The following is a 224,127-nucleotide window of genomic DNA, read 5'->3' as shown; positions in this document are numbered from 1 at the left end:
ATATTTTTCATCACAGCCCTCTTGAACTAAACCTGGCGCTTGGATAACTTCTTTTAAATGACTTTGCCATCCTTTAGTAATGGGTGACAAAAACTGAAAATGCTGGCGAACAGGTCAGGCTGCATTTGTGGGAAGGGAAACAGCATCGAAGTTTCCACTGGTTTTTGTAAATGCTGTTTTATGTGCTTTTAGAACCCTTTGTTCCTCCATCCAAGATGGCCTTGCACCTTCCAAGTAATGCGTCATCTCTATTCAGCATCTGCAAAGGTGAACTACTTAACATGTATGTGCGTTTAACTTTATTTGCCAAATACTTGCCCATACTGCAGATATCCTCCTGTCCTGTACGGGTGTTGTATGCAGATGCTATCATATCATCATATCATATATATACAGCCGGAAACAGGCCTTTTTTTCGGCCCACCAAGTCCGTGCCGCCCAGCGATCCCCGTACATTAACACTATCCTACACCCACTAGGGACAATTTTTACATTTACCCAGCCAATTAACCTACATACCTGTACGTCTTTGGAGTGTGGGAGGAAACCGAAGATCTCGGAGAAAACCCACGCAGGTCACGGGGAGAACGTACAAACTCCTTACAGTGCAGCACCCGTAGTCAGGATGGAACCTGAGTCTCCGGCGCTGCATTCGCTGTAAAGCAGCAACTCTACCGCTGCGCTACCGTGCCGCTACCGCTGCTGCTTGACCTGCTGAGCTTTGAGGACTTTCTGTTTCATTTCAGATTTGCAACATCTGTGGGTTTTTTAAAATTTTTCAGTTTCCATCTTGTAATTTATTGTGGGATACTGCGATCCACGTTCTACTACTGTGAAGAACCGTCCTTCATTCCAACCTAAGATAGACACAAGATGCTGGAGTATCTCAGCGGGACAGGCAGCATCTCTGGAGAGATGGATAGAATGATCTCTGGATCATTCCAACCTACTGCGTTCTGTCCTGAAGTCGGATGACAATGGATTGTTCCTACATTGTATCTTGGCATCAGTGGCAAAAAGTTGGCACCTTCCCAACAACAGGTCATCACAATCATTTCCATGTATGTTTGCCAGGGTTCATAGAAATAGTTGGAGCAACCAAGTGAGCAGAACTGGCACTTTATCACCTCCCTTTCCAACTTTCACCGGGTACAATGAGGCTTACTGTGTTTCAGGTTCAAGCTGATGGGTGGGTTAAACTCTGGGAAGTTGATTTTCCATCTGTTAGAGGCAGCAGGAGGCCAGGCTCACTTTACATTTAGCAAAATTCCAGGTGTGAAGCAATCTCAAAGATGGTGTTTAATCATAGGGAGGACCTCTTCTACACTGTGTCATTGGTGCAGACCTGTTACGGGGGCATGAGCAGTGGGATGTGGGTCAAGCTGCCATTTGCAGTGTTCCTGGTCCATTTTCTTTTCATGATTATTTTTGGAACCAGAAGTAACATTAATATAGACAAGTTCCAGCAAACCTCAAGCACATCCTGGTCGGTTGTAAGACCAGCCTAACACAAGGCAGATACACCTGGCGACACAACCAGGTGCTGAGGTGTTTGGCAGCTGCACTCGAGTGCAAGAGAGTTACCACCAACGCCATGCCTATCAATGCCCAGCTACCATTCCCGCAAATCCAATCGTTCATCCGGGAAGGAGAGAAACAGAAGACTACCACCTCGCCTCTCAACTCATGCCTACTGAGCGCAGCCAGAGACTGGGAAATGCGGGTTGACCTAGGCCAGAGGCTTTCCTTCCCAGTTGAAATCGCAGCTACCAACCTGCAACCAGACCTCGTCCTCTGGTCCAACTCCTGCTGGCGTGTTTACATCATTGAGCTGACGGTGCCCTGGGAGGAGGCTGTGGACGAAGCATTTGAAAGGAAAAGGCTGAGATATTCCAACCTTGCAGTAGAGGCAGAGGAGCGAGGTTGGAGTGTAAGAGTGCGTCCAGTGGAGGTAGGGTGCAGGGGCTTTGTAGCCAGTTCCACTGCAAGGCTCCTGAGGGAAGTTGGAGTCAGAGGGCAGGCCCAAAGGAGGGCAATCAAAGAACTTGCAAATGCCGCCGAACGGAGCAGTCACTGGCTGTGGCTGAAAAGAAAAGATACTGTCTGGGCTGCCACGTGACCATCTTGAGGCTAACCATAAGACACACACCCAGGTCTGATCACCCTGCGGTGGGCCTGCCTCGACTGAGGGTGTCTTGTGATAAAAGGTCAAAACACCCAGTGACGTTGAGGTACACAACTGAAGATGTGTCGGAATGGTAGCAACATCACCTAGTGGTCACCCCCAAGAACAACACCAGTCAATTGTAGTGCAAACCTTAGGGATTGTAACATCTAGTCCTACTAATCAATCTAGACAAGAAACTGTAGGTAAAATATTGGGCATTTTTTATTTTGTGCTGAAATGGAGACCAACCCCCACTGAAGATTTGCACTGAATAGCAAGGAATATTTTTGAAGACGCATAAAGAAACTAATTGAGATAACGACCAGTGACCATGTAAATGGTTTTACTGGCCACTTTGTAGTTGACGTTTTGTTCTTAAAATTGAAGATTGAATTGCAATAGTGCAGATTTATCTGCCTTGCAAAAAGAATCTTCCCTTTTCTGTCTATTTCTGCCTGGCTTAATAAAATGTTCTTTCAAGGTTTAATCTAACTGATAACTGTTGCATAGAAATGTGTAGGGAGGAATTGCAGATGCTGATTTAAACAGAAGATAGACACAAAATGCTGGAGTAACTCAGCGGGACAGGCAGCATCTCTGAAGACGGGTTGCTGCCTGTCCCGCTGAGTTACTCCAGCATATTGCATCTAACTGTTGCATAGAAGTTCACCGATACAACTCTAATATTACATTGGATGTGAAAATATGAATTGTAATCAGTTTCTGAATTGCTGGCGCATGCACTTTTCTACCATGTTGCTAGTGTTTTCAGTGTTGATATGGACCAAAGTGAAGTTCTGAAATTTGTCCAAATAAAACAATGAAAGTTGACATAATGCTTTTGGAAATATCCTGCATGAATGATCAATTTTAATTTTCGATCCTATGGAACTGTAGTCCCTTGTGTAGAAGATTATCAACTATTTTTTCTGACGCATGACCCAAACAAAGTAAGTGCAATGATCTGATGTAATTTGATGGTATTAAATCATAATACTAGCTGATAGTAAGTGGCGCATTGGGGAGTCTAATTAAAATACTCTTTGTTTCCATTTTGGCAACCAAAACTTCTTGAAATACATAATCCATAAATATTTGTAATTATATAAAATTGTCACTATTTTATGTGCTGTCAAATCATTACTATGTAAAAGATTGAAGCATCATTCACTGTGATACTGGTTGCCCTGGATACTTGGCAGTTCCAGAGGTACAGTGGTTCGTACATGAATGACCTAAATTCAAAAGCATTGTAATTGATATCTAAACTTGTTTTGCCAACTTTTGACTAATCCATTGGAGCTGGGTGCTGAACTATTTATTCTTCTTTACCCAATGGGATTGGAGAAGGTCCGGAAAATTATATCCAGTTGCATTCAGCAAATATCATGTTTTTCTTTCCATCAGAGAATTCTAAGCAATCTACCTGTGTGTTGCTTTTGAATTTTCATGCAAAGAAATATTCAGAAATGTAATGAAGAGTATTGAGATTTTACAATGTTTAAAACATTTTGAAATTGCACAAAATAGAGATGGTAAATTACTTTCCTTTTGTGCTTGTGATATGCAAATAATTTCTCAATAATTTCCCCCCAAAAAGTGACAATGGTCACTGAATGATTAAAAAAAACACATGGGGAATTTGTTCCTTGGTGCTCACACAGGGTATATTTGTCGAAGCATGCTGTGCTCTGCTTCTGAAATTTGGTCCCATTGAAGTCAAACAAACCAAATAACGAGTCAAAGTACAATGCATTGCCATCGTTATGTGGCATGTTTAGCTATATTGACCACATCCATATCAAAGCCACCACCCTTGGCACAATGGTTGGGCTCTTGTCTCTGCGCTGGAGAACTGTGGGCTCAAGCACCATCAGATTTTTTGTGTTTGTTTGGAGGATGTGCGGGGTATTTATAGCATTAATTCTATGGAACCGTGGCATTTCGCAGGGCAGTTAAGAGTCAACCATGGATTTATTACTGAGCAATGAAGTGAGAATTTTACAATTAAACCAAGGTGGACATCGTATACACAGAACAGTCAGTCACATCCCATTCCACCTGTGGCCAATGTGGCTAGACCCACTACAGGCCTCCTCAACCGCTTCTGAACACACACAGCTGGATTGGAAGCAAGTGATCCTAGATCACAAGGGACAGCTAAAAAAAAAGCAAAGAACCTCTTCTCAACTGAGAAACCATAGAAACATAGAAAAATAGGTGCAGGAGTAGGCCATTTGGCCCTTTGAGCCAGCACCGCCATTCAATATGATCATGGCTGATCATCTAAAATCAGTACTCCGTTCCTGCTTTTCCCCATATCCCTTGATTCATTCAGCCCTAAGAACTAAATCTAATTCCCTCTTGAAAACATCCAGTGAATTGGCCTCCACTGCCTTCTGTGGCAGAGAATTCCACAGATTCACAACTCTCTGGGTGAAAAAGTTTTTCTTCATCTCAGTCCTAAATAGCCTACCCCTTATTCTAAACTGTGACCCCTGGTTCTGGACTCCCCCAACATTAGGAATATTTTTCCTGCATGTAGCCTGTCCAATCATTTAAGAATTTTATATGTTTCTATAGGATCTCCTCTCATCCTTCTAAATTCCAGTGAATACACGACCCATTCTTTCATCAACCAGGGAACTCTCGACTGTCCAGTTCTCCCATGAGTGGATAACGAGAAGTGCTTAAGTGTGCATAACTGGAAACATAAAACTGGAATACTTGCTTTCATGTCTTCACTACGCCCTAAAGCTTTTACCCGTCATCAAAACAAAATCTTATTAAATTGTGGTCTCCGTGGTTTGGTTGGCGCAAGTATCACTGCGTTCTTGGAAGAACAATGAGATAGATAATGATCAGATAATTTATTTTGTTTGAGAGATGTTGGCATGGGATTTTCTTTTGCATTCACTCAGACTAGCAATATCTTACGGTCTGATTTTTACTGTCATTTCACTCTCATATGTACTGAAATGGAGCAATAATATTCTTAGTTGCAGCAGCTTTACAGGTCCGTAAACACGGTACTCAATAGATAACAAAATAACAAAACAAATAAAAGAAAGTTCAATAAAATAGTCCAATAAGAGTGCAAAAACAAAACAAAAAACCCCAAAGTCCCTAGTGCAACCAAGACTGTTCATAGTTCGAAGTTTAGTTGGCATTTATAGTGTTCAAGAGCCTGATGGTTGTCGGGAAGAACAGTTTAGTTCATTGTCACATGTACCAGGTACAGTGAAAAGCAAAGTGGGGATAAATGGGTCCCTTTCAGAATGGCAGGCAGTAACTAGTGGGGTACCACAAGGCTTGGTGCTGGGACCGCAGCTATTTACAATATCCATTAATGACTTGGATGAAGGGATTAAAAGTGCCATTAGCAAATTTGCAGATGATACAAAGCTGGGTGGTAGTGTGAACTGTGAGGAAGATGCTATGAGGTTGCAGGGTGACTTGGACAGGTTGTGTGAGTGGGCGGATGCATGGCAGATGCAGTTTAATGTGGATAAGTGTGAGGTTATCCACTTTGGTGGTAAGAATAGGAAGGCAGAGTATTACCTGAATGGTGTCAAGTTAGGAACAGGGGACGTACAACGAGATCTGGGTGTCCTAGTGCATCAGTCACTGAAAGGAAGCATGCAGGTACAGCAGGCAGTGAAGAAAGCCAATGGAATGTTGGCTTTTGTAACAAGAGGAGTTGAGTATAGGAGCAAAGAGGTCCTTCTGCAGTTGTACAGGGCCCTAGTGAGACCGCACCTGGAGTACTGTGTGCAGTTTTGGTCTCCAAATTTGAGGAAGGATATTCTTGCTATTGAGGGCGTGCAGCGTAGGTTTACTAGGTTAATTCCCGGAATGGTGGGACTGTCATATGTTGAAAGACTGGAGCGACTAGGCATGTATACACTGGAATTTAGAAGGATGAGAGGAGATCTTATCGAAACGTATAAGATTATTAAGGGGTTGGACACGTTAGAGGCAGGAAACATGTTCCCAATGTTGGGGGAGTCCAGAACAAGGGGCCACAGTTTAAGAATAAGGGGTAGGCCATTTAGAACTGAGATGAGGAAAAACTTTTTCAGTCAGAGAGTTGTGAATCTGTGGAATTCTCTGCCTCAGAAGGCAGTGGAGGCTAATTCTCTGAATATATTCGAGAGAGCTAGATAGAGCTCTTAAGGATAACGGAGTCGGGGGGTATGGGGAGAAGGCAGGAACGGGGTACTGATTGAGAATGATCAGCCATGATCACATTGAATGGCGGTGCTGGCTCGAAAGGCCGAATGGCCTCCTCCTGCACCTATTGTCTATTGTCTATAATACATGATTATCATCGAGCCATTAACAGTGTATAGAGACATGATAAGGAAATAACGTTTAGTGCAAGGTAACTCCAGGAAAGTCCGATCAAGGATGGTCTGAGGCTCACCAATGAGGTAGATAGTAGTTCAGCACTGCTCTCTGGTCAGATGGTGGGATGATTCAGTTGCCTGATAAAACTGCTCCGAAACCTGGAGTTCATGGTTTACAGATTCCGATATCTTTTTCCCGATGGCAGGGGTGAAATGAGAGCATGGCCAGAGTGGATGCTTGATGACACTGGCTGCCTTTTTTGTCACCTGCCCATTTTCCTCCACAGATACTGCCTGACTTGTTGAGTTCTGCCAGCACTTTGTGTTTTATTCAAGAATACAGTTCCTTGAGTTTTCAACCTTTTCAGTAGACACAGAATGCTGTAGTAACTCAGCGTGTCAGGCAGCATCTCCCTAGAAAAGGAATAGGTGATGTTTCGGGTTGGGACCCTTCTTCACACTGAGAGTTAGGGGAAGGGAAACTAATGAGCAACCTTTCACCTGGTTTGGTCGGGACTAACTCTGGCTTTAGACTCACCAACTATATTGAAAGTCAATTAAAAAGTCCAAAACAAAACAAAACCCGAAACCCAAAGTCCCTCGTGCAACCGAGACAACCTAGAGGGACTCTTAACTGCCCTCTGAAATGCTTCAGTTCCAGGGAGTTAATGGTCAAAATGGCTCTGACATCCTACAACAACAACAAATCTGTTGAACCCACACACAAGTGGATGCAGCCCAGACCATCACACAAACCTTCCTTCTCTTGACTCCATTTATACCTCACGCTGCTTCGGCAAGGTCAGCAGCATGATCAAGAATGAGTCACCCCCTGGCCACCCCTTCTCCCCTCAGGCAAAAGTGTGAAAACGCACACCTCCAGATTCAGGGAGTTTCTGCCCAGCAGTTATCAGGCCACTGAATCATCCTACCACAACCAGAGAGCAGTGCTGAACTACTATCTACCTCATTGGTGATCCCGGGGACTATCCTTGAACAGACTTTGCTGGCTGAACCTTGCACTAAGCGCTATTCCTTTAACATGTATCTATTAATTGCAAATGGCTCATTGTAATCATGTTTTGTCTTTCTACTGACTGGTTAGCATGCGACAAAGTCTTTACGCTGTACCTCAGTACACGTGTCAATAAACTAAACTGAACTGAAGTCCCCACTTCAGAGGCAAGAACCCTACCATTGAACCAAGAGAAGGTAGACACTAAATGCTGGAGTAACTCAGCGGGTCAGGCAGCATCTCTGGAGAGAAGGAATGGGTGACGTTTCGGGTCGAGACCCTTCTTCAGACTGTGCTGCCAGTTACTCGCTGAGTTACTCCAGCATTTTGTGTGGACCTTCTATTTGTACCAGCATCTGCAGTTATTTTCCTACACATTGAACCAAGAGAGTCAAGTCAAGTCAAGTCAAATTTATTTGTCACATACACATACACGATTTGGAGTGAAATGAAAGTGGCACAGCCTGCGGATTGTGCACACAAAAAAGAATTACAGTTACAGCATATAAATCAATATGTTGGTATCAGTCCTCAGTTATATGTTGGTATCAGTCCTCACTGGATATTGAAGTCTGATAATGATATTCACCTGTTATACTTCCCTCTGGATGATGTAACGTGAACTCGTCCCGCCCCAGAGGGGTGGAGGTGTTTCCATTGGTAATGCGACCTGCTCACAGCCCATTCCCACTGCTCTCTCCACAACCACCGTTTGGATGGATAACTTCAGATAAACTTGGTATCTGACCCTCCCGCCTCCTTGCCGGCAGGTAAAAGCAAACCACGTTATTGCCTGAAAATCAAGATGTGCAGCTCGAGATAAATGTCTGTGCGCGTTTTGTTTGACGGCCGATCGTCCCTTTCTTTGCACAAAGACGAGTTGCAGCTTTTGTTCTCCGCACGCAATTCACTGTCGGCCGGTCGGGGGAAGCCAAGGTTGCAGAGTGCAACGGGTGGGCGGCGAGGGGAGGCTTGGTGGGCTGCGGTTAAAGCATTAGTTTGTTGCAGGGTCTGGAACCGAACTGTAGACCGGGCCGGCTACTGAAGGGCGACAGCGACCTGGGAGCTGGGACAAGCAGCCGGGTTGACAGCTCGACCTGCGAGTTCTGTCCAAATCTGACTTTTAGTTTTTCTCTCTTTTTTTTTTTTTTTTCTTTTTCTTTTTCTTTTTTTCTCTCTCTCTCTCTCTCTCTCTCTCTCTCTCTCTCTCTCTCTCTCTCTCTCTCTCTCTCTCTCTCTCTCTCTCTCTCCTCTCTCTCTTCTCTCTCTCTCTCTCCCTCTCTCTCTCTCTCCTCTCTCTCCCTCCCCCTCTCTCTCCCTCCCCCTCTCTCTCCCTCCCCCTCTCTCTCCCTCCCCCTCTCTCTTCCCCCCCCTCTCTCTTCCCCCCCCTCTCTCTTCCCCCCCCTCTCTCTTCCCCCCCCTCTCTCTTCCCCCCCCTCTCTCTTCCCCCCTCTCTCTTCCCCCCCTCTCTCTTCCCCCCCCCTCCCTCTCTCTTCCCCCCCCCCTCCCTCTCTCTTTCCCCCCCCCTCCCTCTTCCCCCCCCCTCCCTCTCTCTTCCCCCCCCCTCCCTCTCTCTCTCTCTCTCTCTCCCTCTCTCTCTCTCTCAAATGGGCCACTTGAATGGGAGCCTCTCTCTCCTAGCAACCTTCATCGATTTATTGATATAAATGGGCCACTTGAATGGGAGCCAGGGTGTGGACTGAGTACGTGATGGATTCTGTTCCTGCACCTTGTTAATCCGTTAGGTAAAACTAGGAAAGGCAGCCGCAATCCCAATAATTCACAATTCAATGGTATCTATTAAGTTGTGAAGACGACTCATGTAATAGAGAAAAACAACTTGTCCCAAATCACATTTTCCTGACTCTGCAAGTGTTGAAAGAATCAGTCAAAATGCATTGTTGAATGTAATGCGTGTATTGATATGGAAGAAATATTAGAATTGGTAACGACTATGTTTCGTTGTAATTGTCGGTGGAAAGACGTTAGCTGGTGGAAAGAACTGACTGTCTTTCAAAACTGTCGTGCCGAATGTTAAACCTACTTTGAAGTAGTACTTGTTGAAGAGATACAGCGCGGGCGCATTTCCAATGAGAAGCCTTCAGTTGGTGGGAATATTTAGTTGTACGCAGGTATCCATTAACATTGTGAAAGGCAGATTTTCCATCGATTTATTCCACACTCCATCTCTCTCTCACACTCCATCTCTCTCTCACACTCCATCTCTCTCTCACACTCCATCTCTCTCTCACACTCCATCTCTCTCTCACACTCCATCTCTCTCTCACACTCCATCTCTCTCCTCACACTCTCTCTCTCACACTCTCTCTCTCACCCCCTCTCTCACCCCCATCTCTCACCCCCTCTCTCACCCCCTCTCTCACCCCCTCTCTCACCCCCTCTCTCACCCCCTCTCTCACACCCTCACTCTCTCTTACACCCTCTCTCTCGCCCTCTCTCTCTCTCTCGCCCTCTCTCTCTCTCGCCCTCTCTCTCTCTCGCCCTCTCTCTCTCTCGCCCTCTCTCTCTCGCCCCCTCTCTCTCGCCCCCTCTCTCTCGCCCCCTCTCTCTCGCGCCCTCTCTCTCGCCCTCTCTCTCGCCCTCTCTCTCTCTCGCCCTCTCTCTCTCTCGCCCTCTCTCTCTCTCGCCCTCTCTCTCTCTCGCCCTCTCTCTCTCTCGCCCTCTCTCTCTCTCGCCCTCTCTCTCTCTCGCCCTCTCTCTCTCTCGCCCTCTCTCTCTCTCGCCCTCTCTCTCTCTCGCCCTCTCTCTCTCTCGCCCTCTCTCTCTCTCGCCCTCTCTCTCTCTCGCCCTCTCTCTCTCTCGCCCTCTCTCTCTCTCGCCCTCTCTCTCTCTCGCCCTCTCTCTCTCTCGCCCTCTCTCTCTCTCGCCCTCTCTCTCTCTCGCCCTCTCTCTCTCTCGCCCTCTCTCTCTCTCGCCCTCTCTCTCTCTCGCCCTCTCTCTCTCTCGCCCTCTCTCTCTCTCGCCCTCTCTCTCTCTCGCCCTCTCTCTCTCTCGCCCTCTCTCTCTCTCGCCCTCTCTCTCTCTCGCCCTCTCTCTCTCTCGCCCTCTCTCTCTCTCTCTCTCTCGCCCTCTCTCTCTCTCGCCCTCTCTCTCTCTCGCCCTCTCTCTCTCACCCACTCCCTCCCCCACCCCCCACTGCTAGAACATCTCTGTCCCCCAGTGTCCGGGTGTTTGTATCTCAGTTAGTGTCAGAGAGCCTCTGGTACAAACCTAACGTTCTTCATGTACCCGGCTTGATTATTGAAGGGACAATCTTGATGCCAAACTCCCCCAGGGCCTTTAGTACACACATTGGATGCCCAAGCAATCTGGTTTCCTGACTGTTGAAGGCAGGGAAATGTTGGGCAAGGCACGAATCAACCTACTATCCATCTGAGTAGGCCTCACAGATCAATTTGTTACCAAACCCAGGCTGAATCTGCTCGGCATGGCTCCATTTCACGGAGAATCCAGTTTAGTTTGGAGATACAGCGCGGCAACAGGCCCTTCGGCCCACTGAGTCCGAGCCACTAATACTGTCCCTGCACACACTGAGGTTAAATGTACAATTTTACCAAGCCAATTGGCCTGTGCAAAGCTGCAGGTCTCTGGAGTGTGGGAGGAAAGCGGAGCACCTACACAGTCACAGGGAAAACGTACAAACTCCGTACAGACAGCACCCGTGGTCAGGATCGAACCCGGGTCTCTGGCGCTGAAAAGCAGCAGCTCCACCACTGTGCCACCGTGCACTTTTAAATCCAAAGAGGGCAAAAAGTAGGTTCAGGGGAAAGCCTCGGAGTCCATTTTGCTTCTTCATTCATGGAGATCATCACAACTTTCATGGCTGGCTTCAACTCTGCTTCTCCGCTCAATTCCCACGACCCTGGAGTCCCTGCCGTTCAACCAACTCAGTCTCAGTCTTAACGTGCACTAAGGTACCCTAATAAATTACTGTTGGTTCCTGGTAGTTAAAGATATGTCATTAAAGTAACATGCCAGAATACAAATGGCCAGGCAGCATCTGCGGAGGGAATGGACTCAATGAGTCCGAAGAAGGGCCCTGATCCGGAACATCGCCTGTCCATTCCCTCTACGGATGTTCCAGACACTTTGATTTCCTCCAGCATTTTGTTTGACTCAGGATTGCAGCATCTGTAGTTTGTTGTGTCTGCAAGAACACACCTGCGAGCATGCATGATTATAGGTTGGTTGCTGGCATGGGTCTAACTGAGAGAGATATGCAGGATGGAACTGCAAATGCTGGTTTCAACCGAAGATAGACACAAAAAGCTGGAGTAACTCAGCGGGACAGGCAGCATCTCTGGAGAGAAGGAATGGGTGATGTTTCGGGTTGAGACCCTTCTTCAGACTGGTTAGGGATAAGGGAAACGAGAGATATCGACAATAGACAATAGGTGCAGGAGGAGGCCATTCGGCCCTTCGAGCCAGCACCGCCATTCAATGTGATCATGGCTGATCATTCTCAATCAGTACCCCGTTCCTGCCTTCTCCCCATACCCCCTGACTCCGCTATCCTGAAGAGCTCTATCCAGCTCTCTCTTGAATGCATTCAGAGAATTGGCCTCCACTGCCTTCTGAGGCAGAGAATTCCACAGATTTACAACTCTCTGACTGAAATTTTTTTCCTCATCTCAGTTCTAAATGGCCTACCCCTTATTCTTAAACTGTGGCCCCTGGTCCTGGACTCCCCCAACATTGGGAACATGATGGTGATGTGGAGAGATAAAGCACAATGTATAAAAGATAGGCAAAAAAGTAACGATGATAAAGGAAACAGGCCATTGTTACCTGTTTGGTGGGGTGAAAACGAGAAGCTAGTGCGACTTGGGTGGGGGAGGTATAGAGAGAGAGAGAGGGGGGGGATGCTGGGGCTACCTCAAGTGAGAGAAATCAACATGCATGGAGAGATGATGGTGTAGCTTTGACGTTGTCCAGTTTGGGGAGGGGAATGTGGTTGCATTTCCTGCTGTGGCTCACTAGGCCCATCCTTGACAAGCAGACCCTCCCACAGCTTCCACAGGTAAAGTTATTTTAGTTAAAGTTAAAGATTATTAAGGGGTTGGACACGTTAGAGGCAGGAAACATGTTCCCAATGTTGGGGGAGTCCAGAACAAGGGGCCACAGTTTAAGAATAAGGGGTCGGCCATTTAGAACTGAGACGAGGAAAAACCTTTTCACTCAGAGTTGTGAATCTGTGGAATTCTCTGCCTCAGAAGGCAGTGGAGGCCAATTCTCTGAATGCATTCAAGAGAGAGCTGGATAGAGCTCTTAAGGATAGCGGAGTCAGGGGGTATGGGGAGAAGGCAGGAATGGGGTACTGATTGAGAATGATCAGCCATGATCACATTGAATGGCGGTGCTGGCTCGAAGGGCCGAATGGCCTCCTCCTGCACCTATTGTCTATTGTCTATTGTTATCCCTGGCCGTTGGATTGTGGAGTGTGTCGCTGTTGATCATTTAGTGGCGTGGTGCCTGGCCTCCAGTGTCTTGAACTATATGCTGTGATGGTGCTTCATACCCGCCTGCGGTATTGGCAGATAAATTGCATCGATTGACAAAGAATCTCTACATTGTAGGAACAAAGAACTGCGGATGCTGGTTTAATTCAAAGCGCTGCAGTAACTCAGTGGGTCAGGCAGCGTCTCTGCAGAAAAGGACAGGTGATGTTTTGGATTGGGACTCTTCTTCAGTTCAGACTCTAAATCTGTAGAAGGATCCCAACCTTAAACATTACCCATCAGATGCTGCCTGACCCGCTGAGCTACTCCAGCACGTTGTGCCTATCCCGACATTGTCATTAGGTTACCTTTGAGGAGATGTAATACAACAACAAAAAAACTAAACGAAGAAGAGTCTCGACCCAAAATGTCACCTATTCCTTTTACCCAGAGGTGCTGTCTGACCCGCGGAGTTACTTCATCTTTTTGTGTCCATCTTTGGTTTAATCCAGCATCTGCAGTTCCTTCCTACAAAAAACTCAATTGTATTACATGCAGATGATTGCTGCTAATGCATTATCCCCAGATGCATTGGTGCTATTTACATGGAAAGCCATTGGCGTGTTGCAGGAAAACTCCCCAATCGGTAATGAAATGGAGAAACTTAACACTGGGAAATGAAAATTTATGGAAAACAGTCTACCAGCTGGTGCCAGTGACATAAAACCGATGAGCGAAGCAGCCTAGCTGATTTATTGGATGTGATTCTCACTGGTCTGGTACACTTATTCAACACACAGAGCAGATTTTTATTTCGCCAGTTGCTATTATTTATTCATGAGCTCACATTGCTGCCTCGGCATGTTGAGCTGGAGGCTTTGCTCTCGTCACGTTTTTGGCCTTAATCCAAATATATGTGAGTGTATAGGAAGGAACTGCAGGTGCTGCAGTCACACCAAAGATAGACACAAAAACCTGGAGTAACTCAGTAGGCCAGGCAGTATCTCCTGAGAAAATGAGTAGGTGTCTGAAGAAGGGTTGTGACCCAAAACATCACCTATTCCTTTTCTCAAGAGATGCTGCCTGACCCACTGAGTTACATGACCATGACTGTTGTTTTGAATGAGCACACTACAAAGTCACATTTAACCCTTTTAACTACTCTAGGTATAATAAATAGTTTGGGCATCAAGAGAGTCAGGGGTGTTTTATTGCCATATGTCCCAGATAGAACAATGAAATCCTTACTTGCAGCAGCACAACAGAATATGTAAACCTGGTAGTTATTCACAAAATGCTGGAGTAACTCAGCAGGTCAGGCAGCATTCTCGGGAGAGAAGGAATGGGTGACGTTTCGGGTCGAGCCCCTTCTTCAGACTGATGTCAGGGGGCGGGCTGGTAAACCTGGTATACGGTAAACAATATAATAAACGAGAAAAAACAATTCAGTGCTTGTGTATATATACACTAGCTGGGACATTGTTGGCGGTGTGGGCGAGTTGTGCCGAAGGGCCTGTTTCCACACTATATCACTCTATGACATACTCACATATACGTATACGATACGAAAGAACTTTATTTATCCCAGGAGGGAAATTGATCTTCCAACAGTCATACCAACACAAATTACATGAAATTAAAGTGATGCTTGGAAAGGCTTGGGGATGTGCAAAGATTGGGGATTGGGGGAGGTGGGGGGAAAAGGGAAGTCAGTCTCAGTCTACCCTACAACAGAGGGGGAGGTGTTGAAAAGTTTGATAGCCACAGGGAAGAAGGATCTCCTGTGGCGTTCTGTCCTGCATCTTGGTGGAACCAGTCTGTTGCTGAAGGTACTCCTCAGGTTGTCCAGTGTGTCATGGAGGGGGTGAGCTGTATTGTCCAGGATGCTCCGCAGTTTAAAGAGCATCCGCCCCTCCAAGACCACCTTTACGTGAATCCAACTCCGCCCCAGGACGGAGCCAGCCTTCCTGATGAGATGTATATATATGTACACATAAAAAACAAACAATAATAATGCAATAATAAAAATTATAATCTATGTAGTTGAGAGCTTATTTATAGTGTTTAGTAGCCTAATGGCTATAGGGAAGAAGCTGTTTCCTGAACCTAGATGTTACAGTTTTCAGGCCCCTGTACCACCTTCCCGATGGCAGGGGTGAAATGAATGTGCGGCCAGGGTGGTGTAGGTCTCTGATGATGCTGGCTGCCTTTTTGAGGCAGCGACTCGGTAAATGGACCCGTGATGGACTGGGCAGTGTCCACAACTTTTTGCAGTCTTCTTCGTTGCAGGGCATTCAAGTTGCCGGGCATTCAAGTTGCCGAACCAGGCCGTGGTGCAACCAGTCAATATGTTCTCTAATGTATACCTGTAGATACTCAAGAGAATCCTCTCTGACATAAATTGCATTGGAGTAATGCTGCCCGTCTTGCTAGGATTTGCTAACTTTCAGCAAAGTGCAGATATAGAAACTAGGAAGTGCGCGCCACCGTACTCAGGAACAGCTTTGTCCCTTTTGTTATCAGTCTTGTGAAGAGTTCTTCCATCAGCTGGCATACAGCCTGATTCTCCAACCCACTTCATTGTGGACATTGTACTTTGTCTCTGGAACTGTCACCCCACAATGCTGAGAACGACAGTATATTCTGTGTTCTGTATCTTCCCCTTTGCTCTACCAATTGTAGATTTGACTTGCTTTGTATTTATGTACAGTATTCAATTCAATTCAATACTTTATTACAGTCTCAGGGTCCAGATAAAAGACAAGACATTACATAGAATAAATTACAGACAAAAGCACAATAAATTACATACAAAAGTACAATACATGGTTTAAAACCAAGAATTAAAAAAAATCAGTGTCCCACAACGAGACAACTATACCAATGTCTCCACAGCTGGGCTTGGTAGCGAGTAGTGCTAAACTTTATGTTTCATAAGGCCAAGATGATTTCATTTTCAGAGATTAATCCGGCAAATAAATGTATGCATAAGATTGTTTGTAAAGTATTGACTCCTGCAGCCACAAACATTTCACTTGCAATACACCATCTAGGTATCTTAAGTAATATTCTCATAGCATCATTATAAGCTACTTGAAGTCTCTGTAAGCGTGCTTTTCTGTAGTTTGACCGCAAGTGTGCAGTATAGAGTGGTGTACAATATGCTCTGAACAGAGACATCTTCACTCCATCTGTACACACACTAAACTTGCGCAAGAGAATGTTTGCTTGTGCATACATCATGCGGCGTTGCCTATAAATATCCTCCTCATCATCTGTCCTTCGTTCTGTAATAAAATGTCCAAGATATTTTACCTTATTGCAGACACTAAGATTATTATCAGACAAATTAAAATCACGAAATTTTAGACATTTATCCTCTGGTTCTACAGATCATAACAACACTCTTACTGGCATTATATTTGATATCATGTTCCACACCAAATACAGAACATGTAGCAAGGAGCTGCTGGAGACCAGTGCTAGATGGACTAAGGACCACAAGATCATCTGCATACATAATATAGTTCACTAAAGTGTTACCAATCATGCACCCAGTATTACAGGCTTTCAATTGCTTGAACAGATCACCAATATAGAGATTAAAAAGAACTGGGGACAAAATTCCCCCTTGTCTGACACCATTGCTAACCCCAAATGGGGCTGGTAGGGCAACTAGGGTGGGGGAAGAGGGGAGAGAGAGAATGCAGGGGTTACTTGAAATTAGACAAAATCAACATTCATACCGCTAGGTTGTAAGCGGCCCAAGCGAAAAATGAGGTGCTGTTCCTCCAATTTGTCTTTAACTTCAGTAAAAGGAAGGGTTCTGACCCGAAACATCACCCATCCTGTTTCTCCAGTGATGCTCCCTGGCCCGCTGAGTTGCTCCAACACTTTGTGTCTACCTTCAGTGTAAACTAGCATCAGTTCCTACCTACACATAATAAATAATCAGTATCCAGCATCATTACTGTGGCCTAAACATTCCCTTGGATCATTATTTATAAATCGGAATGTCTGTCTGCATCTCTGCTTCTGTTTCGAAGATAGACACAAAAATTTGGAGTAACTCAGCAGGACAGGCAGCATCTCTGGAGAGAAGGAATGGGTGACGTTTTGGGACGAGACCCTTCTTTAGAGTTACTTCAGCTTTTTGTGTCACCCACTCCTTCTCTCCAGAGACGCTGCCCGTCCCAATGAGTTACTCCAGCTTTTTGTGTCTATCTTCGGTTTAAACCAGCATCTGCAGTTCCTTCCTACACATTTTGTCTGTTTTTATTTCCTTATCCGCCACTTGAAACGTGGTTGGAGAGCAGACAACTCCACCTAAATGCCTGAGACCGAGGTGCTCCCGGCACAATGGGTGTGAAATGCTTACCAATTACAGAGAACTGCCTTTCAATCATTGTTCATAGTCTTTGAGGAAATAACTTCAAAGTCTGGCTTATTTGCATTTTAGTATCTGGCATGTCTATGTCAGTTTTCTTCATAAACAGACAAATAAACACTGTACCTAAGCCTACGTGGTCTCCCGGTTGCTAAACACTTTAATTCCCCTTCCCATTCCCCCTCCCATTCCCATACTGACCTTGTGTGTGGGAAGGAACTGCAGGTGGTGGTTTAAATCGAAGATAGACAAATCGAAGATAGACACAAAATGCTGCACTGACTCAGCGGGACAGGCAGCAACTCTGGAGAGAAGGAATGGGCGACGTTTCGGGTCGAGACTCTTCTCAAGTCTGAAGAACGGTCTCGACCCGAAATGTCTCCTACTCATCTCCAAAGACCAGGATAAAATCAAGACTGACCACAAATGACCTCGGGCAGGGCGGTGCCTGGTAAGTGCATTGTTGGTTAGGGATGGTGTGAACTCAAAACGGAAACAATGTGGAGAACTGTGGAACTGTAAAATGACGGGTGGAGAAAGGGGGCAGGGGAGGGGAGTGTAAGTAAATGTTACTTAAAGTTAGAGAATACAACGTTCATACCGCCAGGTTGTAAGCTACACAAGTGCAATGTGACGTGCTGTTCCTCCAATGTGCATGTGGCCTCACTCTGGCAATGGAGGAGGCTCATCCCAGAAAGGGACGGGAGTTGAAATGGTTAGCCAACCAGGAGATCCCATGGGTCTCTGGATTGAAATCGGTGGTGAATTCAGGGTTTCTGAATGTTCCAACAATGATGGTTCTTATTCTCTCAATACTAAACCAGGTGAAGCTGCCAGCGTTATTCAGGATGTCAAACAAGCTGTGTGATTCTGCAAGGTAGCAAGGGTGTGGAGAGGTAAAGCAGGGTGTTGTCAGAATACCTGCAGAAACTGATCCTATCTCCCCGCCTGATGCTAATAAAGGTTGTCTGGTACATGAGGAAGGGGAGGAGTGTGAGGATAGATTACTGCGGAACACTGGAGGGAAAATGTACGAAGGGACTGCCAATGCTGGTTTAGACCGACGATAGACACAAAATACTGGAGTAACTCAGCGGGACAGGCAGCATCTCTCGATAGAAGGAATGGGTGATGTTTTGGGTCGGGACCTTTCTTCAGACTCCAATCTAGACTTCAGACCTAGTCTGAAGAAGGGTCTCGACCCAAAAGTCACCTTATCCAGAAATGCTGCCTCCTCCCTCGACTCTGTCCAGGAAACCCCACAGTCCTTATAGGTTGGGCAGAGGTTCACTTGCAACTCCTCCAACCTCATCTACTGTTCAAGATGCAGACTCTTGTACTTCGGTGAGACGAAACGTAGACTGGGCGATCATTTCGTTGAACACCTTTGCTCAGTCCGCCTGGATCTCCCGGTTGCCAAACACTTTAATTCCCCTTCCCATTCCCACACTGACGTTTATGTCCTAGGCCTCCTCCATTGTCAGAGTGGGGCTCATCGCAAATTGGAGGAACAGCATCTCATAATTTGCTTGGGCTGTTTATAAACCAGTGGTACGAATATTGATTTCTCTAACTTCAAGTAACCCTTGCATTCCCTCTCTCTCCACCACGCCCCCCCCCCCCCCCCCCCAGCCACCCAAGTTGCACCAGGTTCTCGTTCTCACCTAGCAAACAGCTAACAATGGAGTAACAGCTAACAGCCTGTTTCCTTTATCATTGTTACTTTTATTGCATATCTTTCTTTTGTTCTATATCACCGTCTGTATCTCTCGTTTCCCTTTCCCCTGACTCGTCTGAAGAAGGGTCTCGAGCCGAAATGTCACCCATTCCTTCCCCCCAGAGATGCTGCCTGTCCCGCTGAATTACGCCAGCATTTCGTGTCTATCTGTGGAGGGTATGGATAGGTGACCTTTCAGTTTGGGACCTTTCCTCAGACACCAAGTCCTGAAACGTTTCCTATCCATTCCCTCCACAGTTGCTGCCTGACTTGCTGAGTTACTCAAGCACTTTGTGTTTCGCTCAGATTTCCAGCACCTGCAGTTCCTTGTGTCTCTCGACCCTAATCAATGTTTTAATAAACAAAACTGTTCACGTTGCCTTCCTTTCGAGTGTTATCTGACTTATTTTATATTTTTCCAAACAGTACCAGGGAACATTTAATATCACTTAGTTCAGATGGCATTACCTTCTGGTGTTTTATCTCTCATCATTCTTGAAAGACTATAGTGATGTATGAGTCTTTTGCATGCAAAGTTCCTTCAATTACAGTGAGTCTCTCTGCTTTAAGAAAGCAGGCTGGTTTGAGTTGATAGCAGAAATGAATCTGCTTCCAATATGCTCTGTGCCGTTGGGAACCAGACTATAACCTCTTCTTCTGAACAGACAATGATATGACACTTGCACAAGGCCAGCACAATGATTCTGATTAACAGGCTAAAGAAAAGGCCATAGTGGAGGTGATGGCAGGTAAGGACGTGGAATGGGGGCATGCTTCTCTGGGCTTAGTGTTCCTCTCGGACTGCAGACTCCCCCCCCCGTACTCTCCCCCTTTCCTTTACCAATCTCAAAATCATAAGAAAGACCTGGCAGAAGATCCCAGCATTTAGTACTGGTGAGTAGCTATCTGTGTTAGTTCCCTTTTCTCTGAAGATAGACACAAAGTGTGGGTGTAACTCAGCTGGTCAGGCAGCGTCTCTGGAGAAAAAGGATGTGTGACGTTTTGGGTCGGGACCCTTCGTCAGACCTGAAACGTCACCCATCCTTTTTCTCCAGAGATGCTGCCTGACCTGTTGAATTGCCCCAGCATCCATCTTTGGTATAAACCAGCATCTGCAGTTCTTCGTTTCTACATTTCTTTTCACTGCCCTGACTCTCGAGCGTAAGCTGAAAGGAGGCAAGGCTGAATTTTAGGGGTGGGGGGAGCAGAGGGAGTCATAACTTTCATAAAGGAAATGACCAAGTGTTTGGAGAGGAAAGATTATTGCACCATTACAGAGAGAGGTTCGAGCTGCATTGCTCTGACAGAAACTCTAGCTCCAAAAAAGTTGGCCACATTGGATTGTGGAGTGGCTTCTGTGCTGTGATGGTTTTGACCTGGGAGTTGGAATAATTCCTAGTGTAGTGCGTGAGTCACAAACTGATTAACGTTCAAAGATTGCTCCGAGTTAAAATCAAGAGAGAGCTCTTCAGGCTAAAGGAATCAAGGGATATGGGGAAAAAGCAGGAACGGGGTACTTTACGGAGAAGGTGCATACTCCGTAAAGACAGCACCCTTAGTCAGGATTGAACCTGGGTCTCTGGCGCTGTAAGGCAGCCACTCTACCGCTGCACCACCATGCTGCCCCTGATGTTGGTTCATTACCAGCATTTAGCAAACAGGTGAAAGGGATATTTGATTGAAAGGAATGATCTTTGGTGGACTGGGAAATGTAAAAAATCGATACACTGACTGGAATCATCAACATGTTTGAGTATTGCCATCCAAAATACAGTGTTAGCATTGTTGGAAAATCTTGAGTCACTAAAATCTTGAAACTAAAAACTCTTGTTTGGTTCATTTTTGATGGAGTCAAATCACTCTCACCGGCTGCAAGAAAAATAGACAATAGGTGCAGGTGTAGGTCATTCGGCCCTTCGAGCAAGCACCACCATTCAATGTAATCATGGCAGATCTTTCCCAATCAGTACCCCGTTCCTGCCTTCTCCCCATACCCCCTGACTCTGCTATCCTTAAGAGCTCTATCCAGCTCTCTCTTGAAAGCACTCGGAGAATTGGCCTCCACCGCCTTCTGAGGCAGAGAATTCCACAGATTTACAACTCTCTGACTGAAAAAGTTTTTCCTCATCTCCGTTCTAAATGGCCTACCCCTTATTCTTAAACTGTGGCCCCTGGATTTATTTTAGAATTACAGTTAGAGAGCTGACAAACTTTCCCAAGCTGTAACTCCGATTCCACAATGCATGAGTCAGAGGTCAGAGGGTGAGGATTGACTATTGAAAATACCTGAAGGTATAAAGCTAGGTTGAAAAATAAGCTGTGAAGCTGAAACAAAAAGTCTCTAAACGGGCATACAGTAGTTAAATGAATGAATGAATGAATGAATGAATGAATGAATGAAAGCTCTACAGCGGGTAGTCCATAGAGCTCAGAGGGCCACCGGAACACAGCTACCAGACTTAGAGGGCATCTACAACACACGATGCCTCAGAAAAGCCACCAGCATCCACAAAGACTCTTCACACCCCTGCAACAGTCTGTTCGAACTCCTTCCATCGGGCAGACGATACAAGGCCTTCTACGCCCGCACCTCCAGACTCAGGAACGGCTTCATCCCCAGGGCCATAGCTGCTATGAACCGGTCCTGCTGAGCCGGATGGCCACAACGCATAGATCAACTTGCACTTTACCCTGTCTAAAACTGTTACAATTGTTTCGTTGGGTTGCTGTTGTCTAAATTACTTAAATTATTGCATCGTATGGGAGGCGCATTCCCAATCTCGTTGTACCCCTGGGTACAATGACAATAAAGATATATTGTATTGTATGAAGAGGTGTGAGATGGAATTTAACTTGGATGAATGCAAGACCATTCAGTTTAGCAGGAAGAATAGACAGTTTTTTTATAAATGATGGGAAACTAATAAATGTTAGTGCTCAGTGTGGTGTCTTTGAATACAAAATGCTGGAAGTTACAGCAAGCAATTGAATAGGCATATACTAGTTTGGCCAATATTGTGCGGAGCTCAGATAATAATGAAGTTATTATTGTCTAATGAAGATGAACTGCATGTGTACAAAGCTTTGACATGAACATGCCTGAAGTTCATCTGCAGTTTCAGTCTCTGAATCTAACGAATGGGATATTCCTCTTCTGAGATAATGGAGAATGGTCATTCTATTAATTCCTGGTTGAGCTGTTGTACTTTAGGCAGAGATTCAACAGATTTAGAGGTGGGTACCATGGGATTTTATCTCAATGAAATAAGATTAACTGAGAAGACCTCCAATGATAAATGCCATGCATTTATCTCTCCCTAGTTAGAGGGTCCAGAATGGCGGGGAAAGAGTGGTGGCGTAGGTGGTGGAATAAAATATACATGGACAAAGGCCATTTAGTCAAACCTAAGGGAAGTTCCAAGATGGCACCCAACCCATGCAACTCTTTGTGTGCTAGTCCCAGAAGTGGATCTGCAATCAAGCATTACAATCGCTCCACTTTTTTAAATCTCTACTTCTACAGCCACATTTCGTACTTTAACTCTGATATTTACATTATTCCCTTGATCATGTGTCTGTACACTGAATGGCTTGATTGTAATCATGTATTGTCTTTCTGCTGACTGGCTAGCACACAACAAAAGCTTTTCACTGTCCCTCGGTACGAAGGTTCAAAGGTCTGTTTATTGTCACATGGGACGGAACCATTGCAGAAGTACTGCTGGGCAATATTCTAGGCCAAATGCGGCAGCTTCATGAATGTCCAAAAATAGGTATGCTCGCTGACAATTCATTCATAACTCCTTGGCAAATGAAATGGCCCAAGCCTTCTTGTAGCAAGTCCAAACTGCATTTAGGCTTGGAATATTATGGCAAGTGACATTTGTGCCACAAATGTACCAGACAGTGATCATCTCCAACCTGACGATGTCTAACTACCCTCCCTAGATATTGATGCCACTGTCATTGCCAGAGTGAGGACATGTACAAAATGGAAGTTCTCCTCATCACCTCCTCTATCCACTCGTCACTCACTCCTTTCTAATCTGTGCCCCATTTTTACTTCTCCACCTCACCCTTCCACCCCCAGTTCCCTTCTACTCACCATTCCTCCTCCTAGTTCTACACTTCACTCCTGCTTCTAATGAAATGTCACCATTTGCACTCTTTTGTCTTCTCCACATATCACCTTTAGACTGGGTTTCGGTCTCCCATCTATATCTCCCCCACCTGACTCATCAGCTATTCACCACCTTACCTGGATCCACCTATTGCCTGTCAACTTTTGCCCCACCCCTTCCTCGCAATGTCTTTCTACCAGCTATCTCTCATCTACTCCATCAGTCTGAAGAAAGGTCCTGACCCAAATCATCTGTCCACTTCCCTCCATCGATGCTTCTTGAACCACTGATTTCCTCCAGCAATTCGTATTAATTTTATTTTGTTTTCAAGATTCCAGCATGTAAGAAGGGTTTTGACCTGAAACGTCACCCATTCCTTCTCTCCAGAGATACTGCCTGTCCCGCTGAGTTACTCCAGCAATTTGGGTCTACCCTCTCATAGCTGTTTCTTAACTCATCTTTGGTATTACCAAAATCTTGTTAAAGTTGGCGCAATGTGGGATTCGTGCTTGGTTTCTTAGTTGTTTTTCACTAGCCGAACTAGAGTCATTAAAAGAATGAACAGGCCAATGAAAGCTTTACTATTTGTACTGATTATGTCCAAATCAGTTATTTAAAAGGTCACTCTGACAGAATAAATAATGGAGTTTGTCAGGAACTCATTGTATGTTTAATTCATCACAACAGTGTTTTTTTTAAAGCTGTAGCATGCTGTTCATCATGTAGAAACCAGAAAATGAGCTGATTATAAAGCACAGTTAGCTGATGTAATTTGTATTGTTGCATTAATCCTTTCCTAGCTACTGCTTGTAAAAACAAATTATTTTTAAAGGGATCTTGCGGGGTTTTATGATTTTAATGGGTTTAATTTTTTTCTGAGATAGCTTCCTTATTCTGTAGTGTACTAGAATTATGTCTTGGAATTGTTTTATTGCTCTTGAAGTTTACAATAGTTTAGATAGTTCATGTTCATTTTGTTTCAATCAGCATGTCGGGTCACCCAAGTTTCTCAAAGAACATTGAGAAAGTAAATTGAACTTTCATTGCCTTTTGTTACTGTGTTTAGTTTAGTGATACAGCATGGAAACAGGCCCTTTGGCCCACCGTGTCCGTGCCAACGAGTGATTAACACTATTCACTGTTTACACATTACACTATTTCACTGTTAACACATTAACACTATTCTAGGGGGACAAGGGGGACAATTTACCAAAGCAATTAGCCAACAAACCTGTACGTCTTTGGAGTGTGGGAGGAAACCAGAACCTGGAGAAATCCCACACATGTCACGAGGAGAATGTACAAGGAGTTGGAACCACCAGCATTATTCAGCAAGATCTAGAACAATATTCATCCAATTAATAATCACTTGATTTTTAGTGCTGTTTTTAAAATAACTTTTCCGGTCCTGTCTCACCAGTAACAAGTCCTGCATATGGTTTTACTTTTGCGACTGACAGCAAAATTGTCCTTTTTTCATGTATATTGAGTACAAGAATTTGGACATCATATTACAACTGTGCGAGACATCGGTGAGACTGAAACGTCTCAAAAAGACTAAGCAGGAAAGGGTGTAGAAAAGATATGCAATGGAATGCATTTAAAGATTGCATGGATGAACTACAACAATTGTTCATCCCAGTTTGGCAAAAGAACAAACCAGGAAAGGTAGTGCATCCGTGGCTAACAAGGGAAATCAAGGATAGTATTAAAACAAAAGATGAAGCATATAAATTAGCCAGAAAAAGTATCATACCAGAGGACTGGGAGAAATTCAGAGTCCAGCAGAGGAGGACAAATGGCTTAATTAGGAAAGGGAACATAGATTATGAGAGAAAACTGGCAGGGAACATAAAAACTGACTGCAAAAGCTTTTATAGATATGTGAAGAGAAAAAGACTAGTTAAGATAAATGTAGGTCCCTTGTAGTCGGAAACAGGTGAATTGATCATAGGGAACAAGGAGATGGCAGACCAATTGAACAACTACTTTGGTTCTGTCTTCACTAGGGAAGACATAAACAATCTGCAGGGGACCGGGGGTCAAATGAGATGGAGGAACTGAGGGTAATCCAGGTTAGTCGGGAAGTGGTGTTAGGTAAATTAAATGGATTAAAGGCCGATAAATCCCCAGGGCCAGATAGGCTGCATCCCAGAGTGCTCAAGGAAGTAGCCCCAGAAATAGTGGATGCATTAGTGATAATTTTTCCAAACTCTTTAGATTCTGGAGTAGTTCCTGAGGATTGGAGGGTAGCTAATGTAACCCCACTTTTTAAAAAGGGAGGGAGAGAGAAAACGGGGAATTATAGACCAGTTAGCCTAACATCGGTAGTGGGGAAAATGCTAGAGTCAGTTATTAAAGATGTGATAGCATCACATTTGGAAAGTGGTGAAATCATCGGACAAAGTCAGCATGGATTTATGAAAGGCAAATCATGCCTGACGAATCTTATAGAATTTTTCGAGGATGTAACTAGTAGAGTGGATAAGGGAGAACCAGTCGATGTGTTATATCTGGACTTTCAGAAGGCCTTCGACAAGGTCCCACATAGGAGATTGGGGTACAAACTTAAAGCACATGGTATTGGGGGTTCAGTGTTGAGGTGGATAGAGAATTGGTTGGTGGACAGGAAGCAAAGAGTAGGAATAAACGGGACCTTTTCGGTATGGCAGACAGTGACTAGTGGGGCACCGCAAGGCTCAGTGCTGGGACCCCAGTTATTTACAATATATATTAATGATTTGGACGAGGGAATTGAATGAAACATCTCTAAGTTTGCGGATGACACGAAGCTGGGTGGCAGCGTTAACTGCGAGGAGGATGCTAGGAGGCTGCAGAGTGACTTGGATAGATTAGGTGAGTGGGCAAATGCATGGCAGATGCAATATAATGTGGATAAATGTGAGGTTATCCACTTTGGCGGCAAGAACAGGAAAGTAGAGTATTACCTGAATGGTGGCCAATTAGGAAAAGGCGAGATGCAACGTGACCTGGGTGTCATGGTGCACCAGTCATTGAAAGCAAGCGTGCAGGTGCAGCAGGCAGTGAAGAAAGCGAATGGTATGTTAGCATTCATAGCAAGAGGATTTGAGTATAGGAGCAGGGAGGTTCTGCTGCAGTTGTACAGGGCCTTGGTGAGACCGCACCTGGAGTATTGTGTACTGTTTTGGTCTCCTAATCTGAGGAAAGACATTCTAGCCTTAGAGAGAGTACAGAGAAGGTTCACCAGATTGATCCCTGGGATGGCAGGACTTTCATATGAAGAAAGACTGGATAGACTAGGCTTGTACTCGCTGGAATTTAGAAGACTGAGGGGGGATCTTATTGAAACATATAAAATTCTTAAGGGGTTGGGGAGGCTAAATGCGGGAAGATTGTTCCCAATGTTGGGGAAGTCCAGAACCAGGGGTCACAGCTTAAGGATAAGGGGGAAGTCTTTTAGGACCGAGATGAGAAAACATTTCTTCACACAGAGAGTGGTGAGTCTGTGGAATTCTCTGCCACAGAAGGTAGTTGAGGCCAGTTCATTGGCTATATTTAAGAGGGAGTTAGATGTGGCCCTTGTGGCTAAAGGGATCAGGGGGTATGGAGAGAAGGCAGGTACAGGCTACTGAGCTGGATGATCAGCCATGATCATATTGAATGGCGGTGCAGGTTCGAAGGGCCGAATGGCCTACTCCTGCACCTATTTTCTATGTCTATGTTTTCTATATGCAGGGATATTACTGGGATTGTGGCGTTTGGGTTATAAAAGAGACTGGATAGGCTGGGTTTTTTTCTCCTCTGGAGCAGAGGAAGCTGAGGGCTAAGCTTTTAGCGGCATGGATAATGTGAATGGTCACTGTGTTTTCCCTTTGCTCGGCAAGGCAGAGAAACAAGGTGAAAGGGGAAACATTTGCAAGAAACCTGAGGGGGAACCTTTATGCATTGGGTATGGTGGATATGTGGAATGAGCTGCCAGAGGAAGCTGCCAGAGGTGGGTACAATAACAACATTTAAAAGATATTCAGACTGGTACATGGATAGGAAAGGTTTAGGGGGAATACAGAACACACTTAGACAAATGGGAGATTAACGAGTTGGGCCGAAGAGCCTGTTTCCATGCCTTACAAATCAATTACTCTATCGGTATTGTTGTAATATATAAGACAAGGGGGATGTTGTGATATTGCTGGGACTACTTTGTGTATCCAAGGACTACTTTGTATGCCTGCGTATATAAGTGATGGGTGTGATTAGGCGGTCACTCTGGATCCAGGCGGCCTTGGAATAAACAGCCTGGAGTTAAGCTCCAGCAATGTAACCTTTTCTGCTCGGGCATGCTTCATTCTCCCCCTAGGCGAAACACCAAACCGCTGCCACCATGTTGTACTTCGTGGTCCGGTACTTGTTGTACCTTTGTTGTGACTCTGGAAAGACCACAAGTACACGTGTATAAAAGGTTACATTGCTGGAGCTTAACTCCAGGCTGTTTATTCCAAGGCCGCCTGGATCCAGAGTGACCGCCTAATCACACCCATCACTTATATACACAGGCATACAAAGTAGTCCTTGGATACACAAAGTAGTCCCAGCAATATCACAACAGGTATCACTTTATTAATACAGACAGCAGATGATTTTTGGAAAATATATATTTTCGTGGGACGGAGAACTATTGTCGAGGTAGGTAAAACCTCGACCCATCCATTGAAATGTTATGTACCATTCACCCCAATATACATTTTATCTGGAAAGGACCTAGTTAGACTTGCTGCACTTCTCAGCTTTCAATCACAACTCTGTAATGAATGCTCATCTCCGGCTGGTTGGCACAAACTAATCTATCCATCCATTTTGCACAATGCCAAACTTACTGCCAAACGCAGGCAGGTGGGACTAGTGCAGATGAGGCAAGTTGGTCGTCGCGGGCAAATAGGTTCGTAGGGCCGTTTGACTCTATGACTCTACTTCCAAAATGCTAAAAACTCTCAGAATGAGAGATTGGGTGATACATTCTTATTTCTGAGTCTTTTTTTGAGGTAGATGTACACTCTTTATCACAATGACAAATTACCAAAGAAAGCCCAAACCTGTGTAAGAAGGAAGTGCAGATGTTCAATTGAACCAAGGATAGACACAAAAAGCTGGAGTAACCCAGTGGGTCAGAATTCCCACCAAAACTACACCAGATGATTAACAAAACTCTGGTGCTTTTTAATCCAATATACCTTGTGTTCATTCAACAATCCTACATTGTTCAGATTCAGATTAGTTTATTAGAGTCTCCTCGATATCCTGCAGCTGTGCTCTTGCTCCCCCTCCCCCCATTCACAACAAGGACAGAGTCCCACATGGCCTCACCTTCCACCCCATCAGCCGTCACATACAGCATATGCCAGCACTTTCGCCACCTCCAATGGGATCCCACTACTGGCCACATCCTCCCATCTCCACCACTTTCTGCTTTCCGCAGAGACCGTTCCCTCCGCATCTCCCTGGTCAACTCGTCCCTCCCACCAAACCACCCCCTCCCTAGCTACTATCCCCTGCAACCGCAGGAGATGCAACACCTGTCCCTTTACCCCCCTCGACTCCATCGAAGGACCCCGACAGTCTTTCCAGGTGAGGCAGAGGTTCACTTGCACCTCCTCCAACCTCATCTGGGTGTCAACTCCTGTACATCGGCGAGACAAAGCGCAGGCTCGGCGATCGTTTCGCTGAACATCTCTGCCCAGTCCACCTCAACCTACCTGATCTCCCGGTGGCTCAGCACTTCAACTCCCCCTCCCATTTCCAATCTGACCTTTCTGTCCTGGGCCTCCTCCATTGCCAGAGTGAGGCCCAGCACAAATTGGAGGAACAGACCTCATATTTCGCTTGGGTAGCTTACACCCCAGTGGTATGAACATTGACATCTCTAACTTCAAATGGCCTTGCTTTCCCTTTCTCTCCATCCCCTCCCTCTTCCCAGTTCTCCCACCAGTCTTAATCCGACTACATTCTATTTCTGTCCCACCCACTCCCCTGACATCAGTCTGAAGAAGGGTCTCGACCCAAAAAGTCACCCACTCCTTCTCTCCTGAGATGCTGCCAGTTCCAGCATTTCAGTTACTCCAGCATTTTGTGTCTACCTTCGATTTAAACCAGCATCTGCAGTTCTTTCCTATACATAGTTGATTGTCATGTACACCTTGGGTGCAAGGAAATTCTTTGTTCACATAAAGCTCGCAGAACAACAATTATATGTACAGTAATGTTAAAATTGCCTTTAGACTTGTTTGCTTTTACTTCAGGTAATAACTTTGAATAACCTCCTACAATCTGTAGCAGCACTGCGTCAGTACATTAAAATTAGTATTCCTGGATTTCTTTACAACCTAATCCGTGTGCTAGTACATTTCTAGACTCAATTTGGATCAGTATTTACAGTTACAGTGAACATGCCCCGAAATCAAATGACTGATATGCACAGAATAATTTCTAATGTTTTTTTGAACACCAAAGGAATCAAAAAACAAATGGAGATCTGATGGGCCCACTAAATGTCAGAGGAAACCTGAGGAGTCTAAAGCCTCATTTTCTGTTATTCCAGTTTCAATTTCTTATGGATGAACCAATTCTTTTGTAATGGATGGTTTGATTATTTCCCACGGCATGCATTCACTGTGCAATTTAAAAACAAGCAAATCCCACAGTGAAAATTGTTTCTAGTGGAATTGGCTTTGAATCACATTGACGCAATGATGTTAGTGTTATAATTGTGTTCCCTGCATATCTAATGTATAATAGAAATGTACGTCATCACCCATCATGCAGCACTTACATATGAACTTTGCCCAAAGGAAACAATGAGGCGTGCAGAACTGTAGAAGGTTTCTAAGCCATTCTAAATGGTTATTTTAATAAAAGCTGGAACAAAATTATTGTGGATGCCAAAAACAAACAATGTGGAAAGGGTCATGATATATTTTGAAGATAGACACAAAAAGCTGGAATAACTCAGCGGGAAAGGCAGCATCTCTGGAGAGAAGGAAATGGTGACGTTTCGGGTCGAGACCTTTCTTCGGACTGAAAGTCACGGGAAAGGGAAACGAGGTATATAGAAGATGATGTAGAGAGATAAAGAATGAATGAAAGATTTGCAAAAAAGTAATGATGATAGGCCACAGGCCACTGTTAGCAGTTTGTTGGGTGAAAATGAGAAGCTGGTGCAACTTGGGTGGGAGAGGGATACAGAGAGAAGGAAGTCCGAAGAAGGGTCTCGACCTGAAATGTCACCCATCCCTTCTCTCCAGAGATGCTGCCTGTCCTGCTGAGTTACTCCAGCATTTTGTGTCTACCAGAGAGAAGGAATGCCAGGGTTACTTGAAGTGAGAGAAATCAATATTCACACCACTGGGCTGTAAACTGCCCAAACAAAATATGAGATGCTGTTCATCCATTTTGCATTTAGCCTCACTCTGACAATGGAGGAGACTTAGGACAGAAAGGTCAGTGTGGGAATGAGAAGGAGAATTAAAGTGTTTAGCAACCGGGAGATCCTGTAGGTTCAGGCGGACTGAGCGAAGGTGTAAATGAAACGATCACCCAGTCTACCTATGGTCTCGACGATGTGTAAGAGTCCACATCATGAACAATGGATACAATAGCTGAGGTGAGAGGAGGTGCAAGTGAACCTCTTCCTAACCTGAAAGGACCGTTGGGGTCCCTGGACAGAGTCGAGGGAGGCAGTATAGGGACAGGTGTTGCATTTTCTGCCGTTGCTGGGGAAGGTACCTAGGGAAGGGGTGGTTTGGGTGGGATGAGTTAACCAGGGAGTTGCGGAGGGAACGGTCTCTGCGAAAGGCGGAAAGGGGTGGAGATGGGAAGATGTGACTAGTGTTGGGGGTGATGAAAATGTCGGAGGAATATGTGTTGTACCCAACGGCTGATGGGGTGGAAGGTAAGGACTAGGGGGACTCTGTCTCTGTTGCGACTAGGGTGAGGGTGAGCAAGGGCGGAGCTGAGGGGTACTGACAAGACATGAGTGAGGGCCTCATCAATGATGGGAGAGGAGAAGCCACGTTCCCTAAAAAATGAGGACATCTCAGATGTCCTGGTATGGAATACCTCATCTTGGCCGCAGATGCGGCGTAGACGGAGGAATTTGGAGTAGGGGATAGAGTCTTTGCAGGAATCAGGGTGGGAAGAAGTGTAGTTGAGATAGTTGTGGGAGTCAGTGGGCTAACAATGGCCTGTTTCCATTATCATCGTTATTTTTTTGCATATCTTTCATTCATTTGTTCTATATCTCCCTACATCACCGCCTATATCTTTCGTTTCCCTTTCCCCTGACTCAGTCTGAAGAAGGGTCTTGGCCTGAAACATCGCCTATTTCTTTTCTCCAGAGATGTTCTCTGACCAGCTGAGTTACTCCAGCCTTTTGTGCCTATCTTCAATTCTATTAGAATACTGTTTCTGCATTGATTGGCATCACCCAGCACTAAAGACATATTCAAATCTTTCCTTTCATGTGATTCAGACCTTCTTATCGTAGATAATAATCAATTTCATGCATTAGGTGCCCGTTCTACAGCTGGATTATGTAATTTTTACAATGATGCTTCACACATAATGTTGTCATTAAGTTTCATTCAAAGGAATGGTATCTCTGCAGATATAATCATTCATAAACTTTATGAATAATTAGACTGAGGTGGACACGTTGGGTTCAAATCCCTCCTGCGGTCCGCTCCTGGGGCAACCCACCCCCAACTGACGATCCTGCGGGCCAGGCAACCCTCTCCAAATGACGAAGCCCGTTGCCGGGCAGGGAGTGTCCCCCGGGGTCATGGGCGGGCGAGGGGGGACAGGGGAGAGGAGAGGGTGCCACTGACCTCGGCCCCGTGCAGCGAGCGCTGCAACCAGAGCGAGCCCGTAGACCTAAAGCCTCACCTGCATTGGTCTGGCACCCTCCCCTCCCCCACTCCCTCTCCCCTCCTCTCCCCTCACTCACCCCTCCCCTCCCCCCCCCCCCCCCCCACTTCCACTCCCCCCCTCCCCCTGGTATTTTGGAAGCTCTTGTGGTCATTTCTGTTACCCTTGTTGCAATCGGGAAAGATTCATGGAGAAATTTAATATCCAGGTCATCAAAGCGCTTGAACAGCAGCAGCTGGAAATTCACTACACCATGTTGGTAATAAAAAATAGAGCATCTAGTTAAACATTTAATGATATTTCACTGGATACAAATGCAGCGGGATAGATTTGGATTTGATAGTTAAGATAAGAGTTTTGAGTTATTGAAATTTGGCAGCGTTTGGCAAAGCAAATAGAAAGGCGACGTAATATAAACTGATCTATAGAGTATGCAGTGACACAAGCCTTTTGTGCATGCCTCCTGATTTTACTCCTAGGTGATCTAGCTGTAATTTTAAGATTATACCCCCTTGTCCTGCACAAAAGGTATTTTTCATTATTCACTCTTCAGGATGTGAGTGTCTCTGCTAGGTAAACATTCATCGCCCGTCCTTAACTGCACTTGAGAAGATGAATCGTCTTCATGAACTGCTACAATCTTTCTGTTGAAGGCACTCTCACAATGCTGTTGGGATGGGACTTCTAGGATTTAGACCCCGTGACTGTGATTGTGGGAAGCCTGCAGGTGATGATGCTCCTATGTTTCGTCTTGCCTTGTCCTTCTTGGTGGTAGAGGTCAAGAACCCGAGAGGCGCTTCACTCGTCTGCGGAGATGTTCTCCCCATTTAGACCATGGATGTTTTGAGAAGATGACCGAGCTGGGAGAGCCATTGCCATATATGAATTCGATGCCAAACTCTATAGTGGAGTGTCTGGTTGAAACATCTTTTCTGTTTTACTGTACATGAAGGCCAAGTGTGATCTCTGTAAGGCTTTCCAGAATGCTAAAGGAGAATTCCAGAAGGAGCTACTCATTTCAATCAAGTAGATGCCAAGTGATTGTGGCAGAGCCCGAAGACCATCATTCCCAAAATCGGGGCAACCTCCGACAATGATGCATTTCTTCTGGCTCTTTTATTCCTGATTTGGGAAGGCAAACAAAGTTACACTAAGGCATCCCGTTCCCCCATTTCCAATTAGCTCTCCCCCAAACATCTCTTTTGGCAGAAGACATATCTGCTTTCATGAGGGTAAACGCCTAGGAGGTGGGTGGCCTGGATGGAGTTACTCGACTTAGCCCACAGTCTTCACCGACTGGCCACAGTCTTGGGCCACACTGGCCACAGTTTTCATCGACATCTTCAACTTCTCACTTCAATGGTCTACTGTCCCAATCTGCTTTCAGGAAACCTCCATCATTTCAGTCCCCAAGAAAAGTGAAGTGACGTACGCAGTACTTCTAACATCGACCACTACTAATCTAATATTGGCACTACTAGGGCGGCACGGTAGCGCAGCGGTAGAGTTGCTGCTTTACAGCGAATGCAGCGCCGGAGACTCAGGTTCGATCCTGACTACGGGTGTTGCACTGTAAGGAGTTTGTACGTTCTCCCCGTGACCTGCGTGGGTTTTCTCCGAGATCTTCGGTTTCCTCCCACACTCCAAAGACGTACAGGTATGTAGGTTAATTGGCTGGGTAAATGTAAAAATTGTCCCTAGTGGGTGTAGGATAGTGTTAATGTACGGGGATCACTGGGCGGCACGGACTTGGTGGGCCGAAAAGCCTGTTTCCGGCTGTATATATATGATATGATATGATACTTCAGTGCATTATAGTCTTTGTACCATTCTGCTGTTTTGCACTCATTGTCCTATTGTATTTATCATTACCGTGCTATCGCTTACCCTGACTTATATCTAAACAAGGAATTTCATTGCACTTTGCTGTAGTTTAGTTTAGTTTATTGTCACGTGTACCGAGGTACAGTGAAAAGCTTTACATGACAATAAACTGATCTGAATCTAATGTAGTGGCTTTCTGAAATTCTGAAGCTGAAAGGCATGAGTTAATCACATTGGTGTGAATTTGGATTTACATATAGATGGACCAGGTACATTTCCTTAAGGAAACAGATTTTTGTTACCGACGATAGACACAAAATGCTGGAGTAACTCAGCGGGACAGGCAGCATCTCTGAATAGAAGGATTGGGTGACGTTTCATGTCAAGACCCTTCTTTGTGTGAAGAAGGGTCTTGGTCCGAAACCATTCCTTCTATCCACAGATTGTGCTGCCAAGTTTCACATTTTCAACCAGGTCCATTTGACCAAGTCTAGAAATTTAAATTTGGCCAAGATTAAGAATAATGGATTCAATATTGACCTAACTGCAAGCCATAGAGTCGTAGATTAATTGTGTAGGATAAGTGTGAAATAGATTCTTGCTGATTAACAATTTCCATTTTATTCTATTAAATTGTGTGAGAAGTTTCCATCTGAGGAGTATTTTTATTTTGTCAATGGAAACAAAGTAAAGCAAATTGTTGGACAGTTTCCCCCTTACCTGAGCTCTCTTTGCATTAAAACAACATCTTAGTAACTGAAACAACATCACATTTGTTTGCCCATTCTATTTTTGCATTTCTGTCACTGTGTCTGTTCCTCATTGTGTGGAGATTGATTTAGGTTCACAGAAGAGTAAAATTGTGAATGCTTCTGTGGCTGTCGCAATAAATCTATTACAAGCTCCAGCACAGAATTTGGTACATTACGTCAAACGGTAGGAACCTTCACCTGCTGTGATCCTTGGATAAAACCTGATTCATCATCATCTGAGGTCCATTTTGATAATGTGGACTTCACAGAGTGAAATAAGGAGGTGTCAGTCTAGAACCCTGAGCCTGAGAAGATAGTGGAGGTAAATCCTCAAATTTCAAAGTACCTGTTTGATGTCGCATTGAACTATAATCTGTGGGTCTACAGGTAGAGATAGAGGAAATGGGTTTAAGCTAAATCAATTTAAGCTTTTTGACCAACATGGCTTATCATATATCATATATCATATCATATATATACAGCCGAAAACAGGCCTTTTCGGCCCTCCAAGTCCGTGCCGCCCAGTGATCCCCGTACATTAACACTATCCTACACCCACTAGGGACAATTTTTACATTTACCCAGCCAATTAACCTACATACCTGTACGTCTTTGGAGTGTGGGAGGAAACCGAAGATCTCGGAGAAAACCCACGCAGGTCACGGGGAGAACGTACAAACTCCTTACAGTGCAGCACCCGTAGTCAGGATCGAACCTGAGTCTCCGGGGCGCTGCATTCGCTGTAAAGCAGCAACTCTACCGCTGCGCTACCGTGCCGCCCTATTCCTTCTGTCGCATAAATTTCTTTTGATTCCACAATTCTTGATAGGAGGTAACTAAAGTAGTTGTCCAATTGTCCAGCATTGGAAATCTTTCTGAACTGGAGTGATTCACAATCTCCACAATAAATGGCATCTCGCAGCAGGTCATGTCATTGGAGTGCAATAGGGTTAAATTGGCATTGAAATTCCACAGAACGTGTTCTCAGGCATCTTACTTGCCCAATGCTATCTGTCAGTGCTCAAATGGAGACATGGGAAGGGACCTGAAAATTGGGCCTCAAAACCTATTATCCTCGAGCCAGGCTTGGGTGCGCAGCCCACAGAGGTTAGTAATAGGGCGGCACAGTGGCGCAATGGTAGAGTTGCGGCTTTGCAACGCTTACAGCAACGGAGACTCAGGTTCGATCCCGACTACAGGTGCTGTCTGTATGGAGTTTGTACGTTCTCCCCGTGACCGCGTGGGTTTTCTCCGAGATCTTCGGTTTCCTCCCACACTCCAAGACGTACAGGTATGTAGGTTAATTGGATTGGTATAATTGTAAATTGTCCCTAGTGTGTGTAGGATAGTGTTAACGTACGGGGATCGCTGGTCGGTGCGGACTCAGTGGTCCGAAGGGCCTGTTTCCGCACTGTACCTCTAAACTAAAATAAACTAAACTAAACCACTCCAGTTCCAAATATTTAACTAGATTAAATGGCGTGGGCATGGAGTAATCTTGGGATGTCAATATTCAGTGGGGAACAGGGGAAGCAGATTGGAGATGTTAGGACTACAGTGTGGAGGAGGTGCAGACAGATAAAAAGATCATGGGCTTGACGATCATTATATTGCCATTGGGGATTGGGGGGGGGGGGAGACCACATGTTTGGGCAACACAGCTGAGAGGAAAGAGTACGGTCAGAATTGGGAAAGGTTTTCTACAGGTGTTCTAAGATGGGGTGCGATGAAGATTAGAATCCTGACGTTAGCAGAAAATCTACTTGAAACAGTAGGAATTATGGTATTAGCTTATTCACTTGTAAAGTTTTGAGATATTTTCCAAGAGGCAAGCAGTTGTGGGGACCACAAGCAGGGTGAATTTTCAGCAGAGATCAGAAGCAGGTGGTGGGCTGTCACCATGCAAGCGAACCAACATCACCATCGGGTGTGTGTAAAGAATGCCTTTCACCTGTTCTTAACTATGTTTGGAAATACTGTATGTGGCAGTGGTGCACAGGATGCATCAGATTATTTATATTTTGTTTGATCGTAGCTAATGTTAAATGGTATGGGACTTAATTTATCAATCAGTGTTCTGAAACATGCACACTTGTTGAAGTTACTATTTTGCTTACAAAGTACTGCTCAGAAGACAATAATTTACATCATAAACTCAGGGAACACAGTTAATCGTTTTACTATCTATTAGAGAGGCTGAAGTTAAGTTGAGTGAGTAGGAGAAGTGTGTGTGAGAATAATGGTCCTATTACCATGGCAGACAACAATCAGTACCTGGCGCTCACAAAGCTGCTTTGTGAGTGTGGCTTGTTTACCCCTCCACTTCTGATAAAATTCTTCAATAGTGCGTTATTGTCACACATGCAGAACACAGTGAAATTATTTTCCGAGCAGCAACATTTGGCACCGTTTCCAAAGTCCGGTCCGTGCGTTATGTCTTATTGAGCCGCTCCCGATGCAGGTGAGGCCCCCGGACCGTTCAGCGTACTGACGTTCCTATCCTCGCCCGGCCTCCTTTGTCATTTCCAAAACCCCCTAATTCATATCTTACGTACGTCCCACCCTTTGATGCCATTCATGTGTGCAAGGCGAACAAAGTGGGTTTGTCAACGAACAAAGTACGTTGAACAAAGTGGGTTTCTGGAACCTGCGGAACACTTCTCCTGTGTTGACTAACCGGTTTCGGGAGCAGAAATGAGGATTAGGATATTAAAGTATTGTGGATTAGGATATTAAAGTATAAGTATAAGACACCACGCATAAATTTCCAAACTATTTTCTGTTTTAATTTCTACTTATAGGTTTATTTTTTTAGTTTCCCAGTTCATTGTTTCCTTCAATGAGGTGGACACTAGGCAAAAAGATTACTGGAAAAATAGTGAAAAAGTGATAACTCGGGAATCTCTAGCCACATAGTTAATCAATAAAACTGTGTCACAAGTAACTTTGAAGCAAATATGATGTATTTTCTCCCTGAGGTTTCTAATGACAGATTTATTGATCTGCGTTTCAGATTCACATTGTCTTTTCAACAAGTGAGAACATTCCAATTAATTTTAGACTCAGTTGCAGGTTGACAGCTGAATTGCTTGCTTGTAGGTGTCGAAGATTATTCACAGAGAAGGAATTTACTTGATAGAACATTTGAGTGAATGGAAACAGCACAATCCATAAGCCTGGAATTAAATATTTATGGAGAGGCGTGTATCTCAGTGACCCATTCTTGATAAAAAGCCAATATTGAGCCTTGGCTTCAGGTGTAACCATGTTGATGCCAAGTTTATCCGTTTGCTGGAGATACCTTTCAATAAAAATTGTTTTGGTTTACTACAACTTCTCAATCTGCAATCTTCTCCCACACCAAAATACTTTAAAGGAGTGGAGGTGGGTGAATTAGTTAAATGTGGCCCAATGGGTGAGGGTTGCTTTTGCAATCGGAAGCCTGTGATGTAAATAGCGATCATAGTTGGGACCCTTGCAGTTGTTGTGTATTTCATTGATCTGCCTATGAACGTCGGTGGCATGATTACTTAATTCATGGATGACTTGATGATTGGTAATGGTGTTGATGGTGAGGAGTGTAGGCTAAGGAGAATCTTTAGGGGTACTTAAGGGGTTGGACAGGCTAGATGCAGGAAGATTGTTCCCGATGTTGGGGAAGTCCAGAACAAGGGGTCACAGTTTAAGGATAAGGGGGAAGTCTTTTAGGACCGAGATGAGAAAGTTTTTTTTCACAAGAGAGTGGTGAATCTGTGGAATTCTCTGCCACAGAAGGTAGTTGAGGCCAATTCATTGGCTATATTTAAGAGGTAGTTAGATGTGGCCCTTGTGTCTAAAGGGATCAGGGGGGTATGGAGAGAAGGCAGGTACGGGATACTGAGTTAGATGATCAACCATGATCATATTGAATGGCGGTGCAGGCTCGAAGGGCCGAATGGCCTACTCCTGCACCTATTTTCTATGTTTCTATGTTTCTAATCCAAAGAAATTCTACAAGTATATTAAAAGAGCAAAAGAGTTTCTAGGAAGAGAATAAAGCCCCTTAAAGATCAAAATAAGTGGAGCCACAGCAGATGGACAAGGTGTTAAAATGAATATTCATTGATTTAATGAATGGTCATGGACCTTCATGGTCAGATCAAGAACCCTGCACTTACAACAACAGGGACTTGAAAATGGCACCAAACTGGCAACCCTGTAGACTGTCTCAGTGTACTACTGCTATACACTTGTACTGTACCTGGGATGTTGATCTAATATGTATCTAAGTGCTTATGTATTGTGATAATTGTACTGAACTGTATTCAAAAGTGAATTTCACTGTACCTCAGTACATATGATGAAAAAAGTACCATAATATTTCTCCCAGAAGTATTCATAATTCTCAGAAAATCATGTCACAAGATGGCGAAGAAGACTTTTAAACACTTTTACAAGTACGTGGGCAGGACAAGTTTGGAGAGATATGGGCCAGGCACAGGCAGGTGGGTTGGGCAAATTTGGCGGCATAAATAAGCTGGGCCAAAGGATTTGTTTCCACTCTGTACAGCTATATCATTTGTTTCTGACCACTAGATTCACCGCAACGTAACAATTGCAAATATTTCACATGTGCAGATCTGCAACACTGAGTGCAATGAATCACCAACAGCTACACATAACTGACCTGTCCCTGAAGTGTTAAATAGTTAGCATACTGAGGGGATGCAGCTGCCACTGGGAAGTCTTGTAAGAGTATAGATGTCACGAAAAGATAAATCATATCGTTATGATAAGACACACACCCAGGTCTGATCACCCTGTGGTGGGCCTGCCTCGACTGAGGGTGTCTTGTGATAAAAGGCCGAAACACCCAGTGACGTTGAGGTACACAACTGACGAAGTGTCCGAATGGTAGCAGCATCACCTAGTGGTCACCCCCAAGAACAACACCAGTCAATTGGTGTGCAAACCTTAGGGATTGTAACATCCAGTCCTACTAATCAATCTGAGCCAGCCGTGCTCTCGCTCCCACTGCAGAGTGCATGTGTGCGTCAGAAGATCGAGCAATATGCCTTATTTGCTCTTGTTGGTTATGCAGCTTTAATGCATTGAAGTGGCCAGGTTGGGGGACTGCATGAGTCTTGTCCGCCTCTCAATGCCAAAAATGGCAGTATTGTCAGATGTTGGATATTTGCTGGTGCAATGAATTATAATGTTCTTAGGTGATAGGAGCAGAATTAGGCCATTCAGCCTAATTTGTATACTGAACTGTATACAAAAAATAATTTCACTGTACCTCAGTACATATGACAAATAAAGTACCATAATATTTCTCCCAGAAGTCTTCATAGTTCCTAGGAGGTCATGTCACAAGGTGGTGAAGAAGACATTTAAACACTTGGGCAAGTACATGGGCAGGAAAAGTTTGGAAAGCTATGGGCCAGGTACAGGCAGGTGACTTAGGCAAATTTGTAGGCATAAATAAGTTCAGTATACAAAGTCTACTCCGCCATTCAATCATCACTGATTTATCTTTCTCTCCTCACCCCATTCTCCTGCCTTCTCCCCTGGCACCCGAAACAATCAAGAATCTATCTATCTCTGCCTTAAAAATATCCATTGATGGCCTCCACGGCCTTCTGTGGCAATGAATTCCACAGATTCACCACCCTCTGACTAAATTGTGTGCTTTAACTTCAGGGACCAAAACTCAAATCAGGATTGATGATCCCAGAGGGATGGAAGTCACCATTATTTCTTGGCTATCAGGCCTGTGCATATTAAATAAATGTTGGCGGCCTCGCTCCATGTCACTGATTGCATCTAAAATTTACTTTAAGTTGACAGAGTTACTTAGCCGAGCATAGAGGATCGGCATAATTCAAAAATGCCATTGCGGTGTAATAGCTATACTCATCCAGAGATGTGTTCTCACACAAGGTGCTGTATCTGACAGAATTTTTCTTAATAACTTGGAGTGGGTCCATTTTAATATTGGTTGCTCTAGATATTAGGGCATTAAATCTCTTCCCCTGCACATTAGCGCAAAATGATTCCAAGTGCTCTAGTGCTAATTCAGTCCTTTATTCACAATATTTTCAGCTATATACTCTCATCTTTACAAATATGTACATAGAGTATAGAAGGGGACAACACTGGAATGGACCCTTTGGCCCACGATGTTAGTGCTGAACATGATGCCAAGTTAAAGTGATCTCACCTGCCTGTACATGATCCACATCCCTCTATTCCTTGCACTTCCATGTGTCCATCTAGACGCCTCTTAAACACCTCTAAATACCCCAAATTTCAGTTTTGTGGAAATTGAGCATTGTCCACAACTTTCTTCTGCCTACTGCATTGTGGGCTGTTCATTACTGAACAAAGCCATGATATATTCACATAATGCTGGAGAAGGGTCTCGACCCGAAACGTCACCCATTCCTTCTCTCCCGAGATGCTGCCTGACCTGCTGAGTTACTCCAGCATTTTGTGAATAAATCGATTTGTACCAGCATCTGCAGTTATTTTCTTATACTACATAAAGCCATGATATAATCAGTCAGTATGCGCTTCGCTCTGCAGCACATAATGGTGGAGGGAACCAACATCATCGCCAGGTCAGGCCAACCCATGCGAATCTGACCCAGTGCCGACACCAGAACACCGGGCTTTTAGGGCCAAGTGTAGACTCTACATTTTCAAGAACTTTGAACTTGAAGATAGTACAATAGCACTGAAAATGTGGTGAGTCATGTGTGCTGCCTCAGTATAATCTTCTATTCTTACACTCTTGTACTTGACTAAGATTGTGCATGTGTATAGTAAGATTATACTGAATTGTTTGCAAAATAAAAATGTCACCATGTGTTAGTACATGCGACAATAAAGTATTATTGAACCATTAAATCACTTGCAGCTTGCATTGGACCTTATACTTGCCTGATGCAAGACATCGCCATTGATTGCCAACTACTGGGGCCATTCAAATGATCTCGCCATTCATTCTTCCTTGCAGCTTGGTGAATCACTGAATAATGTGCCTGCTAATTAATTTGTGAGAATTTCTCACAATTCTAAAAATTCTAAAAATATCTCGACAAAATTAAAATTAAAATCTCATAGAAAGACAGATCATTTTCTTTCCCAGTAGCTTTGGGCCTTTTATAAATGGATTTTTAAACATACCTAAAAAGTTATTATGAATGTTTGTCAAGTCTCGCTTTCAGAAAATAGCGTTTCTGAGTTTTCAGTCAGAAACAGATTCATCACTTTTTGACCCTTTGACCTGAACTTTATCTATCTAAGATTTCGTAGTATTTCTTAACTTGTCTTGTTACTGCATGGCCTCTGAGAGAAGCCAGTCCTTTTTAGAGCCAAGTTGGAAAAAAAAGGTCTTCACGAGATTAGGTTCTTAGATAGGTAATGAATTATGATAATGGATTTTGTCATGTAAACACATGAACTAGTATGGTTGATTTATATCCATAGGGGTTTTATTTTACCAGCTGCAGCCTTCTGCTCTGCACTGTCTGCATTGCACAACCCACTCCAGTCTCCATTCACACGGCAGGCTTAGCTTGGGACGCACAATAATGTGTACCAAGGTACAGTGAAAAGCTTTGTGTTGAATACTATCCATCAGATTAAATCTACTGTACATCAATACATTCAAGTCAAACACGAGTACAATAGGTAGAGCAAAGGGGAAGATGCAGCGTGCAGAAAACAGTTCTCCGCATAGTAGCGGACCAGTTCCATGGACAGTCCAATGTCCGCAATGGGTTAGAGGTGAATTGGATAGTACCTTAGCTAATGAAAGGACTGTTCAGAAGCCTGATAACAGAGGGGAAGAAGTTGTTCCTGAGTCTGGTGGTGCGTGCTTTCAAGCTTCTGGCAAAACTTTGATATCCCATTATGTGAATAAATTGATCTCCTCATCTTGGGCAATCTCTCTGGGATAAGTATGACTTCCTTCTCTGTAGTTCTGTAAGTTCTAAGATAGCTGATGCACTTGATGGATGTGTGGAGGGTTGGTTTGGATTGTCGTGTGCTCCTTTCACTATTTGCACTTGACCTCGCTCCGAACCAATTGGAGAGGCTCGAAGTAATCGATTTCTACTCAAATGCTTTTCAGTTAGTTTGCATGTGTCTGGCCAGGGATTCCCATGAGTTTAGTTTAGTTTAGAGATACAGTGCACTGCACCGACCAGTGATCCACGCACAACACTATCTACACACATTAGGGACAATTTACATTTATACCAAGCCAATTAACCTACAAATCTGTACATCTTTGGAGTGTGGGAGAAAACCGAAGATCTCGGAGAAAACCCACGTAGGTCATTGAGACTCTGTACAGACAGCACCCGTAGTCAGGATCGAACCCGGGACATGAGTCTCTGGCGCTGTAAGGCAGCAACTCTACTGCTGCACCATCCATGAGTTGGTGAGAATTTTACTTTTCTCAGACAATCTTTTGAGAATGTTGTCCTCTTGGAGATTGTTTTGTCCTGTCAGATCTTTGAGTATGGTGGGGGTTTTTTCAGGAGTCTGATTTAATCTTGTGGACAATGTGGCCCGGCCCATACATTGGAGCTATTTGAGCGTGATCACACAGCCTTGATGCCTTGGAAGTTTGGCGAATTGACTAATATTATTGACACTGGTTTGCCAATCCTGCCAATGGATTTGGATGATATTGCAGAAGCAGTATTGGTGGCACTTCTCAGCTTTAAGGTGCCTACTATTAATTGTCCAGGTCTTTGTGGGAGTGATCCACCTTAACCAGGATCTTCTCACGGGGGTGTTGATTGTCCAACAATAGTGTTGTGTAGATAAGACGGTTGTTTTCCAAATATTGAGTTCCAGGCACATTTCGTCTTGGTTTGATGATGAAATCAATGAGAGCTTGGAGTTTGGTCTGCATGTTTCCAGCACATTTTGTAGGTAAATTCAGTCCTGAGGGGAAATATTGGAAGAGTGATGAAATACTGAGAAATTTGAAGTGATAACTCATCCTTGCCCATTCGTGTTCTGCACTGTTATCAGGTCAATGCTGGTTGTTTAATCTTGGATTGATTGACTGACAGAGTGGAGCAGATGAATGGATTTTTGCGAGTGGTCAAATTTGAGGCAGAAATTCCTTTATCGTATTTAGTTCTTTATTAGGGTGATTTGATACTGAACAAATTGCTGTCAGAGGAATGAGGATGATACAAATATTTCTAAAGAGCAAATATTTTTAAACTGCTTTAATTAAATGTGTAACCAAGGCAAATATTTTAATGTTTTGCTGCCCCATTAAGCCACCTGGTAAACTCAACTGTCATGTCACATAAAATGATTAAATATTTGAGAACATTTTGTAAAATCCTAATAAAACTAATGATAAATGTATGACATTTGTCTATTTGTTCAAGAAAAGCATTTGTTTCCCTTTTCGTACTTAAAGCAGCTGTTTAGAGTGGCACAATAGTGTAATATGTTGGCTCATTTTATGTGGTCTTATTGTGTTTCAATGCTTGAAATGCCACAAACTGGGTTGATGTCGCCAGAAGGGTCTTGACCTGAAACGTCACCCATTCCTTCTCTCCAGAGATGCTGCCTGTCCCGCTGAGTTACTCCAGCTTTTTGTGTTTATCTTGAGGTTTTGATTGCTGGATGACTTCGGGCGGCACAGTGGCGCAGCGGTAAAGTTGCTACCTTACAGTGCCAGAGACCTGGGTTCAATCCTGACTGTGGGTGCTGTCTGTACGGAGTTTGTACGTTCTCCTTGTGACCATCCTGGGTCTTCCCCGAGTGCCCCGGTTTCCTCCCACACTCCAAAGTCGTACAGGTTTGTAGGTTAATTTGGTTCCTGTACAATTGTAAATTGTTCCTCGTGTGTAGAATAGTGCTAGTATGCGGGATGATCGCTGGTCAGCACAGACTTGGTGGGCTGAAGGGCCTTTTTCCATGCTGTATCTCTGAAGTCTGAAGACTAACTTTTCAAAACTAACTCGCCAGTTGCTCATTTTGTTTGCGGATATACAACAAATAACTTTGCATCTAGAACGTTTTCACACAGTTACAATTCCTGGTCATGAAGAGAGATGAAGGGATATTTTCAGAGGGTGGAAGGAGATTAATCACAACCCATTCTGTGCATTGCCTCGATGCACATAATTAAGTTCCTCCCTAACTCACAGAACCAAACCCTTCCCTGATGAAATTGGATGGGGGTGACATAGGACCATGGCAGGTATATGCTATCTCCACTTCGTGAATGAATGAACATTTTATGTCCACTTGAACAACAGCTGGCTCCTTGGTTGTGAATCCAAGTTAGTGTACAGTGTGAAGCAAGTGTAGATAATATGTTCTGAGAGCACTTGTCAGATCCAACAACATACGTTCAATTCCCGTCATGGCACTGGGAAATTCAAATTCAAGTAAATCTGGAATTGAAAGAAAAATTTAGCACCAGGAGTGGTGTAACGAAACTACTGTGATTGTAATAAAAAATGTTCCCATTTTCCCAATTGTTCCCATTCAGTGAAGATGATTTTCCATCCTTACATGGTCTGGCATATGTGTGACTCAACTTACCAATGTGGTTGACATTTAATTTAAGGCTAATTTGGAATGGACAATTGGGGATGAACTATAAATGCTGGCATCCACATGCCATGAATGAATAAAGAAAGGATCTTAAATGTTAGCGTAGCTGACAACCCAAACTCCGCTTGTCTCTCCATTGATGTATTAGTCTTGATAATGTAGATATTCCACAATAAATTCAGATCCAAGATAGCTATTACAATTGTGAATGCTGATATTTTAAATGGATGATCGAAAAACAGATTGATCTTTTAATAGAACCTCTCATGCTATTGTGTGTAGGAAGGAACTGCAGATGCTGGTTTATACCGAAGATAGACACAAAATGCTGGAGTAACTCAGCGGGGCAGGCAGCATCTCTGGAGAGAAGGAATGGGTCTCCACCTGAAACATCACCCATTCCTTCTATCCTATATGCTGTTGACTCGCTGAGTTACATTTTGTGTCTATCTCTCATGCTATAAAATGTGAACTGTTCCTTGATATATTGCAGAGCAGTGAGCTTTAGATATTAGACTGGCTTATTGATCCAGTGGAACATGAACACTAAATTGCATTTTGCTGGATTGTTCAAATTAAGTGGATAAGTGTAGTGATTATGTTTAAAGGGGTTTATTGAATAGGATGTAACGCTGAACAATTGAATTCGATTAGCATTGATATGAAGCAATTATAATTATATGAAGTTTGTACACTAATATGTTGCTTAGTGCTGGGAATGAGAGAGCAGTTTGAATCGGCACTACACAGAATTAAAGTAACCTTATACAGAGAGAAACACATCACTGAGGGTGCTTCAGTGTCAGGAGCCAGGTTGTCAGCTTACCACTGAAATGGTTAAAGTAATCCCTTTGCTGCAGAGCAAAGTATTTTGTTTTCAGTCTGAAGAAGGATCTCGACCCAAAACCTCACCCATTTCTTTTCTCCAGAGATGCTGCCTGACCCGCTGAGTTACTCCAGCATTTTCTGTCTATTTTCCTACATAAACCTGCATCTGCAGTTCCTTTCTACTCTCTTTTTGCACGTATGATGTTTGATCTGCTATTTTTTTCTGGCACTTTCAGTTTTTATATCAATTAGATAAACCTTTGATGGCCTCCATCAGTCACAGGTAGATCTTTCCTTGAGTAGAGTGAATAGACCTGTACACAATGTTTCATGGGTGATCTCATCTGAATAACATCTTTACTTTTGCATTGAAAAGTTCTTGGACAAATACTTATGATATCATTTATGTTCCCAATTGTTTGCATGTTAACTTTCAATGCTACATTGATTCTTGATTAGTAAAGGTGTCAGGAGTTATGGGGAGAAGACAGGAGAATGTGGTTGGGAGGGAAAGACTGATCAGTCATGATTGAATGGTAGACTGGACTTATCATATCATATCATATATATACAGCCGGAAACAGGCCCTTTCGGCCCACCAAGTCCGTGCCGCCCAGCGATCCCCGTACATTAACACTATCCTACACCCACTAGGGACAATTTTTACATTTACCCAGCCAATTAACCTACATACTTGATGGGTCAAATGGCCTAATTCTGCTCCTGGAACTTATGAACTTGCACGTACAAGACTGACATTTTTCAATTTCTTCCCATTAATACAAAATACATTGCTTCACATTTTTTTTCCTGGCAATTATTCACATTGCATAAAATGCTTAAGCATATGATCATGAGATGGAAAATTATTCAATGTTTTTGCTGAACTGGCGGCCTCAATGTTGATATTAACAAGGTTTTGAATCTATGTAATGTCCAATGTGATCTTTAGGCTTGCCAAAATATTTTACAGTTAGTAATGCATAATTGTGCTCAGCAAGATACTACAATATGCAGTGAGCAGATGCTTGCGCAGAAATTCCATTCCTGTTTAAAACACCATTGTCTGTCTTCCTGTCACTTTTAAAAGCTGGCATAAAGATTACAATCTTACAATGTAAGATTAATAAAAATCGCTTAAGTTTTCCCATTTAACATTGTGCTCTGTCATTTTTAGCAAATGCAATTATATTGATAGACTTCAAGATGTCACAGATGCTGTCATTTATCCTCATGGCTATGATCTTCAAAACTGTTCCAGATGTCAACTTCTCTACATCGGCGAGACCAAACGCAGGCTCGGCGATCGTTTCGCTCAACACCTTTGCTCAGTCTGCCTTAACCAGCCTGATCTCCTGGTGGCTCAGCACTTCAACTCCCCCTACAACTCCCAGTCTGACCTTCTGTCATGGGCCTCCTCCATTGTCATAGTGAGGTCCACTGCAAATTGGAGGAACAGCATCTCATATTTCGCTTGGGCAGCTTACACCCCAGCGGTATGAACATTGATTTCTCTAACTTCAGATAGTTCCTCTGTCCCTCTCTTTCCCCTCCCCTTCCCAGTTTCTCCCACTGTCTTCTTGTCTCCAACTACATCCTATCTTTGTCCCGCCCCCTCCCCTGACATCAGTCTGAAGAAGGGTCTCGACCCGAAACGTCACCCATTCCTTCTCTCCTGAGATGCTGCCTGACCCGCTGAGTTACTCCAGCATTTTGTGGGCCCTTAGTTACATATGCACAGCTTTTAATGGTCCAGAGGCAAGCTTGAAGAACTTGATGAAGGAAACTGATCTTGAACCTGGAGATAAGTTTTCCGCTTCATATATCTCCTTCCCAAGAGAAGAAAGGACATGGTGTGGGTCTTTGATGATACTGGCTACTTTCTGGAGGCAACACTTCCCCTGTAGTTCCCTTCGATGGTGGGAAGGCCAATACCCGTGTTGGACCGGACAATGCCATTACCTTCTGCAGTCTTTTTTGCTTACGAACGTTTGAATCTCCAGAGTAGGATTCAAAACTCACGGGTCTTGTATTGAGACCCATGGATGCTGCCATTGAGCTACGGTTGACACTGTGCAGTACTGCACAGCTGCTCTGCTTCAGAGTTTGTATTGAACATCTGAGCCAGCATCCTGAACATGTTTAGCTCATAAAATGAACCATCTGCTTCCAGTTTTCAAAAGTTTTGTTGAGCAATATTAAATGTTCAAATCGGTTGCTTATAGGCTTCCATTACACAGAAGATCACTTAAAAAGTAATTTATCTTTTGATTTTGTGTGCCACTTAAGTGCAAATTATATTGTACTACATGCCATTTTGTTAACTTGGTTGCATCTGTCACCTTTAATTCGGAGAACTCGAGATGATTGTTGATGTCATTTACAAGGGAATATGTGTGAAGACAAATGTTATTACTAAGTATCATATTTCCTTTTAACGATAAATGTCTTTTGTATTCTGATATATGACCTTGCATCGATGCCATCGTAGAGTATTACAAAATGATGATGACATTCGCATGCATTCCCAGAACACATTTGGTAATTAATTGGGAGGATGTATTATAAAAAGAAACTAACTTGAAATATTATTAATTAGGAGCTCAGTTAGTTGGTTCATAACTGTAGATATTGTAATGGTGAACTGCCAGGTTTGCAAGAGAAAAAGCATTTATTTTAATGAAAGCTTCTGTGTGTGTGTGTGTGTATATATACGTGTACAACCAAACAGTGAGTATTAAAAAAATGGTGTAATCAATCCATCCCTTTCAATCCACGTGAAAAATTAGTGTGAATCATGCTTCTATATAAGCACAGGTTGGCAGTAGCTACAGTTCTAAGAGTTAGTTAGGTTGGTTATGTCCCTCGCGTGACATATTAGAGCTATAAATACAGATATTTATGAAAATTAATTTTCAATTCAGCTGTTTTAAGACTCTTAGATCGAGGTAGAAATCAAATCTTTCAAGAAAGGTACAAGGAACTGCAGATGGTGGTTAATACAAAAAAAAGACATGAATTGCTGGAGTAACTTAGTGGATCAGACAGCATCCCTGGAGAAAATGGATAGGTGCGTTTTGGGTTGGAACCCTTCTTCGGGCTGATGTGTTCAGTTATGTCCTGGAAGATTTTAGATGTGGGAAGAGGTGTCAGTCAGATGGAGGAGGCTAAGTTTTGTGTTTTGTAGCTTGAGCAACAGCAGATGTCGCTACATTAATGAGGCTGTGTGATTCATGGACGGTACATTTTAGCCCACTGCTGAAGAGTGGATGCAATCATGGAGCAAGAAACGTAGAAAATAGGTGCAGGAGTAGGCCCTTCGAGCCAGCACCGCCATCCAATATGATCATGGCTGACCATCCAAAATCAGTATCCCGTTCCTGCTTTCTCCCCCTATCCCTTGATTCCGTTAGCCCTAAGAGCTATATCTAACTCTCTCTTTAAAACATCCAGTGAATTGGCCTCCATTGCCGCCTGTGGCAGAGAATTCCACAGATTCACAACTCTCTGGGTGAAAAAGTTTCTCCTCATCTCAGTCCTAAATGGCTTACCCCTTACTTTTACAGAGAAACATAGAAACTAGGTGCAGGAGTAGGCCATTCGGCCATTCGAGCCTGCACCGCCATTCAATATGATCATGGCTGATCATCCAACTCAGTATCCCGTACCTGCCTTCTCTCCATACCCCCTGATCCCTTTAGCCACAAGGGCCACATCTAACTCCCTCTTAAATATAGCCAATGAACTGGCCTCAACTACCTTCTGTGGCAGAGAATTCCACAGATTCACCACTCTCTGTGTGAAAAAAAACAGAGACCAGTTTTAAACTGTGACCTCTGGTTCTGGACTCCCCCTACATCGGGAACATTTTTCCTGTATCTAGCCTGTCCAATCCCTTAAGAATTTTATATGTTTCTATAAGATCCCCTCTCATCCTTCTAAATTCCAGTGAATGTAAGCTCAGTTGATCCATTCTCAGGTAGATCCCCGAGTCAATTTTACCCTCTACCAATATTAAATTGTGAGCAATGAGGGTGAGGAGATTGAAATAGATTAACATAAGCAGTATAGGGGTGTTGAGGAAGGAGTTTCTATGTTATGTTGAGGAAAACCTTTATCATCAGTCTGATTCTGGCCCAATGGGGAAGGCAGCATTGCCAGCCTTGGTTCTGAGAAATGACCAGGCTGTTTGCAAAAAAATATCAGAAGAGGAATAGCTGGCAAACAACAACAATAATAATATTTAGAATAACAACAGAATTTAATTTAGGTCATTGCAATGTAAATAGGTTGACTGGAAATCAGCTATGTGCAATGGGATGAGAATAGATTTAACCTGGGTAAATTGGGATCATAACTATAATTGAGGAATCAAGGATTCTGGGGAAATAGCGCAGAAGATATCTAGAGGCCAGCATACTGACATTTTTTTGTTTGTTTATTATATTGTTTACAAAATACCATGTTTACTTGTGTACGAGGGAACTGCAGATGTTAGTTTACACCGAAGGTAGACACAAAGTGCTGGAGTAACTCAGCGGGTTAGACAGCATCTGTGGAGAAAAGCAATAGGCGATGTTTCTTAAGACAGAGTCAGGGAGGGGAAAGGAAAACTAGAGGTATGATAAGGTACAGAGAACAAAAGAATGAAAGCTATGAAAAGAACAAATCAAGGTAGAAAGGATGATCAAAGAAAGTTGGAGTCCACAAGGGTCCATTGTTGGCTGTGGAAGAGGTGATAAGGAGAGGGTACGAACAGTGAAACTAAGCAAGGCGACAGTGACTCTAGTAGGATGACTAGGGTGGGGGATGGAGAGAGAAGGAATGCAAGGGTTACATAAAATTAGAGAAATCAATTTTCATACCGCTGGGTTGTAAGCTGTCCAAGCGAAATATGAGGTGCTGTTCCTCCAATTTGTGCTTGGCCTCACTCTGACAATGGAGGAGGCCTCCTACACTGTCAAGAGTGAGGCCAAATACTAATTGAGGGAACAGCACCTCATACCTTTCATTCTTTTGTTCTATATTTTATAACTGTTGGCAGCCTGATTTCCCTCCTGGGATAAATAAAGTTCTATTGTATTGTATCATATATGAATTATATTCAGTCAGATGAGGTTCGGCACAGATATTATGGGCTGTATAGTTCACTATGCGATACAATATGATATAACTTTATTTATCCCGGGAGGGAAATTAATCTGCTAACAGTCATAAAAACACAAAATACATGACACAAAATACATTCAATGTTCCTTTGGGGACATTAAGCACTATAAAAAAAATTTTTTTTTAACAATGTTGATAATGAAGTAATTTTTGGCACAAGACAATAAACGTACATTTATTGGTCAATTTCAAAATGTTGTACATTTCGAAACAGATGTTTAGTTTATTCAGCCATGGCACCTAATCTCAATTTTACCAGAGTTTACCTGAGTTTAAGTGTAATATTTAGTTTTAGAATTTTACATTCCATAAATAATTAAATCCAGTATTGGCACTTTTTCACACAGAGGGTAGTGGGTATATGGAACAAGCTGCCAGAGGGGGTAATTGAACCAGGTACTATAACAATATATAAAAGACATTTGGACAGGTACATAGATAGGAAAAGAGTTAGCAGGATAAGGGCCAAATGCAGGCAGGTGGGGCTAGTGAAGATGGGGCATCCTGGTCAACACGGGTAAGTTGGGCCAAAAGGCCTGTCTCCATGCTGTATGACTCTATGACTATCCTCATTGTTTCTACTTAACTCCTGCCCACTTCAATAAGATTGTGTTGCAGCTGTGATAATTCCTTTGAGACCTAAACCATATTATGTGACACTTTTGGATTGAACTTGAGTGCATTGTTTGTTTTCATGGTCAAATACTGATTCCTTAAACAACTTGTGTCATCTGAACTAAATACCAGACAGCTAGGCAGAGTCACTCAAGCATTCACTCCCACAGCACACCCACTAATATAACATCATGAAAACTAATATACAAACAAATCTCTCCTTTCAAAATGCAGTGCAGCCAAACAACAGGGGATATGAATAGGTACTCAGATAGGGTTTCATTTCCAGTTTAAACCAAGTATTTGGTTGGATAATAATTCAACTAAACTAAACAAAAGAATGAAAGTTATGAAAAGAACAAATCAAGCTAGAAAGGATGATCAAGGAAAGTTGGAGTCCACAAGGGTCCATTGTTGGCTGTGGAAGAGGTGATAACGAGAGGTTACGGACAGTGAAACTAAGCAAGGCGACAGTGACTATAGTAGGATGACTAGGGTGGGGGATGGAGAGAGAAGGAGTGCAAGGGTTACATAAAATTAGAAAACAATTCAACTAAACACATTAATTATAATACATTTCAGCCAGCCAATCTTCCACATTTCCAAAATCAACAATATCTAGTAAATCTGCAATTGAAGATTTAAAAAATAGGAATCGTCAATACTGTCGCAAATGAGAGCCTACTCTGGTAATGCATCGTTGCATTTACATGCTTAATTACCATTAAGAAACCATACAACAAACCTCACATACATGTTCTGCATTGCATTCATTATTGTCCACCATTCTTCAAATATGGGCTTTCCCAAATATTTACTTTTTCAATGGTCCAATTGTACTTTATTGTTACATGTACCTAGGTACCATAAAATTCCTTTTCTGCAAACGGTTCAGTAAAAATCTTATGTTGATGTATTGAGGAACCGCGAGTTGCTCAATTGGTACACTTCTGCACATACGATTGAACTAGGTTGAGCAGCTCGGATAGTCTTCAGACAATGAAATCATGTGCTGCCTTTTACTATCTCAGAACTTCCCAAAGTGCTTTACAAAGAATGATTTCAAAATTTAGTTGCTACTGTAATGCAGAAAAATGCCTGCACTAATTGGGTATTCCAAAATCTTAGAAAGATGAGTGAAATATTGATCCAATAATAAGTATTTTATTGATTGACTGATAAAGCCAGGATACCAGAGAGAACTCTGCTGTTCTTCATCAAAATGGTACAGGATCCTCTCATGTCCATTCAATTTAATACATTGGATCTTAGATCAACATCAACATCTCATCAAAAGAGCAGTCCAAATATAACTGGATATGTGAGTGAAATAAACCAGAGCAAAAAGAGACTACAGACTTTTGGTTATTGAGTAGAGCTACTACTCGCGGGAAAAAAACTGCTTTTATGTCTGGCTGTGGCTGCTTTGACAGTCCGGAGTCGCCTTCCAGAGGGAAGTGCTTCAAACAGTAATTTCAGGGTAAACCTCTGGGTCTCACTGAACCTAATTGGTTCTGAAAAAACCTGTGATGCAATAACTGTAGGGAAGTTTAATTTGCAATATTTCCAGGTACTTGCCTCCCCCAACTACTTCCCTCCCACAAACGTGCACATATAATCGGAAGATTGAATTGCCCGGCCTTGAGTGTCAAATGCGGTTAGTGACCTTTGAATTGCAGTGAAAAGTTTACCAAAAAGAAAAGCAAAAACTGCAGGTGCAGCAATATTTGAAATTAAAACAGAAAATATGAAAATCTCTCAGCTGGTCAGGCAGCAAGTGTGGTGAGAGGAACGAAGTTAACATTTCAGCTTTTATCAGAGCTAGGAAAAGTTAGAAAACAAGCATGCTTTTAAATTGCAGGGGAGGGGGTAGGAAGAAGAATGGAATCGTCTGTGACAGGGTTGGTGACTGAGAAACTGACTAACACAGATTGGGTTGGTGCAAGCTGGCAGAGAGTGGTGACGGGTTTTTAATTCAGCTGAGATAACTAATAAAGATGTAAAGACAGGGGCGAGGAGTATAAAAATGCTGGAACACTGAGATACAGATCTTCAAAGTTTCTGGAAACTGAAATATAAGGGAATCTCCCAAAGGATGTATTCCCAATCTCTCTTGTTGCAACCCATACATTTTTCTTACCTGCACTTTCTCTGTAGCTGTAACAATATATTCTCTGTTCGTTTTCGATTTACACTACCAGCTCTTGTATAGGGTGTGATTGTAATCATATATGGTATGATTTGTTTGGATAGAATGCAAAACAAAGGTTTCCACTATATCTCATTACACGTGACAATAAAGGACCATTACCTATAGCAATTACAATAATATCTAAGAGATTATGCTTCATCTTTGGAGAACAAAAAAACTGAATTAATATTACAGCGGTAATGAGCAGTTTTCTCTTTGGAGTCTGGAATAAAATGGAAATGTCAAATTAGCTACCGATCACACCTCGAGTATGAGGTTTTTCTTTAATATAAAGTTAATAGAAAATGCAACGGTGCAGGAGAGTAAATTCACGTCTAAATTCACATAAATGAACATTTGTACATTTAAAATCCTTCTGACTTTCACCCTTCCTTTAGAATTAATAAAGTCAATTGCAGCAAGCATCTCCTCTCCAAAGAAAGACACAAAATGGTGAAGTAACTCAGCAAGTCAGGCAGCATCTCTGGAAAACATTGATAGATGATGTTTTGGGTCGGTACTCTTCTTCAAACTCAAACCTGATGTAGTGAAGATGAATCCTTGCTGATTTACTTGGCTCTGCTGTGCACTACTAATTAAAGAGACGGGAAAATCTTATTTTTGTCTAATTTTTAACATGAAAAGAGCAATGTTTTCCTCAAATTCTACCTCCTAATACCCCTGACACATTATGTACTGCTGTTCACAATATGATCCTGACAAGTCCCTTACGGAATTTCAAGGAGGAGCTTATGAGCTGTGTCATCTATTCATTTCTTTGAACAGCTTTGTAGTTGGCTTTGAACCCAATGGTGTGATTTGAAACTGTGATCTATTAAAAGAGTTTAATTAATTTTGGGGCCTGGGAAGCCATCAGCAGATTGTGCTCTTCTGAGAGCCGGCGAACTGATTAATCATATACAAAGTATTCACAGACTCTCGTATTTCAATTTCATGCTGTGAAAGGCTCCAAAAGGAGCAGAATCATAAAAGTCCAGACTTTTTGCAGTTCGCCATGCCTTGTTTATCAACAGAGAACCATGGGGTTGAATTTTTCTGCCACTTTGTACAAAAACATTGAGAGGGTCTTTCATAAAATCGGTGAAAGGAGTGTTACTGTGGAACAAAGAAGGTCACTTGCATAAAGTTGGAATTTACTACAATGATCCATGCAGTAATTCAGAACTGGCCATTAATACCTCCATGAACTGGTAAGGGAGTAAGCGATGAATTGAGGTATATTAAGATAATATATCATAATACTAATATATCAGATGAACACAATACCTACTATTCACTTCAAACCCAATTCCTCAATTTATCCACAGCAAAGACAAATATAATCTCCAGACAATTTCATAAACTTCCAGACATTACAAATATCATTTTATTAAATCTTTGTTCCCCATGGCATTTATCCAGTCTTTGTCTAGCACTATTTATTAGTGTTACTATTGTCTAGCACTATTTGCGAACTCCGTCTTGAAGTTTGCCGACGACACCACCGTTGTTGGACGAATTACAGACAGTGATGAGTCAGAGTATAGAAGTGAGATCGATCGATTGACCAAATGGTGCCAGCGCAGCAACCTGGCTCTCAATGTCAGTAAGACCAATGAACCGATTGTGGACTTTGGAAGAGGAAGGATGAGGACCCACAATCCTGTTTATATCAACAGTTATATCAACTGGTGGAGAGAGTCAAAAACTTCAAATTCCTAGGCATGCCTATTTCTGAAGATCTTTCCTGGACCCAGCACATTGATGCAATTAAAAAGAAAGCACATCAATGCCTCCACTTGCTGAGAAAATTACAGAGATAAGGTATGTCAGAGAGAATTCTCTTGAACATCTACAGCAGTAGAGAGCATATTGACTGGTTGCATGGCCATACACTAATTTCACCCCTCGAGAAGAAGGTACAGGAACCTGAAAATTGTAACTTCCAAGTTCAGGAACAGCATCTTTCCTACAGCCACAGCTTCTTTCCTTCAGCCATTCGGCTATTAAACACTTCAACCTCAAATAAGCCCTGAACTGCATAGACTATTATTGTTATTATTGCTCCATTTTTTTTGTGTCTATGTATGTGTGTGAGTATATATATATACTTTTCTCTCTCATTTAATACAATGTTTATAGTGGACTACATATGCCAGACTGGAGAGAAGACTCAACACCTTCCACCTTAGAAGCATCCGCCGTATCCTGGGTATATCCTGGCAAGACAGAGTGTCCAACGCCGAGATTCTGTCTCACGCTGGCCTTCTGAGTATGTACACTCTACTCAGGCAGCTTAGGCTGCGGTGGCTGGGCCATGTCCACCGCATGGAGGATGGCCGTATTCCAAAAGACATCCTCTATGGAGAGCTAACATCTGGGAGGAGAACCATTGGCCGCCCCCAGTTACGTTACAAGGATGTCTGCAGGAGAGATTTGAAGGTGCTCGACATCGATGTGGAGTCCTGGGAGAGCCTTGCAGCTGACCGTATGAGGTGGAGAGGTACCCTGAACTAACATCTCAAAACGGGGGAAGAGAAACTGATAAACGCAGCGGCAGAAAAGCGGGCACGCAGAAAGGAGCGCAGCAACTTCAACAGACCAGAGTCCACACACAAATGTGACCTTTGCGACAGAGACTGTCACTCCCGCATTGGTCTCTTCAGCCACAAGCGACGCTGCTCTAGCCGAGGTGTGGAGCAAGCAGCCAACTAGGATGCATCACCCATGGTCAGCCATGACCGAGGAGGCCTAAGAAGAAGACTATGCTTACATATTCTGTTGTGCTGCTGCAACTAAGAATTTCATTGTTCCATCTGGGACATATGACAATAAAACTCTCTTGAATCTTTATGAAAGGGGATGACTTTTCTTCATGCAGATGTTGCGATCTTTGAAGAGGACCATGTATTATCAAGCAAAACACTATTTTGATGACTCCTGATTGACGCAAACACAAATAGAAGAATTTGTTTTCTGTTGCCAAACCTAAAGAAAATCACGGAGGTGCTTTTTGGTTCCTGAACAGTTTTGGATGAGACTTTAGCATAAGGTGTCATCTCTGGAGTAAGGTTTATTTGATCATTCTACTCTGAACCATTGGGGATTCACTGTATTAAGTTTAATCTTGTGAATGCCTTATCTTTTTTTTACTGTTACACTTACGATTGGTAGTCACGTACCTGGATTGCAATAGGTCAATAAAATTATCATAGAGTAAAAGAGTGTCATACAACACAGAAACAGACCTTTTGGCCTACCGGTTTTGTACTGACCATTAAGCGGCCATTTAGACCAATCCTTTAGTATAATGTACACATCTAAACAATTTGCCCAGATTTTACCATTCACCTGCCCATTAGGGTAGTTTACAGTGACCAATTAACCTATCAACCCATGTATCTTTAGGATATACAAGACGGAGCACTTGGGAGAAACCTACATGGTGACGGAGAGCATATTCAACCTCGCACAGAGTAGCAGAGATCTGGATTGTAACCTGGTTGCTGGAGTTGTGAGGCAGCCAATCTACCGACTTTGCCGACCTTAAAGGATTAAAAAAACAGCCTCGTTTTTGGTTCAAGATTTTACATATTGGTGAAGAAGTAATTTGTTTCCGAATTGGGATGAATGCATATGCCAGACAGTTGTCAAGAGCAACTTTGTGTCTCGAATATAAAGCGATGGAAGAATAAAGTAGTATAAGAAAATAACTGCAAATGCTGGTACAAATCGAAGGTATTTATTCACAAAATGCTGGAGTAACTCAGCAGGTCAGGCAGCATCTCGGGAGAGAAGGAATGGATGACGTTTCGGGTCAATAAAAGTCTTAACATTCATATGTACGAGAAAGTAGAAAAATAAGAAAAGAAACATGGCCGCAACCATAGGCCCATTATCAGCACTTGACACTCAAAACCGGGCAAGGGTGGATATTTGTGAAATACAGTCCCATTCCTTTGCTGCATCTGTCACTGGTAATGAAAATAAACAGAAATCTATTTTGAGTAGTGTTGTGGGAGCTCCTATGTATATTTAATGAGTACATTTTGAGTCAATTAATAGATTTTGTTAAATAATTCTTTTAAGTTGAAGCCAAGCACAAGTCTGCAAAGATATAATGTGCAGGAAGGATCTGCAGATGTTGGTTTACACCGAACTGCAACTTTACACAGTAACTACTCCCAACATTTTGTGTCTATCTTCTGCAAAGATATGTTTGGAATGCAAGAAAATCTAGTGAAACAATGGTTGATTGTGTATCCAAACTGGGAAGCCATTGCAATAATGCAATTATGGAAGATCACTCACAGTTGCCAAGGAACGAGTTATTGTTTAGAATCAACAATGACCATTTAGAGACTGCTGTGTTCAGAGGTAAATGTGACCTTTGAAAACATACTAAAAACTACCCATGTAGTGGAATTGATAAGTAAAGACAGTAAGAACATAAAAAGGCAGACTGGCTGTTCCAGGTAAGAGCATGCACAGAGGGCAAGCTACAAAACACATTTCGGACCAAACTGTTTTGAAGGAAACTAAAATCACTTTTGAAAGGTAAACAAAGGTGGTGTGTACTGCAGGAGGGGGAGGAGGAGCACGGTGTTATCTGAATGCTTGCTCGAGCAAGAAGTTTCTCCTGTGTGCTTTAGAAGGCCACCACACCAGCAAAAAGTATAGGAGCAAAAAAAATGTAGACCTGGAATCAAAGAAAAACATTCAATATTTCTAACGTCCTCTCTACGTAGAAGTAGCAAGTTCGTTCAACAAAAATAGAACCACTAACTAATGTCATGAGGTTGCCTGATGGGTGAGCTTTGCACTGATGAACCACACTGTTTATGTAATTGGGCGCCAGGAAATACACCTTTAATCATTTAAATCTAAACATCAACACAGGTGAAAGGTTTGAACTATTTGAAGTAACTGATGTAACTGGGAAATACCATGGACATCTTAAAACTTTACCACCAGTAGTAGTTTCAAACTTCAGACCAAACCTTTCAACTAGACTTTTAGACGTTAGAGATACAGCGTGGAAATGGGCCCTTCGGCCCATCGTGTCCATGCCAACCAGCGATCACCCAGTACACTATCTCTGTCCTACACAAAAGGGACAATTTACAATTTTACCAAAGCCAATTAATTAACTTACAAACCTGTAACTGGAGCTCCCGGATAAAACCCACGTGGTCACAGGAAGAACATACAAACTCCGTACAGACAGCACCAGCATTCAGGATCAAACCGGGTCTCTGGTGCTGTAAGGCAGCAACTCTACCGCTGTGCCATGTGCCGCCCCTTGGGAAGAAGCTGGTTTGAAACAATTCTCCCAGTTTGCAGGAAAATTGAATACGTTAATACAGGTGAGGCTGGAATATTACAGGAGATGCACTGGAGACATGAAGACAAAGGTGAGCTGGGCAGTTGAAAGACACCCAAGTCAAATAAACATGTTAAATCCGATGCACCTTTAAGCCAAGGTCAGTGCCTTTATGACACTGAAGCTGGAGGCAAAACTTAACAGGCTTGTCAGAGAGAAGATATTTGTATATATACGCTCTTTAAATGGGCAGCACCACTGTGTCGGCATTAAAGCCTGATTGATCCAGTCAAATTTGGGGGAGATTACAAGCCGAGTGTGAATCAAGTTATATCCCTGGAAGAGTATCCCATTTCCAAAATAGAAGACTTCTTTGCATTTTTTGACCAGAGGGCAGCAGTTCTTTAAGTTGGAGATGAGTAATGCACATCAACAGTGTTAGAGGAGCGCTCTATAGAAAGTGTTTGATTGGCAACGCACAAAAGGGCCTTTTCACATAGAGCCCACTACTCTTTGGAATTTCATCTGCACCTGTTATTTTCCAGAGCATGCGGAGGGGCTGCTGCAGGGTATTCACGGGGCTGCTTGTCTAATATCCTACGTATAGAAGCCTCAAGGAATGAACACCTGTGGAATCTGGGAGAATTGCTGAGAAAGCAGGCCGATGTTTGAATGATTTTTGATTCTGTGGGTATGGTCTTTGTTCCACGTTGGTGTGTAATTTCTGTTTTAATTGTGAGGCCAAAGTTGCCACATGCAATGTCCAAGCGTTCCTTCATATCAGCATCTGAGCTTTCATTGAGTGTTCAGTCAACAGCAGAGAGGAAGTCCCTTACCATGTTCTCTCTGTGCAGTATGGGAAAGGGATTGAGAACCTTGTAGCCTGGTGCCATGACAACAACCTCTCCCTCAATATCAGCAAGCCAAAGGAGATTGTGATTGACTTCAGGAAGTGAAGCAATACACGTACATTGATGGCGCCAAAGTAGAGATGGTCGAAAGCTTCAAGTTCGTAGGAATAAATATCCTACTTATAGATGGGGCAGCGTGAGGTGTGGATGGAATCAATGGAAGGGAGTTTGGTTTGCCTGATGGTCTGGGCTAACTCCACAACTCTCTGCAATTTCCTGGAGTCTTGGATGGAGCTGTTCCCAAACCAATAAAATGTTCTCTTTGACTGGATAACACGCAAACAAAAGCTTTCACTGAACCCCTTCTGTACCCCTGAACTGAGAAAAAGGGAAAGAATTAAGACTGTGGCAGTCTCTGCGACAGAAAGCAGTAGAGGCCAATTCACCGGATGTATTTAAAAGAGAGTTAGATAGAACGCTAGGCGCTAGTGGAATCAAGGGATATGGGGAGAAGGCAGGCACAGGTTACTGATTGTGGATAATCAGCCATGATCACAATGAAGAGCCAAATGGCCTCCTCCTGCACCTATTTTCTATGTAACATCTATGTTAATGTTTTATCTCCTTAAAATTCGCACCTCAAAGCTATGACCTCTCGCAGTTGATATTTTCATCCTGGGAAAAATGTCCTTGCTGTCTACCCTCTTTATGCTTCTCCTAATTTTATATACATTGATCAAGTCTCCACTCAAACTCTGATATTCCAGAGAAAACAATGCAAGTCTGTCCAACTTCTCCCTGTAGCAAATATCCTCTAATTTGGGCATCATTCTGGTAAAGGAAAGACATATAGTGTTGGAATAACTCAGTGGGTCAGGCAGCATCCCTGGAGAACATGGGTAGGTGATGTTTCAGGTCACGACCAAGGGTCCCGACCCGAAATGTCACCTATCCATGTTCTCCAGCGATGTTGCCTGTCCCGCTGGGTTACTCCAGCATTTTATGCCTTTCCTCGGTAAACTAGCATCTGCAGTTCCTTCTCACTTCTTTCTGATAAAGCTCCTGTGCACCCTTTCCAAAACCTCTATATCCTTCACACATTGGGGCGCCCAGGACTGTAAGAAGTTTTGCAGATGTTGATCGAACTAAACTATGTAATAAACTGGCATTAGAGATTTAAATGGAGAATAAGAACCTAACTATGAAGTTTAGTGCATAAATGATCATTGACTCTGTGTCGCCTACATGTTTGGTGAACCTAGAGAGAACACAGTAAAGATTCATAAGGATGTTGTTGGGACTAGAGGGCTTGAATTGTAAGGAGAGATTGAATAGGCTGGAACTCCATCTATACCGCTCACGATTTTATAAACCTCTATACGGTCATATCATATCATATCATATCATATCATATCATATCATATATATACAGCCGGAAACAGGCCTTTTCGGCCCTCCAAGTCCGTGCCGCCCAGTGATCCCCGTACATTAACACTATCCTACACCCACTAGGGACAATTTTTACATTTACCCAGCCAATTAACCTACATACCTGTACGTCTTTGGAGTGTGGGAGGAAACCGAAGATCTCGGAGAAAACCCACGCAGGTCACTGGGAGAACGTACAAACTCCTTACAGTGCAGCACCCGTAGTCAGGATCGAACCTGAGTCTCCGGCGCTGCATTCGCTGTAAAGCAGCAACTCTACCGCTGCGCTACCGTGCCGCCTCCCTCAGCCTGGAGGGCTGAGGAATGACCTCATAGAGGTTTATAAAATCATGAGGGAGTATAGATAAGTTAGATAATCACAGTCATTTTTCCAGGGTAGAGTAGTTTATAAAACTAGAAGACCTAGGTTTAAGGTGAAAATGGAAAAAATTAAACAAATCGAGTGGCAAGTTTTTCACACAGATGATGATATGATGGTGGGTAAACGGAATGAGGAAGTGTTAAAAGTGTGTACAATTACAGATTTCAAAAGCCATTTGGATAGGTAAATGGATAGGAAGGATTTAAAGGTATCTCGGTAAACACAGGCAAGCAGCTTGGATAGGATTCATAGTTGGCATGGACTGATGGGCTGAAGAGCCTTTTCTGATTTTGCATTACTTTATGATAATTTCTCCCTTATCTATGCACACGCACACACTTTTATTTAATGCAAAAAGAAACATTAAGCAATAAGGTTAATTTCTCTTTAACCATAAATTCATTGTCTCAACAGACTTTGACCTGGGCAGATTGTAGATTCATTGTGGAATAAAGGCTTCAGCATTAGCATCAAAGAAGGTGATAACTAAAATCTTATTTAAAATGTTATTTTAATGGTTCTCGGCTGAAACCACAAGAGATAAATCAAAATTCCTATCCTCTTTTTGATATTTTTATGATTGAATTTTATTATCTTTTAATATATTAATCCTTATGTTCTTGCCGCAGCGATTTAGCTTTACAAAATGAATGCTTTAAGTAATCTTGCAATAGGTATCTACTCTCCAATTAAAATAAATATAAGCATATACAGTGAGTTAGCTTAAATCCGTGGTCCATTGTTATTCAAAATATGAGTATTTTGAGTGTCAAAGATAAAAGAGATATCGACAGGTAGGAGGAAAAGGTACTCTCATGACATACTTCTTAGAAGATAATCCTGTAGGATTTCTACTTCTGCCTAATGTGTTTTATTATTTGTTTAATTTCCCAAATCTTGGAAGTATTTCACAGGATATGCTTGAGACCATCGTAAAGTATTCAACTAAAAGGCCATCTGTTTTGACATGTGACTAAACTTTTGACGAGATCAAAGAATAACTGTGAAACGCTTTGTGCAACAAAAAAAATTGTAACTGTTATTTGATGCGTTTTCCTTGTCATAGTTTATGGGTGTGACAGATAGTTCTCCATTTAATTCTCTTTTGGAAAGCAGCTGTGAATTTTACCCTGAACAGATGCATCCTTCTTTGCAACAATACTCTTAAAATGAGTTGGGGAGAGAATTCAAAAATATTGATAATTGAGGATAAAGCTTTTCAAAATAAGTAACAAGCTAAGTGGAGAAAAAAACTGCAGATGGTAGAAATCTAATATTTTTTAAAAAACAACAGAAAAGTGTGGAAACCTGAGGGACCTGTGTGGAAAGCCCGTAGGAAAAATAACTGCAGATGCTGGTTTAAATCAAAGGTAGACACAAAAGCTGGAGTAACTCAGTGGGTCAGGCAGCATCTCTGGAGAGAAAGAATGGGAGACTCTTCTTCGGACTTCAGACTGTGTGGAAAGCCTCTTCATCAGAGCCAATAAGACAAAGGAGCAGAATTAGGCATTCAGCCCATTGAGTCTACTCTGCCCTTTCAAGCATGGCTAATCTATTTTTTCCTCTCAATCCCATTCTCCTGCCTTCTTCTCATAGCATTTGACGCCTCCCTAATCAAAATCTTATCAATCGCTGTCTTAAAAGTACACCAATGTCTTGGCCTCCACAGCCACCATTGGCAATGAACTCCACAGATTCACCACCCTCTGGCTAAAGAAATTCCTCCGTCTCCTTTCTAAAGGTATGTCCTTTTATTCTGAGGCTGTGTCCTCTGGTTCCAGACTTGCGTTACTCGAAACATCCTCTCCACGTCCACTCTATCTCTAAATACAAAGGAATTGTGTGAATGGATTCTATTTACTGGAGGCAGGGCAAGATAGAGTATTCAAGATAGCTGTGCGTGTTCATAGGCTTGTGAGGGATCCGGAAAAGTAATGGAAGAGTCAGAGATGACCCATGTGAATGTGGGGGCTGTATTCTAATTGACAGCAAAGGTAATGAAATTGTTGAGTTCTCCATTAGTGCAAAAGGGCAGCATCAATGTACCAGAGGGAATGGACCCAGTTAGGATTGAAATAAGACACTTCCACATATCCCACAAAAAGACTGGCATAGCTTGGCACATGCATGTGCCACAATGATGTCCTTGACCTAGATAAAGTGATGGAAGTTAAAAGATTTTTTCAATATGAAGACATGTTCAGCCAGGTGAATGAGTGTGCTTGTGGATGGGAACTGACTTTATCCTTCCTCAAATGGGTAGGCCCTTTCCGGCTATCCTGATGTGGGATGGAGGTGTGAAGAGAAGCATGTCTATGGTATAGACATGGTATAGGGAATTGGAATAAAAGTAGTGCAATGCACCAGTGGTGTCAGTAGACCAGAGGTTGAAGAAGTAACCTCCTGAAATGTTAACTCTGCTTCTTTCCCACAGATGTGACCTGATCTGCTGGGTAATTTCAGCATTTTATGATTTTCTGATCGATCACCAGCAACTCGGTATTGAGAGCAGAAGAAGAGTTTTCACCCCAAGGTGATGAATCTAAGGAACCCACATATGCAAGAGGGCTGTGAGGTTTGCTTCATTAGGGATAGTCACGACGAAGACTGATAGATTTTTAATATTAAGGGAATGGAGTGAAGTGGGGCTAAAACAGTAAGATCAACTCTGATTTTTTTGAATGGCACAGCAGGGAGAGCAAGGCTGAATATGCTGCTCCCAGTCTGTTTCTCATATACAGTGTGCAGCTGGAAGAGACTGTGGTTCAATCCTGACCTTGGGTGCTATCTTTGCAGAGTTTGCACGTTCTTCTTCTGGCCACGTGAGTTTCCTCCAGGTGTTCCGGGTTCCTCCCACATCCCAAAGTCGTGCAAGTTTGTAGGCTGGCCTCTGTTAATTGGCCCCTAATGTGCAGGGAGTGGATAAGAAAGTTGGATAACATGGAACGAGTGTGAATGGGTGATCGATGCCACCTGAAACATTAAGATAGACAGAAAATGCTGGAGTAACTCAGCGGGACAGGCAGCATCTCTGGAGAGAAGGAATGGGTGACGTTTTGGGACGAGACCCTTCTTCAGACTGAAACTGTGACTCGACCCGAAATGTCACCCATTCCACCTCTCCAGAGATGCTGTCTGTCCCGCTGAGTTACTCCAGCTTTTTCAGTCAATCTTCGGTTTAAACCAGCGTCTGCAGTTTCTTCCTAACCTGAAACATTAACCCTGGTTCTCTTCCCACATATAATGCCTGACCTGCTGATGCAATACTTCCAGTATTTTCCAGGATCTGCAGTTAGTTTTTATTTTAACTTGAGTTGCCCTGAACACCAAGACCTTTCAATGTCGTACCATTTTTAAAAAAAACACCACCTTTGCATTTCTTTTTTCACTGAAGTGGATGATGTCACATTTTCACACATTACATTCCATTTGCCATCTTCCCACCCATTTGCCAAGCTGGCCTGTATGACCAGAAGCCTCTGTGCACTGCCATCTAACTTAGTACCATCCGCAAACGTAAATAGATTGGGGGAAAAAAGGGCACAAAGTGGTAGGGGTAACTCAGTGGGTCAGGCATCATCTCTGGAGAGCATGCATAGGTGACATTTTGTGTCAGGACAAAGAAGGACCCTAAACCAAAACATCTCTTCAGAGATGCTCAGATGCTCGCCAGATATGATGCCTGACACGCTGAGTTACTCCAGCATTTTGCGTCTTTTTTGTAAACTAGTATCCGCAGCTCCTTGTTTCTGAATATGTTGTGTCTCCTCATCCAAGTTATTCGTACAGGTTTTGAACAGCTGGCACCCCAGCACAGTTCTGGAACCCTACCAGCACAGCCTCCCATGCTGAAAGTTATCAGTTAATTCCACTCTCTGTTTTCTCCATTTTCCTTTATCCTCAATTCCACATCAAAATATAACCTCCAATCCCATATACTCCAAATAATAACCTCTCATGTTGATTTTTTTTTCTTTTCACTGTACCTTAATACACATCACAGTAATAATAAACCTAAATCTATTGGATTTAATTCATTTTTCCAAACTAATTTTTTGAACTAATTTAGGAACAAAGAACCGCACATGCAAAGATAGACACAAAGTGCTGGCATAACTCAGCTGGTCAGACACCATCTCTGGAGAAAAAGGATGGGTGACATTTCGGGTCTTGACGCTGCTTCAGATTTCAGGTCCTGACCTGAAACAACGTCACCCATCCTTTTTGTTTCAGGGGTGCTGCCTGACCCGCAGAGTTACTCCAGCACTTTGTGTCTATTTTTAACTAATGTTTCCTTTGAAGCCCTTATTCACTCTAAACATCTTGCTCTGCACTATTTCTGTGTATTCAACCATGAAGACAGAAACAAAATGTTTGTTTGCTATTTCCTTATTCCCTAACTTAGAGCCAACTTACCGACACCTATGCATACGGACGAGCTCCCACAATATTATTACATTTAAAAATCTGATGTATATACATCTGTCCATTGCTATGAAGCACAAAGATAGATTCCCCTCTCCAATTTATTATCAATCTTGTGTGCTTTTGATGCCATTTCTTGCAATGCTGTGGGTCTCGTTATCCTATCAAGTGATTTTTGTTTATTTTGCAAAAATGGACAGATTTTGGATATCTGTAAAGACGGAACCAGTTTGTTACCCAGAGATAGCCTGCATATCCTATTTATGTCCGTGGGACCCACATGAATAATTGCCATTTTTTTCTATTTATTTACATATTTATCAATGTTTGTGCAGTCTGTTTTTATGTTTTTTTGCAGGATTACGCTTTCTTTGAACTTACCCATTCCTTTTCAATTCTTGTCCCTCTGGTGAAATCTGGAATTTTCCCCAATCCCTCAGGCTTATTGACATTTTTGGTGCCTTTTACTTTGAACTATTTCTCTGTGCACTTATTAGCTATGTCCGTATTTAGTGCTGGGTTTTTGTGCTTTAAAGGGATGTGCATTTGCGACAGTTTGCATTAATTAATTAAATCTTAGCTATTAGCCAGTTCAGGCCGTAAACAAAGTGATTACACTTAAATCATGGAGTGATTTTATTTCATGAAATCATTATAATTTCATTAAGAACTATAAGATAAAGCAGAAACAAAGAACTGCAGGCAAAATGTGTAAGAAGGAACTGCAGATGCTGATTTACACCAAAGATGGACACAAAAGGCTGGAATAACACTGCGGGACAGGCAGCACCTCTGGAGAGAAGGAATGGGTGACGTTTTGGAGTACTGTGAGTACTGTGTGCAGTTTTGGTCTCCAAATTTGAGGAGGGATATTCTTGCTATTGAGGGCGTGCAGCGTAGGTTTACTAGGTTAATTCCCGGAATGGCAGGACTGTCGTATGTTGAAAGACTGGAGCGGCTAGGCTTGTATACACTGGAATTTAGAAGGATGAGAGGGGATCTTATCGAAACATGTAAAATTATTAAGGGGTTGGACGTTAGAGGCAGGAAACATGTTCCCAATGTTGAGGGAGTCCAGAACAAGGGGCCACAGTTTAAGAATAAGGGGTAGGCCATTTAGAACGGAGATGAGTCACAAAGTTGTAAATCTGTGGAATTCACTGCCTCAGAAGGCAGTGGAGGCCAAGTCTCTGAATGCATTCAAGAGAGAGCTAGATAGAGCTCTTAAGGATAGCAGAGTTAGGGGGTATGGGGAGAAGGCAGGAACGGGGTACTGATTGAGAATGATCAGCCCTGATCACATTGAATGGCGGTGCTGGCTCGAAGGGCCGAATGGCCTCCTCCTGCACCTATTGTCTATTGTTTTCGGCCAAGACCCTTCTTCAGATTGCAGACTTCTGAATAAATCGGAATTTGCAGTCTGAAGAAGGGTCTCTACCTGAAATGTTGCCTTTTCATGTTGAACCCACCTTGAACACCAGGGGAGCTATGTGAGGATGCTCTTCCTCGACTTCAGCTCTGCCTTTAACACAGTCATCCCGAGCAGACTGGTCACCAAACTTTCCGACCTTGGATTTTCCCAAACCATCTGCCAATGGATCAAGGACTTCCTGACCAACCGCCCCCAGACCGTCAAAATAGGCCCTCACCTCTCCTCCACCATTACACTGAGCACCGGCTCACCACAGGGCTGTGTGTTGAGCCCCATCCTTTACTCCCTCTACACTCACGACTGCGCCCCCACCCATCCCACCAACACCATCATCAAGTTCGCGGATGACACGACTGTGGTTGGACTCATCTCAGGAGGAGATGAGACAGCCTATAGGGATGAAATCCAAAGGCTGGCAGCATGGTGTTCAGTGAACAATCTGGTCCTGAACTCCTCCAAAACAAAGGAACTTATAATTGACTTTAGAAAAACCAGTGTAGAATACGACCCACTCTACATCGATGGGGTCTGTGTGGAAAGGGTACCCGCTTTCAGGTTCCTGGGTACGCACATCGCAGAGGATCTTACCTGGTCTACCAACACCATCACCACAGTAAAGAAGGCACAGCAGAGACTCCACTTCCTGAGGATCCTCAGGAAAACCAACCTGCAGGAGAAGCTCATGTTGTCCTTCTATCGCTGCTCCATCGAGAGTGTGCTGGCATACTGTATAACCACATGGTACGCCAGCTGCTCAGAAAAGGACAGGAAGGCCCTTCAGAGGGTCATCACGACGGCCCAGAAGATCATCGGCTGCTCACTGCCCTCCCTGGAGCACCTGTTCAGCCTACGCTGCCTCAGTAGAGCAGGCAAAATAATAAAAGATCCATCCCACCCCGGCCACCGTCTGTTTGTTCATCTGCCCTCTGGTCGACGTTTCAGGTCGATCAAATCCCGAACAAACAGACTTAAGAACAGTTTTTACCCCAGGGCCATACGAGAACTGAACACTACCTTTGCACTAGGCAACACCGTTAAAAAATCTTGTACTTAATATAATTGTATTTATGTATTTATTTGTTTTTGCATTTATTGCATATATGTTTGTACGCACCGTCAGGATTGGCTATTTTTTAATTTCGTTGTACTCGTTGCAATGACAATAAATGAATATTATTATTATTATTATTATTATTATTCTCCAGAGATGCTGCCTGACCAGCTGAGTTACTCCAGCACTTTGTGTCCTATAAGATGAGTAAGGGTTTATAAATATTAACAATGATTTAATTAAATCTGAAACCAATGTCTTAAGTGTTTACATTTGAATCAATAAGTGAGTTTGGTATTCCGACTGAGAATGAGCAGGTCATAGGTCGCTCGGGCTAAGCATTGTCGCCAGCTGATCTGTTCGTGTAAACAAACCTTCGTTTCATCCTTTTTTCCCAGTTTTGCTTCGTAGAGGTAAGAAAATACTGCTTTCAAAACTGTTAATTAGGTGTATATATGGTTAATTGGTACAAAACTACGATGATTTTGTAGATTTTATTGCTTTATGCTTCAGTGACTGAGCAAGATAGTGACTGAATAACAATCAATTTTTATTGTTCTTTGTTTTGGAGGGGGCGGGTGGAGAATGAAATGAAATGTATGATTTCTATCACTAACAAGAGACTTCTGAATGAGTCACGGTTCATCTCTGAGGCTAGAATATTTGTCGTGGTTAAAGTTTGATGCAAGTTAAGGACAGCGTTTTCTACTTCAACCTGTTTCAGTGCTGTACCGAATGTCTTACCCGATCACAGACACGCTCGCCGTTATGTCGCTCGCAGAAATGTTGCCATTAATTCGGACTTCAGAATTAAGTTGGAGAGCGGGGCGATCCCGTGACGCGGATATGTTTTCATTTTTCGCCAAAGGGGCAAAGAAATCCGGCGAAGTGTTCGGACCCACAAACTCAGTGACATCTGTCTGAGCCGATGCCCCTTTAACTCAGCGGCTCGGGCAGATAACATCTCTGAAGAAAAGGAATAGGTGATGTGTCCGGTCGAGATCCGTCTTCAGACTCTAGTTGTGGTATCAACAACTCACAGTATGTCTGAAATATAATTTATTTTAAGTAAACAAGTAAATAAATTATATTTCAGACATACTGTGAGTTGTTGATACCACAACTAAAGTCTGAAGACTGGTCTCGACCTTGACGTCACCTATTCCTTTTCTTCAGAGATGTTGTCTGACCGAACTGCTGAGTTAAAGGGGCAGGCGGCTCAGACTGATGTCACTGAGTTTGTGGGTCCGAACACTTCATACATTTCAATTCATTCTCCACCTGCCCCCTCCAAAACAAAGAACAATAAAAAATGCTTGTTATTCGGTCACTATCTTGCTCAGTCACTGAAGCATAAAGCAATAAAACCTACAAAATCAATAGTCAATAGTCAATTTATTTGTCACATACACATAAATGTGCAGTGAAATGAAAGATTACCTGCAGTCCAACAATAAGACCAATAAAAATAAGCAATAAAAATATGCAATAACACAAGCAATCATAAACCAACATCAAACAAAAGAAACATCCATCACAGTGAGTCTCCTCCAGTTACCTCCTCACTGTGATGGAAGGCCAGAATGTCTTTTCTCATCCCCTGCCGTCTTCTCCCGCGGTCAGGCTGTTGAAGTTGCCATGTCGGGGCGGTCGGTGCTCCACCGGGTGGAGAAAATCCCGCGGCCTATTCCAGGCCGCGCCGGACGGCGGGCCGACCCAAGCCCCGTGATTCGGGGCAGGCGATGACGCTGCCGCTGCTGGAGCTCCCGATGTCGGCCCCCACCCAGGGGCATACGAGCTTCCGACGTGCACGCGGCCCGCGACCCGCGACCCGCGGCGGGAGTAGCCTCCGGAGACGAGTCGCAGCCAGTCCCGCAGCCTCCGAAGGCAGCCAGCGCCGCAGATGGTGAGTCCGGTCCGCGGGCTCTGCGAACCAGAGCCCAGGTGGTCCCAGGTGGAGGCCGCCAGCTCCAGGTGCATGGCCGATGGTAGGCCACAGCGGGAACGGAGACACGACCCAGAAACAAAGGTCACGTCTCTGTCCGGAAGAGACAATTTTACAGTTTTACAGTCCCCCCCCCACATAACACACAACCACAAACACTACATCATATCTAAACACTACAATTAAGACAAAAAACAACAAAAAACACAAAAGACAAACAGACTGCAGTATTTTCTTACCTCTACGAAGCAAAACTGGAAAAAAGGATGAAAGAAAGGTTTGTTTACACACAGCAGATCACCTGGCCCGTGCGACCTATGACCTGCGCATGCTCAGTCGGATTACCGAACTCGCTTATTGAATGAAGTCATTGTTAATATTTAAAATCTTACTTCACCTTACAGTTATTCATGAAAGTTTAACGATTTAATTAATAAAATCACAATTAACTGAAGCTAAATTATTAAATGCTATGGTGTGATTTGAACTGATGACTTAAAATCATTACTTGTCCTTTTAATTGCTGCTCCATTATTCCCAAAGTACTGAGATATATTTTGTGCGAATGCAAAAGAGCTATTAAATGCAGAGCTGGAGACTATTACTTAAATTGATTGATCATTAAGTTAGCAAAATATATAATGCCTGTCTTCAAAAGACAAAGTGTGAATGTGAGTTCAAGCAAATTGCAGAATATCACAAATGATTTAGATTGCGGCCTGACTTTTCTCCACTCACTGGGTTTAGAGGCAGGATGTGGTTTTATAATCAGTGCGTACATTGTGTCTGCTGAGTGGAACCGTTACGGTCTTTAAGAAAACATTACTCTATTAGAATTTTGTAGCTCTTGTTTCATGTAACATTTTAAATCAATGATGTAGTTATGTCGTAAACCATATCTGAAGTTTGCAGGTGGGATGTTCACAAAGGGCATGTTTATAGTCTTCTTTGAACCGTTTTAGAGTGAAGCCATCTGTTTGAAGCAAGTGGTTTGTGGTTTGAAGTCAGATTGTGGTCTGAAACTGACTCAAGATTAGAAATTGATTAATGGTCATTTGGTGAAAAAACAATGATCACTTCCTAGTTTCCAACAAGATTTAGACTACATTTATCCATTGACATTTAGTGTCATTCCCATTACTGAGTCCCCACCACCAACCTCCTGTGGGTCACCATTGACCAGAAATGCAATTGGACCAGCCACATAAATACTGTGGCTACAAGTCCAGGTCAGGTGCGAGATATTCTGTAGTGAGTGGCTCACCTCCTTACTCCTCAAAACCTGTCCACTGTATGGCAAGGTAGCTTTTGAGTCAGGATGAGAATAAAATATATAATCCTAACAGTGCATTCATAAAGCAATCAATGATCTCACAATGCAGGAGAACACACGCTCTCTATGTGTAGGAAAGAACTGCATATGCTGGTTTAAATCGAAGATGGACACAAAATGCTGGAGTAACTCAGGCAACATCTCTGGAGAGAAGGAATGGGTGATGTTTCGGGTTGAGACCCTTCTTCAGACTGAAGAATTCTTGACAATTCTGAGGAAGGGTCTCAACCCGAAACGCCGCCCATTCCTTCTCTCTAGAGATGCTGCCTGTCCCGCTGAGTTTCTCCAGCATTTTGTGTCTGTCTTCGGTTTAAACCAGCATCTGCAGTTCCTTCATACTCATATAATTCATCCACTGGTTCCTTGTTTCATGTGGACATCTATTTTCCCACATTCCTACTTAGTCCAGTAGCACCTGACTAGGTCTGAAATAAAGGAAGATAGACCACAAAATGCTGGAGTAACTCAGAAGGATCTCAATCTTCCAGTCTCTATCTCTATCTCTATCTTCTCTATAGAGATCTCTAAGGATCTCTATCTCTATCTTCCGGTCTGAAATAAAGGAAGATAGACCACAAAATGCTGGAGTAACTCAGAAGGATCTCTATCTTCCAGTCTGAAGAAGGGTTCCGACCTGAAACGTCACCTATTCCTTTTCTCCAGAGATGCTGCCTGTCCCACTGAGTTACTTCAGCATTTCGTGTCTATCTTTGGTATCAACCAGCATCTGAAGTTCCTTCCTAAAATAAAGGAACTGCTTAATTAGAAAATTAAATATGTTCTGGTTGATGTCACAAAACACTCAGTATGGTGATGAAAATCTGCATTTGTAAAAAATCAATATCAGAATATATATTTTTTTAAATTGTTAAATGTCACGTGAACTTAGTTGCATGTTCTTGTTAATATTTGTGGGTCTGGAGTCACATGCAAGCCATACATGGAACAGTATAGTACAGGAACAGGCCCTTCATCACAATGTCGGTGCTGAACATGATGCTAAGTTATACAGATTTCATCTGCCTGTACCTGATCCATCTCACTCTATTCCCTGCACATCCATGTGCTTTTCTCAGCCTCTTAAACACCTCTATCATATTTGTTTCCACCACCGCAATGGGTTCCAGGTCCCCCACAATCCTCTGTAAAAAAAAAAAATTGCCCCGCTCATCTCCATTAAACTTTCCCCCTCTTCCCTTGTAGCTATGCCCTCTAGTGTTGGACATTTCCACCGTAGGAAAACAGCTCTGTCTGTCTACCCTACCCATGCCAAAACTTAATTCAATGAAATTAAGGAACAGGGTAGTATCTTATCATGATCAAGTTGTTTAATGCTCACAATTATTAATTCAAGCTTTTCCTTCTGGATTTACTTCTTTGCTTGAATCTAACTTCCCAGCTGCCTTGGGAATTAAACCTATCGCACCAATTGCCCTGACATCTGGGCGCAAGTCGTGTAACATGACCTCTCTACAACTTTAGTTTAGTTTCGAGTAAAACATAGAGAAACATAGAAACATAGAAAATAGGTGCAGGAGGAGGCCATTCGGCCCTTTGAGCCAGCACCACCATTCATTGTGATCATGGCTGATCGTCCCCAATCAATAACCCGTGCCTGCCTTCTCCCCATATCCCTTGATTCCACTAGCCCCTAGAGCTCTATCTAACTCTGTCTTAAATCCATCCAGTGATTTGGCTTCCACTGCCCTCTGTGGCAGAGAATTCCACAAATTCACAACTCTCTGGGTGAAAAGGTTTTTTTCTCACCTCAGTTTTAAATGGCCTCCCTTTTATTTTAAGACTGTGGCCCCTGGTTCTGGACTCGCCCAACATTGGGAACATTTTTCCTGCATCTAGCTTGTCCAGTCCTTTTATAATTTTATATGTTTCTATAAGATCCCCTCTCATCCTTCTAAATTCCAGTGAATACAAGCCTAGTCTTTTCAATCTTTCCTCATATGTCAGTCCCGCCATCCCAGGGATCAATCTCGTGAACCTACGCTGCACTACCTCGTAATTGGACCGACTCGTAATCCCCACAAATTAGCACTACCCTACACGTACTAGGGACAATTTTACATTTATCCCAAGCCAATTCAGCCACAAACCTGTACGCCTTTGGAGTGTGAGAGGAAACTGAAGATCTCGGAGAAAACCTAGGCAGGTCACTGGGAGAATGTACAAATTTTGTACAGACAAGTACCCGTAGTCAGGATCGAACCCGAGTCTCTGGTGCTATAAGGCAGTAGCTCTACCGATATACCACCATGCTGCCATCCAACTATATTCCATATGATAGTATTGTACTTAATTTACCAGATAATAATTGCTGCTCCAAAAAGCTGCTGAGCCTGAAGGTTGAAAATGTTATCAGTGAGGTTAATGGGTTATGTAATAAAGGCTACTTAGGGTTATGCAACAAAATGGTTAAGTTGCAGTTCAGCTGTGACCAGCAGTGAACAGCAGAATGGTCTCGAGAATCTGAATGGCAAATGCTTGTTCCTATGTAATATTTCCCCTGTGTGCTTCAATAGCTTTTGTGCTTCAGTAACTATTAATTTAAAGTGGTATATCTTGGCAGCCTCTTGAGTCCTTTGTTGATGTGTAAGGCAAGTTGCCCTTGAGTCCAGCAACATTATTAACTTAAGACCTGCAATGGAGGGTGAATTTCAGGTCAACTGTACCAATTTTAAGCAATATTTACTTCATAATTCAGAATTTTATCACAGTAATGATGTTAGATGATCCAAATCAGTGAGAAGAAATCATTATTTTTTTGATTTACCTGGTGTTTGGTTCAAGCATCACTGGAAAGGCCAGGATTTATCACCTGCCCCTACGGGAAGGTGGTGATGAACGGCAGCCTTGAATCTTGGCATCATGTTAGTGGAGAGGAACATCTGGCATTCTGGCTCAGTGATGATAAAGGAATGGTGGTACATTCCCATTTCATCATTCATGAAGGTGGGTGACTTGGAGAGGAAAATGCAGGCGGCAGAGGATCATAGGGTTGAGAGGAGCTTTGACAGCACCAGAGACCCGAGTTCGATCCTGACTACAGATGCTGTCTGCACAGAGTTTGTATGTTCTCCCTGTGACTGTGTGGGGTTTTTTCCGGGTGCTCCGGTTTCCTCCCACACTCCAAAGGCATACAGGTTAATTGTCCCTAGTGCGTAGGATAGTGCTAGTGTGCAGGGTGATCACTGGTCATCGCGGACTCTGTAGGCTAAAAGGCCTGTTTCCATGCTGTAGCTCTAAAGTAAAGGTGTATTAAGAGTAATCTGGGTGAGCAATTGTAGTGCATTTAATAGATGGTACACACAGCAGCCACTGTGTGCTAGTGGTGGAGAGAATGAATGTTTAGGTTGATATGGCATCAGTCCAGTGAGTTGCTTAGGACATCGATGCAGCTGCAGCAGGTAGGTGGAGAATATTCCATCACACATGGATAACACAATGGTAGAGCTGCTGCCTCACAGCGACAGAGACCTGGGTTCGATCCAGACTACGGGTGCTGTCTGTGTTGAGTTTGTACGTTCTCCCTGTGACCAGGAGCTCCTGAAGAAACACTCGTGGTCACAGGGAGAACATACAAACTCCACACAGACAACACCCGTAGTCTGGATCGAACCCAAGTTTCCTCCCACATTCCAAAGATATGCAGTTTTGTAGATTAATTGCCTTCTGTAAATTAATCCGAGTGTGTAGGATGTGTGATAACATAGAAAGTATGGGTGATCGATGGTCGACGTGGACTCGGTAGGCTGAAGAGCCCGTTTCCATGCTGTATCTCTAAACTAAAATTTCTGTTCTGAGTCTTGTAGGAAAAAACCCTGCCTAACTGGAGGTGAGTCCTCAGTCTCTGACTGTTCTCATAACAACAGAATTCATGTGGAGGCACGAACAACTGCAGATGCTGGAATCATGAGCAAAAGACTGGATGAACTCAGGCTGCATCTGTAGAGGGATGGATAAGTTACATTCTGGGTAGGGACAGTGTTTATAACCAGCATCTGCAGTTCCTTCCCACATGACAGTATTTATATAACTGGTCTGATGGAGTTTTTGTTAATTAGCGGAATGCTGGCAATAGGGGACTCAGCAGTGGTAATGTCTGTGAATGTTTAAGGTGGGTGTGTTAGTCTTGGTTTGATGATCATTGTTTGGTACCTTTTGTGGTGTGTTTGTCACTTGGCAAGTTATTTTCATTTCAATAATTTTAATAAGACCCAGGAAGGGGGAAACTGTAGATCCAAGTTTTATTTTATGATCAATCTCACTGTTGCCAAGTACTGCTGAACAATTGGAGAGAAAAAATATTAAAGCAGAGTACTGAATAACTGAATAACATCTTGACTGGAGAAAGTTTATCGTGTGTAATGCTTTCCATTGTGTATTTATGGTGAGTACCGCGTCTAAAGCATAATTCATTGCTCATTTAAGATGTGTAATACTGGACCTTTGTTATTTGTTGTAAAGAGAGATTTATCTGTAGAATTACTTGGCTAAAAAGTCTGCTTAGGCTGCTAGACTAGTACATGACCACAAAGTGTCAGAGTAAATTCCAGACATGGGGCTTGGCCTGATCAGTGTAAGGAGAGTGGACACCTCCTGAGTACTTGCTGCTTCAGATTGTCACCAAATGGATTGAAAATCCCATACTGTTTACATTTGCACTCGGGGCATGTTTGACCTCAGTGTAAACAGAGAACAAAGATTCTTCCTGTAATGCAAACATTTCTATCTGTGTTGAGTGTGTCTCATGCTCGGTATATCCAGGCACTTGGAAGGTGAGACTATCGGCTGGCAGGAACTAAGCAATAACGTGCCTCTCCAGGATCCGGACTATGTTCTTCTCACAGTGGTCGCAGTCTAAATGGTATTCCATATGTCAGGTTTTCCATTCAGTGCGGATATTGAGAAAACTGAGAAGACCATAGGTTTCAGTGCAATAAACACACGGTGAAATTCTAGCATGCTTTGTATGAAAGTATACGTGTTTTTATCATTTTCAGTCCGTTTATAATCGGTTTATGACCATAATTATTGTAAATTGGAAGAACTGTAATGAAATTGGATCTTATTTACTCTAGTGTATTGCATTGTGTCCAAATATCTTCACTTGAGAAAGCTTCCGTGTGGGGATCTAAAGCTAAATTACCTTTTGAATGAAAACATAGGGGTGATCAAATACAATACAATACAATATATCTTTATTGTCATTGTACCCAGAAATATTCTGAAGAAGGGACTCGACCCGAAACGTCACCCATTCCTTCTCTCCGGAGATGCTGCCTGTCTCACTAAGTTACTCCAACATTTTGTGTCTATTTTGTAGAAATATTGTTTGCTCCATCTGGAAAAGCTATTTAGGAGCAGGATCAAATCAAGCAGCCCCTCAAACCCATGTGGAACCCTACCTAGGCTCTCAGCAATGTTTAGTATGGAGCAGTGTTTCCTCACATCACTCCCTAATCTCCTAATCTCGCTAATCTGTCTTGTCCTATTCTTTCCTAACATAGGAATAGGTTTATGCGCTAAATCCATCTCTGTCTCAGCTTACCTACCGCTAAAACATTCATGCATGCGTTTTTCTATCCCTAGACGTGTCTATTCTAATGCACTACACAAAGTGCTGGAGGAACTCAGTGGGTCAGGAAGCATCTATGGGGAGAAGTGGACAGATAACATTTCAGAATGGGACCGTTCTTCGCACTGATGGGTTTCCATCAGTCTGAGAAGAGTTCTGACTTGAAACCTGACCTGCTGAGTTCCACCAGCACTTTGAGTTTTGCTCAAGATTCCAACATCTGCAGTTTCTTGTGTCTCTATTCGAATGCACTTCTTGCCAGCTTCCCTTGGCCATTCAACCTTCCTAGTCATCTCTGCTTCAACAAGTAGGAATTCTTGAGCATTCATGAATTTAATCATTCCATCATTGGTGTTGGTACCTTCAAGTTCTAAATTGTGGAATTCCTTTCCCAGTCCTCTCAACCTGCCTAATCCCTCTGCTTTAAAGTGCTCCTGAAACTTAACACTTCGATCAGGCGGCTGTGGAGGCCAAGTCAGTGGATAATTTTAAGGTGGAGATTGATAGATTCTTGATTAGTATGGGGTCAGGGGTTATTGGGAGAAGGCAGGAGAATGGGTTTGCGAGGGAAAGATAGACCAGCCATGATTGAATGGCAGAGTAGACGATGGGCCGAATGGCCTAATTCTGCTCCTACGACCTACAGTATGAACCAATGAATCAAACATCTGGTTATCTGCACAATGTCATGTTATTTGCTTCATTGTCAGATATTGCCTGATAATACTCCTGTGAGTGTGATGTTTAAGTTTAAGTTAGACTCTAATCTATGTGAGCCTAATATATTCAAGGCCTTCGTAATTTGAAAATTGATTTGAAGAAGTCAATGGACAGGAGTGGAGATTAGAGCACTTAGTAAGACATCAGTACTATGCCTTAAGGCATTGGATGAAAACACATTTCACTAGTCTAACCCAATATAGAGACACAGCATGGAAACAGGCTCTAGCTCACCATCCATTCTGACTATTGATCACCCATTCATACTAGTTCTATATAACGAGACCTTGGAGTCCTTGTCAAGTCAAGTCAAATTTATTTGTCACATACACATACACGATGTGCAGTGAAATGAAAGTGGCAATGCCTGCGGATTGTGCACAAAAAAGAATTACAGTTACAGCATATAAATAAAGTTAATAAGTTACTATAGTGTAGACAAAAAATTTAGTCTCTGGGGTTATAAAAGTTGACAGTCCTGATGGCCTGTGGGAAGAAACTCCGTCTCATCCTCTCCGTTTTCACAGCGTGACAGCGGAGGCGTTTGCCTGATCGTAGCATCTGGAACAGTCCGTTACTGGGGTGGCAGGGGTCCCTCATGATTTTGCTTGCTCTGGATCTGCACCTCCTGATGTATAGGTCCTGCAGGGGGACGAGTGTAGTTCCCATGGTGCGTTCTGCCGAACGCACTACTCTCTGCAGGGCCATCCTGTCCTGGGCAGAGCTGTTCCCAAACCAGACTGTAATGTTGCCAGACAGGATGCTCTCTACAGCCCCAGAGTAGAAGCAATGAAGGATCCTCAGAGACACTCTGAATTTCCTCAGTTGTCTACGGTGGTAAAGGCGCTGCTTTGCCTTACCCACCAGTGCGGCAGTCACTGAAAGTAAGCGTGCAGGTACAGCAGGCAGTGAAGAAAGCTAATGGCATGTTGACCTTCATAAAGAAAGGATTTCAGTATAGGAATAAAGAGGTTCTTCTGCAGATGTATAGGGCCCTGGTAAGACCACATCTGGAGCATTGTGTACAGTTTTGGTCTAATTTGAAGAAGGACGTCCTTGCTATTGAGGCAGTTCAGCGTAGGTTCACGAGGTTAATCCCTGGGATGGAGGGACTGTCATATGAGGAAAGATTAGAAAGGCTAGGCTTGTATTTACTGGAGTTTAGAAGGATGAGAGGGGATCTTATAGAGACGTATAATAATAATAATATATTCCTTTAGTTGTCCTACACCGGGGAAATTTGCAGTGTTACAGCAGCAAAGTGGATATCAAGAGACATTCATTATAAATAAAAATAAAGATAAAATAATAAAAGGACTAGACAAGCTAGATGCAAGAAAAATGTTCCCAATGTTGGGAGAGTCCAGAACCAGGGGACACAGTCTAAGAATAAAGGGGAGGCCATTTAAAACTTTTTCACCCAGAGAGTTGTGAATTTGTGGAATTCTCTGCCACAGAAGGCAGTGGAGGCCCATTCACTGGATGAATTTAAAAGAGAATTAGATAGAACTCTAGGGGCTAGTGGAAACAAGGGATATGGGGAGAAGGCAGGCACAGGTTACTGATTGTAGATGATCAGCCTTGATCACAATGAATGGCGGTGCTGGCTCGAAGGGCCAAATGGCCTCGTCCAGCACCTATTTTCTATGTTTCTATGTTTCCATATATTATTCCACTTTCTCTTCCACTCCCCACACATTTGGGCCCATTTTATGGAGGACAATTATTGTCTACTGCCGGACCCTGACGTGAGAGGACGCTGGCGCTATTTGTTCGCCGCTTCTCCGTCAGGATAGTTTGTCTGTTTGTTTTTATGTCTTGACTGTTTTTGTAAAGCGTCTTTGAGCATTTGGAAAAGCGCTATAAAAAATAAATGTTTATTATATTATTATTATTACATACCCCCTTATAGCATGAAAACTGGCCTCTCGACACATCAATATATTAGCAATCATTTGCATCAATCCTACACTGTTCCGTTTTAATCTGATGTGGGAGGAACCCTATGCGGTCACAGGGATGCTTTATTACTTTATGCTTTGGATACTTTATTATCACATCGGACATGTCACTGTCAAACGTACAAGTTCCGCACGAACAACACCAGAGGTTTAGGATTGAACCCGGGTCTCTTGTGCTGTGAAGCAGTAGTTCTACTGTGCCACGCTTTTATATTCCTTCTCCTTTCCAAGTAGCTTTCATTGTAAATTTTTATCTTGCAGTGCCACTCGGATGTGACTGAGTGGCACTCTGGTTTTAAAATAAGAATTGTTTTCAGTAACAATTGGACAGGTACATGGAAGGGAAGATTGAGAGGGATATGGTTCAATTGCGGGTAAATTGGACTAGACAATAGACAATAGGTGCAGGAGTAGGCCATTCAGCCCTTCGAGCCAGCACCGCCATTTAATGCGATCATGGCTGATCACTCTCAATCAGTACCCCGTTCCTGCCTTCTCCCCATACCCCCTCACTGCGCTATCCTTAAGAGCTCTTTCCAGCTCTGTCTTGAAAGCATCCAACGAACTGGCCTCCACTGCCTTCTGAGGCAGAGAATTCCACACCTTCACACTCTCCGACTGAAAAAGTTCTTCCTCATCTCCGTTCTAAATGGCCTACCCCTTATTCTTAAACTGTGGCCCCTTGTTCTGGACTAGCTTCAATGGGCACTTGGTTGGCATGGACAAGTTGAGCAGAAGGCCCTGTTTCCTTGCTGTATGAGTCTATGTTTAGTTTAGTTTAGAGATACAGCACAGAAACAGGCCCTTCGGCCCACCGGGCCCGTACCGACCAGCGATCCCCGCACATTTACACTACACTACACATACAAGGGACAATTTACACTTATACCAAGCCAATTTACCTACAAACCTGTGCATCTTTGGAGTGTGGGAGGAAACCGAAGATCTCGGAGAAAACCCATGCAGTCAAGGGGAGAATGTACATACTCCGTACAGACAGCATCCGCAGTGGGGATCGAACGCGGGCCTCCGGCGCTTCAAGCACTGCAAGACAGCAACTCTACCGCTGCGCCACCATGCCACCTGTTTTCTATGACTAAAGTGCTGAACAGCATGGAACTCTTTCATGAACGTTTCATCCTGGGCCTAATGAAATATAAATAGTTTATAAGAATCCTGATGATTATTTTTTTCAAAACTGCAGCATTTCTTCGATGGGCTTTTAATATGTTGTCCAATAGAAAATATAGTTAACAGGATCAAGTTTGTTCTTGTTGGACCTCAGTGTCCGTAAAGCTGACATGTCACATTGCATATTAAATCATTTTGTTTGCTTTAAGTATTCCATAATAACATATATTTGGTGGGCACAGTAGCACAGTGGTGGATTTGCTGCCTTACAGTACCAGAGAGCCGGGTTCAATCCTGACTATAGATGCTGTTTGTATGTTCTCCCTGTGACCTCGTGGGTTTTCTCCGCATGCTCCAGTTTCCTCCCACACTCCAAAGATGTGCAGGTTTGTAGGTTAATTGGCTTCTGTAAATTGTAAATTGCCCCTGGTGTGTCGGATTGTGTTAGTGTACGAGGGTCGCTGGTCGACCTGGACATAGTGGGCCAACGTGCCTGTTTCCGTTCTGTTTCTCTAATGTCTAAAGTAAAGTCCAAACAGCTACTGGGAAAAATCAAAAACAGAAACTAATCACTCATTTTGTCCCTTTAGTTTGGGAGAATTTTCATCAATGTGTAGGATATTAGAGTCAAAGAGTCGCACAGCATTAAAACAGGCCTCTCAGCCCATCAACACTGGGGCCATCAAGCCACCCACTTACATCAATCCTACACTAATCCCATTTTATTCTCACCACATTCCCATCAACATTCCCAGAACCTACCGTTATTAGTGCATTCACCTGTGCCCTCAGGGCAATTTATATTGGGCCATCAACTTACCAACCTGTTAAAAAAATAGAAATTGCAAAGATTTCATGGAAGGAGGTCTCCCCAAATCATAGTTCTCTAACAGGGGTGAAGAATCTGGTGCATTTCCACCATTTCAGATTTCTTTTGTTTTTCCCCCATCTACTTTTACCAGCTAATTTTGCCACATAGTGCTTATGCTTGTTGAAAATTTTTACTTTTTCTTATCCTGTTTTAAAAATAATTAAAATGCAAGTGAGCAAACTGTTCCAAGGAACAGTTTTTATGGAGTCAGAGAGTTGCACAGTATGGGAACAAACCCTTACGATCGGCCCACCACACCTATGCATCTGCTGGCAATTCAGGTCCCCTAAACAACACACCTGTTGGTGACAGCTTATATGCTAGAGTGAGGAAAAACTTAAGTATGCATAAGATAGGTGGATGAATGCAGGTTTTCCAAATACAGACTCTTTTTGCATCAAATATAGCAGTCAAACTGGTTCACATCTATTTAGTTTAGCATGTAGAACAAAATAATTGTAAATTTAAATCCATTGAAACTGTTTGAAAAAGGTTCTCTTGGCTCAGAGAGGCCTCAAAAAGAAGGTGATGAGGGACTTTTAATCCTCGATTGAAACATATTTCAAGCTGTGGATGTTTATTTGTACGGTTAAATATGCCCAGCAGTGCTATCGTCAATACAAGGTAATGCAGGGAAGTCTATTTATGGCAGTACTTTATGACTATCAATGGTGTTGAAGTAAGCAAGGGGATACAACAATCAATTGGCAAGTCCTTTAACATGAGTTTGTGTGCGTTTGATCTTGCATTTTTTCACCTTCCTGCAGAATAAACCATGAGGCTTGACAGGGTGGATAAAGGGTTGATAATTCCCCTGTCCAAATTGTCTAGAACCAGAGATCACAGTCTCAAAAGAAGGGATCAGTCATTCAGGGCTGACAAGAGGAAATGTCGCCATACAAAAGGTAGTAAGTCTTCGGCATTCCCTTCCAAGAGATTTGTGGAGGTTCAGACAGAGATGGATCGATTTCTGGGTACTGAGGGAGACAGGGATATAGGATGGGTACAGGAAAGTGAATCCATGGTAAAAGATCAGCCAAAATCTTATTGAAAGTAGAGTAGGCACAAGGGGTTGAATATTTCAACCTTTATGACCTTACATCTGTAACTACAAAATATTTGTAGCTGTTCATAATAGGTGCTGAAAATAATAAAATAATAAAAGATTGCAACTGATTGGAGTAGAATTAGGCCATTCAGCACATCAAGTCCACTCTACCATTCAATCATGGCTGATCTATCGTTCCCTCCTAACCCCATTCTCCTGCCTTCTCCCCATAACCTCTCACACCTGTACGAATCATAGCTATTCATCCATCTTTCTCATCAAAATGTCCTCCATTTTAATTGTTGTCTGTTTTTGTTACTGTCCTCCCATGCTCAGTGTTAGTGTTCTTTGTAGTGGACGTATAAAATAAGGTACTGGTTTTTATCTGCTCTCTGGCCTTGTAATTTTCTCTCTGGCCTGTGTTTCAAGCAAGCCGGAAATTTGGGTTAAACAGCTCGGTACCACCTGAACTAGTGGTATCATTGAAGAAGGTTAAAATGATTGTTTCGCTATCTTGCTCAGCTGGACAAGTGGGCCGAGGAATGGCAAATGAAGTTTAGTTCAAATAAGTGTGCCGTGTTACATTTTGGGATGTCAATCCAGGGTAAGGCCTAAGGGAACGCTTAGAACAGAGGGATCTCAGTTTACAAAAACTTCTATATACTAAAACTCTCATTTGTTTGTTTGTTTGTTCCTGAATCTACAGCCAAAACGGTACAAGATAGCAGGACAATTTTCGGCCCAACTTACTCACCTTCGTCCCTTTGGTGCTAATGGAAGAAGTTTCATTGAAATCGATGTTATATTTTTAAAGTTATTCACATTTTAAAGTTTAAATCTATCTCCTAGGGATGGAGTGAGAGGGGTGGACAGAGGGGGGGAGGAGGGAGGATAAGGGGGGGTTGAAGGGAATGGAGTGGGGTGGAGGGGAGGGAGGGGGGAGTGGGAGAGGGAGGGGTGGAGGAGAGGGTGCTGCACCAATGCAGGAGAGGGGCCTAACGGGTCCACTTGGTCTAGTAATTCTCTAAAAGTGGGTCAAAGGTGGACAAAGTGGTGAATAAAGCTTTTGGCATATTGGCCTTCAAAAACGTTAAATATAGAAGTTGGGATGTCATGTTACACTTGTACAAGACATTGAAGAATTGTGGTCAGTTTTGGTCACTCTGCTATCAAACACATGCCATTAAGCTAGAAAGAGTGCAGGAAAGATTTACAAGAATGTGGCCAAGACTTAAAGGACGGAGTTATAGGGAAATGTTGGGCAGGCTGGGACTTTGTACCTTGAAATGTATGAGTTTGAAGAGTGATCTTATAGAGGTGTATACAATTATGAGGAGCATAGATAAGCTGAATGCACACGGTCTTTTTCCCAAAGTTCTCACAAGGAATGCTATGTATAAGGAATGAGCTTCCAGAAGAAATTATTGAGGCAGGCACTATATCATTTAATAGTCATTTGGATGGGCACATAGATAGGAAAGCTTCCAAGGGACATAAGTCAAACACACACAAATGGGACTAGCATGGATGGGCATATTGGTCTGTGTGGACAAGTTGGGGCAAAGGGCCTCTTTCTGCACTGTATGACTCTATAACTCTATAACTTTAACTTCCTGGGCAATGGGAGATGGAAAGGAAGCATCGGACCTGTCAGAATAACCACATTCTGAGAGTGGATACATTGAAAAGAGGTGTGGAGTTAAAGACTGAGGTATTTTGGGAATGGCAAGAATTGAAATGGATCACTTCAGTATATTACGATGAGCTATTAAAATTTCAAATTGTTCTGGATTATTAGAGGGCAGATATTTTGAGAGAAGAACATGGCGGGGTAGAAGTATTGTAAGAGAGATAGATTAACATGTCACTCAGGTGAATTGAGAAACTGAATCTATCTTGATGAAAATGAAGACAGATACAAAAAGCTGGTGTAACAGCAGGTCAGAGAGCATCTCTGACATTCCTTTTCTCCACAGATGCTGTCTGACCTGCTGAGTTACTCCAGCTTTTTGTGTCTATCTTTGGTTTAAACCAGCATCTGTAGTTCCTTCCTACACATTCTATCTTGATGAATACAGATGACTTCATTTTTAATGTATTGCTTTTATTCCTCTTCTTTGCTTGTTCATTATCGTTCTACGTTTTTAAATCTAGACTCCATTTGTTCCCACCCTGCTTCCTGTAAAGACTCTATCCCCTTCTCCCAATTCCTCCGACTACGCTCCATCTGCGCCCAGGATGAGGTTTTCCATACCAGGTCATCTGAGATGTCCTCATTCTTTAGGGAACGGGGGATTCCCCCTTCTATTATAGATGAGGCTCTCGCTAGGGTCTCCTCGATATCCTGCAGCTCCACTCTTGCTCCCCCTTCCCCCCATTCATAACAAGGACAGAGTTCCCCTTGTCCTCACCTTCCACCCCATCAGCCGTCGCATACAGCATATAATCCTCCAACATTTTCGCCACCTCCAAAGGGATCCCACTACTGGCCACATCTTCCCATCTCCACCTCTTTCCTATTTCCGCAGAGCCGTTCTCTCCACAACTCCCTGGGCAGCTCGTCCCTTCCCACCCAAACCACCCTCTCCCCAATTACTTTCCCCTGCAACCGCAGGAGATGCAACACCTGGCCCTCGGCTCCATCCAAGAACCCCAACAATCTTTTCAGGCGAGGCAGAGGTTCACTTGCACCTCCTTCAACTTCATCTACTGTATCCGCTGTTCCAGGTGTCAACTCCTGTACACTGGCGAGACCAAGCGCAGGCTCGGCGATCGTTTCGCTGAACACCTCCGCTCAGTCTGCCTAAACCTACCTGATCTTCCAGTTGCTCAGCACTTTATCTCCCACTCCCATTCCCAATCTGAACTTTCTGTCCTTGGCTTCCTCCATAGTCAGATTGAGGCCCAGCACAAATTGGAGGAACGGCACCTCATATTTCGCTTGGGTAGCTTACACCCCAGTGGTATGAACATTGACTTCCCTAACTTCAAATAACCCTTACTTTCCATCTCTCTCCATCCCCTCCCCCTTCCCCTTCCCAGTTCTCCTCCCACCAGTCTTACTGTCTCCAACTGCATTCTATCTCTGTCCTGCCCACTCCCCTGACATGAATCTGAAGAAGGGTCTCGACCCGAAACGTCACCCATTCCTTATCTCCAGAGATGCTGTCTGTCCCGCTGCGATACTCCAGCATTTTGTTTCTACCTTCGATTAAACCAGCATCTGCAGTTCTTTCCTTGATGTTTTTTAAGTTATCTTTATGACAGCTTTTATTTCAAATGCAATTTTCAGTTCTTAGAATTAAGTTGCCATTGAAGACTTTTGTAAATAGTAAGTTTATGACACTTAATTAGATTAGATAGGGTGCATGTTGAAGCGTTTATTTTCCTTTATGTTCCAGGAGTTGGTGGAATTTGCAAATCACTGCTAAGGACTGGGCGGCCCTAGATTCGAGCTGACATGAAACCATAGAGAAAAATGGCCCGTCTAACTTCGTAATCTGCTGGGCATGTTTAAGAGTTTGTTTGTAAGACTAGTTTAATGCAAGCTACACCTCACTATGATTACAAGAGCAGTGTACCTCATGTATTCCCTCTCGGGTACTCGTATGAGGTGTCAGCTTAATTTACGGGTTGTTTTTGGCAACTTCCCAATGTTTTAGTTGCAAGGGGAGCCATCGGGGCAAAGTGATAGTTACAGTGAGGTCAGACTTTGCATTACAGAATTGTTTTTGTGTGAACATTGAAAGCAAAAGTGGTCGTATCGATTGCACAGTGAATGCATAGCAGAATCTCGGAAAGATCTGCCGGGGAAGGCCATTAAACCTGATAGTGCAAGTGAAATTGAAAAAATTACTGGAGAACAAAAAGTTTTGCAAGTTATAGTGAGAAGGGATTAATCGAAGAGATTAACCCATGAAGTCTGAAGAAGGGTCTCGACCCGAAATGCCACCCATTCCTTCTTTCCAGAGATGCTGCCTGTCCCGCTGAGTTACTCCAGCATTTTGTGTCAAACTTCAGCATCTGCAGTTCCTTCCTCGACATTAAGCCTTGTTGTACCCATATTCTGTTTCATATTGTTCACGTTTTGTGACACCCAACCATATACTGTCCATATGACTTATCTAAAGTTTTGCAAAAGCAAATTGGACAGAATTAGTGTTGTGATTAAAGGGAGAAAGAGTTGCATTTATTGTGGCGGCACAGTGGTGCAACGGCAGAGTTGCTGCCTTACAGGGCCAGTGGCCCAGGTTCGGTGCTGTCTGGCCGGAGTTTGTACGTTCTCCCTGTGACCGCATAGATTTTCTCCGGGCTCTCCGGTTTCGTCCACACTCAAAATGTGCAGCGTTGTAGGTTATGTGACGGAAGGAACAGCAGATGTCGGTTTAAACTGACATCTGCCCAGGACAGGATGGCCCTGCAGAGAGTAGTGCGTTCGGCAGAACGCACCATGGGAACTACACTCATCCCCCTGCAGGACCTATACATCAGGAGGTGCAGATCCAGAGCAAGTAAGATCATGAGGGACCCCTGCCACCCCAGTAACGGACTGTTCCAGATGCTACGATCAGGCAAACGCCTCCGCTGTCACGCTGTGAAAACGGAGAGGATGAGACGGAGCTTCTTCCCACAGGCCATCAGGACTGTCAACTTTTATAACCCCAGAGACTAAATTTTTGTCGACACTAATAGTAACTTATTAACTTTATTTATATGCTGTAACTGTAATTCTTTTTGTGCACAACCCGCAGGCATTGCCACTTTCATTTCACTGCACATCGTGTATGTGTATGTGACAAATAAATTTGACTTGACTTGAAACTGAAGATAGACATAAAAAGCTAGAGTAATTCTGCTGGACAGGCAGCATCTCTGGGGAGAAGGAATGGGTGACGTTTCGAGTCGAGACTGAAGAAGGGTCTCGACCCGAAACGAATCGTCACCCATTCCTTCTCTCCAGAGAAGCTGCCTGTCCCGCTGAGCTACTCCAGCTTTTTGTGTCTATCCAAGGTTATAGGTTGTGTAGGAAAATAATTGCAGATGCTGGTACAAATCGAAGGTGTTACAAAATGCTGGAGTAACTCAGCAGGTCAGGCAGCATCTCGGAGAGTGGGAATGGGTGACGTTTCGGGTCGAGACCCTTCTTCAGGCATAAATACAGTCAAGTCAAATTAAAATACAATAGGTGGAGCAGAGGTGTAGGAAGGAGGGTCTCGACCCGAAACGTCACCCATTCCCTCTCTCCTAGATGCTGCCTGACCTGCTGAGTTACTCCAGCATTTTGTGATACCTTCAGGGTTATAGGTTAATTGGCTCCTGTAAAATTGTCGCGAGTGTGTAGGATAAAACTAGTGTACGAATGACCATTGGTCGGCGTGGACTTGGTAAGCCGAAGGGCCTGTTTCCTTGCTGTATCTCTAAAACTAAAACCAAAACCCAGCCACTGATGCTGGGAATATTTTAGACTTGGAATCCATTCACTTTCACAAATGCGAATGGCAGTGGTATAGTTTATATCTGTACATGTTTCAATTGATTCTTTAATTTTTAAGTTTTCATATATCATATATATACAGCCGGAAACAGGCCTTTTCGGCCCTCCAAGTCCGTGCCGCCCAGCGATCCCCGTACATTAACACTATCCTACACCCACTAGGGACAATTTTTACATTTACCCAGCCAATTAACCTACATACCTGTACATCTTTGGAGTGTGGGAGGAAACCGAAGATCTCGGGGAAAACCCACGCAGGTCACGGGGAGAACGTACAAACTCCTTACAGTGCAGCACCCGTAGTCAGGATCGAACCTGAGTCTCCGGCGCTGCATTCGCTGTAAAGCAGCAACTCTACCGCTGCGCTACCGTGCCGCAAATCTTTCAAATGAATTGAACCTGTATGCCTTGAACTTTCCCGAATATTTCCCAATGGTGTCCATCAATTAAGTTCTCAATGGCATTCTGATGGGATGCTCTAGTTCTTCAAAGATTAAGGTCTTAATGTCTACAGTCGTTAGGAGGAATCTTGTTTAATATTGATCTTCACACAGAGCACAAAACATTTAGTCCCATTACAATAATTTGCTCCTGCCATCTCAGTGTCACTTGCCTGCTACATTAGTCTCAGTCCTTCATCTTCAATGGATCCTGTTGGCCACAAATGAGGTTGCGTTTAATCCTGATTACGCTACTTTTTGTTCTACTTTCCCTTAGACCTATACAAGCATCTCTTCCTCTGCCATGACTTTATCTAACTTGTGCTATCTATATACTAAAACTCTCGTTTGTTTGTTCCTGAACTACTTCCAAAACAGTACACAATAGTGCAACAAGTTTAGGCCCACCTTACTCACCGTCATACCTTTGGTGCTAATGGAAGAATTTTCATTGAAATCGGTGTTATATTTTTAAAGTTATTCACATTTTAAAGTTTAAATCTAACTCCTGGGGAGGGAGGTCGAGGGAGGGAGGGGGGGGGGGTGGTGGGAGGGGGGGAGGGAGGGAGGGGGGGAGGGAGGGAAGGGGGGAGGAGGGAGGATAAGGAGGGTTCAGGGGGATGGAGGGGAAGGTTGAGAGGGAAGGGGTAGGGGAGGGGGGAAAGGGAGGGGAGGAGGGAAGGGAGGGAGGGGGCGATGGCGGGGAGGGGGGAGGGAGGGGAGGGGGGAGAGAGGGGAGGGGGGGCAAGGAGGGAGGTGAGGGGGAGGGGGAGGGGAGGTGGAGAGGGAAGGGGGGGAGGAGAGAGTGCAGCACCAATGCAGGAAAGATTTGGGCCCAACGGGTCCACTTGGTCTAGTCCTCATTAAATGCACCCCTATTGCTTGTTTATGATGATCATCCCCAATGTTCTAAAATGTAGCTTTTTTGTTGCTCCCCGAGAGGAAACTCTGCCTGACCTTCTCCTCAGACTCAGATTAGGCATTCAGTTGCTAGCAGGTATGAATGCTAGCAACAACAGTGCCCTCAGGGTTGACCACATCTTTACTCTTGCCTGGTGGTTGGTGAAGTGGTAGGGATGTACTTTGTTTGACTTTGAGTTCAGTTTATTGTCCCGTGTATCGAGGAACTATGTAAAGCTTTTGTTGCTTGCCAACCAGTCAGCGAAAAGACAATACATGATTACAATCGAGCCATCCACAGTATACAGATGCACGATAAAGGGAATAACGTGAATATAAAGGGAATAGTTTGACATAGCTTGTGATTTCGCAGGAAAGTTCCATATTCTTCCTAAACTGGGCCACCCTCTGCCATAACTCGCATATTTCCTTGGCTTTATGGACGACTGAACACCATGCAGTAATCTTGTGTGAGTACGTGTGTGTTTGCCGCTATTTGCTTGTCTGATTCCTCGTTCCAAGATCAGAAATGTAAAATAGACATCGGACTTTTGGCATAAGATTGAAAAGAATTAGACTTACAATGCGAATGAGCACTTGCCTTTAAGCTGAAGATAGGATGTACCGTGATGAGCTCCTGAACAAAGAACAAGCCCCGGGGAACAAACTTCATATTATTTCACCAAAATTCTGTCAGTAAAATCCACCAAAGGATCATCAACATTCATTGGAGCAGTAACACACAGTAATTCTGCGGCATCTTTGCATCTCCACCAGTGCCGCTGCATGGACCCAGCTCCAATCCTGACCTACAGGTGTGCCTGCGTGGAGATGCACGTTCTCTCCGTAACCCACGTGTAGTCCTCCGTGTGCTCCAATTTCATTCCACATTAAGTCACGCTGGCGAGTTAATTAACTGCTATAAATTGTCCTCTCGTATCAGTTAATTGCTGGAAGATTCTCAGGGGAGTTGATGAAATAAGGGGTGCAGAAAAATAGAAAGTGGAGTGAGGCTAAAATGACCTCTTGGGTGGACCCAATGGGCCAGATACCCTTTAGTCATTAGAAGTATAAGACAAGATATAGCAACCCTGAGCAAAATGGAGTTGAAGACCAAAATCTTAAGCAATGAGAAAGATTTTGAAAGGATTGCAAGGGGTAAGGGGTGGCAAGGTGGTGAGATAAAAACTAAAATGATTTTGGTTGATCGTTACAGTTGGTGTTTCAATTGGAGGTGGAGCAGATGAAGAGGAAACAACTGGTAGCCAAGAGTCAGATACAAGGATCTTGATGTTGATTAACTGAGGCACAAGAAACCAGGAAGACTTAGTATTAATGCTGGATAAAGGACCGTGGAATGCATAAGTCAATACAGCAATTACCACAGGTCTAAGATTTGAGGTGCGGACTTCGGCAAAGAGTTGAGAAATTAGTTTGATGTAGTTGGAGGCATGCAGTTAGTGTTACAACAACAGTGAGCATGCAATTAGTGTTACAACAACAACAATAATTCATTCTCAAGCGTGGACTGATTGAGAATTCAGCCTGTGCAGGTAGCCACCCGGATTATTGGAGGTTGAACAGTTTAATCAACTACCACAACCAGGGAGCAGTTCTGAACCACTATCTACCTCATTGGTGACCCTAGGACTATACTTGATCGGACTTTGCTGGCTTTACCTTCCACTACCAGGGTCCAGAACCAGGGGCCACAGTCTTAGAATAAAGGGGAGATCATTTAAAACTAAGGTGAGAAGGAACTTTTTCACCCAGAGAGTTGTGAATTTGTGGAATTCTCTGCCACAGAGGGCAGTGGAGGCCAATTCACTGGATGGATTTAAGAGAGAGTTAGATAGAGCTCTAGGGGCTAGTGGAATCAAGGGATACGGGGAGAAGGCAGGCACGGGTTATTGATTGTGGATGATCAGCCATGACCACAATGAATGGCGGTGCTGACTCGAAGGGCCGAATGGCCTCCTCCACCTATTTTCTATGTTTCTATGTTTCTAAATGGTAATCCCTTATTATATATCTGTACACTGTATTGGCTCGATTGTAATCGTGATTGTCTTTCTGCTGACTGGTTAGCACGCAACAAAACCTTTCCACTGTACCTCAGTACACGTGACAATAAACTGAACTAAAAAGGCTGTTGGGAGGAACAGGAAACAATTGTCATAATTTATTGGTAATGTTTTGGAACTTCATTCATTCTAGGGCTCCATTATATAAAGTGTCCTGAGATAGGTTCTGACTGTAACCGATTGTAGTCTCTTTCTAAGACAAGTTATAGTCAATGACGTCATTTCCGGGATGACGCTATAAGAATCACCTAAGAGGTCATCAATGACTCTGGGTAGATTTAGGGTGAAGACTCCAACTGATTGGCAGAGCTAGTATGTTCATGAGAGCAGCCTTTCTGACTTATCTCTGTGGAGATGTGAGCCCACGCTGTGTGTGGGGGCTGCACTCCTAGCCCCGACAGGGTTTAACATAATTTCTTTCGTTCCTCTTTATAAGTGTGAAGTTTATTTTTATATAGGGCTGCTTTCAACTCGCATTTAAATTTTTTTAATAAATGAAGCCAATTTTGCCACAATAGAACATTGTTTCACTTCTTGTTCTGAAATTCTGTCGACAAATTCCTCACTATCAAGAAAACATGGAAGAGGAATTGAAACGTTCTCTGGTTGTCTTATCTGATTTTAGCAGTCAAGAAGACAAGGATTACACTCATTTAATGATTTTCCCACAATCATTTTCCTCTCTGGAACAAAGCCATTGACTACACAGCCAGCCATTAATATCTGACCAAGCTGGGTCAATGCCTGTGACCTCATTATTACCATTACATTTTGGATTATCTGATTGATTTTGTTTTTGTGGAAATTCTCTGTCCTTCCTGAAGGGTGCTGATTCAAAGACAGTCATTATTCAAACACCAACCTGAGTAGCAAACATCAATTAGCTGCTCAGCTCTGAAAGGAAACAAAATCCTACATTTCTGCAGCATCTTTACATTCATTTCTGGAGTTTTAAAAGTTATTTCAACAAATGTAAACTATTTTAAAAGTGTGATCATTGTTTTAATGCGATAAAAAATTATGGTGGCTTTAAATATTTTTCAGTGCAATTTAGTTTAGGCTGGTAATGGACACAAGTGGATGAAACAGCATTCCTAAACCTTGTAAAAGCTGTGGCGTGCCATAGGTCAGGATTAAGCTTGATCTTGGCTCAGATAACCAGGAGCAGATGAAGTGTGCAGGCAGGAACTGCAGATGCTGGTTTAAACCGAACACAAAAAGCTGGGCAGGCAACATCTCTGGAGAGGAATGGGTGACGTTCTTCTCTGAGAATGACATCAGTCCACATCCCACATCAGCTTGGGAACCTTTTTCGGCTCAGCCTTGAAACATAAAAACATAGAGAATAAGTGCAGGAGTAGGCCATTCAGCCTTTCGATCCAGTACCCTGTTCCTGCTTTTTCCCCATATCTCTTGATTCCAGTTAGCCCTCAGAGCTAAATCTATCTCTTTCTTGAAAACATCCAGTGAATTGGCCTCCACTGCCTTTCTGTGGCAGAGAATTCCATAGATTTACAACTATCTGGGTGTAAAAGTTTTTCACCTCAGTCCTCAATTACCTCCCCCCTTATTCTTAAACCGTGACCCCTGGTTCTGGACTCCCCCAACATGGGGACCATTTTTCCTGCATCTGGAATGCACAAGGCTCAGAGGGCGAGCAGGAGCCTGAGGCTTTCTGTTAGTGGGCAGACTGGGGGGTGGTGAAGTGATAGAATGCCCAATCCTCTGGGATCAGGCATTTTCTGAGAACCGACATTGCATTAGGGCGGTTGCAACAGGTGGCTAAAGGCGAAGTGAACAGCTTTGGAAAATAGCTTCCGAAAACAATTGAGTTTTTCCTTTGTTCTTCAGAGGAATTCAGTGCCTACAGAGTGGAAAGTAACCCTCTTTAGTACAGCCGATATAACTTGAGATAGATGTTTGTTTTAGATGAATTTCACAGGGATTGTCTCCTAGTGAACTGACAATCAGCCATTGACAGAAGTGATGTCTACTGCTGTCAAAAACAAAATAATAAACTACTAAATATAATAAAATCAGACTAAATAATAAAAGCAGGGTTCATTATCCTCTGAGACAAGAACATTCTAGGCCTCCAGATTATAAATACCAACCTTTATTTTGTGGCCTTGCCTCCTTTTTGTTGGAGGAAAAAAAACTGCAGATGCTGGATTAAATCAAAGGTAGACAAAATGCTGGAGTAACACAGCGGGTCAGGCAGCATCTTGGGAGAGAAGGAATGGGTGACATTTCGGATCGAGACCAAAGGGTCTCAACCCAAAACGTCACCCATTCCTTCTCTTCCGAGATGCTGCTTGGCCCGCTTAGTTACTCCAGCATTTTGTGTCTACCTTCCTTTCTGGTGGCTCTCTTTTAGTGGAAATGTCCCAATATATCTTCTATCAAGCTCCCTTAGAACCATAGAAGCAAGCAACTGCATATAGACTGATGTCTGAAGAAAGGTCTCGACCCGAAACTTCACCCATTCCTTCTCTCCCGAGATGCTGCCTGACCCGCTGAGTTACTCCAGCATTTTGTGAAGAAAGCAACTGCATATGCTGGTTTACAAAAAAAAACATTGGAGTAACTCAGGCAGCTTCTCTGGAGAATAGGGATAGGTGCCGTTTCGGGTCAGGACCTTTCTCCAGAGGTGCTGCCCGACTCACTGAGTTACTCAAGCACTTTGTGTGGCCCTTGCAAACATACAGGCACTCCCCGACTTGCATAATAGGCAGTTTGTGTAAACTCGCACTTATTAAGCCCACTGCTTACTTCTGAGATGCATATCTCGGTAGTCTCTGTAGCACTGCCCTACTGGCATTGCATGCAATGTTTCCGCAGGCCACTCAGCTATTGTCATGGATGCTCCCACGTGGTCTCCGTGTCAGAGCTCCTACGTCAAGAGTCAAGAGTGTTTTATTGTCATATATATATGTCTCAGATAGAACGATTACATTCTTACTTATCATATCATATCATATATATACAGCCGGAAACAGGCCTTTTCGGCCCTCCAAGTCCGTGCCGCCCAGTGATCCCCGTACATTAACACTATCCTAGGGACAATTTTTTACATTTACCCAGCCAATTAACCTACATACCTGTACATCTTTGGAGTGTGGGAGGAAACCGAAGATCTCGGAGAAAACCCACGCAGGTCACGGGGAGAACGTACAAACTCCTTACAGTACAGCACCCGTAGTCAGGATCAAACCTGAGTCTCCGGCGCTGCATTCGCTGCATTCGCTGTAAAGCAGCAACTCTACCGCTGCGCTACCGTGCCGCCCTTGTGCAGCAGCACAACAGAATATGTAAACATGGTACACTGTAAACAATATAATAAACGCGAGAGGAAAAAAAAGGTTCAGTGTGTGGTCTCCACGTCACAGCTCCCATGTGGTCTCTGCGTCGAAAAGTAAATTTACCTCAGCTTCCGACTTTTGTCACGCCTTGCTTATTATGCAAGGCGTAGCCCCTACGCAAGTGAAGAAGCGTCTGTATATGTTTGAATAAGGTCTCTCTTTATTCTTTTAAATTCCAGGGAATACAACCTCGGGTATCTAACCTTTCGTGATCGGACAAAATCTCATTGCAAAAATTAGCTTGATTAATCTCCTTTGGACTGCCTCCAATGCTACATAATCCTTTTTTTCTGGAAGGGGACCAAAACTGTGCACAGTGTTCCAGGTGTGCCTTTGCCAACACCTTGTAAAATTGCAACACAATCTCCCTCATCTTGAGGGCGGCACGGTGGCGCAGCGGTAGAGTTGCTGCCTTACAGCGAATGCAGCGCCGGAGACTCGGGTTCGATCCTGACTACGGGTGCTGTACTGTACGGAGTTTGTACGTTCTCCCCGTGACCTGCGTGGGTTTTCTCCGAGATCTTCGGTTTCCTCCCACACTCCAAAGACGTACAGGTTTGTAGGTTAATTGGCTGGGCAAGTGTAAAAATTGTCCCTAGTGGGTGTAGGATAGTGTTAATGTGTGGGGATCGCTGGGTGGCGCGGACCCGGTGGGCCGAAGGGCCTGTTTCTGTGCTGTATCTCTAAATCTAAAAAAATCTAAATCTTAAACTCTGTAACTTATTTTGCAATAAAAACCACATCCCATTTTACTTTAATCCGAAATGTTAAGGCCCTAGTTTCATTATGCACAAGGGCCCACTCATCACAATGCCCTTGAGCTTGTTGCATGATTTAAAAATTATCTTTTTGCTTTTTATACAAATCCCTCCGTATCCTTCCCATCATAATCTTACTCTTCCTGTGATGGAATCTGAAATTAACTGATTGAAAGATATAGCAGGGAATCTGGCCCTTTCACCCACTGAGTCCGTGTCGACCTGTTCACTTTAGTTTAGTTTACTGTCACGTGTACCGAGCGAGGCACAGTGAAAATCTATTTTTGATCAATGTTATCCCACTTTCACATTTGCTTGCTGCACACTAGGGGCCATTTACAAAGGCAGTTAACAACCTACAAACTAGCCCGTCATTGAGATGTGCAAAGAAATCGGAGAACCCGGAGGAAACCGACACAGTCAAGTGAAAATATGCGGTCTCCACACAGACAACGCCCAAGGTCAGGATCGGACCCTGGACTCTGGTGCTTTGAGGCAGCAGCTCTACTAGCTGTGCCACCGTGTTTCCCTGAACCTTCAAGATATCGGCATGATCATTCTCAGGCATAATCATTTCACCATTCCTGACTGCGTATTCAGCTGCCTAAACTCTGTACATTTCTGAGAATCTCTTCCTCTCTTTTCACACTCTTTATAACCTACGTAATATGTCCTAAAATATTCTTGTTTAGGATATTTTGCCCCCCCCCCCCCATATCAAAAATCTTCTAACCCACCACTCTATCTCCAGATCCCTCAGGTCGGCCGATTTGGGGCAGCTCACTATCCCGCGGTCTAGCCTTAAGCTCAGGGGTGATCGCGCTTTTGCATTTGCAACTCCGAGACTGTGGAACAGCATCCCTTTCCCCTTCAGAACTGCCCCCTCCATCGACTCCTTTAAGTCCAGGCTTAAAACCTATTTCTACTCCCTAGCGTTTGAGGCCCTCTGAGGGGGCGCTGTGAACTGTTTATGTATGTGCTGTTATGTTTGTGTGCCGTTGTATGTTCGTTTCTTAGTACCTGAACTGATGTACAGCACTTTGGTCAACGTGGGTTGTTTTTAAATGTGCTATACAAATAAAATTGACTTGACTTGACTTGTTTGGTTCTGTCCCAAATACTAAGTAAAAACTTAGCATGTTTCCCCAGAAATTTTGCATTTAAATGGTCAATGCTTAAATGCGTTCCTTGTTATTAGTGCAGTCTGTGATTTCCTACATCCTCCAATACTGCCTCATGTACGCTCAAATGCTTAGCTTGTGGGGGTCAAGGTCACAGTTGTTCTCGGCTTTCAAGCCTGCTGCTCCAAGGCACTTCTCTTAGTCTGCTGCTCACTGCTGCATTAGACAGGCCACCCAAGCTCCCAGAGAAGACTTATTTTTCTGCAGAGTTCTTGGGTCTCCATGGCCACCATTAACAAAAGTCATGCATCCTGCAAGTACTGCCCTTCACCATTTTCTTCCTGGTACCATTTGCATTCAGTAACAACACACTGCAGTAGTTGGAAAGTGCTGGTCGCATGGTGGTATGTCCCTTTAAGAGCTGGCTTTAGATACTGCATTATTATGATGAATGCTAGCTGCTGCAAGTACATGCAATGGATCAATGCTGTATTGAAGTCACCACTGTCACTCCCCATCCCCCAGAGAATCCAGTACAAAATCCTCCTCATAACCTACAAAGCCCTCCATAACCTGGCCCCATCCTATCTGACCGACCTCCTCCACAGGCACACTCCCACCTGCACCCTCCGCTCTGCTGCTGCCAATCTCCTATCCCCCCACATCCGGACCAAACTCAGATCCTGGGGGGACAGGGCTTTCTCCATCGCTGCTCCCACCCTATGGAACTCACTACCCCAAACCGTTAGAGACTCCTCCACACTCACCACATTCAAAACATCGCTGAAGTCTCACCTGTTCAGCACTGCCTTCAACCACTGAAGGTCACCTCACCTTCTGTCTCCTTTCTCTGTTCGTTTACTTATTTACTTATTTATCTATTTATTCATTTCCCTATGTTCTCTAAATCTCTGTAACTATGCGTCTTTGAGTATATGAAAAGCGCTATATAAATATAATGCATTATTATTATTATTATTATTATTATTATTATTAAGTGTCTCGGAAGCAAGGAAGATCTGGAGCTGAATTCACAGGACTTCAGATGGGCTCTTCCATCCCCTGCGAAGGGCCCTCTTTATCCAACCACCTCTTCCTCCCCCCACCCCCTCCAATCCCCTTCACCCTTATCACGAGCCCTTGACCCAGCGCAGGCCGACCCCTGCACCTCTATATTTACTTTCAGTGTTAGTTTATTATTGTCACGTGTACTGATGAAAAGCTTTTTTGTTGCATGCTATCCCTCTTCTCCCCTCTCCCATCAGGCAAGAGGTATAGAAGTATGGAAAGGTATATAAGTATGAGGAGGTCCTTCTGCAGTTGTACAGGGCCCGAGTGAGAGACCGCACCTGGAGTACTGTGTGCAGTTTTGGTCTCCAAATTTGAGGAAGGATATTCTTGCTGTTGAGGGCGTGCAGCGTAGGTTTACTATGTTAATGGCGGCACTGTCGTATGTTGAAAGACTGGAGCGATTAGACTTGGAATTTAGAAGGATGAGAGGGGATCTTATCGAAACATATAAGATTATTAAAGGGTTGGACACGTTAGAGGCAGGAAACATGTTCCCAATGTTGGGGGAGTCCAGAACCAGGGGCCACAGTTTAAGAATAAGGGGTAGGCCATTTAGAACGGAGATGAGGAAAAGCTTTTTCAGTCAGAGAGTTGTAAATCTGTGGAATTCTCTGCCTCAGAAGGAGGTGGAGGCCAATTCTCTGAATGCATTCAAGAGAGAGTTAGATAGAGCTCTTAAGGGTAGCGGAGTCAGGGGGTATGGGGAGAAGGCAGGAACGGGGTACTGATTGAGAATGATCAGCCATGATCATATTGAATGGTGGTGCTGGCTCGAAGGGCCGAATGGCCTACTCCTGCACCTATTGTCTATTGTCCATTGTCTAAAGCGCACACCTCCAGATTCAGGGGCAGTTTCTTCCCATCTGTAATCTGACAATTGAACCATCCTACCAACAACGAGAGAGCATTCCTGAGCTATTATCCACCTCATTGGAGACCCTTGGACTATCTTTGATCGAACTTTACTGGTCCTTGTCTTGTACAAAACATTATTCATGTTATTCCCTTTATCATGTATTTGTATACTATGAGGAAACTCGTTTGTAATCATGTTATCTTTCCGCTGGCTGGTTTTCATGCAACAAAAGCTTTTCACTGTACCTCAGTACAAGTGACAATAAACTAAACTCAAAGTAAGACCCAAAGTTGCTTTAATGCCATTAAAACCACATTATACTTTAGCCTATTGATGTTCCTGAAAATTCTTTGAACAAAGAGATCTCCAATGTTAAATTTGTGACAAGAATACAATCAAGCTTTATCCTGGTTCAGATAACCAGGAGCAGATTTCTCTGAGAAAGACACGAGTGAGTAAATAGATGTTGCTGTCCTTTCAAACCAGTGAGATTGAAGATCGCAATGGGCATGAAATTTGTGTGTAGTTTATTTAGTTTAATGGGGTTAGGAGAGATAGATCAGCCATGATTGAATGGTAGAATAGACTTGATGGGCCGAATAGCCTAATTCTACTCCAATACTTATGACCTTATGACCTTATTGTCACTTGTACTGAGATACAGTGAATGGGGATGTTGCGTTATAGTTGGCATCATTTGGTTGTGCTCTATGCTGGAGAAGATGCGAACACAAATAACATCCCACAGAACATGCCAGGAAAGCCAGAAATGTGCACCATATTCTCTACACTGGGTTAAGCTTAAGCTAACAAGCCCAGCATTGTCTATTTTGCAGTTGCTCAGAGGAACTTCTAGGACTAAGATTATTATGCTTAAGGCCACTTTGCATTTGGCTTCTGCAGTTTAGGCAGTGGGAAACCAAAAATCAACATATCACTTATTTGAAGAAGGACACAAAATGCTGGAGTAACTCAGCGGGCCAGACAGCATCATTGAAGAAAAGGAATAGGTGACGTTTCGGGTCGAGACCCGCTGAGTTACTCCAGCTTTTTGTGTTTATCTTCGGTTTAAACCAGCATCTGCAGTTCCTTCCTGCACATACCTATAATTTCCTTGAGTTTTACTAATTCTATACAGGCTCCTTTAATCCCATGGGGTTGTGATGTCAAGATAGAAATTGTTAAGGTTTAAACTCACACTTATAAATGCACAAGTTTCAGTCGACCTGTACCACAAAAAGGCTACCAATTCGATTAAGTGGCTGGGTATGGGGTTGGAGGAAAGGTTCTTTGGAATCAATGGGTTAATTAGGCGGGACGTAACAGCCAGTCAGTGAGTTCGACATTGTGCTGGGCGTAGAGTAGCTGATAAGGGGAAAAACTAGGTACGTATAAAAGAATCGAGGAACAGCCCTCGGCAGAAACATGTATCAGGTTAGCAACATTTAAAGTGCCCTCAGAGGATTTGTTAAGAGGAAGCAGATGACTTCATTCACAGTTTTGAGCAATGATGAACGGAGAGAGTTGCTTCGGGAGTGCTGGTTTTGTCGCTGATTAGGCTGCCGTGCTAATTGGCAGCCTATTGGAGGGCAGGCCTTCTGCTCAGCCGCCCACTGGGAATGTCGATTGGTTACTCCGGCTGACAGGAGTATGCACGGGCTGAACATAAGGCTGCACGGCACTTCAAATCAGGAGCTGAAGGAGCAGCCACAGACGACACTTCCCACTGCAGTCGAGCAACGCCGTCTTCATGTAAAAACCGCGACCGTGGTCTGTAGAATAAAAACAAATTTGCGATTTAAACCATAGGCTTGCTTGAGAGGTAAGGAAAGGCAATGATTGATCTCCCTCCTTGTCCTGGCACTGTTTGCTGAGTGAGATGGATTACTCTTGTGTTTATCCGTGACACGGTGGCAATGCTCCACATTGATTCGTGACTCTGTTGCCAAATTGCTAAGTAAACCATTTAAGTTTTACTGAATGGCTTCAGCAAAATCATCCTGACATTGCATGTATTGCATTTGTCAAAGCTTGTCTCGCCCCGAAGATTTGTTGCTTTCAGCAAAGTTTTGAATGAATGACATTGAATTTTCTTACTGGGAATGTGCTTTGGTTTTTACAGCTTTCAAATTGTGTGATTGTGGTGCTTTCTCTTTGTGATCTTCTGCAAAACTACTCACCACAATGTTGGTCTGTGTTGCATGCTATCTTGTTTATTCAGCGAATATGTTTTTTAAACACAAGCTTGGTGTACGTGTGCAATAAATGAAGAATTGGCAATGGCATCTCCATATATTTCTGTGCTGCATTCTATACTGGTGCCTTCACCTACTGAACACAATGGGCTAAGAATCCAATGGGAAAACAATAGACACAAAATACTGGAGGAACTCAGCGGGTCAGGCAGCATCTCTGGAGAAAAGGAATAGGTAACGTTTTGGGTCGAGACCCTTTTATTTTCTGTGGTGTTGCAGATTTTTAAATAGATTTGACTAAGGCATCATCTGTGGGGTTGCCAACTGTTCCATATTAGCCGGGACATCCCGTATTTTGGTCTAAATTTGTTTGTCCCATATGGGACCGCCCTTGTCCCGTATCTGTAGGCCCGGGGGCCGCTGTAGGCCCAGACAGTGTAGGCTAACGGAGTGTGTTAGGGGAGCAGGGCCGAGTGTGTTTGACTAACGAAGGTTGCGTAGCAACCCGCCTCCCGGCCCGGGCGGCCGCCATTGATGAAGCGGGAGCACGTGGATGCTGGATGGATGAGGTCACATGGGGCGCGGGTGGTGACGTCAGATTTTGTCCCTTATTTGGGTGTTAGGAAGTTGGCAACCCTAATCATCTGTCGCACTTCATTTTTATAGTTTTATGGAGTTACATATACAGGTGTGCAATATTCTTTGAGGTGCCTTGGTTAAGGGGTCTCTCATCTGTGTACTCCCAAATGTCTCTGATCTTTATATCGCCAACTCTTTAGTTTAGTTTAGTTTAGAGTTACCGAGTGGAAACAGGCCCTTTGGCCCACCATCCGCACCGACCGGTGATCCCCGCACATTAACATTGCTCTACACACACTAGGGACAGTTTTCACTTATACCAAGCCAATTAACCTACAAACCTGTACGTCTTTGGAGTGTGGAAGGAAACCAAAGATCTCTGAGAAAACCCATGCGGTCACGGGGAGAACGTACAAACTCAGTACAGACAGCACCCGTAGTCAGGTTCAAACCCGGGTCTCTGGTGCTGCAAGCTCTGGTATGCAGCAACTGTGCCACCGTGCTGCCCCTGGTGTTGGTGATCAGGATGGTGTGCTTCTGCAATTAATGCTGCCTCGTTAATGTTCTTCCTCTGGATGTTAGGCTGGCACCTTTGGTATTAACAAAAAGAGAATGGTATATTTTTATAGCAGGCGCATCAGGATGCAGTATATGCAGGTTGCCATATTTAACGTGACCTTGTGTTGAAAGATTGTGTGGGCCTCCTATAAATGCCCTAATGCACAAAGCTGGAGGTTTTGAAGTTGCGCAGGTGAATGTGCAAGTGCCTGAGTACCTCTTGGACTGATCGGACAGATGCTGAGCCAATGGTTCATAATGAGAGTCTTGTAGCCACTGGAGAAACTCTACTGTTGCTGGCTGCAGAACTGTTCTGTTAATGTCTCATAAAATATTTATTGCACATGAACAGCCCACTTTCCAGTGCTTATGTGCTTTTCCCTTCTCCTGCCCTCTAAACATATCAGCATGTCCTCTTACTTATGCCTTCCTTGTATTTTTGCCAGTTTCCTGCCCATGACTGCAAGAAATTGCACAGACACAAGGAACTGCAGATTTTAGTTTCGGGATGTAGCAGGGAAACAGGGCCTTTGGCCCACCAAGTCCACCGATCACCCGTTCACACTATTTTTATGTTATCCCATTTTCTCATCCACACCTCACGCATTAGGGGCAATTTATGGAGAACAATGAACCTCCAAACCTGGGTGTCTTTGGGATGTGGGAGGAAATCGGAGCACCTGGAGAAAACCCATGCAAAACCCATGTAGAAACTCCACACAGACAGCACCTAAGGTCAGGAACAAACCCAGGTCTCTGGCACTGTGATTTTAGATTTTAGATTTAGAGATACAGTGCAGAAACAGGCCCTTCGGCCCACCGGGTCCGCGCCGCCCAGCGATCCCCGCACATTAACACTATCCTACACCCACTAGGGACAATTTTTACATTTGCCCAGCCAATTAACCTACATACCTGTACGTCTTTGGAGTGTGGGAGGAAACCGAAGATCTCGGAGAAAACCCACGCAGGTCACGGGGATAACGTACAAACTCCGTACAGACGGCACCCGTAGTCAGGATCGAACCTGAGTCTCCGGCGCTGCATTCGCTGTAAGGCAGCAACTCTACCGCTGCGCCACCGTGAGGCAGCAGCTCTACCAGTTGCGCCACTGTGCTGCCACAGATACTGGAATCTTGAGCAAAACGTGAGGTGCTGAAGGAGCTCAACGGGTCAGGCGGCATCTATGGAAATTGATAGGCAACATTTTGTGTTGGGGCCCTTCTTCAGACGGATAAATGTAAGGGTTAGAAAGCTGGAAAAGAGACAAAGTCCGGAGAGTGATAGGTGGATACAGGCAAGGGGGTTTTGTTTGCAGATGGGTGGAGTAAGTGACAAAGGAGACAAAAGGGTGTCTGATGAGGAGAGAAGAGGAGTGAGATGTAAAGCCAGTGGGAGGGATATTGGTGGAAAGGGATAGGGGGGATGGGGAGAGTAGGGATAAAAGTGAAATGTGGGATTGAGACGATGAGTGTGGGATTGAGGAGGGGATAGGGAAAGGAAGAAAAATTGCAGAGAGTTGTGGTGCAGCCCGCAACATCAGGCAAACCATCTGACCCTCAACTCCATCTACACTTCACACTGTCTGGGGAACGCAGCCAACAAAATCAAGGACCGCTTACACCCCGGTTATTCTCTCTTCCCTCTGCCTTCGGGCAGAAGATACAAAAGCTGAACACTTGCACCACCCACTGTACTGAATTACTGAATGGATCTGTTACAAACTAAGGATGTAGTCCCGATTTCCCAATGTACCTCGTTGTGGCCCTGGCACTTTTTTTATCTGCACTTTCTCTGTTGCTGTAACGCTGTATTCATCACTCGTTTCCTTTCTTTGTACGATCTGATGGACTCACATGAGGTTTAATTATACTCGTGTATGGATTGTACTCTGAGATGGTATATACAATGAAGATTTTTTTCATTGTATCTCTGCATACCTGACACAAATATGTCAATACTAGATTTCCTTTCATTGCATCTATGCTATTTGAGTCTCAAAACTGGAAAGTGTTGCCCAGAGTAGGGGAATTGAAAATGAGAGGACATTGGTTTAAGTTGGGGGGGGGACGGGGGGGACGGACGAGGGAAGAGTGAAGAGGAACCTGAATTTAGTTTCGTTTAGCTTAGAGATAGCGTGGAAACAGGCCCTTCGGCCCACCGAGTCCGCACCGACCAGTGATCCCCGCACGTTAACGCTATCCTACACACACTAGGGACAATTTACACTTATACCAAGCCAATTAACCTACAAACCTGTACATCTTTGGAGTGTGGGAGGAAACCGAAGATCTCGGAGAAAACCCACGCGGTCACGGGGAGAACGTACAAACTCCTTATAGACAATAGACAATAGGTGCAGGTGTAGGCCATTCGGCCCTTCGAGCCAGCACCACCATTCAATGTGATCATGGCTGATCAAGTACCCCGTTCCTGCCTTCTCCCCATACCCCCTGACTCCACCATCCTTAAGAGCTCTATGTAGCTCTCTCTTGAATGCATTCAGAGAATTGGCCTCCACTGCCTTCTGTATAGACAGCACCTGTTGTTGGGATCAAACCCAGGTCTCCGGCGCTGTAAGGAAGCAGCTCTACCGCTGCCCCACCGTGCCGCCCCTAACTGAGGGCTAACTTATTTACACAAACGGTGGTGGGTGTATGGAACGAGTTGCCGGAGTAGAGGCAGGTACTATCGTAACGTTCAAGAAACATTTAGACAGACACATGGATATGACAGGTTTGGAGGGATATGGGCCAAATGCGGGCAGGTGGGACTAGTGTAGATGGGACATGTTTTGCCAGTGCGGGCAAATTGGGCTGAAGGATCTGTTTCCAAGCTGTACGACTCTATAACAATGCATTGAACACATTGATTTTGTGATGTTGCTATTGTTAAGGGTGGCAGGACAATGATTCACTGTGAAGACAATAAGGATTGCAGTTCACGAAATGAAACAACGTTGATGCAAGTGGACACATTGGATATATTGGGGAGCTTGAGATGGGTGAATGACTTGGTTTTGTATATGCAACAAGAGGAAATATTTTTGAAGTCAAATTATGTTGTTGAGATCCTGGGAATGAGAAATCTGGTGATGATGTTGGTAGTATGGTGAGCAATATATGAACAGTTGATGTATTCTGGTGCCTTAAATTAGATTTGAGATCTTGTACAAGAATTCAGTGAAGAGCTTTAAAAGATGTTTAAATCTGGCTCATTCGTAGATTTTCTAGGTCCACAAGTTTGCCAATCAGGAATTATTTGTGAACACATTGCAAAAAAGCTATACTTTTCAGATCTTTCTAAATTGGGTTTTGAAAGATTGCCAAACATGTGGTCTGCAGTTTGAAAGAATTCAAGTGGAACTACTTATTTATTACAGTAAATGTAGTTTAGTTTAGAGATACAGCTAGGAACCAGGCCCTTCATCTCACCGAGTCTATGCTGACCAGCGATCCCCGCACACTAACACTATCCTACACAAATGAGAGACAATTTACAATTTTAACCAAGCCAATTAGCCTACAAACCCGCACCTCTCGAGTGTGGGAGCACCTGGAGAAAACCCACGCAGGTCTCGGGAAGAACGTGCAAACTCCTTACAGACAGCACCCGTAGTCGGGATCGAACCCGGGTCGCTGTAAGGCAGCAACTCTACCGCTGCGCCACCATGCAGCCGTAATGTTTGATGGAGCAAGTTGAGGACAAGCAGTAGGAAGATGATACTTGTTAAATGTGATAAAGTTTCACCCCTGAGCATAATTCTGAGATGGAAACGGTGAACAAGCCCACTGAGTTGTTAATGGCGATGTTACCTTCTTCGTGCTTCATTATAATGTAGAAATTAGCATTTGGCCCATTGATCCTATTACGCTATAACCTATCACATGCCTACCAACACTCTCTGGATTCTCCCGGGATTCATCTATAGTAGAAGCAGCCTACAATAGCCAATTAACCTACTTTGTGAGTCACAGGTATAGGCCGGCAAGAGTGGTGCAGTGGTCGAGTTGCTGCCTCACAACGCCAGCGATCCGGGTTCGATCCTGACTACGGGTGGGGTCTCTGCAGAGTTTATACGTTCTCCCTGTGACCGCGTGGGTTTTGTCTGGGCGTTCCAGTTTCTTCCCACATTCCAAAGACATAGAGGTTTGTAAGTTAATTGGCCTCTACAGATTATCCCTGATATGTAGGATAGAACTATAGTGTACGGGTGATTGTTGGTTGGCACAGACTTGGTGGGCGAAGGACCTGTTTCCATGCTGAATCTCCAAAGTAAATTAAAGTTATGATGTGCAAAACTCCACACAAATAACACTAGAAATACTGGATCAAACCCAGCTTGGTGGAGCACCTTAACTGGTGCCAACTTATGCTTTCCCTGGCTGAGTCTAATGTTGAAGTGGGTTTGGCAGGAAGTAGTTGGTCGCATAATGCCAAAGGCGTAAATGGTGTGTGTCGCAAAGGTTTAAATGTCAAAAGGTCTTGCGGTGGATACTATGGAATCACTCACCTGATTGCAAGAGAAGAATATCAGGGTGAGGTGTTCCAAAGTAAAATGTATTTTATATCCAATGCTAAAGGAGGACGATCTATTATTATTCCTTCGGGTAAAAGGGCATCACTTCAACTCTGAAGTTGCAAACCATTTACAAACCTTGGGAACAGGCTGTTCTGAGGAGAAATATAATCCATTTGAACAGCAAATGAAAGGCAGTTCATAAACCATAAGCTGTGGCACTACCGCTAGAGCCCATAAACCAGATGAGTAGCAACAGGTGCTGCTTCAAGCTGCTAGCATAGACGCATACAGCACGGAAATAGACCCGTCTGCTCACCTTGACCATGCTGACCAAGTCACCATACTGTGCTAGTCCCATCTCCCTGCATTTGGCCAATAGCCCTCTCAACCTTATCCATGTATCTGTCCAAATGTGTTCTAAATGTCATTGTATCTGCTTCTGTAGCTTCCTCTGGCAGCTCATTCCAGGTAAGGACTCCCCTCTGAGTGAAGAAATTGCCCCCAGAGTCCCTCTTAAATCTCTCTCCTCTACCCTTAAGCCTATACCCACTAGTTGTAGAATTCTCTCCACAGTGGAAAAAGTTCTACCCTGGGTATCGATTGGGACCAGCAAAGACAATGTTGGTGAGATTGACTTCCAAATAAAACTCAGGGTCTATTTAAGACTCCTGCTATTTACAAAGTTGCTAAATGGTTAGAACGGAGATGGATGCTTTTGAGAGAGGGCTACATGCAATGTGGAGGCAGTTCCAAGTCGTGGGGATCTTACAATGAGCATAGACTTACTGGTGTCTTAGTGTAGCTGTCTGCTTCAGTCTGAATAAAGGTCTCAACCTGAAATAAATAACGCCGATCCATGTCCTTAGGGGATGTTGCCTGACCCGCTGATTTGCTCCATCACTTTGAGGTCGATTGCATGAATTTATTTCGTTTAAAAAAAAAATGAGCAGTGTATGTTTATATGCAGTTTTCCTTCATTTTGTATATGCAGCATGCCTCTGATACATTGTTGTACCCAGACTACAGGTCAGCGGAGACCTAATGACTACAATAATCGACGTTCTTTTCGAGCTGTGCATTGTGAAAATATGCAAACAATACACGCAAATTGGTAAAGGAGCATGATATATTGCAGGTGAAGAGACCAACCCAGTTGATCATTCAGTCAGATCAACCACCATCTTATTAGATGGCAGAGCAGGCTTGAGAAGCTTTATGATTTACTCTTAGTCCTCTTTCTCAAAGCTTTTATGAATCTTTTGTATCACATACTGTCATTACCATTGTGGACAAATTTGTGGACAATATCGACAGCAGGGTCCAGTTAAGACAATATTGGTGAGATGTGTAGATAGGAACTGCAGATGCTGGTATATACCAAAGATAGACACATAGTGCTGGAATAACTCAGCGACTCAGTTGCAGTTTTGCAAGCAACTCTTGAGAAAAAGGATGGGTGATGTTTTGGGTTGGGACTTTTCTTGAAAATAGTGGGCATTCTGAGGGAAGGCCCCGACCCGAAACATCACCCATGCTTTTTCTCCAGAGATGCTATCTGACCTGCTGAGTTACTCCAGCACCTTGTGCCTATCTTCACAATATTGGTGAGATTGACTTCCAAAACAAAACTCAGGGTCTATTTAAGACTCCTGCTGTTAACAAAGTCGCTGAAGGGACGTAACTGAGGTGGATGCTTTTGAGAGAGGACTGCATGCAATGTGGAGGCAGTTTCAGTGTAGTTTTGTAATAAAGTCTTAATTGCGAGACTTCGGAACAGTTTAGTGTCTATTCCATGACGAATATCCAGCCAGTGTTCATTTATTGTGGTCTTGGGAGCCTGCAGCAATGTTTATTTCACAATGATCTTCTGCTCCACTCAGTCCCATGGTTGGGATTACGATCTTTTATTGAAGTTCACAACCTACAATTGTGATCAGAGCAGAAGAGACCAAAAATTAAGGAAGCTATCCGTGCAGAAGCTTAACCTGGCAGCGGCCTGCGTTCATTAGCTTTATGTCTTAATTAGGAAAAAGAGACCATTAGGGGCAGTCAAAATGCAGGATGCATCTATTCTTCAACAAGAAGAAATCTTTAAACTGGACAGGCAGTGCGGTGAACAGTTGGTGTCAACCACTCAATCGGAGAAAGAGTTAATATACAAGCAAGTTGTGACTGATTCATAGGAAACCCTGAGGGTTGTGTTATCATTTTGACCTTAACAAAAAAATCGTTTTTTCCCCCCTCTATTGTGTAGAGTCTTCCAGGAAGGCCAGTCTGTGTTTTGACTCATTTGCCGAATTCAGTTTTATCACTTTGAGGATAGAAAATCCGTAGCCTATAGTTATGGCATGAAAAGCATCTGCTTTCATTGAAATGTGGCGTTTGGGGGATTAAATAGGCTGTCTCATGTCTCCTGCCCTTCCTATTAAAATAATCCCTTAATCTCTGCAGTTTTGACCGAGTTTTCAGATGCCGATAGATCGTTGGTTTGTGCAGCTTTCTGTCTGATTGCTTTCCTGTACAGTGGCTGTAGATGGACTCTCTGCAGTACAGGTGCCATATAAATGCATGCCATCGGTGTAATTCGCAATAATACTTCAGACTCCTTTGTTGTTGGTGGCCTGCTTTTTTCATGGTTCTCCCCTCCTGTCAAACACCACCCTCTGAAGTGCTGCTTTCCAAATCCCTCTGCCATTTTGCAGTCTCCTCTCTCTTTTCTTTTGATCAGCCAGCCTCCCTCCTGACCACCTTTCCCATTAGCAACCCTCGCGACTCCTGTTCAGCTCAGGGCGCCTTTCCCTTTTGGTCTTTTGTAAATTGCCTTGACGTCTTTCTGTACCTGAGGAGCACATTTACAATTAAAGCTGCCGCAATGGTCTTCCATTTAGGTTTGAGCTTTGTGATGATGCTAATTCACAGAAGATGCATTTTGGAAATGTTGGGAGCAGAATAAACAGCAATTACCCTGCTCTGTCTGCACCACAATTCTTGCCTTGATTGTTTTGATTTGTGGAGTTCTTCATTGGTAGGATAAATATCAGACTCTCAGCTAATGATGAAGACTGGCTGGATACAAATAAAGGCAGTATTTCAATGGGCAATAAAACACAAATTTCAGGCCACCCCATTTAGGAGTCAGTCAGTGGTAGACTTTTTAACAAGGCTTGCCGTCCCGACACACAAGAAGCAAATATTCTCATCATGGGCAGCTAATTACTGTTACTCAAAGGTAATGTAACCGAAGGAGCCAGATTGTTGGTAAGAGAGCCCTCAGGGCTTTGACAGCTTTTGAATTCCCAGGCGACTTTTAAATCAGGGCTACTTTCCTTGGCATGCAGTCTTTTGTTCAGGGTTATGAGAGGGAGAGAACGCATCCAAAATGTGCTTAAAAATGACATGTAGCCACAAAGACATTTATTACTGATTATTACCTGCAATTTAGTTTTTCACTTAGTACACAGGGGAATGTATTTGAAGTACAATAACGTGGATTTATTTTGTGTCTGCTTTTTTTTCAATGATCTGCTGGGTTGGGAAAAGCAATTACAGTGGTGGATTCCAGGCAGAATTATTTGATGTGGATACCAGCTGTTCAACTCAAACAATCCGTTTCAGGACAAGGATTGTGACCCAAAAACTTTGACTGTCCATTTCCCTCCACAGACTGAGAAGGGTCTCGACCCGAAACGTCACCCATTCCTTCTCTCCCGAGATGCTGCCTGACCTGCTGAGTTACTCCAGCATTTTGTGAATAAATACCTTCGATTTGTACCAGCATCTGCAGTTATCTTCTTATACTCCCTCCACAGATGCTACCTGAACTGCGAGGTTTTTCTTGAATTTTGTGCCTTGCTGTTGTTTGTTAAGTAATGACTGAGAGAAGACCCACAGTACCTGAGGTGGGTTCCCGGCACCAGACAGTACACGTTGAGTCCTGGGGCCAAAAGCTTCCCGAGGGTTCAACCTCATGAAGGATCTTCTAACATCGGCCTGGGTGAATGAGATTACAATGTTGCCAAGGCCACTGGGGTCCCGAGAAATTACATTTCTTGGTGGCACGCGGTGGCGGTAGTGGTGGCGCAGTGCTTGCAGCGCCAGAGACCTGGGTTCGATCCTGACTACAGGTGCTGTCTGTACGGAGTTTGTGTGTTCTCCCTGTGACCGCGTGGGTTTTCTCTCCAGAGATGCTGCCTGTCCTGTTGAATTACTCCAGCTTTTTGTGTCTATCTTCAGTTTGAACCAGTATCTGCAGTTCCTTCCTACACATATGCTCTTCTACACATTTGCTGCCTATATGCAGGAAAAGGGAGCACAGCCAGGTGGTCTGAATTGCCAAAGTGAGGGCGAGGAATGGAGTGAAAGGCATCTTTAATCAAGGACCAGTCTCACCCCGGTCAATCCTTCTCCCCCTCCCTTTCTCCCATCAGGCAAGAGGTATGGAAGTTTGAAAACGCACACCTCCAGATTCAGGGACAGTTTCTTCCCAGCTGTCATCAGGAACTGAACCGTCCTCTCACCAGCCAGAGTGCGGTCCTAACCTCCCATCTATCCCTTTGTGAACTATTGTGTATCAGACTTTATCTTACACTAAATAATATATCCTTTAACCTGCATCTGAACACGGTGGGTGGCTTGAATGTAATCATCTATAGTCTTTTTGTAACATTTAGAAAGCTCACACTGATGCAGATGGTAGATGAAGGATCTAAGAGCCTGGGCCATAAAAAAACAAAACTGCAGATATTGCCTCATAGCTCCAGAGACCCAGGTTCAATTCTGACCTCTGATGCTGACTTTGTTGAGTTTGCATGTTCTTCCATTGACTTTGGGTGCTCTGATTTCCTGTCATTTTGCAAAGATGTGTGTGTTGATAGGTTATTTGGCCATTAAGTTATCTCTGGTGTGCTGGACAGTGGTAGAAACTGGGAAGAGTATACAGGGGGAAGAGAACAAAAAATGATATTAATATGGGATTAGTGTGAATGGGTGGGGCTTGGCACGGACTTGATGGGACAAATGGCCTGCTTGTATGTCTCAATGATTCTAATTCTAAATAATCATGGCACTCTAAGTGGAGAAATTGCTCCATTTCCATCTTGAATGACACTGGGCATCCAAGCGTAATTATATCGTGCCTTTCGATTTTGTGTGGGGGAACTTCTGAGGATTAATCTTTCAAATGTATACCTTCTCCCTCACACCCATCTAGGAACCTAGCAGTCCGTCCAGGTGAGGCAAGGTGCACTTGCACCTTCTCTAACCTCATCTATTGGGTGGCAGAGTGGAGCAGCAGTAGAGTTGTTGCCTTACAGTGCCAGAGACCCGGGTTCGATCCTGACTACAGTTGCTTGTCTGCATGAAGTTTGTGACCTCCGTGGGTTTTCTCCAGGATCTCCAGTTTCCTCCCACACCCCAGACGTGCAGGTTTGTAGGTTAATTGGCGTGATATAATTGTAAATTGTCCCTAGTGTGTGTAGATTAGTGTTAATGTGCGTCGATCACTGGTCTTTCCATGTTCTCCAGTGATGCTGCCTGACCTGCTGAGTTACTCCAGCACTTTGTCTTTTTCCAAAGAAAAATATGTTCACAAGCTAGAGTGAGTACAAGTCCAGCACTTACTTCTGCCTAAATGAACTAAATGCCACTTTGGAACCACTAGCCACAGATAACAACTTTTGTTTTAGTTTTTAGTTTGACAGATGCAGCGTGGAATCAGGCCCTTTGGCCCACTGGGTCCGTGCCGTCCAGCGATCCCAGCATATTAACACTATCCTACACCCACTAGGGACAATTTTTACATTTACCAAGCCAATTAACCTACAAACCTGTAAGTCTTTGGAGTGTGGGAGAAGACCCACGCAGGTCACGGGGAGAACGGACAAACTCCGTACAGGCAGCACCCGTAGTCAGGATCGAACCCGGGTTTCTGGCGCTGCATTCGCTGTAAGGCAGCGACTGCACTGCTGCACCACCGTGCCGCTCCGCTTCCAATTCCATTCCTGCTTTGTTACTGGGAGCCTGCATTAAACCTGTGCAGAGATTCCTTGGCGCTTGCTAGCAATTCTCAAGTCACTATTTTTTTAAAACAGTTCACGTGCAAAGGATTTGTAATTGCTTTATAATGAAACAGAGCCATCCTATGTATAGGGAATGGCATTCCCTCGTGCGAAATGTAAATGTCGCTCCACTTAATTTATTAGTTGATGATAAGGTGCACCATGATGGAATTCAAAGCTTCCTGCCATGTTGCTGGAGACAATATGTTTCATCTGGCTTGCCGGCCCTAATGTTTCACTTTTTGTTTGTTTCAGCTGCCTTAATTATGAGAGTTATCAATGAACACATGTTTTTTTTAATGCAACAGGTGGCTGAGGAAGTAAGTTAGGAGACAGAAGTCCCAGCCTCGTGTGAAGTGGTTGCGTTTCTGCAGGAAGGGGGCAACAGAACTTATTTTCCTCCCGAGTGTGGAAGTCTCAAGGACAAAAGGGCATAGCTTTGAGAGGGGCAAAGTGCAAAGGAAATGTGCGGGGCAAGTATTTTTTTTACACAGAGAATGGTGGTTGCCTGGAACGTGCAGTCAGGTGTGGTGATGGAGGAAGATACAATTGTGGCATCCGACAAGCTTCTAGATAGGCAAACATATGCAGCGAACAGAGGGCTAAGGATTGCATGCAGGCAGAAGAGATTGTCGGCGAGACCAAACGCAGACTGGGCGATCGTTTCGCGGAACACCTTCGCTCGGCCCGCCTGAACCTACCTGATCTCCCAGTTGCTGGACACTTTAATTCTCCTTCCCATTCCTTTCTGAGACCTTTCTGTCCTCGGTCTCCTCCATTGTCAGAGTGAGGCTAAATGCAAATTGGAGGAATAGCATCTCATATTTCGCTTGGGCAGCTTACAGCCCAGTGGTATGAATATTGATTTCTCTCACTTCAGGTAGCCCCGGCATTCTCTCTCCCTCTTTCTCTCTCTATCCCACCCAAGTCACACTAGTTTCTCGTTTTCACCCTACAAACAGCTAACAATGGCCTGTTTTCTTTATCATCGGTACTTTTTTTCATATCTTTCATTCATTGTTCTGTATCTCTCCACATCACCACCTATATCTCTCGTTTTCCTTATCCCTAACCAGTCTGAAGAAGGGTCTCGACCTGAAACGTCACCCATTCCTTCTCTCCAGAGATGCTGCCTGTCCCGCTGAGTTACCCCAGCTTTTTGTGTCTATCTTTAGTTTAAGGTGGCATTAGGTTTGGCATGGACATTGTGGGCTGTTCCTGTGCTGTACAGTTCTATGCAATTGGCTGCAAAGTTTGTGTTGGATTAAATAGCGCAATGCTTGTACTTCTGTTAAATTATGAGTTTGTGGGGGTTCTTCCATCAATTATGAACACTCTCAGCTAAATGAGAATGTAGTGATCATGATCAACGCAAACCCAAGTCGTCATGAAGGTGTTTATTTTTCTGACATGGCTTGCAGGTGACACACGTTTAATAATCTCCCTAGTGTTGTGATATCGCAGGGACTACTTTGTTGTATCACAAGGACTACTTTGTTTGCCTGTGTAGTAACATGTATATAAGGGTTTGGTGATTAGGTGGCCACTCTGGTTCCAGGTGGCCGTGGAATAAACAGCCTGGATTTAAGCTCCAGCATGATAACCTTTTAAACACGTGTACTTGTGGTCCGTCCAGAGTCTCAACAAAGGTACAACAGATACCGGACCACGAAGTAAAACACCTAGCAGGCTTGGTTTTGGGTAGATGTGCACCAAAGTACTTATTGTGCACTTATTTATAAAGACCCGAGTCTAATTTATAATCTTTTCGATACCAGACCCAATCAAAATGCCAGACATGTGGTTTTGTTGGGGTGGGGCAGCCAGGGTTTATTTACTTTGGACCTTAGAGGTACAGTGCATAAACGGGCCCTTTGGCCCATCGAGTCCGTACCGACCAGCGATCATCCTGTAAGCAGCACTAGAGCTAATGATTTGGCCATTCGCTCCCTATGGGAAATGCCCACCCAGTGGACCACATTGTGTGCATCACAATTTCTCGGCATAGCCTCCATTCTCGGAAGTTCAATCACTCATTTACAGGTTGTGCCATTTTGCTTTATTGTTGCACATGCCCTAGATGTTAATTGTGGATGTTGAAGACTGGCGAATAACAACTGCACTGATATGCCATTCTTTGTCCTGTACGTTTCATCCGCTCTTGATCAAACACCCACTCCTTCTCTCCAGAGATTCTGTCTGTCCCGCTGAGTTATCCCAGCATTTTGTGTCTATCTAAGAGATAGAAAGGCCCGACTGTTGAAATGGTTAATCAGAGAGTCGTCCAAATTTAAAAAACTCCTCGAGAAAGATGATGCTTGCGGTCTGCTGTGCAGAGCTCGACAGACCCAGTTAGTAATCTGGCTGCTATGTCAAGTCTCATCCCTATCTCAAACAGATAGATTTACCAGCCTGTCCATTAGTTCTGCTTCCCCCTCGTTGATCTCCGCATTCTTTTAAAAACGGCCTGCTCTTTCCTTACATTGTGTCTGTCATTGTTGACTTAATGGGGAAGAAAGGATGACAAGATTAAATTTCATCGCTATTTGTTTTCATACCACGTCAGCTTCAAAAGTCATCATCTGTAAAATGTTCTCAGTGGAGTGGAAGTCTCTGAGAAATGTTCGTTGCCTGCACTGGTAAAATACAGTGAATTTAAAAGCATCAACTGTATAGTCACAAGGGCTGAAATCCATCTGGTCTGTAATTAACTCCCCGTCTCTATGCTTGCCGTCACCCAGCTTTCCATGAGCCAGAGGAGATCAAATTCTGTCTCGCTACCCCACTCTGAAAGCGAAATAGTGTCTACGATCCCTCAGAATAACTGCACTGCTTCTAACTGGCATCCTTATATTCTGCTGTTTGGTCGATGCAGGTGCTGGAGGCATTGCCTAAGTGGCTACAGAGGGGTTTGCACCACTTCTCATGGGAGAGGATCTATTACCCCCACCTGACTGTGAAGAGCAGACAACCTTCTCCCACGAAATCAGATCGAGAGGTTAGTAACCGATTACTCGGGGAATCGTCATTTGAGTTTGGTTTGGCGAATGGATTAATTTTCATGTTTGTTATTTCAATTGATGGCACGGCACATGGCACGGGAGTCATTTTATTTTTAACTGTGATTAATTGTAACTAAATCTTCAAAAGACAATGGACATTGCACAATTTTGATTGATCAGAAGAATCTGTGAAAAAAAGAGGGTTAATTTTTAACTGGCTGGCAAAGGCTTAGTTGCTCAGATTTACAAGGCTGAGATTAATGGTTTCAAATTTCCCGAATGAGCGGGTGTTCTTTTTGACAGCCACTGTGGTTGCAGTCAGTGATCTTTATTCTAATTATTTTATACCACAGTGGTGAGGTAAATTTTACGGTTGCTACCTGAAGCTGCTCTTGGTTTTTGAAAAGAAAATCGAATTGCCACTATTTTAAGTGATCGGTGATACAAATGGCAATTCATTTACCAGAGTCTCGTCATTCACTTGCTAATGGCAAGGGACGTTTATTCAGGTTTGAATTCAGCTATAGAACCTATTTATGTCGGTACTTATTTAATGCAGTTCCTCCTTTTTAAAAAGCTTATGTCATGGCATGGCAGCAATTCATAATTGTTGAATAAAGCCCAGTGATCCATTGGTACCACACCTCGTATTTAAAGTTGCCAGGAAAGCAATGCGTAGTGCAATGCAACATTTTTGTGCCATTTGTAATTGAATATTTCTTAAATCCTGCCCATGTAAATGTAACAGAGTCCATTGTGTTTTTAAAAATAGGATCAAGGTTCCACTGAACACATTTTTGTATATTGAGGTTGCTCAGATGTACCGTGACATCAAGTGGTGCTATTGAAAACCACTTGACATCAGTGAGCTTGTGGATAAGACACTGCAAACCAGTGCAGGGCACTCACTTCAAATCAGGCCTTGGTTGATGAGTTAAGGTCTTCCAGACTATCTGTTAATCGAGCCTGGACCTATCTGGTTTGCTGCTGTGTTGTCCTATGTTTTCTTCGGTTGTTGTAGGTTGTCGCCTCTGTGGTGGTACGTTGTCGTAGGTGCAGTCGTAGGTGGATGCCCTACTTGCGACGATTGGGTCGCCGGTTTTCGGTAGCTTGTCATAGCTTGACGTCGACTAGGTTGTAGGTTGTTGTAGCTTGTCGTAGACATTGTCGTAGGGGGGGTCCAGTCGCCGTTTTTTCGGCGACCTGCTACGACTATGACAGTCGCCGGCAGTCGCCTTAAAAAAACACCGAACTGGGACAGGGCCTATAGTGATTGCAGTTCTAAAGTGTCTCGTTGACTTTGAAACATGGAACATATTGAAATTGCACAAGGAGTTTGGGTCCAGCGTCAGGCATAAGATATGATGATAAATAGAAGTAGTTAAAGATTTGAAAGTTTGCCTCTATTTGAACAAGATTTTGCTATTGTGTATTCAGAGAGAATTTTGGTAAGCAAAGGGTTAAGTGTTGATGATCAGAGGACAAAAGAGTGAAAAGCTAGAGGCATGTCTCTTTGAGACAGACAGCAGCATCTCTGGAGAGAGAAGGAATGGGTTACGTTTCGGGACGAGACCCTTCAAAGTTAAGTCAGGGGAGTGGGCGGGGCAGAGATAGAATGTAGTCGGAGACAGAAAGACTGGTGGGAGAACTGGGATGGGGGAGGGGATGGAGAGAGAGAGGGAAAGCAAGGGCTATTTGAAGTTAGAGAAGTCAATGTTCATACCGCTGGGGTGTAAGCTACCCAAGCGAAATATGAGGTGCTGTTCCTCCAATTTGCACTGGGCCTCACTCTGACAATGGAGAAGGCCCAGGACAGAAAGGGTAAGATTCAGAATGGGAGGGGGAGTTAAAGTGCTGAGCAACCAGGGGATCAGGTAGGTTAAGGCGGACTGAGCGGAGGTGTTCAGCGAAACAATTGCCAAGCCTGTGCTTGGTCTTGCCGATGTACAGGAGTTGACACCTGGAACAGCGGATACAGTAGATGAGGTTGGAGGAGGTGCAAGTGAACCTCTGCCTCACCTGGAAAGACTTTAGGGGTCCTAGGATGGAGTCGAGGGGGGAGGTAAAGGGACAGGTGTTGCATCTCCTGCAGTTGCAGGGGAAAGTACCTGGGGAGGGGGTGGTTTGGGTGGGAAGGGACGAGTTGACCAGGGAGTTGCGGAGGGAACGGTTTCTGCGGAAAGCAGAAACAGGTGGAGATGGGAAGATGTGGCCAGTAGTGGGATCCCGTTGGAGGTGGCAAGAATGGTGGAGGATTATATGCTGTATGCAACGGGTATAGGTACTCTAACATTTTGTATCTACCTTCGATTTAAGCCAGCATCTGCAGTTCTTTCCTACACGGCATGTTTCTTTGTGCAGCTATAATGTTTTGTCAGAGGCTGTTGTCACTGCATTAATGAAATGTTTATTTTGGCTTATTTCCAGGGAGATGCAGTAACATGTCACAATCCATTCAAGATATATTGTGTTGACAGGTTGCAGAACTCTGCTGAATCTCATGTCTGCTTGCAGCCAACACTTCCTGTTTTTTACTTCATTTTCTAAAATCATACTGTTGGTGCAATCAAATCATTGTTCAGTTCAGTTTAGAGAGACAGCATAGAAGCAGGCCCTTCAGCTCACCGAATCCATGCTGACTAGCGATACATACACTCTCCTAGGGATTGTAAGAAAATAACTGCAGATGCTGGAACAAATCGAAGGTATTTATTTCACAAAATGCAGGAGTAACACAGCAGGTCAGGCAGCATCTCAGGAGAGAAGGAATGGGTGACGTTTCAGGTCGAGATCCTTCAGTCTGAAGAAGGGTCTCGACCCGAAACGTCACCCATTCCTTCTCTTCTGAGATGCTGCCTGACCTGCTGAGTTACTCCAGCATTTTGTGAAATAAACACTCTCCTAGGGACAATTTACAATCTTTACTGGAAGCTAATTAACCTACAAACCTGTACATCCTCGGAGTATGGGAGGAAACCGGAGCACCCGGAGAAAACCCATGCAGGTCACGGGTAGAACGCACAAACTCCATACAGCCAGCACCGACCAGCGATCTCGCACACTAACAATCTACAATTTTACCAAGCCAATTAATCTACAAACCTGTACATCTTTGGAGTTTGGGAGGAAACCGGGGCTCCCGGAGAAAACCCACACAGGTCACTGGGAGAACAGACAAACTCCATACAGATAGCACCCGTAGTCTGGATCGATCCTTCTCTCCCGAGATGCTGCGTGACCCGCTGAGTTACTCCAGCATTTTGTGTTTACCTTCGAACCCGGGTCTCTGGTGCTGTAAGGCAGCAACTCTACCGCTGTGCCACCGTGCCGCCTAATGTATGCTTGCAACATGCACTTCCTTGGTTTTAGTTCATTTTCTAAAATCAGACTGTTGGTGCAATCATATCATTGCATTCCATCTCACTTTTCCATTGCATAATAGGTAGGGAAATTTGCCATGGTAACAAGGTTGATTGCCATTTTTATTCCGGATGGGTGTTTTCAATTTAAAAATAACTACCACACTTTCAACATGAGATCAGCTTTGAAGAAGAATCCCGTGCATTTTGTTACTTAAATGCCTACTGTTTCATAGGAGGTCTGGAGATTATAACTTTGAAAGCCCCCCCCCCCCCCTCCAGATTACCACATGGCCTGAAAGATGATGCTTTATAAGTGAAATGCCAGAGCAAGCTTTAAATTCTGTTGACAACAGAAGCTGTCAACAAAGCAATGATGTTCTTTTAATAATCAAAGCACAAATTGTATTACAAATACTGTCTTAATATGCTGAGTAAGAAAAAAGAAGAGATTTAAGGTTTATGATATTCAGGTGATAAAAGCAGCACCAAGTGAGATTACAGACACAGTAACTTGGATGTTGTGTAGGAAGGAATTGCAGATGCTGGTTTAAACCAAAGATAGACACAAAAAGCTGGAGTAAATCAGTGGGACAGGCAGTATCTCTGGAGAGTAGGAATGCGTGACGTTTCGGGTCGAGACGTGAATAAGGATCATGTACCCACCTAAAACAGCAACAATTTCTCTCCCACGGCGGTAGAGTTGCTGCCTTAACGCTTGCAGTGCCAGAGACCCGGGTTGGATCCTGACTACGGGTGCTGTCCATATGGGGTTTGTACTCCTCCGGTAACCTTCGTGGGTTTTCTCCGGGATCTCCGGTTTCCTCTCACACTCTGAAGACATTCAGGCTTGTACGTTAATTGGCTTGGTATAATTATAAATTGTCCCCAGTGTGTGTAGGATAGTGTTAGTGTACAGGGATCGCTGGTCGACATCGACTCGGCCTGCCTAAGGGCCTGTTTCCATGCTGTATCTCTAAAGTAAACTAAACTAAACTTCCATAGATGCTGCCTAATCAGCTGTTTCTGTTGGTATCGCCAAGGTCCCAGCATGAGAGTCTGATGTTTTACCCTTAAACACTTCAGTTCATTTAAATGTATGAAATTAATTATAATTAATTGTAATAAAAAAATAACAGCTGAGTTTATCCATATGTAATTCTCTACAAAACATGAGCTTGATGCATGATAAGGACTTGGGGATGGGAAAACATTGCCCAGTCTCTACAAGACTGAAAATGCAATTATCGCTACAGTGTAGAACAAGAAACTGCAGATGCTGGGTGACAAAAAAAGGACACAAAATGCTGGAGTAACTCAGCATCCCTGGCGAACATGGATATGTGATGTTTTGGGTCACCTATCCATTTTCTCCAAACTGAAGAACGGTCCCGACACGAACCGTCACCTATCCATGTTCTCCAGAGATGCTGGTCTGACCCACTGAGTTACTCCAGCACCTTGTGTCTTTTTTTCCCCCCTCACTACAGTGGTTGGTTTGAAGGAGATTTTTCTTTCTTCCTTGATCTGCAGAAATTGACAATAGATATCAATAGATTTGGCAACAAAGGCCAAGCAGGAGAAAATTAAAGAGGAATTGGACATGTGTGGACATTGTTTTGAGTATTGATGATCCATGACAGTGGTATATTTGGTTTGGTTTGATTACTCTAACACTGTTCATCGTAGCACCTTGCGCTATGACGTGCTGGCATTCCAACTTGCACAAATCCTATTCACCATCTGCAACCTTCTCCAACATCAACACGCACCCCCTGCCGCAAGTTACTGATCTTGTGTAGAAACAACAATTTAAAAATTCTCGTCCCAATTTTCAATTTCCAATTTCCCTTCCCTGTCCATCCAACCTCCAATACCACAGCACTTCAGTATCTGGACTTCCTACTTTTTTCACATTTAATCACTCAACTGTTGGGTCTCATGTCCTCAACTATCAGAGTCTTAAGTTCCTGAAGTACGTTCTTGAAACTCTCCACTTTTTCTTCAACGGACTCCATAAAACATGAAAGAACCCTTCTTCCTCAAATCAGTTCATCGGACCCATTTTAATCTACCTGGAGTAGATGTGTCCTTTCATTTGAAGCGTGCTCCATTATAGCAAAGCTGTCAGACAAGAATTGGATTGAAAACAATCTCTGAATATTGGTATAAACAGAAGAAACAAAACCAAACTGCAGTTGAACTAAAACACAGAACGGGTAACAGAGACAATTGGGCAGAAGATATGAAGAGAACAGAGGAGTTGCTGTTTCTGATTTGAAGACTTTGCCAAAACCAATAGTGACAAGTTGACTATTTTGTTGTAACAGTTGGCATTACCGGTGGCTTAACTGTAGTTGGATCTACTGTTTGGTCAGTCTTGTTTTGTATAGGATGACATTCAGGGATTAGTGACTGCAAAATTACCCATTATTCACTCATAATTCCAGATGCTGATATGGAGTACGTTCGAAAGCAACATCATTTGGGAGCTACTCTGTGCCAAATTACATTTCAGTAAACTAATGTTGACACTGTGATTGCAGTTATTGACCATGCTCCTGAACAATTTATTTTTCTCTCTTGTCAAAGTTTTTTTTTAAAGTGTATGTTTTCCCACCTGGATAGGTCAAAAGTCAAAAGTAGTTGATTCTTAAAATGCTGAAATGTCAAAACACTTTCAATGGCTGCAATGAACTCCCCTGAGATGGCCATTATTGTGGACAGTTAGTTTCAGAAGTACAGTCCTTGTCTGGTAACCAAATCTCTTTGAAGTTTGGAAAACTAACATCGAGTTGCCACCTGTCAACAAATGAAGTGAATTATATTAAAAAAAGACAACTGGTGCTGGAGTAACTCAACGGGTCAAGCAGCCTCTCAGGAGTAAACATTGTTTTGATTTAAAACATTGTTTTAAAGTATATTTAAATGTCCTCTCTAAGTGAAGATAAATGGTTACTACTATTAAGCCAGGTCATTGCTTAATTCTTGGTTGTTGCACTTGAAGCAGCATATCAAGAATGTTGAATATTATTGGGGGATAATTTTCACGTGAGAGCGGGTGTGTGTAGAAATCACTATTAATGGTTGAATAAGGGGCTTTATGGTTGCCTTTATCCCTGATGACAGACTACTGTAAGGCTTTTCATGGAGGGATATCACCAAGCATTGAGAAAATTAGCATGAAAGTGATTAGCCTTAATCCCATGAGAATTGGTGTCCTCTAACTTGTAGAATCAAAGAACTGCAGATGCTGGTTAATACACAAGAAGACATAAAGTGCTCGAGTAACAGCATCCCTGGAGACCATGGATAGATGATGTTTCGGTTCGAGATCCTTCTTAAGACTGGAGTCTGAAGACTGGAGGCTTCCACTCTAGAAGGGCCTCGATCTGAAACGTTACTTATCCATGTTCTCCGGGGACGCTACCTGACCTGCTGAGTTAACTCAGCACTTTTCGTACACTTGTATTGTATTTCAAGGGAAAGCTCTACTCGAGTTTAGCATCAAGTTGTGACAGTCACACTGTGGCTCCCGTAGTCAGTAGTTGTTTCAATGCAGTATGATTCCCCTAAAATCAAAATTATTCTGACGAAAAAACAATTCTGAAACATATGTGTTTCGATGCATTTCGATCTGCAATGTAAATGGATTGTTTAGTTGCTCATTTCTTGCATTCTGTTGAGAAAGGGAGAAAGTGAAACAACACGTGAAATCTTCTCATGATGTCCTAAATGAACTGAGAATATTCTTATTATGCACTGTTTAATTGGTTGGGAGTAATAGTATATATTAACAAAAAATAATGTTTTAAATAGTGGTTATTTAACATTTAAATGACCAGAAAACATATGTTTTATGACCACTGGGGATGAAGTGTGGGGGGGGGGGGGGGGGAAATGTTATTTTAAACCTTCTCAACTGCAATTATAGAACATTTAAATCATAGTATATAAAGGAAGGTATACAAATTGAATATTATGTGGCTTCTTTATTGCTGCAATTATATCAGTAAGCTCGCAACTGTGCACCTTGCAATGTTCTGGACTGAACCTCTTTTAATGTAACTCATTAAATACTTGTGATTGATTTTATTTTGTTACATATGAGTACCATTTGAGTCTTTGTACCGCCATCAGGTGTAGTAGTGAAGCTTTTGGCATAAGAGATACACAATCTACAGGCTTGTTAAATGTGCCAAAGGACAGTTTGAGGAAGCATGTCACTGAGGCATCAATCAAATCTGCAGTAGATGTAAAATCTATAGTAGATAAATATTTAAAAATGGAAGGTCTTTGGCCTTGGAATGGAAGGAAGCAAAGGAAGGAATTGGCGAGGCCAGCAGCATAATTAAGGACGAGTCGCATTCCCATCGGGCAAAACATATGGAAGTGTGAAAGCGCACACCTCCAGATTCAGGGGCGGTTTCTTCCCAGCCGTTATCAGGCAACTGAACCATCCTACCAACAACTAGAGAGCAGTCCTGACCTACTATCTACCTCATGGGGGACCCTTGGACTACCTTTGATCAGACTTTACTGGACTTTATCTTGCACAAAATGTTATTCACGTTATTCTCTTTGTCATGTATCTGTAAGCTATGGATCGCTCGATTGTAATCATGTATTGTCTTTCCACTGACTGGTTAGCACACAACAAAAGCTTTTCACTGTACCTTGGTACGCGTGACAATAAGCTTAATAAACAATAAACAAAACTAAGGCTGCTAATAATTACAAATGTGTTTAAACATTAGAATGAACAATAGTGGCAGAGGATGATTGCATCTCCAATCACTTATGATTTTCATACAATAGACAATGGCTATGTATTGCTTTCTATTTCTTCTTGCTGATTTTCTTTTTCCATTCTTCTAGCATAGGACATGGACATTGCCGGCAAGTCTCGTAGTTGTACCCTTCCCTTATTGCTTTTGAATAGAAATGACTTACCAGGCTATTTTTAGAGTGAAGTTGAACATTGCTTGGGTCTAGAGTGCGGATGTCAAATTCTTAACACAAATGTTTATATTTTAACAGATATAGATGCAATATTCATATGGATACATAGTTAGCATCTCATCTATGCTCTTGTAGACCCAAGATGCTGGAATCTTGCATAGAATACAAAGTGCTGGAATAACTAAGCGGGCCATCTTAACAACTGTGGAGGACAGAAGAGCTAGTGGAAGAAGGTTCCCAAAACATCACCTATCCATGCCCTCCAGCGATGTTGCCTGAACAGCTGAGTTACTCCAGCACTTTGTGTTCTCAACTATACTCTTGATTGTTGTACTCTGTTTTTTTCCTTTTTTAATCTGTTGATCATTCATTATTCATCCTAAAGAGGAAGAGAGATTCTAAGGGGGGAACCAGGTGACTGTGGCAGACAAAGGAAGTCAAAGGCAGTATAAAACTAAAAGAGAAGGCTTATAATATTGCAAAGATTAGTGGGAAGCTAGAGTATTGGAAAGCATTAAAAAAAACAACATAAGGTAACTAAAGAACAATTAAGGAGGGAAAAGATTAAATATGAAGGTAAGCTGTTAGACTTGGAGGGCATTTTTTTTCTCTTAGCACTTATTATTTGTTATATAATGCATATATATATATATATATATATATATATATATATATATATATATATATATATATATATATATTGAACTTTTATTTGTTAGACAGACAAAAAAAGCTGGAGTAACCCAGTGGTCAGACCGCATCTCTGGAGAAATGGAATAGGTGATGTTTCAGGTCGAGACCATTCATCAGACTGGTGCTTATTAAGGTGTTTACAGAATACTATGTTTACATATTCTATTGTTCTGCTGCAAGTAAGAATTTCATTGTTCCATTTGGGACATATGACAATAAAACACTATTGACTCTTGACAATATGATTACTATGTGCATAATGAGTCTGGAGTTTTACTAATATTATAATCTAATGATTTATTGACAGATTTTACTCTCTACTGTCAAATGTTTGTTAACTTCTTGCAGTTCCATCCCTGTTTATCTGCAAATGGGCCTTTTGGACATTATTGGGTTAAATGAGATCAAAGTAAGCACGAGACTGAGTGAATGATGTCAGGGATGGCGAGGGTCTCTGAAGCTAAGGTTGCCCCATATTGATCTTGAATGGATGGTAAAAAATGGGTATAAACACTGATATATCTATGATTACTGATTCAAGGGAAACATGTTAAATTCAATATATAAAAATGGGAATGCAAATATAACAATAAAACAAATCTGTGGAGGAAACTGAAAGAAGAAACTAATTTGAAACAGCACTCTCTTCTCATCATGTTGAACAGTTATCAGGTAAATACAAAGACACATAGAGCTGGAGTAATCCAACAGATTGGGCACATCTCTGGAGAAAATGGACGGGTAACGTTTCTGGTCGGGACCCTTCCCCAGACCTGAAATGTCAGCTGTCCATATTATCCAGAGATGCTGCCTGACCCGCTGAGTTACTTCAGCAGTTTGTGTCCTTTTGTGCAGACCCCAACATCTGCAGTTCCTTGTTTCTACATTAGGTACATCAGTCTGAAGAAGGGTCTCGACCCGAAACGTCACCCATTCCTTCTCTCCAGAGATGCTGCCTGACCCGCTGAGTTACTCCAGCATTTTGTGATACCTTTGATTAGGTACATGAAATGTTGGCAGGTCTTTGCATTTAACCTACTTAAGGTAAAAAATATGGGGTTTTTTGTTTGGAGTGTTTGTGAGGAGATTACCCTGGGGCTGAATTATAGAGCTGTGATTGAGGGTGAAAAAGATTTTTGGGAGAGATTAATTAATCCTGTTTATGACAATGTGCACTACAAGCTTTGTTCGAGTGAAGCTACCTCACTGACCAGCAGAAGCACCATATAGTTAAAATTCCAGGATTTACTGCTAATTATCTTTTAACCTCTCATTACCTCACAAAAACTAGGAATCTGCATTTAATCTTAGTTTGGTTGGATGACGGTATAAAGAAATAAATAATTCCAAATTGTGCTTCACATCCTGCATTTAACCTAGACACAAACACATTTCTACTACTATATCTGTTTGTTTCCTTGAAATAGTTTGACAACTGTAAAGATTTATATTTCAGACATTTGAAACGAATTATTTGCTGATGCAAATTGTTCATTTAATCTCCGTTTACTACATGGGTCACAGAGCAAATGGCTCTGATCCCTTTTAAGAGCAGGATTGTAAAAGGCTGTGCACAGACGCATGAACAAGCAGGGAGTAGATGGATACGGACCTCATGCAGGCAGATGGAATTAGTTAGGTTGACTTTACATTCGGCACATGAAGGCCTGTTTCAGTGATGTACAACACTCCGTCTAATGTATAAAGTGTAAATTACCTTTATTGTCATCCAAAAACATGTTTTTGGATGAAATTACATTACCCACAGTCAACAATGAGAGGCAATAAAAAAGAAAGCAATAAAACACACAATCACAAAAACCAACATAAAACAAAAAACATCCATCACAGTGAGTCTCCTCCATTCACCTCCTCACTGTGATGGAAGGCCAGAATGTTTTCTCTCTTCCCTGCCGTCTTCTCCCGCGCTCAGGCAGTCGGAATTGCTGCGTCGGGGCAGTCAGGGCTCCTGACATTGAAGCCCCCACTGGGCGGTGGAAAATCCCGCGGCCTATTCCAGGCCGCGCCGGATGGTGAAAGGTCCGCAACAGGCCGACCCAAGTCCCGCGATTCGGAGCGATCGAAGACGCTGCCGTGAAAATGTGAAAATCACAGCAATTAATATTTCCCTTGAATTTGAGGAATTGGGAATAAATGACAAAATTTTGCAACTATTTCTCAAGTTGACACCATCTTTAGTTTAGTTTAGAGATACAGCACAGAAATAGGCCCTTCGGCCCACTGAGACCGCACTGACCAGCGATCTCTGCACGCACATTAACACTATCTACACACACTAGGGACAATTTTCACTTATACCAAAAAGCCAATTAAGCTACAAACCTGTACGTCCTTGGAGTGTGGGAGAAAATCATGGGTCTCGGAGAAAACTCAGGAGGTCACGGGGAGAATGTACACACTCTGTACAGACAGCACCCTTAGTCGGTATCGAACCCGGATCTCTGGCGCTGTAAGGCAGCAACTCTGCCTCTGCGCCACTGTTTAATTGAGCGACAGATCAGAATTGTTTTGATCAAATTTCCAGTAAGATTTAACAACTGAGACACAAGGAATTGCAGATGCTGGAATCTTGAGCAAACACAAAGCGTTGGAGGAACTCGGCGAGTCATGCAACACCAGTGGAGGAAATGGGTAAGATGACATTTCGGGTCGAGATCGTTCTTCAGATCTAACCATTGATTAGGCGGGAGGGTCACCTTGTTTATGCATTGCATACAAGCCAAGTTCTTCAGTCTGGGAAATAAATCTAATTGTTTCCTCAAACTTAAGTCCATAAACTATGCTGGAGGTTGTCGTGTTTCATAGCCTGATGGCTGCAGGGAAAATTGCTCCTGATCCTGGATATTACAGTTTTTCAGTCTCCTATACCTTCTTGCCGATGGCAGGAATGAAATGAGAGTGTGGCCAGTGTGGTGGAGACCTTTGGTGATGCTGGGTGCCTTTTTGAGGCAGCAACCCCTGTAGATCCCTTCGACGGTGAGGAGGCCAGTACCCCTGATGGACTGGGCTGTGTTCACCACTTTTTGTGGTCTCCTACATTCCTGGGTGTTCGAGTTGCTGAACCAGGCCGTGAGAGAACCTTTCAATATGTTCTAGATGGTAGAGACAAAAAGCTGGAGTAACTCAGCGGGACAGGCAGCATCTCTGGAGAGAAGGAATTGGTGACGTTTCGGGTCGAGACCCTTCTTCAGATCCTTCTCGACCCAAAACGTCACCTATTCCTTCTCTCCAGAAATGATCCATAGATATATAGATAGATACATAGAAAATAGGTGCAGGAGTAGGCCATTCGGCCCTTCGAGCCAGCACCGCCATTCAATGGGATCATGGCTGATCATCCACAATCGGTACCCCGTTCCTGCCTTCTCCCCATATCCCTTGATTCCGCTAGACTTAAGAGCTCTATCTAACTCTCTTTTAAATGCATCCAGTGAATTGGCCTCCACTGCCTTGAGGCAGAGAATTCCACATATTCACAACTCTCGGAATGAAAAGATTTTTCCTTATCTCAGTTCTAAATGGCCTACCCCTTATTCTTAAACTGTCGCCCCTGGTTCTGGACTCCCCCAACATCGGGAACATGTTTCCTGCATCTAGCATGTCCAATCCTTTAATAATTTTATATGTTTCTATAAGATCCCCTCTCATCCTTCTAAATTCCAGTGAATAAAAGCCCAGTCGTTCCATTCTTTCATCATATGACAGTCCTGCTATCCTGGGAATTAACCTCGTGAACCAACGCTGCACTCCCTCAATAGCAAGAATGTCCTTCCTCAAATTAAGAGACCAAAACTGCGCACAATACTCCGGGTAGGAAAATAACTGCAGATGCTGGTTTAAATCGAAGGTAGTCACAAAATGCTGGAGTAATTCAGCGGGTCAGGCAGCATCTCGGGAGAGAAGGAATGGGTGACGTTTCGGGTCGAGACCCTTCTTCAGACTGAAGTCAGGGGAGGGGGCGGGACAAAGATAGAATGTGGTTGGAGACAGGAAGACTAGTGGGAGAACTGAGAAAGGGGAGGGGATAGGGAGAGAAAGCCGGGACTATCTGAAGTTAGAGAAGTCAATGTTCAAACCGCTGGGGTGTCAATTACCCAAGCGAAATATGGGTGCTGTTCCTCCAATTTGCACTGGGCCTCATTCTGACAATGGAGGAGGCCCAGGATAGAAAGGTCAGATTGGGAATGGGTGGGGGAGATGAAGTGCTGAGCCACCGGGAGATCAGGTTGGTTAGGGCGGACTGAGCGGAAGTGTTCAGCGATACGATCGCCGAGTCTGCGCTTGGTCTCGCCAATGTAGAGAAGTTGTCACCTGGAACAGCGGAGACAGTACATGAGGCTGGAGGAGTGCAGATCAACCTCTGCCTCACCTGGAAAGACTGTTTGGGTCCTTGGATGGAGTCGAGGGGGAAGGTACCTGGTTGCTGGGGAAAGTACCTGGGGAGGGGGTAGTTTGGGTGGGAAGGGACAAGTTGACCAGGGAGTTTCGGAGGGAACGGTCTGTGCAGAAAGCAAAAAGGTGTGGAGATAGGAAGATGTGGCCAATAGTGGGATCCCTTTGGAGGTGACGGAAATGTTGGAGGATTATTTGTTGGGCGAAGATGTTGGAGGATTATTTGTTATGTAATAACATATAATCCTCCAACATTTTCGCCACCTCCAACAGGATCTCACAACCGGGCCGAATGGCCTACTCCTGCACCGATTTTCTATGATAGAGGCCAAATTTCGAATAGCATAGGTCGGCATTATGGTCAGTGCGAACAAAGTGGGTCAAAAGGGCCCCTTTTTGTGTGGCTTCATAGAAACATAGAAAAATAGGTGCAGGAGTGGGCCATTCGGCCCTTCGAGTAAGCACCGCCATTCAATATGATCATGGCTGATCATTTAAAATCAGTACCCTGTTCCTGCTTTTTCCCCATATCCTTTGATTTCTTTAGCCCTAAGAGCTAAATCTAGCTTCATGGCCTTATACCATATTAGCATCTAATAACGACCCATTGATTGCAAGACTGTAGAAACGTTATATTAGATCTTTGTCATGCTTATGAATGCCGTGAAACTGACATAATGAGGACTTAACAATGCAGGATGCAGATGGAGCTAATGATCGCGGACGGGAAGATTTTGCTTTTGTGAAGTACCCTGCTGTTTGTGCAAGTACAGGCCCCATGCTGTGCATGTCTGTCAACACGTCAAACCATGATCCAGCCGCGAGCAGAATGTCAGCATCAAGTTCATCAGTGCAAATGTTCAGCCTTTGATCTTTGAGCAAGCCACACAGGCTTTACTGGTGCTCTGAGGTTATGTAAATGAAAGATGGCTTGATTATACTGTAGGCTGCCCAGGAGAATCGAGCCGTTGTTATAAACAAGCTGAAGCTGAAGGGCGAAAACAGATAATTGATCAGCAAAACTTTTTTGTTTTTTTTTGTTTTAAGTTTCAAAGTCATGTAGTCACCTTTAATTGCTTTGCCTTTGTCATTTTGCTGAATTTCTATTTGAAATTTATTTACTCGCTGTGAAGAGTGGCTTGGATGACTCTGACTGTTCAGAAAATGTTGTCATTTCTGCTGTTGTTTTGTTTGCTGCTTATCGATGCATGAGGGACTCTAACTTAGTTTCGTTTGTGCATGTCATTGCTTGTTTTGAAGCGAAGGAGCTAATTTTACTGATTATTTTTGTCAGTAGTTTCCATTTTACCATGCAGCAACAGGGAACTGCAGATGCTGGTTTACAAAAGAAGACACAAAGTGCTGGAGTAACACAGCGGGGCCAGGCAGTACCCTTGCAGGACATGGATAGGTGATATTTCGGGTTGGAACCCTTCTGCAGACTTCTATCCATGTTCTTCAGGGATGTTGCATGACCTGCTGAGTTACTCCACCACTTTGTGTGCTTTTTTTATCATGACCTTCTGATCTTCCAGGTATTGGTATTGGTTTATTATTATCACACTCACTGAGATATAGCGATGTTTTTGCACCATATGCAGGCAGATCAAGCAGTACATGAGTACAAGAGGTAGTGCGAGAAGAGGAAGGAAATGGAGCACAAGCACAGTATAGAGTGTTACAACTGTAGAGAAATGCAGATTTTAAAAAAGTGCAAGGAACCTAATAAGGCAGATTGGGAGATCGATGCTCCATAGAGTCATAGTCATATAGCGTGGAAACTCCCTTCTGCCCAAATTGCCCACACTGTCCAACATGCCCCATCTACACAAGTCCCACCTGCCTGTATTTGGCCCATATCCCTCAAAATCTACCCTATCCATGTACTTGACTAAATGCTTGTTAAACATTGCAATAGTACATGCCTCAACTAGCTCCTTCAGCAGCTTGTTTCATACACCCACTAACCTTTGTCTAAAAAAAAAAGTTACCCTTGGATTCCCATTAAATCCTACCCCCCTCACTTTAAACCTATGTCCCCTGTTTCTCGATTCCCATTACTCTGGGCAGAAGACTGATCTATACCTCTCACGTTTTTGCACACCTCTATAGGATCACCCCTCATTCTCTTGTGCTCCAAGGAAAAAAGCCCTAGCCTGCTTAACATCTCCCTATAGCTCAGTCCCTCGAGTCCTGGCAACATTCTGGTAAATCTTCTCTGAACCTTTTCAAGCTTGACAATATCTTTCTTATAATATGGTGACCAAAACTGAACACAATACTCTAAATGTGGCCTCATCAATGTCTTATAAAACTGTAGCGTAACCTCCCAACTTCTATTTGACTCTGACCAAGTATTGGTGGCCAAATCACTGGAATGTGCCAAAGATCCATTTGATTCACCGGTCATCTTCAGGGACGAAAACCAATCTCCTTTCCTAGTTGAGTTTGTGTGACTCCAGAACCAGCAATTTGGTTAGCTCTTGATAGCCTCTTCAAATCAGGAGTAATCCGGGTTGCATAATAAATCACAATGTGCTGGAGAAACTCAGCAGTTCAGGCTGTATCTGGGGAGGAAATAGACAGGTGATGTTTCAGACGATTCAGTCTGAAGAAGAATCCTCACCCGAAACGTTGCCTGTCCCTTCTTTCCGCAGATGCTGCCTGACCTGCTGAGTTCCTCCAGCCTTTTGTGTTTTGCTCAAGGCTCTACCATCTGCAGTCTCTTGCATCTCTCTCATATTCTAATCGCTAGCCTCAGCATTTGCCTCTGCCTTTCCTGAAAGAATAATATGAAAAAATTACCTTGAGCAAGAACTTCTTGACTTCTTGACTTCCTTCCTTTGTCCCGCCCCCCTGATATCAGTCTGAAGAAGGGTCTCGACCTGCAACGTCACCCATTCCTTCTCTCCTGAGATGCTGCCTGACCTGCTGAGTTACTCCAGCATTTTGTGAATAAATACCTCTTGACTACAGCCTATCTTTAAGCAAAATTTTTGAACAATTTCTGCTGAAGAAGTATTTGGGTTTGTTTCATTGGTTGATCTCAATTTTATAAGGTTAACAGTAACTTGAAAAGCAGCACATGTTCTTGGGAGCGTTCTTGTAACGGCACAAGTTTGGACAAATCTATCACAAGCACAGATTTTCTGTTGTGCTGTTGCTATAACAAGGTGCTGCGGGCGTTGCATTACTCTAAGCACACCATGCCCACGCCACTGTCGAAAAGATTGAGTTGCCGAACACAACAGCTGCAATAGGGGAAAATAGTACCACAAATGAATGTTGATTCCAAGTGGAACAATACAAACAATACAAGGGTCCTGAATGTCGCATTCCCTTGAAAGCTGTACACTCCCTTTTCTGCACTCGGACGTTTGTATTTTTTTATTATTATAATTGAAAGTGTTGTAAAACCTGAGGGGATTATTTTGGTTGTCCATCTCAATTGATCATACATGATTCAATGACACTTTATTGTCACATGTACCATGTACAGTGATATGCATTGTTTTGCATGCAGTTTAATGTAGATAAGTGTGAGGTTATTCACTTTGGAAGTAAGAATAGAAAGGCAGATTATTATCTGAATGGTGTCAAGTTAGGAGGAGGGGGAGTTCAACGAGATCTGGGTGTCCTAGTGCATCAGTCAATGAAAGGAAGCATGCAGGTTCAGCAGGCAGTGAAGAAAGCCAATGGAATGTTGGCCTTCGTAACAAGAGGAGTTGAGTATAGGAGCAAAGAGGTCCTTCTACAGTTGTACCGGGCCCTGGTGAGACCGCACCTGGAGTACTGTGTGCAGTTTTGGTCTCCAAATTTGAGGAAGGATATTCTTGCTATGGAGGGCGTGCAGCGTAGGTTCACTAGATTAATTCCCGGAATGGCGGGACTGTCGTATGTTGAAAGGCTGGAGCGATTGGGCTTGTATAAACTGGAATTTAGAAGGATGAGGGGGGATCTTATTGAAACATATAAGATAATTAGGGGATTGGACACATTAGAGGCAGATAACATGTTCCCAATGTTGGGGGAGTCCAGAACAAGGGGCCACAGTTTGAGAATAAGGAGTAGGCCATTTAGAACGGAGATGAGGAAGAACTTTTTCAGTCAGAGGGTGGTGAAGGTGTGGAATTCTCTGCCTCAGAAGGCAGTGGAGGCCAGTTCGTTGGATGCTTTCAAGAGAGAGCTGGATAGAGCTCTTAAGGATAGCGGAGTGAGGGGGTATGGGGAGAAGGCAGGAACGGGGTACTGATTGATAGTGATCAGCCATGATCGCATTGAATGGCGGTGCTGGCTCGAAGGGCTGAATGGCCTACTCCTGCACCTATTGTCTATTGTCTATTGTCTATTGTCAACCCGGTGAAATCATGTAGCAGTCCTCACCAAAGATACTAAAGGAGCAAGATGAACCACTCCGTTGAAATCGCCTATACTGAAGTGTAGTACGCAAAGGAGCGTAACCTCTGCCATTTTAGTAAGCAAAACCCACCGTTCGTTATGCCTCTCGCAGTGTAATCAGTGTTTTGGGGGAGCAGTATGTGTGATGGTACCATAAAAATGCAGAATATATCTCATCTATCAATTCACAGATTTTTGTTATTTTTCTTTTAAAAAGTTTTTGCAAGTTTCTGCCTACTAAAATGGCGCCATGACATACTATGTTTTTTAGAGTCGAGTGGTCTATCTTGCTCTGCTCTATTTTCTTTGGTCCTCACCTAGGCTGTACGTAAGTGTTGCCATTTTGGCGCCGATCAAAATCTGAGACAAATAATGAATTTGTTCCCTCCTTTCCCCAACTGAAATTGGCCTACCTTTGACAGCTTCAAGAATAAAGCTCATAATTTTTTCTTCATCACTGATGCTGCCTGACCCACTGAACACATGCAGCTCTTTGCCTTCATTTTTATATTTCATGATTCCGCACTATTTTGTGTGTCTGGAAACATTGTGAGCTACATGGTTGAAGGACAATAGTCTGATCCTTCCCTTTAAACATTCTTCTAAATCTGCTTTTCCTACCCACTTGCATTTGCTAATATTAATCCGTATGATTGGTTTGATTTAGATTCTGTCTGCTTGCTTATTTCAGGTTCTAACTAAACCTCATTGCAGTCCCATCAAATTTGACCCCCCCCCCCCCCCCCCCTCCCCTCACAGTTGTGTCGAGGAAAGAACTGCAGATGCTGGTTTACACCAAAGATAGATGCAAAATGCTGGAGTAACTCGGCGACACAGGGAGCATCTCTGGAGAGAAGGAATGGGTGACATTTCAGGTCAAGACTCTCCTTCAGACTGACTGAGTTCTCCCTCTCCCCTGACTCGCAGTCTGAAGATGGATCTCGACTCAAAACGTCACCCATTTCTTCTCTCCAGAGAGGCTGCCTGTCCCATCTTCTAACCCCCCTCTCCAGGTCCCTCAGGTCGGCCGACTTGGGGCTACTCACTATCCCGCGGTCTAGGCTTAAGCTCAGGGGTGACCGCGCTTTTGCGGTTGCAGCTCCTAGACTGTGGAACAGCATCCCTCTCCCCATCAGAACTGCCCCCTCCATCGACTCCTTTAAGTCCAGGCTCAAAACCTATTTCTACTCCCTAGCGTTTGAGGCTCATTGAGGAGGCGCTGTGAACTGTTTGCGTGCTACTGTATGTTTCATTTTTTTTCCATTGGAACCTAATCAGATGTACAGCACTTTGGTCAACGTGGGTTGTTTTTAAATGTGCTATACAAATAAAATTGACTTGACTTGACTTGACTGTGTTGCTGCAGCATTTTGTGTTTACCCTCTCAGTTATTCCTAGTTAGTGAGCTTCCAGTATTTTAATTCCTGCAGAGATCCATAAACATTATATAATTCCAGCAGCTGCAAAAGCCATGTCAAATTCATTATATGTAAAATCATTTGATGTTGCTGTCTCATCCAGATTATTGCAGAAATGGTGAGCTGCTGACCATTAGATATTAGCATCGACACATGAAATGCTGCCGTGCGTCGAACATTAGACACAGGTTACCTGTCAATTGGTAACAAAAGCCCCTTCATCAGTCCTAAGGTACTGGTTGCCATAATGCTATCAGTTTTACTCTGCCATTGTGTATTGCTGTTTTAAAGTCGGCTTGTGTACCAGGTGGGAGTAGAAACGACATCTGCTTTGGGCCACACTGGAGCTGTTTCTGTTCAAAGGGCAAGGAAAGAAGGGCTTTGCGTTAAAACTTGATCCATTTTATTTAAGAGGATAAAGATGGGGTTCCATAAGCTTAGCCCAGAGCACCTGGATGTTTGAAACAGGAACTGCTGTGGTGTTCAATGGGTGCTTTCTGTTTTCATCAAATCAATCTCTGCAAATTAGAGCCCTTTACCTACAGAGTAGAGAGGGTCTGTGAAGAATTATAATTGTTGCCTGTTACATATTTACCGCTTATTCAGGTGAACAGAAGGATCCCTTGAGTTCACAGTGGTAGAGGAAAAGATTAGGATTCGGGTCTCATTCTGCCATTTCAGATTCAGATTAGTTTATTGTCACATACACCAGGGTGCAATGAAATTCCTTGTTCACATGAAACTCAGAGGTAAACAGTATACATAGAGTAATGATAAATACAACAGATACAATAACCAGCGCAAAACTGCTGAATGGTGCAAGACTGTATTGCAAAGAAATCCAAAGCAGTGAGAAAAATATATTAAGGTGCAGTAATGGAATAACGGTGAGAATGTGTGGCAGCTTCTCTGGCAATTGGGGGTGTGAAAGAGGTGATTAATTCAGGAGTTGGATAGCTTTGGGGAAGAGACTGTTCTTAAGTCTGGATGTCCGAACTTCCAAGCTCATATTTTCTTCCAGAGGGTAGAGGAGAGAAAGGGGATGCACAGGGTGGCAGTGCAAGTATCGCTGATGATAGTTCCAGCCTTCCTGATGCAGCCCACAATGAAGATGGACTGAAATGATGAGTTTGGGATGGACTAGGCTGAGCTCACCACTCTCTGGCAGTCAAGAGCGGTCGCCATGCATTGGCTGAGATGCATCCCGCAGAATACTTTTATCGCGCATCAGTAGAGGTTTAAAAACATCTTCATGGACAAGGAAAAAAATGCTGATGGGCTTTTTCGATCGCTGCATCGGTGTGCAAGAGGTTAGGTCGTGTTTATTGTCATACGGACAAGTATGGTGAGGTGCAGTACAGTGGAAAATCTTGCTTACAGCAGCATCACAGGCACCTAGACTCAGACAAACACAAAGACACAAAAACTAATTACACGTTAAGTTAGTTTTATTTACTTCATTATTGTCACATGTACGAGATACAATAAAAAGCTTATTTTGTGTGCCATCGAGTCAAACTGCACAATATATGAGTACAATCATGTACAAGTAAATGAGTGAAACGATTGTAAGTTTAGTTTAGAGATACAACGTGGAAACAGGCCCTTCAGCCCAACGAGTCCACACTGACTAATCAATCACCCGTTCACCACTAGTTCTATGTCATGCCACTTTCCCACCCCCTACACACCAGGGGTAATTTACAGAGGCTAATTAACTTGCAAACCCCGCACGTCTTTGGGATGTGGGAAGAAACCAGATCACCCGGAGAAAACCCACGAGGTCACAGGGAGAACATGCTAACTGCGCATAGACAGCACCCGAGGATAGAATTGAACCTGGGTCTATGGGGCTGTGAGGCAGTAGCTCTACAAGCTGAGCCACTGTGTTGGGCAGTAGATCCTCTTTTGGGGCAGTACACAAAGAATTGCCACGTTCCACTGGTGTCTTGCAGCTTTCAAGTCTCTGAAAAGTCTGATCTTGGCATAAGAAGATATACAATTGGCATTATACTTGGCCATACAGTCTTGGCTGTACAGAGAGTAGAGCAAGGGGCTGAGCACATAACCGAGGGCCATCATTATTGAGGGTCAGAGTGGAGGAAGTGTAAGAACCAATTCTAAATGAATAAAGTTCTGGTAGGAAGTCACTTCAAGTAGAAGTGGTCATTAGCAGGAGGAGGCCACAAAGCCTAGGTCTAGAAGATCTGGTTATGTGTGGGTAGATATGAGATCATGTTGATATCATGTTCAGCGCAGACATTGAGGGATAAGGGGTAGGCCATTTAGAACTGAGATGAGGAAAAACTTTTTCAGTCAGAGAGTTGTGAATCTGTGGAATTCTCTGCCTCAGAAGGCAGTGGAGGCCAATTCTCTGAATGCATTCAAGAGAGAGCTAGATAGAGCTCTTAAGGATAGTGGAGTCAGGGGGTATGGGGAGAAGGCAGGAACGGGGTACTGATTGAGAATGATCAGCCATGATCACATTGAATGGCGGTGCTGGCTCGAAGGGCCGAATGGCCTCCTCCTGCACCTATTGTCTATTGTCTGGCACACTGGAACCTATGGAAACACAGTGAGATTACGCTAATATGCATGTGCTCTGTATCAAATGGATATCCAGTGTTTAATACTTTAATTGGCTTTTGCTCTCTACTTGTAATGTTGAAAAATACGATTAATTCAAGGTAAAAATATTACTTTCAAATTTTGAACAGCAGCAGACCAGGACCTTAAAGGAAGAAAATGATTTACTCGTTTGCTCGCCATCAGTTACGTAGTTTTATGATGTTTAGGCAGCACAGTAATGCAGGGAGTAGAGCTGCTGCCTCAGAGTGTTTAGGTCAGTTTAGAGATACAGCGTGGAAACAGGCACTTCGGCCCACCGAGTCCGATTTGACCAGCGATCCCCACACACCAACATAGGTATTTGGAGAATGTGAAGGGAGTTGATGAGAATATAGGGAGAATTTTATGAAAAACGTTTAAAGAAACATTTGGACAAGTACGTGGATAGGATAGGTTTAGAAGGGTATGAGCCAAATGCATGCAGGTGGGATTAGTGTAGATGAGGCATATTAGTTGGTATGGGCAGATTGGGCTGAAATTCCATGCTGTATCACTCTACTAATGGGATTAATGAATGGTTAGTTTAAATTAGTGGTATGGACTCAAAGGGCTGAAAGGCCTTTCCTGGGCTGCATCTCTCATGAATCTATTTACAAGATTATGTTTCTTTTTTTAAAGCATCCCCATGAAAGTACTTGTGATAGAAACCCAACAGTTTTGATGAGGAGGTTGTGGAGTAAAGTGCCAAACGGTTCTGGGACCCATAACCTTTTAAACAATGCTTTCATCACCTGTACAAAATTCTTCAATTCCTCAAGTTTGTCAGGGTAAAGGGTTTTGTATAACTGGAGGTGCTGATTACAGGATGTTCAAGTGTGCCAATTAACAGAGAATTCACCCTTTGCATAATTTGCTTTTTATTTGAGCACCATAGATAAACATCCTGAAATTGCATCGTTGAATAATGAGTATCTTAAAGTGGAGAGAAAGACATCTTTACGCAGTAACATTAATCTCCGCAGCATAACTTTCTCATATTTTGGCATTATGATTGTTGATATGCAGTCAAAAAAAACCATTCATGTTTGATGTAGGTCTGAGCTTTGTCCTTGGTTCCCACCACCTCCCCCAAACCACCCTGAACAGCGTTCACACATTTGGCAATTCCACCGCAGGGATCTGGTTGCTGGAGATCAGAGTTCCCCGATTCAATCTCCACTCGAAGGACTTGAGCACAAAAACCTAGCCGGGCTTATCAGTGAGTGTCTCCAGGAGCTTTGCACTGTTGGAGGTACTGATTTTTGGACGAGGCCTTAAATCAAGATTCTAGCTTCTCTTTCAAATGAATGTAAAAGAACTGTAAAAGAATGTAAAACATTTTGTTTCATAAAAGTTATCAGGTTATTGTCTCACTGCTACCTGTGGGAGTTGGCTAAACTTAAACTGTTGACTGCTTTTCCTGCATTATTGTAAAAACCATACTTCAAAAATGATTTCATTGCCCGTAAAGCATTTCCAGAGATTCTGAAATGGATTTGGGAGATGCTAAATAAATGCAAAGCATAAATATCATTTTTTTTTAAAATGGGTTTGCTGCCAATGCACAGAGTATTTGGTTTATTTCCTTCATGACCAATAGGCTGTTCCAAATGTCTACAAAATGTAAATATCTGACTAACTTTAAATTCAGCTCAGCAAACCAGAAGCCACGTTTTACATTACTCAGACATGCCTGAGTCCCTTTAGGCCTTCCCTGGGTTATGAAATATTCATACATCTGAGCAAGCTCAATTAATATTTGGGGCTAGTGTAGATGGGGTATGTTGGTTGGCGTGGGCAAGATGGTCGGAAGGGCCTGTTTCCATGCTATATGACGTTATGACTCTATGACAGTATGATGATTGTTAAATTCAAAACTCTGACGAACATACATATGTTCGATCCGATGAACAACAGAACCAGTTTCTTCTCTCTCCCTCCCCTTTTAATAATAGTTCTTTATCGTCAGTATAATGTGCTTTTCATGCCATTCATTACAATACAGAGGTCTGGTTACCAAAATTGAGTGGATTTTTCTATTTTCTGACTTGCAGCCAAAATCGACTTGGAATCAATTTGTTACCTGAGGGTGGCCCGTATTTCCATATTTTACAAGCTAATTGAGATTATTTGGAACCTAATTGTATTGTCCAACAGCAACTCCAATCTCACTATGGCCCTTCATCATTACCACAATCTCTTTCCTTGTCTCCATCCCTTCCACTCTTCTTATGAAAGCAAGTCTACTCCATGACTTTCATGAATTTGCATGACACAGGTAATGCTCCCCTAATTTGCTTCCTACCTTGAAGCTGCCTCAACTCATTGAAAACATAGCAGTCCTTACCTTTGTCCTCTTCACTCCAAATTCTCATCATTTTAATTTCTGCTTTTGTTCCTGCTCACCATTTGTACTTCCTAATTCCGCTTCACAAGAACCACACTGAAACATGGGGAATGCTTACAGAAAGGCAAACAGCCGTTCATGACAGTGAAATTCTTTCAACAAACCCCCCTCCATCTGCGGTGTGTGTTCAGTCAGTGATTGATGTGACAATCCAAGAACTTGTGGTTTATGAATGTGGTTTTGAGGTTTAAAGGTTGTGGAAGAAGTGGAGCCTGAAAGTGGTGAGCTAACCAGACTTTATAAGTTTTTAAGAAACATAAGAGCACGAATAAACCTCAACTTTCCTGTTCGACTTGCTGTTCAATGGCATTGTGACTGGTTGATATCTTAACTCCATCCACCTGTGTTATCATGCTGGGGATGGCCCGTTGTAGATGACGAGAGCACTGCGTAACAACCTGTGCATGGGAGAGATTGAGGCGGAGAGACTGTTGCACACGAGCAACCCCACCTTCTCGGCCGCAGGGGCTGGATTCTAGTGGCACGATCGGACATTATGGCTGGAAACTCCTTCGGCTGCAGTGGACGGCCACGTCTTCTTTCGTGCTTTGACGTGCCCCTCTGCACTCCACAGTGCGCTGCTGAGCCGCGTTCTTGGCCATTGAATCCTCCAGTGGATTTCCTCTGCCCAATCTGCCAGAACAGACTCCGCATGCTGGGCTGAGCAAGCCCCTAAACTCACGGAGGGTTCGAGACCTGTTGGCTACCCTCCCCGCCAGCCAAAGCGATTTTCCAGGCGTGGCCGCTGTGGCATGCTCACTGCTTCTTGGAACCACAGGTGAGAGCTGGCTGCCAGGTGGGGGCCAAAGGTGGGCAAACTACCATCAAAGGGGCACGACGTGTCCCCCCACCAGAGATGCTGCCTCTCCCTGAGCACTCCCATACATCCCTACTCAAACTAGTTAGGCAATAACCGACCTATGAATCTCACTTATTATCTATTAACTTATTCATTTTGATCGCACCAACTACTTATTATGGGAATGGTGAGAGCCTCTGGAATTTGTTTCAACCTCAGTTCTCGAGAATGATGGAAAGAGAAATAATCACAGCAGTTACAAGTAGAAAAAAAATTAAAGGTTTACTGATTAAAATAAGGTGGATTAATTTAACATTAAAGGTGTATTAATAAAATTTATTAAGTGTGTGTAGCTGTAATTTTGATATAACATCAGGATTGTAAATGAAAGTATACAACATGAATGTTTATGAAATTGAGGATCAGATTTACGACCTAGTTGCTTGACAATTTATGCAAGGGAGTTTTCACTGCCAGAAGCTTATCCCCGAGTTTAAATGACCAGCTACTGAACAGCATTTAATAACCTCCCAGTGAATGATAACATTCAAAACTATTGATGCCTTTGTGTTGTGTCCCTTCAGCATCCAGTTCCTTTTTCAGGTATTGATTGAAAATCGAAATGAAAAGCTGCAGTAGGCAAAATGTGTAAGAAGGAACTGCAGATGCTGGTTTAAACCGAAGATAGACACAAAATGCTGGAGTAACTCAGCGGGACAGGCAGCATCTCTGGAGAGAAGGAATGGGTGGCTTTTCGGGTCAAGACCCTTGAGAGACCTGAAACGTCACCCATTCCTTCTCTCCAGAGATGCTGCCTTTCCTGCTGAGTTACTCCAGCTTTTTGTATCTATCTTCAGCTGTCTTAAGCAAGCTTATTGATCTATCCGTAGCTGCGTATCTGTCGATTGGGACTATATATTCTGAAGAGAAATGTTCTGACCTGAATGACCAGAAGTGAAAGACCACGGGCGGCACGGTGGCGCAGCGGTAGAGTTGCTGCCTTACAGCGAATGCAGCGCCGGAGACTCAGGTTCGTTCCTGACTACGGGCGCCGTCTGTACGGAGTTTGTACGTTCTCCCCGTGACCTGCGTGGGTTTTCTCCGAGATCTTCGGTTTCCTCCCACACTCCAAAGACGTACAGGTATGTAGGTTAATTGACTGGGTAAATGTAAAAAATGTCCCTAGTGTGTGTAGGATAGTGTTAATGTGCGGGGATCGCTGGGCGGCGCGGACTCAGTGGGCCGAAGGGCCTGTTTCTGCGCTATATCTCTAAATCTAAAAAATCTAAGTGAGATGGATCTCATCAGTATCCAATTTGGAGTGATTGTCTCATTCAGCACAGAAACATGGAGCCCCAACTCCTCCATGCCAACCCAGATGCCAAACTACACTAGTCCCATTTGTCTGCATTCGACCCACATCACTCTCAACCTTTTCTATCCACGGACCTTTTAAATGTTGGTATTTTATCTGCCTCAGCCACTTCCTCTGGCTGCTTGTTTCATATAACCGCCAACCTCTGTGTGGAAAACGTTGTCCTTATTGTTTCTGACAAATCTGATCTCTCACATGAAACCTATGCTGTCTAGTTTTTGGATTCCCCTATCCAGGGAAAAGGACTGCATTCACTATGTCTATTCCCCTCATAATATCATACCCCTATAAAATCGCCTCTCAGCCTCCTGCGCTCCAATAATGAGTTAGCCTGCCCAAACATTCCTTGTAGCTCAGGCCCTTGAGTCCTGGTAACATCCTCATGAATCTTCTCTGCACTCTTTCTAGCTTAAGGCATCTTTCCTGTAGTAGGGGTGGGTACAGGGCCGTCTTAATACATGGGCCTGATGGGCCCTTGCCCAGGGCCCCACGAGCATAGGGGCCCCACGAGCATAGGGGCCCCATGCTGATCTGTGTATGTTAAGTGACTTGCAATAAATAAATACTACTTTAAAAATGTAGGTTCAATAAGTGCTTTTTTCGCAACATTTTTGGTCCCTAAGTGCTTCTCACAGCGATCTGTTTCACAACAATTAGCTCCCTGTGCTTTGCTTTTCCATCCCTAATTGCTTCTCACAGCGATCTGTAAGTGCTTTTCGCAACAATGTAGCACCTAAGTCCATCGCTAAGTGCTTTTCGGTAAGTGCTTTTCGCCGGCACGACAGGGGGGGGCTGGTAGGGAAAGGGGGGTGGGGGAGAGTAACGGTAGGGGCCCCAGTACACTGCTTTGCCCGGGGGCCCATAATGCTGTAAAAACGGCCCTGGGTGGGTAGTGTTCCGTTTATCATAGAATCAGATAGTATGAATCATTCTAGCACAGTTTAGAAAATACCGCTCGGAAAAAGGTCCCCTCAGCCCACCAAGTGCACGTCGACCAGCGATCTCTGTACACTAGCACTATCACGCACTCTAGCGACATTTTAATTTTACCGCTGCCAATTGCCCTACAAACCTATACGTATTTGGAGTGTGGGAGGAAACCAGAGCACCCGGAGAAAACCCACGTGGTCACAAAGAGAACGTACAAACTCCATTCAGACAGCACTCGTAGTCAAGATCGAACCTGGCCCTGTAAGGCAGAAATGCTACTGCTGTGCCATTGTGCCGACCACAAGCACCATAGGGTCTCCCCAGGTAACGAATGTCCTGACTTACAGACTTTATGCAAATTCGCCCGTACATTTTAAAGAATGAGACGTCAATGTTTAAAGTTTCCAAAGCTTGCACTTGTGCTTTCCCCTCAGTTCCAGGTGAATTTTCCCAAAACTCAGTCCTGTGAATAAAGATTTCATGCAAAGTTCAATTCATAACACCATCACCTATTCTTAGTCATGATGCTGTTGGTTCAAATCCTAACCAACCAATGTGATAGCCACATCTCTCATATTACTTTCAAGGTAGAATTGCACAGTAGCTAAGTTTAAGAAGATCTCAGTGCATCCTTAAAGGGATACAAAGGATGCTAGAACAATTTATTTTTTTAAGGGGATGATTACACTTTAATGAGATTCTCAAGTTGTTTGCTTCCTCCTGTACTGTCCTCACCTTCCACCTCATCAGCCGTCGCATACAATAGTCAATAGTCAATAGTCGTTTATTTGTCACATACACATAAATGTGTAGTAAAATGAAACATTACCCGCAGTTGAACAATAAGACCAATAAGATTAATCAATAAAAATGCAATAACACATACAATCACAACTAACACCAAACAAAAAGAAACTTCCATCACAGTGAGTCTCCTCCAGTCCCTCCTCACTGTGATGGAAGGCCAGAATGTCTTTTTCTCTTCCCTGCCGTCTTGTCCCGCGGTCAGGCTGTTGGAGTTGCCACGTCGGGGCGGTCGGGGCTCCCGATATTGAAGCCCCCGCTGGGCGGTGAAAAATCCCACGGCCTATTTCAGGCCGCGCCGGATGGTGAAAGGTCCGTGGCGGGCCGACCCAAGCCCCGCGATTCGGGGCGGGCGAACACGTTGCCTCTGCCGCTGCCGGAGCTCCCGATGTCGGCCCCCATCCAGGGGCCTGCGGGCTTCCGACGTCCACGCGGCCCGCGCCGGAGCCTCCGGAGACGAGTCGCAGCCGTTCCCGCAGCATTCGCAGGCAGCCAGCGCCGCAGGTGGTGAGTCCGGACCGCGGGCTCTGCGAACCAGAGACCCAGGTGGTCCCAGGTGCATGGCCGGTGGTAGGCCGCAACGGGAACGGAGACACAGCACAGAACAAAGGTCGCGTCTCCGTTCTGGAGAGAGAATGTTACAGTTACAGTTCCCGTTCCCTCCCACCCCCCCCAAACATAACATACAACACTACATCATATTAAAACTACAATTCAGACAAAAACAACAAAAAACACAAAAGACAGACGGACTGCAGGCAAGCCACATATTCCTCTGACATTTTCGCCACCTCCAACGGGATCCCACTATTAGACACATCTTCCCATCTCCACCCCTTTCTGCTTTCCACAGAGACCGTTCCCTCCGCAACTCCCTGATCAACTCATCCCTTCCCACCCAAATCACCTCCTCCCCAGGTACTTTTAAGGATGCCAACTATAGCACTCCCAAAAACGGGACAAGATGACGTCACCGCCCCGCGCCCCACGTGACCTCACCCAGCCAGCGGTCACGTGTTCCCGCTCTACCAATTTTTTTTCAGATTTTTACTTTTATTAAATTCGTATCTTTTGTAGGAAAAAAAATCCATATTTATCTACATTATTTTAATCATTGTCTTTTCTGCATAAAAATCAAGATCCATTTCTCTGCTTTCCTCAGACTGATTCCAGAAGCCATTGTCAGCGATACAGTTTGGTTTACTTTGCCCGGTTCTGAACTTGCACAGTATTTTTGCCGTGGTCAGGACTGTGACCCGGCGCCGGCCACCGCTCTCTCCTCGCCCTCCTCCGCGGCCCTCGGGTACGAGCAGGGCTTGGCCGCTTGTCTCTTGGGGGCGGGTTTGCCGGCACCGTAGTGGCGGGAGAGCCAGGCCTGGTGGCGGGGGAAGCAGCCGGAGCCTGGGCCTGGATGTGACCGGGTAACCGTGAGCCTAAGGTGGGCCAAGGAGAAAGGCGGCAGCGGAGCAGCGGCTGTGAGGCCGGGCGTTGGTGGAGGTGGAGGCCGTACCCCCTCCTCTCCCCGGCTGGCACAGCGCCTTCCCCACGCCGCCCAGAGTCCAGCGGCATTGGAACAGCATCGTGCTCTGGCCACCGGAGGGCCGTCAGTGGGAAAGTCGCCACCATCTACCCACCGCGCTGAACATCCCCGCACCAGGACGGGACGGGACAGAACTCTCTCCCTCCCTCCCCACCCCCAACAATGGCGGCCGCCCGGGCCTGGAGGCGGGTTGCTATGCAACCAGCGTTAGGCGGCGTCTGAGCCTATAGCGCCCCCCCCCAGCCCCGGGCTCAATATGAGACAAGGGCTGTCCCGTAAGGGACAAACCAATTTAGTCCAAAATATGGGATGCCCCGGCTAATACGGGACAGTTGGCAACCCTAGGTACTTTCCCCTGCAACCGCAGGAAATGCAACACCTATCCTTTTACCTCCCCCCTCGACTCCATCCAAGGACCCCGACTGTCTTTTCAGGTGAGGCAGAGGTTCACTTGCACCTCCTCCAACCTCATCTAATGTATCTGCTGTTCCAGGTGTCAACTCCTGTACATCGGTGAGACCAAGTGCAGGTTCAGCGATCATTTCACTGAACACCTCCGCTCAATCTGTCTAAACCTACCTGATTTCCCTGTTGCTCAGCACTTTAACTCCCCCTCCCATTCCCAATCTGATCTTTCAGCCCTGTGCCTCCTCCATTGTCAGAGTGAGGCCTAGCGCAAATTGGAGGAACAGCACGTCATATTTCACTTGAGTAGCTTACACCTCAGCGGTATGAACATTGACTTCTCTAACTTCAAGGAGCCCTTGCTTTCCCTCTCTCTCCATCCCCTCCCCCCTTGCCAGTTCTCCCACCAGTCTTATTGTCTCCGACTACATTTGTTCTCTGTATCCCCGACATCAGTCTGAAGAAGGGTCTTGACCCGAAAATGTAACCCATTCCTTCTCTCCAGACATGCTTTGCCTGACCTGCTGAGTTACTCCAGCATGTTGTGTCTACCTTCGATTTAACTAATTGACTTTGCTCACAATCTATGAAGAGCAATCGATTTAATCCAATGCTCACCTTTTGCCTGTCCTTTTTTTCCTTTAAGTAGTTATCCAATTTAATTTTGAAAGCTGCTATTTAATTCTATTCACTGCCCTCTCATGCAGTCGATTCCAATCCATAACCACTCATTATGTCGAGAAAAAAAAAAATTCTGGCTGCCCTTTTTAAGGTACCCGGACCATGTAATTCTGAGTGTTCACAGGGGGGAACTATAATATATCAGAACCATGTAGGCCAGTGCTCTGCAAGGCATTTCTTTAATCCCTGCCATCATGCTGGTAAAACATTATAGACAATAGGTGCAGGAGGAGGCCATTCGGCCCTTCGAGCCAGCACCGCCATTCAATGTGATCATGGCTGATCATTCTCAATCAGTACCTCGTTCCTGCCTTCTCCCCATACCCCCTGACCTCGCTATCCTTAAGAGCTCTATCTAGCTCTCTCTTGAATGCATTATGAGAATTGGCCTCCACTGCCTTCTGAGGCAGAGAATTCCACAGATTCACAACTCTCTGACTGAAAAAGTTTTTCCTCATCTCAGTTCTAAATGGCCTACCCCTTATTCTTAAACTGTGGCCCCTTGTTCTGGACTCCCCCAACATTGGGAACATGTTTCCTGCCTCTAACGTGTCCAACCCCTTAATAATCTTATACGTTTCGATAAGATCTCCTCTCATCCTTCTAAATTCCAGTGTATACAAGTCTAGTCGCTCCAGTCTTTCAACATACGACAGTCCCGCCATTCTGAGAATTAACCTAGTAAGCCTACGCTTCACGCCCTCAAGAGCAAGAATATCCTTCCTCAAATTTGGAGACCAAAACTGCACACAGTACTCCAGGTGCGGTCTCACTAGGGCCCTGTACAACTGCAGAAGGACCTCTTTGCTCCTATACTCAACTCCTCTTGTTATGTTGCCTTTCCATGGGTTTCATAACTATCTGTAAGAACAGAGTCCAAAATGAGGCACTGCAATCCAGATGCTGCTGAGTCTGTATTTGTCCATTGGTTAAGGTGTTTTTTATAGTTTGCCAATTGAAGGCCAAGGCTACACATGCTTTACTGACGATGTTGGAGGAGTAGTGAGTAGGAAGGAACTGCAGATGCTGGTTTACACCGACGATAGACACAAAATGCTGGAGTAAGTCAGCGGGTCAGGCAGCATCGCTGGAGTTGAGAATGGGTGACGTTTCGGGTTGAGACCCTTCTTCAGACTGTCGTCTCAACCCAAAACGCTACCCATTCCTTCACTCCAGAGATGCTGCCTGTGCCGCTGACTTACTCCAGCAATTTGTATCTATCTTACTGACTGTGCTGTCGAGCTTACCTGCCACCTTCAGAGGCTTGTGTGCAAACTCTTCCAGATCTCTTTCTTCCAATTCACTCTGATTGCATTGTTTAGAATAAATCGTCTCTCCTTTACTGAAATACATCACCTCACTCTTTCCTGCATTGAATTACAACTTCCATGTATCAAATCTTCCCGCTACCCAGCCCATGCCCACCTGAAGCCCATTGCCAGCTCCCTCGCTCCTTATTTGACTTATTGCAGTGATTTCAGTCCAGGAAGATGCAAAGTTCAGTTCACAATTGGTGTTCAGTGATCTTTGTTGTCAGAATGCTACACTTGAGATCACGTCTTTGGGCACAGGGCCCTGTGTTGAATAAAGGGAAGTTATTTATGATTTCCTTTCCTGATCGTTATCCAATGACTGCTGCAAGAATTAGTCAATATCAGATAAGGACCAAGCTGCATGACTTCCTCCCCGGCAGGCAAAGAGTTTTACTGACTCCGTGTCAAGACTCGCCCATGAAATATTCTATTCAATATTCAATACAACACGTGAAAAGGCCCCATGGGCCATGATGCCAATTCAAGATAATCCCACTTGTCTGCACAGGGTCTATTTCCCTTCCATTTCCTGCTTCATAAGTTCATAAATTCTAGGAGCAGAATTAGGTCATTTGGCCCATCAAGTCTACTCTGCCATTCAATTATGGGCTGATCAACCCCTCAATCCCTATCTCTCAACCCCATCCTCCTGCCTTCACCAGATAACCCCTGACACCCTTACCAATCAAGAATCTGTCAATCTCCGCTTTAAGAATATCCATTGACCGGACCTCCATAGCTGTCTGTGGCAAGCAATGAATTCCATGGGATATTGTCGTGTCTACATGAGCAATGAATTCTACAGATTCACCACCCTCTGACTAAAGACATTCCTTCTAATCTCCTTTCTAAAGGTACGACCTCTCATTCTGAGACTATGGCCCCTGGCCCTAGACTCTCCCAACAGTGGAAACATCCTCTCCACCTTCACTCTATCCAGGCCTTTAACTATTCGGTAAGTTTCAATGAGGTCCCCCCTCATCCTTCTAAACTCCGCTTGGTCATGTGCTTGTCCAAATGCCTCTTGGATCAGAACTCATCACAGACCTACAGTCAGAATAACAGCCCTCCCTATCTACCCACCATCTTCTATGACCAATCCAATTTTCAATCCAATCTACCAGGTCTCAATGGATCCTACGTGCCTTGATCTTCTGGATCAGCTTACCATGAAGGACCTTGTCAAATGCTTTCACTAAAACCCATGTAGGCACGACAATATCCCATGGCCCTATCCTCATCAATCATCGGTGGGCCGAGGCCCGTATATCAGAATGCTGACAATCGAAGCAACATTAAGGAAGTTTTAAGAAAGTTCAAATTCGGTCAATTTTGACAGAAACTATGTGACGGCGACAACTTACTCTCCAAAGTGTCGTCCTTTGTCATTAAACTCAAAGTAGTTTGTGAAAGGTGGAAAAATGCCTCAGAGGCACGGTGGCGTAGCGTTAGAGCTACTGCTTTACAACGCCAGAGACCTGGGTTCGGTCTTGACCAAGGTTGCTTGTCTGTACGTTCTCCCCGTGACCTGCATGGGTTTTCCCCGGGTGCTCCGGTTTCCTCCCACACTCCAAAGACGTACAGGTTTGTAGGTTAATTGGCTTGGTATAAATGTAAAATTGTCCCTGGTGTGTATAGGGTAGTGTTAACGTGCGGGGATCGCTGGTCGGTGCGGACACGGTGGGCCGAGGAACCTGTTTCCGTGCTGAATCTCTAAACTAAACTAAACAAAACTAATTTACGGAAGATAACAAGATCGGGTAAGAATGGAATTTAGAAGGATGAGAGGGGATCTTATCGAAACATATAAGATTATTAAGGGGTTGGACACGTTAGAGGCAGGAAACATGTTCCCAATGTTGGGGGAGTCCAGAACAAGGGGCCACAGTTTAAGAATAAGGGGTAGGCCATTTAGAACGGAGATGAGGAAAAACCTTTTCAGTCAGAGAGTTGTAAATCTGTGGAATTCACTGCCTCAGAAGGCAGTGGAGGCCAATTCTCTGAATGCATTCAAGAGAGAGCTAGATAGAGCTCTTAAGGATAGCGGAGTCAGGGGGTATGGGGAGAAGGTAGGAACGGGGTACTGATTGAGAATGATCAGCCATGATCACATTGAATGGCGGTGCTGGCTCGAAGGGCCAAATGGCCTACTCCTGCACCTATTGTCTATTGTCTATTGTCTATTGTCACCACCTCAAAAAAACTCAATCACGTTTGGAAAATGCGACCTGCCTTTGCCTCGCTGTCACTCCCTAATAAGTCACTGGCATCTGTCAGTACATAACAGATGGTCTTAAGCCAACCTACATCAATAGCTTGTATATCTTATCTGATAGAGCACTGTTGATCCCCAGGCTATAAAGTAAAGCAGGTGGAGGGACACAAGTCACCCACTGCATATAGCAGCAGTTAAATACTTGAAGTTATACAGGAGCTTCATGTCAATAGAGAGAGTACGCACAACACCTGCTGTTGCTTGCAAGGATTGTGACTTGGTGACCTTGATACATCAGTGCAGTCTCCTGGTGCTGTGGACTACTATTCTTAAATGGCCATCACATCCATGTGGGCAGGTTGAGAACTGAAGCAGTGATACAGTTGTACTGGAGCAGACACTGGACCTGTGACTGCAGCAAGAAGCAGACCATGAAGAACCTTTCAATCGATCCACCACTCCAGCAAGGCTGGCATCCTACAGAGCTAGCTTGTAAACATTGACGTGGCCTCTTTGCCTACCTCCCCCCTCCCCCCCCCCCCCCCGCCCCCCAGTGTTGATGACCTTGATACACATGAAAGAGGAAGATAAATCAAGGGTAATACTTCAAGTTTCACTTCTGGATAGTTGCACTTGCTAAGTAGGTCTTTGAGGCGATGTGAATAGGGAACCCAGAGCTCACCATGAGGTCAAGGTTGTGAACAGTCTGCTGGATCCCTTTCATGGGTCAATGAAGGGTCTTGGAAGCATTGGATAGTGAGGCTGAAGGGAGACTTTCTGTACAACTCTGGCTCTCCATTTTTCTGGGATGAGATCATTGGTTAAACTATTAACCTTGGGAGTAATCCAGCTAAAGGCAAGAAATTAATCTTACTCTTTTCGTTGCAATAAGGATTTAGAAACACATCACAACACAACACCGGAGTCGATACCAGAGAGAATTCTTGCGTGATATCCTCTCAGTTAACTGTCCCTTTTAGAATTACAACAGAGAAAACTGATTCACAATGAGTGATGTCAAAACGATGACTGATTTGTCCCGCAGATGAGTCCTTATTCTGTGCGACAGCTAAATGCCAGAAAATTAATTGGGATAAATTCGTGAAGCTTTCTCCATTGTGGCAGTGAATGTCCAGAACCAGTGATGGAAGCTAGGAGCCTCAGTCTGTAAATCACTGGGGTTTAGCTTGTGATCTTTCCTGACCTTTTCTATCATTTTGCGTGATGCAGACCATTTTATGCTGCTGTAAGTTTCCATAATAACTATGTCATCTGCCATTCCTCAATCAAAATAACTTCCTTCTTTAAATATAATAGTTATTTTTCCTCTTATGTTGATTTTACATTTTCTTAAATGTTGCTCACTGCATCAGTGAATTCAAGAAGACGATTTTATCCTTTGCCATTTGTTGGGTAAATAAAATGCCTCACTGCTACCAACTCAATTGCCACAATTAAAATTAGCAACCAAAACATTAACCCTTTCAGCAAATGCCGCCTGACCTATTAAGGATTCCAGCAATTTCTGTATTTTTTCTTCAGAATTCCAGCATCTATAATACTTTGATAATCGGATCACAGTCAAAAGCAATCGGGCTTCTGATGGTCAGCCAGTCCATCTAGCCAAAACCCCACGTGTTCAGTCGTCTATCAATAGCAACTTTGAATATAGTCACGTGACAGAGATCAAAGGACTTTTGAACCAAGGGAATCAAAGAATTTGAGGACTGGATGGGAAGATTGATATGAGCCCAGGAGTAGCCATGTCAAACCGAATCATTAAGCAGATTAGGGGAGCCAAGGGCCCATTTCTATTAATGTCTTTATATAACGTTGAGGATCAAATAGTGCTGTAGATGACTGGTTTGCTTTTAGTAATGACCATAAGAGATGTGTAATGGGTATCACCAAAAGGTGAAGGATTAAGGAAGAGCAATGATTTCATCTGAACATTATGTGATAATCTTGTAAGCCTTATCTTCTGATCGTCTTGTAAGCATATCTGTATGTATGCTTAACGCAGTTGAATTTACGTGGTTAGTCAAGTCACATGGTTGCATATGGCTGATATAGAAAGTAGGTGTAGGAGTAGGCGATTCGGCCCTTCTAGCCAGCACTGCCATTCAATATGACCATGGTTGATGATCCAGCATCAGTGCCTTGTTCCTCCTTTTTCCCCATATCATCATCATCATCATCATCATCATATATATACAGCCGGAAACAGGCCTTTTCGGCCCTCCAAGTCCGTGCCGCCCAGCGATCCCCGTACATTAACACTATCCTACACCCACTAGGGACAATTTAAAAAAAAACATTTACCCAGCCAATTAACCTACATACCTGTACGTCTTTGGAGTGTGGGAGGAAATCGAAGATCTCGGAGAAAACCCACGCAGGTCACGGGGAGAACGTACAAACTCCTTACAGCGCAGCACCCGTAGTCAGGATCGAACCTGAGTCTCCGGCGCTGCATTCGCTGTAAAGCAGCAACTCTACCGCTGCGCTAAGAGCTATATCTAACTCTCTCTCGAACACATCCAGTGAATTGGCCTCCACTGCCTTTGGTGGCAAATAATTCCACAGATTCACAACTACTCTCTGGGTGAGAAAGTTTTTTCTCATCTCAGTCCTAAATGGCCTACCCCTTATTCTTAAACTGTGACCCTTGGTTCTGGAACTCCCTCAACATGGGGAACATCGTTCCTGCAGTCGTCATAGAGTATTCTGCATTTCTCTTCCAGCTTCTTTCTCACCAACTCTATCTGCTCCACACCACCACATTCTTCCCACTTGGCCCTCTCACTTATTTGGTCTCATGCTCTGCCTTCACTTTCCCATCAGATTCCATCATCTGAATCCCCATAACACCACCACAAATCACAAATCACATCCCAGCCTCCGTTATCTCCACCACTTTATCCCCCATGTATCTCCGTCCACTAATCTATCCCTCCTCACCTGGATCCACACTGGCAGTTTTCCAACTGGCAATTGTACAACTTGCATGCATACGACTTCTAGTGATCCTCCGTCAGCGTGACTAAGCCAGAGAGAACACCATAAAACGCAAATACAGAGAAACACGCAGCATTAGATCTACGCCAGGATTAGCTTGGGGATACTATTTCAATGTGAAACATGATAACCGCACAGACAAGTAAGCCACTTTACAGGGCGTGCAGTCGTTTGAAGATACTGCCACAACAGGTTCCCAGATCACCCTGTGAACAAAGTGACATGCAAAATGCAACCTTTATCCACTCAATGAAGATGGAATTCTCCAATTTTCAGTTACAACCCCCATTCTCTTTCCAGTGCATGCCCCACCCTGGTTCGCACCTATGTCTCCCAATATCCTGCTTCTCTTATCCCCCCTCCCCCTCCACTCATCCTCTTGCCTTCCACCCATATATCCCTCCCTCTGGCTCTCCTTATCTGACACCCTTTTGTCTCCTTTTCATCTCTTGCTTCCGTTACCCATCCCACTCATTTGTTAATCATAGAAACGTAGGAACATAGAAAATAGGTGCAGGAGAAGGCCATTCGGCCCTTCGAGCCATTCAATATGATCATGGCTGATCATCCAAAATCAGTACCCCGTTCCTGCTCTTGATTTCGTCAGCCCAAGAGCTAAATCCAACTCTCTCATGAAAACATCTAACCTGTTACTCTGGACCCTCTTCAGAGCCAGCACATCCTTCCTCAGATATGGATGGTGCCCATAGTCATGCTGGGAGAGAGGTGGAAGAGACCCAAAATAATTGTGAGAATCCAGCTTCTAGAAAAAATCATGAAAAAGGTATTACATATTTCCTGAAGACACAGCTCACTTCCTGGGTATTTTGGTGCAGTAAAATTGGCAGGCAGTAGAAAAACAACACAGCGTGAATAATTAGAGCATTTTTGGCACTGAATCAGGCTATGAGTTTCAAGCTCACCCTAGAGCCTTGAGCACGAGAATCAAGGCTGGCAGTCTAGCGTAGATAGCCAAAGAACTGCACAGTCTTACCAATGAGCCATTTAAACTGGGGCCTGCAAGCCGCAAGGGCTTGTTTCCACACTGTATCCACTCTATGACTCTATGCTGTCTAAGGTTATGGCAAATCCACCAACTATTTCACTGGGGAAATATTCCTCACATCTTAGTCAGTCTCATGCAGTCAAAGTTGTCACATTCCTAAAATGTAGAAACAAGGAGCTGCAGATGCTGCAAAACAAAACAAAAATAAACAAAGTACTGGAGTAACTCAGTGGGTCAGAGCACCTCGAGAGAACATAGATAGGTGATGTTTCGATTTCTGACATGAAATGTCACCTACCCATATTTTCCGGAGATGCTGCCTGAACCAGTGAGTTACTCCAGCACTTTGTGTCTTTTTTTTTGTCGCATTCCTATTTGTGGTGGCTTACTGTGGACTGCTTGCCTCACGGACGATGATTGTGAAAAGTTCCACAGAACACCAAGAGTTGTGAAGGGACTATAGAAATGTAAATCTTCTCTATTGCTTTGTCTTTTATTACTATGTCCTGATAGTTGCATCCACTAAGTTACCACCGGCCTCATACCCAACAGTAAGATAGACACAAAGTGCTGGAGTAATGCAGCAGGTCCGGCAGCAATTCTGGAGGAAGAAAATGGGTGACGTTTTGGGTCGGGACCCTTCTTCAGACCCGAAACGTCACCCATTCTTTTTATCAGTAACACTGAGTTACTCCAGCACTTCCTTTCTACATACCTCATTAGTTTGTTCAAGATACGACTTAGTCCCTGTTTAATGCAGTCATGCAAGATGTCTCTACAAAGCCTAGAACAATAAGGCCTCAGACATTCTTCCAACACCGCTTGGGAGGTTAGCCGCTGAGTTGGATTTTTACAATGTAACAATTTTAACCCCAGGATATCTGTCAGACAATCAAGTTAATACCCAAACCATACGATGGAAAACATAATTGTAGAAGGACGTCAAATCGCCAAACAAGTACTTAGACTCGGTTGGAAGTACTCTTGCCTTTGGGTCAGGAGGTTATTGGTTCAAGTCCCATCCCTCCCAAACCGAATGCACATAATCCAGGCTGACACTTCTCCCCAGAACTAGGAATGGGCCTCCAATCTTCACTTTGAAGATGCTGTCTTTGAAAAGAGATGTTTAAGTCCAAATTCTGTCTGCTTTTCATATGAATTCCATGACAATATTCAAAGGATAAAAGAAGATTCCGCAGCAACTCGGTCAAAATGCCTCAACTGACTAATGCTATAAATGAATAAATCATGGTTTATGGGTTGTGATGCATTAACTGAAATAATTACTGGACTTCTAAAATAATTAAATCACACAAATGTAGGCTACAATAAAATGCAATATAAATGTAGGATTTATTTTAATAATCTAAATATTATTATCTAATATCATAAATCTAAATAGCAGCTTAACCATGTGTCTGCCAAATAAGTCTAAAATTCTTTTTCATTATTAGTTAAGTTTAGTTTAGAGATACAGCATGGAAACAGGCCCTTCAGCTTACTGAGTCTGTGCCGACCAGCGATCTCCGTACACGAGCACCATCTTACACACTAGGGACAATTTACAAATTTTCCCAAAGCCAAATCAACCTACAAATCCTTTCCACCAAAGAAGGTACATCTTTGGAGTGTGGGAGGAAACCGGAGCACCTGGGGAAAACCCACGCAGTCACGGGGAGGACGTACAAACCTCAAACAGGCAGCACCTGTAGTCAGCATCGTAAACGTTGTCTATAGCCTCATCGAGAGTCTATAGTTAATCGTGCGTTATTTGTCACATGTGCAACTTCGCAGTGAAATTCCTCCTGCATATTTTACACACGTGGCCGCCGACATTTTTGGCACCATTATTTAAAGTCCAAAGGCTGGTCGGCCCGGTGCTCGATGTACTAGAACTGTTCCTGCACACTCATCTCCTCGCCTGGTCATCTTTGTGCCCTCGAGGCACCTTTTGAAACCTACCTGAAGGCGCTGAAAGCATTACCATGGTTCACCCTCCCATCGGTTCTTGCACCTCACGTCCAACTTCTCCAGCTCCTCTCTGGTTACGCCGTCTGCCAAGCCTTTGTGTAATGTCCCGATCCCGTTTATCCCCACTGCTCTAGGGGCTAGTATATGAATTTTTGCAGACCAGTTGGAAGACCACAGGTCTGGGAAGGCGGTGCGGGAGGTGGAGTGGATTGTGAAACTTTACCCGATGTATCTCCATTTGTGACTGGCTCTTAGCTCGATGTGCGGCCATCCTCTCAACTTGCTGCTTCGTTGTTTTTAGGTCCTTTCCACCAAAGAAGGAGGAATCTCATTGGAGATCTGCATGGTCAAGGCCAAGAGGAGCAATGGAAGCCTGGCCGGGACTGGCCTGGGTCTTGTTGCTGAGCCTCATTGCTGACTGCCTGAAGCTGATCCAGCCTCGGGACTTCACAGTAAAAGATATCATCTACCTCCATCCTTCAAGTAAGGAGCAAAATGTGCCATTACTTTCATTTTTGTTGATCACTATGGAAATGTTGATGAATAACACGGTAGTTTAAAAAAGAAATTAGTCATACAGCACACAAAAAGGCCCTTCGGCCTAACTTGTTCATGCTGACCAAGAGGCCCCATTGAAGCTCGTCCCATTTACCCATGTTTGGGCCATATCCCTCCAACCCTTTCCTATCCATGTACGTCCAAAGGTCTTCTAAATGTTATTTATTCTGCCTGCCTCAATTATTTTCTCTGGTAGATTGTTCCATACAGCCATCACCTTTCTGGGTGTAAACGTTGTCCCTCATGTTCCTGTTAAATCTTTCTCCCATGACTTTAAATATCTATGCCTACTAGTTATTGATTCTCCTAGTCTGGAAAAAGACCCTATCTATTCCCCTCATGATATTATAGTCAAGTCAAGTCAAGTCAATTTTATTTGTATAGCACATTTAAAAACAACACACGTTGACCAAAGTGCTGTACATCTGATTAGGTTCCAATGGGGAAAAAAATGAAACATACAGTAGCACGCAAACAGTTCACAGCGCCTCCTCAATGAGCCTCAAACGCTAGGGAGTATAAATAGGTTTTGAGCCTGGACTTAAAGGAGTCGATGGAGGGGGCAGTTCTGATGGGGAGAGGGATGCTTTTCCACAGTCTAGGAGCTGCAACCGCAAAAGCGCGTTCACCCCTGAGCTTAAGCCTAGACCGTGGGATAGTGAGTCGCCCCAAGTCGGCCGACCTGAGGGACCTGGAGTTAGAGAGGGGGGTTAGAAGATTTTTGATGTAGGGGGGGAGTGTCCATTTAGGGCTTTATACGTGAATAGGAGGAGCTTGAAGTTGATTCTGTACCGTACAGGGAGCCAGTGGCCAGAATCGGGGTGATGTGGTCCCTTTTACGGGTACCCGTCAGGAGTCTCGCTGCGGCGTTTTGGACCAGTTGCAGGCGGGACAGGGAAGATTGGCTGATCCCAGTGTATAGGGAGTTGCAGTAGTCTAGGCGGGAGGAAATGAAAGCGTGAATGATTTTTTCTGTGTCGTCGAATTGGAGGAAAGGTTTGATTTTAGCTATGGTTCGAAGTTGGAAGAAGCTGGCTTTTACCACAGCGTTGATTTGCTTATCAAATTTTAATGCAGAGTCAAATATCATGCCGAGGTTTTTGACATGCGGTTTGACTAGGCAGGATAGACTTCCAAGACTGCCTGTTATCAATTTGATGGAGTCGGGTTAATTCCCGGAATGGCGGGACTGTCATATGTTGAAAGACTGGAGCGACTAGGCTTGTATACACTGGAATTTAGAAGGATGAGAGGGGATCTTATCGAAACGTATAAGACTATTAAGGGGTTGGACACGTTAGAGGCAGGAAACATGTTCCCAATGTTGGGGGAGTCCAGAACAAGGGGCCACAGTTTAAGAATAAGGGGTAGGTCATTTAGAACTGAGATGAGGAAAAACGTTTTCAGTCAGAGAGTTGTGAATCTGTGGAATTCTCTGCCTCAGAAGGCAGTGGAGGCCAATTCTCTGAATGCATTCAAGAGAGAGCTAGATAGAGCTCTTAAGGATAGCGGAGTCAGGGGGTATGGGGAGAAGGCAGGAACGGGGTACTGATTGAGAGTGATCAGCCATGATCACATTGAATGGCGGTGCTGGCTCGAAGGGCCGAATGGCCTCCTCCTGCACCTATTGTCTATTGTCTATAGATCATTTTGCTGAACACCTTAGCTCAGTCCGCCTATGCCTACACGATCTCCCGTTTGCTAAACACTTTAACTCCCCCTCCCATTTGCATACTGACCTTTCTGCCATGGACCTCCTCCACTGTCAGAGCAAGGCCTAATGCAAATTGGAGGAACAGCACCTCATATTTCGCTTGGGCCGCTTACAACCCAGCGGTATGAACATTGATTTCTCTACCTTCAAGCTTTCCCTCTCACTCCCCCTAGTTCCTCCCCCACCCTAGTTCTCCGACTAGTTTCACTGCCCTCCTGATTCATTTTACTGTGTTGTCATCTTCCCCTCAGCCAACATTGAACCATTCTACATTTTCTTGCTCATTGCCTGCTTTGATCTGTCATTTTCACACCTTAGATTTGCTTTCTACCCTTCCATAGCTCTAGTTTCCCTCTCCCCTGACTCTTAGTCTGAAGAAGCTTCTCAACCTAAAATGTTACCCATTTGTTCTCTCCAGTGCTGTCTGTCCCGCTGAGTTACTCCAGCAATTTGTGTCTATTTCCATTGATTTCTCTGTCACCCATCCTCCCCATATTCCCGTTAATTACTTCTGATTCTACCACTGTGTGAAAGATGCATCTTCTGGATGCGCTGGGACACATCCTCAGTGATGAGACCTGGGGTCATGGGGTGTTTCGGATCTAAATAGCAGGTGAGGACAAGGGGGATTCTGTCCTTGTTACGAATGGGAGGGACAGGGAGCAAGAGCGGAACTGCGGGAATTCCATAGATTCACAACTCTGGGTGAAAAAGGTTTTCCTCATCTCAGCCCTAAATGGCCTACCCCTTATTCTTAAACTGTGACACCTGGTTCTGGACTCCCCCAACATCGGGAACATTTTTCCTGCATCAAGCCTGTCCAATCCTTTTAAGAGTTTTATATGTTTTATAGTCTCAATGACGAAAATTCTCTGGTATCACCGAGTAGCTCCAGCAATTCCCCCATGACATATCAGATGTGGGATCAGTTAACATAATCAAATGGACTGCTTTCACGCAGATTGCCCGAGGCATCTTTGTTACTGAATATTTCCTCCTGCATCCACCTTGTGATATGTTTTTCCCTGTGTGGGGGTTTAATTGCCTGTCAGTTTTTTTTAAGCTATAGGTTTGGGGACAAAGGGACATTGAAGACTATGAACAGGCCCAAATTCGAAAGCCTGTACAACTATTGTATTACCTACATAATTATACCTGGATGGGCAATTCTATCTAAAGTCTGCATAATTCTTCAAGCCAGTATCAGATTTGCTGGTAAATTCTCAAAGCTAATGTAGTGATGATCTTGAGTGTTGATATTTACTGTCAACAAAGTTGAAATAACAATGATTCCTGGCAAACTAGGGAAGTTGGATGCCAGTTCAGATTGAACTAACACAGGTCTTCCATTTTAATTGATGACCCAAGATCAGAGTAGTGTTTACTGAGAGAAATAGAACAAATCAAAAATAGCACTGGACATATTTTATGTCAGTTTTTGAGGTGTTTTATTAATATCCAGCCCATTTCTACCCATCCTGGAGAAGGTGATGGTGCACTGCCATGAGTTGGTGAAATAAATCCCATTTTTGATTATCCTTGCTTACCAATGATTCAGAAGATAGACGCAAGGGTTTTGACCCGAAACATCACCCATTCCTTCTCTCCAGAGATGCTGCCTGAGTTACTCCAGCATTTTGGGTCTATCTTCGGTTTAAACCAGCATCCACAGTTCCCTCCTACCAATGATCCATCTACCTCCCACGTTACATCTCCAAATCTTTCAAAAAATACCAAATTTAAAAGATCTTCACACTTACCCTACATGGGGCATAAGAATGCCAAGCATGAGCTTGGCCATGTTACTTACAATACAATACAATATATCTTTATTGTCATTGTACAGGGGTACAACGAGATTGGGAATGTGCCTCCCATACGATGCAATAATTTAATTAATTTAAACAACAACAACCCAACAAAACAAATTGTAACAGTTTTAAGACAGAATAAAGTGCAAGTAGATCTGTGCCGGATCACTGTGCGATGTGACTATCCGGCTCAGCAGGACTGGTTCATAGCAGCTATGGCCCTGGGGATGAAGCTGTTCCTGAGTCTGGAGGTGCGGGCGTAGAAGGCCTTGTATCGTCTGCCCAATGGAAGGAGTTCGAACAGACTGTTGCAGGGCTTTGAAGAGTCTTTGTGGATGCTGGTGGCTTTTCTGAGGCATCGTATGTTGTAGATGCCCTTCAAGGCTGGTAGCTGTGTTCCGATGGTCCTCTGAGCTCTATGGACTACCCGCTGAAGAGCTTTCCTTTCTGCCTCCGTGCAGCTGAGGTACCACACAGGGATGCCATCAGTTAGGATGCTCTCTATGGTGCAGCGGTAGAAGGTGTTGGGGTAGACCAGACTTTTTCAGTGTTCTTAGGTAGTGAACAATGAAACAGATGCACAGATTTTCTGTGTTGGCTCCTTAAAAGGATAAAATATTAGCAACCAGGCACTATGGCCAGGAGAAAAGGTAGAATTTAGTCTTGTACTGCATGTGCTAAATATAGTGTCGAACATAGAACAGCACAACACAGGAACGGATCCTTTGTCCCACAATGTCTATGCCAAGCATGATGCCAAGACCAACTCTTATCTGCCTACACATAATCCATATCCCACCATTCTTTGCACATCTATGTGCCTATCCAAAAGCCTCTTAAATGCCACTATCGTATCCAAACCGTACTGAAGCATATCTAAACTATACACTCGTTGTGGAATTTTGCTCCATTAATGTGAATGGAACAGAATTTTGGAAGGGGAGAGTTTCTGTGCAATATGATTTCAAATTTAGTACTGGCAATTAAAAACAGGTTTCTCTCTCATTGTTTTCAAAACATTACGTTGGGAGACCAAGAACTGACATAGCATGTGGAACATTTGAAAAATGTATTAATTCTCAAAAATAGTATTTTTCTCATTCATCAGAAAACTTGTCTTTATTACTGCCATGCTCTCAGTTAAGAGCAGTTGAATAGTACTGCATATAGCACCACTGAGACTAAAGAAAACCCACTCTCTTTAGATTTCAATGTAGTGTATTAATTGCTTCAGTGAGAAATTCAATTTAGTATTTTATTCATTTTCTACTAACTTTAAAATGAAAAAATGTTAAATACCTTTGTTTTAATGAAAAAAACGTTTTGGCAAACCATTTTTACCTTTTTGGAAAGAGGGATTGTGCATCATTATTGTAAAATGCATCACAGTTACATTGTGATCTGAAGATAGACACTAAAAGCTGGAGTAACTCAGCGGGTCAGACAGCATCTCTGGGGAGAAGGAATAGGTGATGTTTTGGGTTGAGATCCTTCTTCAGATTCCAGTCTGAAGAAGGGTCTCGACCCGAAACGTCACCACTTCCTTTTCTCTAGAGATGCTGTATGACCCACTGAGTTACTCCTGCATTTTGTATCCATCCGTTTAAACCAGTGTCTGCAGTTCCTTCCCACACATTGTGATCTGTTCTGTCATTGTTTTCTATGTAATGTGGGAAAACAAAGTAAAAAGTTTTCCAATTATGGGCAGCAGGAAATTTACCTTTCAGTTTGAATGTGACCGGAGTAATTCAACAGAACAATAATAGATGTGATTTCTTCCTACCTCTCAGCACTATGAATAATTTGAATAATAGAGTGGCTGTGTTCAGAAACCATTCTATTCAAATTGCCTGGGGAAGCCAGTGCATGCAATTCTCTTTGGAGCACTTTCCTGCAGCAATGTATTCTACTTCATCAGTGTCAACATATATTTTTCCAAAAATATATTTTGCGACTGATCAGATGGAATGTGCTGTGCAGGAAGGAACTGCAGATGCAGGTTTAAACTGAAGATAGACACAAAATGCTGGAGTAACTGTATTCAATGTGATATCAGAAAGCAGGTGTTCATATTCTCTGAAATGTCTACACATTTCAAGGCAATTTGAAATAGGCAATAAATGATGTTGTGCTCAGCAACGCACACATTCCATGAATTAATAAATCATGAGCAGCACATTCTATCGAAGATAGACACAAAATGCTGGAGTAACTCAGCGGGACAGGCAGTAACTCCGGAGAAAAGGAATAGGTGACGTTTCGGGTCAAGACCCTTCTTCAGACTCAGTCTCGACCCGAAACGTCACCTATTCCTTTTATCAAGAGATGCTGTCTGACCTGCTGAGTTACTCCAGCTTTTTGTGTCTATCGTCAGTTTAAACGAGCATCTGCAGTTCCTGCCTACACCTATACTAAGTAATTGACCTGACCCTATTTTACAGATTAAAACTGAAATTGGTGGGTTTTAATCAAATGGAGTTTACTGAGATTATTGGAGGTTTCGTTTCTCTAGCTTGCTAAACTCAGAGTTAAACTGTGCGAAAGAACAAAATAATTGATTATTCGTTATTCTCACTGAAAAACATAAATTTTGAGGTCTTTGTGTACCTCACTCAGTTAGCCCCTAATTTACTCTCTGCACCTTTTAGACTTTAGAGATACAGCGCGGAAACAGGTTCTTCAGCCCACCGTGTCCATGCCGACCAGCGATCACCCTGTACACTAACACTATCCTACACACTAGGTAGAATTTACAATTTTACCAAAGCCAATTAACCTACAAACCTTCTCTTCACAAGTGGTCCCTTTTCTCTCGCGCCTGATGTGGATTGTAGTAAAGCTGACCTCATAAGATTGTGTGTGATACAAGATATGGAGTGGGTCTTAACTTTCATTATGCAATTTGCAACTATAATTAATTTGCAATTTGCAACTATAATGAACGGCTGTAGAACATAATTGCAGAATAGTTGGTTCATGCTTTGCAAAATGCACGATAAACCGTCGTGGGGACCAACAACTGCCCTGAGATGATGAATCAATTTTCTTGAATCAATCTCCATTTAATGCAATCTGTTTTGCGCCAATGACAATCTTCCCCAGTCTTTCTCAATGAATGGCAAATTCCAATGTATCTGTTTGTCGAAGGGTCCCGACCCAAAACGTCACCTATTCCTTTGCTCCAGAGATGCTGCCTGACCCACTGAGTTACTCCAGCTTTTTGTGTCTATCTGTGCCCTATTCTATTGTTATAGAAATTTTATAACTAATTAGAATAGTGCACAAAAAATAAATCTCGCTCTGCAAAATATGCTGACTGCTAAACGAGGAATAGGAATACTTTATTGTCACATGTGACTTGGCACAGTGGGATTCTTTGCTTGCATGCACAATGTACTGTATACAAATAGCAGCCACCTACGGCGCTGACAAAATTACAAAGCACGCCGGCTCCCCTAAGATACACCCTACACAAGCAGGTGGTGGAAGGAGCAGTGAGAAAGTCCTCTGAAATATAAAGAGCCCAGTCTTTTGAGGTGGTTGCAATGCTACCTGATCATCCAGAGAAAATAAATGTTGAAAATGGTGTGCCAATGGTGTGAGCAGTACATGTTTTGTTCCAAAGAAATGAAAAATGTCCATGTCCCTTAGATGATGGAGTCTCATTTCAATGGAGTGTGTGGGAGCAAGCAGCACATCTGATCTAGCCTTTGCTCTGGTGGCACAATGGTGCAGCTGAGGGAACTGCTGTCTCACAGCGCCATGACTCGGGTTCAATCCTGATCTCGGGTGCTGTCAGTGTGGTGTTTGCATGTTCTACCTGTGACAAGCGGGTTTCATCTTCCAGATCAGCCTACCATGGGGGACTTTATCAAATGCCTTACGAAAATCCATGTAGACAAAATCCACTGCCTTGCTGTCATAGATCACCTTTATCACCTCCTCAAAAAACCCTGATCAGCAAAGCCATGCTGACTGTCCCTAATTAACCCATTCTCTTCCAAATGGGAATAAATCCTATTCCAAAGAATCCTCTTCAATAGCATCCCGACCATGGAAACAGACCATTCGGCCCACTGAGTGCACGCCGACCATCGATCACCCATTCACACTATGTTATACCACTTTCCCATCCACTCCCTACACACAAGGGGCAATACACAGAGGCCAATGCACCTACAAACCCACACGCCTTTGGGATGTGGGAGGAAAGTGGAGCACCCAGAGGAAATCCTAGTGGAGTTGCTCAAACTGCATTCAATTGAATCCGAGATCTCTCATTAAATCCACCAGTGAGCTTGTTTACCATCAACGTTGACTGGAGCAGTGATGTCATGCCTAATACTTGCTGTTGGCTGTTGGAGTTTCATGATTAATAGTGTTGCCGTAACCCCACCAGGAATTACTATTATAAATTGTTACACTGTTACAGATGGGATGTCAGACCAAAACATATAAAGTACCAAATAACCATTAACCATGACATCACTTGGGACAATTGCTTACAAATACACAGCATTCAGATTAATCATTTGAGAAAAACCCAATGATAAAAAGTGTGTCATCTGGATTGATTTCAACACAGGCATTCTGAGGCTAAGGCATGTTTCCAGCTCATTTCACCATCCAGGTCTCTGCCCAATATTGCTTGGATTATTAAATTGGTCAATATTTTTCATTGACCAATTTAATCACAATTTTTCCTGGCCGACACTCAGACCCGAGGCCTCTGTTATGACTTCCTAAATATAGCTTCTCAAGGAGAACGACTCATAAATGAGACAGTGGACGTAATTGTTTTTAAAGCTCGGTTTAAAGTTTGTATCTCACGTTACCATGCAACTAGCTCGCAGCCCGACACAAGTCTGGTATTTCCAAAGTACAATGGATTGTGGATGAAAGGCTTTTAAATCCTCAGAACAATTGTAATCAGGATCCGATATTTTAAATTACATCACTGCTGGCACAACCCCAATCACTGGCACCAACGCAGTGCACATATTTTGCAGACAGTAATATGTTCCTTCTAGCACCTGATGGTACAGTATTTTAAAACAAGATTAATGAATGCTTTCACATAAACAATGCATTGAATTGTCTTCCATCTTGCCGCCATTCTTGACTCCAACTGCTGCATGTAAGCCTTATTTCTTGTTTCCTGTATTTGTGTTTTTATGACTGTCGGCAGATCAATTTCCCTCCTGGGTTAAATAAAGTTCTATCATATCGTATCGTATTTCTGGAGGAATGCAACAGGTCGGGCAAGATCTGCGGATGGAATGGGCAGTGAACATTTTAGGTCAGGGCCCTTCTGCCTGGTGGAATAGAGGAGAGAAGACTGGAAAAGAGAGATGGAGCTAGCGAACAGCCGACCAAATGAGAGACAATAGACAATAGACAATAGACAATAGGTGGAGGAGTAGGCCATTCAGCCCTTCAAGCCATTCAATGCGATCATGGCTGATCACTCTCAATCAGTACCCCGTTCCTGCCTTCTCCCCATACCCCCTCACTCCGCTATCCTTAAGAGCTCTATCCAGCTCTCTCTTGAAAGCATCCAACGAACTGGCCTCCACTGCCTTCTGAGGCAGAGAATTCCACACCTTCACCACTCCCTGACTGAAAAAGTTCTTCCTCATCTCCGTTCTAAATGGCCTACCCCTTATTCTTAAACTGTGGCCCCTTGTTCTGGACTCCCCCAACAGTGGGAACATGTTTCCTGCCTCTAATGTGTCCAATCCCCTAATTATCTTATATGTTTCAATAAGATCCCCCCTCATCCTTCTAAATTCCAGTGTATACAAGCCTAATTGCTCCAGCCTTTCAACATACGACAGTCCCGCCATTCCGGGAATTAACCTAGTGAACCTACGCTGCAGGCCCTCAATAGCAAGAATATCCTTCCTCAAATTTGGAGACCAAAACTGCACACAGTACTCCAGGTGCGGTCTCACCAGGGCCCGGTACAACTGTAGAAGGACCTCTTTGCTCCTATACTCAACTCCTCTTGTTAAGAATGCCAACATTCCATTGGCTTTCTTCACTGCCTGCTGTACCTGCATGCTTCCTTTCAGTGACTGATGCACTAGGATACACAGATCTCGTTGAACATCCCCTCTTCCTAACTTGACACCATTCAGATAATAATCTGCCTTTCTATTCTTACTTCCAAAGTGAATAACCTCACACTTATCTACATTAAACTGCATCTGCCATGTATCCGCCGAGAGGTGGATACAGGTGGGGATTAGGTTGATTGCCAGAGGAGTGGAGCAGGTGACAAAGGCCAGAGGTGAAAAGGAGTCAAAAGGTGTCAGATAAGGAAAGAAGTGGAGGAATGAATCAAAATCCAGAGGAAGGGATGGGGGTAGAAGGTAATGGCGGAAGGGAAAATGGATGGGAGGGAGATGAAAGTGTCTTGACCCAAAAATGTTGCCTTCCATTCCCTCTCCTGGTAAGTTTCTCAAACATCTTGAATCCCTGTGGTTTCCTTCATAGTCCATTTCTTACCAACTTAGCTCATGTTTAACAGATAACTTGAGGAGCCTCTGAATATTGGGTAGATACGGACTTTTGGAACTGCTGCTTGCTAGGGTTAGTGGTCATTCCCCGTTTGATCATAGAAATTATTTACCAATAGAATTCTGTATCAGACCAAAAGTTGAGGGAAAAATATGATGTTTGACAAAGTTAACACACCCACACCCAGAAATCAATTTATTTGTTCATGAAAGGAATATTTGCTAAAATATCCATATTTCTCGAATGTTGGTGATGTCGTGCTAAAAATATAATGCCAAAGTGAATAAGCATCTGTATCCCAAAATAATCCATTCAAAGGAGTCATAGTGTGCTTTTTCCTGTGGAAAATTATTAATTGTGCTGGAAATAAGTAACCTTGATAGATGATAGGATCTTTCCACTCAGCATCCTGTCTGTGAGATCCTTTTTCAAGTGGAGTACACAAAATAGATTTTATAGTGTCGTAGTTGCTTTGATATAGTCAAATTCTGTGTTCCAATGCTGACCAACTGCCTCAGTATCAACCTTCATCTGTCTGTTCTTTATTTGAAACACCTTAGTGCATTATACCAATTATGCTATAAAAATACATGATGTAGTCATCTCATGTGGTTAAAAATAATGCTTGACTTCAATGAAATTTTATTAATTATTCCATTAGAATTTAGGACTGCAAACATGGTCATGCCAATTTAAAAGTTACAGCAAAAAATACAATTTATTCGTGTTGGGAAGATGCCAAATTATATTAGAATTGTACAAACATGATTTAGGCTAAATTAACAAGTGTGCACAACTGCTATGATGGTAGATGGATTAACATTGTCACCATGCTCTGATTAAAATTGTAAAACTTTGCCTCGGTAAAATTGGCCCTAGGGTGTAGGATAGTATTAGTGTGTGGGGATCGATTTTCGGTGCGGACAGCCAGTAGGCCGAAGGGCCTGTTTCCATGCTGTATTTCCAAACAAAACTAAACTAAACTATTCATTCCAACGGTGCTGTAATTTGACATTAAAAATTCAGTTCTGAAAAATCAGTTTTCAACCCACTCTGAAGAAGGATGTAGACATAAAATGCTGGAGTAACTCAGCGGGACAGGCATCATCTCTGGAGAGAAGGAATGGGTGATGTTTCGGGTCGAGACCCTTCTTCAGACAGATGTCTTGGATGTATGTCTAAGCCGGATGTATTGGGCACTGGTTGCACCTTTCCAATGCTTTGCCATATCCTGTCACCAGTATCACCTCATGCATCAATTGCCAGATGTTGTTACTCGAGCTTTCTAGCCAAATGCTTGTTCTTTTTCAGCGACACCTTATCCTGGTGGGTTCAAATGTTTTACATGTGAAAATGCAGCAGATAATTATGAATGCAATCGCTGGGCTCCAGATGTCTACTGCCCGAGAGGTACGTTCAATTTTCACGGCAATGCTATTCTAAAGTACACCATCTTGACACACACCGAACTATTGCACTTATTTCACTATGATCCACACCCTAGGCAGTTCCTATGAAGAAGTCCATTTGAGCTTGATGAAAATGGAAACTTGTACATGTAAAAGCTATACATAAATATGTTAATGGTCCATTAATTCGTGGAATGCAAGAGGTTGAGGGGAGACCTGATTGAAGTGTATAAAATTATGAGAGGTATAGATATGGTAGACAGAGAGAACCTATTCCCCCAGGATAGAAATTTCAAATACCAGAGAACATTAAGGTGAGAGGGGCAAAATTTAAAGATGTGCAAGGAAAGTTTTTTTTTTTACAGAGGGTAGTGTGCCTGGAACACACTACCAAGGATGGTGGTGGAGGCAGACACAACAGAATTAAAGGACGTTCTTTTAGGAAGGTAGAAACAAAAAGCTGGAGTAACTCAGCGGGACAAGCAGCATCTCTGGAGAGAAGGAATGGGTGACGTTTTGGGTCGAGACCCTTCTTCAGACTGGTTAGGGATAAGGGAAATGAGAGATATAGACGGTGATGTGGAGAGATAAAGAACAACGAATGAAAGATATTCAAAAAAGTAACGATGATAATGGAAACAGGCCTTTGCTAACTATTTGTGGGGTAAAAATGAGAAGCTAGTACGACTCGGGTGGGGGAATGCCGGGGCTACCTGAAGTGAGAGAAATCAATATTCATACCACTGAGCTGCAAGATGCCCAAGCTAAATATGAGGTTCTGTTCCTCCAATTTGTGTTCAGCCTCACTCTGACAATAGAGGAGACCTCGGACAGAAAGGTCTGTGTAGGAATGGGAAAGAGAATTAAAGTGTCCGGCAACCGGGAGATCAGGTAGGTTCAGGCGGGCTGAGCGAAGGTGTTCCGCAAGACGATTTAGGAAGGAGAAATTTCTTTAGTCGGAGTCTGTGGAATTCTTTGCCACAGAAGGCTGTGGAGGCCGTCAGTGGATATATTAAAGGCAGAGATTGATAGATTCTTGATTAGTACAGGTGTCAGAGGTTATGGGAATAAGGTAGGAGAATGGGGTTAGGAGGGAGAGATAGATCAGCCATGATTGAATGGTGGAGTAGACTTGATGGGCCGAATGGCCTAATTCTACTATTCCTTATGATATTTGAGAGACCTTTGGATAGGCACATGGATATGCGGGGAATAAAGGGATATGGATTATATGGAGGGTGATAAGGGTTGGTCCTGGCATTAGGTTGGGGGCACAGATATTGTGGGCCGAGTGATGTACTGTTCTATGTTCTAATTCCCCAACGTGAACTTTCACTTCTTACAGAAGCTAGTGATCTCCCATGTTTGCAATATAAATATATATTGATAATGTGCCAGATTGTTCATCCAGTAATACAGATCTATTGACACTAGTTGTCATTGACCAAGTCTGGCACACTCCTTGTGGAAGGAAAGAGACTTTTCATTTCATTCCCCTCGAATGTGATCATTCACAACGACAAAATCCACAGCAGTAAGTTTACAGTAGAAGATTGCTGCTTATCAATCCAATCTGTGACATGCTTTCCAGAATGCAGTCAAGTCACTGTGGTAACAAACCTCCATTGTATGTGTGCACAGGCCATTTTTTGACTTGATGTTTGCCATTGTTAAATATCATGCGGCACGGTGGCGCAGCAGTAGAGTTGCTGCCTTACAGTGCCAGAGACCTGTGTTTGATCCTGACTACGGGCGCTGTCTGTACAGAGTTTGTACGTTCTCCCTGTGACCATGTGAGTTTGCTCCAGGTGCTCCAGCTACCTCTAAAGATGTACGGGTTTATAGGTTCATTAGCTTTGGTAAAATTGTCATTCCAATTGGACCAACTCTTATCTACCTGTATATAATCCATATGCCTTTATTCCCTGCATATATCCATGTGCTTATCCAAATGCCTCTTAAATATCACTGTTGTATTGTTCCAGGCACTCACTACCCTCTGTAAAAAAAACTTGCCCCGTACATCTCCTTTAAATTTTGCCCCTCTCACCTTAAGGTTATGCTATCTAGTATTTGAAATTTTTATCCTGCGGGAATAGGTTCTGACTGTCTACCCTTTCTGTTTAACTAATTGCTGATGGTTCATTGCCTTCTCAATAGTTCGATTATTGCTGCATTGTACAACCTTTGGAATAGTACAAGGCAAATAAAAGAGCCTTTTGTGATCACCAAATCTATCCTCCCGCATCGGTCCCCAGCTTTCTATCCCTATTGGCTTTGAGCTAGTCATTGAGATATACAAGGCTTTCACCAGAGGGATTGACTTTTCCTTTGTTTTCTTGCATAATAGAAAGGCCAGAACTTCTCATGATTCCCCATGAGCTAGACAGGGACTGCAACGTTACAAATTGAGTTACAAAAGGAACTGAAAATGCTGCTATTTACCAAAGATAGACACAAAGTGTTGGAGTAACTCAGCGGCTCAGGCGACATCTCTGGAGAAAAAGGATAGGTGATGTTTCGGGTCGGGACCTTTATTCAGACTGCTCGGAGGGAGTGAGTGTCGGCAGCAGCAGCATCGATGGCCCCGGGGAGGCAGTGAGAGTGGGGGATACCAATTGAGTATTCCTTATAGCAAGAGATGAGAGTGCACCAATGTAGCTCACAATATAATCTATTCTCAAAAACCTGGTTGCAGATATAAGATTTTAACTTCTCAGTCCTGGCTCAAATGCAAAAATCCATTGTCTGAAGCATAGTCACTATAAACATCGCAAAATGAAACGTCTGCAATGTGAGATTATCAAGTGGTATTCTTGCATGATGCTTTTTCTAGCATTTATAATGATGATCGTCTGAGGGATTTTATTATTAAAATGAGGGCTTGTATCAAACAATTTGTGTGAGATAATGTTCTGCATTGCTGTTTCCTTGTGTATGTAATGGTAGTTAATTGTGATAAGCCTGTTCTATATTCCACACAAAGGCTTTTCATCACTGCTAAAGGCCCTCATTGTAATTTGTTCTTTATTCCTTTCTTCCTAGAAACACAGTACTGCTACACAAGGCATAAAATGAACGCAAAGGGCGACAGTTCTTCAGTTACAAAGCGATGCGTATCTTTGAAGGATTGTTTATCCTTAGAATGCACGCAGCCTGATCATGAAGGATACAAGGTGAATAGGTGGTGTTCACATTCATTTTAAAGACCTTTTTGCACATGTCTGATGTTCCATCTTAATTGCTCAATGTTCTATGATACAATGGCTGCATTAAGTTATAAGGCTCCAAGAAAGGAGCTGGGAAATGGCTCATTTCCCTTTCCCCTGACTAGTCTGAAGAAGGGTCTCGACCCCAAAACGTCACCCATTCCTTTTCTCCAGAGATGCTGCCTGTCCCGCTGAGTTACCCCAGCATTTTGAGTCTATCTTGTGTTGTTTGACGGGCGGGTTACAAGCAAAAGAACAAACATTTTAATGACTGAAGAGCAGGATCATCTCTGCCAGGCCTGATTCATTCAATATGATAGACACAAAGTGTTAGAGTAACTCAGCAGGTTAGGCAGCATCTCAGGAGATAATCAACAGGTGACATTTCGGGTCAGAACCCTTCTTCAGACTCAATCAATATGATGGTCAAACAATTTGTACCATTAGTTTCCATTCCATCCAGGCATGGAACCAAATGCTTATCAAGATTCTACATCTCTTCCCCCACTACAATCAGTCTGAAGTAGGGTCCCAACCCCATACGTCACCTATCCAAGTCCTCCAGAGATGATGCCTAACCCGCTGAGATACTCCAACACTTTGTTCTATGTAAAATTCCAGCATCTATAGTCCCTTGTGTCGAAGATTCTGCATCTGCCCAATTACCATTCAATTACTATTTCTACCTCTTTGAGGAAGAAAATTCCAAAGACTCATGGCCCTCTGAAAGAAAAAGTTTTTTGACCTCATAATTTTAAGCCGTGAGCCCAACTTGTGTTCAGTTCTGAGCATCATGTTAAGATGGGAAAGATGGTGTCAAGCTGCAAAGGGTACAAAGAAGATTTACGAGGATGTTGTCAGGACTAGAGGGTCTGAGCTGTAGGGCGAGGTTGAGCTGGCACGGACTCTATTCCTTGGAGTGTAGGAGGATGAAGGATGATCTTATAGAGGTGTATAAAATCATGAGTGGAATAGATCAGGTAGATGCACAGAGTCTCTTGCCTAGAGTACGTGAATCGAAGACCAGAGGACGTAGGTTTAAGGTGAAGGAGAAAAGATTTAATAGGAATCTGAAGGGTAACTTTTTCACGCAAGGGTGGTGGGTGTATAGAACAAGCTTTCAGAGGAGTTAGTTGAGGCAGGGATTTTCCCTATGTTTATGAAACAGTTAGACAGGTACATGGATAGGACAGGTTTGGAGGGATATGGGCCAAATGCAGGCATGTGGGACTAGTGTAGCTAGGACTTGTGGGCAAGTTGCGCCAAAGGGCCAGTTTCCACCCTGTATCACCCTATGACTTGAGAACTCTAGATTTTCCCATGAGAGGAAACAGTATCATTTCTGCTTCCACCCCCTTAAAACCCCACAGGACCTTATGTGTTTTAATCAAATTGTCCCTCATTTTAAATACTCCAGCAGTTCCAAACTTAACATAACTTCTTAAGCCAACCTGCCCATTTCTGGAATCTGTCTAATAACCTTTCTATGAACCGCTTCCAATGCATTTATATTCTTTAAAATAACATACAATACTGTCACCAATACCTTATATGACTGAAGCACAACCTCCCTGATTTTATATTCAATTCAATTCACAATAAATGATAACATTGTGTTCGAGTCATAGAATCACACAGCAGCATGGAAGCAGGCAATTTGGCTCACCCCATTAGCACTGGCTCGAGGGCACTCCCATTAATCCCATTTTCCAGCACTTGGCCCAGAGCCTTCTATATCTTTGCAATTCAATGTCTGGACATTTCTTAAATGCTATCAGTGGCTCTGCTTTCACTACTCTCCCCAGCAGTGCATTGTAGATATCTACGACTTTTAGCATGAAACAAGGTCCCCGTCAAATCCCCTCAAGATCTCTTTCTCTTACCCCTTACTCTAAATTTATATGTGCAAACACCTTAGATTCATATGTGCAAACAGGCCCTACGGCCCAAATTTCCCACCCTGACCAATATGCCCCATCTACATTAGTCCCACCTTCACTCTTTTGGCCCATATCCCCATAAACCTATCCTATCCATGTACCTGTCTATTTAAAAAAAATCGTTGCGAAAATACCTGCCTCAACTACCTACTCCGGCAGCTTGTTCCATACACCCACCAACCTTTGTGTAAAAAACAGTTACCCCTCAGATTCCCATTAAACCCACCCCCCCTCACCTTAGACCTGTGTCCTCTGGTTCTCGATTCCCCTACTCTGGGCAAAAGACTCTTGTGCATTTACCCAATCTATTCTTCTCATGATTTTGTACACCTCTATAATATCTCCCCTCATCCTCCCTTGCTCCTAGGAATATAGCCCTAGCCCACTCAACCTCTCTCTATAGCTCTGTCCCTCAAGTACTGGAGTCTCCCTCAAGTACTCTAGTTTTATCTACTGCTGGTATGAGAAAAGATTTCCTGCGGTCTAGTCCAATAATACCCTTCATAAATTTTATAAACCTCTGAATGTGTCCTCTCTCAACCTGCTTCGCTCCAGGGAAAATGCACCTTGTCTCTCCTGTCCCTCCTTATAATTGAAACTCTCCATCATGGTGAATCTCCTCCACACGCACTGTCGCATCCTCCGCGAGTGCTTAACCTGCAGTTTCATGTGAGTGGGCCAAGAATGCATGTTTACTGTTCGAGGACCAGGCACATTAGTTATTCCAAATGTTTAACCAGCGCCCCTTCTACCTCCCACCTCACAGCCCATTGGTATGGTCCACAAGGATTCCTTGGGGAAGCTGCCACTTGATAACCATTCGGAGTTTTAGTTTAGTTTAGAGATAGTGTGTGGAATCATTTGATTAGTACCGGTGTCAGGGGTTATGGAGCGAATGTAGGAGAATGAGATTAGGAGGGAGAGATAGATCAGCCATGTTTGAATGGCGGGGTAGACTTGATGGGCCGACTGGCCTACTTCTGCTCCTATCACTTATGACCTTATAACACAGGCCCTTCAGCCCACAGGGTCTACACCGACCAGCGATCCCCGCACATTAACACTACCCTACACAAACCTGTACGTCTTTAGTGTGTGGGAGGAAACCGAAGATCTTGGAGAAAACACAAGCAGGTCACGGGGAGAACGTACAAACTCCGTACAGACAAGCGCCGTAGTCAGGATCGAACCCGGGTCTCTGGCACTGCAAGGAAATGGCTCTAACGCTGCGCCGCCATTCCGCCCTCAAGAACGTCGAGTTCTTGAGTGAAGTGGCTCAGAAATGCAAGAAGTTAGCAGAGCGGGTCAGAAAAGAATTGCTGGTCTTTCAAGTCTTTTGAGCGTTCTGAAAGTTGGAAGGGTTCTATCTGATTCTTTTTTTTATTAACAATGGCTGGTATTCAACATTTTAAATCAGTCGATCATTTCTGTCAAGGAGCACAGGAAATATGCAAGAAGATACCCTCACTATAAACCAAATAATATTCAGTTTCCCCTTTTTTTCAGATCTGCACTTCGTGCTGTGAAGGGGCAATCTGTAACCTCCCATTACCAAGAAACACCTCCCAGGCAGTATTTGCAACATTATCTCCTATAAATCAAACAACTCGACAATCACTTCATTCTGCAGTGACTTTAACATGCATTAGTCTTCTCTTGTTGCTTGTTGAGTAGCTGGTGCTATTTGATGCTTCCGTGTACAGCGTTATCTAACATAGTATTTATTTTTGTATGATACATTTATACAGTGAAATGCCTTATATGCTGTAAAAAAAAGATAATGGTTATGAAATGGCCAAACTGATTCCTGTTGAAAAAGTGCATGTGATTTGAGAAAAAAAAATCTTGGAGTACACGATGATGAAAATAGAACTCAATAATCAATATTTATAAGCTGTTTATTCTTTACTGTGTGTTATGCAAGCATGATCATGTCAAAGTAGACAGTACCACACAAAAACCTAGGCTACTGGCACAAGATGATTAACTCGATTAAATCTAGAATCATTTAATTTTAAAAATTTTAAAAATAAACTGAGATCTGTAATAATGAAATGAAACCATATTGTCATAAAGGTCCATCTGGTTTACAAATGTCCCATGAAGAATGAAACGTGCAGTCTTTACTCAATCTGCCCTTTATGTGACTCCAGACTCACAATAATCCAATTAGCTCGTAACTTCCATCTGAAATGGCCAAGCGATCCGCTCAGTTTGATGGCTCACCATAACCTTCTAGAATCACGCAGCACGCAACAAGTCCTTTGACCTACCATGCCTGTATCAACACTGTGGGTGGCACAGTGGCACAGTGGTAGAGCTGCTGCCTCACAGTACCAGAGACCCAGGTTCCATCCAGACTACGGGTGCTGGCTGCTCAAAGTTTGTATGTTCTCCCTGGGACCACGCGGGCTTTCTCTGGGTGCTCTGGTTTCCTCCCTCATAACAGTATAACAGTATAACAGAGCTTTATTTGTCGTTCGGTACCGAAGTACCGAACGAAACTACATAGCAGTCATAGAAAAAAAAAAGAACACAAGACACATAACCCCAACACAAACGTCCATCACAGTGACTCCAAACACCCCCTCACTGTGATGGAGGCAACAAAACTTCCCCTCTCTTCCCCACGCCCACGGACAGACAGCTCGTCCCCGACCGACCCGCACAGTCCCCGCACCGGGCGCTGAAACGTCTCGCGGCCGAACCGGGCGATGAAAGGCCCGCGACCAAGCCTTGCGCAGCTAAGTCCCGCAGCCGAGCCGCACCAGCGGTGAAAAGTCCCGCAGCCGAGCTGCACCGGACGGTGTTAAATCCCGCAGCCGAGTTGCACCGGACGGTGTTAAATCCCGCAGCCGAGTTGCACCGGACGGTGTTAAGCCCCGCAGCCGAGTTGCACCGGACGGTGTTAAGCCCCGCAGCCGAGTTGCACCGGACGGTGTTAAGCCCCGCAGCCGAGTTGCACCGGACGGTGTTAAGTCCCGCAGCCGAGTTGCACCGGACGGTGTTAAGTCCCGCAGCCGAGTTGCACCGGGCGGTGTTAAGCCCCGCAGCCGAGCTGCACCGGGCGAAGTAAGTCCAGCGGCCAGCCGCACCGGGATGTAAAGTCCAGCGGCCGAGCTGCACCGGGGGATGTTAGGCCCCGCAGCCGAGCCGCACCCCGCGCCGTGAGGAAGAGAAAAGTTCCCCACAGATGCTGCCTGATCTGCTTAGTTCTTCCAGGTGCACGGTGGCGCAGCGGCAGAGTTGCTGCCTTATAGCGCTTGCTGCACCAGAGTCCCGGGTTTGATCCCGACTATGGGTGCTGTCTGTGCGGAGTTTGTATGCTCTCCCCATAACCTGCATGGGTTTTCTCCGAGATCTTTGGTTACCTCCCAGATTCCAAAGACGTACAGATTTGTAGGTTAATTGGCTTGGTATAAATGTAAATTGTGTGAATGTGTGGAGTGAGTTAATGTGCCAGTGAGGACTCGGTGGGCCGAAGGGCATGCTTCTCTAAACTAAGCTAAACTAAAGCTGTGTAACTTAATTATGTATTCCTAACACTAGGATTCCTGCAAGGCAATCTTTGCCTTGTTGAACAGTCAGGTCTCACCAACAAAAGGAATGATTTTCTATGACAATTTAGTTTTAGTTTAGAAAATATGGTAAACAGGATATTCAAGCTAAGGCTTCCCTGTGAGGCACACATACCTGTTCTTCACAAAAGCTTAAAAGGTACTTATGCACATAGCACGTGGTTGTGGAAAGGCATAAGCCTGTAATGGCCAATTGAATATTTCTTGGGCTTCACCCTTCCTTGGTCATCTGTTGCCGGCCCTGCTTTGTTCTGACCTTTTCTTACCTTCAGTTCCCTCCCCTCTACTTTCAGTCTGAAGAAAGGTCCCGACTCCACTCCAAACGTCACCCAACCTTTTTCTCCAGAGATGCTGCCTGACCCGTTGAGTCACGCCAGCACTTTGTGTCTGCCTTCGATTTAGTTTTCGTTTTAGAGATACAGCGTGGAAACAGGCCAGTCGCGCCACCAAGTCCACGTCGACCAGCGATCCCCGTGCACTCACACTAACTTACACACACTAGGGACAATTTACAAATATACCAAGCCAATTAACCTCCACACCTGTATTTCTTTGGAGTGTGAGAGGAAACCTGAGATCCCGGAGAAAATCCACACAATTCGTTATACAAATTCCATACAGACAGCACCCACAGTCAGGATCGAACCTGGGTCTCTGGTGCTGTAAAGCAGCAACTCTACCACTGAGCCACCATGCACCCTTTCTTTAGCTTGATTCAGTATGTTCAGATTCATTGGCAAAGCAGAAAATAATTCATCATTCAAGCAAGCATTCTGTATGCTGATCCTCACACGAGATACGTCTTGATTGAAAATATTGTGATTCTTTTGAGCACTGCAGGTATTTCCCCCAAACCCACCCTCCCATCAAAAAGTTTAGTTCCAATGTTCTGCATGTCTGGGGTCACGACAGGTCCGCTCCATTGGAACACCTGCGCATCACTGCGTTACTACATGTCATACCTATTAACTTAGACTTGTGAAAGTTGGTCCAATGGACTCCTAACCTTGAAAAATTGTTCCCGATGTTGGGGGAGTCCAGAACCAGGGGACACAGTCTGCGAAGATGGGATAGGCCATTTAGGACTGAGATGAGGAAAAACCTTTTTCACCCAGAGAGCTGTGAATCCATGAAATTCTCTGCCACTGAAGGCAGTGGAGGCCAATTCACTGGATGTTTTCAAGAGAGAGTTAGATTTAGCTCTTAGGGCTAACGGAATCAAGGGAGATGGGGAAAAAGCAGGAATGGGCTACTGATTTTGGATGATCAGCCACTTTCATATTGAATGGTGGTGCTGGCTCGAAGGGCTGAATGGCCTACTCCTGCATCTATTTTCTATGTTTCTAAAATCCCACCATGACCAGATCAACCCGAGAGCTAATTAACAGCAATTTTAGGACTATTGTGCCTTCTCCGAAAGGGTGATCACGTCACAGATGGGAAGTACACCTCAAATCCTCTGCCTGTTTTCATTTATTACTGTAGCACCAGACTATATTTCACTCATCACCTGCCCAAACTAACATTTTATGTCAACGTGAAGGTGTGGTTTTCCTGGTACACAGTTTATATTTTTGGAAGGGAGTGCAGAAGAAGGAACTGGCCATACAACTTTAAAGATGATATTTTGAGCAGAAGACCCCAGAAAAGCCAAAACAATCAATTGGCATTGGGGTCATTAACCTCTGCTTGGCATTACTGATCAGGATGCAGAAGGTTCATTTAAATAGCATCAGCTGCCTCAAAAACTGTGTCTCCATTGAAACCATCTTTTTGAAGTGTAGTCCTTGCTGCCATTTAGGAAATAGAAATGTTTCTATAAAAAATAAATTAAAAATATTGTGTGCAAAATCATGAGAGGAATATATCGGGCAGACACACCGAGTCTCTTGCCCAGAGTAGGGGAATCGAGAACCGAGGGACATAGGTTTAAGAGGATGGGGGAAAGATTTAATAGGAACCTGAGGGGTAACTTTTTCATGCAAATGGTGGTAGGTGTATGGAACATGATCTGTTTATCTGTGTGTACAGACACTGCCTCACACACATTAATAACATTTTCTGTTCTTACGTGTGTTATAAGATCTTGCCTGCCCTATTCCCACCTGAAGAATATAGCTCACAGCCTCTGCTGTTTTTACCGAACCCTGTGGAATCATTTTAATTTCTTATTTTCTTACATTAGAGCTCACTTGCACAAGACGACTTGCACCATTCCATTCAGATTTCTATTCCTCGAATTCCAGCTCAGTAGAAAAATAAACTGAAATGGTGAGTGTCTTTTTTACATAGCTAGAGAGTGAGAAATATTCTTCAGATTGACATGAGCTGTCTTCGATAAAAGTCACTGAAAATTCGACGCCTAGGTGCAGCAGGCATTTAGGAAGGCAAATGGTGCGATGGTATGAGGCGTATTTTGCACAAAGATTTGAATATGAGAGACATTTCAATTTTGGTCTAATCCCTAATGAAGGATGTAGAACAGCACCGTAGAGGAATAGGCCCTTTGCCCATGATATCTGTGCCAAACATGATATAAAGTTAAATCAATCTCCTCTGCCTACTTGATCCATTTCATTCATTCCATGTGCCCTGTTAAATGCCACTATCACGTTTGCCTCGCCCTTACCCATGGCAGCGTGTTCTAGGCACCCAGAACGGGTAAAAACATAGGGGTAAATATGGGTAAAAATAAACCAGTTCATTTACACGGGTTCTGTGTAAAAAAACCTGCTCCACACATCTCCTAAAAACTTTGCCCCCCTCGCCTTAACCCAATGCCGTCTAGTCTTTGACATTCCCATCCATGTAAAAAAGTTTCCCACTGTCTATTCTTTAGCTTAGTTTATTGTCACGTGAACCGAGGTACAGTGAAGAGCTTTTGTTATGTCCTAACCCATCAGTGGAAAGACAATACATATTTACAATCGAGCCACCTAGAGTGTACAGATACATGACAAAGGGAATAACGAGCCTCTCATAACTTTCTGCTTCTCTCATGTCTACCCACAACATCCAATACTCCAGATAAAACATTCCAAGTATGTCCAACCTCTCCTCGTAACTAATACCCTTTAATCCAGACAGCGTTCTGGTAAACCTCCTTGCAACCTCTCCAAAGCCTCCAAAGTCCTTCCTGTAATGGGGTGACCAGAACTGCAAACAATACTTACTGTGGAGGAGCACAGTAAAGATTTACCAGACTGTTCATTGGAGTGGCGGGTTTATCATATTAAGGGAAACTTGAGTAGGTGAGCGCTTTATTGATGGAGTTCAGAGGATTGAGAATTGGCCTCTCTGAAATGTACAAAACATTTGAAGGCAAGGAAGATGTTTCTCTAGCGAAACAAGTCTAGAACTGAGCTTGATTTCTCAAATGTAGAGTGGACCATTCAGGACTAACGTAAGAAACTTCATCTTTCAGGAAGTGCCGAGTCTTTGGGATTCTTTCCCATAAGGACATGCTGGGCTCAGTCATTTATAGAGTCATACAGCGCGGAAACAGGCTCTTCAGCCCAACCTTCCCATGCCAACCAAGCTCATATCTCTCTGAACCATGGGCCACGAAATCTGAGCCTTATGCATCAGAGAAAGTGCCTTGCTGATGAAGAGCATAGGAGCACTCCATTCCAAAATGTCTCTTCACATGTCCTCAGACTGGAGAGAAAGTGACAAAAGTGACTGCGACTGGCAACTTAGCGGATGTGATGACATCAATTCCAAATCTAATTGCCCCACAGTATTGAGCGGTTAGAAATAAAACTTGGCAACATTGGTTGTTTCATTTGTTGGTTACATTGAATACTTTTTTTGTTTTAAATATACCCTGGCATCATTCCCCAACTATTTCTCCATTACATTGACAGCTACATTGGGGCTGACTCGTGCATAATTCATTGACTTCATCAAGTTCACCACTAACATTCACCACTTGGACTACCTCTGACTCCTTTCTCCCCTTTCTTAATCTCTCTGTCTCTATCAGAGGGAACAGACCATCCATTGACATCTTCTACAAACCCACTTATTCCCACAGCTACCTTTACTATACCTCCTCCCACATTACCTCTCAAAAGATGCCATCCCTTACTCCCATCGGTTTGAAGAAGAGTCCTAATCAGAAACATCATCTGTCCATTTCTCTTAACAGATGCTGCCTGACTCATTGAGTTCCTCCAGTACGTTGTTTTCTTGCGCAATATTCCAAGTGCAGTGTCGTCAATGTCTTGTACACCATTAACATGACATCCCATCTGATGAAGGCAACTATGCCATACACCTTCTTCACCACCCTACCAACCTATATTGCCATTTTCAAGCAATTATATACGTGCTCCCTTTGGAATCTCAGTTGGACCATACTCGCCAGGGTTCTGTCATTTACTATGTACATCATGCCCTGGTTGAACCTTCCAAATTACCCCACTTCACACTTGACTGAGTCAAATTCCATCTGCCATTCCTTTGCCCACTTTCCCAGTTGATCTGGATCCTGTTGTAACCGTAGACAGCATTCTTCACTGACCAATATTGGTGCCACCACCAATATTGGTGTTTCAATCATCAATCTGTGCCAATTGCTCCAAGTATTTTGTGACTGAACAGCAAAGTTCAAAGGCTTCCCCTGCAGCCTTTAATTTTCTACCCCTAATGAAGAAAACATGTACCGCACATACAGTCATATCAATAATAGACACAAAAAGCTGGAGTAACTCCAGCTTTTTGGAAGTCAGAGATAGTCCAAGTGGTGAATGTTAGTGGTGAACTTGATGAAGTCAATGAATTATGCAAAAGTGCAGGAGTCAAGCTGAGGAAGGGGCTTGTCCCGAAACATCACCCATTCCTTCTCTCCAGATATACCGCCTGTCCTGCTGGGTTACTCCAGCTTTTTGTGTCAATCTTCGGTTTAAACCAGCATCTGCAGTTCCTTCCTACACAGTCATGCCATTAGTCTGATGCCAGGCAAATTTCAGCTCAATCCCACTGATGTCTCCAGCCAGATTCTAGATGGGTGCTAACTGACTCAGAAGTGGTCATTTTTGTGATCAATCTTGCCATTAAAATCCTTTGCCATTGACCTTTGACTCAAAACTTGAATGATTATAGATGCCAACCAACAGTCTAAAAGTGTTCAATTGTCTCCTATAGGCAATGCTGGGCAGTGGTCAAACAGAACATTTCACAGAGTTTGTGCATTGACAAGCTTTATCTAACATTAAATATATATATAATTGTCACTGATGCTTCACTGGTTAACATTTAATTATTATGCAGACAGACAACAGAAACTGTTTTTGGCAAACTCGTGAATGATATTGTTACATATTACAATTCAGTTGTATATACAGGTATATAATAATAATAATAATAATCCATTTATTTTATATAGCACCTTATCACATGCTCAAAGCGCTTTACAAAAACAATTAACATAGAAACAAACAGACAAACTATCCTGACGGAAAAGCGGCGAATACACAACGCCAGCGTCCTCTCACGTCAGGGTCCGGCAGTAGATATTAAAAAGCACAAGACACACAGATATAATTTTTTACACAAAACAGCCATCACAGTGATTGCTCTAGGCATACCCTCACTGTGATGGAAGGCAAAGTCTTATCTCCTCCTCATTCTTCTCCCGTGGTGCCACGAGGTGATCGAGGCTCCCAACTTTTTGAAGCCCCCACCGGGCGATGGAAAGTCCCAGGGCCGAGCCGAGCAGGCCGATGAAGGTCCTGAGCCCCCACCGGGCGATGGAAAGTCCCAGGGCCGAGCCGAGCAGGCCGATGAAAGTCCTGAGCCCCCACCGGGCGATGGAAAGTGCTGCGGCGGAGCCACGCAGGGTGATGAAGGGCCTGCGGGCGGGTTGATCGTACCTCGCGCTTCGGGGCGGTCGAAGCTGCTACGGCTGGAGCTCCCAAAAGCCGGTCGCCAGCCAGGGACCTGCGAACTCCCGATGTTGCGGTCTGCAGGGCCCACGGCCGAAGCCTCCGAGATGGTAAGTCCAGGCCCTGCGACTGGAGTCTTCAAGGTCGATCCCAGCTGGAGGCCGCCGACTCCACGATGTTAGGCCGTAGCGCGAACGGAGATACGACACGGTAAAGGTCGCATCTCCGTTGAGGAGGAGATTTGAAAAAAGGTTTCCCCCAACCCCCCCACCACCCCCCTACATACACAGAATTAAAAATAAAACAAAACGTACATTTAACAACGACAATGACAAAAAAACAAAAAAAAACAGAGAGACTGCCGGTGAGCCGCAGCTGCAGTCGTATATACTCATGCTGCATTGTACTGACAGATTGTACTTTGCTTTAAGGTACAAGGCACAAACAATAATTGATACATTGACACCTGCACTCACATTAATCTATGGTAAAAATTAAACACGTTATTTATGTACTAGTTAGCCTATTGATGTCAAATATACAGTCAAACTACTGGAAAGCTTTAATCACTATTTCATCAATGTACTTTAAAGCACCAACAAATAAAAAAAAAAGGCCGCATTTATATTGGAGCAACAGTGTGTAATTATGTGATGCCTAAGCAGAAACTGGAAATAAAAGTTAAAAATATTGCAGGTGCTCAAAACAGAATAAAAACAGAAAATCCTGGAAGCAATAACGAGGTAAAGTCTAAAGTCTAGCATTTGGGGAAAGAGAAATGGAATTAATGTTTCAGGTCAAAGACTCTTCATTACACCTTTCAATATCTGGTGAATGGTTTACGACCTTAAACTTGAAAACGCTCTTTCCACTGATACTGCTTACTTAACCTGCTGAGTTTTTGCAGCATTTTGTGCTTTTATTACATTTAAACAGAGCACAAATGTAAAATAAATCATGTGGGTCAAAGAGACCAAAAATAATTACCAATTCCAAAGATATAATGGTGACTTTGGGTCGAGGAGGATGGAGTGGGGGGAGGGGAAGGGGAAGGTGGGGAGAGGGAGGGGGAGGGAGGTTGGAGGGAGAGGGGAGGGGGGGAGGAGAGGGTGCACCACCAATGCAGGAGAGGTTTGGGCTCAACGGGTCCACTTGGTCTAGTATCCGTCTAAACCTTTCCTAACCATGTACCTGTCCAAATGTTCTTTAAATGCTGTTATAGTAATTGCCTCAACCACCTCCTCTGGCAGCTCGTCCCATATACCCACCACCCACTGAGTGAAAATGTTGCCCTTCTAGTTCCTATTAAATTATGCCCCTCTCACCTTAAATCTATGTCCTCTAGTTCTTGATTCTACCACCCTGGGTAAAATACTCTGTGCATTCTCCCCCTCTATCCCCCTCATGATTTTATAAACCTCTGTAAGATCACCCCTCAGCCTCCTGCACTCCCATCTATAAAGTCCCACCCGGCCCAACCTTTCTCTATAGTTCAAGCCGTCAAGCCCTGGTAACATCCTCGTACATCTTCTTTGCACTCTTTCCAGCTTAATGACATCCTTCCAATAACAGGGTGAAAAAAAATAGAACACAGCACTTCAAATGCAGTCTCCCCAACGTCTACTAAGATAACGTCCCAATTTGTACACTCAATACCCTACTAATATACCAAAAGACTTCCTTACCACACTGTCTACCTGTGATGCCATTCTCAGATGTCACCAATTAGAAACTAAATGATGTTAGCAGCAATAACACCAAGTTCTTAATTGAATGACTCAAAATTCACACTGTGGCACAGAGAGACACAGTACAATTTTGAAAGATTTAACTACAGGTAACCACTTTTCCCACATCAGCAAGACACATCAATAATGTGACTGAATGTTCTCAACTAGTCAGGAAAACGTGAAGCTGTCACATCTCTGGTAGCTTGACATTGTTCGGGTTGAAGCAGTCCGTTTGATTAGGGTCTCATGCACCAGCATGCACCTCCCTAAACATTTTATCTCTACATGAACGGCCCACAGTAGCTACAATATTTGTAATTCGTACGTTTTTGGAGCAGAATTAGGCCATTCGGCCCATCAAGTCTTGGCCATTCAATCGTGACTGATCTATCTTTCCCTCTCAACTCCATTCTCCTGCATTTTCCAACATTTTCCGTTTTTATTTCCCATTTCCAGCATCGGTAATTTCATTAATTTTCAATTCTGATATTGTCAGCCCTTCATCGCACTTAATTAAAAACTCCAGAACTCCCTGCCATGCAGCATTTTGCAAGGCCCTTCACCTGGGGGACTGCAGAAACTCATGAAGGTAGCTCACTGTGACTTCTCAAGCGCTATGAAGGAAGGATGGTGAGCTGGCTTGCCCAAGACACACAAATTCTCAAAACAAATATGAACCAAAAATTAAGAATTGTACCTTTCTAACAAGCAGGAGTCTGAAACTTTTTTTGGTAGATAGATTCTTCCAACAAATAAAATGCAACGAAGATTAAAGGGATGTATCCCATGCTTTGGGCAGACAACCGACGCCATAAACATTTGCAGCTGTTTTTTAAATAAAGGCATCTAATTGAAGACAACTTGAACAAGGCTGACAGCTGAATAAAAACATTTCGTATTAGTTGACAATGATAAAGAGCAAATGAAGCTTAGCCCAACAAACCAACAGCAACTTTGAGTATTGTGTTCAGTTTTGGTTACCCTGTTATAGGAAAGATGATGTTAAGCTGGAAACTGTACAGAGAAGATTTACGAGGATGTTGCCAGGACCTGAGGCCCTGATCTACAGGGAGAGGTTGAGCAGGCTAGGACTTTATTCCGTGGAACACAGGAGGATGAGGGTGATCTTATAGAGGTGTAAAGGATCATGAGAGGAAGAGGTAAATGCCAGAGCCTTTTACCGAAGGGCGACCAGGTGGCCCAGCGGTAGAGTTGCTGCCTAAGAGTGTCAGAGAACCCGGTCCAATCCTGACTGCAGGTTCTGTCTGTATGAAGTTTGTACGTTCTCCCTGTGACCACATGGGTTTTCTCCTGGTGCTCCAGTTTACTCCCACACTCCAAAGACGTACAGGTTTGTAGGTTAATTTGCTTCAGTAAAAATTGTAAATTGTTCCTAGTGTGTAGGATAGTGTTAATGTACAGGGATCGCTGGTCAGCGCGGACTCGGTGGGCTGAAGGGCCTGTTATCGTGCTCTACCTCTAAACTAAACTAAACTAAACAACAAAACTAATCTAAATTAAACAAAGAAAGACCCAAACAATAGTTTTAAGAATATCGCAAAGCATTTTGGAATAAAGTCATCCTTGTAATGTAGAAAAATAAGCACTGTAGAAAAATAAGCAGTTAATCTATAGACAATCTATAGACATTTATTTATTTATAATGAATGATCTCTTGCTTCTCCACTTTGCTGCTGTAACACTGTAAATTTCCCCGGTGTGGGACGAATAAAGGAATATATTATTATTATTATTATCAATTCCAAATAGGAACAATGAAATGGTGATAATCTGTTTCACTGACTTTAACTTTAACTTACAGCCCAGTGGTATGAAATTAATTTCTCTCACTTCAGGTAGCCCCGGCATTCCCTCTCTCTCTATCCTTCCCCCACCCAAGTCGCACTAGCTTCTCATTTTCACCCTACAAACAGCTTACAAAGGCCTGCTTCCTTTATCATCATTATTTTTTTGCATATCTTTCATTCATTGTTCTTCATCTCTACACATCACCGTCTATGTCTCTCGTTTCCCTTATCCCGAACCATTCTGAAGAAGGGCCTCGACCCGAAACGTCACCCATTCCTTCTCTCCAGAGATGCTGCCTGCCCCGCTGAGTTACTCCAGCATTTTGTGTCTAAGTTGATACAATTATGAGGAAATTGTAAAATATTACCTATTTATGCCAAGATAACAAATAAAAGTAGTTATCTACTTCAAAAGACGCACCCAGAGTTAACAGGATCCACTATGCACAGAGCTGGAGCTATCCTATGCCAACACATAATTGAACATTGATAAACATGGGCAGAAATACCTGATGCATGAGATACTTTATTCATACTCAATGACACCATGTGAAATAAAGTCATTATCCACGATTTTCCAGATCAAGGTGAATAAAATCTTGAAAGATGATCCAATGATCTTGAACTGTGTGAAAAAAAGAGTAACAAAGGTATTCAAACATCAATCTGAAAGATTTCTTGGCCAACTTTATGCTGAAGAATGGAACAATCTTTGAGGGTTACATCTACAGTAGATTCATAGGGTCAGTTCTGAAACAGGCAGAAAGAAAGAGTGAGTCAGGGAATCTGGCATTGAGTTCAGATGTTTACAAGGTGCCCAGACAGAACATGAGTAATAGAGTCATACAGTGTGGAAACAGGCCCTTCGGCCCAACTTGCCCACACCGACCAACATGTCCCATCTACACTAGTCTCACCAGCCTCCATTTAGCCCGTATGTCTCTAAACCTGTCCTATCCAAGTACCTGTCTACATGTTTAAACAATGTAATGATATCTGTCTCAACTACCTCCTCCGGCAGCTCGTTCCATGCATTCACAACACTCTGTGAAAAAACTTACCCCTAGTAAATCTTTCCCCCCTCACCTTAAACTTATGTCCTCTGGTTCTCGGTACCCCTGCTCTGGGCAAGATACTCTGTGCGTCTTCCTGATATATTCGTCTCATGATTTTGTAAACCTTTATATGATCACCCCTCATCCTCCTGCAATCAAGGAATAAAGTCCCAGCCTACTCAACTTCTCCCTATAGCTCAGGCCCTCGAGTCCTGGCAACCTCATTGTAAATCTTCTCTGCGCCCTTTCCAGCTTGGCACCTTTTTTCCTATAACATGGTGCCCAGAACTGAACACGATGAGGTTCTTCAAGCTTGCGTTTGGCCTCGTTGTAAGAGTGAAGGAGGCCACAGATAGATTAGTGTGGAGTGGGATAAGGAATTAAAATGGCAGGAAAGTGAAGCTTCAGAGTCACATGTGGGCTGGAGATGGGTGTTCTGCAAAGTGATTATGCAATCTGCATTTGGTTTCTGCCATGTAGAGGAGATAGATAGATTCTTGATTGGTACAGGTCTCAGAGGCTATGGAGAGAAGGCAGGAGAATGGGGTTAAGAGGGAGAGCTAGATTGAATGGTGGAGTAGACTTGATGGGCCAATTGACCTAATTCTACTCCTATTCCTTACGACCTAATGATCTTGTGAGACCTCATTGTGCACACTGACTGCAGTGCAATAGATGGGCAGAAGTGCAAGCAAATTCCAGCTTCATCTGGAAAGGTGTTGGAGAGGGAAGAGCTGAAAGGATACGTGTTGCATGTCTTGTCAATGGGGAGTGATTAGTGAGGACGGAAGAGTGGATCAGGGAGTCTCAGAGGAAGCGATCACTTTGAAACGCTGTAAGAGGAGGGGAAGAGTGGCAGGATCATGTTGGAGCTGGCAGACATTGCGAGGAAAGTCAAGACTAATTGTGATCTTGAATGGCAGGAATGACAGGCGGTGAGCCTGCAGACATTTTGCCTTCCCGTTCAACAATTTAACGTGCAATAATTCAAGTAGCAACTGCGTTTATGCCTTACAAATATGCTATACCCTCCTTGGCTCCAATTACACGACACTGACCGAGCACTGTGTTAGAAAGTTACGCTTACATCATCTCTGGTTAACCTCTGGTTGATCGAGACCCACAAGTAAAAGATCCTCCAGGGTTGGCAATGTAAAGGCTTTAGATAATCTATTAGCAAATCGAGCTTGAGAAAAAACATTTGAGGCATTTAAAATGCGGACAAATAATAGACAGAGGAATCTGCAGTGCCAGAGTCATTAGCTTCCTGGGTTTATTGGCCTTTTAATTGTTTTGCATGTTCCAATGTTCTTTTGGGTGGTCACATATTTTCCAACAGGAGCACTCATCAAAGGCTGAAGCTAGTGATTTCGTGAAATATGAAACTGCTGATTAAATGAATTCTCCCCATTTGTTTGGTGACTTCTGTGCAACCTGATGCTTGTGCAGGGAATTGGCAGCTTGCTTTCCTGTAGCCAGATATAGTATTACTGAGGTTAACTGCTAATGCATGGAAGAGAATGTAAATATGCCTATCATTTTCATCCCAGGTTAGAGTTTAACTTCTGGTACCCAACAGCGTACCACCAGTGTCCGCAGGTGTTGCAGGTTAAAGAGAGAGACAATCCTCAATTTCAACGCAACTGAAGACGACAGGACTGACATTTCATCAATAGTAAACAGCTAACGGTATTGTACAGAAATTGTGATTCACAAGGCAGTCAATGATGGAGCAGTTTAATTCTAAGCATTAATCAAAATGCATGTACAGGCAAATGCTATAGAACTAGCCTGATTAAAATTAATAAATGAATGGAAAGGCTTTATATATCTGCATCACATTTCTGTATCTGCTACATTTACAGAGGTGGTTGGTATCGTTGGGTGAAAATAACATGGAAGTTGTCACGTGATGTAGTACATGTGAGTTCTGCAATAGCTCTCTCTGGGTTTAAGGTGCTTTCCGAGAACCTCGGCTAACATTCCAGCACTGGACTAAGGAAGTGCTATTCCTTTGGAGGTACCATCTTTTGATGAAATGCTGACCTCGGGATGGCTGCCACAGAGAGGAGATGACTGCCCACCTCAGAAAAGATTCTGGAGAATGATGCAAGGGTCCTTGTCATGGTTTACCCCGAACAGCTCTGTAACAGAGGGCTCCGATTTACAGACTGTTCCCAGGGACACATATGGAGAACAACATCAAGTGCTGCTGGAAGGTCATCCACTTGGAGAAAGACGCCCTTTGGTCTGCCCGAAACCTATTCATCTCCCCGCAGAGTGAGATGTCCGTCAGGGAATGTTGCCGATTGGTCTGCTCCAGGCAGCAGGAGCACGACCATCAGGCCTTGGGGATTTATCAGCCTTCAGTCCCATCAGTCTGCCCAATACTATTTCTCGCCCAATGCAATTTTCTTTCAGTTCCTCTGTTTCCCTAGATCCTCTGTCCACAAGTACATCTGGGAGATTGTTTGTGCCTTAGTGAAGACAGAAATAAAGTACCTGTTCAACTCCACTGCCATTTCCTTGTACCCCGTAATAATTTCACCTGTTTCTGCCTTCAAGGGACCCACATTTGTCTTTACTAATCTTTTTCTCTCAACATACCTAAAGAAGCTTTTACTATCCTTCTTTATGTTCTTGGCCAGCTTCATCTTTTCACCCCGTATTTCCCTCTTTGTTCCCTTCTGTTGTCCTTTGAAAGTTTCCCCAATTCTCTGGCTTCCTGCTACTCTTTGCTATGTTATACACCTTTTCTTTGAGTTTTATTCCATCCCAAACTTCCCTCGTCCGCCATGGTTGCCTCTTACTCCCCTTAGAATCTTTCTTCCTCTTTGAAACATCAGCTAGTTCTTTCTCCAAACACTGTTTTACTGTCCATTAAAATGCAAGCCAAACAACTTGTCTACAGCCACACAGTCTGAGCATTTCCAGACTCTTCTTTCCATCATCAAATGTCTCAACTTATACAAAGCAACGAGCAGATGGAAAAATTCCTCTTGCGCTGCTTGACTTTCACAGGCTTGCTTGTGATCTTAGATATCTCAAAAGGAATAGTAAATGGGATCATAAAACCAATGCAGAAAAATTCCTCATTTAGAAGCCACTTTTTTTCTCGCCCTCTCAAGCAGAGATGTGGCAACTGTTGAAAGTTGAGGCAACAAAAGGATCAAAGTGATTCACAGAAGGTTTCTGTTCTGGCATTACCAAGTTCAGCTGTTCTGTTCGCCAGATGTTTCTTGGTCATTCTCCACAACACTCATTTCCGCCAACTCTCTTAAATCTTGAATAATTCCATAATTAATCAAATATTCCTTTTTCTCCCTGCCAGCTTTTTTGCAGGTTGCATTTCAAAAACGCTCTCTAGGTTTATGACATGTTCATTACTCGACTGCAGTCTGCAGATGCTAGTACCTTGCACAACAAGCAAACCGCTGGAGGAACTCAGTGGGTCAAGCAGCATCTGTGGATAGAATTGAGCAGACGATGTTTCGGGGTAGATGCGGGGTCTCGACCCAAAATGCCACCTATTCCCTTTCTCTAGAGATGCTGCTTGACCCCCTGAGTTATTCCAGCTTTTGTGTGTCTATCTTTGGTGTAATCCAGCATCTGCTGTTCCTTCTTATACATTTCAGTGTAGGGATCTTTCTCAGTCAGAAGAAGGATCCTGATCTGAAATGTTTTCTGCTCATTTCCTCCACAGATGCTGTCTGACCTGTTAAGCTTCTCCAGCAATTTGTTTGGAATCGGTCATTGGTTTTACTTACTGTGGGAGTTGAACTGGAAAGTCTGGGCTGGAACTGTTATGGAGTACTGAGAGAGTGCTACTCTGCCAGAAATGCTATCTTTCAGACAAAATATTAAACCATGCTCCATTTCCCCTTTCAAAGTTCTGGACTCCCCCAAAGTTCTGGACTCCCCCAGAACCAGGGGCCACAGTCTTAGAATAAAGGGGATGCCATTTAAAACTGAGGTGAGAAGGAACTTTTTCACCCAGAGAGTTGTGAATTTGTGGAATTCTCTGCCACGGAGGGCAGTGGAGGCCAAATCACTGGATGAATTTAAGAGAGAGTTAGATAGAGCTCTAGGGGCTAGTGGAATCATGGGATATGGGGAGAAGGCAGGCACGGGTTACTGATTGTGGATGATCAGCCATGATCACAATGAATGGCGGTGCTGGCTCGAAGGGCCGAATGGCCTCCTGCTGCACCTATTTTCTATGTTTCTATTTAAGTGGTTTTAAAGCAAGGGAATTATCTTCAACTCCCTAGTCAGTGACATTTATCATTTACTCACCATTAATAAAACAATTATTATTGAGTATAGACACAAAATGCTGGAGTAATTCAGCGGGTCAGACAGCATCTCTGGAGAGAAGGAATAGGTGACGTTTTGGGTCAAGACCCTTCATCGGACTGCCACTGAAGATAGACACAAAAAACTGGAGTAACTCAGCGGGTCAGGCAGCATCTCCAGAGAAAAGGAACGTTCGGTGATGTTTCGGTTCGGGACCTTTCATCAGATTGCAGGATTACACAATTATTATTGAGTAATTATCACCGGACTGTTATGAATGATTTGGCTGCTTTATTTCCGATGTTGCACGAATGTTGCTATTCAAAATGCATTTAAAGAAAATACATATAGAGGCTATAAAGAACGTGGGTTGTGAAACATGAGAAAACATAGGCCTTTGGTTTCTTATACACTGCCATGAATGACACGTTGATTACAGGTCTATATACATTGCAACTTCAGCATGAGATGGTTTCCAATTTGACTCTAAGAAAATGGTAGTACATATTTAATAACTTGACTCTGGATCACACCTGAAGCCCAAGATTTTATGGTTAAATTCCCATTAGCAAGAAAAGCAGTAAAACAACCTCAATTTTTACCGTGCACAACATGTGAAGGCAGCAAGCAACAAGCGCAATGTCTAATAGATCAGATCAAAGTTCTGCCATATACTATTAAAAAAGGTAGTGGCCGATTAAATAATTAACTGTTGGAGCAGGAGGAGCCTCCATCTCGGTGTTGAAGGAGCCCAGTAAATGCTAAGCTCAAGGCAGATATATTTGCAACCAGCTTCAGTGAGAAGTGTTCAGTTTAGTTTAGAGATACAGTGCGGAAACAGGCCCTTCGGCCTACTGAGTCCGCGTCGACCGGCGATCCCCGCACTAACACTAGCCTGCACACACGAGGGACAATTTACAATTTTACCAAGCCAATTGACCAATAAACCAGTACGTCTTTGGAATGTGGGAGGAAACCGTTGCACCCGGAGAAAACACATGTAGGTCAGGGGGAGAATGTACAAACTCCGTACAGTCAGTGCTAAACGGACAATACATCTTTACCTCCTCTTGGGGCCCCTGCCATCATGGACATCAATCTTCAGCTCATTTAGTGCACTCCCCATAACATCAAAGAACAACAGTCTGCAAAGGATCCAGAAAGGCTATGGGCATGATTGTACTGACGAGGGTGTATTCACCAGGATGTTGCCTGGGATGCTCTGTTTCAGTTACACCCGATAGATCAGGATTTGTTTCCCTTGGAATTGAAGCGCCTAAGTAGGGACCTGATTGATAACATTTGAAACTTACTGAATAGTGAAAGGCCTGGATAGAGTGGAAAGAATGTTTCCATTAGTGGGAGTATCTAGGACCAGAGGACACAACCTTAGAATGAAAGGACGTACCTTTAAAAAGGAGATGAGGAGGAATTTCTTTAGCCAGAGGGTGGTGAATCTGTGGATTTAATTGCCATGGATGGCTGTGGAGGCTAACTCATTGGGTATTTTTAAAGCAGAGATTGACAGGTTCTTGATTAGTAAGGATGTCAAAGGTTATGAGGAGAAAGCAGGAGAATGGGGTTGAGAAGGAAAGATAGATCAGCCATGATTGTATGGCAGAGTAGACTCGATGGGCTGAATGGACTAATTCTGCTCCTATGACTTATGAACTTATTTTACAGGGTGTCATATCAATGAGGTCCAGTAAGACTGGAGAATAAACATCAAGGGCAAGACTGGCCATAGATATGCCCGGGTGGCTATGGTGGCGCAACGGTAGATTTGCTGCCTTACAGCCTTACAGCGCTTGCAGCGCCGGAGACCAAGGTTCGATCCCAACTACGGATGCTGTCTGTACACAGTTTGTATGTTCTCCCCGTGGCCGCATGGGATTTCTCCGAGATCTTCGGTTTTCTCCCACACTCCAAAGACGTACAGGTTTGTAGGTTAATTGGCTTGGTGTATGTGTAAATTGTCCCTAGTGTGTGTAAGATAGTGTTAATGTGCGGGGATCGCAGGTCGGTGCGGATTGGGTGGGCCGAGGTGCCTGTTTCCGCACTGTATCTCTAAAACTAAAAAAACTAATTAGAGAATCTACATTTTCCTAAGAATCCCAAAAAAGTGGATGTTCCCACACATCGAAAAAAGGAAGCTTATCATTGTCATTAGTCTGTTCAAATCTGCCTTTCAGCTTTCCCTGGGAACCGTATGCTATGCCACCCACTTCATCTTTCTGCCTGTAGTTTGATCACTGATGCTGAATTAAAAATTGGTTATCCAAATGCTGTTACAGTTTGTTTGTAGAAATGCCTCTGATTTAGATGGTCATAAACATTCCCAAACGATTGCATAGAAACTACATAAAAGACTAATGATAGATTTAAGGGACTGTTTAAGTATTTTACAGGCTTGCCACCTTCTTGAGCTACTTCCAGTACTTAAGTACAATTCAGAATCCGTCTCTCCAATCCCCGACCTCTGTGAGATTACATATCAAAGTTAAAAGCCGTGAAGAACAGGAAGCATTTGCCCCAGAGGAGATGGAGAGTGGCCAATTGTTGACCTTCAGTGAACTGAACAGAAACCTCAGGAGTTCCGTGCACAGCATGAAATGATCTTACAATTGAAGAGTCATCATCATTGGCCGGTTTAATGGGGTGACAATGAGGTAGGTGCGTGGGAGGGGCGGGAGAGATTGATGAGGGTCATTACACTAAATCCAATGGCAGTTTCAGACAGGAAAGTTATTGACATTGCCCAGTGGCCGACTGGGCATTTTATCCCACAATAATTATTCTTTCCAGCCTTTGCAACAAGTATGTTTTGTTAATTGGATATGTAGTATAATTGTGGTCAATGGTCACAAGGGGGCAGAACAGTGGCTCAGGTGTGGCTCAGCGGTAGAGATGCTGCCTCACAGCGCCAGAGACCCGAGTTTGATCCTGACCAGTAGTTTTGTAAAGTTGCGGCACAGCATCCAAACTCCGTTTTAATGCAGGATCTCGACCTAAAATGTCTGTCTCCACAGACGCTGCTTGGACTACTGAGTTCCTCCAGCAATTTGTCTTTTCAGTTCAGTTTAGTTTATTGTCATGTGTACCGAGGTACAGCGTAAAGCTTTTGTTGCATGCTGTCCAGTCAGAAGAAAGACCAAATATGATTCCAATCGAGCCATTTATGGTGTATAGATACATGATAAGGGAATAATGTTTAGTGCAAGGTAAACCCAGCAAAGTCTGCTCAAGGATAGTCCAAAGATCACCAAAGATGTGGTTAAAACCTGTACTATCCGGTTGTAGTAGGATAGCTGTGGTAGGATGATTCTGTTGCCTGACAACAGCTGGGAAGAAACTGTCCCTGAATCTGATGGTGTGTGTTTTCATACTTCTATACATGTTGCCTGATGGGAGAGGGGAGAAAAGGGAGTGGCCAGGTTGCGACTTGTCCTTGATTGTGCTGCTGGCCTTGCCGAGGCAACGGTGAGGTATAAATGGAGTTATTAGAAGGGAGGTTGGTTTTGTTCCAGATTACAGCATCTGAAGTTTCTTACATCTCTCAAATCTTATATTGAATGTCCTGTCTAATAAAAGCAAGCATGCCATATGCCTTCTTCACCATCCCATCTCCCCCCTTGTTGCCACTTTTGGGGAATTATGGACATGAACCCCCAAGGTCTTTCTGTGCATCAACATTCCTTAGTGCACTACTATTTACCAAATGTGTTCCACCATTATTTGACTTCCGAAAATACATCAGCTCATACTTGCAGCATTAAATCCCAGCTGCAAATGATTTGCTTCACTTTCCTTCTAATGCATATCCTGCTATGGGCTTGTAAATCCTCGCTGTCCAAAACACCACTAATCATATTGGTTTATTATTCTCACGTGTAGCAAGGACACAGTTTAAAGTGTTGTTTGTGAACTATTCAGGCAAAAGATCCCCCTATATCAATGCACCAAGGTAATGCAAAAGAGAAAAACAAATGTAATGAATAATGCTGTTACAGCAACAGAGAAATTGAGGGCAAAAAAGTGACTGGCCTCATTCTGTACCTTAGAGATGCAATAAATCTGTCACACATAGAGTCAAGAGAGACAAGAGAGTTTTACTATCATCTGCCCTGAAACAGAAGTGAAATTATTTTTCAGTGATGATCCCTTTTCCCGTCTCCACGGCAGGTCCCCCTCCAGTTTGAACTCCCTGAGACAGCCTTCTACCGTCTTTAGACCCTTTCAAAGAGTCCGATGAAGGGTCTCGACCCGAAACGTCACCTATTCCTTTTCTCCAGAGATGCCGCCTGACCCGCTGAGTTACTCCAGCATTTTGTGTCTACCTTCAGTGAAATTCTCACCTGCAGCAGCACAACTGGCATGTAAACATAGTACTCACTCAGTACATAACATTTGATGCTGGTCGAGAAGAAAATGGTGGTTCGACCTTTTTCTGCTTGCCGCTACAAGTCAAGTGGCACAGAGATTATGCTTAGGACTTCCTGCCAAGGCTTGCTTCAACGCTAGCTCCATCTCCACTCCAGAGCTGCGCAAAATCTGCTTCCATCATTTCTACCTGAATTGGCACCACGCTAAATCTTTGATCGCATTTAGCTTTAACAGCTTTCATTGGTTTTCAGGCCAGGACAATGACATTTGGTAACAGTATAGTGAGGATGACGTAGTGCCAAGTTCGGGAGGGGGGCGAAACAAACCACATCCTGAGACTAGACAAAGGCTGTGAAGGGTCAAACCAACCCCTGTGGCGTCGAGACTGGAGAAACTGATCATAACATACATATCAACAACTTGTTGGAGCCTATTAAAGTTTTTCCCCCACGGACATCATGCAGACATACAAGACAGACACAAAATGCTGGAGTAACTCAGCGGGACAGGCATTATCTCTGAGAAAAGGAATGGGTGATGTTTTGGGTCAAGACCCTTTGTCATCCATTCCTTCTCTCCAAATATGCTGCCTGTCCCGCGAGTTACTCCAGTATTTTGAGTCTATCTTCGGTGTAAACCAGCATCTGCAGTTCCTTCTTATAGTTTAGTTTAGTTTAGAGATACAGCGTGGAAACAGGCTCTTCGGCCCACCGAGTCCGCACTGACCAGCAATCCCCGCACATTAACACTATCCTGCACGAGGGACAATTTCTATATTTATGCTAAGCCAATTATCCTACAAACCTGTATGTCTTTGGAGTGTTGGAGGAAACTGAAGATCTCGGAGAAAACCTTTGCAGATCACAGGGAGAACGTACAAAACTCCGTACAGACAGCACCTGTAGCCAGGATCGTAGCCAGGATACATACATACAACATACATTGGCAGAAATATTTATCTGAATATTGCAGCCGTTACATACAGAAATATAGTCCAAATGTACGTATAATTAAACATTATTACATGTTTCAGCATACTCGTGGAGAAATATATAATTACAAAGATGTACCTTAAAGGTTGTTGAGAAGAGATCTCGTTCCTACTTGTGCACAGGGGCAGAATGATGCTGTTGATCGGTGAACACAGTTTAGAAATACTAGTAGTTATATATAAAAATCTGATAGGGCCCTCTATTCACAAAAGCAAGAATGAGAAATAAGTCTATATTAAAGGTAAACAATTCTAACGATGCAGAAGATCTTATCAGGACTTTCCCATGGGAAAAGCCAAAAGTCAGTGTGTTATCAGCCACCAAGCCTGAAGGCACATCGTAATTCAGTGCAAGACTACATACATACATAATAGTTATGCAGTGTGACATCAGACAGATTAATATTCAGCTGGCTAACAGATCAGAGGGAAATACTGAACTGGAACTTTGGTCAGATTCCAGGCATTCCACCCCCAGTTACATTCCCACATTTTGGATTCAGATTTGAGCCTGAGAGCCATCAGCTCCAACAATTTATCTTCAGAATCGGTCAATGGTTATAATTGTCACGCATACCAAGTTACAGTGAAAAGCTTTGCATGCGTTTTATCCAGTCAAATCGGACCATGCATGATTACATTAGGTAGTGCAGAAAGAGAAAATAAACACTGCAGAATACAATGTTTTGGCCACATAGAAATTGCAGATAAAAAGGTACAATGGCCACAACGAGGTAGAATGGATGATCGGGTAATTCATCATGATCATATGATCAGTGTGTGCAAGAGGCTGATAACAGTGGGGAAGAAGCTGTTCTTGAATCTGTTGGTACATGTTGTTACTCTTTAATATCTACTGCCCGACAAGAGAGGGGAGAAGAGAGAATGACCAGAGTGTGAGTGGTCTTTGATTTTGTTTACTGCTTTCCTGAGGCAATGTGAAGTGCAGATGGTGCTGATGGGGGGAAGAATAGGTTTGTGTGAGAGATTCGGCTGATTCACAATTCTGCAATTACTTGCAGTCTTGGGAAGAGTACTTGCCATACCAAGTTGTAATGCATCCAGCTAGGATGCTTTCTTTGGTGTGGAGAGAGTGTCCAGCTTCAAGTTTCTGTGCACTCACATTTCGGAGGACCTAACATGGTCCAATAACACTGCTGCGCTGGTCAAGAAGGCACAACAAAGACTGTTCTACTTAAGAACACTGAAAACGTCTGGTCTACCCCAACAGCTGCTGACGACCTTCTACCGCTGCACCATAGAGAGCATCCTAACGCATGGCATCCCTGTGTGGTACCTCAGCTGCACGGAGGCAGAAAGGAAAGCTTTACAGCGGGTAGTCCATAGAGCTCAGAGGGCCATCGGAACACAGCTACCAGACTTGGAGGGCATCTACAACACACGATGCCTCAGAAAAGCCACCAACATCCACAAAGACTCTTCACACCCCTGCAACAGTCTGTTCGAACTCCTTCCATCGGGCAGACGATACAAGGCCTTCTACGCCTGCACCTCCAGACTCAGGAACAGCTTCATCCCCAGGGCCATAGCTGCTATGAACCGGTCCTGCTGAGCCGGATGGCCACAACGAGTAGATCAACTTGCACTTTACCCTGTCTAAAAACTGTTACAATTGTTTCGTTTCGTTGGGTTGCTGTTAATTACTTAAATTATTGCATCGTATGGGAGGCGCATTCCCAATCTCGTTGTACCCCTGGGTACAATGACAATAAAGATATATTGTATTGTATTGTATTGTATTGTATCTGTAGAAATTGGCAAGGGTCATTGCAGACACATCGAATTTTCTTAGCCTTCATAAGTTCATAAATTCTTAAGTAATAGGAGCAGAATGAGGCCATCTGGCCCATCAAGTCTACTCCACCATTCAGTCATGGGTGATCTATCTCTCCCTCCTAATGCCATTCTTCTGCCTTCTCTCCATAACCCCTGACACATGTTCTTTGTACTTTCCCTCTCCCCTGACTCTCAGTGTGAAGAAGGGTCTCAATCCTAAAGGTCACCTATTCCTTTACTCCAGAGTTGTTGCCTGACCCTTTGAGTTACTCCAGCATTTTATGTCTAACTTGGATTGACTTCTTTGACATCCAATCCTATACACACTTACAGATGAAGTCGGTGATGGCAGTGATGTACTTATTTAGGTTTACCTCTATATCCTTCAATATGGACAAGATTCATGGCTATGGTGGGAAGGTAAATATTTACATTTGATCTTTGAAAACCAACCCTGTTTGTTCAGACTTAGAAGCTAAATGGTGGCACTAAACAAGTCAGGTGGAAAATCTATATATTACTAAAACTCTCATCTTGTATATTTGTGGGTTTGTGCGGTTTGTTGATAGAACGGCGGCACGGTAGCGCAGCGGTAGAGTTGCTGCTTTACAGCGAATGCAGCGCCGGAGACTCAGGTTCGATCCTGACTACGGGTGCTGCACTGTAAGGAGTTTGTACGTTCTCCCCGTGACCTGCGTGGGTTTTCTCCGAGATCTTCGGTTTCCTCCCACACTCCAAAGACGTACAGGTTTGTAGGTTAATTGGCTGGGTAAATGTAAAAATGTAAATGTAAAAATTGTCCCTGGGTGTAGGATAGTGTTAATGTGCGGGGATCGCTGGGCGGCGCGGACTTGGTGGGCCGAAAAGGCCTGTTTCCGCGCTGTATTTATATGATATGATATGATATGATTTGTTCCCGAAATACAGCCAAAATGATACACAACAGCGCAACAATTTTAGGACCACCTTACTCACCATTGTCCTGCGGTTCAAATGGTTGTTATATTTTAAACGTTTTTCACTTTTTAAACTTTAAAAATCACCTTTTCCATCTTTAATAAATCCCTTTTCCTCTTGCCCTGCCCGTCAGCCGTGTTCTACGTCACAATGGGAACCCACCGGGTCCACGTGTTCGACGTCACAATGGGAACCCAACCGCTCTGCACCTGTACAGTTGGGGCCCGTTGATCTAATACTTAAGTAAGATGGCCGCCGGATCCGCGCTTGCGCAGAACAAACGGGTCCTCGCCTGGGCAGTTGGTACTCGTTGATCTAATACTTACGTAAGATGGCCGCTAGATCCGCGCTTGCGTAGTTGGGGGAGGTTTGCCGCTCGGAGTGGGGCGGGACCCGCCCGAGTTACGGGAATGGTGGCCAATGATAGAGGGGGGCGGGTGAGGAGAGCTCTCCTGCTGCTGGCCGCCGCGATGGCCGCACGGGACGGGGAGAGTGGCTCCCTCTCCCCTTTCCTCTCCCTCCTTCGCCCGCCCCCAGCCCCAGGGGAGACTCCCCGGCCAGCAACGGGTCCATGGGTCATCAGTTGGGGGAGGGTTGCCGGGCCTGCAGGCGAGTTTTGCGCGGAAGGTTGCTGGGCCTGCAGGAGAGTTTTACGCGGAGGGTTGCTGGGCCTGCAGGAGAGGTTTGGATCCAACGGGTCCACGTCCGGCTAGTAACTAAATTAAAGTAAAATAGCATGGTAGCTGGAAATCTAAAATGAAAAGGGAAATATTGGAATATCTTAGCTAGGGCAGCACCTGTATAGAAAGAAACAGAGTTAGTATTTTGGGTTGAAGACATTCCCTCCTACGGGTGAAAACCGAGTTTACATTGTTGAGCTGGCGAACATAAGTACAAAATTAGCAAGCCTTTAAAAAGAATTATATAAAGAATTCCCGCAAGACAATAGACAAGTGGGAAAGAAAAATCCCATTGAAAACAATTGGGCTTTGCAAAATGAAAGAATATCATGTACTCAACAGAACAGTAGAGTTACTGTGAAACTGTGACCTCCGATGCCTTATCTGTGGAATGCAATCGGACAAAGCCAACTAACGTGAATTACACTGGGAGATTGATACCTCTTATTATTTTAAAGGAACAAGGGAAGTTTTCAGAGTGTTTTTGTTTCCAAGATTTTCATCTCAGCAGTGAAGATACAGGGAAAAGCACTGCAAGTTGTATGCAGTTTCTCTGATGGAACTAAAAGCCAAGTCTAATCACCAAAAGCACTGGCGGAACTCAGCAGGTCTGGCAGCACCTGTGCAGGAATGGACTGACAAGGTTTCCGGCCAGGATCCTTTCTCAGTCTTAGAAGGATTTTGGTCTGAAAAATCACTGTCATTGTCCGTCTTGAAAAGGGCACAAGCTTCCGGCGACAATCAGTGGGAGCCTCACTTGTACAGTAGACGATGGTGGTAGCAGAATTAGCTCAGGACACTTCCAGTTTCCAGCCCCGCGACGTGGACGCTTCTGCTATGGGGCCAGCATAGAACAATGGAACTATTGATACTTGCAGCCTGGAAAGGGTCTACTCGGCCCATCAAGTCCATGTCAGGAACAAAAAAGTATTACTATTCTCAGTCCAAAATTCAGAGGAGAGATGAAGTTTTTTTTCTTTATTATGTTTACATTCTGTAAAGTGACAGTAAGAAATCTTTCCTTTAACTGAAAGCCATTCATTGGAAGATTGTTTTCTTATAACATATCCTTAGATCTACCTCTAACCTGTCCAGCTTTGTGAAACAGCGATAGTCATTTCACCCAGGCAGAACTAGCAGCAGAATTAAGTGCAATAGGTCTTCATTTTTGACCACAAAGGTGTCATGGCAGAGGTGTCAATAGCAATCTTATTCCCTGCGTAACTTTGGGTATATATAGTTATCTGTTACAGTCACAGCTGCTATTATTTAAACATGAACAAACATATGAAACATATAAAATTCTTAAGGGGTTGGAGAGCTATAGATGCGGGAAGATTGTTCCCGATGTTGGGGGAGTCCAGAACCAGGGGTCACAGCTTAAGGATAAGGGGGAAGTCTTTTAGGACCGAGATGAGAAAACATTTCTTCACACAGAGAGTGGTGAGTCTGTGGAATTCTCTGCCACAGAAGGTAGTTGAGGCCAGTTCATTGGTTATATTTAAGAGGGAGTTAGATGTGGCCCTTTTTGCTAAAGGGATCAGGGGGTATGGAGAGAAGGCAGGTACAGGCTACTGAGCTGGATGATCAGCCATGATCATATTGAATGGCGGTGCAGGCTCGAAGGGCCGAATGGCCTACTCCTGCACCTATTTTCTATGTTTCTATGTTTCTATGAACATAGAAATCAGTAGGTCAAACCGATCCCTCTGGCCTGCTTCATTGTTCAATAAGATCACGGCTGATCTGGTTATAACTTCAATCAGAAATCCCACCTCCACTCATTACTATTCATCCACTTGTTCATCAGAAACATCTATATCCATCTTTCAATCTTTCAAAGATTCAGTTTCCATCAGGGGTGACACAGTGGTTCAGGGGTAGAATTGTTGCCATGCAGCACCAGTTCAATCCTGACTACAGTTGCTGCCTCTATGGAGTTTATACGTTCTCCAAGTGACCCCATGGGTTTTCTCCAGGAGCTCCAGTTTCCTCCCACACTCCAAAGACGTACAGTTTTTTAAGTGAATTGACTTTGGTAAAATTGTAAATTGTGTGTAGGATAGTGCTAATGTATGGGGTGATTGCTGGTTGGCGCAGACTCGGTAGGCTGAAGGGCTTGGTTCTGCACTCTATCTCTAAAGTCTAATCATTCTGCAAGGAAGAGATTTCAAAGATTCATTTGAGAAAAGAAAAAAAACTTCACCAGGTTCAGGAACAGTTGCTTTCCACCAACCATCAGGCTCTTGAACTAACCCGCACAACTCTAATCCTACATCGACAATGGCACACTACAAACCACCTCTTCCATGTCCATGGACTTGCTTGCTTGTGTTTTGCACTTATATCTTTTTTTGCACAGTCTTTCTTTTTACTGTCTTGTAGAATTTAATGTGTAATTTGGGTATAATTTTTTTTTTGTGTATTTGGGTTTATGTACTAATGACGTTGCAGCAAGCAAGATTTTCTTTGTACCTGTACTTTTTGCTTGCTTGCCTTTTTCATGTAGAAGCAAGGAACTGCAGGTGCTGGTTTGCAAAAGAAAAATGCACAAAATACTGGAGTAACTCACTCAGTCAGGCTGCACCTCTGGAGGACATATGTCGGTGATGTTTCAGGTCAGGGCCTACAGAAGAAGTCTGAAGAAGGGTCCTGACGCAAAATGTCATCACTCCATGTCCTCCAGAAATGCTCCCTGACACGCTGAATTACTCCATTACTGTTTTTTGGGGGCTTTTTTCATATGTTGCACAATTACCTCATTCCTTACAGACTTTTGAGTTAACCAGCAGCTGAATTGCAACAATAATTTGAATTCAATTTGCCGTGCTTTTATTTTACATTAACAGCCTCAATGCATGACTGATATAAAGGATTTTTTTCAATAAAATTGCAATGCCATGCTTTCTCTGCGTACTACTGGGGAGTTATCTGATTAAAATGTGTTCAATTTTGTAATCCCAGCTCTCTGCTGTAGGCTATTCATTCCCAAACTGGATTAGGTGATTAGATGAATGAATGCTCTTATGAGGCACAGGTTCTGATCCTGTTGTCTCATGTGGAACAGTGACTGTAATTAAATTTTGAGGGCGATACATTTTCCAAAAGCTCCTTTGGATTAAGGATTTAGGATTTCCCCCAGCTCACGCCAACATTATTTTATAATTTTTAGAAACATATCCGCTACTGAATACATGCTTATTGTGCTTCAATATTCTGATAAAGGCTCTGGATATTTAAAAGGACAAGGAATCTTTAGTGGACAGAGAGGAATGAATTTTAAGAACATATACATAATCAGACAGATTTTTGAGACATTCACTGTATTTACATTGGCTACAGCTGATTTATCAATAAGGTCCATAGAGTGTCACGGCACAGCTGGCATGGTGGCGCAGTGGTAGAGTTGCTGCTTGACAGCGCTTGCAGCGCCGGAGACCCGGGTTCGATCCTGACTACGGTTGCTGTCTGTACGGAGTTTGTACGTTCTCCCCGTGACCTGCATGGGATTTCTCTGAAATCTTCGGTTTCCTCCCACACTCCAAAGACGTACTGGTTTGTAGGTTAATTAATAGACAATAGACAATAGACAATAGGTGCAGGAGTAGGCCATTCAGCCCTTCGAGCCAGCACCGCCATTCAATGCGATCATGGCTGATCACTCTCAGTTGATTTGTCTGGTTATTCATTTGAAAAAAAGAGCTCCATTCACCATTAAAGTATTCTTTGCCCTCAAATCTGTAGAGAAACAATTGGGGGAATCACTTACGAACTTGTGCAGCTCAGAAACATTGATATATCTTGTTAAAAAAGACACAAAGTGCTGGAGTAACTCAGCGGGTCAGGCGACACCTGTGGAGAACATGGATAGGTAACATTTCTTCAAAAGGGTCCCAACCCTTCTCCAGAGATGCTCCAGTACTTTGTGTCTTTTTTTGTAAGCCAACATCTGTTTCTACAATTACTTGGCTTGGTATAAGTGCAAATTGTCCCTTGTGTGTGTAGGGCAGTGTTAATGTGCTGGGATTGCTGGTCGGTGCGGACTCAGTGAGCTGAAGGGCCTGTTTCTGCGCTGTATCTCTAAACGGACACAAACCCTTTGGCCCAACTTGCCCATGCCGTCCAAGATGCCCATCTCAGCTAGTCTCACCTGCCCGCTTTTGGTGTTTGATAAACCTATTATTTTGCAAGTCATTACGAGTTGACATCTGTAAAATCTTCCTCTCGACAATTAGAATACATTTCTCATTTCAGTTTTATTAAGTATTATTAACATATCGACCTGTGAACAGCACTATGATATAATTACCTGCTTGTACTACAAATTGTTGCTACAATTCCAGAAAAAAATTCTGAGCAAATAGCTTACAAGAAATACCAAAAATAGAAACAAAGTACTGCTGATGCTAGTTTACATAAAAACATGCAAAGTGCTGGAGTAACTCAAAGATAGATCCAAAATGCTGGAGTAACTCAACTGGTCGGGCAGCATCTCATAGAGAAGGTGAGCAGCAGGGATCATAGAGGGGGAGCAGTGAGAGAGGGTCTCACAAAACTCCTGTCAGAGAGAGGAGGAGGAGAACGCCTTCAAAGTAGGGATCACAATAACCTGGAGTAACTCAGCGGGTCAGGCAGCATCTCAGGAGAGAAGGAATGGGTGACATTTCGGGTCGAGACCCTTCTTCAGACTGATGTCAGGGGAGGGGGCGGGACAAAGAAAGGATGTAGTTGGAGACTGGCAGTGGGAGAACTGGCCTGACATCAGTCTGAGGGAGGGGCTCGACCTGAAACGTCACCCATTCCTTCTCTCCTGAGAAATCAGCTTTTTGTGATACCTTCGATTTGTACCAGCATCTGCATTTATTTGCCGACACAATTTGCCTTCAAAGTAGGCATACATTAATGAGATTTCATAGTGGGCAGTAATTGTAGAAACAGATGTTGGCTTACAAAAAAAGACACAGAGTACTGGAGCATCTCTGGTGAAGGGTTGGGACCCTTTTGAAGAAATGTTACCTATCCATGTTCTCCACAGGTGTCGCCTGACCCGTTGAGTTACTCCAGCACTTTGTGTCTTTTTTAACAAGATATATCAATGTTTCTGAGCTGCACAAGTTCGTAAGTGATTCCCCCAATTGTTTCTCTGCAGATTTGAGGGCAAAGAATACTTTAATGGTGAATGGAGCTCTTTTTTTCAAATGAATAACCAGACAAATCAACTGACACATGAGTAAAACATTAAATAGATGCAACTGGAAGGATCATGCTAATGATAGGAGTTAAAATTATTGGGCAGAAGATACAGAAGCTTGAATGCATGCAACACCAGACTCAGAACAGGTTCGCACACTCCAAAGACGTTTGTAAGTTAATTGGTTTGGTGTAAATGTAAATTGTCCCTAGTGTATGTAGGATAGTGTTAATGGGCAAGGATCGCTGGCCGGTGCGGACTCAGTGGGCCAAAGGGCTTGCTTCCATGCTGCATCTCTAAAGTAAGCTAAACTAAACTCTTACTATTGTTAACCTCACCCACTCTAATATAATTGATAAAATTATAATAATTGTAATGCAACTTAGATATAGTCAGCAAATGGAGACAGGCTTCATTAACTATATTATTGAAAAAAGGTTGAAGAAATGGCAGTCCAAATGAGGGCTTTTATTCATCTGAAGTTGTGAGTAACAAAGCAACTATGAATTAATCTTGAGTAATTCAGTCTGAAATCTGCAGTAATTGCTGAGGCATGTTGTAGACTCTCATTGGCTTCTGCAACCCTGACGACCCTTGATTTAGATTAATGTATCTTTAGTGTGTAGATATTAAATAGATCATGTGTAGGAAAGATCTGCAGATGCTGGTTTAAATCGAAGGTAGACACAAAATGCTGGAATAACTCAGAGAGAAAGAATGGGTGACGTTTCGAGTTGAGAAACTGAAGAAGGGTCTCGACCCGAAACGTGACCCATTCCTTCTTTCCAGAGATGCTGCCTGTCCAGCTGAGTTACTCCAGCATTTTGTGTCTACCTATTACATAGATCAGCTGTTTTGGTAAAACTTTATTTCCAAATACTGAGTTCATATTCAATGGCCAGCAGCTATTATTCTCATCAAATGAGAGTGTCCTCATTGTCATAGGACTAAAATCTATTGAGCAAACAAAGCTTTTGAAGTATTTTCTCAAGAAAGGAAAAGTTGATTAACAGTAAGAGGGTTCATGTGGTATTTGAGATGAGGATCTTAGAACAGGGGATAAAGTGTGCAGCTGGAGCTATTAGTAATTTTCAGACAGCCCATAAGTTTAAAACACTAATTAGAGAGCTGAACCGCTTATTATCGATATCTTTATTCCAAACACGATCTACAACATTCTGCCCCTTAATTTTTGATTCCCTCTTAAAATGGTTTATTTTCCATTAAAGGTGTTAATAAATGCTAAGGAATACCCCGACCAGCACCTGTGGACTTGCTCAAGAAGGGTCAGTTGCAATAGTTAATAAGTATGCAAATTGTCTAGGTGTTGCTTGCATCGTAAATTGGATCTCGTTAGACACTTTGATGTATCTACTAATTTGGAAAATGTATTATGCAAATTCACAGTTGTTTGGATGGTTCATGCTTTTATTATGCAGATGTACGAGCAGTTTAGATATTCACTGTGGGTAATCTATGAATTTTTAAAAAATCGTAAAACTTGTAGGGTTTGCTTGTACTTTTTAAAAAATAGAAAGAGAACAGTTCTAGAGTTCATAAATAAAAACTGGCAAAAGGCTTTTGCACATTGCAAATAAATCTGCGGGGAAAACTGCAATAAAAGAACAGTGTGATGAACGTGATGAGTTCAGCCTGAAAGCCGGATTGCCAAACCTTCCCATGGACAGCTTACACCCCAGCGGTATGAACATGGACCTCTAACTTCAAGTAATCCTTGCTTTCCCTCTCTCTCCATCCCCTCCCCCTTCCCAGTTCTCTGACCAGTCTTACCGTCTCCAACTACATTTTAAGGTATCACAAAATTCCTGAGTAACTCAGCAGGTCAGGCAGCATCTAGGAGAGAGGGAATGGGTGACGTTTCGGGTCGAGACCCTTCTTCAGACTGATGTCAGGGGGGTGGGACAAAGAAAGGATATAGGTGGAGACAGGAAGACAGTGGGTGAACTGGGAAGGAGGAGGGGGGGGGGGAGGGGGGGGAAAGAGAGAGACAGAGGAACTATCTAAAGCTGCAGAAGTCAATGTTCATACCGTTGGGCTCCAAGCTGCCCAAGCGAAATATGAGATGCTGTTCCTCCAATTTCCGGTGGGCCTCACTATGGCACTGGAGGAGGCCCATGACAGAAAGGTCAGACTGGGAGTGACAGGACTGTATTTTCCTACACTACTTCCCAACTACATTTTATCTCTGCTTGCTTTGTTGTTACCTTCTCCCAACTAACAATGGGCTATTCTACATTTCCTTGATCTCCATTCCCTTGGTGCTGTTTCCTTGATCTCCATTCCCTTATCTATACACTTCCTTATCTATGTACCGCCCACTCCCCTGACATCAGTCTAAAGAAGGGTCTCAACCTGATACGTCACCCATCCTATCTCTCCAGAGACGCTGCCTGTCCCGCTGAGTTACTCCAGCATGTTGTGTCTATTGCCAAACCTTGTTATCTGGGGCAGCAGGGGGGAAAAGATAAGAAGACAGAGGAAATATTTTATAGTCGGTCCGTCTGAAGAAGGGTCTCGAACCGAAACGTCACCTATTCCTTCTCTCCAGAGATGCTGCCTGTCCCGCTGAGTTGCTCCAGTATTGTGTGTCTATCTTCCGGAATATTTGATTCTTTGGAGTCAAGCGATGGATCACACTGCAACTCAGAGTCATAGTTAACTAGAGTTAACTGAAGTGGTCACAGGGATTCCTGCAAGAGTTTCATGAATATGAATGTCATAGAGTCTTACAGCGTGGAAGCAGGCCCATCAGCCCAACTTGCCCACGCCGACCAACATGCCCCATCTACACTAGTCCCACCTGCCTGTGTTGGGCCGATATCCTTCTAAATCTATCCTATCCATGCATCTGTCTCAATTTCTTTTAACACGACTTCTCTGCTTGCCAAGAACAACCTGGACAAACTTTAGTGGAACTGATGTGGGAAAATACATTGCCATTGTAATGATCTTGGTAACCCGGGAAGTAGAGAACAGGCACATGCTGCATTGGCGCAGGGAATTCAGCTACTATCTCCACCGGCGATGCCAAATTATTCAGACCTGTCTGGGCAAGTTTGGTCAGTTCTTGATTGCATTAGTGCAGCCTTTGATCACAGGATGACAAAGCTTAACAAAAAGACTCCCGCGCCCTCTGAGACACAGAGCCAACTAACCACTGAAGAACAATACAAACGTAACTGGGTCCTGACACTGGTGCCCCACCAAGTGAAAGGGGATAATTAGCAAGAATAAGTTTCAGCAGTAAGAAATGGAAGGCAAAAAGAATTACTGAAGGGAAAGGTGAGAGAAACACACCAGCAGTAAAAGATTGTTGATAGACACAAAATGCTGGAGTAACTCAGTGGGACAGGCAGTATCTCCGGAGAGAAGGAATGGGTGCCGTTTTGGGTCGAGACCCTTCTTTAGATTGAAAGTCAGGGGTGGAGGGAAACTAGAGATATGGAAGGGTACAAAGAGAAAATAAGGCGTGGAAAGGACAGATCAAAGCAGACGATGATAATAATAATAATAATAATACTAATAATAATATATTCCTTTATTTGTCCCACACCGGTGAAATTTGCAGTGTTACAGCAACAAAGTGGATAGCAAGAGACATTCATTATAAATAAAAATAAAGATAAGGATAATTGTCATCATTTACTGTGTTTTTTTTTACTGTTACTGTTGACTGGTCTGTTGACTGGTCTGCTGGGGGTAGTGCTGGTTGTGCAGTCTCACAGCAGCGGGAAGGAAGGACCGCCGATATCTCTCCTTCACACACTTGGAGTGAAGGAGTCTGTCACTGAAGGAGCTACTCAGTGCAGTGACAGTGTCCTGCCTGGGGTGGGAGTCCATGATCAAGGAAATGTAGAATGGTTCATTGTTGGCTGAGGGGAAGGTGACAACGAGGCAAGATTGTTGCTTTGATTTATAAGGTAAGTACATTGAAAATGTGATGTTTATTCAAGTTATATTTTATTTGGGAATATTTGTCTTTTTGAAGGCTGCTCTGAGGTCAGCTACTTTACTCTGTCCAATATTACATGTTGTTTCAGGGTGCAACTATATTGGCCTGCGATTATCATCTCCACTGAATGACACCTCAATTACTGATGTGGGCTAATCTACCTGAAATCAAGATGGCAGTCATGAATGGCCCTCTCTCCTCAGGAATCTGCTTTGCCTCCAGTGCTACTTAAAGGGCTGTTCTCCTTCATTCAGGTGTATAAAAGTGGGTGAAGCATAAAGGGTTCAGGTCAGAAACACCTGTCAAAGGTCAACTAAATGAGGGCAGGGAGGATTTTCTTTGTTCTTCACGGGTGAAGCTGTATAGCTGGGTTACCTTGCCCGACACACTTATTTTACTAAGTGAGGTGAGAGGAATGCAAAACAGGCTAATGCATTAAAAGAACGTTCCTTTTTAGAAAAATAAATTAAAAACTGGAGTGAATGATGTTTCCGTCTGGAAATTCATAGCAACACTTCAAGAACATGTAAACAGGAAAAGCGAGTTAAAACATTGCAGTTGCAAATGCCTCCTCAAAACCATGACACCTGGTCTATACATAAATGCTTTAAAAAAGAATCTGATTTAATCATTGGGTGGCACGGTGGCACTGTGGTAGAGCCTTACATTGCCAGAGATCCGGATATGATCCTGACAATGGGTGCTGTCTGTTCAGAGCTTGTATGTTCTCCCCGTGACCGCGTAGGTTTGCCCCAGGTGCTCTGTTTTCTTCCCACACTCCAAAGACGTACAGGACTGTAGCTTAATTGGCTGTGGTAAAGATTGTACATTGGCCCTAGCATGTTTTGGATAATGCTAGTGCATGTGGATCACTGGTCGGTGCGGTTTTGGTATGTCAAAGGGCCTCTTTCCAAGCTGCATCTCTAAACTAAACTAAACTAAACTAAAAGATTCCTGAATGTGGATATCAGTAGCAATGGCAAGGTAGGCACAAAAATGCTGGAGTAACTCAGCGGGTCAGGCAGCATTTCTGGAGAGAAGGAATGGGCGACGTTTCGGGTCGAGACCCTTATTCAGACTGATTTACAATATTTATTGTACATCCCTAATTGCCCCTGAACTGAACAGACAGCTAAGACTTGACCACATTGCTGGATCTGCAGTGCCCTATAAGCAAGAGTCTCATACGTGGGTAAGGTTGGCAGATTTCCTTCCTTCACGGATATTAATGAACCAGAATGGATTTTCCAACTCAATAATTTCATCAGTGAGATTTTGTTTTAATTACAGATTTATGTAATTATATGAATTTATTTCCCCAGCTGCCAAGGTGGAAATCAAACTCATAACTCGGGATCAATTGTTTCGAACTCTAGCTGCTAGTACTTTCTGTTTAGGTTTATTATTGTCACGTGCATTGAGGTACTGACAAAAGCTTTGTTTTGCATGGTTTCCAAGCAGATTAGATATACCAGACAATCAAGTCAAACTCAAGTACAATAGGTAAAGCAAAGGAGAAGATACGGAGTGCAGAATATAGACCAGCATTGTAGCGCATCAATTCCAAAGACAAAGTCCAATGTCTGCCATGGGGTAGAGGTGAATCAGACAGTATCCTGGCTTATGAAAGGACTGCTGAGAAGCCTGAGAACAAGAGGGGAAAAACTGTTCTCAAGTCTGGTTGAGCAAAAGGAAAGGTACAGAGTGCAGAATATAGTTCTCAGCATTGTTGCGCAACAGTTCCCTGGACAAAGTATTTTAACCATTGTGGTACCTTGACTCATTACTCTGGGTTCATGGGTGGGGTCTTGTTGGCTGTTTTTAGGGTCCCGGTTGGAACCACTGATCATCACATAACTTCATGAGATCATAAATTGAGAGTTGAGAGGGAAAGATAGATCAGCCATGATTGAATGCCTTGAGCAGACTTGATGGGCCGAACGGCCTTATTCTGCTCCTAGACCTTATGAACCTATGAACTAACCTTTGATGCTTTAACTAATTCAGAACCTCTCAACCTCTGCTTTAAGATGGCAATATTTTGTAATTGCATAAGAATCTGCACAACTTCAGGACATTCACAAGTACTTTAATTGCAATAATGTTTTTTAAAGTAAATATACAATTCTCATGTACGAGACCACAGGATTTTGACGCCATCAGGAAATTAACTATCAGTTTTACACAGCTGTAAATGTAGCTCTGCTTAGGGGCAAAGTTAACCGGCTGCAGTTATTAGTTTTCCCATGGCAGTGAAAGACGATGATTTTTAAGTAATTAGACTGGAAAAGGGATTCGGATGATTATAGAGTTCAGAGTACAGAGACTACATTGCAGTTATTATAAAAACAGCAGAGATTGGCAATTGTAATTGAAAGATCCTTTATTTATCTCTCCAAGACAGGTGTTCCCAAACTATTTCTTACCATATGTCCCTGCAGTGTGATTTATTTCCTGTGCTGTCTTCCATCCTAATTGTAAACATGAATTACAAGCTATTTCTTCAATACTTGCACCCTCTTCTCATCTGCAGCAATTGAAAGCCCACTCCAGTTTGAAAACTTGGGTAGATACAAGAACACAGGACAACAGGAGCAGGAGCCTGGCCCCTCAAGCTTGATCCATCATTCAAGAAAGTGATAAACAGTCTGTTCCAGGTCTCAACTCCTCCTTTCCCCCGTTGCCCTCATTCATCACCCACTGCAAGAAGAGATTCATATATGCCTCGGTTTTGAATGTCAAGCCCCTGATTTTTTAACTGCGCCCCCTCATTTGAGACCCCATCTGTTAGTGGTGGGGCGGCACGGTGGCGCAGCGGTAGAGTTGCTGCCTTACAGCGAATGCAGCGCCGGAGACTCAGGGTCGATACTGACTACGGGCACCGTCTGTACGGAGTTTGTACGTTCTCCCCGTGACCTGCGTGGGTTTTCTCCGAGATCTTCGGTTTCCTCCCACACTCCAAAGGCGTACAGGTATGTAGGTTAATTGACTGGGTAAATGTAAAAATTGTCCCTAATGTGTGTAGGATAGTGTTAATGTGCGGGGATCGCTGGGCGGCGCGGACTCGGTGGGCCGAAGGGCCTGTTTCCACACTGTATCTCTAAATCTAAATCTAAAAAAATCTCAGCCATGATCACAATGAATGGCGGTGCTGGCTCGAAGGGCCGAATGGCCTCCTCCTGCACCTATTTTCTATGTTTCTATGTTTCTATCTCAACATCTAGAAACAAATAACTGCAGATGCTTGTTTATACCAAAGATGGACACAAAACACTGGAGTAACTCTGTGGGTCAGGCAGCATCTTTGGAGAAAAAGGATAGGTGATGTTTCAGGTCCATACCTTTCCTCAATGTCTATCCAGTCATGCCTATTAGGATCTCATATATTTCAATAAGATTACTCCTCATTCTTCTAAACTCCAAAGAATACAAATGTAACCTTTTGAGCTATTTTTGATAGAACAACCCTTTCCCCAGGAATTGGCCTCTTCTGCACTGCCTCCAATGCTGGTGTATCCTTTGTTTAACAAAGTATTTCAGGTGCAGCCTCACAAACACCCTACACAACTGTAACAATTACTGTCCTTTTCTAAACTCCATCCCCAAACAATAAACGCCAAAATGCTATTTGCCATTCCTAAGTACTTGTTGCCACCTTTCTAAGTGAAGAGTTTGGAGTGATGTGTGTTTAATTGTCACATGAACTGGGAATAGAACAATAAAATTCTTACATGCACGCAAATTCTTACATGTACGTAAATTCTTACATGACATTAAATTCTTAAATTTAAAAAAATTAATTTTGTGCACTGGAACATCTTGCTATCTGTATATTTCACTCATTTGCAATCCTTCACCATTTAGATAAGTCTATCTTTTAGTTCCTCTTCCCAAAGGGCATGATCTCATACTTTTCCACATTAAATTCTCTTTGCCAAGTTTTTGCCCACTCATTCAACATACCTATATCCTGTTGCAGGGTCCAAATGGCCTTATTGCCAAATGTCCTTCCACTTACTTGTGTGTTGCCAGCAAACAGGGGGAGTCCAGAACAAGGGGCCACAGTTTAAGAATAAGGGGTAGGCCATTTAGAACTGAGATGAGGAAAAACCTTTTCAGTCAGAGAGTTGTGAATCTGTGGAATTCTCTGCCTCAGAAGGCAGTGGAGGCCAATTCTCTGAATGCATTCAAGAGAGAGCTGAATAGAGCTCTTAAGGATAGCGGAGTCAGGGGGTATGGGGAGAAGGCAGGAACGGGGTACTGATTGAGAACGATCAGCCATGATCACATTGAATGGCGGTGCTGGCTCGAAGGGCCGAATGGCCTCCTCCTGCACCTATTGTCTATTGTCTATTGTCTAAACTTGAAGACCTTGCACTCTGACTCTTCCTCTGAGGCATTATTGATATTGGTTTATTATTGCCACATGTACCAAGATACAGTGAAAAACTCTTTGTGTGTTGTACAGTCAAACCACACAATGCAGAGTACAAACGAACCATCCACAAGGACAGCAGGTAGTGCAAAGAGAAAAATACCAGAGTGCAGAATATAATGTTATAGCATTATAGCATTGCAGCTACAGAGAAACTGCAGATTTTTAAAAAGTGCAAGGGCTGCAGTGAGATAGATTGGGAGATCAGGGTTATACCTTTAGCATATGAGAAGAACCATTCAGTAATCGGATAACAACAGGGAAGAAGATATTCCTGAATTTGGTGGTATGCTCTTTCAAGTTTTTGTATCTTCGGCCTGACAGGAGAGGGGAGACAAAGGAATAACCCAGATGTAACTGATCATTAACACTGACTCAAGGACTTAATGGCGTTGAGTCTGGTGTTGTATAGCCACAATTACATTGTGCAGGAATAACTGCAAGCACTTTTTCAGGTTTCTGGGCTAAAGATGGCCATGTTCTCAGAGCCAATGGCACATTGTCAAAATCTGTCATTCAATAATCTTTTAGGAGGTGAGATTCAAGATTGAAGATTGAAGATTCAATTTATTGTCACCTGTACCAATTAAGGTACAGTGAAATTTGAGTTACCATACAGCTATACTAAATAAAAAGCAACAAGACACACAGCCACATAAAATAAAATTTAACATAAACATCCACCACAGCGGATTCCACATCCCTCACTGTGATGGAAGGTAATAAAGTTCAATCATCTTCCTCTTTGTTCACCCGCGGTCGAGGCTGTTCAACCATCCTCAGTCGCCACTGCCGACTCTCCGAGCCTTCGCGTCGGGATGATCAAAACTCTGGTGTTGGGATGGATTGAAACATTCTCCGCGGCAAGGAGCTCCCGAGTCGGCCTCTTCTTACCAGAGACAGTGGGCTTCACGGTGTTAAAGTCCACAGGCCCCGCGGTTGGAGCTCTCCACAGTCGATCCTCGGCAAAGGATCGCAGCTCCATGGTGTTAAAATCCGCGCCGTGCCCGCGGCTTGAAGCGCCGGGCCAGTCTCCAGGAGAGGCCGCACCTCTCCACGATGTTAGGCCGCAATGGGGACCGAGATATGACACGGAGAAAAATTGCATCTCCGTTGAGGTAAGTGATTTCCTGGTCTTTGTGTTGTTGGGACTGCCCTTGTTGTCAGTAGTCCCGGTTGGTATGTTGTCCAACCTATGCCTGACTGCCCTTGTTGTCAGTAGTCCCGGTTGGTATGTTGTCCAACCTATGCCTGACTGTACAATTTCCTCAACCTTAACAGACTCATTTTAAGAAACCTCTCTTATTTAGGCTAACATTTATGAAATCCTCTAAGTAACAACTTAGTATTCAACATGCTGATTCTTGTATTCTAGAAAGATCATTTTCTCCTTCCATTTCAGAACCTATTGCAAGTTTATCATTCTTTATTATTAGTAGGTTGCTTACTTTACGTACCTTATATAGCAAAGGCTATATCTTATCGAGTTATTCAGTTATGGAAACATGCCACAGAGTACTGGAGTAACTCAATGGGTCAGGCAGCATCTCTGGAGAACATGGATAGGTGACATTTTTGGTTGGGGTCCTTCTTCAGTCTGAACCGAAACATCACCTATCCACGTTCTCCAGCCTGCCTGACCCACTGAGGTACTCCATCGACTCCTTTAAGTCCAGGCTCAAAACCTATTTCTACTCCCTAGCGTTTGAGGCTCATTGAGGAGGCGCTGTGAACTGTTTGCGTGCTACTGTATGTTTCATTTTTTTTCCTTAGTACCTAATCAGATGTACAGCACTTTGGTCAACGTGGGTTGTTTTCAAATGTGCTATACAAATAAAATTGACTACTCTTTTTTTTTGTAAACGACATCTGCAGTTCCTCGTTTCTACATGGAAACAGGACCTTTGACCCACTTATCTATGCTGACCTGGATGCCTTTCTGAGTTAGTAGGATTTACCTACGTTTGGCCTGGATCCCTCTTGTCAAACCTTCAGTGGACCCAATACTGAGGAAGGCTAGAATATGACAGCTGAGGAGCAGAGCAAAAGAAGTAGAATGTATCTGTTGTTCAGAAATCACTGGTAACCTGCCCACTGACAGTGCTGTTTCTTCCAGTGTGTGCCAATGGGAGACACTCTCAGCATGTCAGTGTACCCCTGAGAGGCGCTGGGCCGTTCCCAGCGTAAGTAGACTGCTATACAAGCAAAGCGGCATTGACAGCTGGTGAGCTCCCCATTCCCCCTCAGGGCTTACCATCTGTCAAAGCTGCCAACATTTAAATTGAATGTTTGTGAATGTCTAAGATATTCATAAACATTCAAAATTGGTTGGGGCTTGTTTAAAACAAAATAAATGAATAGTTTTGCCTAATTTATGTTAGAGAGTAGACACAACACACTTTGCACTAACTTATTATCTATATACTAAAACTCATTTGTTTGTTTGTTTGTTCCTGAACTACAGCCAAAACAGTACACGATAACGCGACAACTTTAGGCCCACCGAACTCACCATCGTCCCTTTGTTGCTAACAGAAGAAGTTTCATTTAAATAGGTGGTATATATTTAAAGTTATTCACATTTTAAAGTTTAAATTTATCTCCTAGGGAGGGAGGGAGGGGTTGGGGGGAGGGGGGGAGGAGGGAGGATAAGTGGGGTTGAGGGGGATGGAGTAAGGGGAATGGGAAGGGGGGAGGGGAGGGGAAGGGGAGGAGGGAGGGGGGGAGGGAGAGGGGAGGGGGGGGGGGAGAGGGGAGGGGGGGGGAGAGGGGAGGGGGGAGGAGAGGGTGCTGCACCAATGCAGGAGATGTTTGGGCCCAACGGGTCCACTTGGTCTAGTATCAAGTAAAAGGCTCTGCTGACTTCTGCCATTCATTTCAATGGAACTATTATAATTTAAATCTGCATGGAGCCATCAGGTGGAATTCCCAAATCTCTGAGAAAAGAAATCTCTTCCTATCTTCTTTAACACTCTCTTTGTTTGTAGCAACATCTCAGCACTTTAGTGTTCAATTCTTTTTACCATTCAGACCAACACTCTATTTGCTTTCCTAATTACTTGCAATACCTGTGCTTTTTTTCCAGCATCCCCAAACTATTTTAAAAAAAGGCAACAGTTGGATTCGTTGAGTCCTTAGATTTTAGAGATATAGTGCAGAAACAGGCCCTTTGGCCCACTGGTTCTGTGCCGACCAGCGATCAAGCTGTACACTGACACTCTGGGGACTATTTTACTGAAGCCAATTAACCTACACACCTGTATGTCTTTGGGGGTGTGGGAGGAAACCAGCACATCCAGTGAAAACCCATGTGGTCACAGGGAGAACAGGCAAACCCTGTGCAGACAGCACCTGTAGTCTCTGGCGTTGTAAGGCATCAACTCTACAGCTGCACCACTGTGGCGCCCTAAAGGCGCAGTCAGTCTAACAGTCAGTCAGTCAGTCAGGAGCAGTGGGAAATTTCAAAAGGCAGCAAGCAGTTGGATGAGTTGAGTGATCAAAATCAGCTAATGGAGCAACCAACAAATTGAGCTACCGAGCAGAGTGGTTTATTGGGTGCGGCTTTGTTGGGAGAGAGGATGTGTTGAGGTGAAGTGCTTTGTGGAGGTTCCGGCTCACAAGGCTTCGGCGAGGAGGTTGAGCAGAGGGACAAGAGGCAAAGGTACAGTCTACTTTTTCTTGCGTGTAATTGTTGTGCATATTTTTCTTTTTGGTTTTTAGTATAGTAGTGATGCCAGGTAGAATGATGCAAAGTTTCCTAATGCAGGATGTGGGAAGCCGAAAAAACTGCTGGTATCCCTGATGATTACACCCGTGGGAATTGTGTCCAGGTGCAGCTCCTTAAAGACTGTAGACACCAAACGCTGGAGTAACTCAGTGGGACAGGCAGCATCTCTGGAGAGAAGGAATGGGTGACGTTTCGGGTCGAGACCCTTCTTCAGACTTAAAGACTGTATTAGGGAACTGGAGCTGCAGCTGGATAACCTCAGGGTCATCTGGGAGAATATAAACTTCATAGATAGGAGTTAAATTGAGGTGGTCATGCCTAAAGTCCAGGAAGAGAGTAAGTGGGTGACCTTGAGGAATGGGAATAAACAGAGAGTGCAGGTTGACCCATGTGCCCATTCCTCTTCAAAATAGATATACCCTTCGGGATACTGTTGAGAGGGATGACCTGTTGAGGGTGAGCAGCAGTAGCAGTCAGGTCTGTGGCACTGAGTCTGGATCTGAAGCATGGAGGGGAAGGATAAGGTCAGGCAGAGCCATAGTGGTAGGAAGTTCGTTAGGTATGGGGGATTTCTGAACAATTGGATACAGAGTCATTGGAGCTTTCCTGCACTTTCACCAAGAGGAATAATGAAAGCCTTAATAATGAAACTCTAGATTGTTTCCTTTTTTTAAACAAAGCAATAAAATGTAACCTCCTGGGTACAATTATAATAGTGAATTTGTGCAAGTCTGCTGTCGGGTTTCTTGGCAAGGATTCTCCTGTTCCTAATATTAACAACTGTTCAATGATATAAAATTAAGACCCTCTGATAAGTGTGACCTTGGATCTTATTCAGGGTGATGCTGGTCTTTTAGTAGATTATAGTGATGAGAGATGGTTATGGGCTGCAATGTTAAAATCACTGAAATGCTACCAGGTAACGTGACCTATTAAGTTAAATATAAATTTCAAAGTAATCATTTTCCAAGAAATGTAAAGATCTTATCAATGTCACCTTCCAACCATGCATGCAAATACCATCTTTCTCCTGAGCCAAATTTAACCCAATTTCTGCTTTATTCAGAAATTCTGGTGGAATCTGTGAAAACATGTCCACCTGGATTTTATTTTTGGATCATGTGGTATTTTTAATCTGTCCCAGCAACAAATGGAGTTTTAAAGTGTAATCTGAACTTTGTGTTGTAATTTTGGTGAGGTTACTGTTTGCTGAATCTTGCGTTAGCTAGTCAGAAAAGCTTGAAGCTGGTATTGGCGAAACCCATCATGAAATATTTATTTTTATTTTTTTAAATCAAAAATATTTATTCAAATATTAAAATAATATATACAATACAATAAAACCAAAACAGAACCCACCACCAGAATACTATACAAACAAATATACCAATTGAAACTATTATACAATTATATTACAATCCCCATCCAGGAGTCATCCAATCCCCCGCGGTGCCCAGCGGTCCCGGAAATCCTCCAGGGTGCCCGTGGACAGCGCATAGTCCCTCTCCAACACCACCCGGGCGCGGATGTAACCCCGGAAAGAGGTAGGCAGCTGGCTCAGGCAGAGCCCTCTTCCGCCTGGCGCCGTGAGTCGCGGATGGCCGGTTTGGCCAGGCCCAGGAGCAACCCAACAAGGACATCTTCGGCCCTACCCTCTCCCCTACGCACAGGGTGTTGTCCAAAGATGAGGATGGTGGGTGAAAAGTGCAGCCAAAAAGCAAGGAGCAGCCCCTTTAGATATTGGAACAGGGGCTGCAACCTCACACACCATCATGAAATATTGGTGAAATGGAAGGCATCAAAACAAATCTCTTGGTAGCAAAGAAATACATCAAAACTAATTTCTGTGACATGTCTGAACACCTATGTATCAACAGGATTTAAATTTGCTTCTATTCCAATATTCACTAAAACACCTCTAACATTTGCACCAAATCTGTATACAAAGTTTAGGGGATGGAGTCACTTCATCTCATTGCTCAACCGCAAGATCTGAAACGAGTTGCAAGAACATCCCCAAATATAATGGAAAATCCAGAAAATTCCAACATATTGACACAAATTAACTACAGTTGGGGGTGTCAGGGGTTATGGGGTGAAGGCAGGGGTACGGGGTTAGGAGGGAGAGGTAGGTCAGCCATGATTGAATGGCGGAGTAGACGATGGGCCGAATAGCCTAATTCTGCTCCTATCACTTATGACCTTATAGCTGATTGAAGCAAGTACAGTGATTTTCATGATCTCAGGACATTCCAAAACACTTTACTTATAAATTAACTTTTGGAAGTACTATCGCAATGTAATACGGTTCTTGATTAATTAGAACACAAGCACTCACAAACATCTCACTTTATTCTCGCCAATCCTTGCAATCCTCTGCAAATTTAAACATCTCTATTTTCTGAATGTTCCTGGTTTTGATTGAAGGTCATTGACCTGAAAAGTTAACATTGCTTTTCTTCAACTTCTGTTACTTCGATTCCAGCTGCAAAGCCTGGCCCACTGATGCCCGTCTTTGAGCAGAAAGTTGCATTTCTCGAGATCAAAGGCATGCACTGTGGCATTCAGAAGGCAGCATTCAGAGGCAGATCTTTCAGAGATACATCAGCCCAGAGGTTACTAATTGTAGGGAAGCTGATAAAGGAGATTGAGTGACCCTTGAAAGTGGGTCAGGAGTGATAAGTGAGAGTAGAAGGGATAATTTATCCTGATGAAAAATGTCCAACAAGTAAACCTGTTTAGTCTTAGTGAAGTAAACACAGGTGGGGGAGATCTACAAAAAAGTATGTGGTTACCCATGGGGAAATGGTAGATTGCAAGGATAGATGTGTAGTAATTGTGGTGAATATTATCGGAGTAGACTCAATGGTATGTTTTTGCCTGGGTGTCAGGACTCAAGACTTCATTGAATGAATGCATATGTCATTTTTGTGAGGAAAATGTATGCCATCCTAGCTGCAACTGTTCCAACTTGTTTCACAAAGAATCCTTATAATCAACAAACACGAGACTTTCATTCCATAAGCCTAAATTTGAAGTAAATCTGCTGCCTAGCAGATTTACTTCAGATTTGAAGTAAATCTGAAAGCCCAGCAGACCGATCCACAACAATATCTTTTCTCAGGATTTAAAAAAAAATTCTGGATTTTTATAGTTCTTTTCATATTGATGTCACAAATCCAAGCTCTATCCCCCACCCAATCCACGGGTGGTCAAAACTCTTTTATCATGAATTAAAAGAAAAAAAAGATGTTAAGACTTAATTGCAGCTGAAAAGTGGAGCGTCGCTCTTTCATACTAAGCAAATGAAGGGCAAATGATGTGCATGTACTTAGGCTTGTCAGGGTATGATTTGTGTCACAAGACACTGACAGCATCAATTCCACATCATAATCTGAAACAAAAATAATTTCAGCACTAATAAATGGAATTCATTATTACATCAATCATGAGACCAACCTTTTAATTTGGAGCAGTCTGTGGTGGGTGTATTTTTGTACTTGTTTATTTTTTCTGTCAATGTAACTGTCCAATGAACACAATGATATAAAGCAGTAAGATACTTTGTTAAATGAAAAATGTTCCCACAAAATCAAAAAAGGAGACATATATCCATTAAAGTGGAATGCTGTTTCTTCTGGCTTTCAGCACCCTCATGGAGACTTCCGATATTAACATTACACTTTGTTGATGATGAGGCATTCAGAAATTATTTTCATTACACTCAACAAAAGCTCCTGAAGTGGAACATCACCACATGAAACTAATACAACTGTAGTTTACCTGAAGTTTCTTGACACTTCTTCCACACATCGGATGGGATCACATTTCAGTGATGAGCCACTGTTCACAATCGACTAGTTTCTCTTTCCACAGATGCTGCCTGACTTGTTGAGATCTTGCAGCATTTATTTTGTTTTAACAGCAAGGCTGAGTAAGGATCAGAGATGGGAGTCACAGGAAAATGCAGGAGGAAGAATGACCTGGTAGAGTATTAGAATTTACGATTTAAAAAAAAAATTTAAGTTTGCAATTTAAGTCTGGAAAGGACAGAACAAAAATGTGGAAAGAATGGAGTGCAATAGCAGACCAGGATGGTTTTGAGATAATGTTGTCGGAAAGAACAGTAGTTGCTGGTTTAAACCAAAGACAGACACAAAATGCTGGAGTAACTCAGCTGGACTGGCAGCATGTCTGGATAGAAGGAATGAGTGACATTTCGGGTCAAGACCCTTCTTCAGATGGGTCTCGACCCGAAACATCACCCATTCCTTCTATCCAGAGATGCTGCCTATCCTGCTGAGTTACTCCAGCATTTTGTGCCTATCCTCTGGCTTTGAGATAAATGTTACAGAGAGGAATCATGAACAGGATGGTTCCGGGTGATTAAGCATGGATTTCAGGATGTATTTAGAAATATTGAACAGCTTGAACATACCAATTCTGATCCATGGTTAGTTACCTGATACATTAATTCAATTTTTCACTCTCCAAAGATGCTACCTGACTTCTTGTGTATCCAGCATTTTGTGCTTTTATATTACAGAGTCACCCAATAGCTTTTATATTACAGAGTCACCCTGATAGCTAGGCAAATTTGCCAAAATTTAACTGAATATTATAATAGGAAGCACAATGTCTTGGGTACCTTTCACATCGAAAGCCCTGCAAAGTTCAATTTTTTTCAGGAAACTATTGCCTGAGTATTGCCTCTATTGCCTCTGAGTCCATTGTGTATTAAACAATTTATTTAAACAAATTTTGAAGATAAAACTGTAGATTTTAAAATGTCATAAAAATTCCAATTGAACGTTGTGCAAAAATACATAATGCCTCTAATCTATTTGATAGCCTCTAATCTATTCTCAGCAAAATTATATTTTGCAAAGAACAAATGGGGTTAATCTCGGTTCAGTTTCACTCACTGTCTTACAAGATGTTGGTAATATCTAGATGTCACTGACACCTGACATGCTGCTCATGAAAATATGGGCTCTTGTTTCCTGGTGATTGTTCCTTTGTGCAAGTGACTGCGACCAAATGACCATCAAGTTTATTGCACGATGCATTAGTCTTTCATTTGCTTTGCAGGCTTGTTTTCAAATAAATCTTCAATGCAAAGTATTTTTTCTGTGTTTTATGCCATTTAGCGAGAGATGGTTAATTTGCTTGACAGCCATGAAGCTATCACCTACAGCACCTAGGACGTGGGAAAGGTGCGAATCTGCTGGACAGGGTGTAAAGCAGATTTATCAGGATGCTGTTTGGGTTAGAAAACTTTGCTTATGTATGTTTTCGCTGAAGCAGAGGCTATGAGGAGACATGGTTAAGATATGCAAAATTATGTGGGGTATAAATAGGAGGGGGAAAGTTTTATGCAATCTAAAACCAAAGGGTAAGTGGTCAGAGATTTATAGGGGATCTGAGGAGAACCTTTTTTCAACCAGACGATGGCAAATACCTGCAATACACTGTCTGAGGATGGTGGAAGCAGAGTGGTTGACAGCGTTTAAGTGTCTGGATAATCACTTGAATTGTTCAGTCATATAATACAATGGGCCAAGTGCTGGAAGGTGTGATTACCACTGATCAGCAT

At 43.5% G+C, this 224,127-nt stretch overlaps 1 protein-coding gene across 3 annotated transcripts; it reads left to right on the top strand.

The window, feature by feature from the left end:
• Window positions 1-8,225: 8,225 nt before the first annotated feature.
• lypd6 (LY6/PLAUR domain containing 6) lies at window positions 8,226-176,819 on the top strand. 3 transcript variants are annotated; one of them, XM_078404405.1, is made up of 6 exons: window positions 8,226-8,301; window positions 116,439-116,561; window positions 157,181-157,362; window positions 168,796-168,894; window positions 171,939-172,069; window positions 175,549-176,819. In XM_078404405.1, exons 3-6 carry the CDS (start codon window positions 157,245-157,247, stop codon window positions 175,714-175,716), a joined length of 516 nt encoding a protein of 171 aa, XP_078260531.1. In that variant the 5' UTR covers window positions 8,226-8,301; window positions 116,439-116,561; window positions 157,181-157,244; the 3' UTR covers window positions 175,717-176,819. The 3 variants fall into 3 exon arrangements, with proteins under 3 accessions (XP_078260531.1, XP_078260532.1, XP_078260533.1); XM_078404406.1 differs by lacking the exon at window positions 8,226-8,301 and adding an exon at window positions 101,217-101,475; XM_078404407.1 differs by lacking the exons at window positions 8,226-8,301; window positions 116,439-116,561 and adding an exon at window positions 101,217-101,475.
• The last annotated feature ends 47,308 nt before the right edge of the window (window positions 176,820-224,127 follow it).

Source organism: Rhinoraja longicauda, chromosome 8 (genome assembly GCF_053455715.1).
Source record: "Rhinoraja longicauda isolate Sanriku21f chromosome 8, sRhiLon1.1, whole genome shotgun sequence".
Lineage (NCBI taxonomy): Eukaryota > Metazoa > Chordata > Chondrichthyes > Rajiformes > Arhynchobatidae > Rhinoraja > Rhinoraja longicauda.
This window is presented reverse-complemented; position numbering and strand designations above follow the sequence as displayed.

Excerpts from the sequence above, each read along its gene's own strand:
- lypd6 (XM_078404405.1), top strand. The coding sequence starts at position 157,245 with ATGGAAGCCTGGCCGGGACTGGCCTGGGTCTTGTTGCTGAGCCTCATT. Across the intron at positions 157,363-168,795 it reads CATCTACCTCCATCCTTCAA|CGACACCTTATCCTGGTGGG; the intron begins GTAAGGAGCAAA and ends GTTCTTTTTCAG. Across the intron at positions 168,895-171,938 it reads AGATGTCTACTGCCCGAGAG|AAACACAGTACTGCTACACA; the intron begins GTACGTTCAATT and ends CTTTCTTCCTAG.